Source organism: Diceros bicornis, chromosome 8 (genome assembly GCF_020826845.1).
Source record: "Diceros bicornis minor isolate mBicDic1 chromosome 8, mDicBic1.mat.cur, whole genome shotgun sequence".
Lineage (NCBI taxonomy): Eukaryota > Metazoa > Chordata > Mammalia > Perissodactyla > Rhinocerotidae > Diceros > Diceros bicornis.
Window position 1 is genome coordinate 33168631 of NC_080747.1, and position 288358 is coordinate 33456988.

Consider the following 288358-nt stretch of genomic DNA (forward strand, 5'->3'; position numbering starts at 1 on the left):
AAAAATATAGGTATGAATAAAGATAACATTTTCATGCAATATTTTTAAAAGTCAATATTAATGCCAAAAAAGTCATTATAAACAACAATATCAAAATTTTAAATATAGGATCAGTATTATTGATTTTCCCTTTTGTCTCAGGCTCCAGAATGGCTCTGAAAGACACTGAAAAGAGCTAATGTACCTGGCGGCCTTGCCCCTGACCTGGCTTATTCATGGTGAATGAATGCATGTCCACCCTCCCCCCGCCCCATGGTTTCCCTTTTCCTTCCTGTGGCTCTCCCTGTCTCCTCTCATTTGGATCAAGCGTAAAGGAGCCTAGGCCAACGGCAATGATAGGTGAGAAGAAGAAACAGAGAATACAAATTTAAAAAGTGGCCCCGAGGGAAGAAATTGGGAATTAAATCTTCCAGTTCTCCTGTTTTACTTTTTTTTTTTTTTGTGAGGAAGACCAGCCCTGAGCTTAACCTCCGATGCCAATCCTCCTCTTTTTTTTTTGGCTGAGGAAGACTGGCTCTGGGCTAACATCCATGCCCATCTTCCTCTACTTTATATGGGACGCCACCACAGCACGGCTTAACAAGCGGTGTGTCAGTGTGCGGCCGGGGTTCGAACCGGCAAACCCGAGGCCGCCGCAGCAAAGCGCGCGCACTTAACTGCTTGCGCCACCGGGCCGGTCCCTCCCGTTTTACTTTTGAGAACCCTCCTTGATCCCAAACATGCTTCTCAGAAGCAGAGGCCTAAATCATTCATTCCCACTGAGCTGCTCTTTGCTAAGTGGGCCTGAGCGGATGAGACTTAGACCCTGAGGGCAGGTGGGAATGGGAGATGGAGGAGGGCATTGCCCTCGTGAGAAAGCCCCTTCTCGCTTCTTTTCTGTTTTAACATATCCCTTTAGTTCCCACTTACCAGGACCAGGGCAGGGGATGGAAGTGGGGTAAGTGAGGATCTGAGACCACAGGGACGTGCTGCTTCTCAGGGGGCGCGTGTCTGTGGGAGATGTTGGCAGCCAGTATATCCCAAGATAGCCTGGGAAGCACATGAGTTTGGTTTGCATGGTGCTGTCTCCACATTTCCCCATTCCCCTTCACAAGGATCAGCGACCTGAAGTAGCGTGCTACTGTCAACCAGAGAAAAGTGTCCCCCTCCTGCCTCCTTCCGGCCTTGCCTTTCACCTAACACTTGCATTGTCATCACAGAGATGGTGATTGCAAATAGCGGGAAAGTATTGTGCAATCGTAACCACACAGGCTGCTATGAAAAGAGGAAGTAAAGCTGGTGGGGTGAGAACATGCTGGGTGAGAAAGAATCAAAAACTCAAGAATGAAGGAAAATTTCAGAAAAGCCCCAAGAAGCAAGAGTCCTAACAAGGAAGCCAAAAGGGTCTCATAGATGGGGGCTCCTCAGCATATGGAGAAGAAAGACCCAGAAATAAGAGGAAGCCAGGAGGTACTCACCCTACACAACTGTGTAAAGTTTTATGGTTTTCAAATATACTGCCTTAGGCGATTTCAGGGAGAATAGTATGCGCTCTCTGACAGAGGACCGACACCAGAGCCTGCCACAGTCCCTGGATCATTCACCTGCTCACATCGGATACCCTGTATCATGTATCAGCTATTTTCCTGACCCAGAAAACTACATATCCCTTATCACCCGCTCAGGTCTCTCCACAAACTTGGCTCTTCTGTTGCAATGCAATGGGTCTCTTTTTACCGATGGAGGTTTTCTGACTACTGGAGCCCCTGGGGTGCAGCAGGGGAATCATATTAACATTTATTGAGAGCCTGCTATATGCCATGTATGTGCTTGGCACTTTATCTGTCTTCTCTTTCATCCTCACGATACCCTTTTAAGTAAATATTATAATTACCATATTTACAAATGAGAAAACAGACTCAAATAAATTATGTGACTTGCTCAGTCTCACATAACTAGTGAGCGGTGGTCCCAGGACTTCGACCTGGGCCACAGGACTCCTCCTGTGTCTTGATGCTCTTCCTTTTGCATTAGGTCAGTAGAGACGTGGAGGAGATGCCTCCATGCCATCCTCCTGCATCCTCGGCAGATGATGCTAATTGATCCTGGTGGTTGTTCCCCTTGAGCTAGGACCGTGTGTGTGGCACAGGCTACATATAGAGAAGTAGAAATTATGATCCATATTCTCAAGGAATTTTGGTTAACATAGGTTAAAATATAATACAGCAGCAGATTAGCAATGTAAGGCTGTAAATAACCCCCCAACCACGAGTGCTAAAAAGATTCTGGTAAACTTACGAATCATAGGATATATATCCACCATCCTTTGTCTGAAAGCTGGCCGTTTCCCTACTTTTTAATTTCCTAGATTTCTTTTCTCATTCTAGATATTACTCATTTATTCAATCAATAAATATCTTCTCAGTATATGAGAGTACAGCACAGTACAAGGCCAAGTCCCACTCTCATGAAACTTAATTTCTAGTAGAGAGACAGACAATAAACAAGCAAGTGCACACATAGGCACATACATCAGCAGGTCATGAGTGCGATGAGAAAGTAAAGTGGGGAAGATGGATAGAGAGGGGTGGAGAGTTACTTTATGTAGGGTCGTCAGGGAAGGGCCTTCTGATAAGGTGGCATTTGAGCTGAACCAAGAAGGAAGAGAGAGAGGGAGCTGAGGCAAGGGTGCCCAGGGCAGAGAAAACAGAAAGGGCAAAGGCCCTGAGCAGGAGTGGCGTAGTGTGTTTGTGGAACAGCAAAGAGGCCAACACGGCTGGAGGGCAGTAAGCGAGGGGGAGTGTTAGAGATGGAAAGCCAGGGGCCTTGCAGTCGCTGTTAAGGATTTGAGCTTTTACTCTGAGCAAGAGGAGAATCCACTGGAGAGGGTTGAGCAGAGGGGTGACATGGTCCACTTGTGTTTTAAAATGACCACCTGGCCCGTATATGGAGAATGGAATGGGGGGTAAGGTTTCCTGGTAGGATGCTAACCCAGTGGTGCTGATGGGAGTCGGCGATGGCTTGAATCAGGATGACAGTGGTGAAGGGGATGAGAGGCGGCTGGAGTCTAGATACGTTATGATGGTGGAGCAGCCAGGATTTGTTGACAGATCAGATATGGGGTGTTATGGGCTGCATTGTGTCCCCAAAATTCATATGTTGAAGTCTTAACTCCTGGTACCTCAGAATGTGATGGTTATTTGGAGATAGGACCTTTAAAGAGATAATTAAAACTAAATGAGGTCATTGGAGTGGACCCCAATCCGATATAACTGGCATCCTTAGAAGAGGAGGAAATTAGGACACACACACACAAAGAGGAAAGACCACGTGAAGACACAGGGAGCAGATGGCCATCTGCAAGGCAGGAGAGAGAGGCCTCAGAGGAAACCAACACTGTTGGCACCTTGGTCTCAGACCCCTAGCCTCTATAACCGTGAGAAAAAAATTTCTGTTGTTTAAGCCACCCAGTCTGTGGTATTCTGTTATGGCAGCCCGAGCTGACTAATACATGGGGTGTGAGGGAGAGAGAGGAGTCAAGGATGATGCCCAGGAGTGTGGCCTGTTTTAAGTCAAGGTCAGAAAAGTTGAGGAGTTGGACATTTCTTCACAATGCTTGGAAGCTCCAAGAGAGCCTGTCCTGCTGGGTTTCACCAGGAAGACATTTCCAGTCCACTACATACCTCTAACATTGCCAGAAGACCATGGGGAAAGATTGAGACACAGACGTGTGCAGTTACAAAAGAAGGAATCGACCCCACACCAGCATGAACACTTTTTGGTGCCAGCACCACACTGAGACATGTAGCCCACTCTTCCTGTTTTCCCAGGAGGTCCTCCTTCCCTCCCTTCTGGAGTCCCTTTTGTTCTGATTTCACCTGCATTCCCCAAGCCAAATGGATTTGGGTACAATCGAGGGATAGGGGTCACCATCCTGGAAATAAAACAGTGCTCTGGGACTCTACTTAGTGAAATTGCTAGAGCTCTGCCTCCAGACTCTGTCTGTCTCATTCATGAGGACCTGAGAGGGACTCACATGTACTTCTGAAACATTCCCCTGCTGTTCACTGCTCTCAGCCCTTAGCCTGGCTGTAAGCACAGTTTCTATCATCACTGGGGGTGTCACCCATATTTGCAGACTCTGATTCCTTGCCCATGACACTCCAATGGTCACTATGTGAAACTGAGGAGGCCTCTCCAGCCTCCAGACATAAAACAGGGCTTCTATGTGCTCTCCAGTTCCCATGTGTTCTGGCTTTTCAGTGGAAAGGCACCTTTTATGCGCGAGCGCTCCTTCTCTCTAGGAGTCTGGTACGGGGCCCCCGGGAGCCTGCACTGGAAGACAGTTTGAATTTAACTGGCTGAGCCGCACTCATCCGGCCTCACCAGGCACCTGCCCACATCAAGCTTGTGCATCATGACTCTCTTTTCCCTGTGGGCTGTGCTCCTTCTTCCCCTGGGATGCTGACTCCTACTGCAGTTTGCTTAAGCCTGGTTAAGTGAATTTAAGGATTTGATGACATATATCAAGGGTCAGCAAACTGTGGTTTGCCGTCTATTTTTGTAAATAAAGTTTTATTGGAACACAGCCATACTCATTCGTTTACATACTGCCTATGGCTGCTTTCACAGCACAATGGCAGAGAAGAGTAGTTGCTACAGAGACCCTATGTCCTGCAAAGCTGAAAATATTTACTATCCGGCCCTTTACAGAAAGAGTTTGCCAACCTCTGTGATAGATTTAGATCGGCTAACTCTCGCAAAGTGGGTAAGAGGATTAAAAAGACTACTACAAAAATAAGTAAATAAATAATTAATCCACTGTGGATTGACAATAATGTTAATATTTCAATAAAAAAAGACAACAAGAAAATGGCAGGTCTGATAGTCTCCCACCCCTAGTACAAACTGCTTGTCAGAAAAAATAATTATCCTCTAATCAGGTCTGTCAAGAAGTGGATGAAGAAGGGGGCAGTGGGGAGGAGAGAGAAATGGATAGATAGATAGATACATACATACATACATAGATGAATTGTAGCTACAGGTTACATGCTCAATTGAAAAAAAAAATGCTGGGGTACATTTTTCTCCCTTTAGTTATTACTTATTTAGCACTTTTTGTGGCCAAGCACTGTTCTTAGAGTTTCGTCTATGTTAACTCATTTAGTTCTCAAGACAACCCTAAGAGGCAGGCACTATTATACTCGTCCCCATTTTATAGATGAAGAAACTGCGGTACAGAGAGGTTAAGTAATCTGCCCAAACTTACACAGCTAGTAAGTGGCAGGCAGGCTTGAATCCAAGCAGTTTGACTACAGACTTGATGCTGTCAAACTCTACATTATACTGCTTTTCTTGATGACAAAAACAAAGACAGAAAACAAACCCAAAGTGTTTAGAGAGATCTGCCTTAGTAGGTAGTTCTTTTGGCATGACTTGGTATCCCAGCTACCAACCCTTATCTCCAACTCTGGTGCTTGGTGAAAGAATTTGGAGACTACTCCTTTAAAAGAACTTTGAATTTTACATTTCAAGACACATGGCCAGGATGAATCCAGCAAATTTAGAAAGTGGCAGTGAAATAGGACCTCAGGCATGGAGGCCCATCTGGGCATCTCCTGGGATGTCCATGAGTTGGAAAACGTTGGTTAGCAGGTGTCACAGCACTGATCACCCAGGACAGCTCTCCTCTGCTGCGAGCTCGGGCTCCTAGGGGAGGCTGAGGGTCTGTGGCTTGGCTCCTGATGGAGAGTTAGCATCCTTTCCCATTTACCCCTCTCTGGTGGGCCTCACTTTTTTCATCTGTAAAATGAGGGAACTCAGCTAGATGATCTCTAAGAGCCCTGCATGCATTAAAAATATTCTGATTCTAGATTTAATGAAATGTAGAAAATATCCATGCCATATTAATTTACGGGGGAAAAATCCTTTACAAAATATTATGTTTGACTTTTGCAATTTTTGTTAAAAAATACATGTAGCAGGATGAAGGTATTTGTCCTCTTCAAGCCTTTGTCTTCCCTCCTTCCCCTTCTGCTACTGGGGAGAGGGTCTTTTATCAAAAGAATTCATTAGGATTCTTTGTCAGGCAAGAGCTCTATTCTAAGGAACGGGAGCACTGCCATCATCCTGGAATGAAGCCAGGGATGAGCCCAGGAGGCTTGACCCCAATGAGCAAAGGGTTCTCAGCAGCTTCAGCCAAAAAGGGTTAAGTAGGGACCCTGAGGTGAAGGGAGAGAAGTAGGAAAGGATGGAAGACCACTCAAGGTAGACCATGATGGGAGACCACTCAAGGTAGACCATGATGGGAGGCCACTCAAGGTAGACCATGATGGGAGGCCACTCAAGGTAGACCATGATGGGAGGCCACTCAAGGTAGACCATGATGGGAGGCCACTCAAGGTAGACCATGATGGGACGCCACTCAAGGTAGACCATGTGTGAACTATCACACAACCCCATGAGAACAGGAAAGGAATGTTTAGAGGCGTCCTCTGCACTTCTATGTGCTCAGGATCTGCATGGAGCAAGACAGAGTTCTGCTAACGGCCTGTGTCCTTCCAGGTCTCACAGAACATGACAATATAGTTCCATGAGCATTTAAAAAGATGGCTGCCAAGTGAACCCTGTCTATCTCTGCCTGGTTGGATTCTTCTAGGTGACCTTTCTTCTCCCTCATTGTGCTTTTTTATACTGTCTAAGTTTTCTACAATAGACATGTATGCTTATGTAATAAAAATTATGTTTAGAAATTTAAGATCTTATGGAAAGTCTCTAATATCCTATTATCATACTTTGGCAATAAACAAGTGCCTCAAAATTGATTCATAAGCTAGGATTTGGCTCCCAGCAACTGTGAAATGGCTGGAATACTTTATGCCTGTGAACTTGAACCGCTGCTTCTCAAAAGGTGCACATGTTAAAAAAGATTTTTGTGTTGTCTAGAAATTCTTTGAAATATAGATCCCTTTTTTCTGGCCTTGGGTGATGATTTTGTACAAACTATGTTGAGATGCTATTCAGAATTTCTACCCATGAGCAGGAGAAAGGTAGCTGCTGGCATAAAAGTCATGAACTTCTGAACTTAAATAGTTTAGTGCTCTGTTAACCTGAACTAATATGCCAAGAGATAGGACCAGTCCTAAGTTAATGGGGACTCAGGAAATGGGGTGTACTCCAGAGGGTCCAAATTTCTGGATGGCTGGAATTATTTTCATTGTCTGAGCCCACATTTTAGAAAATCAGTCTAAAGCATATCCGCCTCCTTTTCAGCCTTATTGAGCCCTATCTAGTGAATTCAACGGATTTCTTCTTCCATTTAGTGTCCTGTAAGCTACGTTGTATTACAGTTCTCTCTCTCTTTTTTAAAATGGTTTGGAGCTGAGAAAGAGATCGTGAGTGAGTAAAGACAAGCAGGTCTCTGGGAAAACACCTAGTAGTTGTTTATAAGTAAATTTTTAAAATATATTTTCTATCTTTTGGTTGAAATTCTCACTTCGTTCATGCCTTGTTCTTTAAGAATGAATTTGAGAGGAGTTTGCTTTTTAGTCATTAACATCTTTGCCCTAAAAGGCAGAATTGCCCTCCAAACGTATTGGTTTGTGTTAACATTGTGTTAACACAATTTGGATTGTGTTAACATTGACAAAATGAGTATCCTCTGTTACCGTTTTTTAAAAAAATTGTAGGGGTCAGCCCGGTGGCATAGTGGTTAAGTTCTCATGCTCCGCTTCGGGGGCCTGGGGTTTGCCAGTTCAGATCCCAGGCGCTGACCTACGCACCGCTTGTCAGGCCATGCTGTGGCAGGCGTCCCACATATAAAGTAGAGGAAGATGGGCACAGATGTTAGCTCAGGGCTAATCTTCCTCACACACACACACACACACACACACACACGCACACACAAAAATGTAAGTAATCAACTGAATGAACTGCGTCAATCAAGAGCAATCAAAGATTACTGGTAATGACTACCCTCCAGGCAGCTTTCGAGCTGCAGCCCCAGTAGCTAGCATCAAGTGTTCACTGAGCGCCTATTACCAGGGGCTGCTCTGAGCGTCATGAGGAATGAAAGAAACATAAGGTAGGGAGTCTCTAACCATGAGGAGGTCACTACCTAGCTGGCATCAAGTGCCATGTGGATGAATGACAACGAGAAGGAGGAGAGGCAGCGTTAATGTGGTGAGCACATTAGGCTTGGGCAGGTGGCCTGGATTCTGCCTCTGGCTAGGGGCTGCTGGAGGCAAGCCATTTGCATCTCTAGACCTCAGCTTCCCCATGTAAAAACGAGGCTTTCAACTCAATTTCAAAAGGACCTTCAGTCTCTGAGATTCCAGAGTGGTTGGTTTGTTGAAGGAGGCCTGCGCGTGGGCACCAGGAACTGTGTCATTTGATGGGTGAGTCAGACTAGAGACATAGGGGAAATAATGTCTTCACAATCAACACAAGGGCATAGGCAATTAAGAAACACACTTAGCTGATGGCTTGAGTGTCTGTTCCATTCAGAGGATATATTCCTGTAGAGGGACGGGTGACTCATCAGACGGCTGTAACCTGATGAAGTAGAGCTATCCAATTTCCTTGCTCTGATTCCAGGCGACCGAATGATCTTAATTTGGTTTTCCAAGGCAGTTTCCCCAGGCAAGAGGAGGGATAGGCTATGGCAATTGAAAACTGACATTCTTTTCTGGGAGCAAAATTAAATCACATATGAGAAATGACTGTGAAATTATATAAAGTAGCATTCAAATGCAAAAGGATAGCATCCTTCCTAATATCATCATGAGTTATGAATCATTTCTGTGCTTATTTGGTTAACCTTTGAACCATTTTTTTTACAGCTAGTAAACCCTAGGTGACTTGGTAAATATAGAAATTCTAGATTTACAAAGCTGATCAGAGGTGAAAATTACTAACATTTACTTAGTACTTTACAATTTAACAAAGTGCTTTCACATACAGCATCCCAGTAGCTCTGGGAGAGGGGGAATATTATTTTCCCAGTCTTTAGTTCAGGAAGGCTCAGCATTATCGAGGCAGGAAGGGTTTGGGCTGGCAGTCAAACCTAGGAGGTCTTTGCCTCCTAATCCAAATTACAGTGCTGCTGCTTCTGAAGGGAGTGAGCGTTCTTTTTCCATCCAACACAACCCTCCACACGATCCGTGCCCAGTGGGACAACTGATAGAGTGAGGAGAAGCAGAAGGTGATCTGTTCTGGAGATCTTTCCCTCTTCAAATGCTGCTAGAAGCACATTCATAGGGCCTTTCTGGAAGGCTGTCTCGTGGCAGGGTCTGTTTAGCTTCTTAGTCCCTGGACTCAGGCTGAATGGCAGGCATAGAAATCACTCATTCTGCTTAGATGGAGATTTGGGGTGTTGGGCTCCTACCTCTCTTCCCCTGAAAGTTTGGTCAGGATGTTCCTGCTGCACGTGGCTGGGGCCTCTCATCTGGGACAGCTCCCCCAGAGCAGTGCTCCCTGACCTAGCCCACCCCAGGCTCCAGGCATCTCAGCTGCTAGAGCTGCCAGTCTCAGGTTACCGGAGGGGAGGGAGGGCGGGTCTGGATCTCAGGACCTCAGGCCCATGTGCACTGCAAGTCTGAGCTCTCCATCTGCCACAGCGAGACTACGACAGAGGGGGATCCTGGTGCCCAGACCCTTCCCATTCACAGAGCGAAGTGGAAGATCCAGCAGCCTGGCTAGGAATTTATAGAGGCTTAGGGAAAAGATGAACTGGCTCCATTCCTGCATCTCCTTTTGCTGGATTTACTTTGCTGCCTCCAGACTGAGAGGTAAGAGGCTAGTGAGTGTATAACTATCTTGCCTCATTTGGGGCTGCTTCTTTGGTGGGAGGTAGGGTGGGCCAGGAAACAGAACAAATGATCTAACTGCAAGGAAATGTTCTGTGCTTTTTATTGATTCGTGCTGATCCTGGTAGGGCATGTCAGAAAAATAACTCTCATTGACCCAAAGCTTGTCCCTAGCTAATGCTGGGTCATCCCCAATTCTTGTTCTGTCTGTTGTTCTTTGCCTTGAAATACACACAACACTGAATGTTGATCCGGGTCCCTCTTTTCGAGCAGCTGTAGAAACAGCAGATGGAAAATATGCTCAGAAGTTGTTTAATGACCTTTTTGAAGATTACTCCAATGCTCTTCGTCCAGTAGAAGATACAGATAAAGTCCTGAATGTCACGCTGCAGATTACACTTTCTCAGATTAAGGACATGGTGAGTAACATATAGTGGTGACTCTTCGGAATGTTGCTTAGAATGAAACTAACAGTGCTTTCCAAAGGGACTGTCTTAACTGGGAGTTTGAGAGGGAATAAGAACATACAGCTCTGTGTGCCAGCTGGTGGGAGAAGGGAACCCCAGGGGAAGGAAGCTTCTACAAAATTAATTTCATTAAATGTTACCTAATCCCGGCCATTAACAGTCTTAGATCATCTAAAGAAAGATGGTGTTACACATCATGTGTTCCATTTCTATGAAATGTTCAAAACAGGCAAAACCGTAGAGACAGAAAGCAGAGTACCAGTTGCCAGGGGCTGTGGAAAGGATGGGGCAATAGTGACTGACTGCTTGATGGTCATAGGGTTTCTTTTTTGGGGTGACAAAAATGTTCTGGAATTAGATAGTGGTCATGGTTGCACAACATTGTGAATATACTGAAAGCCACTGAATCATACATTTTAAAATGGTTAAAATGGTGAGTTTTATGTTATGTGAATTTTATCCCAATTGAAAGAAAGGTGGTGTCTTAAGGTGAGATACCTTATTTAGTGCTTATATGTATTTAATTACACACAGTTATGAAACTAGAAAGACTTTTCTTCTGTACACTGTAGATATTTCCTGACTTTCTCATTTAAGTGAACCATCAGTTGATCAATTTTCAGAAAAATTTGGGCACTTAATCTATGTGAAGATCTGATGACTTAAATATTTGCCTTACATTCCAAACACTAAATCAAGTAGAAAAAAATACGGCCTTGGCAGTCAATCAATGGGATAGACTAGAAAAGCTCTCATTTACTTATTGAAAACAGATTAGTGCTCTTGGAATTCTTGTTGTGAAGAACAAGTGTTCTAGAGATGGAGGGCATTTGGTTGAGATGTCTATTGGACAGCTATATCTGGGTTAATTGTGCAGGATGAAAGAAACCAAATTTTGACTGCCTATTTATGGATCCGCCAAATCTGGCATGATGCATATCTCACTTGGAATCGAGACCAGTATGATGGACTGGACTCCATCAGGATCCCCAGCGACCTGGTGTGGAGGCCGGATATTGTCCTATATAACAAGTAAGTGCAAGTCAGTAGTTTCTCAGAAATGAACTTGTCAATTTAACAGAATTTGAATGTAAAGAAAAAGGAATGTTTAAAACATGCATGTTAAGTACCAGCTCATGTTCCTAGGCTCTGAAATGATGGTCATAAAATCTTAGATGATAAAATAATAGGTCATAAAAGCTTATAGTTACATTCCCCTTTTCAGGTGAGAAACTGTATTAGACACTGTATTAGATTTCTACGGCTGCTGTAACAAAGTACCGCAAACTGGGTGGCTTAAACAGAAGAAATGTATTGTCTCACAGTTCTGGAAGCTAGAAGTTTGAGATCAAGGTGTCCGCAGGGCTGTTACTTCTAAGAGCTGTGAGGGAGAATCTGCTCCATGCCTCCCCACTAGCTTCTTCTGGTGGTTGCTGGTATTCTTTGCTGTTCCTTGACTTATAGATGTATCACCCCAATCTCTGCCTTCTTCTTCACATGGCATTCTGTCTGTGTGTTGTCTGTGTCCATATTTTCTCTTTTATTAGGACACCAGTCATGTTGGATTAGGTGCCCACTCTACACAAATATGATCTCATCTTAACTAATTATCTCTGCCACAATTCTATTCCAAATAAGTTCACATTCTGGGGTGCTGAGGGGTAGGATTTCAATATATGAATTTTTCAGGCACACAGTTCAATCCATAACAGTGGTGCTCCCTTGTCCAAGACCAAGTATCTATAACAATGATACTACCAAGGTTAAATTAGAATGGGCCAGCTAAAAGCTGGCCTATGGATTTTGGATTTTGTATGGAGTGGAGGATGAACTAGATCATAAGATCACCAGTTGGCCTTTTCCTGGTCCCAGGGCAAGGGGCCTTGAGTAAATGGGGAGAAAAGGGCTATGTTTCCCAAACTGCAAAGTGCACATGAATCACCTGAGCAGCTTGTTAAAATACAGATTCTGATTCAGTAGGTCTGGGTAGAGTTTGATGTTCTGCATTTCTGTAAGCTCCAGATGTTGGTGCTGCTGGTCCGTGGACCGCACTTTGAGAAGGAACCAGATTTCTCTGCCACAATTCAGGCTCAGTTGCTCTACCTGTTGTCAAAAGGGCTTCTCTCTCTTTTTATTCTGGAGCCCAAGTTTCTGTGGGTTGGGAGAGGTTCCTCTCTGACTCAGAACAAGGTGAATGAAGGGTAGTTCAGGGAGGCTCTCCTGAGAGCTCAGCCTTCTAGTGGACATGAGTTTCCCTTCAGGAAGCAACACTGCTGAGTTGCAGCCTTTGAGAACTTTGTTCTCACTGTTTACTCGGAGAGCTCGTCCAAGGGTCATGCACTCTTGAAGCATAGCCCTGATCCTTCTGACCACTCCTCACTCTGAGTGGCCAGAGGAGTCTTCCATATCCTTTCCCAAGCAAGGTAACCTCCAAGTGCTAGAGCTTTATTACTCTGGTTTCCGCACCAACCTCCCCACACAACTCCCCCCCCACCCCCAGCCACTCCCCTACACAAGCACAGGAGAAAGAGAATGAGCCATGTTGTTCATTACCTCCTCTCACCCACAGGGTGCAGGAGAGTGATCAGAGAGAACAGTTTACATAGATCGCTTATAGCGTTCTATAAGTGCTAACAATTCTCCCTGGAAAACAAACAGAATGCTGGTTCTCCTTTCCCTCCTCCTTTGATTGTCTGAAGCAGTGACCAGCTCTTACTGAACTGCTTCTTTGCAAGCTTGCATGGTAACCTAAGTTAAGCCTACCCTGGTCTCCCGTTATTAGAGAAGCCCTACATGCTCATGAGCTCACACAAACCTACTGTGGCTTTGGTAAATTCTGTCCCCATTCTTCCTCCCTTCCTCCCCAATCACTGGCCTTGAGATGTGTGAGTTCTGTTCCCCATTCCTTTCACACACAGCCTTTTCACCACACTGACTAATCAGCTCTTTTCTGTTCCTCTGGGTTGACTCTTTAGGCTTCTCTGCCCTCCTGTCATGGACAGTTCTGTTTCAGATCCTCTATTCTCCTTTGTGTTCTCCTTCTCAGTAATGTCAGAGTTTTACTATTTAGAGGAAACTTTAAATGTAGCTATGATTGGATGTCATTTGCATTCCTTTAACCAACTGAAATGAGAATAGATGAGAGTTGTAGGATGGGGCAAAGGAGGAAACCCAGTCATAGCTGTTTCCCTGACCCTGGTCCTTCTAGCTGAATCCTTGGACCTGCAGAATCTTTTGATCCCAAATACCATATCACCACTTCTCAGAAGCTGGTACAGAACCTTGTAGACCACAAAATGGGCTTGCTGCTTGGTGGTGGGGTGAGGAAAGAGAGGTATAAGGCAGGTGAGCCAATCAGGTGTGATAAAGATAGTCTGGGCAGGAAGATGCTTAACATCTGGATTCACTAGTGCTGCCTGTCCATGGGGCTAGACTTTTAGGGATCAGGATGGTGATGGGTCCAGAAGCTACTTCATATGAGGAACATTGAATTTGTTGATGCTTAGTTTGGAAGAGAGAAGTCCTTGGGAGGACTTGATGGCTATCTTAGGCAATCATAGAGAAAATAAGAGAGAGAAAAGAGAGAAAATTGCCCCAGAGGACAAAGCTCAAGACAGTGAGTAGAAGTTAAAGGGAAGATAAGCAATTAAAAAAAATAGTAACTAATAACTTGAGCAATGAATTTTCCTGAGGCAGTGAGCTCTTTAGCAATATAATGGCTCAAGCAGATACTGGCTTTGTTATCAAATCAATAAAGGAGTTAATAAATTGGGGCTCAAAATTCCAGTGAGGTTGTTTAGTGTAAGTATATGGCCAATGTAATGGTTAGTATAAGAGGCTGCAAAGATTCCTAACATTTTTAGATTAGGTAAAGAGTGGATTACAGAAATTCCAAATGTGCATTTGTTATGAGAGAGTTTTCATGTTTGGATTTTAATGGGCAGCTTTAATACTTGGATTTTAGACCTGATGAGGAACTGGGTGCCCTATTATACTCAGAAAGATTTGTCTAGAATTTAGCTTTAAGTTTCACTTAAGTAGCTTAAATGATTGAGAGGATGGCAAATCTTTTGTATGAGATTGAAAACAAAGGAGGGGGAAGAGGAACAGGTTTGGAGAAAAAGAAGGTGAGTTTGGTGTATGACCTGTTCGGTTTGGGGGACCAAAGGAACATCCACATGGAGACAATCAATAAAGAGATTGCAAAGTCAAGTGTTAAGCCTGGAAAGAATGTCAAGGATAGAGGTATGAAAAACCCTTTAAGTCCTTATAGAACTACTCAAGGAAGGAAAGAAAATGCCTGAGGACAAAGTTGAGGAAGCTCTTCATTGAAGAAATTTACAGAGGACACTTAGAAGACGTGGTAAAAGAGGTAGAATGAGAACTGAGAGTTGTATCATAGAAACTAAGAGATGAAAGGGTGTCTAGGAACAACTCAGTGTCAAATGCTTGGGAAGAGTTGAACAGGATAAAGACTTAGAAGAGATCTTTAGATTTGCGATTTGCAAGCCGTGAATGACCTTTGAAAGAGCACACATTGTATAATTAACAAGACAGGAAACAAAAAGTGTTGGAGAGGATGTGGAGAGAAGGGAACTCTCATACACTGCTGGTGGGAGCGCAAACTCGTGCAGCCACTATGGAAAACAGTATGGAGATTCCTCAAAAAGTTAAGAATAGAACTACCATATGATCCAGCTATTCCACTGCTGGGTATTTATCCAAAGAACTTGAAAACACCAATGCATAAAGATACATGCACCCCTGTGTTCATTGCAGCATTATGCACAATAGCCAAGACTTGGAAGCAACCTAGGTGCCCATCAAGGGATGAATGGATAAAGAAGATGTGGTATATATACACAATGGAATACTATGCAGCCATAAGAAACAATGAAATCCAGCCATTTGTGACAGCATGGATGGACCTTGAGGGTATTAGGCTAAGCGAAATAAGTCAGAGGAATAAAGTCAAATACCGTATGATCTCACTCATATGTAGAAGATAAAAATAACAACAAACAATCACATAGAGACAGAGATTGGATTGTTGGTTACCAGAGGGGAAGGGGGGAGGGAGGAAGGCAAAAGGGACAATTAGACACATGTGTGTGGTGATGGATTGTAATTAGTCTTTGGGTGGTGAACATGATGTAATCTATACAGAAATCGAAATATAATAATGTACACCTGAAATTTATATAATATTATAAACCGATGTTACTGCAATTAAAAAAAAGAAAGAAAGAGCACACGTTGGGAAGAAGCCAAATTGCAGGAATAAGAGTAAGATGGAGAAGTGACAGCAGCGTGTATCCATCACTCTTGAGAGCAGTGTGTGGAGAGAGACGAGGGAGGTGGGAAGTGCCTGGGAGGAAGGGAGGTTGGTAGGAGAGACTTGGGAACAGAGTTGGGAAGGGACTAGAGGAACCAGAGAGTAAGAGGGAAGAAGAAAGGTGAAATCCTGAAGGAGACTTCGGGGGAGGAAAAGAATCACAGCACAAAAAGGGAAGTTAGCCTTGGAAAGAAAGAGGAGGACTCTTTTTGACACAGAGGGGAAGAAAAAGGGAATATGTGAAAGACGGAGACACGGGAGATGGAAAAAGAAAGGGATTGTGGGATTGAGTAAACAGACAAGTCTGTGCTGAGGTTCCAGACACTCCCTGGAACTGAAAAAACTAGCTGACTTGCACTGTTCTCTCCTTCACCAGCATCTTCCAGTTCTGGGGCACAGGCCTCTCACAGCCCCCACTGGGAAAGTCCCGTCTGCTCAAGTGCAAAATGACTAGTCAACTCAGTCTTTGATCACATGTGGAAGGGAAGGAGGGGCTGCCTGAAGAACACTGAGTGGCTGAGGAAAGGGAAAAGAAGAGGAACACAATTTAAATACTCTCATAGGGCCATATTAGTGAACACTGCTCTCTCGACCTCCATTTTGAAATTTTGTCCCTGTAATTTTTTCATATTCTAGTTGAGAACATGGAACCCAGTTAGAAACAGAGGGAAGGGGAAGAGAAGAAAATAGTATGTGTTAGACACTTACGTGTCAAGCAGAGTTAAGGCTTTCCATAGTGTGGTAGACAGAATAATGGCCCCCAAATTGTCTGCGTCTAAATCTCTGAAACCTGTGAATATGTTACCTTACATGGCAAAAGGGACTTTGCAGGTGTGATTAAATTAAGGAGTCAAGATGAGGAGATTATCCTGGTGGGCCCAGTATAAACACAAGAGTCCTTATAAGAGAGGAGTGGGAGGGTCAGAGTAGGATATGCCACGGAGGAAGCAGGGGTCAGAGTGTTGGAAGGAAGGAACCCTGCACCAAGCAATGCACACAGCCTCTAGAAGCTGGAAAAGGCAAGGAAATGGACTCTCCTTTAGAGCCTCCGGAAGGAATGCAGCCCTGCCTACATCTTGATTTTAGGATTTCTGACCTCTAGAACTATAAAGATGCTAAATTTGTATTGTTTAAGACACTAGGTTTGTGGTAATTTGTCATGGTAGCAATTAGAAATTAATACACATAGTTATTTACTTAATACAAAATTTAAAAGGAAATCTTAAGATATAATTTCTACTTTTACAGGTAAATGATAGAGATGTAACTTGCTCAAGGTTACAAAACATGAATCATGTTTTGAACCTAAATCTCCCTGTGATATATCCATGATGCATGCTACTTTCTAAAGGAGAACAAGCCTTATTTATTCAACCAACCCGCTTACCTACCTTCCTACCTTTCTTTGTTAAGTTCTTCTGTGTAAGACATTTGGTAGTGTGTTGAGAGGTAAATTAGGATTTTAAGACTCAGTCTCTGACCTCAAGGAGGAGTTTAATAAGAAAAGTATGTAAAAACTATAATAGCAGGTAAAAATGTAAGTCTCTTATAACATAGAAATAGAGACATGGCCCTTCAAAGATGGAGAGATTTCATCTGACTGGAGAGTCAGGGAAGGCTTCTCAGAGGAGGTGGTGTTTGAGCTGAGTCTTGAAGGATGCATCAGATTTGTACATGCAGGAAAGAGAGGATATTATAGATAGAAGAAAAAGTTTGAGTAAAAGAGAGAAATTCACAGGATCTGTTAGGGTTTCAGCCTTGATTCGTGGAGGAAAAGTAAAGGACATCAGTGGAAGGTAGGCTAGAAAGTGGGATAGGTACATCATGGAACATCTAGAACACTAAAGGAGGTTTGGAAGTGTTCTGTGGGCCATAGGAAACCATTGCAAGTTCTGAGCTGTAAAGTGATATGATCAGAGAAACCAGGGAGATAAAACAATAAGATGTTGGTCTTGAAGTGATTAAATGGTAATGTCTTTAAACTCCTCCTGAGTAGCTGGGGTGATGTTTTCAGACAGTGGGCTCCCTTGCCCTCTGGCTTCCCATTGGGTTGGGCCAATGAGGAGCACCAGTAGGCAACTGGAGGGAGCAAAGAGAGTGAGGTTAGAGTATGTATTCCCCTGATCCCTTCCCATAGGCTGTGTCTTTGGCTGGCTGTGTCCCTCGACAGAAAGTCATAACCCTTGTCATGTTGACCCTCTTCATGCAACTCTTTCCTTCCATGTCCTGGTAATTTTACTTTCCCTTCACCTCTTCAGGTCCAGGAATGGTAATAGCTCTGTTGTTATTAGCACTGATGTGGTTGCCCTATACCTTTTCCATACTTTTGTAAATAGTCCCTTTATTAAACTCTCCTCAAATTATCTAATTTGAGTGTGCCATCCATTTCTTACAAGGACCATGACTAATACAATTTTTCTAGCTCCAAATAGATTCTCTCTGATTCCCAGATCTCTCCTCTTACACCGAGAAAGGTAGGTTGGTTTAGGGATATTCTCACTTCACATATAGTTCTCACTTCTCATATAGCTAACTATACATACATTTCTCATTGATACAGAGGGTAAGTTCAGGCATTTTTTAAAAATTCATTTTGTTATATTCATAAGACCCACATTAAAGATCCCCTCTCTAAACCATTGTTAAAAATAGAGTACCACAGGGGCCAGCCCCGTGGCTTAGTGGTTAAGTGCGCGTGCTCCGCTACTGGCGGCCTGGGTTCGGATCCTGGGTGCGCACCCACGCACCATTTCTCCGGCCATGCTGAGGCCGCGTCCCACATACAGCAACTAGAAGGATGTGCAACTATGACATACAACTATCTACTGGGGGGCTTTGGGAAAAAAAAAATGGAGGAGGATTGGCAATAGATGTTAGCTCAGAGCCGGTCTGCCTCAGCAAAAACAGGAGGATTAGCATGGATGTTAGCTCAGGGCTGATCTTCCTCACAAAAAAAAAAAAAAATTGAGTACCACAATGTTAGCTGTAATGATCTGACTGGAGTAGACCCAGTTGGAGTGGACTCAATTGGGAATGGGTCCACTCCAATCAGACTATTATAGCTAACATTGTAGTGCCCAATTTTTAACGAGTGGAAAAAAAGAACTTTAAAAACATGCCAGTTCTTTGATCTAGCACCTCCTCTACTAGCAATTTAACCTAAAGAAAGAGTTAGTGGATAAATGCAAAGATTTAACTACAAGGATATTCACTACAGCATTTTTTATAAATGCAAAACTGGCAACAACTATAATGTCTAACATCAGTGAATTGGTTAAATAACTATGGCATATCTATATAATGGAATATAATGAATACTATTTAGCCATGAAAATAATGTCATAGAAGAATATGAACAGATGACCACATATATTGTTAAGTTTTGTCTCCTTTTTTTGTAAATTAACTTTTTTATTTTGAGATAATTTTAGATTACAGAAAAGTTGCCAAGATGGTACCAAGAGTTCCTGTATACCCTTCACCTGGCTTTCTCTAATATTATATCTTACATAGCCATGGTACATTTGTTAAAACTAAAACAATACTAACTAAACTATAGATTTTATTTGGATTCCACAAGTTTTTCCACTAATGTACTTTTTCTGTTCCAGGATCCAATCCATGATACCACATTACGTTTGGCCATAATATATTTTGTAGGGAAAAAATTGTAAGGAAGACTTGGAAAAATATGCATTAAAATGTTAAAAGAAACTTATTAATTAAGGTTCTTGATTGTTAGCATTGGAAAATGACTTTGGCTACCTTGTAAAAAAATGAATTTGTTGGAAGGATATTGTACAGCTCATGGAGTTAAAGGAAAAAATCAATGACTAGGCCCTGGGAAGGACACACCAGGACTGCTCTAGACTTCGAGACACCAGGGACTATTGAGCTGTTTTTAGTTTTTTGGATTTTTTTTACAGGGAGCCCTCACCTGGGTGTCTGTTTTTCGTCTTTGGTTCACTCTGCTTAAGATCTAAACTCCAGGGAGAGTGAATGAGCTGGACCCAGCTGGGGTCACACAAACAGCTCCTGGCCAGAGGAGGCTGGGGCACCTTGGTCAACAGTTATCTGCCCTGCGATGGTGGTGGAGAAAGAGTCATTCCCTAAAGGAAAATAGGAATTCTGCCCCCCCAAAATGACAGGCATAAATATTGATAAAGTAAAAAGAAGATATATTCAAAATAGATGATTATTTCTTAGATTGAGTAAATGATTTTTTTCTCTGTGTTTTCCAAATGTTCTACAATAAATGCGTACAGCTCTTCCAACAGCAACAAAAAACTGTTTTAACAGTCTTGTGCCCAAAGTTAATAAATCAGGTAAGCGGATCCTCCCTGTCAGATTTTAGCCTGGACAGGTTTACTTTTTGTCTAGATGTTTAAATCATCATACCTGGACCAAAAGTGTGGCATCGGGAATAAAGAGGAAGGGACACAGACCAGAGATGCTTTAAAGGAAGAATCCAAGAGAACTTGGCCCTGACTAGTTATAGGAAACAGAGGAGAAGGGAGAATTAGAGATGATTCCAGATTTTCAAGCCAGGGTGACAGGTAGAAGTGGGATCCATTGCCAAAGACGCTGAAGTGATGGGCACAGGGCAATGAGTTGGTGAGTTCTTCTAGCAAGCGGCTTTCATTTTCCTCCTCTGACCTCCAGGGCTGACGATGAATCCTCTGAGCCTGTGAACACCAATGTGGTCCTGCGGTATGATGGACTGATCACCTGGGATGCACCAGTCATCACCAAGAGCTCCTGTGTGGTGGATGTTACCTACTTCCCCTTTGATAACCAGCAGTGCAACCTGACCTTTGGTTCCTGGACCTACAATGGCAATCAAGTGGACATATTCAACGCCCTGGACAGCGGAGACCTCTCTGACTTCATTGAAGATGTGGAGTGGGAGGTCCATGGCATGCCTGCTGTGAAGAATGTGATCTCCTACGGCTGCTGCTCTGAGCCTTACCCAGATGTGACCTTCACTCTCCTTCTGAAGAGGAGGTCCTCATTCTACATCGTCAACCTCCTCATCCCATGTGTCCTCATATCTTTCCTGGCTCCCTTGAGTTTTTATCTCCCAGCAGCTTCTGGGGAAAAGGTCTCCCTGGGAGTGACCATCCTTTTGGCCATGACTGTATTTCAGCTCATGGTGGCAGAGATCATGCCGGCCTCAGAAAATGTCCCTCTGATAGGTGAGTTCAAATGTTTTCCACTTGCAGCCTATCTTTGTAGTGATTGGAGTTGTTGTCTGTGCCTTTAAACTCATAACAACTAGGTCAACTTCAAACTCAACACAGGCTGTCACAAACTTCATTTGGTGTCTTCAGCTGCCATCTTTGAATACAGATGTGGCTGTTGGAAATGAAACTGGTCTTATGGTCTCTAGGTTTACACAAAAAGGGAATGAGAGGAAATATAGTTTAGAGCAGTGGTTTTCAAAGTGTGGTCCTTGGACCCACAGCACAGCATCATTTTAGAAATACAAATTCTCAGGGCCCACCCCAGACTTACTGTATTAGAAACTCTGGGAGTGATGGCTGGCAATCTGTTTTAATAAGCCTTCAGCATAATTTTGATGCACTTTCTGTTCCTCTGGCTTAGAGGTTAAGGCCCTAACTTTGAAGTCAAAGAAATCTGCATTTGCACTCAGACTTTACCCCTCATTCCTTGATTAAGGACGAGTTACTTAATCTTCGAGTCTCTGCTTCATCACCTGCAAAATTTGTGTAATTGCTACCTCTTTGTTTCATTGCTTGGCACAGAATCTGGTATATGGTAAGTACTGAGTAAACAGTGACTATTTTTATCTTTTTACATCACAAGAGATCTCTTTCGGGGAAGAGTGACAAACATGATAGAAATGAACTAGATTTTTAAGCTCGCCATCTACCCTTAATAGAATAATTCTCAACTTTTACTGGATATAACAGGTGTGGGAGAGCTTGCTCAAATGCAGGTTCCTATACTCAGAGAGTTTGATTGAGCAATCTTGGGAATCTGAGGTGATTCTAAAGTAGACCACGTTTTCAAAAATCTGCAATAATGAAATGTCCCTCTAAGTGTAGGAGTGTAGACCGAGGGTATCATTCCTGCCTCCTTTTTCCTTTACCTACCTTGCTCTGAGATCCCTCCTACACCGTTAATACCTACTCCCTGCCACCAAAGGATGCTACTGAGCTCCAACACCTCTATCTCAGTGATTGTTGCTGTAATAGATGCTTACCCAAATCAGAAGCTAGACCCAATTCTTAGTTCCTTAAAGTAAGCAATGAGGAGAAATTTCAGAACACCAAGAGACTTGGAAAGCAACATCAAAGGGATATTGTACTGCCCTTTTACCCTTTACAGAGTCTAGTATTGCCCAATATTCAGATGTTACTACATTGGTTTCTCTGTTTGAAGATTTCTTCCTTTTTGTGTCTCTCCAAGCAAAACACACACACACACACACACACACACACACACACACTCCTTTTTTTGAAATAGACACAGAAGATTTTCTCCCCCACCGCCATCAATTAAGAGGAAGAGGTGTATTGGCCTTTTTAGTACTTCTCCTGAGGCAGAAATGATTGACAGTGGTGACATCCAATCATAACTCAGTTTGAGGCAGGATCAATTAGCAGATCCCTCTCTTCTTTAGCAGTGATATTCAACAGCAAACTGGCTCAATTTCTGAAGAGAGATGTCTCAGGACATGTATCAGGAATTTTGCAAGCATTACTTGTCCTGTTTCTGTGATAATATGAAATGTATCTTTTTAGGAACGGTGTACGCAGATGTTGAGAATATTTATTAACAATCACAATTTGTTCTTTGTAGCACCTATGAAATGTACTTCCAATCTTCTAGAAATGTGTTTAAGTTTTCTGAATTAAGTGTAGCATTTGATCTAAGCTTCTGGCCCATAGCCTTTACTATATTAAGAAAGGTCCCATTTATTTTTAGTTTACTCAGAGCTTTTACAAATAATGAACAGATGACGAACATTGTCAAATGCATTGTCTTCATCTGTTAAGATATCATGTGAGTTTTCTCTTTTACCCCATTAGTGTAGTGAGTTAGGTTTTCTGATGTGGAACTAAACTCTCCTTTATTGTGATGAATTATTGTTTTGAGATACCATTGGATTTAGTTAGCCAATAATTTTTATGGGACTTTCTCAAATATGTCTATAAGTGAAATGGCCTTAATATTTCCTGTCTTGTTACTTTTGGAATCAAGGCTAAATTGACTTCATAAAATGAGCTAGGCAGTTTTCCCTCTTTTTCTATTTCTGGAACAACTTGCATAAGATATGGGTTATCTATTCCTTAAAAGTTTGGTAAAACTCCCTATATAAAACCTTTAGGCCTTAGAGCTTTTCGGGGTGGAGTGGGTAGAGGTATTTGATTAATTTCCATTTCTATTCAAATGTTCTTTCTTCTTACACTAAATTTGACATCTTTATTATATTTCTAGAAATTTCATCTAGGTTTTCAAATGTATTATCATACAGCTACTTATAATATTACTTTATTGTTTTCTAAATTTCTATTCTATTATTTCCTCTTTTGCATCCTCTCTGTCTCTTTCTCCACTCCCCAACCCCCACCCCCAGCTCTATTCTGTGAGTGGCCTTATCAAAGGTTTATCAATTTTATTACTCATTTCAAATAGCTTGCTTTTGGTTTTATCTTCTTGTTTTTTGGTACTATATTTTATAAATTTGTGCCCTTATCTTTATTATTTCCTTCCTTAATTTTCCTTTTTCGTGAATATTTGCTTTATGCAATCACATCTTAAAGACTAAGAGTGACACAGTGTCTCCTTTCTTACCCAATAGTAATGAGCTTTCATACAATGAGGCCCAAAGACAATTCTGAGAACCAGCCAAGATCATTAATTGTTTGTTTGTTGAAAGTGGAAGTTTTTCCTGTCATGATCTCAGCAAACATTTGCAAACTTCTTAACTCTGCAAAGGACGCTGCTGAGAACTTTACACGCATTATTTCAAATAAGCCTCACCATATTCCTATGAGATAAATACTATTATTATACTCATTTTACAGAGAGGGAAGCTGAGGGTTAGCAGGATTATATAACTCACTCCAGGTCACAAGTCTGGTGAGTGACAGAGCTGGGATTTGAACCCAGGATGTTTGATTCAAAAGTCTATACTAGTAACCATTAGTGTCTACAGCTTCCTTAGAAAAGGTGTTTATTTCTTTTTGAGCCAAAAATGAGGGCAGTTTTAAGCTAACTTGGTTGTTGTTGTTTTCCAGGCAAATACTACATAGCCACGATGGCCTTGATCACAGCCTCCACTGCCTTGACCATTATGGTGATGAATATCCACTTCTGTGGGGCTGAGGCCCGGCCAGTGCCACACTGGGCCAGGGTGGTCATCCTGAAATACATGTCCCGGATCTTATTTGTCTATGACGTGGGTGAGAGCTGCCTTGGTCCCCGCCACGGCAGGGAGCAGGACCACCTCACAAAGATTTATGGCAAACTTCCAGAACCTAATATGAAAACAGCCAGGAATAAAGACCTTCCCAGAAAGAAGGAAATGAACAAACTCCTAAAGAATGACTTAAGGTGCGAGGGTGAGAACCCGCAGGATGCTGACAGTTCCTGTGCCCGGTACAGAGTGCTGACGAGGAATATCGAATACATCGCTAAGTGCCTCAAAGACCACAAGGCCACCAATTCCAAGGGGAGTGAATGGAAGAAGGTGGCAAAAGTCATAGACCGATTCTTCATGTGGATTTTTTTCATTATGGTGTTTGTGATGACTATTTTGATCATAGCAAGAGCAGATTAGTGGGCATTTGGTATGTGGGGATAAATCAGTAAAATTCCCTGTGATCTACTCTAATGTTCTTCCAAGTCAGATGCACACACACACACATATACACACACAAATGTGTATATAATATATATTATTTCGGGATTATATTGTCTTTACTTTTTGTTTTTAACTTCAAATCAATATTATAGCTGCCTGTCAAGTTAAGCAGGAGGTCCAAAATTTCAAGAGTAGGGAGACGGAAGAAATAGAGAAGGACTCCTTTTATAGCCTACCAGAGTGGTTGACGGCTGGCCTCTAGATTACGCAATTATCCTCCCCTTTAGCAGTACAGATAACAAAATACACCACATTACTTTTTAAAATTTAAAACAAAACAAAACAAACTCACTTTCTCCTTAGTCCCTATTAAAACATGCTTTTAAAAAAGGAAAATAGCCATATATTTTTTAATGTGAGTTAAGTCTTAATGTTACCTTTCTCAGGCATGGTGCATATCAAGCCATATCTCAAATGATGGAATAAAAAGTTTTGTCCCATATAAAGAAAGTCTAAGGATCAGCAACTTAATGGGAGAGAGAGCTTTCTTTGTAATGATGATGTCATATATATTGGTTACATTTTATATAAACCCTAAAGATGAAGTCATTCCTGCATTTAGTCTTTGATTTAAGTAAGATAATCAGCAAACTGGGCTCGTTCAATTATTCATCCAACATTTATTGGGTTCCTCCTACATGTGATAAAGCTACATGATTCACATTTGCCTTGAGTGTCATAGCAAATCTGATGCACAAGGCTGATCCCTTTTGACCTTTACAACAGTTCTGTGAGCCAGGCAGGCAGGTATTTCTCGTCCTCTTTCTCAGGAGGAAGAAACTGCATCAGAGGAAGGTGGATATAAGTGACCTACCTCCTCAACATCCAACTAGGTGGTGAGTGGAGCTGGGATTCAAACCCTCAGCACTGTGACTCCGAGATTGGGCCAGGTCGGCTGAAGCCACACTGCTTTTGGCCGTGACAGATCATGATTTAGGAGAGGAGATACTGAGAGACTCTCATTCTTAATTCTGAATTTCTGCCCGAAATTACTTCCTATGCTTCTCAACTTTTTTCCTATTTTCAATCAAATGTGTCTTCAAATTCCCCCACTTCCACCTTGATTAAATTGATCCAAGTACTAATACACATCTCTAACTTCCAACTCCTCGACTATTCTGTTACCAATTAAAAACGAATAAACAAGCAAAGGAACAGAAGTGGAAGGAAGACAAGGGTTAACCTAGGAAAGAGAGGATGGTATCTGGTTTAAACATATAGACATTGTATTTTATTCTTGTGTTTACTTATTCAAAAAACATTTATTGTGCACCTACTATATACTGACTACTAAGTCAGCCTTGGAGGGAACAAATACAAAACATAGTTTCGACCTTCAGTTGCTCACAGTTTAGTAGAGGAGACAGTCAAGAAAATAGACAAACACAATATAGTGTAACAAGTGCTATCGTAGAAGCATGGATAAAATGCCATGGGAACAAAGATGGTGAATCTGTTTGATGGAAAGCTTGGGAAAGACTTGTGGAGTGTAACATTTGAGCTGGGCTTTGTAGGGTGAGTAGAAGTTTGCTAGACAAAGAAAGAAATGGGATAGAAATTAGAAAGCATTGGGGAAAAGAAAAGAGTATGAGCAGAGCTTGGAAAAGCAGAGGCCTTGGTGTATTCATGAAATGGATGACAAGGAATTGCGGAAATGTAACTTGGAATCAGACTATTTTTCTTCTTTATTTTAACTACAGAAGTACTTTTATCACTTACAGTTGCATTTGGCTACAAATAACAGAAAACCCAATGGACCACGACTTAAGCAGATAGAGGTTATTCAACTACACAAAAATAAATCGAGAGTCACAAAGTCCCGGAATCTTTCTATCTTTCCTCTGTGTTGTTTTAAGGCACTAAATTTGTAGTAATTTGTTATAGCAGCAATGGGAAATTAATATAGCACCCAATGAACAACTCTGTGTATATAACTTTTTCCATATTTTAGATTATTCGTTTGGGGTAGGTTTGTCTCTAGCCAGATTGAGATGGTCCCATTGAGCTATGCTAAAAAATTTGAACTTAATCCTAAAAACATTGGGGGGCCACAAAAGGATTTTAAGCAAGGGAGTGATAGTGTCAGATTTGGGTTTCTGAAATAAGACTGTGGTGGCCATTAGAAGATTGTAGAGAAAAGAGAGAAGACACCGAGAAATCTGTTGGAATGGTTTTACCAGTTCAGGGAAGTGATACTGAAGTCTTGACTCAGGATGGTGGGAATAAGAAAGCGGATCACAAAGCATTTATGACCTAGAATAGACAGGACTTGATGACTGGTTGGATGTAGGGTTAGGCAGAGAGTGGCATTGAGAATGATTCTGGGCTTTCTATCTCAGACAGCTTTTCTTTCTCAGATGAAGAGTAAAGGAAGACCAGGTTTTGGAGGAAAGAATTCTGTTTAAGACATCTTGCGTTGGAAATGCCTATAGGACAGCCAGTGGAGATGTCTAGTAAGTAGTTGAACATGCGTTTGGAACTTTGGGGAAAACTGAAAGCATAAAAGAAAAAGAGATTTCACAGTCAGGTTAATCATTAAAGTATTTATTAAGTGATTTCAGTGGATAAGACACAGTGTTACAAACTGTGAGAGACTCAAATGAATAGAAACACATTCCTTGCCGTAATTCCAGAAGCTTATAATCGTCATGCTCCATTAAAGCATTTACCTTGTTACACTGTTTTTTCTCCACTCACATGTTTGCTTCTCCAAGTATATTGGGATCCTCTCCAGGCCTAGAGCCCAGAAGCCCTGTCATTATTCTCTTTTCATCCTTTGTGATAAGGGTATTCTCTTCTTATCCTTTGTGTGCAATAAAGGGCCTAGTATGAGGTCATTGGCCATTAAACGCCAGTTGAATGGATGGTGGGTGAAAGGAAGAGCTGTAAGCGGGTCCAGCAAATTGCTATAGAAACACAGACTGTGACAGGGCCCCCATCCTACACAATATACAAACATAAATTCCCGATGAATTAAAGACAGATATAAAAACAAACAAAAACAAAGGCTTGTAAAAAAATCTAGGAGACTTTCTGAATAAAATTCTCCACCTCAATAAATTTAAAAATGACTGCTGTGAAAGAGGAGTCCAGGGCTCTCTGAAGGATGGTAACAAACGGGCCTGGTTTGGATTGGACGGTCCGCCTGCTGAGGAAGTGGCATTTAAGATGAGATCTGAAGAGGAGAAGGAGCTGGCCAGGATAAGAGCTGGGGAAAGGGCCAGGTTGCAGGCAGTGGAAAGGTCCGAATTAAGGCTCAAGGGCAGAACAGGGCTTCTTATTATTTGAGAAGGAGAAAGGAGGCCCATGAGGCAGTGCAGTGCAATTGAATCGGTGACCTGCGGGAGAGGAGACTCAAGGTGAGCAAGGCGAGTCAGGCAGAGCCTTGCAAAGTTTAAAAAAACACCAACGATGTTGTTTGTTGTCTGACGCCTTGGTGCTCTGAAGTGTGCCTGGATTTGTGGAGGTCTTGACCTTGTTCTTTCTCCTCCTTTAGCCTACTTTTCCGTCGGCTCATTGCTCAGACCAACATTTGCCAACACAGCCATAGGTAAACCTGGCAAATGGACTGTCTTGGTCAAACTGGAAACACAGGTTTGAGAACGTCTTGAGCAACAGTGGTGAGGCTACTTATAATGTCATCAACTCCACAGTCTAGCAAAGAGCTCTCTGCCTATTTCTTCCTTCTTCTCAGATCACACCTTTGAAATAGGCCCTGGCTGTTAAAACTTCATGAGCTTGTCAATATATCCAAGCCTCTCTAACCCTTGAAAAACAAAGCCTAGGACAAAACCTCCCTTGTCTTTGCATATGTCTATCTCTCTACTCTTCCCAGCCAAAGTTCCTCCCCACATCATTCAGGCTTCCAGCAGGACACGGAGAGTGCGCTCAAATTAGGAAAATTCAAGGAAGGTTTAATAAAGGACTATTTATAAAGGTGTGGGCAGGCTGTAGAGAAACACAATGGGTGGTTGAGAACCCCAGGATTAGCAAAGCAGGGCTACTACCGCTCTGAGGCCTGAGAAGAGGCAGGAGGGAACCGTTACCTGAACCCAACTGGAGTGAGTTATGACTTTTGGTTGAGTGAATGCAGCAGACTTCGTAAGGAGGGCATTGGGGGAATATGTATCCCCGCCTCACTCTCCTTCTTCCCTCCAATCTCCTCCCAAGGCTCAGCGTTCGCCAAACTCAGTGGAGTCACAGGAATCTGTTGATGTTGCCATATCACACAGAGGGACACATAGCAGAGTGGTAAAAGGCAAAGTACAGATCTGGAGGGACAAAGAGGAGACATCTGGCATATTCCCTCACTTTTTGACTTCACTCTACATTTAAAACCTGACTTCTTTTCACCCCACTCAACCGAAACTGCTCTTGCCGAGTTCACTGTTTGGTAATTGCAAATTCCATTGAATACTTCTGAGGCCTTTCTGCTGCCTTCAACACAACCAACCACTTCCTCCTTCTTGAACCTCTTCTCTCTTATCTTCTGTGTTAACACCTTCTGCTTCTTAAATGGCTCATTCTCAGAACCCTTGGCTGGTTTCAATTCCTTGTCTTCTGGTAAAGGTTGATGTCCCTCAGTGTTTCAGCCTTGGCTCTCTTCCCCCATGGTTTTTACTATCACATATATCCTGATGGTTCTCAAAACTGCTTGTCTAGTCTTGTGCTCCCCTTAGCTCCAAACCCAATATAATCTTCATGTCAACTGAATATCACCACTTGAATGTCTCACAGACCTTCAAATTCAACATGTCCCAAACTAAGCTCATTATCTACATTGCCACCCAAGGCTACTCCTCCTCCTGTGTTTCTGTGTCATTTAGCTGCACCACCATCAACGCTACCACCCAGGCAAGAAATAGGGCAGTTATTCTGGATTCTTATCTAACCCAATATCAAACTAATCACTGATCCTGTCAGTCCTACCTGCTAAGTGGTTTTCAAATCTGTCCTCTTTTCTCTATACCCCTGACAATTGCCTTATTTCAGGTATTTGTCATCTTTGCCTGGACTGGTGCAGTAGTACTTTGACTGGGCCTCCCGTCTCCAGTTTCTTCCCCTTCTACTTCATTTTCCTCACTGCTGCCAAACTGATCTTGTGACTCTTTCATATAAAACTTTTAAATGGCTAACTAAATACCTACAAGTTGGAAAAAGTCCAACTTCCTTAATTTGATATAGTAAAGATTAAAAATGTGTGTATTTGTATTTTCTTTTTCTGCTGCTCCAGTAAAAGGGGTTCCTTTGTTCACCCTGGGAGTGTAAATTATCTTCTTGGCATAGAAAATAGCCTTCCTACAATCTCTTGCAAGAGAAGTAATCGGAATTTTTCTGTTGTTAGAGTCTGAGATCCCTCAGAGCAATCAGGATCTTCAACATGAGAGTGGGTATAGAAATAAGAACTTTAGTATTTAATGGTTTAAAAGGAAGAGCAAATTTGGCTTCCCACCCTGGGCATGTGACTGAGGCTGAGTTAGACATGTACCCTCACCTGAGGTTTATATGGAAGAATGAATACTAAATACCAACAGCTGAAATAAATATGCAAAAGAAGACTGTGAGGGGTACTTACCTGAGAAGATATTGGAGGCCATGATAAGCAAATCAAATTAGGACTGGCTAGAAATAGACAAAAACAAACAAACAAACAAAATCAGTGGAAAAGAATTGAGAATCCAGAAATGATTCCCAGTGTACATGAGAATTTAATATATGACAATGAGGGTAGTTCAAATCAGTGGGGAAAGACTATCCATTAAAAAAAAATAAATTGGGCCTCTATCTTAAGATACAAATATTAATTCATCATGGGTTACAGACTTAAATGTAAAAAGCAAAATCAGATATATAAATCTTGTTAAGAAAATCTAGGAGGACATTAACAAGATGGTGGAGTAGGAGGTCCCCTTCTCATCCTCCCTCAGCAACAGTAATTTGGCAGCCATTCACAGACAAAAGTGCCTTTGTGGAGCATTGTGGGATCCAGAGGGGAGATTGTGAAACCCTGGTGGAGCCCAAGACCGAGGACAGCCATTTTGAGAAGGGAGGCACACATCCAGGTGGCAGACTCGCCGCCTGTGGTCCTGGCTACAGATCTGGAAACAGCCCCTGTGGACTCGCCTACACATTTGGCCTTGGCTTTGCCACCAGCACTGTCTGTCAAGGGACCCAGCAGGAGACATGCTCATCTGCATCCCCTGAGGTAGGTCTGCCAACCTCAGTCTGACAGCAGATCCTGAAATGGCCCTGTAACTGGGCTCTAGCCCCTCTCAGCCATGGGCCAGGAATATTCCTGTTCACCCAGGGACCCACAAGGAGACATGCCCATCTGTGCCCCTGGAGGTAGGCCCACTGATCTTGATCCAACCATGATCCTGAAAGGGCCCTATGACTCGCTTCCAGCCCCTTTCAACTGCAGTCCAGAAGTAGTTCTGCCTGCCCAGTGACCCGGTGGGAGATACACTGCTCCATGTTCCCAAAGGTAAGCCTACCAACCTTGGTCCAACTGCAAATTCTAAAGCAGCCCTGTGACTTGGTTCCAGCTCCTCTCAGCCATGGTTCAGGGCCAATCCTGTCTGCCCAGGGAGTTTGCACCTCAAGGAACTGAAAAATAAGAACAAACTAAGCCCAAAGTTAGCAGAAGGAAGGAAATAACAAAGATTAGAGCAGAAATAAATGAAATAGAGACTAGAAAGACAATAGACAAGATCAATGATACTAAGAATTGGTTTTTTGAAAAGATAAAAAAAATTGACAGAACTTTAGCTATATAACCAAGAAAAAAAAAGAGAGAGGACCCAAATAAATAAAAATTATAAATGAAGGAGGAGACATTACAGCTGATTCCACAGAAATACAAAGGATCACAAAAGACTGCTATGAACAATTATATACCAACAAATTGGATAATCTAGAAGAAATGGATAAATTCCTACAAACATACAAGATAATACAAGAAATAGATCATCTGAAATGACCAATAACAAGTAAGGGGATTGAATCAGTAATCAAAAACCTCCAAAAAAAGAAGGGCTGGACCTGCCGCCTAGTGGTTAAGTTTGGCGTGCTCCGCTTTGGCAGCCCAGGGTCACGGGTTTGAATGCTGGGCACAGATCTACACCACTAATCAGCCATGCTGTGGCGGTGACCCACATACAAAATAGAGGAAGACTGGCACAGATATCAGCTCAGGGCTAATCTTCCTCAAACAAAAAAAAAAAAAAAAGAGGAAGACTGGCAACAGATGTTAGCCCAGGGCAAATCTTCCTCAACAACAAAGCAAACAAACAAAACCCCAGGAACAGATGGCTTAACTGGTGAATTCTACCAAACACTTGAAGAAGAATTAATCCTTCTCAAACTGTTCCAAAAAATTGAAGAGGAGAGAACACTTCCAAACTCATTTTACAAGGCAAGCATTACCTTCATACCAAAGTCACATAAGGACACTACAAGAAAAAAATTACAGGGGCCAGCCTGGTGGCACAAGCAGTTAAGTGTGCGCGCTCCGCTGCAGCGGCCTGGGGTTTGCTGGTTCCGATCCTGGGCATGCACTGACGCACTGCTTGGCAAGCCATGCTGTGGCAGCGCCCCATATAAAATGGAGGAAGATGGGCATGGATGTTAGCCCAGGGCCAGTTTTCCTTGGCAAAACAAGAGGAGGATTGGCAGATGTTAGCTCAGGGCCGATCTTCCTCACCAAAAAAAAGAAAAAAATTACAGGCCAATATCCCTCATGAACATAGATGCAAAAGTCCTCAACAACGTGCTAGCAAACTGCATTCAACAGCGCATTAAAAGTATCATACACCATGATCAAGAGGGATGTATCTTTGGGATTCAAATCAGTAAACATGATATATTATATTAACAGAATGAAGGATTAAAATCATCATTTTAAGTGTTCTCACCACACACACACACAAAATGGTAACTATGTGAGGGGATGGATGTGTTAACTTGATTGTAGTAATCATTTCACAATGTGTGCATATATTAAATCATCACCTGGTATCCCTTAAAAAATCACATTTTACTACCTAAATATATATAATTTTCATTTGTTAACCATACCTCAATAAAGCTGGAAAAAAAAGAAAGAAAATTTAGGAGGCTACATGTAAGTGGCAAAGGAGACTTTTTTTAATTGAGGTATAATTGATGTATAATATTACATTATATTAGTTTCAGGTGTACAACATAATGATTCTATATTTGTATACATTGCGAAAATAACCACCACAATAAATCTAGTTAACATCCATCACCATATATAGTTAAAAAATTTTTTTTCTTTTGATGAGAACTTCTAAGATCTACTCTCTTAGCAATTTTCAAATATGCAATACAGTATTATTAACTATAGTTACCATGGAGTCCATTACATCCCTATGACTTATTTATTGAGATCTTCTTAATATAAACTAGAAATCAGAAGCTATAAAAGAAAAGATGGAAGTATTTGATTACCTAAAAACTAAAAATTTTATATGATAAAAGATATAAGGAATATAATGAATAGAAAAGTCAAATGATAAATAATAGTCTTGGCTATACCGTTAATACTGCTAATATTCAAGACACTCTTATAAACTGATCAGAAAGAGTAAACAACCCAATCAAAAACAGTGAGCAAAAACTACAAAAAGACAATTCATAGAAAAACAAATTGAGATGGCTAAAAAAAACATAAAAAGGTGCTAAAATACACAAATAGTCCAAGAAATGCAAATTAAAGTAATTCTGTGTCACTTTTCACCTAGCTGGATGGCAAATATTGAAAGAGATCTTGACATCTATGGCTGGTGGGAATGGGTGGAGGAAGGGAGGGCTACTCTCATACACCACATGTGAAAATGTGAAGTGTTATAATATTTTTGGAAAGTAACCTGACAACATTTAAAAATATTAAAAGTATTTCTTTGCCACAATAATCCCACTCCTAGAAATCTAGCCCAAATAAATAGAAGCAGCAGCAAACAAGAATATATATCCAAAGGTGTCTATTACAACAGTGCTTATAATACCCATTAACAAGGAAATGGTTGAATAAAATATGGTATACTCACAGAATGGAATATTATTCAGTCAATAAAAAGAATGATTTAGAGCTATATTGATTGAAATGTAAAGATTTCTACAAGGTTTTGTTGAGAAAAGAAATATACAGAAAATATCTATGATATGATCACATTTTTGTAAAAAGGTCAATGGTTACATATACACGTATATGAGTGATTGATTACTTAGGCTTGGTGAAAAATATGGAAAAATAAATACCAGAGTATTAACAAGGTTAACTGGAGTGGGGTGTGCTGATTGATATGAGTTGAAAGGGGAGGAGAGAAGAAGGGGAGCCAAACAAAAAAGGGAGAAAGGATTCACTGAAAAAGGCCAGTGCTTTTGTATTAAAGAATTTTTTGAAGAATTTAAAAAATTCACATTTTTTTGCAAAGCTTCTCCTGTACTCCCAGTTTGCTAATTCCTCCCTCCTTTGTGTTGTCTCTATAGTGTGTACATGTTTCTATATTCACACTTACGACACACTAAAAATTTGTAGTTTAAAAATGTCCACAGCTGTGTCCTCTCTTAGATTGTGAGGACGTTGATCACAGGAATTGTGTCTTATTTGTCTCTGTATCTTATCATCATGTTGGGCTTTGCACTCATGTCCAAGGGCTGCCGTAACAAAGCACCACAAACTAGGTATCTTAAAACAACTGAAATTTATTGTCCCACAGTTCTAGAGGCTAGAAGTGCAAGATCAAGGTGTCTGCAGGGCCGTGCTCTCTGAAGTGTCTAAGGGAGAGTCCTTCCTTACCTCTTGCAGCTGCTGGTGGTTGCCCACAATCCTTGGCGTTCCTTGGCTTGCAGCTGCATCACTCCATCTCTGCCTCTGTCTTCACATGGTGTCTCCCTGTGTGTCTCTGTCTCTGTATTCAAATTTCTCTCTTCTTATGAGGACACCAGTCACGGGGTTTAGGGCCCACCCTAATCCAGCATGACCTCATCTTAACTTCATTACATATGCAAAGACTTTATTTCCAAATTAGGTCACACTCATAGGTATGAGGGTTAGGGCTTCAACATACCTTTTGGGGGACACAATTCAACCTATAATAGGCATGTAGTAGATCCTTGATAAAAATAATTTTTTAATTTAATTGAAGTAATAGAATCTTCATTTTAAAAAAATTCATAGAACAAGCAATAAAGTTTTAATGATCTAAGGGAAAGTATAATGACAGCAAAATGTACACTAATTTGTAGCCAATAATTCATATCAACTGAGGGGAGTGAAGTAATAATAATGAAATAAGTAAATATGAGAGAAGAAATGATGGGTATTAGGATTATGAGAGATGTAATAAAGAATCTCTTTCTTTTGCACATATTTCCTTATCCAGGTCACAGAACCCTTAATATAATAAAATTTCTACTTTACTCAGTGTGCACTTTAATCATATTTAGAAATAAATGACTCACCACAGGTTAAAAGTGCAAGGATTAGGATTATTCAAGACTAGAAACACATTCTCAAATTGGGGAAGAGGCACTACTACCAGGGGACCCAGCAGAATGGAGACGTGTCTTTGGTTCAAAAAAGAATATTCCATCTACTATTGTTTTCATTAATCAAGCTACAGGAAGCAAAACTGACTAAATCTTGGCTGGCAGAGATGTAAAGAATTCAGTGTGAGACAGCTTTGAAGGGGCCTACGTCAAAAAAACAATTGAGATACACTAGGCAAGAAGAAGAGACAAGATAACTGAGAATCATAAACCGTAAAACACTTCAGTATTTTCATGGAGACAGCGAAAGTCTGGTTCTTCTTTGATTTGGGGGGAACAGCATTTTGATCAACTCTGGCTATGAGGTCCCCTTTCTGGCTATAAGCCAAGGAAGGGTTTTCTTTGCCCTGTCTTTGGCCTGAAGACTGGTTGGTTCCTGCTGACTTCAGCCATTTACACCCTAATAACGCCACTTGTAGGTCCCAAGGTTAGAAGGTTGATATATAAACCCAAACCAAGTGAATTGCCTTGTTTCAAGATCTTGGAGATTTGAAGCAGAGCTCTTCTCCCATCTGAGTCTGGGCTGGATTGAAATGAATTCCAAGCTAAAGTGGATGCTACAGTCCTTGTTTCCTTAATCAATTCAATTAATAAGTGAAGAATAACTGTAGTAGCAATAGAACAGTTGCACGTGCCTAGATGTAGCCCACAGTTGTTCCTGTAATCCAGAAAACCTACCTATAGATAGAGATTTGCCTTTTTCTGCACCAGCTACACTGAAATCTTAATGGCTGGGTTGGTGGGAAGTTATTTAAGCTGTAAGACTGTCTGAGCCTTCATATGTAATTTAGCTGTAGAACATACAGCAGTTGAGATTCTCACATCAGATAACTGGGCGAAGGTCCAGAGACTAGCTAGCTACTAGGCAGAGAGATGGCCGACATCCAGGTGCTCTTTGTCCCTAGGAATGGATTTTGAGCATTCCAGTTCCTTCCCTTCTCGGGCAACTGCTGGAGGGTCAAAGCTACAGAACTCCAAGCATTCTATCTTTTCATGGAGAGCAGCTTTAACATTTGGTTCAACTCTTACTAACAGAATTAGGCAGTAATTTATACTATCCTAAAAAATGTTCTGCAAATGGAATGAGTGCTATAAAAAAAGACTTGCAATGAGAAAGAATAAGACATAGAATACTTCTATCAGAGAGCAAAATCTTTCCCAGAAGTCCCAGCAGTGTTCCTTCTCTATCTCATTGGCCAGAACTTGGTCATATGTACACTCCTAGGCCAATCACTGAGAAAGGTTATTACCATTTGCATGACTGGTTTTAGAACAATGAGATTTATTCCCTGGGGCTGGAGAAGGGGTCAACGTTCCCTCACCACATTGCTGCACTCCCAATACTTGAACAGCAGGGCTTTGTTGGCAAGGAAGGTTTTGGTTGAGTAGCTAACAGTGTAGACCACAATAAATTGGAAAAAAAATAGAAAATAGGGCATCAATTAATCCAGGTATCTATATACCACTCCTTATGTAACAGAACAAATATAAATTTTTCCCTATCTTGCCGAAGTAGACAGCAACCTTGAATGAGGAGCAAAAACTCTTCTCTTGGCCCATGTATGTTGCAAGTAGCCCAATTACAGACGCCATCAACTCTGAGACCAATCAGACCATAGTAATATAAAGTCAGTTCCTAGAGCTAGGTGAAAGTCTGACACTTAAGCCCTTTACTAGTTTTTCAGAATTTGTCTGGTCTGAGAAATTGTAAAAGAACACAGAAGGGAGAAAAAGAACTTTAAAAATGAAGGAAATATTATGCCAACATGAAAATCAAAAAAGAGAAAAGTAGCAAACTTAAGTGTTAAATAAGACTTCGAAACTACATCCATTAAGACATCCTTAATGATTGTGAATGACCAAATACTACCAGTTATGAGTTATGGAAATAATATAAAATGAAAGGCACCGCCACAGAGATTAAAATGTGAGGCTATGTTCAGTGCAGGGGATTAACTCTATTATTTAGCATAAAGAAGATATATGTGTGTGGTGTGTATAGTTCTATTAATAGGAAATCCCTTTCTCCTGCCTCCATTAAAATAAAGACAAATGTTTACTGAACATTGCTTTGAAGAGGTCCACAATTATGACCCGGCCTAAAGCACCCAGTCTAGCTCTGTCAGTGAGGCGGTGGGGTGTACAAGACGGGGGCTTTAGCATTCAGAAAGCTGGTCTTGCACACCAACTGCAGCGCTTCCACTTCTGTGAACCTGAGCAGGTCCTGCATCTTGCTGATTCTCAAACCCTCAGCTGTAAGATGGGGACAACCTCTCACAGTGTTACTGTTCCTGTAAAGTGCCTGATTCATAGCACATGCGCATGACATGGTAGTTATCTTCAAGTTTGTTAGGAGCAGTGGTTTTCAATATGCGTTCCCGGACCAGCCCCATAGTATGTGTAGGAATGTGTCAGCAATGCAAATTCTGGGGTTCCACCTAAAACTACTGAATCAGACCCTCCGGGGTGGGTCCAGGGATCCATGTTTTCACATGCCCTCCTGGGATTCTGGCGTGCACGCACGCGGCAGAACCACGGGTGAAGAGCAAGGGCAATGAGCCAGACTGTCCGTGTTGAAACCAGTTTGACTTCCAACTGTGGGATCTTGAGCAAGTTACTCAACTTCCCTGTGCCTCAGTTTCCTCATCTGCAAAATGAGGATGATGGTTATATCTGCTGTGAGCTGCTGTGAGGATTGAAGGAGTTAATGAGTATAAAGTGCTTAAAATGGGACCTACCCCACAGTAAGTGTTTAATAGATGACAGCTGGTATAATTAATTATTAATAGTCCTATTGTAGTTCTTGTTCTGCTGTGAACATTTCCAGGGCGAGGGTCATCTGGGGTGAGGTGGCCGGCACACTGTGATGAGATTTAGGCGTCCTTAAACCTTTCTCTTGTTCTGCAGCTTCTGCTTCACTCCCTCTCAAGTGGTTTGAGGAAACTTGGGGACGGTAGGAATACGCAAAAAATGTGTCTTTGCCAAGAAATTGCTAAGTCTTGTCATGTTGAGACGAGCTGATTAAATCATGTTTGAGCTGTTTATTGCTGTGCATCATGGAGTTTCAACCAAGTTGAACTGGTTCTTATGAGTTCAATTTTATTTTGTAATTGCTAATAGATTGTTTTAATTTAAGAAGTAATTCATAAAAAGGACAAATACTGTATGATTCCACATATTATATGAGGTACCTAGAGTAACCAAATTCATAGAGACAGAAAGTGGAATGGTGGTTGCCAGGGGCTGGAGGGAAGGGAGAATGGGGAGTTAGTGTTTAACAGGTTCACAGTTTCAGTTTGGGAAGATGGAAAAAGTTCTGGAGATGGAGGGTGGTGGTGGTTGTACAACAACATGAGTGTACTTAATGCTGCTGAACTGTACACTTAAAAATGGTTAAAATGGTAAATTTTATGTTATGTGTATTTTACCACAATAAAAAAAATGAAAAAATAAGAATTGATAGAATAAGTAATACATGGATTTTAGGGGGAATATGCAGAAAAAAATAGTGTTAAAAAAAGAATCTCATGATTCTGTGGTGCAGGCAATATTCTATTCTTTCACCTGATTGTATAGGTGCTGATTTTGTAATCAACTCTATCATGCTGTTCATTTATGCAATTTTATGTCTTTGTTTTGTATTTCACAATGAAAAGCTGGGACAAAGTATGGGAATGATAAATACTTAAAAATAATCACCCATTGGCCTACAAATATATCCAGAAACAATCACTATCAATGATTTGGGGTATTTTCTTTCTTTTTTCCTCTATAGCTATATATTTGTTATTCACTCATTCATTCAAGCAGTAATTACAGAGCACTATTTGAAGTGCTGGGATGTATTAGTTATAAATTATTGAGTAAGAAATTGCCCCAAAATGCAGCAGCTTAAATCAACAAACATTTATTATCTCACAATTTCTGTGAGTCAGGAATCTGGGCACGGCATGCTTAGGTGCCTGTAATTTAAGGTCTCTCATGAGGTTGGACTCACAGTGGGCTGTAGTTTCATCTGAAGACTCAATTTGAAGAGTATCCACTTCTGAGGTCACTCACATGGGCCTCTATTCCTCACGGTTGTTGGACTGAGGACCTCAGTTCCTTGCTAGCTCTTGGCTGGAGGCCTCCTTCACTTCCTTGCTACTTGGATGTCTCCACTGGGCTGCCTCACAACATGGCAGATGGCTTCCCCCAGAGCAAGTGGTCCAAGACAGAAAAAGAATACCCAAAGTAGAAGTTAGAACCTTTTCGTAAACTAATGTCAAAGTGACACTTCTGCTGTATTTTATTTTTTAGAAGCAAGTCAATAAATCCAGCCCACACTTAAGGAATGGGACTACACAAGGGCAGAATACCAGGTTGTGAGGATCACTGGGGGCCATCCTAGAGTCTGCCTCCTATGTGGGGACACAGTAGTGGACAAAATAGACAAATAACTCTTAACTCATGCAGCTTACATTCTTGTGGGGAAAGTCAAATATTTGGTATGTTAGAAGGTGATAAGTGCAATGGAAAAAGATAAATCTCAGCTGGAATTTTCTACAGCTTTGGTATTGATTCTTGGAGTAGAATTACTGAATCAAAAGATCTGATTAAAAAAAAAGATATGACTCGCATCAGAGTTCTTAATTACAATAAAAAAAACCCAACTCTGATTCATTTATGCAGAATTAATTAATTACATAATTTTACATTATTGAAAGACCAATGAGTAGTGCACAGAATCTCTGGGAGGACAAGAGAACCAGGCTTGGAGTTCCCAGCCAGGAACAATGTCTCAAATCACACTGCAGAGCTGATCATATAAATTCAACATGGCCATCACTGCGAGGCACAGACTCTGCAGTTTGTAGCACAAACATCATAGAGCTTGGACAGTTGACACAGGCCCAGAACCAACTCCTCTGCCACCTCAGTTGCTGCCATCTTTGCCAGCAAGTGTTCCATAAAGTCCTCACTTCTGTACATTGGGGCGCTGGTTCCAGGTCTGGGTCAGTATACCTGATAGGGGAAGCCTAGATCATGTGCCACAAGGGAAACTAGGAAAGCAAGTATTCTGTGGTGGGAAGTGGATTCTATTTCATAAGGAAAAGAGTTCAGACGCTGGATGGTCAAAGGAAGTTTGAACACGCATCAAAATTATTTTTAAGATTCTTCGGGCTGGCCCCGTGGCTTAGCGGTTAAGTGTGCGCGCTCCGCTGCTGGCGGCCCGGGTTCGGATCCCAGGCACGCATCAACTCACTGCTTCTCTGGCCATGCTGAGGCTGCGTCCCACATACAGCAACTAGAAGGATGTGCAACTATGACATACAACTATCTACTGGGGCTTTGGGGGCAGAAAATAAATAAATAAAAATCTTTAAAAAAAAAAAGGTTCTTGATACATATTGCCAAGATGCTTTCACGAAACGTTGTGCCAATTTGTATGCTCATCAGCAGTACATTTGAATGTTCATTTCATTGTACCCTTACTGGCGATGATAGTTTACTGTTTTCTATCTACACTCACCTTCTTGGTGACCTCATGTAGTCTCAGGGCTTTAAAAACTGCTTATAGGGCCGGCCCTGTGGCTTAGCAGTTAAGTGCACGTGTTCTGCTACTGGTGACCAGGGTTCGGATCCCGGGCGAGCACCGATGCACTGCTTCTCCGGCCATGCTGAGGCCACGTCCCACATACAGCAACTAGAAGGATGTGCAACTATGACACACAACTATCTACTGGGGCATTGGGGAAAAAAAAAAGGAGGAGGATTGGCAATAGATGTTAGCTCAGAGCTGGTCTTCCTCAGCAAAAAGAGGAGGATTAGCACGGATGTTAGCTCAGGGCTGATCTTCCTCACCAAAAAAAAAAAACTTACACCTTCTTCCCCATCAATAACCAGGAACTCCATTTTCCTAGTTGTTCGAGCTAAAAGCCTTGGATTCACCCTTGACTCCTATCTTTTGTCTTCCACCCAGCATTCAATCCATCAGTCAATCCAATTAGCTCTATCTATCTTCAAAGGGATCAGAATCCAATCGCTTTTCATCACCTCCGTTACTATTACCTGATCTGAGACACCGTCATCTATTGTCTGGGTTGTCATGATAACTTCCTAACTGGTCTCCTGGCTTCTGCCTTTGTGAACCTAAAATCTATTCTCAACCCAGTAGTGACAGTGATGCAGTTAAAACGTAAATAAGTTGTTATGGGCTGAACTGTGTCCCCCACAAATTCACATGTTGAAGCCCTAGCCCTAAAATGTGACTGTATTTGGAGATAGAGGCTTTAAAGAGATGATTAAGTTAAAATGAGGCCTTAAGGTGGCCCTAATCCAATGTGATTGGTGTCTTTACAAGAAGAAGAAACTTGGGCACACAGATTGACACCAGGGATGTGTGCACACAGAGGAAAGATCATGTGAGGACACAGCAAGAAGGTGGCCATCTACAAGGCAAGGAGAGAGGCCTCAGAAGAAACCAAGCCTGCTCACACCCTGATCTTGGACTTCTAGTCTCCAGAATTGTGAGAAAATAAATTTCTGTTGTTTAAGTCACTCATTCCGTGGTATTTTGTTATAGCAGCCCTAGCAAACTGATACGTCAGATTACACCATCCTCTCCCCAAACCCTCCTGTGGCTTCCCATTTTATCATGAGTTGAAGTTGAAGTTCTTACAGTGACTTACAGAGCCCTATATCATCTGGCCTCCACTCGCTTTCTCTAACCTTACTCCTATTCCTCTCTCCCTTGCTCATTCTGCTCTAGACACTCAGCCTCCTTGCTGTTGCTTCAACATAGCAGCCACATTTTTGCCGCAGGGCCTTTGCACTTTCTGGCAGCCCCACTGAGAAGCCCTTTCCTCAGCTACCTGCATGGCTCATTCCCTCACTTCTTTCAGTTAGTTACTTACCTCTGGCCACCCTATCTAAAAGAGAACTCCCCACTCCCCATCCCTAAAGCCCTTTCCTCTCTGGCTTTACTTTTTTTGTTAGCACTTATCACCACCTAACATACTATATATTTCACGTGTTTTTTTTTTATCATCTGCCTCCCACACTACCATGAAATCTCCAAGACGATGGAATTTGTGTCTGCCTTGTTCACTGCTGAAGCTCCAAGATCTGAATAGTGTCTTGCATATAGTACGTGCTCAATATTTATTTGTTAAATGAATGAATAAATGATTTGACATGCAAAGAAGCTTTTTTTAAAATTTAAATTGATTTAGTTACCAATGATGCAGAATATTTTTTCCAAAAGTTTTTTAGTCATTTATATTTACTCTTCTATGTTTTATCTATTCATGTTCTTTGGCCCATTATAAAAATTAGAGTCCAAAGACAATGTTTTCTCCATATTGCTACACTGCCTCTCCTCCAAGCATTACTGGTATGAGTTATACATTAAAGAGATTAAACTGTCATATTTTGTAACATATATATTTTTAGTTTGTGGTTAGCCTTTTAATGTTTTTTTAAAGAAAAAAATTTGCATTTTTTATATAGTTAAATCTATTGTGAGTTCTTCCTCTGATGCAAACGTAGTCTTAAAGCAGCCGCTTTTTGTAATTCTGTCAACTTCCCAGGAAATCTCCCCTTATCTTATTTCCAGAGATCTCTCTGATGCTCATTCATCCCGAAATCCACTCATCTGGGACAGGTGACAGAAAGCTGTTTTTCAGCAAGGAGTGACTGTAAAGAGTTTTTATAGCAAAAGCCACATATGGATTTTGCCCTCATGAAATTGTAATTGTCAGCAAACAGTCATGTGAATTTAGGGTTTTTTTATGGTGCCATCTGGGGCCCAGTCTTATGGGATAGGCCTTGGGTTACACAGCTGATGGTCTATTTTATCACCAATGCAATATACAGAGCCAACTCATTTTCTTTTTTTTTTTTTAATTTTTTGTTTATTGCAGTAACATTGGTTTCTAACATTGTAAAAATTTCAGGTGTACATCATTGTACTTCTATTTCTGCATGGCCTACATCATGTTCACCACCAAAATACTAATTACAACCCATCACCACACACATGTACCGAATTATCCCTTTCACCCTCCTCCCTCCCCCCTTCCCCTCTGGTAACCACCAATCCAATCTCTGTCCCTATGTGTTTGTTTATTGTTGTTATTATCTACTACTTAATGAAGGAAATCATACGGTATTTGACCTTCTCCCTCTGACTTATTTCACTTTGCATTATACCCTCAATGTCCATCCATGTTGTCACAAATGGCTGGATTTCGTCGTTTCTTATGGCTGAGTAGTATTCCATTGTGTATATATACCACAGTTTCTTTATCCATTCGTCCCTTGATGGGCACTTAGGTTGCTTCCAAGTCTTGGCTATCATGAATAAGGCTGCAATGAACACAAGGGTGCATGTACCTTTGCAAATTGGTGTTTTCAAGTTCTTTGGATAAATACCCAACAGTGGAATAGCTGGATCATATGGTAGTTCTATCGTTGATTTTTTGAGGAATCTCCATACTGTTTTCCATAGTGGTTGCACCAGTTTGCACTCCCACCAGCAGTGTATGAGAGTTCCCTTCTCTCCACAACCTCTCCAACACATGTTGTTTCCTGTCTTGTTAATTATAGCCATTCTGACGGGCGTGAGGTGATATCTCATTGTAGTTTTGATTTGCATTTCCCTGATAGTTAGTGATTTTGAACATCTTTTCATGTGTCTGTTGGCCATCTGTATATCTTCTTTGGAGAAATGTCTGTTCAGGTCTTTTGTCCATTTTTTAATTGGGTTGGTAGTTTTTTTGTTGTTGAGATGCATGAGTTCTTTATATATTTTGGAGATTAAGCCCTTATCAGATGTATGGTTTGCAAATATCTTCTCCCAATTGTTAGGTTGTCTTTTCGTTTTGTTGATGGTTTCCTTTGCTGTGCAGAAGCTTTTTAGTTTGATGTAGTCCCATTTGTTTATTTTTTCTATTGTTTCTCTTGCCCAGTCAGATGTGGTGTTTGAAAAGATGTTGCTAAGACCGATGTCGAAGAGCGTACTGCCTATGTTTTCTTCTAGAACTTTCACAGTTTCAGGTCTTACATTCAAGTCTTTAATCCATTTGGAGTTAATTTTTGTGTATGGTGTAAGGTAAGGGTCTACTTTCATTTTTTTGCATATGGCTATCCAGTTTTCCCAACACCATTTGTTGAAGAGACTTTCTTTTCCCCATTGTATGTTCTTGGCTCCTTTGTCAAAGATTAGCTGTCCATAGATGTGTGGGTTTATTTCTGGGCTTTCGATTCTATTCCATTGATCTGTGTGTCTGTTTTTGTGCCAGTACCATGCTGTTTTGGTTACTACAGCTTTGTAGTATATTTTGAAATCAGGGAGTGTGATACCTCCAGCTTTGTTCTTTTTTCTCAGGATTCCTTTAGCTATTCGGGGTCTTTTGTTGTTCCATATAAATTTTAGGATTCTTTGTTCTATTTCTGTGAAAAATGTTGTTGGAACTTTGATAGGGATTGCATTGAATCTATAGATGGCTTTAGGAAGTATGGACATCTTAACTATGTTAATTCTTCCAATCCAAGAGCACGGAATATCTTTCCATTTCTTTGTGTCTTCTTCAATTTCTTTCAGAAATGTTTTATAGTTTTCGGTGTACAGATCTTTCACCTCTTTGGTTAAGTTTATTCCTAGGTATTTTATTCTTTTTGTTGCAATTGTAAATGGGATGGTATTCTTAATTTCTCTTTCTGCTACTTCGTTGTTAGTGTACAGAAATGCAACTGATTTTTGTATGTTGATTTTGTATCCTGCAACTTTACCATATGCGTTTATTACTTCTAAAAGTTTTCTGGTGGATTCTTTAGGGTTTTCTATATATAAAATCATGTCATCTGCAAATAGTGACAGTTTCACTTCTTCCTTTCCAATTTGGATCCGTTTTATTTCTTTCTCTTGCCTGATTGCTCTGGCTAGGACTTCCAATACTATGTTAAATAGGAGTGGTGACAGTGGGCATCCTTGTCTGGTTCCTGTTCTTAGAGGGATAGCTTTCAGTTTTTCACCATTGAGGATGATATTAGCTGTGGGTTTCTCATATATGGTCTTTATTATGTTGAGGTACTTTCCTTCTATACCCATTTTATTCAGAGTTTTTATCATAAATGGATGCTGGATCTTGTCAAATGCTTTCTCTGCATCTATTGAGATGATCATGTGATTTTTGTTCTTCATTTTATTAGTGTGGTGTATTACGTTGATTGATTTGCGAATGTTAAACCATCCCTGCATACCTGGAAGAAATCCCACTTGATCATGGTGTATAATCTTTTTAACGTATTGTTGTATGCGATTTGCTAGTATTTTGTTGAGGATTTTCGCATCGATGTTCATCAGTGATATTGGCCTGTAATTTTCTTTTTTTTTATGTTGTCCTTGTCTGGTTTTGGTATCAGGGTAATGTCAGCTTCGTAGAATGAGTTAGGGAGCTTCCCCCCCTCCTCAATTTTTTGGAAGAGTTTGAGAAGGATAGGTATTAAGTCTTCTTTGAATGTTTGGTAGAATTCACCAGGGAAGCCGTCTGGTCCTGGACTTTTATTTTTGGGGAGGTTTTTGATTACTGTTTCGATCTCCTTACTGGTGATTGGTCTATTCAAATTCTCTACTTCTTCTTGATCCAGTTTTGGAAGGTTGTATGATTCTAAGAATTTATCCATTTCTTCCAGATTGTCGAATTGGTTGGCATATAGTTTTTCATAGTATTCTCTTATAATCTTTTGTATTTCTGAGGTGTCTGTTGTAACCTCTCCTCTTTCATTTCTGATTTTACTTATTTGTGCCTTCTCTCTTTTTTTCTTGGTGAGTCTAGCTAAAGGTTTGTCTATTTTGTTGATCTTTTCAAAGAACCAGCTCTTGGTTTTATTAATTTTTTCTATTGTTTTTTTGGTCTCTATTTCATTTATTTCTGCTCTGATTTTTATTATTTCCCTTCTTCTACTGATTTTGGGCTTTGTTTGTTCTTCTTTTTCCAGTTCCTTTAGGTGCATTGTTAGATTGTTTATTTGAGATTTTTCGTTTGTTGAGATAGGCCTGTATTGCTATAAGCTTCCCTCTTAGAACCGCTTTTGCTGTATCCCATAAATTCTGGCATGTCGTATTTTCATTTTCATTTGTCTCCAGGTATTTTTTGATTTCTTCTTTGATTTCTTCGTTAACCCAGTCGTTGTTCAGTAGCATTTTGTTTAATCTCCATGTATTTGTGGCTTTTCTGATTTTCTTCCTATAGTTGATTTCTAGTTTCATACCGTTGTGGTCAGAAAAGATGCTTGGTATTATTTCAATCTTCTTAAATTTATGGAGACTTGTTTTGTGGCCTAATATGTGATCAATCCTGGAGAATGTTCCATGTGCATTTGAAAAGAACGTGTATTCTTCGGTTTTTGGATGGAATGCTCTGTATATATCTACTAGGTCCATCTGTTCTAGTGTGTCGTTTAAGACCAATGTTTCCTTATTGATCTTCTGTTTGGATGATCTATCCGTTGGTGTAAGTGGAGTGTTAAAGTCCCCTACTATTATTGTGTTACTGTCTATTTCTGTTTTTATGTCTGTTAATAATTGCTTTATATATTTAGGTGCACCTACATTGGGGGCGTAGATATTTACAAGTGTTATATCCTCTTGTTGGATTGTTCCCTTGATCATTATGTAATGCCCTTCTTTGTCTCGTTTTACAGTTTTTGTTTTAAAGTCTATTTTGTCTGATATGAGTACTGCTACCCCAGCTTTCTTTTCATTGCCATTTGCGTGGAGTATCTTTTTCCATCCCTTCACTTTCAGTTTGTGAGTGTCTTTAGGTCTGAAGTGTGTCTCTTGTATGCAGCATATATATGGGTCTTGTTTTTTTATCCAGTCAGCCACCCTATGCCTTTTAATTGGAGCATTTAGTCCATTGACGTTTAAAGTAGCTATTGATAAGTATGTACTTACTGCCATTTTTTAACTTTTTTTTTTTTTCCCTCAGTGTTTTAGTAGTCCTTCTCTGTTCCTTACTTCTTCTATACAGAATTGATGGTCACTTTAGTTTGACCTCTGTCTGAAAGCTGTACTCTTTAACTACCCTCCTCCCTCCTTTTATGTTTTTGATATCATATCCAACCTCTTTTTTGTGCATTTGTATCCATTACGTTCTAATTGTGGAAATAGATAATTTTTCCTATTTGTGGTCTTCTCTTTTCCCCTTAAATCAGTCCCTTTAACATTTCTTGTAACACTGGTTTCTTGGTGACAAACTCCTTTAATTTTTGCTTATCTGGGAAAATTTTGATCTCTCCTTCCATTTTGAACAATAACCTTGCTGGGTAGAGTATTCTTGGCTGTAAGTTTTTTCCTTTTAGCACTTTAAATATATCGTGCCATTCTCTTCTAGCCTGTAAGGTTTCTGCTGAGAAATCAGCTGATAGCCTTATGGGGTTTCCTTTGTATGTAACTTGACATTCTCTTGCGGCTTTTAGGATTCTCTCTTTACCTTTAATTCTGGACATTTTGATTATGATGTGTCTTGGTGTGGGCCTCTTTGGGTTTATCTTGTTTGGGGCTCTCTGTGCCTCCTGTACCTGGATGTCTGTTTCCTTCCTTAGGTTAGGGAAGTTTTCATCTACTATTTCTTGAAATAGATTCTCTGCCCCCTTGTCTCGCTCTTCTCCTTCTGGGACACCTATAACACGGATGTTAGTGCGCTTGATGTTGTCCCAGAGGTCCCTTAGACTGTCCTCACTCTTTTTAATTCTTTTCTCTTTTACCTGTTCACCTTGGGTAATTTCTTCTAGTCTTTCTTCCAGCTCACAGATCCGTTCTTCTGTATTCTCTACTCTGCTTTTGAGTCCCTCTAATGAATTTTTCATTTCCAGTATTGTATTCTTCATTTCTGATTGGTTCTTTTTTATATCTTCCATTTCTTTGTTGACATTCTCACTGAGTTCATCTATTCTTCTCCCCAGATCAGTGAGCATCCTTAACACTCTTAGTTTGAACTCTCTGTCGGGTAGGTTGCTCATTTCTGTTTCACTTAGTTCCTTTTCTGGGGTTTTGTCCTGTTCCCTTACTTGGAATGTATTCTTTTGCCTCCTCATTTTGCCTCTTTCCCTGTGCTTGTGTCTACGTATTAGGTAGGTCAGCTACGTCTCCTGCTCTTGGATAGGTGACCTTATGTAAGTGATGCCTTAGGAGGCTTCCAGTGTGCTTCCCTCAGTTCTCAATGTTCCAGGGGTGGCCCCTATGTGGGCTACGTGTGTCCTTCTATTGTGGCCTGTTAGCTCTCCCTATAGGCGCCCAGGGAGGCTGTTATGCTCCTGGCCAGCTGTTGTAATGCTCAGCTGCTTGTAGTTGTTGTGGGCCCTTCAGTCTCTTTATCAGGTGTGGGGATCCCCAGCACAGTTGGCTGTAAGTTCTAATACCACATTTGTGTTGCAGTATTTCTTTTAAGTGAGTAGGCCCCCAGTGTGGCAGGTTGTTAGGCTCAGGGCCTTACAATTGCTGTAAACCTCTAGCCTATTAGGTCTCTTGTCAGCTCTCTGAGGATTGCAGCTGGGTGGGGCTGCCCTTAGGCACAGGAGCACCCAATTGTTTCAGGCTTTGGAAGGTGGGGCAAACCTCCTATGTGGGTCTTTGAGAAGCACAAGTCTTCTGCAGCTGACAAGCCCTGTTGCCCACAGGTCCACACACACAGTCAACACAGTCCTGCCCCGTGTGAGCACCCCGACCTCCCCAAGCGGACCCAGTCTCTCCACGGCGGGAGCCCCACACACTCCGCCACCACCCCACACTCTCTACCCGCTCCTTGTGCACACCCTGCCCCGCTCAAGTCAGCTCAGTTGCCAGGCTGCAGAGAATCCAGTCACCAATCTATGTAGGCCCACACGTTGCCTGAGGGCTTGTTGTTGGGTGGGGCCAGTCTCTAGGGTGGGCTGCCTGCCCTGGCTGAGCTGGGTTAAATCGGTGCTCTAGCGGGTGGAGCAGACTCTGGGCTAGCAGGTCTCAGGGAGAACTCCAATGGCGTCTGTGTCAGCACGCTCACACCAGGCCACAACAATGGCCGCCGCCAATGTCCCAGTCCCTGGAGAGGTCTCACCCCTCACCGAGACGCACTCAGGGCCTATTAGGTGAGTCTCTTGTCACCGAAGCACTGTGCACCTTTCTTTCTGGTGATTTTAGGATGCTTTCTGCAACGGGTGAGTTTGTGCGCGGGCCCTTTAAGAGCCAGTTTTAGTTTCTTTGTGAACCGGGTTTTCTGGGGGTGCTCCCCAATGCTTTAGTAGCAGGCACAGTCAGATATTATGCCGCTGGTCTCGATTGTGCTGGGTCCACAAAATGCCCACAGCGGGGGCGCTCCCCGGCTCAGGGCCCCGCGCCTCCAGGGAGGCTGCGTACCTGTGAGCTGCTCCCGGCGGCCGTGAAGCTGACGGCTTGTGAAGGCGGCGTTTTTCCTCTCCAGAAGGGAGTCTCTGCCTCTTCTACCCCAGTTAGGATTGTCTGTTGTTGCAGGAGTTCCTCTTATCCAGTTTTCAGTTCTGTCTCAGGGGTAATTTTTCCACAAGTAGTTGTAAATTGGCTGTGTCCACGGGAGGAGGTGAGTTCAGAGTCTGCCTACGCCGCCATCTTGACTCCGCCCCGCCAACTCATTTTCTAAGTTTCCTCCTATCCATCTTCAGATGCCAGCCACTGCAATAAGTAGCCGCCCCTACTCCAAGCCCAAAGGGCTTTGTGGCTTCCGGCAAAAAGATGAGGAAACTGAGGCACAAAAATGCTTACGTAATGGGCTAAAATTTACTCACCGAATAAGAGGATGATATTCAAAACAGTTAATGACCAGCATGATGTTGATAGCAAATGCTCAGAAACTGACCAGTCAGAACAGAGGCCAGCATGAATTCTAACCGATCAGAACGGAGGCCACTCTAAACCACCAGGATGGCTCCACAGAATGCAATCTGTTGTGGTAGGGCCAGGACGTGGGCTCCAGAGCCTCTACTTTTGAATACACTCCACTATACTGTCTCATCACCAGACTTCATAGCAATGAAGTCTGATAGCCAATTTCATTTATTTATTATTTTTGTGTGTGTGAGGAAGATCAGCCTTGTGCTAACATCTGCTAATCCTCCTCTTTTTTTTGCTGAGGAAGACTGGCACCGTGCTAACATCCGTGCCCATCTTGCTCCACTTTATACGGAACACCACCACAGCATGGCTTGCCAAGCAGTGCGTTGGTGCGTGCCTGGGATCCGAACTGGCGAACCCCGGGCCGCCACAGCGGAGCATGCACACTTAACCAATTGTGCCACCGGGCAGGCCCCTGATAGCCAATTTCAGTCCTTCCTTTTCTGTTCAGTAATCAACTCTTGTTCCTCCCAAGCCTTCAGCAAAGTGATCATATCCAACTCTGGGTGTAGTGGTGTCATGAAGGGAGAAGGCAGAGTAAAGCTATGTGTACACTGGGAAAGAGGTAGTGTTTGGGATGTTTAGGGTGAGCCGCTGTCTGAAGAAAAGTTCTGAGAAGGCAGGAGCAATTCACAAAGCATCATGGAGCAACTGTCTACAGTGAGGGTGACAGCATTCTCCATTCCCCAAGATCTTGAGAAATCTTTGGAAGGGAAATAGATTTCCTCCAAATATATAAGATGCAATTTTAAGATATTATTATTATTATTATATTATTATTAAAGGAATGGGTGAGTGAAAATGTTGGCATAGACACATTGAAAACCCAGGAGAAGGTTTAGGAACACCACCTCTGGGGTCAGACATTGCTCTAGGTGGGGCTCTGCCATTTACAGGTTAAGTGACCTAAATCAAACCTCCTTCCCTAAATCTCCTTAATCTGTAAGATGGGTGTAATTATAGTGCCCACCCCATAGGGTAGAGGTTAGGTGTTAGGTGAGGTTTAAGAGGACACATGTATCCAGTTGCTGAGCACAGTGAATGGAATGTTCAGTCAATGCCAGGCATTGCCTTCATCATCACCTTCATTATCACCATCATCTCTGAAGTATTTTGAGTCCTTAAACACGCACACACCCCACAAAGAAAAATCCTGGGTAGAGATGCTCACATACTTCGTCCTGATCTCCCAGTGACAGAGGAAGAGAAAGCAATGCTGCAAATCAGGAATGGGAGAGGCCAAATTCAAGTCAGGGCAATGGGCTCTGAGCTCAGGAGATTCTTGAGGAGTTAAACCAGGAAAATTACAAAAAGGAGAGAGAGCTTAATTTGGCTTTAGGGAAGAAGAGAAGCCCTGGGGGCAAGGGTCTGATGGGCCACAGATCTGATAAGAGAACTGGGGAGGCATTAATGGCAGTTATAAAAGACCAAGGCAGGTGATGAGAAGCAACTTTTTTTAGACTAAGAGGGTATCTTTCATCTATCAAATTTTATCTCTTGCCTTTTCATTGCCTCTCTGGGAAGTTATAAGTTGGTCAGAGGGTAATGCCAGTTGATTTCATCTTTTTACACAGTGTCTTGATTCATATGTTTTCAAGGTGATTTTAGTCAGCACTGGTGATGTGGGGGCAAGTGAGGTAAGGTAAGGTGAGGTGAGGCCAGGTATGTATTCTCATGCCCTGCTGGAGGGAATGTAAATTAGTATGACCTCTTCGGAAAGCAGCTAGGCAATGCATCTCAAAATGTCTTAAAAATGATCACCCATGTAAGTGTGAACTTTGGAGCAGTATCCTACAGAAATGATCAGAAATTTGGCCAATGAAAGGAAAAATCATGTTGTTTACATAAGTAACAAAAAGCACATAGGGAGAAGACTGTAAAGAAACTCGTAAAAATTTGAGCAGTTGTTATATCTGGGTAGTGGGATTATGAATAATTATTTGCTTCATTTTACTTTTAAGATTTTCCTAAATTTGTCCAATATGTTACTTATAAGAAAAATATATTTAAAAATAAATGCGTTGAATAAAAATTTATTTCCTTCTTTCCATTCCTCTCCTGCACCCCTCCCTTTGTGAACCAAGGGCCTAGTTGTTCTGGTAATGACAGGCATAGGAGGACCCATTGTGGATTCTGTCCTTGATCCTCCCATCTTCCTTTGTTGATTTTCCTGTGCTTTGGACTGGGATTGTATGGCTTCCTCCAATATGGATGGAGCTCTGCAAGATATGCCTTCAATGGCACTGATCCTCAAAGACTCTGCCATGTTGCTTCTCATCAAAGCCAAACTGGGCAGGGTACCTCACCAGTGGGGACACTCAGGCTTAATTCTGCATACTTTGCTTCGAGTTCATCTCGTTTCAGAGATACTGGAGTAAGGCTGGGGAAGTGGGAAGAAGAGGGAGGAAAGAAGGCAGTTTTCCTATTCAGTAATATTTTTCTTTAGCAAATTAAAAGTCATACCTGGTGCCCTTGGTTGGATATATCTTGGTTGATGATAACCTGTGTAGTCTCATATACCAAGAAGGATACGGTATAGTTGAGCCGACATTTTGTGAAGGAGAAGTTCATGCTTTTATTCATCCATTCACAGCTATTTATTAAATTCCTTCTTTGCGTCAAGCACTGTTCTAAGCACTGAGAAAAATCTTTGCCTTGTTCGAGCTTCCATTCTAGTGGGGGTGAGAGTCAATAGTGCAATGAAGAAAAATTAAACTGGGGGCCGCCTCGCGGCGCAAGCGGTTAAGTGCACGCGCTCTGCTGCGGCGGCCTGGGTTTCCCCGGTTCGGATCCCAGGCGCGCACCGACGCACCACTTGTCAAGCCATGCTGTGGCGGCGTCCCATATAAAGTAGAGGAAGATGGGCACGGATGTTAGCCCAGGGCCAGTCTTCCTCAGCAAAAAGAGGAGGATTGGCAGATGTTAGCTCAGGGCCAATCTTCCTCATGCAAAAAAAAAATTAAGCAGAGTAATTGGAGATACAGAATGATGAGGTGAAGTGTGTGTGTGTGTTCTTTTAGATAGAGTACTTGGAAAAGGCCTTTTAATAAAAAGATATTTGAACAGAGATTGAAGGAAGTGGGGGATTGAGCCACAAGGCTATCTCGAGGAAAGGCTTTCTAGGCAGAGGGAACAGCCAGTGTAAAGACCCCAAGGAAGAGCTTGCTTAGTGTATTTGAAGAATAGCAAGGAGGCCTGTGTGGCTGGAGATGAGGTTGGAGAGTTATGGGAGGGTCAGATCACATGTGGCTCTGCAGAGATTTTGAATTACTTGGTGATATCTGGGCATCAAGATTATTAAAACTTCCCCATGTGATTTTAATATGAAGCCAAGGTTGAGAACTACTGATTTAAAAGGATTACTCTGGCTGTTGTGGGGAGAAGGAGGAGCAGGGGCGAGGGTAGATGTATGGAGACAATAGGAGGCTACTGCAGTATCCCAGGGGAGAAATGATGGCAGCTTGGACCCAAATGGTAGTGATTAAGATGGTGAGGAATGGTTGAGTTGTGGAAATAATTGAAGGTAGAGTCCTAGGCCAGTGCTGCTGCTCCTAGGGCTGGGTGGGCACTGGGACTTTGTATCAGCAAGCACCCTGACCAATCGACCTAAAGCCTATTCTCTAATCTGCTCTCTATCAGTAATAAAGGTGATTTTTGGCCTTCCTATTTACTTTTTCTTGTTTCTCAACTCGCTGAGAACATGGATGGGGAAAAGGGACGCTATTTATTGAAGGAAATCCTCAGAGACCAATAATGAGTCTGTGGGGTGGTATGTGTGTGTGTGTGTGTGTGTGTGTGTGTGTGTGTGTGTGTGTCTGGCCACATTCAGCTGCCCAAGGACAACTGTCAAATTCGTGACAAACTAGATTTCGCCAGAGTTGAAGCTTTACCAGGAAGAAGATGGGGGCAAGGGAGATGAAGACATTTGTAAAGGACTGATATACCATAGAATCTAAGCTGGGAAAGTTGAAAGGTGAGAACATGGGGTGAAGAGGTAAGACTAATGGATTGTAGGTCCTGGTGGGCTCAAAGAAACATTGGGGTCAAGGTCAAGAAGGAGTGAGCTGGAAAAATGAAAGTGGGTGGTGGTTGAGACGCTTAAAACTAACATTGTAAAGTAGCTTATTAGTAAGGACAAGGTCTAAGCTATGACCATAACAGTGGCTGAGGAAGCAAAGAGGACAAAATCATTGAAGGAAGAAACAATGAAAAGTGAAAAGAAGACTGAACTTGGAGCCAGAAATCCTGGGTTTGAGTCCCAGTTCAGTCACCGACTAGCTATAATCCTCAAAAAGCCACTCTACCTCTCTGAGCCTCCATTTCCTTGATCGTAAAATTCCAGTTCGGTGAGCGATGGAAGGCTTTAAATGGCATAGTATATGTGGAAATATGTTTCAAAGCCTGGAAAATGCTCTCTTTATGTAAGGGATTGTATCCACTGGCCAAATAAATGATGCAAGGTAACTTTTCCGTAGTTAGTGAACCCAAGTAAGAGTCAATAGAACTGCAAACTTTCAGTTTCTGGGACACTGAATAACCTGAATGACTACCAAAAGAAGATAATAAATCAGTCGAATGGATGACCTCTTTGGAATTGTCCTGTTGACAATTGTTCCAGTTCTTTTTCTGTGATGAATAGTTCTAGAAGTATGGTATTTGATGACTTTACTCCCTTTTGCAGATGAGAGGAGTGGCTTTGATGGCAGGGAGTAGGCACAAAAGCTGGGAGGAGGAAGGTGGTGAAGTAATTCAATCTTTAAAAGAGTAATTGCTAGAAGCTGTTTTGTTCAATTGTTTTATAGAAATTTGATTTACCCTCAAATACAACAGCTAGGAAAACAGGGATGGAAAAAACACAAATATTGGAAGAAGGAAGCAATTGTTTTAGAATGCATTGCTGAGAAAATCACTTAGCACACACCTGCTAAAGAAGTCCATGTAATATTGGGATATAGAATCATAAATATATATATCTATACGTATATACATATATATATATTTTTTTCTTTTGCTGAGGAAGATTAGCCCTGAGCTAACATCTGTGCCAATCTTCCTCTACTTTATATGTGGGTTGCCACTACAGTGTGGCTGACGAGTGGTGTAGGTGTAGTTCGCCCAGGACCTGAACTCGCGAACCCAGGCCGCCAAAGCAGAACATACTGAACCTAACCACTACACCATGGGGCCGGCCCCTCATAAATATTTTAATACCTGTAAACACCATGTTCTTTCATATTCTTTACCTCATTTGACTTGACTTTGGCTCTAATAACCCTAATCTTGATTGTGCCTGCATGATCTGACACCCAACTTACATGCCCAATTCTAAGAAGAGGTCCCTGGCTCTACATCATTTTCGTAGCAATTATCCTATTTCTCCTAAAACTGAGGTCCTTCCTGGTCATCTCCTCACAGCCCCTTAGGGCTTGGCACCCAGACAGTGACGACTGGTCTCACGTCTAGGTATTTCCTCCTTGCTTCTGAATCTCCCCAGCAGCCTTCCAGCTTGTTCCAAGAAGAAATGTAGTGTGTACATTTATTCTAAAGTGCACAGACTTTAGAATCAAAGATAAAAAGTCAGAGACTCTTGGATTAATTTTTTTTAATGATAACAATAACAATAAAACATCCTCCTCCATTCCGTCCAGCAATATGTTGTCTACAGAGACATATTTGAAATAAAAGGATGTGGAGAATTTGAAAGTAAGGGATGGAAAAACACATACAAGGAAACCAAAAGAAAGAGGGGGTAGCAATTTCAATAACAGATAAAATAGAATTGAAGTTGAAAAATGATCATAAGCGACAAAGGAGGACCTTATATGCTGATTATATGACCTATATATCAAGAATTTTGAAGAAACATGCACCTAAGAAGATAGCTTTGAAACATGGAAAGCGACCACTTACAAAACTAGAGCAGTTTAACACATCCCTCTAAGAAAAGATAGATCAAACAGGCTTTGGTGATGACCAAGCCGACCTGAGCTCATATCCTTTTTCCATCACTTACTAGCTGTGTGACTTCATTAAGTTACCTGGCCTCCGTGAAGTTCTGTGTTCTCACCTGAAAGACAGGAATAACACCAGCCATCTGAGATTGTTATAAGTTTTAAATGAGGTAATGCATATAAGTTGTCACGTACAATGTCAGGCTCACAACTGGTACCTTATAAATGTCTGCAGTAAAAATTATCCTTTGGATGCTCCGCCACTCATTACCTGCCCTGTTCCTATTGTCTCTCTGATTTCTGAGTACAGGCTGCATCCTATATCCCAGGTTTTTCTACCATGTAAGCTCTAAGGATAGAGCAGAAAGCTGAAACAGAGTCTAAAGAATTGCAACATCTTTGCACAACTCAGGGGTGATACTCAACTACTATGCACCAGTAAGCCTATGCCAACTGTGTTAACAGTTGGCATCCACTCTGACTGTCAGGGCCTGTGCCTTTTATCAATTTATTGTCTCTCAGCTCCAAGTTCACCCTTCTTTAAACAACTTTGTGATATCGGAGCCGGACCCTGTAAATGTTTCTCCTTTGCCAGCTGGCAGAATGTTAGGTTTCATCAATAAGGTGCTGGAGTGACACTACAAGGACATAGCTGCAGAAAGAGAGCTCCCTTCTAGGTTCTGGCCCTCCGTTATTGCTATTCAGCATGAGAGCCCAACAGCCCATGTGGACAAGTTTCAGCTGTACCCTAACACCTTTTTAAGCAGCTCTGGTCTGCCCACAACCTCTGACTATAGAGGGCTGCTTCTGGAGACAGCTCTAGCCTGGGCTCTCTGCTAAGTTTCTCCATCACTGTCAGACTGTGTGTTCTTGTAGTAGCCACATCCTCTTTAAAGAGGTCTCCTAAGTCCTTAATTCCTTCTTTGTTCAGGCTCCTTCAGCTAGAGGTAGAAGCTTCTTTTCATTTTGCAGGCTACTTCTGAACCCCTTAGGGACCTCTCTTACTCCTTTTAGTAGTTAATTTAGTAGCTAATTTAGTAGTTAACCTTTAGTAGCTAATTTAGCAGTTAACCTTCTACTAGTTAACAGTTCTTTATATTAAAGTTTCCTTATTCGAATAACTGGTGTGATTTCTTTCTCCTTGCTGGAGACATACCTGACATGTTTCTCCACTAAACTGTAACTATTATCATTAGTGAGTTGCTGGGTGGTGAGCAGAGAATTGCTTTATCAGCATACAGGTATTCCTTAAAGTAGTCCCTCTCCTGCCCACTAAAAAAGAATCATTGCCAGCTCAATTTCCTAGATCTTTTGTGAAATAAAGAGATAGGTAGAAATAGACAGGGTCTGAGAAGCGAAAAAAAAATTGAGGAAGACTTAGCACAAGGGCTAGGTTAATAAATTGATCTGTGCACTTAAGAGCTAGGGCAGAGGGAGAAAGGTAGAGGGAGGAAGAAAAAACATCGTGGACTGACTAGTGGAGAGAATTTGGATTTGCAAAATTTGCTGAGGCTTATGAATTGGATTTCTGTTGATATTTTTTATCAGTTGGGGTGGGATGGAGGAGTGATGGAACTCTAGGCGGGTAGAGTGGTGGGAGGGGCTCTGGAGAGGAAATGGAAACAGGATAGGTCCCTGGGACATGTTGCAAAGAAAGAAAAGGGAGCCCAGAGCCTGGACCTAGAAAATGGGAGCCTAACAGAAGATCAGAGGGTATTTCCCCATATGCATCATGGATTTCTCCCTTCTTCTTCTTTTATGATCAGCATGGAAAAGTGGGGAGAGAGTTTGGCTACGTAACTTTCTCAGTGTGGCTTAAAAATCCTAGGGTTGTCTTCTTTGTTCCAATCAGGAAACAGCTCTCAACTCCCTGTCTCCCTCAATCAATGCTTCATTGTTTCTGGAGCCGAGAGTCCTTGGTGCAGATGTATAATCCAGACCAGACCTTTAGCATCTAATGCCTCTTTTTAAAAGGAACCAAAGCCTCTTTTCTTTCTGACATTTCAAAGCCCAATTGAACCCACCAGCTTCCACTGCCACTTGGCTACCTGCGTGATCCCGGGCAAGTTTCTAAACCTCCAACTTGAAGGTGGATCTATCCCTACTGGAGAGCCGCAGTGGCAGGACTGTGGCCAAATCTCTCTCCTAGCATTGTAAAAGTGTCTTTAGCAAGTATAACAGATGATTTTGCAAATATGTTTCCCCAGTATGTGTTTTAGTGTGAACCTTTTTATCTTCCATCGTGCTCTCACATCTTCTGCCTTTGTAAGATTCACAATTGAGCTGAGTTCTAGTCTTCTAAAACTTTTGGCTTCTCCTGTCACATGTGAGGAATTTGCAGGTACCTGTGTCAGCCAGGTACCTGTAGTTGGATGCTGGCCAACAATGGTGGAAAATGAATTAATGAAAGGTTGCTCATGGAATCTGTAAGAGGGTAGGAGAAGCAGTCTTGGAAACCAGGGACGCTAGGCAGCAGACATAATGTGGTCAGGTTGTCACTACCATTGGCATCCAACCATAGTCACTATCCTTGGACAGTGATCTTAATGCTAGACCATCTCAGCCACCACCACAGATTCAACATCACTGTTTCTATGACTTTGCATGGTTCAGAGTCCCGGGTGGTGATGTGGTCCTAGAACCTGTGTGGTGTCTTTGGCAGTTGAGGGCAAGAAGTGCAAGATTTTCTGCCCATTTGCTTCTGTATTCTGCGTGTGTTGGCTAACAATCAGAAGATACAGCACAGTTATGCTGGGTTCACATCCTCTGGTTAACTCTTGAGATGCTGGTGCCAGAAGAATGCCCTGACTCACAATAGGGGATTTCTCAAAATTAGGAAGGGGGATTTAGATGCTGGACAGAAAGGAAAAAAAAAAGAATGTCCACTGATTTACCAGAAACTCGGATAGTATTATAAAGTGAGTTTTTCAACCAAGCCCTTTGCTCTGCCCTCCTCCGGCTTCTCTCCTGTTGGGGTCAGGCCTGCCCAGGACCTGTCGTGCTTCGGTACCTGAACAGGTGCATTTGCTCCCTTCCGGTGCCTGGAGTCCTGCCATCCATTGCTCCACTCCAACCTCTTGTTGTTTTAACATTGGGCCTCCATCCCCGAGGCCTTCTCCTGGCTGCAGTTCTTGGAGTCAAATTTCCGTTCATGAAGCTGTAAGTTGCCAGCTATCCAATCATAGATCTTGGGACTTGGATAGAAATGACCTTTTCTCCCCCACTTTTGGCTGTTCCCTCTGAGAGTCTTCTCTCTGATCCCTGGATATGGAAAGAGTGCTAGATTGAAGCATGAATACCCAAATTTGTTAACTGTGGACTTGGGCCAGAAATCTGATTTTATGAGTCTCAGTTTCCTTATCTGGAAACTCAGGGGGGTGATGACTGGGAAGATTTCTCGAGCTGCACGAGTCTTTTCTTCTCAACTCTACTTTTTGGGTCCCTGACTTTCCTGGTTCTCCCACCCCTAATTCTGGTCTGCATTATTTCTATCCCTTTTGTTCACTCTTAACACACCAGTTATGGAGCCACAATAAAAATGGAATTTTCCATTCTTCACTCAACCCAGAGTCCTCCCACTCAGTATCATGCATATATTGCCCCAAATCACTCAGCCTGAGGATTCTGACTTTTCTGGGGTCACGAGAGAATAGTAGAGGGGCTGAGCTCTCCGCATTTGATCTTTACCCTACAGTGTGGGGTCAAATATCCTTGTCATTTTTTTGGTAAAACCCCAGATGATCCTGGTTACATTATGTTCCTTTTTGACAACATGGACTGCAACTTCAGAATGGTATCTTTGCTCCTTGGTTTTACCCAGAAGGAGGAAAAAAGCCATACAAAGCAGTCTTTTGTTTATTTCATATACCAGAGGTTCCTCTTGCAGGTTTTTCCACTCTGCCTTCCTTGTATTGTTTCTTTCGGAGTTTCACTAAAAATAATGGTAGTCATGAAAACAGCTCCCATTTACTAACTTGCCATGTGCCAGGCCCTGTGCTAGGTACTGGATCTATGTTATCTCATGCAATCCGTTCAGTAAATATAGGAGGTAGGCACCAATACCCTCTTTCTACGGATGAGGAAACTGAGGCTTGGAGAAACCGAGAAAGCTTTGCTCAGGAGCCCTCTCTAGCAGCCCCCATAGAGTCACCAAGCAGGCCCTCTGGTGGAGTTGGTTCACTCTCTCCAGAGTTTCCTCAGCTTCCCAATCTCCAGGGATAAAGGAATCTCTGCTGCCTTTCTGATTTTCTTCCTCCCAGAAGCCTTTAGGGCTCCCGAAGTTTACCGAGCTTCAGTCACCTTGCTAGGGAGGATTTCACAGACTCTCTGTAGAACCAAGGACTTCTTGGCCCTATAATGTCCCTACTGTCACAGATGCCACCATGCTGGGTGTAGCGCCTTTGACTACACGCATTCTGGACTCCAGACAAGACGGCTCTCACATCATCTCTGGGCCTTTTTGGGGTTAGGAGAGCAGGAGCACGATCTAGAAGAGATTTGCAGAGGTCATTTAGTTCATCTCTTCATTTTTGGCATGATTACCCTTCTTTACTCTAATTCCCAAGTATGGTTACACTCTCAGTCTCTCTCAAAGCTCAAAACTGTTTCCATCTCAATTCAAACCAAATTTTCCTTGTTCTACCCTATCAAAACAGAGGATAATTAGTTATCTTCAAAATATTAATTTCCTTCCTTCTTTTCCCTTCCCTTCCCTAAAACAACATTAAGCAAGTGCTTTGAGGGAATTGCTGTTGCCTGTCAAGAAGTCCGCACACTATTGTAATGGGAGTCATAACTGGAGGATTAATGTGCTTTTCTTTTTTGCTTACTTCCTACTGGCTGGCAGAATTCTTTTATCTGGAGAAGTGATTAGAATGATTTTTGAAGGAATTCAAAGAGAAAGAGAGTTAGTATTCAGTTTCTGACCTTCAAAATCGGATTTCACAACAAGACAATAATTTGAATGCTAAGTTTGGGGTGAGAGAAAGGATTTTTCTCAATAACTTTAGCTCCCAGTTGGTCTAGGTCATAGAGTTTCTCCCATAAGACAGAGGAGATAACTCTGTTTATGATTTAGGTTTAGCCAGGAGTCTGTAGGTTATATTTAAGTTAGAGCAGGGAAGCCATAAAGCAGAGGAAGTAATTGAGTTTGCTGCCTCTTCTTGTCCTAGGGTATCATGGGAAGAAGAGGCCATGAACAGAAACTGAGTTAGGAGGGGAGGTCGTGAGATATGCGCTCTGATGTCCCTTTGAAAGGCATGTTGGACAAGCTGAGAAGAGAACTCTGGTAGCAGGCTCTACTCTGGGACAGGAGGCAAGGGTGGGCAGTCCAACACGGTATAAAAGGCAGGCTACCTTGTCAGGCAGAGAAAGAGAGCCTACTCTACAGTCCCCAGGCTCTCTCCATTTCCATTGGAGAGCCAGTAAGCCAGGCCTGATGCCCACTGCACCAGGACAGGAGAAGGAGGCTGGGCAGAGCTCTGAAGGGTCCACGGCTCCAAAAGAAGCGGATGTTAGGTGAGGAGACGGGGCAAGTGAGAAGGAGCCCAGACCAGGAGCTATATCAGTTGCAGACATCAGTAGGGGGTGCCAGATGAACACCTAGGGACAAGCACCCACTGAAGGGCCTGCGTAAAGTCAAGGTGACTCTTTCCCCCACCAACAATGCCATGGGCCAAAAGCTCAGACACCCCCTTAGGAGAATGGAAGAGGAGCCAGTAAAAATCAGAGACCTTGAGCAGGATCCAAAGGGGGCCAATTAAATGATTGATTTAGACTAGGGTTTAAGCTGGATTGGGTATTCAGTTACAGTTCTCCTCTTTACCTAGCAAATAACAACTAAGATGACAACACAAGGAAAATACTTTCCCTACATATCCAAGTTGTATGGTGAGCAAATTTAAGCCTGCCACCCTATATTTTGATAAAAGAAAATCAGCCTTTTCTATTTCAGGCCCAGTGATTTGAGTTCTTTTAATTTATCTGTCATTCTTGGTTCTAGTTGCTAACCTCTGGATAGTTCCTGAATTTTTATATTCATGTGAAATTCTAGAGTATGTTCTATTTCTCCTCATCATCAACATCAACAATGAAAAGAAGAAGGAAAGCTCACTGTTTTGGGCTGAATTGTGTTCCCTCAAAATCCATATGTTGACCCACACATCTATGGACAGCTAATTTTCAACAAGGGAGCTCAGAACATGCAATGGAGGAAGGAAAGTTTCTTCAATAAACGGTGTAGGGAAAACTGGACAGCCACATGCAAAAGAATGAAAGTAGACCATTATCTTAGACCATACACAAAAATTAACTCAAAATGGATTAAAGACTTGAATGTAAGACCTGAAACCATGAAAATTCTAGAAGAAAACATAGGCATTACGATCTTCAACATTGGTCTTAGCAACATATTTTCAAGTACCATGTCTGACCAGGAAAGGGAAACAATAGAAAAAATAAACAAAAGGGCACTGCATCAAACTAAAAAGCTTTTGCACAACAAAGGAAACCATCAACAGAACAAAAAGACAACCTAACAATTGGGAGAAGATATTTGCAAACTATATATCTGATAAGGGGTTAATATCCAAAATATATAAAGAACTCATACCTCTCAACAACAAAAAAACTAACAACCCAATTAAAAAATGGGCAAAAGATCTGAACAGACATTTCCCCAAAGAAGATATACAGATGGCCAACAGACACATGAAAAGATGCTCAACATCATTAACTATCAGGGAAATGCAAATGAAAACTACAATGAGATATCACCTCACACCAGTCAGAATGGCTATAATTAACAAGACAGGAAACAACAAGTGTTGGAGAGGATGTGGAGAGAAGGGAACTTTCATACACTGCTGGTGGGAGTGCAAACTGGTGCAGCCACTATGGAAAACAGTATGGAGATACCTCAAAAAATTAAGAATAGAACTACCATATGATCCAGCTATTCCACTGTTGGGTATTTATCCAAAGAACATGAAAACACCAGCGCGTAAAGATACGTGCACCCCTGTGTTCATTGCAGAGTTATTCACAATAGCCAAGACTTAGAAGCAACTTAGGTGCCCATCAAGGGACGAAAGGATAAAGATGTGGTATATATACACAATGTAATACTACTCAGCCATAAGAAACGATGAAATCCATCCATTTGTGACAACATGGATAGACTTTGAGGGTATTATGCTAAGCGAAATAAGTCAGAGGGAGAAGGTCAAATACTGTATGATCTCACTCATAAGTAGAAGATAAAAGCAATAACAAACAATCACACAGAGACAGAGATTGGATTGGTGGTTACCAGATGGGAAGGGGGGAAGGGAGGGGAGCAAAAGGAGTGATTAGGCACATGTGTGTGGTGATGGATTGTAATTAGTCTTTGGGTGGTGAACATGATGTAAACTATATAGAAATCGAAATATGGTGATGTATACCTGAAATTTATATAATGTTATAAACCAGTGTTACCACAATAAAAAATATATGTATAAAAAAATAAAATAAATAAAGTCATCCTGACACATGGTAATTGTGGGGGAAAAAATCCATATGTTGAAGCCCTAGCCCCCAGTACCTTAGAATGTGACTGACTGGATTTGGAGATAGGGCTTTTAAAGAAGTAATTAAGTTAAAATGAGATATCAGAGTGGGCCCTAATCCAATCTGACTAGTGTTATTATAAGAAATGGAATTTGGATACACCAAGAGACACCAAGGATGCGTGCACACAGAGGACAGACCATGTGAGGACACAGTGAGGAGGCAGCCATCAGCAAGCCAAGGAGAGACTTCAGGAGATGTCGTTGATCCTGGACGTCTGGCCGTGGATCAGTGAGCAAGCTGGCATTAAATGAGAACACATCATCTCTAAGGTCCCTTGCAGCTCTCATCCCCTGAGTCCAGGCAGGAGACAGAGTGACAGAGGCACACAAGGATGGCAGACGGGTTGTGGCTGAGTTAGGGGTGGTCCTTACCCGCCATTTTTCTGTGACAGATGCTTCTTTCATGCTGATGGGGAGGCATGGAATTAGTGACACAAAATGAGAGACAGTGTAAAAAACTGAGATGTGATCTTGAAAGTTTATCACAGTACAAGATGTGAAGGGAAAAACTTCAGGAAGTTTGTCATTTAGCAGAGACCTTCCAGCTGGGAGGGTGACAGAAACCCTGTGATTTGTCATCCAAAGGCCTGGGGTCTTGTGAATACTGTTAATGAGCAATGCTTTCTACCAGCTGGAAAGCAGCTCCTTAACTGACATCTGGAAATCACTAATGGAAATTAGAGGAGGCCCCAAAAGAAATGAGGCTCTGGGAAAACATGGGTTATAGACAATGTGCCCTTTACATAATCATAGGTTTTTTTCTTTTCTTTTTTATGGAGAAGGGGTTGACCCAGGATATTCTGGCAATCAGTTAGCCTGAACTCCTTAGCATCATGCCCTAGGGACCCAGGTCTGAGGAAAAGAAGCCTTTCCCTCTGCTCTGTGTCCAAGGTACTCAATCCTTGTTCCTTTCTGTGCCTGAATTAAGGACATTAGGACAACTTGAAATATTAGGCAGAGCTAACGGCATTAATAGGGTTCTACCTGTCTTCAACCTATCCCTCTGTCCCCTCCAACCCAAAGATACAGGCTTTGACTTCATCCACCCATCTCTCTCTCTCACTTTATTATAATCATACACAGGGCCTCTCCTCTTCTAATCCTGTGATTAGAGAAACACCCCAGTCTGCTCCTTGTTCCAGAGCCTTGGAACTCCATTCAAGGGGAGGGGTGAACAAGCCCTCTGGGCTGTCAAAGGTCTTTGCTATGCAAAGACAAACGCAAATGGCCTAATCTCTTGTATTAGATAGACAGAATCAGAACTGAAGAATCTTGTTTGTCATGGAGTAATAGAATGCTAGAACCAGAGACGCTGCCGAGATCATCTGGCCCACAATACACACATGAGGAAACTAAGACCCAGAAAGATGAAATAACTTGCCCAAGGTCACACAGGCAGTAGTAATAACACCAGTTACTCCAATTTATTGAGTAACTACATAACTTACTACATAACTTACCATTGGGCAAAGCATTTTGCTCGCGCTATGTCTCCCCACAACAACCTTGCAAGGTACGTACTATTATCTCTGATTTACAGAAAGGATGTTCCTAGAGAAGCCAGGCGGCTTGCCCCGGGACGCCCAGCTGAGGACAAAGCCAGGTTTCCCAATACGCTCTTGGCCACCACTCTCTGAGGTAAGACCTGTTTTGATGGGCTTGTCAGAAAGCTGGATATTCCTGATAGGTTGCAACTGCTATTTCGTAAGTGACCAGTGTGCTAGGGGGAAAAAAAAAAAAAAAACACCTGGTCTCCCCAGGGAAAAAGGATTAGACCTCTCAGCTCATCTTTCCACAGGCCTCTCCAAAGAGGCTGCGAAATGTTGACAAACGAGTTGAAGGCGGATCAAGTGCCAGCCACTGTGCATTTACTTCCTGATTAACTGTATCCCTGGCACTTGCGGTTGAGGGCACAGAAACGCAAAGAGGATGTTAGCTTTCTCATGGGGTGGCGTGAAATCAGAGGCTCCACGCAGCTGTGGGAGGTGGGGCAGAACTGGTTTTGTGTCTCTTCTTGACCCTTCCCTCTCACTGCTGCTCCGTATATTTTCCTTCTTTCATGTCCCAACAGCCCCCTGCAAAGCCCTACTCCACACTGCTGGAAACTTTGCCCCAGTCCTCCCTCCCTCTGTCCCATAACGACATACCTGCCCCATGTGACATTTCTCTGGGGTCCTGCTCTCTGCCCTCCAGGCTGACTGATAAGCTGATCCCTACGATGTGCTCAGAGCGAACCTTTGCTCCCTTTAGGTAACACGTTTGAAATTTAAAGAGTAGAATTGTCAAGTTTCTGAGCAGTCTGTTGGGAATATGTTTGGGGAGCAAGGAAGGCTTTGTAGGGGGACACATAATCACAGTCTGATTCCTCAATTTCTAGGGTTGCCATGAGCCTGATTCTCTCCTTGCCTTCCTCCCAAACTCCCAGGGACAAGATTTCCAAGGCTCTGCCCATGCAACGTGTATAATAAGTGAAACTTAATTGCCTCTGTGTCTGCCCACAAATGCTATACCTAATGTGGGACTTGTAACTCCAAATTGTACCCTGAGTAACCCTCCATTGACTTTCTGTGTACAAAGAAAATTGAAGCTATGCTTAAAGCCATGGAAAAACAATATTAAACTAGCATTCTTGAACACCTTTTATGGATCAGACTATCTCTAATCTTTATAATGACCTTGAGAGATAAATATTATCATCCCATTTTATTGATGAAGAAATTGAGATTCAGTGACTTGCCCAAATTCTCATATTAAGTAAGTTTGAGAGAGGTCTGGTCTGATGTCTGTTCTCACACTCTTCTGTTTATACAAGGACATGTCCCTTAGCTCAAAGGGTACCTCTAGCCCAGGCTGAAGCTGATTTGTGCTAGCTGGTGAGAGCTGATTGTTTGATTTTCAGGAATTTTGTAAGCCAATTGTTAAACATAGCCATACTTAAAAATCTAATTATAGGGCCGGCCCCGTGGCATAGCAGTTAAGTGTGCACGCTCTGCTGCTGGCGGCCCGGGTTCGGATCCCGGGTGCACACAGACGCACCGCTTCTCCGGCCTCATGGCCGCGTCCCACATACAGCAACTGGAGGGATGTGCAGCTGTGACATACAACTATCCGCTAGGGCTTTGGGGGGAAAATAAATAAATAAAATTTAAAAAAATCAAATTATATAAACTTCAATTATATTAAAAATAAAGGTAATAAATACTCAAAACCTGCCAGTCTTATCTACGCTGTTAAGGTTATTTATGCCTATTTTAACTGTACGGTAGATATACTGAATAATGCTGGACTGTTGCACTCTCTTCCCAACTCTGCATTCATTGACCGCACCTTGGCATCTTAAAATCAGCCATGGTAAGACTATTTATACCATGGAAATTGGCAAAGGCTACAAATCAGGGCTTTTTCTTTCTGGAGAGCCAGTTGTTAAACATTTACTAGCAAACCAATAGCCTAGCCCATTACCTCCTCATCACCGACATCAAACCTTTAAATTTTGGTGCTAAAAGAACACATAAATCTAATTTAGTGGTCTCCAGACTTATTTTATATTGGACAAAACTATTTTGTCCATTACCACGCAGAAGAATAGTACATGAAAAAGGAGAAAGCAGAGCTGGCCTAGTTGTTGTTTTAAGCCTTAAGTTTTGTGGTGGACTTTACATAGCAATAAATAACGAAACATATATTTTCCTCTTACCTCTCTGATGGTGGCTTTTCAGACCCCTCACACCCACTCTTCTTCTACCTGCCCCTTAATCATTGGTGTACACCAAAGCTCCATTCTTGACCCCTCCTTGTCATTGTGCACACTCTCCTGTCTGATCTTCATTCCATGTCCTCAGCTACCAAATGCATGTATATCAAGTGTTAGTTTCTGAAAGGGTTCCAATAAATAGCACCTCTTTTTCCCTTCCATGTTTTGAATAAACTAAGAAATGAAACAAGGAGTTAAAATGAATACTAAAAACGTACAAAAGTCAGATGTATTTCTATACACTAGCACTGAACAATCCAAAAATGAAATAAACAATTCCATTTACAATAGCATCAAAAAGAATAAACTAGTTAGAAATAAATTTAAATAAGACTTGTACATTGAAAACAATAAAACATTGCTGAAATAAATTAAAGAAGACCTATATAAATGGAAAGACATCCTCTGTTCATGAATTGGAAGACAATTTTTTTAAGATGGCAGTACTCTGCAAAGTGGTCTACAGATCCAATGCAATACTTGCCAAAATTCCAACAGCTTTTTTGCAGAAATGGAAAAGCTGATCCTAAAATTCATATGGAATTGGAAGGGACCCCAAATATTCCAAACAATCTTGAGAAAAAAGAACAAAGTTGAAGTACTCACTCTTTCCAATTTCAAAACTTACTATAAAACTGTAGTAATCAAGATGATGTGGTACCGGGGCCAGCCCCGTGGCTTAGCGATTAAGTGCGCGTGCTCCGCTGCTGGCGGCCTGGGTTTGGATCCCGGGCCGCACCTACGCACCGCTTCTCCCGCCATGCTGAGGCCACGTCCCACATACAGCAACTAGAAGGACGTGCAGCTATGACATACAACTATCTACTGGGGCTTTGGGGGAAAAAAAAAGGAGGAGGATTGGCAACAGATGTTAGCTCAGAGCCGGTCTTCCTCAGCAAAAAGAGGAGGATTAGCATGGATGTTAGCTCAGGGTGGATCTTCCTCAAGAAAAGAAAAAAAGAAAAAAAAAAAAAAAGATGATGTGGTACCGACATAAGGATAGACATAGATCAATGAAATAGAACTGAGAGTCTAGAAACAAACTCATACATCTATGGTCAATCGATTTTTGACAAAGGTGGCAAGAGTATTCAATAAGGAAAGAATAATCTTTGTAACAAATTGTCCTGAGACAAAAAAATATCCAAAAGAATGAAGTTGGACTGCTACCTCACACCATACGCAAAAATTAACTCAAAATGGATCAAAGCCCTAAATGTAAGAGCTAAACTTGAAAAGTCTGAGGAAAAAAAATAGGGAAAAATCTTCATGACCTTGGATTTGGCAGTGGATTCTTAGATATGACACCAAAAGGACAAGCAACAAAAGAAAAAATAGATAAATTGGACTTCATCAAAATTAAAAACTTTTGTCATCAAAAGACGCTATCAAGAAAGTGAAAAGCAACCCATATAATGGGAGAAAATATTTGCAAATCATGTGTCTGACGTGGGTTTAGTATCCAGAATATATAAAGAACTTTTACAACTCAACAACAACAAGATAACCCAATCAAAAATGGGCAAAGGATTTGAACAGATATTTCTCCAAAGAAGATATAGAAATGGTTAATGAGCATAAAAACATTCTCAATATCATTAGTCATTAGGGAAATGCAAATCAAAACCTCAATGAGATACCACTTCACACCCACTAGGACAGATATAATAAAAAAAGAAAAAAAGGAAAAAGACAAGTGTTAGCAAAGATATGGAGAATTGGAACCCTCATACATTGCTGGTGGGAACGGAAAATGGTGCCACTCCTGTGCAAAACAGTTTGGCGGTTACTCAAAAGTTAAATATAGGATTATAAGACCCAACAATTACACTCCTAGGCAGGTACATACCCTAGAGTAATGAAAACAGGTGTTCAAAGGAAAACTTGTGCATGAATATTCATAGCAGCATTATTTATAATAGCCAAAAAGTAGAAACAATACAAATGTCCATCAACTGTTGAATGGGTAAATAAAATGTGGTATGTCCACAGAATGGATTATTATTCAGGTAAAAAAAGAAATGAAGTACCGATACACACAATAACGTGGATGAACCTCGAAAACCTGCTAAGAGAAAAAAGCCAGTCATAAATGGCCACGTGTTATATGATTCCATTTGTAAGAAAGTCCTTCGAGACAGAAAGCAGATCAGTGGTTGCCAGGGACTGGAGGTAGAGGGTACGGAGAGTGACTGCTTAATGAGAATGGGGTTTTTTGGGAGGGTGACGAGAATATTCTGGAATTATATAGTGGTGATAGTTATACAACATTGTGAAAGTAATGAAAGCCACTGAATTGTATACTTTATAATGGTGAATTTTATATTACGTTAATTTTACCCTCAGTTAAAAAAAATGGCAGTGAAAGTATCATGTTTATTACTGATGGAGGAGATTGGAGGACGTTGGAGGACCTAGTTTGGCATGAGAGCCAAATGGGCCTGCTAAATGGGCCCCCAAATTAGGCAGACTTACCCCACCCAGTCACAGGCAACATGGGGAGGATCTAGGAAAGAGAAGAACAGAGGGGAGTTTGTCTGCTGTTAGACTCCCTCCCAAGAGGAAGAGGAAATTGCTTAGCCACAAATGCCCAGTTATTCCCAAATTTATCATTCAGGTTTGAAACTATCACTCCAGGAGTGAAAAGAAAATGGGCAGAGAGAAGCCAGGGGTAATGTCCATTGAACTTCCTAAACATAAAAGAAAACAGCAGGACAAGGGATGACATTTTTTCACTAATAATATGCACTCAGATGTAGAAATAAATAGAGTTTTCTTTGTTTTATGTAACAGTTTGCACCTTTGTTTTCCTAGGTAGCCAGAATAACAGCAACACTTGGTCTTGCAGTTAGAGGTACCTCAGGCTCTTTTGGTTTACAATAATCTCTTTTAGATTAAAGAAGTCTCTTTTAAGTAAGCATTCAATCAATTTCAAGTTCACCTCCCTGCCAGAGCCCTTTCTCCCCTCTTGCTCCTCCTCCTTCAACATGGTGCTGTGTTGGCACTGAGCTCACATAACATCACGGCAGGAGGTGAGAAGGTCTTGATCTTCATGCTGGTCAATGGGCCTTTGCTGATTTCTGATGCGGTGATCTGATTTAATCAGATCCCTGAGTGTTTGGTCCTGGTGCCATCAATGACGTCTACGGCTAGTGAAGCTGCGCTTGGTTTTCTTGGCCATGCACAGAGAGTTGAGCTATATCTAGCTCACCAGAACATTCCGTGGTGCTGGAGCTGCAGATCCTTGGAGTCTCAGTCACATCCTCTGCCAGGCCTCTGCCTTGGGTGTCCATAGCAACCTTGCTGTGGGTCACCCTGGTTACATTTCTTTCCCCACTGGACAGGTGGGGAATGGCAGCAGGGTGGCAGGAGCAGGTGGGAACACATCATGATACGATTGTAGAGAACCCAGAACCAGTAGCACTATCTCAGGCATATCTATCAAGTTACCTGCCTTCGACACATTATTCTGCCTCTCTAAGCCATGTTGGACGTGACAGGGAAGCTGCAATGTTCTTGACTCTCCTTGAACTTACCTGGGGTCCCATTAGGCTTCGGATTATCTCATCCTGCTCCTCTGCACCAAAATATTTAAAAAATTCATGCTCACCCACTTGCCAAGTTTTTTTGACTCTGGACAAGGACTTTTGCCTCTGACTTCTTGTCCTTTCTCCTACATTTTGCCTCCTCCTCCTCATTTTCTTTTGAGTGGGCCTGACACAGAATCCACCTATCAGAATGGATGCTGATCAATCACAGTGAATATTGTCCGATACCTCTGTGCTCTCAGCTGAAGAATCATGACAATTCTCAATGGTCTGACTTGACAGGACTGGCCCTTGAAAAATGACCTGCCACAATTCAGAAATTCTGCTTGTCTTTCAATAAAACTTGACTTTCAAAACTATTGCCTTGCTATAGACTGAAAAGAAACTGACAGTCAAAGTTGAGGGATGACTTAGATGCCTGGCTGGCATTTCACTCTTTCCTGAAGCATCGAAGCCCATTATCTCATGTGTGAGGAGTCCCAGAGCACCACGATTTAAGGCAAATGAAAAATACATCTATTGAAATTTTCCAAAAGTAATATTTTGTTACAAAGGGTCATACTTTTAAAACCCATAGTTTTAACCCACCTCCAAATATCCAGCTACCTTCCAGACTTTGCCTTCTGAACATGCGTCTTAAGCTCAACGTGTCTCCAACTGGGCTTGTCATGTGCTCACTCAAATTTGCAACTCTGTCTGTACTCTTCAGTTCAAGAAACTGCAATCTAGTGGTACCGGTTAAGAATGTAGATTCTGTACTAAGACTGCCTGAATCAAAATCCTGATTCTGTCACTAGCTGTGTGACCTTGGGCAACTTACTTAACCTTTCTGTGCCTCGGGTTCCTTGTCTATAAAATGGAGATAAGAATAATACTATCTCATGGAGTTGTTAAGAGGATTAAATGGGCCAATTCATGTATAGTGCCCAGCACAGTGCTGTATAATGTTAGCTGTATAACCTACACCACTATTCACCCAATTACCTAGGCCAGATACTTGGGAGTCATTCTTCATTTCCCTTTGCCATCACTAGCTAGTCACCAGTGTTTATTGACTTTAACTTAACAGTTGTTGAGTCCATTCTGTCTCTAATGTCAACGCTAGTGCCTTTGTCCAGCCCACTATCACCTCTTACCTGTTTCCTGCAGCAGCCTCCTAACTGGCCTCCCTCTCTTTTATCCTTCCCTTCCAGTCTATTCTCCATGCTCTGGCCAGAACATTCTCTCTAAAATGCAATTCTGATCAAGTCACTTCGCTGAAGAGAATCAATTACTGACTCCCCACTGTGGTCAGGATAGAACCTCACACCTGAATGGCCAACTCTGTACTGTATGCACCTCCCCCCCAATACACACACACACACACACACACACACACACACACACACACACACCTCTCTCCTCAACCTCATATCGCTACCCTCACCGCACATCTTAGGCTTTACTTCCTTTGCGCTATTTACAGATTGCTCCCTTTATCAAGATTTCTTCTGTCCCTTCTCAGCCTTCAGAACCCAGCATAGCTCTCCTTTCTCCAGGAACAGCTCCCTGAACTCTGAGTCTGGGTTAAGCACCCCTCCCTTGTGCTCCTTGAACACTGGAATTTATCTCTGTCCTAACTCTTCTCCCACTGTTTTATAACTCTCTTAACTTTTCTGTCTTCCCACTAGACCATCCCTTTTTTTGAGAACAGGCCTTTGAGCTCTCTATCTGAATGCCCAGCACAATGCTGACTATATAGTAGGTGCTCAATAAATGCTTGATGAGTCAGTGGAAGTTGGTTGGTGGACACTACTAGAGGGAAGGGAACTTCTTAAAGAAACTGCAGATAGTTTGGTATAATTGGAGAGGAGAGTAACCAGGGAAAAAGAACATAGTCAGAATCTTCAGTAACCAGTACAGGCTCTGGTCACTCAGAGGGGACACCAGTGTTAAATGGCTGGAATGGCCATACTGGTGTATGCTGTCTGAATATTTGTTCTGCCTGTATGTGATAGGCAGGAGATAATTCTGGAGAGATGTAGAGGCCAGATTATAAAGGGCCTTGTATATTTTAAGCCAGCGTCTGAACTTCATACATTCAGCAGTGGGATGCCACTGAAGATTTTTGACCTGAGTACCATTCAGACTTGATTTTAGGAAGGTCACTCTAGCTATGATGTGGAGGAAGAATGGAAGCGGATCAAGAGTAGAGGCAGGGAGACCCGTGAGGAGGCTGCCAGTGCCAATGTTTTATGTTGCAACATGGTGCTAGGTGCTGCTGGGGCTCCACAGAGACAACGTGGCGCGGTCTCTGCTCACTGGATCCTCAAAACACAAGGAGCCGGACACTCCCTCATATGACTGCCCCATGGTGGGACTCACCTCGTGGGAAAGGGAGGCACAGAAACACTCAGGTACCAGGGGGAGCATTCTGAAAGTGGAAGTGAAGCCTTCAACGGCCAATCTCCCTTCCATCTCCAGGGCTTCTCCGCTTTATTCAAGGCAGAGTGTTTAAATTAAGGCATCAAGCTATCAAGCTATTAAAACTTCAGATTTCAAGGGCTTTATTTCCAGTTCTGTTTGAATGGATATATTTAACATTTGAGTGAAGAAGCTCTTCTGTAAGAGATGCACTGAAATGTCTGTTTAACCCAGGAAGTAGGGCTTAGCCAACCAAGTCATTTTACAGACTCCCACAGAACCACAGAGCTCTTATCCTTCTATTATTTGCATCAGAGTCAAAGCTCTCGTGAGTCCCATTTAGGTTCCAGATGGGCCAGTGATATCATTGGTTGTTGAATCTGTAAGATAATGCTTCAACTCTCCTTTCTGAAGTCAGACCAACGAGGGTCCGAATGCTGCCTCTTCCACCCACACAGCTGTGAGACCTCGGACAGTCATATATCCTCTTTCTGACCCTCGGTTTCTTCATTTGTAAAATGGGAGTTACAATAATAGTAACTGCCTCATAGAGCTGTTGTGAGGATTTAATGAGATACTGCATTTAAAGTCTTTAGCACAGGGTAAACAGTTACACAGTATGATTTAACTTAGAGTATCAGTGTGATCTTAGGCAAGTCATTTACCCTCTTTGGGCCTTAATTTCTTCCTTGATTAAATGGAGATAAATGCTCACCATTGTATCTTTAGGCCCCACTACAAAGCCTGGCACACAATAGATGCTCAAAAAAAAAAAAATTTTGCTGAATGAATGAATGAGGAGGAGAAGGAGAAGAATGTTTTCTGTAACTATCTTAAGGATTGTCGTAAGACTCAAGTGAGACAGAGCTGAAGAAAGCCTTCCTTGGATAATGAAATACTATTCAAAGGTAAGCTAGTAATACAGTTAATGTTTTAGAATAAAGGAAGTTCTTTGATTGGAGTGTCTTTCCAGGATTTTATTCAGTATATCTCATATTTGGGACACCGGCCACTAACGTTGTTCAATTAACTCACCAGGAGTCTAATTATTTGGCTCCTGGCAACTCAGAATCCGCAGGCTGAGCTCCCTAGACTGGCCTGCCTTTGTGGTACAGTGTCACAGGCAGGTGCAAGAGCTCCTGATCCTTGAAATTATTCTCTTTATTTGACTGGCTCCAGTCTTAAATTCCAAAATTAGGGCTTTATTCCTCAGTTTCTTGAACAAGGGTTTTGTCCTTAGTGAAAAACCCATAACTCATCTGTTTGAATTAGTTCATTCCTTCCCTTCCTGAGAGCAAAGTTTGGTAAAGGAGAATGCTAGGGTGTAAGAGATTTGGAAGTAACCAGGAAAAAATAATGCAGAAAGGTAATCCTACAGGACCTGGGGACTCCAGAAGGTTTGGACCCCCTGTTCTGCCACGCGTGCTGATTTTTTATCTCTCCTTTCCATTTGCTCCAATGACCTTCATGGTGAAGTGATTCTGTTAGGAAATTAGTGTAACTTCTAGAACAAACAGATGACTTTCAGTCCTTACGAAACGGATGAATTATAATTACCCACCCACTCGCATCCCCAGCTCTGGAGTTAGATAATCCAGATTCAGATCCAGGCTCTTTGGGGGATGTGACTCAGCTCTGCGGCCTTGGGGAAGTTATTAAACCTCCTTCTCCCACCTTTCTTTTTATCTGTAAAATGGGGATAATAATAGTAGCTATCTCAAGTATTAAAAATGACCCATGCAAAACAAATCTATGCTGTTGGAAGTCAGAATGATGGTTACCCTTGGGGAGGAGGTAGTGCTTAGAAAGGGCCATAGGAAGCTTCCAGAATGCTGGTCATATTTTTTTGTCTGGATGCTGTTTACATAGATGGGCTCAGTTTGGGAAAATTCTTCAAGCTGTATACGATCTGTGCACAGTTCTCTATCTATATTATTTTTAATAAAAAATTTTTAAAAATCCATGTAAACTACTTAACCTATTAAGTATTCAACTGGCACATAGTAAGTTACTGTTAGCCATTATCTTTATCTCCTGCTGAAGGATCACACTCTTTGTGTGACTTTGACACTATTCCCAAGCATAAGGAAAATGAGGAACAAGAAAAAGAAATGCTCACTGAGGTCAGGCCTTGACTGGGCACTTAATGGTTTGGATGTTTGTACTTCAGAGTAGGGAAATTATGCTGAATAGATTGCTTTTGCTATTGTCTCTTATGCTCAGAGCACTTTCTTCTATAAATGCTAGCGCACATTTAGCATCAGTTGCATTCCCAGAATTTCTCGTCTTAGAGGAGCATCTTATTTGGAAAGGGGAGACTAGGGACCTGTCAAGAAACTGAGTTCACGTAGCGCTTTGTGTAAGATTGAGAAAGTGTCGAGCGGCCATATGTGAGTTGGGGTGGGGTAAAGCTGGCAAGGCTGATAGAAATGCCGTTCCCTGGTGCCACCACTGTTTGGAGTAAAGGTCCTGAAAACAGGGAGGAAAACCCTCAGGGAAACTGAACCGGCATGGCCCAGTGTTATCATAACACCAGAAACTCAAAACGTCTTGACTCAGCGCCCCCAGCAAGGTCATCTCAGAAACAACTGGGCTTCAGCAACTTGTCTTACCTGCCTCAGAATGACTAAGGCCTATTTAAATCTCGTGGTTGGTTAATCATTAATGAAGATTTTTGACAAACAAAGTAGAGCAAGCCAAGAAAGAAGGGTGGCTAAAAATTAGCTCAGGAAAGGTCATATTTCTTGCAAATGCAGGGTCTGGTGTTGCTTTCGATTGTGGGTATAATTGTGTGGAATGGAGTTGCAAGGAAATACAATCCCACTGAGGAAGCCAGCGCACTTCTGAAGATTTTACTTAAGACATTCCTTCGCCCTCACCGTCATCTATAGGCCTCCATCACCTCTGCTGAGAAGCCTGCATTCCTGTAAGGCTTCCCAAGGGAAAGGGGGGACACCCTGACCAGCACATGTAGGTGCTGTACGACCCCAGAGAGGAAAGGGTAGAAGGTCCCAGAGGCTGGAACCTGGATCTAAAGAAGAAAGGGGTGGGTAACCATAAGAGCCTGTCTGCCCCTACAAACTATTCTCCACAAGATCAGGGTTGGTGGACATCACTGGGAGCCAGGAAGGCTGAAGGGAGGGTGTTGCCCATTGTGGGGGTGCTCAGATGCGCCACGCTGTTGATTGCAAGACAACCCTCAGCCTCAGCAGTTTAGACAAATGCAGGGCTCCACCATTTTCTGAAAGAAACTCAAAATCCTAAGGAGGAATGATTTAGTTAGGGTTCTTCCCAGCTCCTTGTCATAGGGACCAAATCTCTTCCTTCCACAGTTAACACAGGCTCATGAACCACGTTTAGTGCTAAACAGAACAAAGGTCAAACTCTCTTTCTCCTTTGAGGCAGCCACACTGACTTCTTTCAGGCACTTGAATACACCATGTTCTTTCTTCCTTGACCTGTTCTTCCTTGACCTGGGCACTTCCTGTTCCCTCGTCTCCCTGCTCATCGCCCTAACTCCTGGTCATCCTGCACTTCTTTGCTCAGGTAGCACTTCTTCCCCCAAACCTCCTTTACCCCCTGTCCAAGCCTGCGTGGGTGCCCCCTCCCATTTCATAGCACTTAACACTATCTTATCATGCCTGGGAGTTTCTGGAGGGCAGAGGGGGTCGATTTTGTTGATCCTTGTTTCTCTAGTGCCTCATGCTGTGCTGGCACACAGCTGGCATTCAACAAATGTTTATTGAATGAATGGAAACAAAAGGAGTAAAAAGGCGTAAAATGGAAAGGCTTAATGGAGTTAATACAGTGGAATGCATCACACCATTGTTTATAAAGGGGAAGGGAAAGGAAATAAATGTTTTTTGAGTGCCTACAACATATCAGTCTTTTTAAGATTCCTTAACTCATCTGATTTTCACAACAAACTTATGAGGTCAGGATTATTATCTCTATGTTACCAATTAAGAGACTGGTGCTCAGAGGCGAAGCATCTTTTCCTAGGTCACAGGGCTGGTAAGGAGCACAGCTGGGGTTTCACTCCTCTGGCATCCTGACCGCAAACCTAGCCTTGTTTCACTAGGCCACGGTGCTTGCTCACAGAGGTAAGTATTTGGCCAAAGACATTTTTTCCAGGTTTATTGGTGTGAGAAGTTAGAAAACAGGAAGACTGGGTACCTAGAAAGGGAAGACTAATGAGGGAAAAGAGGAGAAAGAAAAGGCTGTATCCAGTCTGACAGCTTAGAACTTGGAATTGAAGCAAAACACTTTGTGGATGTCTCCTGAGCCTCATTCTGTATTTACACCTAATCCTGCCCTTGACCTTGGGTGGTCAGAGAGATAGGGAATGTGTCAAGGAGGTGGTAGGGCAAGAATAAAATGAGTACATCTGTGTCATCCTATCTAGCAATTTTTTTTTTTTTTTTTTTTGTGAGGAGATCAGCCCTGTGCTAACATCCGCCAATCCTCCTCTTTTTTTGCTGAGGAAGACGGCCCTGGGCTAACATCTGTGCCCATCTTCCTCCACTTTATATGGGACGCCACCACAGCATGGCTTGCCAAGCAGTGCGTCGGTGCGCGCCCGGGATCCGAACCAGCGAACCCCGGGCCGCCGCAGCGGAGCGCGCGCACCCAACCGCTTGCGCCACCGGGCCGGCCCCTAGTAATTTTTTTTAAAAAGTGAAGATGTATTTTTTTAGGGTCATAGTGTCAAAATGTGCTTTCATCAAAACAGCCATGCCAAAATGTCACATTTCACGTTTAAAAAAAACCCAACTCTGAGATGGCCCCGTGGCATAGTGGTTGAGTTTGGTGTGCTTCACTTTGACGGCCTGGGTTCGTAGGTTCAGATCCCAGGTGTAAACCTACACCACTCGTCAGCCATGCTGTGGTGGTGACCCAAATATAAAGTGGAGGAAGACTGGCACAGATGTTAGCTCAGGGCTAATCTTCCTCAGGGAAAAAAACAAAACAAAACAAAACAACTCTGATATGAGGGCTGAGTGCCCAGACTATAACAAAGATAATATCATGTAACAATTGAGGTAATATACATTTCTTTTAAATAGTCAAGTACCCATTAGCCACAAGGTCTGCTAAGGCAGTAAGGACAATCATAGCTAACAAAACATGCTAGCACACTGCATGTCACAGAACAGCACCCAATGAATGTTGGGGTGTCCACAGGGTGGACTGTCTATCCTTCATGGGAAAAGAAAAATCAGAACTTTGTTTTCTAGGGGTTCTGACTTTCAACTAAATAAGTGCTTATGTATGTTGTCAGGACAGATATTTTTGGAATAAAAAAAATGGGTCACCTATTCTAGTGCAGAATCAGAAGGGTGTAGTTAACTGCCTACAATAGTTCTTTAGCCTGCTCCATAATCTTTGGGACAGAGGTGTGGATAGAATTCCTTAAATCTACTAGTGTATACATTTTTTAGCAGCCCCACCTAGAGCTGCTGTGTCTTTCAGGCTGAGAGTAGGCATTTCAGCCACTCTACCTTCAGTTCCCAACCCCCAAGGAAAGAAGGTGCATATGAAAACACACTAAAAGCCAACAGAAAAGAAACTACGCTTGTAGAAAAGCTTTTCTTTTCTTTTTCTGGGCTCAGAAGTAGGTCATTGGCATCACTGGTTTTATCTATTTCAGGGTCAGTGTGCTGTTAGCAAGAATCTGGGACTTGAGATTTCTGTTCTGGTTCTCACCAGCTGTGTGACCTTGACCACTGACATTATCTGCCCTGTCTACCTCACTGAGTTATTGTGAGGTCCACCTGAGATTATGGAAGCCAAAGAGCATAATAAATCACATAACCATAGCATTTAACCTCACGCGACATACTGTTTACCTGCTCATTTTGTCTGTGTTCTCCCACTGGACTCTAACCTTTACAGGTGCAAGATTTTGTTGGTTTTGTTCATGCTGTAGCTGCCGCAGCGCCTACGTCAAAGCCTGGCACCTAGTAGAGGTGTAATACACATTTTGTGTGATTGTTAATTTTTTTTGTAACAAGATCAGTCAAAATCTATGATTCTGCAACTTGAAGGGCATCTGTACTTTTCTCCTAGAACAAGAAGGAATCAGCAGATCTTGTTGCCCTTGAAAATATTGCCTAATGTTCTGTCACCATGGGAAGTTTCCCGGCCTCTTTTGCCTCTAAAAACGCCTTTATCTTTTTTTTTTTTAATTTTATTTATTTTTCCCCCAAAGCCCCAGTAGATAGTTGTATGTCACAGCTGCACATCCATCTGGTTGCTGTATGTGGGATGCAGCCTCAGCATGGCCGGAGAAGCGGTGCATCGGTGCGCGCCCGGGATCTGAACCCAGGCCGCCAGCAGCAGAGCGCGCGCACTTAACCACTAAGCCACGGGGCCGGCCCGGGCCTTTATCTTTCTAAGAGAAAGCAGGAAGTTAATATTCTAAGAAATGTGGGTTGGGATGCCATAACCCAGGCTGCTTAAGACTAAGAAGGTAAATTTCTTAATTTTAGTCAATAACAAAGCCACACGGGGCAATTTTTAGAAGTAATTCCACTGACAATGCGTCATTTTCCCTTGAATCATTTGACTGGCTTTGCTGATGGATACCGTCTGCAATTAGTGACAATCTCTAGAGAAAATGAAGGAAGTGTTCTGCTAACCTTGTTGTGCACTATGAAAAGGAGAAACAGAAGGCTTTGGTTTCCAATGCAGTGACTGACATTCATTCAGGTCACCCCAGCACTTTCACGAGACCACCAGACAACTCAGTGTCACATCACCGGCCTCCATTTAGAGTTCTGAGTGTAAAACCCTTGGGATCATAAACAAACTTCAGTACTGTGAGCAGTGGCAGGCTCTACCACATCCTATTCTGATCCAGATGCTGAAGGTCTTTGTGTTCAACCTTCAACGTCGAGTTTGAGCATACTGAAAATTCACAGTTTTTACTATGCATCCCATCTTCAATGGTAATTCCAAACCAAAGACATGACAGCAACTTGCTGGTTTCTCCAGCTGAAAATATTGAATTGGCTGATTCCTTCTATGCTGTAAGGGTTTTTCTAATTTTGTTAGGAAAAAAAAATCAGTATAAATAAAACACAATTTAAAATAAGGTCTTGAAATTGCTTTAAAGAAAGCTTTATTTACTACATACATCCAAAGAATGTATTGTAAATGGAGCAAGATCTAAATAAATTTAAAAGCTTTTCCAACACAAAGCAACTAAAGGTAACAACTAAACTGATAGCATGTTTGAAAACAGAACTCTAAAGCTTTTTTCTTTTTAAAGTTTATATACTTTGTTCTTAACCCTAAAAAAAAAAAGTTCACATTTCAAGTTATAAACTCACCTCAGTAGTGTATGTGAAATGGTGTGAAACAGGGACAGACAGACCAAAGATAGAAGGCTCACTGATACCTAACTGGCTATGTCACCAAAATTTGTTTTTAAGGTAGTTTGGTAATTGCCATGTTAAGATACCATTTTTTTTCTTTTCTTTTTATTACCTTTTTTTTTTTTTTTTTGCAAATAATTTACAGGCACATGTAAAATACAGTAAGACCGCTGGGTCAGAGTCTCATCCAGTGAACCCCTGTGACAATCCTACACTGGAAGGAGAGTACTTCTTTCACACAAAGTCAAGGGATGAGAATCTGATCCAAATTGCATTTTGTTGGATTACCCATTCCAACAGATTCGAGTTTGGATGCAGCTTGCTGGGTATACCATCAGGAACATTGCACAATTACTTTATGTCATTTAAGAATGATGGAAAGGAATGTTAGGAATGTTTAAAGGCCTTTGCAGGCACTCAATAATTTTACAGAATAGTTAAATAAATATTGCTTATATATAAAAAATTCATCCCACCCTAAAATGAGAGGGGAAAAAGCCATTTGGGAATCTCTTAATTTAAAATTTAAAAGAATACTAAAATATTTGCTAAAGGCATGATCCTATTATGAATCCACAAATAAGAATTCAGCCACTAGCAAAAATTCAGTGAGTGGACTTTATGGATCTCTAATATGACATAAAAACACAACTGTGTACTTGCTACCTATTGCACACCTCACTTCCTTGATAGAACCTTTAAAAAGAAATCCAAGTTGAGTATTTCATAAAGTAGATGACAATCTTAACATTTTACTGTATTTTACATTCACTCTGCTAAACAAAAGCCTTTAAACAGGCACAAAACACTGCAACAATACATTTACTTCCTAATAAAACAAAACTTTTTAAAAACATTGAAATAAAATGGTTTAACTCTGCATTAAACTATACACCATGAACTTCTGCAACATAAAACAACTAAAAACGAGCATTAGGAGATATTTACAAACTATCTTTTAACTCCTGGAGGTCTCTCCTCCTGAATGCGCATGCCCCAATTCAGTTCACCTGCCCCGTGCACAGCAATGGAGGGAAGCCCTGTTCAATAAACTTAATATTTCCAACACCCCTGATAACCACAGACATTTCGCATGAAACATGATAACTTCCTGTGACAAGAGTCTTTCAGGGTCTTGTCTACAATAACATTCTCTGTTTCTACAAACTCATACTTCAAAAATGAATAAAATAAAAGCATTAGAAAAGGAATTAAAGTTTTATATTGGACAATTAAATAGCTATGCAAAGATGTCTTATGCAAACTATTAAAATCTTGTGCTTACACACAATCCCTATTGAAAATACCTCCCCAACCAAAACAACAACAAAAAAAACACAACAAAACAAAAAATCCCAACAAAAACCCAGGAAGAAGTATAAAAGCTATCAATGTTTTCTCTATCCAGAGGAATTCACTTGCCCTAGACTTGCCAAACATGGAAGTGGGATTGGGGATTGGGGAGGAGATGAATAGGGCAGTCGGGAGGAAACATGTTTAACAGCAAAGACACAGAGAGGATGAGCAGAGGCCCAGGTTAATGGTGGCAGGTGAGACCTTTCCAGTGTTTGGACTCAGATGTGACAAGTCTTTTCAATATTGGCTTAAGGAGAGATCGAGTGTTTAATTTCTTTTAAAAAATAGAACCATCATGGATAACACGTGGTAACACAATCAACCCTTAATGCCAGCAGAAATAGAGGTTTTACTCATTTTAAAATTGCACTTTCCAGTATAACTTTTAAAATAAAATTTTATGTAGTATTTTTAAAGCACTACTGTTTGTATCTTTAAATATTGAATATATTTTTCAAAATAGTTCCCTAGCTGCTCGTGTGCTTTTTAATATATACTTGATATATTACTGAAGGTACTACAAAATAGAAATCTCTGGAGTGCAGAAGTTAAGAAAATAACCTTCATACTGAAAATATATCCTTAAAAATACAAAAACAAAAACCTCTATACAAACGTACTACAGCATACAAATTTTTAAGAGATGGTATTAAGGCACGAGCCATCGCAAGTCTCTTAGAAATGTATGAACACAGGCCTGCTAAATTGAAAATAGTCTTAAAAAACTAGCGAAAACTTCATGTATATAAAATATTTCAGTATGATATTTGATAACATTCTTCACTTTCAGGTTTCATATGTGTGCTAATCCAACATGTTCTTTCTTCATAAATAGTAAAGTGTTCCTTCAGTGGTAGCTTTGTGGTTTGTCTGTGCTCTTGTCTCAGTATGTCTGGTAGACATCATGAATGGGAACTTGAATAGCAGCAGCAGGGAAGGCCTGAGGTATATAGCCCGCGTATCCTCCATAAACAGCGGCGGCAGCTGCCGCGTTCTTCTGTAGTGTGGCGATCGTAGCTGTGGCTGGAGCAGCAAATGGAACGTAACTGGCCCCGTAGATCCCAGCAGTGGGAATTCTCTGAACGTTTGGAGCCACTGTGTATACTGGAGTTATTGGGCGGCCCTGAGGAGAGAGAAGAAGAATCCTTACTGATGGCGTGTAGGCGTGTAGGTACTTATCCCCTTTAGTCACCCACTCATTCAACAACTCCATTCATTCACTCAATCCCAGGGGTTGGGAGTACAAGATGTAAAAACAAAGGTTTCCATTCTCAGGGAGGGGAGGTAGAGGGGTAAACAAATAGTTATTGTAAGGGAGTGTGATAAGAGCCATTAAGGTAAGGTGGAGTTGCATCCTCAAGGCTCATTCAATTTCAACTGGTGAAAGTGACAGAACTGGACCACTGAGGGAAAGTTTAAATACTCTGGAATCTTCTACCCACCATTCCACTCAATCAGCATATGCCCCAGAGGGAGCTAGAGAAAGAAGCTGAGAATCTATCCTTTACTCAGTTGATCTCATTGTAAGTAAAAATAAGTATTTTTCCTAAAATACAGGCTAGCTGCCTCAACTCATACTTAACTGAAGGAACATGACGTTTCAAAAACAGAGGGGAGAATAGACTGTGACAACGTTATGCAACAAAGCATACAGATCTCCAAAACAGCACCTTCTTAAGCTGTGAACTAAAAAAATCGTGAACATACACAATTTTCAGCAAATGTGATTGAGGGTTTCAACCACCTCCCACCTAAGAATTGACACCACTATATACTATATATACAAACTGGAGAAGCTTAGAGAAGGAACCCACTAATTTGGGGAGTGGGAGAAAGCATCTCAGAAGTGGAAACACTTGAGCTGGGTTTTGAAGGATAAGGAGGAGTTTCCACATGAGGAGGAAGTGGGGAAAGACAAGCTAACTAAAGCTGCCTCACTGTAGATGCCACCACTGGCTCTGTAAAAGTCCCTGCCACCTCCTTCTCTCTACTTGAAAGTGTAACATACTATGTTTTCAGAACAAATAGGAGTAGAGAGAGAAGACTGTGGCTCAGGATTTCACAAAGTGTTTGCTATGGAGCTAGTTCTGTGACCTGCTTTATGGAGAAGGGGATTTTTGGTAAAATAAAATATACATTTAACAAAATATCTGATGCACTCTATGTTCCATAGAACGCCCTGTAGTAAATGCTGCTACAGTGTCTATGTCTTGACGCATCTTCAAAATAAACAATTCAAGATATATGAAATGGAGAATTAGATTTAAAAAATTATTTCTTCCTGGATTTTTATAAAGGAATTAATTATCATTCCTTTAAGAAATCAGAATCATAAAATTATGTTCAAAGGAAATTCATAATCTAAGGGTCATTTTTTTCAACTGTAACCAAAATATAGTCATGTGTTGCTTAATTATGGGAATATGTTCTGTGAAATGTGTCATTAGGCAATTTCGTGATTGTGTGAACATCACAGAGTATACTTACACAAACCTAGATGGTATAGCCTACTAGGCCATAAGGTACAATCTTATGGGACCCACTGTCATATATGTGGTCTGTCGTTGACCAAAACATTGTTATGCAGCCCATGACTGTAATAATTATATTAATGATAATAAATAAAACCAAGAGATTATGGTCTGCTAAGCACTATACTAAGTGCCTTATTTGTATGACATTATGGAATCATCACAACCACCAATGAAACTGGCACTATAATAACATGGAGAGATTCGGATGTGTTAAATGACTTGGACAAGGTGACACAGCTTTTAAGCAATGGAATGTGTCCTCTGGAAGCCTGCACTGTTAGCCCTACGTTATCTTGCCTCCTACAACACCGAAACAATGAATATCTCAAGAGCAACCAGGGAGAGAGACTTCGGAACTGGGAAGACTGTAGTTCACAGCAAGACACCGGCAATCTTTTCCAAACGTGTGGACATATATTTAATGACAAATGCACCAAGGGAGGAAATTGCAGGGAAGGTGACATCTGAGAGAAACCTTTCCATGTGCTACAGTCCAGCCCAACACCTAGGCTCAGGCAGGTGAGATGGGGTGGGGTTGAGCACGGGAAGTTGGGGGAGGGAGAGAGAAAAAGACCTCAGTTTTCTCTCCTTTCAAAGAGGAATGTTACCCTTCTCTACCTATACCACAGATTTGTTGTGAAGATTGAAAACACTTCGAGAAATCAATATAAAAAAGTGATTATCTATACCAGCAAACATTTTTTTATTACTTGTAAAGGCTGTATGAAATTTTGGATATAAAATGGCCAAATAGGAACATCCCTGAGCACCTGCAAGACAGAGAAGGATAAACAAAGCTGTTTCACAGGAAGGTTCTGGAAGCCATGCTGGGAACTGATTTCCAGGGTGGCTCCACTCAGAAAGGTGTTCTATTCACCAACCAGTAGTGCTTAACATTCTCCTTCCTCTGCTGCAATCTGGCAGAGACTACAGAGGAGGTGGAGGACTGAACGTATCAGAGAACCCAGGCCAAAGAACTCAGAGGCAGGACACAGAGTACTTAGACTTGAGGGAGAGCTCCAAGGCCACACACACTCAAAGAAGTCATTCTCAGGTTAAAAGTTAAGTAGCTCAAGGCATTCTGCAGGATATATTGAAGGAGGGAAAAAATTTCCACAGGAATCAACTGATAATGATTGTACACTGAACAAATTCATAAGCAAAGACTTCAAATAAAGACCCAGATGGTATATCCAGCACAGACTCGTGTAAGATAGAAACAGTTTGCGATCCAGAACATGATTACGAGGCCTGGAATTTGGACCTGACCAGAACCGACACTACACACCAAAGACAAAAGTTAATGAGTTTCTTAATAAAGAGGAATGAGAAATTATTTCCAGAATTCTACTAAGTCTTGATATAGGTTACTGTAGATATTTATAGTCAGTCCACAAGTAATAACTACTCTTAGCTGTCATTCTACAGTGTGAAGTCATTTACAACCTATTCCCTTTTTTTGGCTTTAGGAAGTCCTGAGTGAAAGAATCCTTGATGACGTATCGATAGATGAATAAACTGCAACCAGCGTGACGCTTTCTGAATAATGCGTCAAGACTGGTGCGCAGAGTGGGCAAAAGCAAGTAAACAGCACCCTACTGCGGTGGTCCACAAGCCTGGCTCTGTTTCAGCATCACTGAGGAGCTTGTAGAAAATATGGATTCTAGAACTCCAGCCTAGTTCTGCTGAATTGGAATCTTCTGGGGTTTGAGTCTAAGAATCTGTTTTTTAAACACATACCCTGGCTAATTCTTATCCAACTAGATAAAAAGATTTGTGCTTGTTGATTGATGAGGTATTTGAGATTCACTGCCTCAGTGAATAGCTTTTTTCTGTTTGGATGAATGACATATTTATAGGTATTCCCTGTGTGCTATGCACTGAAGATACAAAGAAATATAAGACATAGCTCTTGGTCTGGAGGAGCTTTATTTTAATTGGGGAGACAGAACATATTGGCAGTCATATGCCAAGTAATAATGTAGGCAATGAGAAGTACAGGAGAGATGATTTCCAAGGCTAGGTGGATGGGAAAGATTCCATAGAAGAGATGAGACTGAAGAAACCATAGATAAGAGAACACTATGACTAATTTGGGAAGGAGGCTGGAATGGTTAAGACTGGATTGGGAAGAGATACGGGAATAGTTAAATATGGTTGAAGGAGAGGATTAAGGGCAGATTTTGTAAAGTTTCCTATATCTATAGCTCTACAGATATTTCTTTCTCTACATGCATACACATACATATATGTATATATATACATATATATATATTCATACACACACATACAGAGACAGAGAACTTTAAAAAAAATCTTCATTGAACTTCAGTTTGGAATGTGAAAATGTGACAATAAGAACATGAGTTAAAAATTATCCAATGTCATTTTTAAAAAAAGTCTGTACAATATTATGACGCTGTGAGAAATTATACATGTCAGTTTTGCATATTGCTTCCCATGTTTAATACCGTGAGACTATCAGGGTAGCACAATTATTATTTTAAATTTGTCTGTCCTGTCATGATTTACATTAAGAATTTTTTCTGTCACCCAACCCCATAGTTCTAACAGAGAGCTAGGCACACAGTAAATTCTCCTGCTGAATATTAAATGAATCCATGATGGAGAGGCCTCACGCAAATTACGATGACTGCAGCAAGAACTCTACCTGGAAAGGTGGCGGCGTTGACACAGCAGGGATGACAGCGGCGGCGGCGGCAGCAGCCACAGCAGCGCTGGCTGGGTCTGGCTGCACAGCGATGGGGCTGATCATGTGTTCCATTGTGTGGATTTTGCCATCTTCAATCATTTTAGGAGCTGGAGCTGCCTGAAACATGGAATACTGGGCTCCAATGGCAGGGATGGCCACTGCAAGAGAAGAAAGAGGGAAACACAGGTCAATCACTTTCAGTCACTGAGGAAGCTTCATCACTTTCTCAATGATATTTTTAAAAACCAAGTTGAGCAGCTGGGCCTCTCTCTGCTAACTAACGCTCTCTCAGTACAGGTAACGAGGTGCTAGCCAAGAGGAAGAGAGAGAAGTGGCAGGTACTCCCTCTGCTTGTCTTTTCAAAGGAACCACGTAAGTATGGATGGAGTCTCCCAATAGACCATCATGGAAGGAAGGTCTAAAGTTAGGTTTCTGCACCAACATTTCCCACTGCCTCTACGGAAAAATCTCATTTTGACTCCTAGTCTTGATGTCCTCCAGAGCAAGAAAGAGCCTTCTAACTCTGAGAAAACAGGCTCAGAATAAGGAGATCACAGGCTTGAGGCCCAACCAGCGTGAGAGCGAGCCTGCCTGTTCCTGTTCACTCACCTCCCTCACGACAGACCCACTGCACTTTTCACTTTCACCACATTTTAAGAAGCAGATGCTGTTGAAGGCTTCACTCTGAGAACTCAGAGGTCTGTGTACATCTCCCCCACCCTGTATTTCAGATTTCAACATTCTGATTCAAGGAAAAATACATAACAAGAAACGGAAAATTCCCTAATTTTCTAATGTCCACTCATTGTGCAGCAGTAGAGTGACTGGATTTTTGATGAGACCTGTCAATTCAAGATACGTATCTGTGAGTAAAATCCAAAGCACTCATTTCAACCAGAGACTCAAACAGATAGCAGTTATTCAATGTCAATGTATGATAGAGGTAAAAAGGAAAAAATACCAAACCTGATTTGAGGGAGTTTGTGTGAGTGTGTGTTGAAATGATAAGCAAGAATATGAAATGCATACATACAGTATCCCTTCGTTTATGTTGTTTCTCCAACTGTAGGTATATTTATTCTAATAAAAGCTGACTTGATATAAAGAGACAAATGACTGTGGGCTAAACAATGGTACAGCCATTCAATAACATATACATACCTAAAACCTGAACCAACTCTTTTACTTGCCTTTCCAACCATACGGGCTTGTGCCCAGATCCTTCACCCCTGCCCTGGTGCTTCCTCTAAAATACAAAGTTCTAATTTTCTGGATGAATCAGAATAGAGGCCAAGAGGATGGGGCCCAGAGAGGGTTATGAGTTTAAGGTACTTTGGGGTAGTACTAAGTAACTTCTGGATTGTTCAGGCTATCAGTCCACAGGAATTTCTACCCCAGGCGCCAAGACACAACTATACACTTAAAGACTGTTGAAGAGTTCTTTTCTCTAATTAAATAAAGCTCCTGCAACTTGCCAATAGGAGTCACCTTCCCAACAAGTACAAGTGACAACTCCTACTTGTATCCAGGCTCTGCTTTATGGAATTACAGAAAAATATGGGATCAGTTTTACACTGCTTATGGCGTCGATGGCATTTATAGGGAAATCCAGTCCAAGGAGTCACTTAACTGCAGAACTTTTTCACAGGCAAAAAAAATTACCATTGGATTACTTCAAAAGGAAGCTCTACTGGGAAAACACTTTTTAAGTCCTATGTGGCCAATGCAAACCTATGCCCCCAAAGCACAGATTCCTTGACTCTGCTTTAGCAGGGGAAGGTACAATCCTCAACCAGAAGAAAATGAGAGCAGCTGAGCTTCGAAGTGAAGATTCTCTCAAAGAGCTCTTCAATCTACCCACTGTGACCCCAGGAAGCGGTCTGGAGGAGGATCCCTCCCATTACCCACAACTGAATTTTCCATGTGTGCGGATGCTTGTGTGGTGTGTGCTATGCTCACACAATGGGGTTAAACAAAGTTCCTTACAGGTTAGGATCAGAAAGAAGACCTGTCTCACATGAGCCGACCAATGGGCAATGACAACATTGGCAAACTGGTTTGTGGTGCCTGGAGGAAAGCAAAGTTCAAGGTCCCCGGTTGGAATTACTTGAGCACCCCTAGCCATAAACCACCAATCCAGCAACAGGAGAAAAAGACTGCTGGGAATTAGAATCCAGGGAATTAGCTGCAAAAACTCACCGCTGTCTTATTCCCAGGCGTTCTGGTCTGTTAAGACCACGACAAGGGACAAATAGTGCTATTTGCTCCTAAAGGGGAATTTTCTACCCTTCCCATCAACTCTCAGAACCGGCAATAAGCTGCACCCTCTGGCTTCTGATGGCTGGGGTAGAAATAGGAGTAAGGAAAAGACAGCTGGTAGAAGATTGAGAAGAGCCTCATATTCTTCCATTTCCCTCTGCCCCCACCCCCTCCCAACTCTGCCTACTCTGTCACAAATTGAGAAAAAGCCTAACCAACTGGTGACATCCATTTGAAAAACCCACTGACAGAAAGTTCGACTTGAATGTGGTCAGAGCTAGATCATCCGCTTAAGTTCCAGATAAGAAAGCCCAGGAAGCCACATTCTTTGCCTAACCTCTGGCTGCCTATGAGAAGAGGAACTGATGTGCAGATGCAAGAGCCCGAGGAAGGCTTTGGGTCATTTCAAAGAGAGAGTTGGGGTTTTGGCTGAATGGATGCATTCTGACTCTGGTTTATACTGACCTGTACCAGGTTTAATGGCAACTGGATTGACGGCAGAGATTTCCAAATTTGGTACAAGTTCATATCCTTTTTCTTGCTGCTTTCCTTTCCCTTCATGATATCGGCTATATATACCACGGCCAGCAGAATATCCCCCGAGGTAGGAACCCCTGGGCCCTGGAGCTCTGTTGCCAGCTGCACCTCGACCCCGGCCTCTTATGCTGCCTGCTTATGATAACAACACAAAAAATGATGAGCAACCAACAGTGACAGTACAGGAGGTGGACCATAACTCAGGTTCTTGGCATTTAGGTGTTTGCCCTGAGTCTAAGTCGCAGGTGGCTACACTCTTGCTCTTCAGTGAGCTGGTAAGACGCTTCAAACATTCTACTCCAGCCTAGATTCGCATCCTAAGTATGTCTGCTTAATGCAAGAGATGAACTTGCAGGGTGACTGCAATTGCAATTGCAACTTTAATAAAAAAAAAGTTCACAGATTGAAAAAAGCTAGATCTGGAAGAGAATCTGCTGGTTCACCTTCCTCATTTTATGCGTGAGAAAACAGGCCTAGGCAGGTTAAAGGGACTAACTAAAGTCACAGAGCCAGTTAATCAGAGAGCAGGACCCAGTACCTAGGTATTTTCTGTCCCAGTGTAATGCACGGTTGCATTATACCCTAGCCAATGATTTAAAAAAACACATTGTGCCTCCTACTGCCCAACATTCTAAAGATTTAATTTCACAAGCAGGTTTTAACCTATGTATCTCGAGACTGGCAGACTAGCCCCAAACTGGCTAGGCCCTGGAAAGGCAGTATGCAAGAAGAGCTTGCAATGCCGCTCACTCCAGACATAGGAACAATCGGCATTTCCCTCAGTGCTATAGAAGTGAATACCTTAAGTGCCAGCAAAGAAAAGAACCCAGAACCGACACCCAAACGAGGGTAGGTAGGGGGGTCGAGGTCCACCACCTCCGTAAATTACAGCCACAACACCCCTGACGCCACCCGCCTGGTAGGCGCAGCTCTGGGGGCCTCCCCAAGAGAATAGCCCCCGCTAACCTTTCACGAAGTAGTCCCTGTTGGGCCCGATGAGCGCGTTGTACGGGTAGCCGTAGTAGGCCAGCGTGTAGGGGTCGCAGGAGTACACGTAGCTGGGCTGCTGCACCGCCGCCGCCTCGGCTGCGCCACCGCCCTTGGCCGCCTTCTGGTAGCGGGAATACTGCTCCTTGTCCACGGGCTTGGCCAGCGTCACCTCGAGGCACGAGCCCTCCAGCTCGGTGCCGTTGAGGTTGTTCATGGCGTGCACGGCGTCCTCGCGGCTGGTGAAGTGCACGAAGGCGTAGTCGCGGATCTTCTTGACGCGCTCCACGCAGCCAGGGTTGAACTGGCCGAAGCTCTTCTTGATCGTGTCCTCGGTGGTCTCGATCATGAGGTTCCTCACGTAGAGGATCTTCACGGTCTCCATCACGTCCTCGTCCACGTCGATCTCGGGCTCGGCCCAGTCCACGGCGATCTGGTGGCCCCACAGCTGGATGCGGCCAGGCATGAGCTTGCGGCGCGCCATGGCGGCGGCGCGGTGGCTCTCGTACTCCACGAAGGCGAAGCCGCGGTTCTTCATCTTGTCGGCAGCGCTGGCGTAGACGATCACGTCGAGCACGCCTTCGGTGACCTTGGCGATCTCCTCCAGGATCTCCTCGCGCTTCTTCATCTTGGGGATGCCTCCGATGAAGAGGCGGCAGTTGTCCACGCTGCAGCACACCCCCAGCAGGCGGCCCGGGCGGATCTCGTAGTTGTTGAGCTCGCGCACGGCGCGCTTGGCCTCGTTCTTGTGGCAGTACATGACGAAGGCGTAGCCGCGGTTCTTGCCGTCGAAGTCCATCATGAGGCGCAGCTCGTAGATGCGGCCCACCGCCTCGAACACGGGCACCAGCTCGTCCTCGTACACGTCGCGCGGGATCTTGCCCACGAAGACCTCACAGCCGCGCTGCGGGTGCGGGCCCTCCCAGCCGGGCGGCGGGCCGCCGTACTTGCGCTGCCCGTTCTCCTGCACCATGTTGTAGCCCGTGCGCTCCAGCAGCGCCAGCAGCGCCGCCTCGTTGGGCGCGCCGGCCACGCCCTCGGGCGCCTTGGCCGAGGACGCGGCGGCGGAGTCGCTGCTCATGGCTGCAGTGGAATCCTCTGCGGTCATAATGTCAAAGGCATCCACGGCTGGCGGAAACCTGGGGGAGGCAGAAGGAAAAGTGAGTGTGGAATCTGCACCGAGTTGAGCCAGAACTTTACTGCCCCTTTGCCCCGCCCCCCCCTTCTTTTTAAAGACATACAAGACTGGCACTTAACCATCAGGTGGTCAAATGAGAAATAAGACGGAGACCGCTCTGGAAATGCAGCAGCTCTAAAATAGTCTAAATTAGGTTTTGCAGGAAAACCCAGAAGTGACTCGGGGAAAAAAAAAATCAGAATGAGCAAGTGCTTCCGCTTAATCAGTACCCGAACAGCTTTGAAGCCTCGAGAACCTGCTGTAATTGTTAGCGAAAACCTCACGTTCTTGCAGCAAATGGCAACATCTTTTGCCTAGTTCCTGCACTGTCAACTCAGATGATGTCCTTTTAGTTATAGCATTTTACCCCATTTATCCCTTTGGCAGACAAAGCCTCTTTCTTTTTTAAGAGTCTTTTTCATTTAGGCATGGAAATAGAGCAGTGTATTTACATTGCTAAGGAAAACTTTGAGGAGGTGTTATTATACAAGATAGATAATAAAGCTGTGCGCTGAAGCTTTCTACCAGGAAGAAATGGAATATCGACCCTTGCCGAGGACTACGCCTAGGAACTGTGGTAAGCGCTGGTAAGTCTGATTTTTGTGGTGTCATTCAGTCAAATTCTTGGTATGAACCATTCATGGATTTGGAATCAGTCCACAAAGAGGCAGATTAAGTTCAAACTGGGGGACTTGTGAAGCAGCAATTACCTGGTAAACCATACTGTAGTTTTCGGAGAACTGTCAAGTGCATTATCTTATTTGATCTTCCTAATCTCCTTAACATAGTAAGTGATATTATCATTAGTCCCAATATGTTTATGGGGAAACAGGCTCAGAGAGGTAGAGTAAATTGCCCATTTCACACAGCAACTATCAGCTCGTATCAGGACTTGATTCCAAGTCGTCTGGCTCCAGATTCCGTGTTCTTTCTACTAAACAAGTGCTGTGCAATAGAACTTTCTGTGATGGTGGAAAAGCTGTCACCAGCCACATGTGGCTACTGAGCATATGAAACGGGGCTAGTGTGACTGATGCACTGAGTTTTTCATTTTATTTAACTTTAACTTAAAATTAAATAGCCACATATCACAGAGCAGGTCTACACCATATCACCTTCACTCATACAGCCAGAGCTCTGTGGAAGTGATTTTAAATTATACACTAAGATTATCATAGTAGCTTCATACTGTGCTTTTGTAAAGAAATGCTCTGATTGGCCTTTTAAAAAATGAAGATTATTTCATTTTTTGGACTATAAAAGTATTCAAGTAAATTTTATGGAAAATTAAGAAAAATAAGAAAAGAAATCATTCCTAATTCTACACAGTGAGAGCCATAATTAAACTCTCCCATCTTTTTTTTAAATAGGTCTTTTTGGGGAGGAGGGGTGGAACTTGCTTCCAACAAACTTACATCCTGTTGTACTTCATTTCATAAGCACTCCTCCATATTCTTAAAACTCTGCAAAAACATAATTTTTAATGGCTGCACAAGGTTTCAACATTCAACTAGAACCTGGAGCATCATTTATTTTGAAAAAATTTACCACTAGGAATTGTATGCAAGAATACTAAGGGAAATTTCAAGGGTAATTAAGGTGAGTTTGATTATCTAAAGAAAAAAAAAACCAAAACAAATTATAGCACACAACAGAAATCTTACTTGCCAGTTGGCCAAATCAGTACTTCTCTGGTTCATTTGCTGTTAACAGCAAGAGGCAGTTCAGTTAAGTGGGGAAATGTGTGGGCTCTGAGCCAGACTGCATGGTTGTATGTGATCCTAGCTCTAACACATCCTAATTGTTCGACCTGGAGCAAGGATACTGAACTGCTCCATGCCTCAGTTTCCTTTATCTATAAAATGGGAATGATGGTGATAGTATTAAGTTTAGTGGAGTGAGTTAATACATACAAAGCTCTTTGAACTGTGCCTAGAACTTTGTAAATGCTCAAGAAATGTCAGTTATTATTATCTTTCATCCAAACTTCTGGGTAAAACTTCAGACCAATTCTTTCAATTTTAGAGTAATTTTGTCCCTTTCTTACTTCTTTAAAAACATCTGTTTGACACGGCTTCTATTGTTATTTTTTATTTGCTTTGCTCTTCAAGTGCTTGAAAGCTGGTTTGACAACATATTCAGTTATCATGAAGTTTTTTTTCTAGTATAAATTTGAAAATGATACATAAGTTCCTGTAGTTTCACACTGAAACAGAAATTTCAATATCAGATTTGAACATGAAGATCTTCTCCTCCTTCCAAATGGAAAATAAGGATATATTCTTAAGAAGACTATTTGCAAACACATATGTGTTTATAATCTGTAATCTGGGAAGGAAATGGCAAGTACCTATATAAACATATACACGGCAATTCGAGATCTTACATGTTGTCCTACATAAAACATTGACTGAAGTCCAAAGGAATGGACCATGTTGCTCTGCTGAGATATGTACAGTTGACTTTTTCTTTTCCTAATTGTACTCTGAAACTACCATTTTACACAAAAAAAGTCTCATAATGATCAGGCTATGAGAGTCATTTGCAATTACAACCCCATTAATTTTATCAAAAATTCTGTTTGCTTTCAGTCTGAAATCTGCTGGTGTCAGTAACAAAATCATCTCTTATAAAATAGTTATAGCTTAGGGCCAGCCAGGTGGCGTAGTGGTTAAGTTTGCACGCTCTGCTTCAGCGGGCCAGGGTTTGCAGGTTTGGATCCTGGGCGTAGACCTACACCCTACACACTGCTCATCAAGCCATGCTGTGGCAGTGTCCTATATACAAAATAGAGGAAGACTGGCAAAGATGTTAGCTTAGGGACAATATTCCTCAAGCAAAAAAGAGGAAGATTGGCAACAAATGTTAGCTCAGGGCCAATCTTCCTCACCAAAAAAAAAAAAAAGTTATAGCTTATATCTTACATCTGTGAACAAAGAAAAGCCCTTTCTCCTGAGCTTTCATCATCGTAATAAATGAACCATGTTATTGACCCTCTTTCCCTTTTTTCTTTGCCACTAGGAAGTTCAGGATTGAATTTTTCACTTCAATTTAGTAATTGTATAGGACATTACAACACATTCTCAAGTTGATCTAATGTTGGCTATAGTTTCTCTCTCTTTTTTTTGTGTGTGAGGAAGATTAGCCCTGGGCTAACATCCGTGCCCATCTTCTTCTACTTTCTGTATGGGACGTCTGCCACAGCATGGCTTGATAAGTGGTGCGTAGGTCTGCGCCTGGGTCTGAACCCGCAAACCTCGGGCTGCCGAAGTGCAGTGTGCGAACTTAACTACTATGCCACCGGGCTGGCTCGTAATTTTCATTTTTTAGTATGTTATATTCCCAGTGCCATGAATTTAGTTATTTATATTGTTAATCTTATTGTTTACATGTTCTTGGAAGCCATCTCACATAATTTTGGGGCCAGAAGAGGAATAAATGCACATACACACACACACACACACAAATCTAATTTTCATCAGACACTGATTAATGTAGTATCTAAATTAATTATCTTCTACACTAACTACAAATATTGGCATAAAAGCAAGTGAGATATCACTTCACACCTATTAGCATAGCTATTAGTAAAAAAAGCAAAAAACAAAATAAGTGTTGGCAAGGATGTGGAGAAATTGGATCCCTCACGCATTACTGGTGGGAATGTAAAATGGTGCGGCCCTCTGGAAAACAGTATGGTGATTCCTCTAAAACTTAAACATAGAATTATCATATGATCCACCAATTCCACTACTGGGTGTATACCCAAAAGAATTGAAAACAGGGACAAACGATATTTGGATTTATTTATTTATTTATTTTTTGTGAGGAAGATTAGCCCTGAGCTAACATCTGATGCCAATCCTCCTCTTTTGGCTGAGGAAGATTGGCCCTGAGCTAACATCTGTGCCCATCTTCCTCTACTTTATATGGGACGCCGCCACAGCATGGCTTGACAAGCGGTGTGTCAGTGCAGGCCAGGGATCTGAACCTGCGAACCCCGGGCTGCCAAGGGGAAGTGCGTGCACTTAACTGCTACACTACCTGGCCAGCCCCACAAACAGATATTTGTATACCAATGATCATAGTGGTACCATTCACAATAGCTAAAAGGTGGAAACAACCCAGATGTCCATTGATGCATATCAGGAAGAAAATGTGGTATGTACACACAATGGAATATTATTCAGCCTTAAAAAGGAAGGAAATTCTGACACATGCTGCAACATGGGTGAATCATGAAGACATTATGCTAAGTTAAATAAGCCAGAACCAAAAGGATAACTATTGTATGATTCCACTTATGTAAAGTACCTAGAACAGTCAAATTCACAGGGACAGAAAGTATAGTAGTAGTTGCCAGGAATTGGGGAAGGGGAGAATGGGAATTAGTGTTTAATGGATATGGAGTTTCAGTGAGGGATGATGAAAAAGTTCTGGAGATGTATGGTGATGATGAAGTCACAACAATGTAAATGTATTTAATGCCATCGAACTGTATACTTAAAAATGGTTAAAATGCTAACTTTTGTTATGTATATTTTATCACAATAAAAAAGTGAGAAGGCTCAGATGCAAAAAAAGGACAAAAATAAGATTCTATAAAATTAGGATTTCACTGGAGGTCATTAAAAAATGGTACACTGAGGCAGTTTAACATATTCAAGAAAATCTTACAGTCTACAAACTTCATTTTCCTTATGTTCATGTCTAATATACCACAGTTAAATAAATTATATGATGTGCTGGTCAATAAATTTTTGAGGCCAAAGGCTTAGATATATAAAAGATAAATGATTTATTTAATGCCTTAAAAAAGGGAACTATATAGCCAATATGACCCTTCTCTCAGAGATGTAACAAAATGTGCAATTTATTACAATTAGACATGCTGTAGGCCAGCACTTGGTAAACTATGGCCATAGGCCAAATATAACCTGCCATTTGTTTTTGTAAATAAAGTTTTACTGGAAACTACCACCAGACCCCGTCTGCCCCAGAATAATCCTTTCTAATGGATTATCTGTGGCTGCTTTTGCACTACAATGGCAGAGTTGAATAGTTCAGACAGAGATTGTATGGCCCACAAAGCCAAAATATTTACTATCTGGCCAGGTATAGAAAAAGTTTGCTGACCTCTGCTCTAAGAGGTGTGCAGAGAACATCAACGAGACTAACATCGATTCCTATTGCTAAGGTATTACAGTCATGTTTCCCTCTGTTTCCTATGCTGAGCAATGACTTAATATCAGGACCAATTTTTAAATTCTAACATATTTTGAAGACAGTCTATTTGAGCTGCCTGTCCCCCCATTTAAAGCTGTTTTCCATTTAACTTCATGGTCAAATAGATGAGACCTGGAAGAAGAGATATCTGGTGAGGTTGTTGGCTCAGCTCCTAACACTTCTATGTGAACAGTGATTTCTTATGATTTCAAAAGAGACACACAGAAGGGTTTGTGTTCATTTATTCATTCATTCAGCAAATATTTTTTGAGCACCTACTGTGTGCCAGCATTGGTGGCCCTTGTCCTTCACAGAGCTTACCTTGGAGTTGACGGAACTAAAGAATTATGCTCGAAATACTAGAGTTGAGAATTAAGGCATTTTGTACTCATAAGGAAACTGAGGCACAGAGACATTAAAGAGATTCTCAGTTCATGAGCATCAGAGCTGATACTTGAACCCCGACAGTCTAGATTACAGTCCATACCGCAGCTGTCCCTAAGTGATTCTTATCACAGGCCTGTGGTGAGGAGTAAATGAAAGGATCCATGGAAAGCTCCTAGTGCAGCACCCAGCTCTAAGTGCTCCAGAAATGTTAGCATAAGAACTTTGAACTAAAAAAAAGAAAGATTTTTGAACTTGAGTTAAGAATCTTGCCCTTATGTATGATTCTTGTGTTTACAGGGAAACAGGCAAGAGCCAACTTTAGACCAGTCAGTATGAGAAGCTTAGCCTGTGAGTTCTGGTGTAGACTGGCATACCAGAGTCTCCCAGATTCCATTCATAGCAGGTAAGCTGTCTGGCAGTGTAATTCTCCACTGGTGATCTGGCTCAGGCATCCAAGTGTAAGCCTGTTTCTCCCCTAACCCCTGGCTAAAGCAGTGTGCAGAGGCTAGAGCAGTTTGCAGAGAACCTGAAGAAACTTGCTACATTGGATGTAAAAGGTCCAATCATCCATGTGGATGCCAAATCCCCTGAGGCAGGACCATCCCAAACATAGCCATCCTCTGTACATGCTAAAATGCATTAGTGTTCACTGAGGCTGCTAGCATTAAACAAATATGGCAATATATTTGAAACAAATCATTTATTCACAGTTTGGCATATAAAACAAAGAGAAAAATATACTTCTAAATCCAGCTATTATTATTCTCAACTATTAGCTAGAATATCTGTTCTCTTTGTTTTAGGTTGAGTTTGAGCTTGTCAGGGTAAAATAAAATTTTAGGGTTAACTCAGACTTAAAGCAGATATCATCAAGGATTTGAATTCCCTTCTTAGTACTGGTTCAGAGTATGTACCTCTCAGTAGGATTTTAACTTTGAACTGGGGCATTTTAGAGGGCAAGAGGTGCCGTTGTACTGGGAAATATTTCCAATGTTTACCAACTAGTTTTTACCTAGGATCAAAAAGAGGCATGAGTTTACTCTAGAATTATCCAAACTAGCAGTTGACTGTGGTTCAAAGCTCTCAGTGTGTGTGTGTGTGTGTGTGTGTGTGTGTGTGTGTGTGTGTGTGTGTGTGTGTTTGAGATTAATATTCTTTTTTTTATAATTTTATTTATTTATTTTTTCCCCCAAAGCCCCAGTAGATAGTTATGTGTCATAGCTGCACATCCTTCTAGTTGCTGTATGTGGGACGCGGCCTCAGCATGGCCGGAGAAGCGGTGCGTCAGTGCGCGCCCGGGATCCGAACCCGGGCCGCCAGCAGCGGAGCGCGCGCACTTAACCACTAAGCCACGGGGCCGGCCCATGAGATTAATATTCGATTTAGAATTCTTAGAAGAGTTTTATTTGTTGACCAATGGACACATTGCAATGTGAAGATATATTCAGTGGGGAACAGCGTCTTCCAGCACTAGTTGGAATTTAATTCAGTGGAAGGTTTTAAAATGTATTTATCCAAGAGGTAATCCTATTTCTGTCTGCAGTTAGATTTCTATTTTGATGTCCCTTATTCATACCATAAAATTTTTGTCTTTACTAATAGTCACTTCTTAGGCATGACTTGACATACACAATGTACAGATATAATAAAATACATACCATACTGGTTAAGAGCAAAGACTTTGGAGTCAAAGAAATGTAAGTGCAAATCATGACTGTGTCACTTACTAGCCATGTCCTATGAGGCAAATTACCTCAGCTCCATTTCACATGTCTAAGATGGTTCTAGTAAGAGCACCCATTTCAGAGGACTGGTTCCAAGATCAAACGACATTTAATGCCACAAATCAGGGGGGAAAAAATCGAAGACCAGCTTCTGCACAAAGTTTCCGAGATTCGGCCTCACCCTGAGCATTTATATTCCTGCCCTGTGCCAAGTTATCACCACCCAGTAGAGTAAACAGAGTAAAGAGAGAACACTCCCCGCACCAGGCAGGCCTCTGGCGCTGGGACACGTCTGTTCCCTGAGTCTGAAGGTGTAAAAGGAGTCCGCTCAGTGGAGGCAGAGTACTAACGCAGAAGCCGAAGAACAGCACAGGCTCTTTCTTTCTATCTTAGCCGGCAACCTCACGCTATTTGAAGGCATGGCCCCTGGGACATAGAAAAATCCTTCCATGACTCTCTTTTATTTAGCTAAAATCCTGAAAGGATAAAGAGGCAGTGGAATAATGACATTCTGGGCCATCCCTCCTGTCCACTCCTGGCAAATCTGAGAAGAGTTCATTTATACTGGGTCTTAAACAGTGTTGATGCTTGTACAGATTTTGTTATAGCAAAACACATCATTCAATGAATGATTGTGTTTGATAAACAGATGCAAAGCCAAGAGGCTCGCTCTTCCCAGCCATTTCTGTCAACACATCCCTGAAAATGAGGCATTTTGCCTTGGGTTCCCAGGGGTACTGCCCGTATACCACGAGAGGGGTCAAGTCACCTGCCCGAAAGGGGTGGTGTGAGGCTATTTTCTACAAGAGTTTGGCAACACACAAGCACCCATTAAGAATCTGTTATCTGGTTCCCTTTAAATAAGCATTACACGCTTATACTTCTCAACAGGTCGACGGGGTAATGTTGCAAAAAATGAAACCCGTAAATTCAACACACATCTGCCTCCTGGATTAACATTTTCCCAAACTGTGAACAAGTAGTAGGAGAGATTTCTAGTTTCACCCCTTATCTTAGCTCGTTTGACCTAAACCTTTGAAGGATCTGGCAAGGAGCAGAAAGGCTGACCAGCAGACAGATACCACAAAGGAGAAGGAAGGAGAGGCAGCAATGGCTTATATCACATAACTGTAGCTTGAATTTACACAGTGTTTTGCAGTTTATAAAACTCTTTCATATATATTATCTAATTGCATAAAATCCCAGAATTTGAGCTACAAAGGGACCTTAGGTATCATTTAATCCAGGGTTTGTCAACCTTGTTTCCTATTGACATTTTGGGTGATAATCCTCTGTTGCAGGGGGCTGTCCTGTGCATAGTAGGATGTTTCACAGCATCCCCGCCCTCTACTCACTGGATGCCAGAAGCCCCCCAACCCTCCACGTTTTGACAACCAAAAATTGCTGACTGTTGAGCATTACTGATAGAGCCTGACTATCTTGGAGCTATAAACAGATTATATACTTGCACAGAGCAGGTACTAATTAAATAGCAGGAGAAGTTGTTATTTTATTCTCTCTACCCCCAGCATGGGTTCAGTGTCTTGATTTGGCTCTTATTGTCAAGGCTGTCAAGACTGAGAAATATGCAACATTTTTCAAAGGTCCAAGGTAGTGTCTCTATGATACCAAACTACTCATTTAATTTGGTTGAAAACCCATCAATTTAATTTTTCAAGCCAAATGACTACCACTATAAAGCCCTATCAGACTGATTCTATTGTCAAATTGATTTGTCATCACAGGCAAACTGAAAGGCCTGGGTCACACAAACACCACTTTCGAAATCAGGCTAAGGATCTGCCAAGCTATTGAAGTGCTTCATTTAAATTCAGACCTCTTTGCTTTATGGACACGTGAAAACTGCTGACAATCTGGTTTTTAAGACTTGGACCTTTCTCAAATGTCACTGCTCGTTTCTTCAATAATGTAGAAAGCCTCACTTAAGATTCAGAGCTTTTTTTTTTTAAAGACAGAGTATGAACAATCACTAAAAATGTGCTCCTGGAACACACTTAATTCACTGGTACTAAAATCAACCTCCCTACTGCTTAGGCAAAAGGCGATGATCTGATGGGATAGATGATCAAATGATATTCGTGTATACATTCACTCATCATTCAAACACTGATTGAACACTTGCTGTATGCCAGGCCAGACTAGGTGCTTGGGGATACAGTAGAGACTACTGCACAGTCCTTGGAGTTCCTAGTCCACCAAGGGAGGAAGAAGAAGGAGGAAGAGGAAGAGAGAGCAGAGAGAACACCATGAGCAAAGATGGACAGCCACATAAGATTATTCAACCCTAGGAGGTCACATGTTTTTTTAACAAACCTTTTATCGAGTGCCAAAGCTATGACAGTGGGTTAGTAAAGTGTACAAGCAACAATGGACCATGGGTCAAAACAGAACCTAAGGAGTGACCCAGCTATAACAGGTAGACAGGGACTGAAAATCTGCTTGTATCTGGTTTAATTATATTTAGAGACAGATAGAAATTCTGCAAGAGTGGAGCTCTCATTATCCTCCTACACTTAAAACTAATTGTTATCATATGCCACATTATTGCAAATATAATACATACACAGTGATGTTGTAACAGAATGAATGAATTAAAATCAAAATCCATTTTTGAGCATCTTGATGAGCCAGACACTCTGCTAACCACCATCATTTAGCACAGTGAGATGACTGCAGAGGAGAACCTGTTCCATCACATGTCTAGTATTTCTGGGAAAGTGGCTGCAGAGTGTATTTCACTTACATGCTAAGAAGAGAGCAGCACTAAAAGAGAATCGATGACTTAAATGCAGTTCTCCCTGGAGGGAAGAAGATGGACTGGAAACAGTCTCTCAAAGCATATCCTTAATGTATGGTTTAAAAATTCTTGAGTTAGGGGCCGGCCCTGTGGCATAGCGGTTAAGTGTGTGTGCTCCGCTGCTGGCAGCCCGGGTTCGGATCCCAGGTGTACACCAGTACACCGCTTGTCAGGCCATGCTGTGGCGGCATCCCACATAAAGTGGAGAGAGATCAGCATAGATGTTAGCTCAGGGCCAGTCTTCCTCAGCAGAAAAAAAAGAGGAGGACTGGCATGGATGTTAGCTCAGGGCTGATCTTCCTCACTAAAAAAGAAAAAGGAAAAAACTCTTGAATTAATGATAGCTACCATTTTTGAACACTTATGTGTATAAGACACCTTAAGGAAATTATTTGATTTTTCAAGACATCCCTATGATTTAAAGTTTAAAACGTGAGCTCTAGAGTTGGGGATCAGCACACTACAGCCCGTGGGCCAAATTCGACCCTCTGGCTGTTCTTATAAAGTTTGATTAGAACATAGCCATATCGCCATGCCCATTTGTTTACATATTGTCTGTGGCTGCTTTCACGCTACAGGGGCAGAGTTGAGTTGCTGCAGCAGACAGTCTGGTCTGCAAAACCTAAAATATTTCCTGTCTGTCCCTTTCCAGCAAAAGACCCCTGCTCTAGGGTCAGATTTCCTGGGTTTGAGCCCCAGCTCTTCAACTGTGTAGCTGTATGACGTTGGTAAATTATTTCAAGTCTTGGTTCCTCACCATCCTCAGCTGCAAAATGAGAATAGTGGTACTAACAGTCACCATCTCAAGGTGTCACTGTGAGGAATAAGTGAGATAATATGTGCCAAGTGCTCAGAACAAAGCCAAGTATATAGTAAGGGTCTGATAAGTGTTAGCTATTATTGCCCCCTTTTAAAGTTCAGGAGCTTGAGGCTCAGAGACATCTTGCCCAAGATCACTCAGAATTGAAACTTAGCTGAAGACAAAGACCAAGCTGTCTGTCTGTCCTATATCTTAGCTCTTTCTACCACAGTACGCTGTCTGTCTGTGCTATTTTCTTCGTGATAGCAGAGTTGGCTAATAGCCAGTGTTAACAGAATAAAACCACTATCAGTGAGAAATGGACATTAGTTGATATAGTTGAAGGAAACTCAAGCATAGATCCACAGTAAAGTTCTTGGGAAACTCTTCTACCATATGCCTCACTGCACCTCCCCATCCTTCCCACTCCTCTTCTCAGCTTTCAGAGAGTTCTGCAAACTGTTCCACAGCCCATTTCTGGCCCTTTATAAAGTAGTTGACACATTCAAATTATATTTTTAGACTTAAAAATCCATTGAATTAAATTCTTAAATGGAAATGTTTAAGGACTAGAATTCACATAATCCAAATGTTTAAGTGAGAATATGGGACTATGATGAGGCAGTGGGGACGGTGTTTACACACCCAGGGGCTGGAGCCAGACTGCCTGGCTTCATATCCTGGCTCTACCACTTGAGAAACAAGTGCCATCACACAAGTCACTTAATCTCCCTGAGCCTCAGTTTCACCATCTATAAAATGGTGATAATATATCTCACCATGTTGTGAGGATGAAATGAGATAGTACATATAAAGCACTTAGAAAAGTACTTGGCTACAGGGAAAGCTCAAATCCCTTTATTATGATTATTATCATTATTTCAGCTGGGCAAAATAGGTGTTTTTCAAGAATGTTCTCTTTGTAGAGAACTATGTAGTCACAGTTTAGAATCACAAATTTTCTGCTTGACAATATAATTTTAAAAGCTAAAGAATCTTAGGGAATTTACTCCCAAATTTTTGTGGACAAACTGGAAGGGAACTTACATAGCTATTACCCTCTATATTTATATAGGAAAGTGCTTTAGACACTGTACATGCGATGTGTGGTTATAATGATGCATTTTTAAAGCTAATGATTATGCAAAAAGCAAATACTATGTTCTTTTTGATATTCGTCCAATTGTGTAAGTATTATATTCTTTTTGGTACTACTTAGTATACCTGTACTAATACTTTGTGCCTACCTATTGAATATAGTAGGTCCTAAATATTGTTTATTAACTATGAGATATTAAAATTACCAAAGCAAGTTTAAGACAGTAACCTGGGCATAATATTCTCAGAAAAACTTTGTGTGTCAGCATTTGAATATATGAACTGGTGGTCTGATGGATGGTTATTTTCATTGTAAAAATATTCTTTAATTTGCAAAGGGATTTATAATAGTATTCCTTTAGATAGGAAGTCCCTATGTAATTTAGAATGTGATTCAGGTTATTGAAAAATTAATCTAATATATCTTTCCTGTATGTACCGTCCCTATGTATCTATATATATCTACAATACTAGGCAAAAGTATCAGTCCCATTTTCTTAATGGAGAAACTGAGAACACGGGTGATCATGTGCTTAAGCTCAGAATCACAATTAGATAGTGGTTAATTTGGATTATAATTTAATAAGCAAGCCTTATCTTTGGGGTGACAGTCTCTAACTTTAACTTCTATTTGACAATAGAGTCTGTTTATATTCAAAACAAAATTCAGACAGTCCAAATATAGTAGAGATGCAGATATATATGGCTTTTTAAAAACTCTAAAATTTCTGTGTAAAGGGTATTTTTCATTCATCTAGTTTCTTGAATTTATGCCAAAACAGATATAGAAAGTGAACTTTCCCAAATATAAGCTTATTTAATCTTTACGATGATGTGTAAATGCTATTCTTTTCCCCTAATTTCAAACTGTATTAGTACTTTGCAAGTAGTAGTTACAAAGTAATTTTTGTTAGTGCCATGGAGTCAATTCTGACTCCTAGCGACCCTGTGTACAGCAGAGTGTAACCCTGTTCAGTCTTTTTGTGCCATCCTCTCATCTCCCAGTGCTGTGTCAGACAGTGCTCTGCTGCTATTCACACGGTTTTCACGGCCAATTTTTTCAGAAGTTCATGGCTGGGTTCTTTCTTCCTGGTCCCTCTTAGTCTGGAAGCTCCTCTGAAATCTATCCAAAATAGGTGATCCTGCTGGTATTTAAAATCCCAGTGCCATAGCTTTCAGGATCACGGCAACATGCAGCCACCACAGTGTGACAACTGACAGACGGTGGTGTGGTTCCCTAATTGGGAAGGTAACCTGGGCCACAGTGGTGAGAGGCCTGGATCTTAACCACTAGACCACCAGTGTATAGTAATAATATGGTCTATTATTACTGTGTCATATTATACATGAGTACATGCTCTACAGGAAATGTTCTTTTATTACCTTCTGGTGGTATGTCAAACAGTAGTATACAAGACTATCACAGGTTTCTTTGTAGGAAAAATGACAAATCGCCTGTCCTGAAACAAAGGCTCTGAAATAGAGTGACACAGTCAAACATTAGCTTCAGTTTTAGGTGTGACCTTCTCATTTTATTTGGTTAACATTAGTCATTTCAATTGTGACTATGAAACAATATCTGCTACCACAGAAAAAACCAGATCCTGTTTAATGTTGATGTCCTTCTATTTCATTGACCAGTATCTCAAGGCAATAGTTACAGTGAAATAGCATTTGGCCAGGAATACTCTCAACATTGAATAAGCCATGTATTATTTTCTTCTATAAATATTTCAGTTGAATGTGGGATATTTTTGAAGTTAAAAATATTTTCAAATACCACAACAATATTTCATGACAATATGACTATAATAGGCTCTTTGTGAGAAAAAATATAAAAGGAAGTGAACTTTCTAGTGGGAGAAAAATATGCATTAAAATGCAACTTTAATCCAAAACTATATTTTTCTTTTTAGTCATTAAATGATTAAATGTTGTTTTCCCTTTACTTAGCTTTTGAGCTTTGTTTTTCCTCTAGTGATGTTTGGATTTATTATTATTATTATTATTTTTGCATATAGTGAGAAACAAAAATGATAGTTTAATGAACAGGTCCTTCTAGCAAAAGTATGGCTAAAGTTAAACCCTAATACCCAGTAGCTCAATTCTTTATTATAAAAACTTGGAAATGAAAGGAAGAACCAGGAGTTCACTTGTGAGAAGGAACCTGAGTCGTTCTGTGGTGGGCATTGTGAATACTGTGGTGTTTTATCAACGTCATTTGTTTTTCAGTTTTTTCAAAGGATTCTTAGAAATGGAGCCATCTGAGAGAGGTCCTTGAATAACAAAGAAAGTAAAATTCACTTTCTGTTATGAAGTGATTTTAGATATTTTAGGATATTTCCACTTTCTTCTTCTTTTTTTTTTTTTTTTGGTGAGGAAGATCAGCCCTGAACTAACGTCCGTGCTAATCCTCCTCTTTTTTTGCTGAGGAAGACTGGCTCTGAGCTAACATCTATTGCCAATCCTCCTCCTTTTTTTTTTTCCCCAAAGCCCCAGTAGATAGTTGTATGTCATAGCTGCACATCCTTCTAGTTGCTGTATGTGGGACGCGGCCTCAGCATGGCTGGACAAGCGGTGCGTCGGTGTGTGCCCAGGATCCGAACCCAGGTCGCCAGTAGCGGAGCACGCGCACTTAACCGCTAAGCCATGGGGCCGGCCCTCCACTTTCTTCTACACGGTTTGAAACATTTTAGAAAAAACAAAACAATATGGTTTATTTCATTAGCTATAATTAAAGCTTTTCAAAGGCAAGGACGCTTATTTTGGTATTCCTAGTGCCTAGCACAGAATGAAGGAATGTTTCAATAAAGGAATGAATGAATGAATGAATGAATGAACCAATGCATGAGGACTGTCTTCTATAAGAAACATGGTAGGACAAAGCTACAAAAATAATTTTATTATCATATATAACTACCAGCAAATTGCTTTGGACATTTTTTCCATTTATCTCTTTATATTTAACTGTTGTGGTTTACCTGCAACTAGAAGTATGTACAAATAGTCATACCAAGTTTTGTCCAGTGGTCTGTCTACATGACCAAAAGGAGCCCATTAAAGAATGGATAGGGCATCTTTAATATGGGAGCTGGCATTTCTAATACACAGCTCAGGCCTCAATGTCAAGGGGGAAAGCCACACTAACCATTGATGGACTGTATTGAATGCAAATTTCAACCTCCTTAGAGCCTTCTTGGTCAGTTAGGCACTGGTCAGGCAGCTGTAGAAGTTCCATGACTTTTTTTGCCTTAGCCAATGTGCTTAGCTTCTACTACATAGTCTCAGGGATTTGGTAGAGATTTTATGCCATGAGGAATAGGGACAAAGATGGTGCCTGACCATGAAGTCAGTTTCCAAACGCTCTTTTAGGTGCAGGTATTTGGAGAGGCTGGATATCATGGTACTTGAGCTCATGCACATTGACACTGGGACCTTTTCTCCCTGGTGTTTCTCTGCTCCTGGGTAGTTCTCTACCATGCAGTAGTGGGTTTTGATGAATTGGAAAATAGATCACAAGTTAATCTGATACTGAATATAATACAGAAGTTCACAAATGTCTATATATGAAATCCAAGGTTCTCAATGCAATAATGTCACTCACTTAGCTATCTTTCCACTTCCCAAGGGAGTGTGCCACATGGGGAAGTGACCTCTGGTTGCAGAGGGAAAAAGGTGAGGAAGCAGCGCGGGGACCTCTAGTTTTATTGAGGAAAAAAATCACTCCTGCCTGCCATCTTTCCTCCTTATTCACATTTCCTTCACCTTTTCTTTGTCTTGATTATTCTTTTCTTTCTCATCTTAAATTCTCATTTAATATCCCTGGTTTTCAAATGTAATTACCTTGGTTAATAAGTCCTCAAGTAACACAGAAATAGAGTGACGCTACTGTCTGATTAGCTGTTTGCTTTAATCCTTGTTTAAATAAAACACACACACACACACACACACACACCACTTTTTAATGGGTATTCACCATTTGAACAAAATGTAGTAATATATGGTTTAAAACTAGGGAAGGGAAGAGAATTTTTCAATTATAAATTATCTAGACAGTAAATTTATAATTTTTTTGAGGTAGAATTTGCAGATATTTGGAAAAAACAAAGCTGCTCTATTCTGAAGAAAGATATTAAACGAAGAAGAAGAAGGAGAGGAAGGGGAAGGAGAACCAGCTTTCTCAATCTCTATAATTTAACTAGGCAGTTAAAGTTAGTTGGAAATTTACATAAAAGTTACACACTATAGAAGTTACATAGAAAGGAGAACTACGTTAGTGAAAGAAACTCATGAATTATAGACAAATTTTAAGAATGGAAATGAGGAGAAAATATATATGTAGAGTTTTACTGGACCTAGAGCATTTAGAATGAAATGTTTAGGTGTCGGGAAGCTTATGATTTTCCATGTATATTAAACTCCTGGGACTATTGTTGAAATACAGTCGCTGTTTATGTCTCACGTACTCTGTACTTTCATTGTGTGGACTCGAGTTAATACTTCAATTGAAAAACTAAGATACCAGTTTGAGGGCCGGCCCGGTGGTGTAGTGGTTAAGTTCGCGCGCTCCACTTTGGCGGCCCGGGATTCCCAGGTGCAGATCCCGGGCATGGACCCATGCGCCACTTTTCAAGCCACGCTATGGCAGGGGTCCCACATATAAACTAGAGGAGGATGGGCAGGGATGTTAGCCCACGGCCAATCTTCCTCAGCAAGAGGAGGACTGGCAACAGATGTTAGCTCAGGGCTAATCTCCCTCACCAAAAAAAAAACCTAAGATACCAATAAAAATACCAGTCATTTATTCCCAGGCTCACGGAGAAATACTGGATATTCTTTGAGTTAATAAAGTGTGAAATGACTTTAATGCTTCCAAGGAAATATAGTATCCTAGTCTTGCAAACTGTTTTTGGAAAGCATAGCTTAGCTTATCCCACCCTACAACAGAAAATTTAATTGGTTTAGTTATTTCTTCTTTCTCCAAATCCCCTTTAATGGTAAGGAGAAAATGAGGACCTACAGCAGCACACAGTTTATCCTTCATAAACCAGTCCCCGTGAAAACCAAGAGGGGGCGGGTTGGGTCCCAGTTTGTTGCTCACAGGTCCTGAAGCCAGAGTTTTAGTAGATTTAACACTAATTTATTTGGGATTTGAACATCCAGCTGTCCATACCAAGTGTTCTAATGTTGAGAATCTAATTCATGTTGAGAATCCCGCAACTCTGAGTTATATTAGTGTGGCGCTGTTATCTCCAAGTTCGTCAGAGAGCCGCCAGTCCAGCACAGACCTTTGGTCCTGGTGAAACCAGGTGAGGCAGTTTCCACAGCCTGGTGGTTTCTTCTTACTTCTCAAGATCCTGCAAGGGAAGGCTAAGCAGACCTTCACATTTTACATCAGAAGCACTCCTAGGTTCTGTCCACAATAAAAGAGAACTGGGATAACTGTTTTTGAAACACGGTTTGCCCATATAACTGTGGCTAATCTAGTTTTGTTTTCTAAAGCAGCATGGAGAGAAATTTATTTTTTGTACAAAAGATGTTTTTATTTGCTGTAGCCCACAGTTCACAGCCACATTCATTGTGGAGTGTCCTCTCTCTTTCCCTCTGCTACTGAATATATGTACACACATAACACACACACCCTTTTTTCTTCCTAGCCTAAAACACTATCTACCTCTGCTGTTCTTTAGTTGGGGATTTCATCAAGCATGTTTACATCAAAACGCTTGCTGATTCCAGCCACTGCCTCACTGCTGTATCCTAGTTACGAGAGCTGAGCCAGCTGAGCCATTAGTTCCCCAATCGCTTCAGCTTTCTCTCACCTGTCTGTTGGGAAACCACCTAAGCCTTACACTAGGAAGAAAAGTGAGCGAGGATGGGCATTAGGCATGAATGCGTGCCACTTGCTTAACTGGCTAACACACATCTTCACTGAGACTAGGTGGGGTTGAAAAGCACCTCTTTAAAAAGAATCCTGGCCCTGGGGCGGCCCCGTGGCTTAGCGGTTAAATGAGCGCGCTCCGCTGCTGGCGGCCCGGGTTCAGATCGCGGGCGCACACCGACTCACCGCTTCTCTGGCCATGCTGAGGCCGCGTCCCATGTACAGCAACTAGAAGGATGTGCAGCTATGACATACAACTATCTACTGGGGCTTTGGGGGAAAAAAAATAAATAAAATTAAAAAAAAAAAGTTAATGTTAAATAGGGCACGCCTCGTTTAAAAAAAAAAAAAAAAAAGAATCCTGGCCCGTACCTTACACCATATACAAAAATTGACTCAAAAGAGATCAACAACCTAAATGTAAGAGCTAAACCTATAAAACTCTTAGAAGAAAATATAGAGGAAAAGCTTCATGACATTGGATTTGGCATTGATTTCTTGGCTATGACACCAAAAGCATAGATAACAAAAGAAAAAATAGATAAATTGGAATACATCAAAATGAAAAATTTTTGTGAATCAAAGGACACTATCAGCAGAGTGAAAAGGTAACCCATGGAATGGGGGAAAATAATCTCTTAAAATCCTAAGGAATTAATACCCAGAGTATATAAAGAATTCCTACAATGCATCAACAACAAAACAAACAAACCAATTTAAAAATGGGCAACAGACTGAATAGGCGTTTTTCCAAAGATGATGCACAAATAGCCAACAAGCATATGAAAAGATGTTCAACATCACTAATCATTAAGCAAATGCAAATCAAAACCACAATGATATACCACTTCATACCCATTAGGAAGGCTGTTATAAAAAACAAACAGAAAATAACAAGTGTTGACAAGGATGTGGAGAAATGAGAACCCTTGTGCACTGCTGGTGGAAAATGTGAAATGGTGCAGCTGCTGTGGAAAACAGTTTTGAGGTTCCTCAAAAATTTAAACACAGGATTATCAGATGATCCACCAATTCCACTACTGGATATATACCCCAAAGAATTGAAAGCAGAGACTCAAACAGATATTTGTACACCCATGATCACAGCAGCATTATTCACATTGCCAAAAGGGAGAAATAGCCCAAATGTTCATCAATGCATGCATGGAAAAACAAAATGTGGTATATACACACAATGGAATATTATTCAGCCTTGAAAGGAAGGAAATTCTGACACATGCTACAACATGGATGAACCTTGAAGACATGTTGAAATAAAGCAGACACAAAAGGACAAATATTGTATAAATCCACTTATATGAGATACCTAGAATAGTCAAATTCATAGAGATAGAAGGAGAATGGTGTTTGCCAGGAGCTGGGAGGAGGGAGGAAGGGGGAGTTATTGTTTAATGGGTACAAAATTTCAGTTTGGGAAGGTGAGAAAGTTCTGGAGATGGATGGTGGTGATATTTGCACAGCAATGTGAATGTATTTAAGTCTTCTGAACTGTACACCTAAAAATGGTTAAAATGGTAAATTTTATGTTATGGATATTTTACCGTAATAAAAAAAGAGAATTATGGAAAACCAGCAGAGTTAATATATGGAAAAAAAGGAGGAAGGAGTATAGATTTTTAAGAGAAAATGGGAAAATGATTAGAAAAATGATGTTCTAGGTTATGTAGCTTTTTTCTTCATGTTTGCAATTCAAATTGCAAAGAGAGAAAAATGACCAATGTATTAGCAAATGAGACTTTTTAATCACTGTGTGAAATGTAGTCAAAAAGTGTCCTTGTTCCAAGATTAGGATTAGAGCTAGTCTGAGGTACCATTACAATTTCTTCATGCTTTTAGATTTTGGAAGTTGTTCCAACAAATATATAAATATGTATTTTTTTAAAGTACAGTACAAATCAGTACTACAAAGTGGCACAAAATCTGAGTAGAGAGGACTCCAACAATTATTTATGAAGTATCTACTCTTATGTTAATATCTAAGGGACAATCTACCTCAGAGATTTCCTTTTCTTCTTTCTTTTCTTTATACTGTATTGTATCTATATGAGAAGATGGATGTTATCTGAACCTATTGTGATAATCATTTCACAATATATGTAAATCAAACCATCATGCTGTACACCTTAAACTTATACAGTGGTGTATGTCAGTTATTTCTCAATAAAACTAGAAAGAAAAATCTACCTCAGAGAGAGAGATCAATTGGCCAGTGGCAGACTTTCTTGCCAAAGTTTGGCCCAGTCTCCCTGAAATTGCTCAGTGCAGCTCAGTAATTGAGTCACATAATTTTAACATTTCTGGTAGGTATAGGTGGTAATGGTGAACGATAGCTAAATATTCATGAACTTATTCATTCCTTAAACTTGTTTGGTGTGTTCCAAACTTTGAAAACCTGATAAAAATCCATGAACAGTGCAAGTGTAGACTTTTAGTGTGCGTGTATTTGGGGGGCAATGGGTGTCAGGGTGAGGATGAAGATTAGACAGAACTAAGATTCTAGTCATGATTCTACAAATCTCTCTGAAGCCCACTGACCATTCCCTCACTTTGGGGGTCTTCAGCACTTGGAATTTCATCTATTACTTATGAATTATAGATGTTAGAGCTACAAGAAACCCTAGAAGCCATCCTGAAGGATTTTCCTATTACTTTACTTTTACATTTAAAAAAAATGATTAACTTGAAAAATTTTCCTAGTATTTAGTGCAGGGAAACTTTTCTCTCCTCAAGAACTGACGTGCTGGGCCGGCCCCGTGGCTTAGCGGTTAGGTGCACGCGCTCTGCTGCTGGCGGCCGGGGTTCGGATCCCCAGCGCGCACCGACACACTGCTGCTCCAGCCATGCTGAGGCCGCGTCCCACATACAGCAACTAGAAGGATGTGCAGCTATGACATACAACTATCTACTGGGGCTTTGGGGGAAAAAATAAATAAATAAAATTAAAAAAAAAAAAAAAACCTTTAAAAAAAAAAAAAAGAACTGATGTGCTTTTATTGCCAGATGATGGAAGTTAATACAACACATCATGTTCACAGTTCAGTTTAGATATCTACATATGATCTTTAGTGTTGTTGTCACTCCCTTGTGTACTCACCTGTTTTTACCAAAAACCACCTCAGACACTCTTTAGATACGGACAAGATTCAAACTGAGCCTCTCGCTTTAGAGAAGAAGAAACAGGCCTTGAGAAGTTAAGTGACCTAATGCAAGGCTCAGTATTTTTGAGTTTGTTGTTCATCTGGACACACCAACTGAATTAAGCTTCTCTTAGACAATGAAAAGATTTTCTTTTGTTCTCCTGAAGCACATAGTACAGAAATGAACCAAAGTGGTGGTGATAAATACCAAGTGAACAAATGCAAGCCTCCTATATGCTTTCTCATAAACAGATCCGAGAGATTGAGGTTGATGCACAATGTTGATTGGATGATACCGTCTTCTATTTTAGAGATCCAATATTGGTTAGGGCTGGGGTGGGCCAGGGGGAGGGAATAGGCTTTTATTCCCTGAGCTTCTGTAGAAATACTTATGATTTTAAACCTTCTTGAATGATAGAACTTAATCTTTACATTTGTGCGTGAAATGAACATTGTCATATATAATGGGTGGGGATAGATGGGAGGGCAAGTATAATTGGGTACGTTTCTGGAGGACACTTGACAATATCAAGAGCTTTACAGTGTTTATTAAAAATAGTTCATTCTCATTAGCCCAATGACTTCATTTATAGAAATTTACCCCAAGAAAATAGAGACACAAGTAAAATTTATAGTCAAATATGTTCACTATAGTGGTATTTATAACATAATGTAGTGAACACAATAGTATATATTTATATATGATGTAACAAACATATGTTCAGCAGTTGAAAATGGCTAAATAAATTATTGCATAGTTCTAAGCTAGAATACTCATTTCGTGTTCTGAACTATGTTAACCCTTTAAATAATATTTTAGAATATATATGAAATATTTAAGAAAACAAAAAAGGAATAAATATACCATAATGTTAATTGTGATTATCTTTGGATTGTGAGATTATAAGTAATTTTATATTTTTCTTTAATTTCCAGGTTTCCTTTAATGAATATGCTTTTATAAAAAGAAAAAAAATTATAATTAAAAAAAAATTTTAGCTCTCTGAGTCCCTGAATTCAGTAGACTAAGTCCAGAACCCAGCCTAGAGGATTTGAAAAGAAGGGACTATTTGGGGGGGTGGGGTTGTTGGGCACATTGGTGTCACCAGTAGCCCCTCTCTGACATACAAGGATCTATTGCCTCTACCTTTCGGAGCTATGTGATGGCTGCGGCTGTGGCTGGGGAGGGCTGGCTGTCCAAGGTTCAGGGTGAAGTGATAGAAGCAGTCTTTCTTTTATGCTTCCCATCCCTGCTATAACCTAGGTAGGATAATCACCCACAGAAAAATAGTACCTTCTATCTGTAGAGAATTATATAGTTGTCAAAGTGCATTTACATATGTTGTAATTCACTGGACTGGCATGATTGGGAGAGTCTGACACGACAGTTATTTTTACCTTATATGACAGGTGAGCAAACAGAAATTAGAGACGGCATGAGGACTGTTCAGGAATATACAAGTATCCTTTCCAGCTTGTACAAAGGACTCTTCCTTGTGTCCAACACTTTCAAAAGACAGCTCTGACTGAAATATCCTTGACCTCTTTTTGGGGGCATGAGAGGCAGATTTATAAGCAATACACAATTATTTGGTGGTCTAGTGGCTTAAGATTCAGCACCTTCAGCACTGTGGCCTGGGTTCGTTTCCTAGTCAGCGAACACCACCACCCATCTGCCGCCTTCACGCTGTCGTGGCTGTGTGTTACTGTGATGCTGAAAGCTATGCCACTGGTATTTCAAATACCAGTAGGGTCACCCATGGTGGACAGGTTTCAGCGGAGCTTCCAGACTAAGACAGACCAGGAAAAAGGCCCTGGCCACCCACTTCCAAAAAAATTGGCCATGAAAACACTATGAATAGCAGCAGAGCATTGATATAGCGCCAAAAGATGAGAGGATGGTGCAAAAAGATGGGGCAGGGTTCTGCTTTGCTGTACACGGGGTCCCTAGGAGTCGGAATTGACTCGATGGCACTAACAAACACAATAATCCCTTGTCTCTTAACATCTGAGATGCTCACACATGCATACAGCAGCAGTACTTTTTCCTCTTGGGTGACAAAGATGTAAACTGAACAAAGAAATAAGGATTTATATCGTGGGTTCAAAATGACTTATCATGTTGTATATACCACTAACGTTGCCACATAAACACACACCAGGTACACATTGTCTAAGCAGCAGATATCTTGCTTGATAAGAATGAAAATCTATGGTTTTCCTCCAGTGAAGAAGAAAAGGACACCAGTGGGTGTACTCACCAAAAACCACCAGTTTGATTTGTCTGGTCCTTTACAGGATGTAGAACAAGAATATACAAGGAAATTCAGGCAGCTTGCTTGGGATTTCTCAGTTCAATTTTTGGTGTGCCTTTGAGGCAAATCCTAAGGGGTAAAAAAAAAAAAAATGCTAGAAATGTTTTCTGTTTCGATATAATTTTCATTATGTGTGTTACAGATTTGGGGGCATTTTCTTCAAAATATGGACTACAATGACTCTGTCATGTTCTCTACAAACCAAGAAATGCAATCCTTTATTGTTCCTCCTCTCCTTGAAGAAACAGGGAATGGTAATAAGAAAATGAGCACTTGCTTCCATTTGTTGTATTCTTCCCTCTGCCTTCTTTAGAGCACCCATGACTTCAAGGTGAACAATGTTTAGGAAGAAATACAAATGTAACTTGTATTTTATGCTTATAGACTCACAAAAAGAAGAGGTGGTGCCCTTTACAGAGATGGTAAGATCTAGCTCATGGGCTGCCCCTCCCCACTTGGGGGCTTTTGCTACGCATCACTAATGGGTCATCACACTCTTTCCTGCTAAATCCAGAGAGGGGCTCAAAAACCCCTGAAACAAGCACTCCAGCCAACCACTGCCAACTGATCAGAGTTGGTATGAAAGTGACTTGCTATGCTGCCCTAAAATGTGTAGTTAAGACTCTTCTTAGGATGTTCTTTGCATGGAGAGTGCAACAAAAAATAGGACTTGGGGCAACTAGACTTTTGAGGTGAATATATAATGATATATACCTGAAATTTATATAATATTATAAACCAATGTTACCTCAATAAATAAATAAATAATAGGATTTGGGGTCCTAGGATAATTTTAAAAGTCATGATATAGAAAATATTCAAATTAAGAAAAGAGGTTCAAGATAAGGGTATTTCAGCGGAGACATTAAAATATATCCTAAGTACAAAACTTTTACCTTTATTGCAGTCTGGAAATATAATCTGCCAGACTTTCAGAATATTCTCTCCCAACTACTGAGAGCCCTGATCAAGCCATCTGAAGATCCAGATAACTTCTTCATTTTTTTTTTTTTTTTTGGTGAGGAAGATCAGCCCTGAGCTAACATCCATGCCAATCCTCCTCTTTTTGCTGAGAAAGACTGGCCCTGGGCTAACATCCCTGCCCATCTTCCTCCACTTTTTATATGGGACGCCACCACAGCATGGCCTGACAAGCGGTGCATCAGTGTGCGCCCGGGACCCGAACCCAGGCTGCTAGCAGCGGAGCGCGTGCACTTAACCACTAAGCCACGAGGCTGGCCCCCCAGATAACTTCTAAGTATCTAAATCTATAAGATTCAATATGGCACAGTGGCTACAATACCAGAGCAGGAGGCCCTAGAAGACTAGAGTTTTAATTCTAGCTCTGCCATGCCTTGTTCTGTGTTCTTAGGCAAATCATTTCACCTGTCTGAGCCAAAGTTTGCAACCTTGAAAAAAATAAAGGAGTGGGATTACAAGTAGTTTTCAAACTGGTTTTTAATTTTTGTTTTGTTTTGCTTCGTTTTTTTAGGTGTAGCACCCTTTCTTCCACCAAAAATTTACCTAGATGCAGAAACAAATAAAACCGATAAAACAGGACCTGGCTGAAGTTGGGGTGGGAATGATGTCAGGAAGCATCTCCACCCATTCTGCTCCATCACCACTGGGGCTGTGTGGGGACGCCATAGGATCTTTAGGACTACACACAGCACAATTTGGAAGCTGCCAATTAAATGGCCTCTGAAGTCAGTTACAGCTCCAAAATTATTCTGCCCTATCTTTATATTGCAGTGACTAGCATAGCATTCAGTGGGATCCATAATCTAATGGGAACACAAGCAATAAAACTAAACCATGAGCTGGCTTCATCCTTATTATCAATGATGTACTAAAAAAAAAAAAAAAAGAAAAGAAACCACACCCTCAATTAAATCATAGAGTAATAGCTGTTAAACTATTTACTTTTCAAAGCATATAATCCTCACCCAAGTCTGTGAGGACAATTTTCTAAATGCTCCATCCTGGATAATACCTAATGATCAACATCACAGTGTTTGATAAATAAAAATAAATGTGCGAATTACAACGTGTATCCTGAACTTCATTCTATCCTGTCAAGGCAACAGAATAAAATTTAGACTCCTGCACTATTCATTTACTAGCTAAGTGAATCCAGACAGATTTATTCAACTGTTCTGAGCCTCAGTTTCCACATCTATGAAGTGAATCCTTGCAGGATTGTACGGAGAACAGAGAAAATATTTATAAAGCCCCATTCTGACACATATTATTTGTGCAGAATTGTGAGTTTTCTCTCTTTCCATAATGGCAAAATTTCCCCCTGTAAAAAATAATATCGTGGTAATGGACATGTAAAGTCTATGAATTGAAAAAAAATTCTTAATATATAAATGAAATTATAGGTCTTATATAGTTTTGTGCTATATCTTAATGAGGCAAAGGATTATTGATGTGTCTCTCATGGTTATCCAAGTAACAGAAAATTTCCCCAGAATAAAAAACATAGGCTCAATTGCTTCTTTCCAGAAAAATCTGATTTTTCAGAATGACTCCAAACACAACCCATTTCCTAAAAATTTTAATATTGTTTTGTCATAAAAATCTTCAAGCAAAACCCATGTCACTTTTGTCCTGTGGCTTCACATTCCTCCTGACACAATATTGGGTACCCCAGGGCCCAGCTTGAGAAGTCCCTCTCTAGTACAAATCCTTGATTTTACTGTGGAGGAAACTGTCTTATTGAAGGTCACATAACTATGTATATTAATAAGATTTGTGGGGCAGTTCCTAGAGAAAGGAAATGGCTTCCAGATATTAATTGGGTTAATTAATTCACTCCAACTCCCTCACTCACTCTTCAGTCTATGAAAAAGCTATGGGATATTGCTCACTGTATCATGGAGTCTTTATGAAAACCAAATGGGGAAATTTTCTTAGATTCCAGTAGAAGGAAAAGCTATTCTGAGCAGAACACTTGGTTTGTTTTTATTTTTTAGGGCATGTGAATCTTAAGAGTTACTTTATGAGTCTCTCTCTTCAACAAATGATGCGATCTGAGGGCAAACGTCTGGTGGATTTAGGACGCCTGTGGCATCATCTTAATTTGCCTAGCCTGATTTTTTACCCTCTCTTATCTCTTGCCACACCATTTGTAGTTTTGAAAGCTGTTTCAAATCCATTTTTGGAATGAGGCAGGGTTTAAATAAATCCATGAACTTAATAAATGTATTTTTTCCAAAAAGATGCTCCCCTCTAATATCAAGTTCAATGTCAACTCTCAATCATAAACCTAGGCTAAAAATAACCTTCTCACCTCCACTCTCCACCAAGGAATGAGAATTCTGTTTCTTAAAAACAAATCCTCTCTTAAGATTACCCAGGGATGCTAAGACATTGGCCTAAAGTTACCAGGAGAGAATCAGGGCAAGAGTAGGATAACAGAGTTCTAGTTCTCATTCCGCCACCAGCGGTGTTTGAGCAGGGCATGGACAAAAATCCTGGGCCTCAGCATCCTCACCCATATACTGAAGCAGATATGAACCCCTCATGTGAGAGTTATTACAAGGATAAAATAAGACACTACATTTGAAAGCGTCTTGTAAACTGCCAACCATCAGCTCCTGCCTGGACAGCTGCAGGAGCCTCCCAACTGACTTCGTCCTGTCCACTCTTGCCCGCTGCAATCCATCTAGCTCTCACGGCAGGCAAAGTGACCTTCTAAAAACACACAATGTGATCCTATCACCGTCCTGCTTAGACCTCTACACTCACTTCCACTGCCCTTAGAATAAAGTCAAGATCCTGAGTAAATCCTGTCAGGAAGACTTCGGCTCCTGCTTCAGCCTCATCTTGTGTCACTTTTCCCCTTATACATGCTGTTCCCAATGCTTCAAACCCTCGCCAGTCCCCCCGTCTAGCCAGCTTGTTCTCATCCTTAAACTCCACTCCTCAGAAGCCATCCCCGGAGCCCCCGAGATATGTTCCCAACACGTCATATAATCCCTCAGAGCACTCCTCATAACACTAGGTTGAACCATATGAAATTGCCATTTTGGAGGACAAAAGCAGTAGGATATGGGCAATTTTATATATGGTTTAACCTTACAATAATTCGTATAACAGCGATCATTTCCAGTCAATTGTAAACTTGACCAGGGCAGAAACTAGATCTGACTCACTACTATAATCCCAGTGCCCCACACCCCATCTTGCCACACAGTAGGTGCTTAATTGTTTAATTAATGTGAGGTGGTGTTACTACCTTTTTAATGCTAAGCACATAATTTTTTTTTATCAGTGGCAGTTTTTATTCAAATACTACCTCTGCGTTCCACAGGAATAAAATGAAGAAATGGAATGAAAAAAAAATCACTTAAGATTTTCATTTCTGAAAAGCACAAGTTCTAGTTAAGTGTAATACATATCATCAGGGATAAAATTTAGCCCACTAGAAGGTATCATTTATGGATTTTTTTTTTTTTTAGCTCAAATGTGTCTCAGCAATGAGCAGAATGAAAACAACTCTCAAAGGAAACCAGATGATTTGGATTCATCTCTTTTTATAGCTTTCATCATGTGACAGCAAATCAGCAAGGGGGAAAAAAGCATCCAAAAGAGTGCTAGACTTGAAATTGAGGAATTTTAAAATACACTTTGCCATGACATTCAAAAGGAATGCATCCTAAAACATTCCCAGATCACCTTATCCAACTGTGCTATATCTTGTCTCCCTCATGAAATGAACAGAGCAAAGACCGAGTCTACACTGAGTTGGGATGATGTACGGGGTAGGCTAGGCTTATTCACAAGCTATGTAACTTAATAATATTAATAATAGCTAACATTCATTGAGTGCTTAATATGTAGCAGGCACTGTGGTAAGTATTTCACATACATTGTCTTATTTAATTATTATAACAACCTCATAAAGCACATTCTGTGGTTATACTCATTTTGGAGATGAAAGGAACTAAGGCACAGGAAGGCTGCCCATTTGCCGAGGTCCCTTAGCTGTGTGACAAAGCTGGGATTCAAACCCAGAAGGTCTGAGACCAGAATTTGTGCTCTTAATTATTCTGCTCTACGGAAGAATCCAATTGCTTCTGCACCCCAGTCTAGAAGAGTAGATAATTCAAATTTTTGCCATAACAAAAATGACAAATTACTCTGTATTATATCTATTGCAGCTTCACAATCATCTTGAGGAGTCAAAACCGTGGATGGCAAACCCATGGATTTTCAAGGCCCACTCTCTAAGAATTTTTTCAAGAGTCCCAATATTCAACTTTAAACAGTAAAAGTTGTTCTTAACCTAGGTTAGAAATAAAGATAGGAGTTTAACTTTTTAGATGAAGAGTAGAAAATGTCAGACACTCATAAACATCATGGGCTCAGAAGTACCCGGTTATTCAATTTGTTCCCTAGAGTCTTGAAAAGGTGTCACATTTTGGAAAGTTTTTGAGAAATCAGAGACTCCACGAAAGGAATAAACAGAGGCTGCAATTTCACTTTCTACTGCTCAGTCAATAATCTCTAATCAGACCATTCTTTCTTGCTAACATTTAACAAAATTATCTACCTCTTTTAGTAGCAAAGAAAATGAACATACTAACATTCACACCACAGAAATATGATTTTAAAAATAAACACAAAATAATAATTCTTTACGTATGATTCACAGGTGGTGGTTATTAAGCTATCACTCCCCACCCCCCTCCGTCTTTGTGTGTTGACGTTTGACCCTTTTTATAATGTGCACCTTGTACCAGTGAAACCTAAGGCACCAGCTAGTTACTCATTAAACTTGGGTGCCAAGGGCTGACTTGTACAAATTACGCTGTTAACTGCCTGGCCTGGCCAGTGTGCAGAAGTGGAAAAAAGCAATCATCATAGCTGTGAAATTCTGTCGTATCGGCAGAATTGAACTACAAATTGCAGCAATTCGTGCCTGACCTCTGATCTGTGAAGTTGGTCGAAACCTTTGAACCTCAGCTTGGAATTGAGAAACAGCATTTACTTGTGCTGGAGAAGATGGTTAGCAAGTATTCTCTGCTGTGAATAGTTAACTCTGTGACTGTTGGGTGACCCACATCCACCTCCCCCAAAGAGTCAACCAGAATAAGAGACCACGAGGGAGATCTTCAGAGTAGCCTTCTCATAAAATGGCATTTTGAACAAATTTAATGAAAGTGGAAAATTTCGGAATGCAAATCTTTTAAGGAGTAAGTAAAAATAATTTTAAAAGGCAGGTGGGGGAATCTGGAATAACTGAAATTGTTGGGCATTTCTACTTAGCGATATGTGCGCTAAAAACATTCTCTTTACAAATTAAACAAAAATAGAGTTAAAAACTAAATACTTAAAAAAACTTTACCAAATGGTACATCTCTCATATGTTATATTTTTAAACAAATATATTATCTAATTTGTTATAAAATACAAACCCATAGTAAGCCATCTCTGGGAAAAAGCAATCATGAGAAACTATTTATACTTTTCTTTGAACCCAAACTTACCTTCTGATACTAAATGTTACTAAACATTAGATGTAGGCTAATGAATAAGTATAATAATGTACGGTTTTTTATGTATATTTTGTTGCAACATTGATTCATCAAGTTTTATTCCTAATGAAGAGGGTTTTTCTTTTGAGGATTGGCTTCAAATGCTATTCAAATTGCTCCATTTCCAGATAGAAAGAAGTGAATAAAGACTCTATTTCCCTGATTTCTTTGAGTTAATATTAGAACAAATCTCAAATAGCACATAAAATATAACTAAATTATTTTTTATAATGAAAGTGAAGCTAATTTGTATAGTCTTTAAAGTATATAACCTACACTTAATTAATTCCATTTCATAAACTCTACTATTGCTTTGAAAAAATTATTGATACAAGATAGCCTTCTTATACCAGAACTTTTCTCAGAGGAAACATCATTATCGCTAACCTTTATGTAGTAATTACCAAATGTAAATTCCATTAATTTTTCATTATCACTTATCTTAAAATCACAAATTTCTTCTCTAAGGACTGACTCTGAAATGACTTTGGAAAATAAATGTGGACATTATTGATAAATTCCTGCTTTTTATCCCATAGTTTAAATAACAGCAATCTATAAAAACATGACTTTTTTTTTTACCTAGTTTTTTCAAAGTGTGTAAAGTGAAGAGCTGCTCCACAAACTTAATTTTTTTTATTGTTCATAACTGAAGAATTTTGGTTTTGCTGCTGGTAAGGCGAACTGTGCAGCATTTGCAATTCTTACAAACTTCCAATTTTTTTGCCTTCAATTAAAAACAAACGAAAGATCATTTGTTTACTTAACCTGATCTAAATTACTTTAACCAAACACAACCATCTCCTCCTCTCTTCCAATTAAAACAAATAAGGTTTCCCCTACCTTTCCAGTCTTGACATCTGGATGCAACAGGCTAATAGTAACAAAAGCTTTGCTTAAGCAACCTTCACTCCTAATCCCAAGAACTGCGTAACTGTTATACATGGCACATCTCTCCTCATTGGTCAATGAGCTTTAGCCACTTAAATGCCTTGGGAGTCATTTGCTAAGGGCACCTGGAATGAGCTTTGAGTGGGTGGTGCAGAAAAAAGGGAGGTGTTAAAATTGCCTGATAGAAAATGCTCAACGGCAGTCTGAAACTTAATGCAAACCTACTGTAACAAATGGATTTGGGGAAGGCCCCAGAAGGCAAAACTCTGGCGTTTCATAGAGAAGGAAATTTAACTGAAATATTTTATTCAAACGCCAATACTGACTAAAAGGAAACAAATGATGTTTAAATCCACCTTCCTAGAACACGATGGGTGCCCATCACCTTGTACCGCTTGATGCAGACAAGTAAAACAGTAATTCCTACTTCATCTGGGTTGTTGTGGGGATTAAGTGATTGAATACACATAAAGTACTTAGAAAGGTTCCTGGCATATAGAAAGTGCTCAAAAAATGTTACTATGATTTCTTAGTAATGTTATATTTTTAGAAAATATTGCTTTTTTTCTTCTCATTCTATCTGGGGTAGTAACTTGGGTTAAGTACCCTTTATCTTTTCTTCTAATCCCTACAGCAATCATGTTTATAATAAGGCTGGTAGAAGAAAGATATAGGCAAAAATTACACATGAACTAATCCCTCATTTTACTTCACTTTATCAGTTTGGAGCTGGAAATGGGTTTACTGGTAAGAAGTGGAGAAAAATAGAAGGGGCATAGAAAGAAAACAAGGGGGAAGTAAAACATGATTCATGATAATAAAAACAGTCTGTACATAACAACCAATCAGGAGGGCCTGCAGCACTTCAGCAGAGTAAATACACTCCTTTTCAAGCAGTTAAGAGGAGGAACTTCATTGAAAGTCTCTTCTGGAGGTGGAGTCTGTCAGTTCGGGCAGTTGGGAGCTCAGGGGAGAAGGGAACAGAAGAAGGTCTCAAGGAGAGGTCCAGAAGGCAATGTGACATCTGGGACCAGAGACCTTCTGAACCAGGAGTAAAATGAGCTCCACAGCATATAATGAGAGAAACAAATCCGTAACTCTTCCTAAAACAAGAATTTCAAAGTTGTGGTCTCAAGTTTTCCATTAGTGGTTATTCTGTAATTGTCAACCTTATTAAATTCTATAAATCTTAGCAATTTGAAGTAGCCAGGGTTAGGAAGTAAAAAGGCCAGAAGGAACAAGAAAGTTTTAAATCTATTTATCTACCTATATTTTTTAAGAGAGACAGTTTTATTACTCCTAAATAAAATATTCTAAGGCTATCAACAGTGACTAGAAAATATCAGCAGGTTAATAAAGGGTCAAAATCCAGAACAAATCTAAGATTATAATCATGTTAAATATTATATAAAACTAAATTGCTAGGCTCTGACTGAAGGATAATTGAAGCAATCTTTCAACAACACTAAGGCAGTGTTTCCAAAAAACTACTGATTTTTAGACTAAATTCCTCTTAACTACAAATGGGACCCAGGAAATCTGCCTTTTTATGTAAGAGTAATTGACTATATTATATAAGAATTTTTATAATTTCTGGGTGTGTGGCATGCTTTAAGCATTAGAAAGAGAGTATTTTTGGTTTGGAGGCTTAGTATGTGACTGTGTGTGTGTGTGCGTGTGTGTATGCATTCTTATACCAAACATTATCAAGAAGGCAAAAACTCAGGAAACAACCGTCTCAAGATGATAAATTTTAAGAGTACGGTGATAAGGACAGGGCAGCTTTTCACTGAATACCTGAAAGCAATAATTACAATTAAAGCCTGCCTTAAACAAAAAATAAGAAATTTTTTCTGCCTTTGCTTAGAACAAAGTTAATTTAAAAAATACATGCACATATGCACACAGATATTTATCGTCTTTGTAACAACAATGCACACTAGTTATAACAAATTCAAATAATATAGAAAAGTACATAGAAAAAGCAAAAGTCACCCATTCTCCTGGCATTGATATTGACTCCCACTACACAGCCCTTGATGTAGGCAAAGGTGAAACTGTGAGTCGATGGCATCACAGTAGACATGTGCTACATTCGCAGTGTTAACTTCTGATCCCTCTAGCTTGCAACAAGTCATCTCCTCAGTCATCCCTGGAGGAGTGACCCTTTGCCCTCACAAAGCACCTATGCTTTAGAGTATAGTGACAGCAGGCAAATCTGAGGTCTGAGACTATAGAGAAAAGAAAAAAACACACCAATGCAAAACAGAAGCTTGAGATGAGCTAAGCTCTATGGTAGATCTGGAGAAAAGAACAAGAAACAAGATTCACACAGGCCTGGGAGAAGAGGAAGTGGAGCATGGGTGAAGACATGATATGAAGCCAGGAAATTGTTATATGGGGCTACTTTAAATATAGGTCATATCTATGAAGGTCATCTTCACATCCTACTAAGAGAGCATTTTTTTAATTTTAACTTATCTAAAAGCTAAGATACAGCCGATATAAAGAGCAAGTGAATGTGTATTTGCTTTGTATATCAATAATATTACATAGTTTTCCAGAAGTAGATTTTACACTATTTAGAATTTCAGAACCTTTGGTGACATTGTTTATTGTATTAATGCATGACTAAATTATAAGAGGAAGAAATTGTTCACATACACTTTCAGATGAAGTACTAGCTTCCATCTGAAAAGGTGTCGACTGTTGGCACTGAAGCCTTGTAACTGTATTGGTGGTGTCAGAATAATAGTTGGCCGTGGAGCTAATTAGCCAGCAGTGGAAAAGTGAGCTCAAAGACACAAGGGCATGAATGTATACATAGGAGAATCCTCCCAAAGAATGTATGTGACACATAGAACCCACCAGAAGAATGGCTATATTATAACAAGGATTAACGCCTCCAAGACAGCTTTTGGTTGCCACACACACATAACTTACACAAGGGATTGGCCTCAGCTCTACATTGTTAAAATCCCTTTAGCTGTCCTCTTCCACCACCACTTTAGACCAAAATGTCTTTCTTTGCTTTTACAGAGCAGTATCCACAAACCTGTATGATTAACAGCACCATAGTATTCCCTTTTGGTTAATTTGTCAGATATCCCATTATGGTATCAACAGGAAGAATTAAATAATGGACACTGGCATAGCTAGGCTAAAGAGCTTATCTATCTGGACATTAGGAAAGGATCTCTGGGATTTCATTTTAAAATTTAAAATAGTATCCTCTCAATTGCTAAAATTGCTTTAAAGAGTAAAATTATAATAGTACCTAACCTGTGTGTATTTCATTCACTCACTCAATATTTATCAAGTATCTTCTAAGTATCAGGCACTGTTCTAGGTACTGTGGCTACAGCAGTGAGCAAAACCCTATAGGCTCATGGGGGAGAAGACACTGAATGAATAAATCAGTAAAATATACAGTATATTAGATTGTGAAAGAGCTAAGGAGAAAAAACAGTAGAGAAGGAGAATAGGAATGTATGTGTCTGTGTTGGGCTGGGGGTGGGGGCCTGCATGGTGTCTGACTTATAAGGTGAAGTATATTTTTATTATTTATTATAAAAATTAAGCATGTGAATCCATTAGATTTCTAGTGGGATGTGTTTTTTTTTTTTTTTTTTTTTTTGTGAGGAGATCAGCCCTGAGCTAACATCCGCCAATCCTCCTCTTTTTTTTGCTGAGGAAGACGGCCCTGGGCTAACATCGGTGGCCATCTTCCTCCACTTTATATGGGACGCCGCCACAGCATGGCTTACCAAGCAGTGCGTCGGTGCGCACCCGGGATCCGGGCCAGCGAACCCCGGGCCGCCGCAGCGGAGCGCGCGCACCCAACCGCTTGCGCCACGGGGCCGGCCCTGGAATGTGCTTTTAATCTAAGCATATACATCAAGTCCTTTAAATCATACGTCAGCTACTTCCTGTTTACATAGCAGTAGCTATTTAATGTGGACATAGGCAAGGCAGCAGACACCTTAAAGACAGTAGTTAGGAGCCAGGTACATGGTATCCTGGAAAGAAATCCAAGAGAGAACATAATGCTTTTGGAGGATTGTTTTGAAGTAAAACTAACTTTGCACTACTTGCTGAGGTTAGCAGGAACTGCAGAGGGTTTACATTGGCCAGGCTGGGCTGCTCTGGGATCTCCACACACCCTCACTCTGGCTCATTCCCACCCACTTACCCCCTTTTAATTACAGTCTTTAGGCCCACCCTGATTGCACATATGCTTGACCAAGTCCCTATCCCTTAGAAATGTTCACCACGGTGGGGAACACGGACTCAGAGAAAGGAAGAAGAGAGAGGTGGGAGTGGATCGGGACTAACTTTTCTTCAGAGTCTAGGGTTCCAGCATTCAATCCTTGAGGAGTTAATCCAAAAGCTTTGTAATATTATATGTTATTATGCCTACTGTAGAGCCTGTCTGTAACTTCTCAGACAATGTGAATGAGATAATTATCCAATAAATTAGACCAAGTAACCCCACCCCACATCCAATCAACTCCTTCCTTCCCAAGCTTTTCTCAAGCAAGGGACATTTCTTTTTTTACTTTTCACCTTAAATTTGTCACAGAAGCAAAGTCATCCTAGTGTTCTCTGCTTTCCTATGACTCGGGCAGTCATGAAGAGCCCACAGACCACAAGCACCCGTGTTTACTACAAACAACACTGACAAGAGGACATTGGTGAGGCAGCCAAGGAAGAGGCACAAGGCAGAATCATCACCCACGTTTCCTGTCCAACTTTCACTTAAATTCATCACCTCCATGTAATAAAATAACTATAGCTAACTCCTCTCTATAGCCCTTGTCATATACCAGGCACCGTTCTAAGTGCCTCACAAATATTAACACACACAATCCTCATAAATACATTTTGAGGTAGGTACTAGTATTATCCCCATTTTACAGATGAGAAAACTAAAAGAAATAAAGAAATAAAGTAACTTGCCCAAGAGAAACAAATGAGCAAATAGTGGAGTGAGGATTTGAACCCAGGCATCCTGGCTCTTAGAGATCACCGTTACCACCTCTAGATGAGTAGATAGTCTTCCTCCCTCTCTTCTTTCTTCCTAATCACCTGCCTCTCTGTCTACCTACCCATCCTTCACCGTGCTGCTCTGACCCTGCCAGTGACAGGCATTTCTGTACTTTTTCTTTTCTGTACTTTTCTGTAGGAAAAGCTCTGGAACTTTGGAGATGGTATCTTCGGAGCCAGGTAGGGAAATCTTTAATGCCTGGTGAGTGAAACCATAACTTACGAAAGCCACAAAATCCAATTTAAATCTAAAGTCAATTCTCTTTGCACTTGCAACCTAAACTCTTCCTCTATCCTAGGCAGCATTCTTCATTAATTCTTAGAAACCTGTTAGATTTTATAGTGATCCCTTTCTGCCCCTCTAACATAGCAAACTGTAGTGTCTCATAAGCTAAGCAATTACCAATCTTTACCCTATATACCCTGTGGTACTTTTAACAGACTTATTATTTTTTTAAGTTATTATTATTTTTTTTTTTTGAGGAAGATTGGTCCTGAGCTAACATCCGTTGCCAATCTTCCTCTTTTTCTTTTTTCTTCCCAAAGCCCCAGTACATAGTTGTATATCTTAGTTGTAAGTCCTTCTAGCTCTTCTACGTGGGATACCGCCTCAGCATGGCTTGATGAGCAGTGAGTAGGTCCGCGCCCAGGATCCTTACTGGCGAACCCTGGGCCGCAGCAGTGGAGCACACGCACTTAACCGCTATGCCACTGGGCCAGTCCCTTGTTATTTTTAAAAGAGAAAGTTCAGAATAAATATTGAAAGCAGGTGGAGAGGAGATACCTATTACAAAGCCATAAATAATGTGTAAAATCCAAGCCCTGTGTTTCACTTTGGCTAGAGAAAAGTCAGCTACATTGTCACAACGTAAAAAAGGAGATTTCCCCTCCTTTAGAATGGGCAGTCAGGTTAACGAGCACTCAGGAAGTGTGTGGTTTTGCCAAGTACTATGTGAGTTTTGCCCTTTAATAATTAAATAGTGTTTTAATAATTTCCTCAAAATTACCACAGAAATCCCCTACCATTCTGGATTTACCAAGTAATATGCTTTTCCATTCCAATAGGTGTTTACTGAGCACTTTCAGTGATACTCCAAGACGTATTCAAGCACTGGGGGAGAAATGCAGTCAAAGACATGGACCCTGATGTGGTCTCTATTAACTAGGAGCTAATAATCTTTTTGGAGAGAAAATGAAACGTCAAACAATTAGAACATATAAAATACAAGACACAACGAAGCCCCGCATGCTGTGTAGGCACTAAGCTAGAGTCAGGTAGAAAGCACTGGCGAGTTAACCCGAGTCCACGGGGAAAGCTTCCTGCAAGAGATGCCAGTAGACTGTATTCTGATTTACAGTCGTGTTGGGTTACAAACATGGGCAATCACAAACCCCACAACTTTAAAATCTCTGTTTACTTTTTGATTAAAAAAAAAAACCTCTTCCCTGAAGAATTTTTTTTGTTTCAAGAATTGAATATTATCAATATTGGTATTAACCTTAAACATAATATATTTTATAAGCATGATACCTTGATCAACCAGGAACTTGAGTCTTGTCAGGGGCTTGAACAGCTGACAAGATACTAAATAAGTTATGTTGTCTTTAAAAGACTGTGCCCACTTTTTTCTTAAGACCTTTGGGTTCAGTTCTTGTTTAAGCTTAATTATCTGTTCAACATATTCTTTTCCCACTTTCTAAAAGGCGCTTACTTCTTGAGAACATAAAAGTAGATATTCTAAAGAAATTTAAAAGAAATTTGAAAATAATAGAAACCATGCAAAAAAAATCAAACAGATTAAAACTTTGGCTGCTGTGGATCTGTAAACACTGGTTACGTCATTAATTAGAAACATGAGGACATCTTTAAAAGATCAATTGTAAGGCTGATCAGTTTAGACGGGGGCTAAAATTAGCAAGGAGTGTACGTTCAAGAAGAACAACAACATAAAATAGTAATGAAGCAAATAGTTTAGACATAATGAACCTAATTTTCTATGAGCAAACAGTAACTTTGCAAGACACTCGATTTTGCATTGGTTATAGGAGTCCATCAATCATTCAACAAATGGTGACTGATCATCTACTGTGTGTGGCTTTGTTCTATACCCTGGAGATACAGTAGTGACCAAGACAGACAAGATCCTTCCTGTTATGTAGGGGAAACAATAAACGAGCACATATATATGTTTTGGGGAGGGGCATAGTGATCAATGCTATGAGGAAGAAAAAAGCAGGGTTAGAAGGAAACAATGGGGGCTGTTTTGGTTAGAGTGGTCAGGAAAGTCCTTTCTCAAGCAGAAACCTGATGAAGTAAAGAGCAAGCAGTTTGAAGACCCAGAGAAAAGGCATTCCAGAAGAAGGAAGGAAAGACAGGCTTGGGGTATCTGAAGAACAGCAAGAAAGGGGCAGTGCAGCTGAAGTAGAGTAAGCAAAGCAGGCAGGCGCAGATGAGGGCCTTATAGGCAAGGACTTTGGGTTCTCTTGGGCTTAATGGAGGATTCTGGGCAAAGAAGTGATGTGATCTGATTTTCTTTTTCTTAAGATCACTCTGGTGTGGAGAAGAGCTCACAGATACGCAAAGGAGGAAGCAGAAGGGCAGGTTGGAGGCTGTTCCGGTCATCCAGGGATGGGATGATGGTGGCTTACACTAGGAGTGGTAATCCTGGAGTGAAAAGAAGAGAATCTGACTTTGAGTTGTATCTTTAAGGCAGAGTTGACAGAACTGGTTAATGGATGACCTGTAGGATGGCAGTGTCCAGGATGACTAACATTTTCAGCCTGAGCAACTGGGAGAAGGGTGGTGCCATAATGCCATGTCGGTAATATGGGGCAAAAATTTTTTATGGCATGGCATTCAGTCATAAGCAGTAAAAGCACGAATATATAGTGTGTGTGCTGTTAATCATCAGGCAGCATATTGGAGTATTATTTTTAAAAATCTAGGTTTCAGACAACCAACACCCTCAGTCCTTAACTTCATTGCTAAATATACTGTGCGTGAACTCTGCAGTCTTCTCCATTTCTACTTTTCTCTGGTACTTTTATGGTACTTTAGACTTCAGGGCCAAGAAACAAAAAAATACACAAGATACAGTCACAGTGACCCGCATTATTAAAAGCAATAAACCACAAATTTAAGAGACACAGTGGGTAGGCAGGTGGGGGGAGGGGTCTACAAAAGGTCCATACTCTGGAAACTGCCAAATTTGAGGGAAACAAAGACTTGCATAGACAAGAGCCTGCCCAGAAAACCCTTGGGAAGCTTTCAAGGTCTCATGGAAGGTGGAGTTGGAGGACTGTAATTAGTGGGCACCTCCCTCATTCTCTTGTCTACAGGCCTCTTTGCCCTCTGCCCACTGTCTGGCCTTCAGCTCCACTAGGATCTCTTAGTTTTCTACTCTTTCTCTGTTTCATACTCTTTCTATCTTGGGCTTCATGACCCTGTTCTTACTTAGTTCCACTCATGACTATGATCTGCTTTTGAAGATCTTTCATTATTGACATGCCTTCTCTCTGTCCCCCAACACTGACAGCGATCTAGGATCTTCCTCCCTTGCCTCGCTACATCCACTCCTCACAATTACATCACTTGGCTCCTGCTTTCCATTTTTCCAAGAAAAAAAAATTCCACAATCTATTTAGGTGTGCTGTTAGCTAATAATATGAAGTATGCCAATTAATTTATATATCATATACATATGGTATAAATAGCTTAATCTCTCACATCTAGTCACTTCACAAATGACTCTCAAATCCAACAAAATGTCAACTTCATTGGTAAGCAAATAAATGTAAATTAAAGAAAAAATATCACTTTTAACCAATAAAATTAGCAAATATTTTTAATGAATAGTGCTAAAATGTCACTCTTCAGTAAGACAAGTATAAATTGATCAAAATCTTTCTCAAAAAATAAATTTTACGTAGCGGTTAAGCATGCACACTCCGATTCAGTGGCCCAGGGTTTGCAGGTTCAGATCCCAGGTGCGCACCGATGCACTGCTTGTCAAGCCATGCTGTAGTGGCGTCCCATATAAAATAGAGGAAGATGGGCATGGATGTTAACCCAGGGCCAATCTTCCTCAGCAAAAAGAGGAGGATTGGCAACAGAGGTTAGGTCATGGCTAATCTTCCCCACCAAAAAATAAATAAATAAATTTTATAATCTATACGAAGAGTCTTGAAAATGTTCATTCCTTTCACTTAGCAATTATGTCATTAAGAATATATCCTAGAGAAATAATAAAAAATGAAGTTTACACACAAAGATGTTTATCTCAGAATTCTTTATAATAAATTTAGAAACTACCCAAACGCTTTACCTTGAGGGAATGGTTAAATACATGGTGGTACATAAGCCACTAAAAATTATATTAATTGTGCAGCCACTAAAAATTACCTTTATGAAGAATTTAATGTCATGAGTAAAGGTTTATGATATGTGAGATTAAGAAAACAGTACAGAAAACTGTATGTACAGTGTGATCTCAACTGATACTATGGAAATAAAAACTAGAAAAATGTAACAAAAATATTGACTGTGGTTGTCTTTGGGTAGTAAGACTATTGACTATGGGTGATTTTAAATTTTCTTTTTATGTACTTCTGTATTTTAACATTACACATGCATACATTTATGTTATATTTCTTTAGTATATATAACTTTGATCCTCAGAAAAATTTAAATGATTTGATAAAATAAACAAATCTTTTTGCTCTAGCCCCCTTCTTTCCTTTTCAGCCCATGATTAAGTGCTGCCAATTCTTTTCCTTTCCTTCCTCACTGATTTGGCTCAGCACTAACCACGCACAACCTCCCACATCCACCCCTCTGCTTCCCTCTCTGATAACCACTTTCCCCGCGAACCATCCTGAGAGCAGGAGGAAGAAGTGTCTACTTTAAGTACGGCTAGGATCATATTACTCTCATGAGGGGAATTTGACGTGATCTTTGGTCATCCATAACATTACAAGCTTTTGATCATGAACTGCAAATCTTTGGTTAACTTCTGACTACAAACCACTGCATAATTTCCCTTTGTTCCTCTCAACCTCAGTAGACACACACCCACACGCAAAATCCCCAAAACTACCTTTCTACTTTCTCTATAAACAGATCCTTGTTTCCTTCCTAACGCTCCTCTAGAATCCTCTTCCTCAGAAAGGCTTCTTTCTTTCTTTTTTTTTTTTTTTTTGTGAGGAAAATCAGCCCTGAGCTAACATCCATGCCAATCCTCCTTTTTTTGCTGAGGGAGACTGGCCCTGAGCTAACATCTATTGCCAATCCTCCTCCTTTTTTTCCCCTTTTCTCCCCAAAGCCCCAGTAGATAGTTGTATGTCATAGTTGCACATCCTTCTAGTTGCTGTATGTGGGACGCGGCCTCAGCATGGCCGGAGAAGCAGTGCGTCAGTGCACACCCGGGATCTGAACCTGGACCGCCAGTAGCGGAGCACACGCACTTAACCGCTAAGCCAGGGGCCGGCCCCAGAAAGGCTTCGTATCCAGGTATCTACTTTTCTCCAGACAGCTTCACTGCCACATTGCTTCAGCATTCCTTCTTTTGTTACACATTTGGCAACTGTATGTTTGTCATTTGCAATCAGACTTGCAAAATGGATAGAAATTCCTGTTTTATCACAACATTGCCTAAATAGCAAATACTTCTGGTGTACATAAACTGTAATTTTACAATTAAGCTTTACACACAAAGTTTAAGACCATCTCTTTAAAAAAGATGTACCAGTAGTCAGGTTTTTTGTTTGTTTGTTTTCATAGTTGTCATTTGCTTGCACAACAGGATGATAGTTCCCTGTGAAGTCTATCTAAGGCATTTGCTTTCAACCTCTCTCCCCTGCCCAGTGCATACACACAGAAATTCACTAACTTGGGTGCTCTGTAATTGTGCTCAACAAGATTTTCAAACTACTGGTAAAATATTTTTGACTTACCACATGGAGCCATAAATCATAATAAAAAATTTTAGTTTATTAAAGAATCATTGAGAAAACAAAGACCTCAAAGCTCAATCTCTTTAGCCGTTTGGTGAACAACAATGGAAACGGTTAGGAAGAAGGCAAGTCACATTAATAGTTGCTCTCTCTGAGCACTAAGAATAGGCATGTGTGCGCCCCCTCTGTTCTCCTACCATATTTGTTTCAGGCTTCCGATCTGAAATCCATATGTGCCTCTGACACTTCAGTGCTTTGACAAGCGCCTCATTTTCCCGGCTTTGTCTTACAGAAAAACAAACCAAAGAAATGGCAGTGGAGCAGCTTATTAACACAGTATGTTTTTGGAAATGCCAACACTGAAATTACCAGTCCCTGAGTTCCAAGTGAAGCTACGAAAAGATTTATATGAAAATCACTATCATCTAAAGTGTTAATGAAAATGATAATGTCAGTCACGACTCCTGATAATTACTCAAATGGACAAGTTTTTAATTGGGAAAACACATTACTGTAAAAATATACTTTTATGAAGAGGAAGTAGACACACCCCTCAAACATTCAAGCATGTGATTAACAGTAATTGCTTATTAAATTTCTATTTGCATAGTTGTCACTAATGCATTTATTAGAAGTAAAACTACAAAAAAATAATAATAATGATTAATTGAAGAAATAGAATACCATTGATGATGCTTAGTTCTCTTTCAGAAATGAGCAAGGAAAAATTATGATGTAAGAAATCTCCATTCTAGACATACATATGTGCCAGAAGACAAATCAGTTAATAATTGAACTTAGATTGGAGAATTAAACAACTAAACATAGTAGCTAAGGCTGAAACTGAGAATTTATGTAAATTTCAAATTAAATTAAAAATTGGTCCCAATCATTACTTTTCTTTCTACCAAGAAGTGAACATTAAATGGAATTTCGAAATATTTATTAAAATGAAATCAAAGACAAACTTCAAATAGGGTGGGTTGCAACACATATAATGAAGAGTCAATTTCCTTAATACGCAAGAGCTCTTACAAATCAACAGGAAAAATATAACCCAATAAATATGAGCAAAGATATGAACAGGCAGTTTGTAGAAAAAGAAAATTCTCTGGCCAATAAACATAAAAATATGTTCAACTTTATTCAAATTGAACTTTGTTCAATTAAATAAATGGAAATCTAAACAACAAACATGGATTCAGGTTCAATAGGAAAAGAATAGTCTTTTTAAGAAATGATGCTAGAACACCTGCATATACACATGCAAGAGAATGAAGCTGGACTCCTAGTTCATACCATATACAAAAATTATATCAGAATGGGTCAATCACCCAACTCTAAGAGCTAATACTGCAAAACACTCAACAGAAAACATAGGTGTAAATCTCCATGACCTTAGATCAGGCAATGGCCTTTTAGATATGACACCAAAAGCACAAGTAACAAAAGAAAAAATAATTAAATTGGACTTCACCAAAATTAAAAGTTTTTGTGCCTTAAAGGACATCACTAAGAAAGTGAAAGGGGGGGCCAGCCCGATGGCGCAAGCCGTTAAGTGCACGCGCTCTGCTGCGGCGGACCGGGGTTCGCTGGTTCGGATGCACCGCTTGTTAGGCCATGCTGTGGCGGCATCCCATATAAAGTAGAGGAAGATGGGCACGGATGTTAGCCCAGGGCCAGTCTTCCTCAGCAAAAAAAGAGGAGGATTGGCAGATGTTAGCTCAGGGCCGATCTTCCTCACAAAAAAAGAAAAAGGTGAAAGGATAACCCACAAAATGGGGAAAATATTTGGAAATTATGTATCTAATAAGGGACTTGTATCTAAAGTATATAAAGAACTCCTACAACTCAATAACAAAAAGACAACCCAACTAAAAAAATGAGCAAAGGATCTGAATAGACATTTCTTCAAAGAAGATATATGAATGGCAAAAAGCATATGAAAAATGCTCAACATAATTAGCCATCAGGGAAATGCAAATTAAAATCACAATGAGATACCACTTCATACCCACTAGGATGGCTATAATCAAAAAGACTGATAATAACAAGTACCGGTAGGATGTGAAGAAATTGTAACCCTCATACACTGCCAGCTGGGAATGTAAAATCGTGAAGCCACTTTGCAAAACTATCTGGCAGTTCCTCAAAAAGTTGAACAGAGTTACCATATGACCCAGCAATTCCATTCCTAAGTATATACCCACGAGAAATGAATACTTATGACCACAAAAAAATCTGTACATGAATGATTATAGCAGCATTGTCATAGTCCAAAAGTAGAGACAATCCAAATGTCCATCAACTGATGAATAAATAAATAGATAAATGAAATGTGGTATATTCATACAATGGAATACTATTCAGCACTAAAAAGGAAGTACTGATACATGCTACAACATGGATGAAACTTGAAAACATTAAGCTAAGTGAAAGAAGCCAGTCACAAAAGACCATATATTGTATTGAATCAATTTATATGAAATGTTCAGAATAGGCAAATCTATAAATACAGAAAGTAGATTAGTGGTTATATAGGGCTGGAGTAGGGAGTGGGAGGTAAAGGGGCGGGAAGAAAAGGGAAGTGACTGGTAATGGGTATAGGGGATTTTTTCAGGAGGAGATGAAAATGTTCTAAAATTGATTGTAATGATGATTGCATAACTCTGTGAATACACTAAAACCCACTGAATTGTGCATTTTAAATAGGTGAATTGTATGGGTGTGCGAATTATATCCCAAATAAAGCTGTTATTTAAAAAAAAAATAAAAGCCAACCATGTGAGAGTGGAAGTATGGCAGATGCTGCCACTCACTGCCCTTACTTCAGAAGGATATATTTCAAAGCCTTCCCCTAAATCTCTCCTGTTCCAACCATCATGCGCAAGAAATAAAATTCAGGCATGCAGCTGTGGGAACTGTGATGTTCATGGTACATGTTATCCCCTAATTTCATTTCAGACTAGAACCTTATAGGTAAAATCTCACCACACAGAATAACATTACAGAGAAGGTTCCATTATGACAATGATATTTTTATGTCCTGGTGGATGCTTCGGGCTCTAGCTCTTTGTTACTCTTACAGTGAATAGCTTTCCAAGAAAATGCATTCTCTGGTCCCTGCTCACTCAGCACTCCCTCTGTAATGAAAGTCCCCGATGGTGTCTGCATGTGCACGTGCATGTGCGGGTTGCATGGGATGGGAGTCTGAGGGTCAGAGCACTGCCAAACTGAGCAACGTATAATTAACTTCTCTTCCCAGCCCCAAGCAATGACTCTCCTTCATCTTCCCGTATGTCTCTTTCTCCTCAATCATCTTCATCACTCCAGCCAACCCTGCTTTCCAATATCCCGGAGCGGTTTAGCAGAAAGAAGACAAGCTTTAGAGTCTGGCAGACATGAGCTCAAAAACTAACCTTATTACTTTCCACTTAGTAACCTTAGGCAAGCCTCAGATGTCAAATTTGTAAAATGAAGATCACACAATACCCAAATTGTTAAAAAATATTTCTCGAGTTCCCACTATGAGCTGGGTACTGAGAATACACACCTGAATAACAGACTCTGTAGTTAAAAAACTCATAGTCCAGTAGGAGATATAGAAATATAAACAAAAAATTATGACAATACACTGTGATAAATGCCATGATAGATGGTATCCTGAAGGAGGGAATGATTAATTCTCTTAACGGTTGAGAAGGAGGAAGAAGGCTTTCTGGTGTGGCTGTGAGACTTCAATAAGACAGTGTGTCCACAGAACACTTGGCACACAGCAAGTGCTCAAGGAGTGTGAAGTTCTTTCCCCACAAAGAGCCCTAGGAATTTAGAAGAAACGAATTATAAGTTTTGGCACGAGAGATAAGAAACTGGAATGGACTGTTCGTTGCTCTGACCAGAGCATTATCAAGGGTTAGTTCAACTAAAGAAGCTGGTCGTCAATGTTTTATTTCTTCCTGCTCATAAATGTGGTAACTAGAAAGATATTAATTATAATAAATGTATATTATAACAAGTAAATGTGGATGTCCTGGGGTAAATATTGTGAATTTTAACCTATCATTCTGACTTTGCCAAATTAGAACATCCAGTAAAATTGTCAAAAAAATTCTTGACTTTTCCTTCAATGATTCAATACATATTTATTGACCTCCTATTATGTGATACCAGGCAACAGAGACGTAAAATTGAACTTACAACAAGCTTACAAATGACAAGGGAAGATAAAACAAGTCCTTAATAGTTGTAATATGTGGCAGAACGGCATATCGCATTTATTTCCCCACAGTAATTGCTCAAGAGGTTTTCTTGCTCTTGAAACAAAGCAGGGAGATAACGTTGAGAATATCGGGTCCTTCCTGATCAGATCTGTACTCTTATGCCAGTTTCTAGAACTTGATATTTGCAACTGGGCTTCCCCTTAGCGAAAAAAAGAAATGATAAAGTTTCTCAATAGACACAAGTCAAGTACTCAGTGTCTCAGAGCAAAATCTTGCTGAAATGATGAAACCTCCACCAGTTATCAAAAGGCTTAGCTGCCTTAGATAACCCTTAGATAACTCCGAGAGTGGTGCAATTCAACTTTGGAGTCTGTGGCCTAAGATGTGGGGATTCCTAAGCCAGAGATCAACGAAGCACCTGCTCTGAGGAAAGGGAGCTCAGGACTATAGCACATACCCACTTTCTCCTGCCCATCCACCTTCCCACATCTGCTGGTAAGACCCTGCTATGTCCCAGAATTCAAGGACAGGTCTAGGTGCAGCACCATGAGGGTGAATCAGAGTCCTTCTGAGGATGAGAAAGCTGTGGGATTTTCCTTAGGGATCAGAGTTGTAAGAACAATATAAGCCTGAAGTTGCCAAAAAGTAAAACCAACACAGAGGACAAGAGACTGAAAGATACAGAAAGAAAAACAATCCTGATGACCTCTTTTGAATCCTTTGATCCAGTCATGTTGTATCCTTTGGAACTTCTAGTTAATACATATGTGTATATATAATTTTATGTCTAGAATTTAATTTGATATATTTGTTTGTTGATTGATTCCTTAAGCTATTTGGGATTGAGTTTCTGTCGCTTGTAACCGAAAGAGTCCTAATTAACAAAGGGTCCACTGCACCTCTCTTCCTTGGTATGTATTATTATGGGGTGAGGTAACAAAGAAGGTCACATAGTAATCTCACCTGATCCATTCACTCTTCCGAATCCTTTTTCCAGTTCAACAAACATAGTCTCCAGGTCTCATAAAAAGCTGCCATTTTCCCTCCTTAATTCCTTTGGTAAATTTTGCTCTATGCCTCTTTGTCCTTATTGAAAAGGGCATTTCATCATTTTTGGCATAACGGAAGAGTGGTGCTCATTTCACCTATCTTTGAAGAGAGGTTCTAGCATTCGAACAGAAAATTGACAAAGGACATTCCAGTGAAAGAAGGCTCCTCCTAGAAGTTCCTCATTTTTAACTTCTGAAAAGTGGTCAGATCCTTCTCTCTTTGTATATTAGAAACTTACAGAAAATTCTCATGTCCGTGGAGAGAGCCTTTCTGCAATGATTACAGCCAAATGCCCCCGAACTGCAGCCCCTAAAAGGTCCAGTCACCTGTTGATCCCATGCCTGTGTCTGCTGTCCTAAGCAGTGTTAACTGGGATCACTCAAAGGACTCAGAAACAATTGATCTTCTCATTTTTCTATTTCTTTTTATTTTATCTGCCTTCTCCTGATCCCTCTTAGAAAAAGACAGAGAGGGCGGATAAGAATAAAGAACAAAACCTATTGGGAGGCGACTTTTACAGGAAACTATGGAAAATCCCTAAGAGAATTTTTGACCAGAGTTGAACCAGATCAGCACCTGTGTGGGCTCAGCAGTGGCTCACCCAGAAATCTGCTTACCTATAGTGCAGGGCAAGGCTCCCGGCAGGAATGATGGCTTCCAAACTGTCACTCAGTCTAAACTATTATATGTCAACCTTGGTTGAACAACCTTAGAACCACCACCTTGAGAACTTGAAAAAAAAAAAACTAGAATTTGTGTAGGGTCTTGGACCTCGGTAGTTTTTAAAAGCTTCTCCAGGTGATTCTAATATGTAGCCAAGGTCAAAAACTACTCGTCTATACAGGCATCCAAACAAACTCTTTATCCAACCATCAAAATTGTTCCGGGCAGTTTGGGCTGTAACTAAAATGGCCACTAACCATGTCTAGGGTACGCTCATTCTTTCTTCTCCACAAGCAGATGATCACAGCTATCAGTTATGAAGTTTTTACTGCGTATCAGTCTGTACTAAGTGCTTTACATAGATCATCGCTGATTTTTACAGCCACCCTGGAAAGTAGTACCATTCCCATTTTCAGCACAAGAAATGGAGAAATGTAGAGGTAAAGGAATTCACCCAAGGCTGCACAGCAAGTAAGTGGCACAGCGAGATCCGAATCCATGCTTGCCCTCTCTCCACTGTAAAGATAGCCCCTCATGTCTGTGTCTCGACTCCCGGCTTTACTGTTTTTGCTTTTGACATAATCCAAAATTCGTGTCCTTCTAATATCTCACATGTGCAAATATATGACTATTTAAAAACTAGGGAAAACTCAGAAATATTTATAAATTCAAAACAAGTTTCCCTCATTTTATATAATGAACTGTAAATGCTTATTATTTAAAAAAATGTCTCCAATTCTAGAAAGCAGAGACAAATGTCAAGAGCTGTTACCAGCCTACCTTCAAAACTTTGATGTCCATTTGCGATTTGAACCTACTTCATTGAGGAGGCTGGTTTTGCTTAGTCTGGTGAATACACAATTAGTGTGGGCCATATAATCAGTGGCGGACCTTCTAGTAATACATATCCCAGGACACCAGTTACCTAAAATTGATGTTTCTTTAAATTCCCTTTCCAGAAGATACTTAAATTACTGGTAAATCTAGAAATTCCCCTAATGGATCCTTGGAAAGCAAACTATAGTATAGAATCCTATTAAAAATTGTTCAGTATGACTATTGATATAATAGTTTCTAATTGCTAGAAAACATAAGGCATACACACACACAGGTTTTCATTTCTAACACAGTGTATAAATGTGACTGGAGAAGATGTTACAGTTAGCTTCAGATAAGTCCTATTCAGTTAGGTTATACCTCTCGATGGCAATACCATCTCACATCTTTTGTTAATAGTGGGTACTCAATAAATACTTGTTGAATGAATACATAAATGGTGGGGGCCAGCAATGCAAAAATTAGGGGGAAAGCCTACCTCGAACAGAAAAACAAACCCCACAGTCATCAAAAATTAAATCAGGGGCCAGCCCAGTGGCGCAGCGGTTAAGTACGCGTGCTCCGCTTCGGTGGCCTGGGGTTCGCAGGTTCAGATCCTGGGCGGGCACCGACGCACCACTTATCAAGCCATGCTGTGACGGCGTCCCATATAAAATACAGGAAGATGGCCACGGATGTTAGCCCAGGGCCAATCTTCCTCAGAACAAAAGAGGAGGACTGGCATCGGATGTTAGCTCAGGGCTGATCTTCCTCACAAAACAAAACAAACAAAAAAAAAACCTAAATCAAAGAGGGTGAAATTTAAGATCCACAGCATATGGATCTTATACATGAACAAGAAGGCTTTTAGATTCTAAAATATGACATTTATTTAAATTGTCAGGTAATGGAAATAGCAGGGAGAAGTTTTCCTACATCAGAAATGCAACTTTGCTGTTTATGTAGACTCTCTTCTTCCTAAAGACTCTATGAGGAAGCAGTTACAACTTCAGAATCACATCTTTTGGGGGCCAGCCCAGTGGCTTAGCGGTTAAGTGTGCGCACTCTGCTACTGGCGGCCTGGGTTCGGATCTGACGCACCCGGGCCGCACTGCTTCTCCGGCCATGCTGAGGCCGTGTCCCACATACAGCAACTAGAAGGATGTGCAACTATGACATACAACTATCTACTGGGGCTTTGGAGAAAAAAAGGAGTAGGATTGGCAATAGATGTTAGCTCAGAGCCGGTCTTCCTCAGCAAAAAGAGGAGGATTAGCATGGATGTTAGCGCAGGGCTGGCTTCCTCACAAAAAAAAAAAAAAAAAAAAAAAAAAAAAGAATCACATCTTTTTTAATCTTTTCTCTCCATTGTTCCCCAAGCACACTGAATCTTTATTACACCAGACAGCACACTGTGCTTCCATTACAGCTGGGTGTAGACAAATCGGTAAACATAGCCATGTTATAATGTTCTTGAGGCTGAAGATTTTGCTTCCACTCATTTATTTATCCAATTCATTTATTCATCTGTTGACTATATTGTGCTTTGCCCAACAAGAGGTACATAATGAATCAATGATATACCAGACACTTTACAGCTGGAGAACACCATCTAGCCCCGCAACGTTTTGAAGACCAAAAGATATGACTTATTCCTATCTGAGTTCTCAAAGCTTAGCACAAACTTGAGAAATGTTTCATGAACTGAACCACACCTTACAGCTCATCTAGCTCAACACTTCATTTCCTGGTGGTGGCTGGATTATTTCTCAAGGTGACAAAGCTACTAGTTAGTGGTAGGGCTGGGACTAAAGGTCAGATTTCTTTTCTCCCAATCCAATGTTCATGTAAAATTCATTTTATGATTGACTCTAAATCAATTCACAACTCAAGAGGCACTGTGACAGTTATTTTCTTTTAGCTCAAAAGCCCACTAATGTCTTTAGAAGCAAGTCTCTTCGAAGCTCCAATTTATTGGTGAAACACTGCATTTTTATGAGAATGCTCTTTCCAATTGAGCATTGTGAGTTTTTCTAGTTAATTGAAGTCCTTAAACATCATAATAATGAAGATTAATAATGAATTCTGCTGTGTTAATATTCTAAAGTTTATTATTTTATAAAAAATGTGTCTCTACTCCTAGATATTTATCCAAGAGAAATAAAAACTTATGTCTACGAAGTCTTGTACAAGAATGTTATAGCAGCATTATTTATAATAGCCTAAAACATCTCAGTCATCTATCAATAGGAGACTGGATAAACAAACTGTGATACAGTCATACAATGGAATACTGCTGGGTAACAGAAGGAAATGAATTACTGATACATGCAATATCGTGGCTCACTAGCTCATTAGCATAAAACATTATGCCGAGTAAAAGGAGTCTTACATAGAAGAGTATATACAAAGTGAATTCCATTTATATGAAATTCTAAAACAGGCAAAACTAACATATGGTGGGGAAAAAAAATCACATCAGTGGTTGACTCTGGAAAGTAGGGGGTGTGGGCAGGAATTGACTTGGAGGGGGCATGAAGAGAATTTTCTGGGGTGATGGTAATGCTTTTTATCATGATAAGAGTTTAGGTTACACAAGGGTATAACTTTGTTAAAACTCAGTAAATGTACACTAAGATTTGTGCATTTCATTATATGCAAATTATATCTTAAAAAGTATAAACAGGGGCTGGCCCGGTGGTGTAGTGGTTAAGTTCACGCACTCCACTTCTGCAGCCCAGGGTTTGCAGATTTGCTTATCAAGCCATGCTGTGGCAGGCGTCCCACATACAAACTAGAGGAGGATGGGCATGGATGTTAGCCCAGGGCTAATCTTCTTCAGCAAAATAGAGGAGGATTGGCAATAGATGTTAGCTCAGGGCTAATCTTCCTCACCAAAAAAAAAAAAGGAAAGAAAAAAAAACTATAAACAAACATTGAACTTTAGTTAATGAAGTATTACAGGGGAAGTGTCCTCAGCAATTTATATTGAAGGGCATCAAAAAAATATGATGAATTCATGGTTAGAGGAATGGACTGATGGGTAGTTAACGATAAAGCAAGTATAGCAAAATGTTAATGACAGAATCTAGGTTTGGAGTATGTGGCTGTTCATTGTAAAATTCAAATTTGCTGTATGTTTGAAATTATAATAATAAAATGTTGGTAAAAAAAGAGACTTAAAACAAGCATTCTCAGGCCGGCCCCGTGGCTTAGCGGTTAAGTGAGCGTGCTCCGCTACTGGCGGCCCAGGTTCGGATCCCAGGCGCGCACCGACGCACCGCTTCTCCAGCCATGCTGGGGCCGCGTCCCACATACAGCAACTAGAAGGATGTGCAACTATGACATACAACTATCTACTGGGGCTTTGGGGAAAAAAAAGGAGGAGGATTGGCAATAGATGTTAGCTCAGAGCCGGTCTTCCTCAGCAAAAAGAGGAGGATTAGCACGGATGTTAGCTGAAACCAACTGTAGAAAGAAATTATTAAGACAACTGGGAAATGTGTATGTGAACTGGGTAGTAGATGATACCACGGCATTACTGTTAATTTTGTTAGGTATGATCATAACCTTGTGGTTATATAAAAATATCTCCATACTTTTAAAGATGCAATTAAAAATACTAGAAATTAAAATATACGATGTCTTTGATTTGCTTCAAAAGACTTAAACAAATGAAGGGGGGAGGGATAGATGACAGTGTAGGAAAATCTTAATAGCTATTAAATCTGGGTGACAGGCATATTGGAATTTATTATATTTATTCCCTCTAAACTTCGATGTATATTTAAATTTTTTAAAAAATTTTTTGAAACCAATTAGCACACACTTATATTAAGACTGTAAAAATCAAAGGGCTAGTCCTAAATTTTCGAAATTATAACATTCTGTGTGACTGACATACTTGCATGTCTCGTTCATTAAAAGTACTGTTAGGATAGATTTCCTTTTTAAAATTAAAGTAAATCTAAGTTCAATTTGTTACTAGAATTTTAAAAATTCTTATGACTCCTTTGAATGAATTAGAAACATCCAGTCATAACTGTAGGTCTTAGAATAAACTGGGTTAGTCATATTAAATTAGAGATAGCATTCATTCATTCACTCAATCATTCAAGAAATGCCTCTCTTTTGCAAACTCCATAGTAATATAACTATCAATAAACATTCTTTAATATAAAGATGGCATAATACCCTAAAACACCTTTAGCAAAAAAAAACACCCCACAGCTGCTAGCTATGCCAAAACAATGCTAACAGATATGGTTGTGACATTAAAAAATATAACCAATAGGGCCGGCCCAGTGGCGTAGTGGTTAAGTTTGTGCACTCTGCTTCGCCAGCCCGGGGTTTGCAGGTTCGAATTCCAGGTGCAGACCTACGCACCACTCATCAAGCCATGCTGTGGTTGCATCCCACATACAAAATGGAGGAAGATGGGCACAGATGTTAGCTCAGGGCGAATCTTCCTCACCAAAAAAAAAAACTCCAATAAAACCAATAAAATTTTCATCTACTTGATCCTAAACAACTTGACTTAATTTTGTATTTAATGCACTAATTTGAGGCCCAAATGGACTGATTAGGTAGGTGTAGTCTCACTGAGATAACCACATAACACAGGAGCATACGAATTTACCAAACAGATGAATCACAATGTGGTTTAGGTTATGTAACAAAATAATTAGTTCCTTTACAAAATGATCTACTCCAATATTCTCTTATGCTTCCTCAATACATTTAAAATTCTACTGGTTTAGTAGATTCCCCTTTAACCTCAACTTTTCAGTAACAAGTCCATCACAGAAAACATGGACTATGGTCCGTCACGTTCTTTGGTTCTATATCACATCTCTTATGCAGGTTTCACTTGTTTCTGAATTTCAAGTTCTAAGTTTTGAAGAAATGTCTGCAAGGTCAATATTTAAACTGGCCTCTGGCAATAATTATGTTCTTGATTGAATTCCACAATGTCAAAAAATAACACCAATATAAAACAAGAAATCCCAGGTGACTAAAGGTTTAACTCAGAGTCCAAATGTGCATAGAAGATCAGCCGATAGCTTCATTTATCATGAAGAATGAAAGAAACACAGGGAAACACTCCCAGTCTTAATTCGAGCATAATCTAAACTTGAACTTAATCACTGCAACTTGAGGCCATATCTTACGTAACATGGCTATATCTCATGTAACATGAAGATAAAGGTTATAATGAAGGTTGTACAGCAAAGAAGAAGTGGAAAGCAGAAAGAAGGGCGGTATGTAAAACAGATATAGGTTCTGCTGCTTATAGTTCTAACCTCAGAAGGTAGAGGGATGCACAGCCTCTAATTCATATTGTCAGATCCTAAAAATAAGTATCTAGATCAGTGCTATCCAACAGAATTTTCTGTGATGAGGGAAACATTCTATTTCTGTACTGTCCAATACAGTAGCCATGAAGCAAGTGCTATTGAGCATTTGAAATGTGTTTAGCGCAAAGGAGGAACTAAATTATGTATTTAATTTTAATTAATTAAATTAAAATGGTTGCACTGCGTGTGGCTATTGGCTACCATATTGGACAACACAGGTCTAAATTCATAGGGTAGCCCTCAGATGGAAGAATAAGAAATTTTGGACAGAGTTAGATCAGTAAGTCTTAGAAATGTTGTATCCACTCTGGTAGGGGACAAGGAGCTAATCTAATCAATGCCCTTTCCATTCAAATGGTGCGAAGGCTCCAGTACCATTTAGTACACTATAAACATTTTTGATCACCTTTTTCAGAATTCAAAAAAGAGTCAGATGGGGGCCGGCCTGGTAGCGTAGCAGTTAAGTTTGTGGGCTCTGCTTCGGTGGCCCGGGGTTCACAGGTTCGGATCCCGGGTGTGGACCGACGCACTGCTTGTCAAGCCATGCTGTGGCAGCGTCCCATATAAAGTAGAGGAAGATGGGCATGGATGTTAGCCCAGGGCCAATCTTTCTCAGCAAAGAGAGGAGGATTGGCAACGGATGTTAGCTCAGGGCTAGTCTTTCTCAAAAAAAAGACTCAGATGAGAGTCAAATGAAGCTCGGTAGCTCAAGTGATATTTTTCAGTCTTTTAGTTCTTCCTTTCCTTCCTTTCCCTTCCTGACACCAACATTAAATACCCACAAAACCACCTCCACCAACTACATACACACCTCCACCACAAGCCCCAGCACACACCCGTACTATTCCACCCATGTCCTGCTTCCCTCCAGCTCAAAAGTTTCCATCTAGGTAGTTTTAACCACTAACACTGTCTACAGCAAAACCCCTGATGCTGGCTGGTCAGCTCATCAGAAGGAATATACACACACAAAGGTGAAGTTTGGGCATTTTGTAACTGTTTTTTTTTTTTTTTTTTTTTTGTGAGGATCCCGGTGCGCACCCGGGATCCGAACCGGGGAACCCCGGGCCGCCGCAGCGGAGCGCGCGCACTTAACTGCTTGTGCCACCGGGCCGGCCCCGTAACTGTTTTTGATACAAGTTTGAAGCAGGTTTGCCTGCCTGGCTTCTTGGGTGGGTATGCCACATGGAACAAACCACCTGTTGTATTGTAATCATGTTGACGTATGTCCCACAGCATATTTGTTGGATGTGTCCTTTTTAGTCTGTTCAGAAAAAGGAGTACAGAACTTCATTGGATGAATCGAGCCTAGTCTGAATTGAGGGGAAGCCAAGCATGAAGGAGGATGTGGACTGGACTCCCCGAGTGTTGTTGAGAAATGCGTTCCCCAGCTAAGACGGTGGGTGTTTTTCCCATCTCTCTGGTGGGAAGGGAGGAGAGGGGGCAGGGAGAGAGGTTAATGACTGCGTGTGAATCAGTCAGTGTTCAATGATACAGAACTTGAAAACAGTTGAATTTGTTAAGCCTGAACAGACACAGGCAGTGTTGCATCATACACTCAGAACCAGTGACTAAAATCTGACATTTAAATCTTCCCTCATCTTTCGCTCCCTGTCTTTGAAACAAGAACTACAAAGACTTGAAATCAGAACCTAAAACTGAGAGGGCAGAACAAATGTAATAAAAGTATGATGAGTCTGCGTTGGGCAGGGAAATATTCCCTTCAAGGTGGTCTCAAAGCAGGAGGAGGCTAGACAGAGGTGGGGTCTGGAGAGATTTTTGGTGGTGCTGATAGCCAGGCAGTAGGTGACAGGAATTGGGAGAAGGTGTATTCCAGATCACGGATAAGGATTATTCAGGAAAGGTGAATTGCAGGTTTGCCTTTAGGGGGAGGGGGAGCCATGGGCACAGTTAATGCCAGTCCTGGACATTCTGAAAACACTCAGGATTCAAGAGTTTTAAAGTCCTACTTGCAGTATGCAATTGGAAGATCAAAAATCTTCCCAAGGTCACTGCTTTCTGCTGCCCTTCACCTTGGACAGTGTTCACTGTGATTATCTTGTAGATTTGCCAGCAGGAGACTTTGAATTTCAGTAATTTTTAGAAATAACATTTTTACATGATGCTTCTGATTATACAAGGAATCCACGTTCACCATAGAAAACACAGAAAAGCCTAAAAGGGTGGTGTGTTTTCACCACAGAAAACACAGAAAAGCCTAAAAGGGAGAAATACACACACACATACACACACACACACTCAGGGGTATAGCGAGATGATTTCTTATTAAAGACCATAGTGAAGAAAGAAGAGATGAGATGGAAACATGGGTAATTAGATATAAAATTATAAACACTCTCATCATGGGTGGGAATTTGGGTGTTCTGATTCTTCAGAGGTATTCCTCTATTTTGCATTATTTCTTTCAAATAGAATCCTGTTAGAGGGATTACTGGGCTAAGCATTTCTAAGGTTCTTGATATATATTGCCAAACTGTTTTCCTACTAGGTCATACCAATTTGTGTGGCGATCAGACATGTATGAGTAAGTTGGATTCTTTCATGACAGGGAAATGGTACCTCGCTGTTGTTTTAATTTGCAATTATTTGTGATGTTGACTTTCTTCCTTGTGTTATACACCAGTATTTCTCTTTTGTGAATTAGACTGTTTCTACTGTTTTTCTGTCGTTTTCCCTCTCAGATTTTACAATAAGATGTTGTTAATAATTAATAGAATACTGGATTACTTCCTTATGTTGAAAATCGCTCCCCACCAAAAATTATCACCATTAACTTAATTTGTTCACATTCCACTCAAATTCCTTATTTTGGTTGCAACTTTTATGTGGCCTAGAAATAGGCCGTTTGTGAAATATCTGCAAATAGATTTTTTACCAAACAAGTGCTTAGGGGGGACCAAAGTCTGCCAACTTCTGAAGGCAAATTATAAAAATGAAAAAGGCTGTTCATTTTTTATTTTCCAGAATAGGAACAAGATTCCTTAATTTTTCTTATTGCAAAGATAAAGATGGGTTGGACTAAACTTCATAAACCAGTTATTTAATTTGTCTATATAATAACAGTACAATATCCAAATCAATGTTATTTCCTAGAATTAAAAACAAAACAAAACTTTCACTGTGCAAACAACAGAACGCACCTGAGAAACATACAATGTGAGTGTCCTACAGATGAGAAAGCAGCCAAGAGCATGGAAAAGTTTCTCTAGGTCACAGAACTAGTTCGGGGAAGGCCCGGGACTGGATCAACTCCTTGATTCCTGGCCAAGCGTTCTTGCCACAGCACCACAATCCGTCAGAGCCTGATAATTTTTTCTATGAAATTATATTTCATTTTAAAATTCCAGTTAAAATACTCACCCATCATTTTACGTGGCAAATAAAGCCCTTATCATATTATAACTGGGATTATATTCAATCATTTGTGTGTGTGTAGATGTCCATGTCTAACACCTTCATTATATGATGTTACTTTCTCTGACATATCTATTATTAAACAACAGCAGGGACTGTACACGTGAACTGCTCTAGTATTTTTACTAAAAAAAATGAAAGAGTAGGCATTTCTTATGGCTTTATAATAAGAAGCCATTTTATTAGAAAAGTAGAATAAAAGCCTTTGTTTTGTTTCTACTCAGAGTCCAAGTTTGCATTTGTGATTGACACAGAGGTGGCGCTTACTTCAACAATGGCTAATTTAAATGTTGAGGTTTCACAATCCTTAAAGAAAAAAAAAGAAGTCACACGTGACAACGTTCAATCTATTGAATTCACGATTAAGTAAGAGCCCAGTTCCGTTCACATGTGCAAACTTCCTTCCAGGGAATCCTGTTTGAGGGGAAGGAAAACTAAGATCTGTTGGACACCCATGATGTGCCGGAGACTTTCATACACTGCACCTTATCTCAATTAATCCTAACAGTAACCACCAGAGATTGGTAAATTTGTGGAAAAACTAAAATTGCTGTACAGAGAAAGCCACTGCACTGGGAAAGGCAGAAGACTCAGCTGCTGACTGGCTCCTTTATTTTATTACACAGGACAAGACGAGCATGAGGTCAACCTCATGACAGTGTTTTCTGTATCCAACTGCATCCAAAGTACCTTTCTGGCTGACTCAGTGTCTTTGAGACCATCCTATCTGCCAGCCACATTTGTAGCTTTCTCGGGTGCTGGAAACCACTTGATTTTATTTACGTCTTCTGCTGCCTAAAGACTTTGCTTTTTGGTGGAGGAAAACAATGACTCAGATGGCGCCAAACAAGCAAGAACAAGCAAGCTCGAACACTTCTCTCCAATTTTCCATCACAGAATCATTACTTAGAATGCAAAAGTCTTGAGAGCTAAAGAGATCTTGAGGATCACCTGGACCAATCTCTGGTCCAAAGAGCTACCCTTTCTCCAGCATGCTCAATAGGGCGTCCCCCAGACTTGCTGATGGATAGGAGCCTCTGTACACACAACTCGACCCCATGGCAACCTAATCTAGTTTTCCCACAGCTCCTACAACAAATAATTTTTAAACTGAAACCAACCCAGTACATGTCTTTGGGTTTAGTTCTAAAGAAAATGCCCCATTTGTCAGGAGGGTGTGTTAAGGTAAGTGACGACTTGTCAACAATTTGTTTTAGGGCTCCTGCACTTACTACAATTATAATTGAGAAGATAATTAAAAGACATTATTTTCTGACGGGAGGCAAGATGGCATGGGGAAACTGAATGGACTTTGGGGTCAAACTAATCTGAGTGTGAAAGCAAGCTCCAGCATTTACTAAATGATGTAGCTTTGTTCAAGGCTCTTGAGCGCTCCATGCCTCAGTTTTCCCATTTGTAAAGGGGGGCTAATGATTTCCAGCTAGTAAAGTTGTAAGAATTGGGGATAACTGGGGCCGGCCCAGTGGCGCAAGTGGTTAAGTGTGCGCTCTCCGCTGCCGCGGCCCAGGGTTCGCCGGTTCGGATCCGGGGTGCACACCAATGCACTGCTTAGCAAGCCATGCTGTGGCGGCGTCCCATATAAAGTGGAGGAGGATGGGCACGGATGTTAGCCCAGGACCAGTCTTCCTCAGCAAAAAAAGAGGAGGACTGGCAGATGTTAGCACAGGGCAGATCTCCTCACACACACACAAAAAAAATTGGAGATGATACATATAAAGCAGCTGGTGCAATGCTTGACACATAGTACATAGACAATCAAATAGTGTGATTTGAGAATCCATCATAGACCAGAGTGTTGTTGAGGGAGTGCTGTTTTTAACGGCTCACGCAGTTCACCAAGCACTGTGTAGGTGGGAATGTGGGCCAGTGGGAAGAGTTGGGCACCGTGGAGGTAGAAAATCTAGATGTCAGGTCTTTCACTAACCAGAGGTGTGACCTTAGCTTTTCTATTTCAGCTTTCTCATATATAAGAGGGGTATATTTTACATCTCAGAATTTTAAAAAAAGGTAACCATAAAAATTATTTGACAAAGTATTTTTAAAAGCATACAAATACAAGACATTGTTTCTGTGGTTGTTCATAAAGTTATAAAGAATCAGATCAAATCTTTGATGACTGCTTTCAAGGGTCCCCTATGGAAGGGGCTTTCTACTAACTGAGAAAATAATACAGCCTTTGAAGCAGAGAATCTGGGCATCTCTTGCTCTTTATAGAAGTGACTTAAAATGTTTGACTGACACACTATCAGGGTATTTTCTTGTCTTCCATTGGACAAAGGGTGGGCTAACCAGCTTATCTGCGGCCTCACTGGAATGATGACCTGACCACACTGATACGCTTTATAATATTAATGCAAAGTTAAAAACATAACCTCTTTCATCCCCAACTAGGAAAAAATCTAAAGGGCATACGCTCCCTTTTGTTATTCTAAGTAAAGGACATTCTGAGTAAGTCTCTGGTAACTTTTGAAGTAAGAACGGAATATTTGTGAATGCATATATTTGTAGGATGGAAAATCGAGGAAGGTTGTAATGAAAAGGAAATTTAGAAACTTTGTTCATTTTCAAGATGTTCAGTTGAGTCAGAGACTTTGACATCCATTGGGTCAGCATGCAGAGCCTTCTGTGAGTTTGAATTAAAAGCACTTCAAACCCCACGTTGGAAGACGTGACTTTTGCCTCCCAGGAAATTTCTCAGCAATTCTGACTTGAAATTCACCCACCTTTCTTATGGTGACTGAATATTTCTTCATGCATAGATATTAAAACGTGATTTTAAAAAATAAAAAACCTCAAAAGTTGCTAAATACAGATTTTAGAATATACCACATGCATTATAAAAATTATTCATAAGCAAAAAATAATTCATAAACAAAGGTAGGAATGAAAAATACACGATAGCCTTCTTTTCAAAACAAAGCAAACTTTGAAGGGTAAGAGAGAGAAAATGACCTGAGAAAAGTCAGGTCAATGGCCAGCTTTCCAACAGAAGATACGCAAGTCTGCACCATCGTCTAAAAGCTGAGTCTTCGTTAATAAGGTGGCACAGCCTCAACAGCCATCTGGCATCATCTCTGCCAGACCGGAGTGCTCTCTGCTGTAACTAACTTGCGTGTTTCGTTCAGACCAATTGTGAAGTCATGAAACTTTTCTCAGGCTCAATTTCCTCATCTGCAAAACAGTGGCAGTCGCCTTCTAGGGCAATGGTTTCAGTTAAATAAACAGCCCTCGCAGAGCACTTAGCAAATACACTCCCAGAAACAGACTTCTCTCCTTCCGCCCTTTACAGGTGATAACATTTCCATCCCACTCTTTATGAGATCACTTAACTTTAAAGAGCTGGCACACACACGGAATGGTTTTCAGCTCATATAGTCATGTTTTTAATTCCCATCAAGTGTATTAAATTGTGTTCTGTTCTTGCAAAGGAATACCATGCAGCAATGAAGGAATAAATTACAGCTACATGAAACAATGTGGATGAATGTCACAGGCATAATGTTGAGTGAAAAGAAGCCAGATACAAAAGAACACCTACTGGATGATTCCATTTTATGAAGTTCAAGAACAGCTAAGGCTAATCTATGGTGACAGAAGTCAGAATAATAGCTACCTGGAGGGAGTGAGGGGATGAGGGGGGTGGCAGGAGGAGAGGCACAAAGGAGCCTCTGGGACACTGAAAATGTTCTGTACCTTGATCTGAGTGGTGGTTACACAGGTGCATACATATGTCAAAATTCATCAAGCTGTATACTTAAGAGTTGTGCATTTTACTGCCTTTATGTTAACTTCAATAAATAATATTTAAAATAACCTTTTTTTCAAAGCACTATTTGACTTAATCTTAATTCATGGTAGTTTTTCTCTCATGTATTCTTCCAGGCTCTTTTTACATTTACATGAGTGATTAATGTATTCATTGGTACCTCATAATTGTAGGAATAAAGAATTACTCAAAAATGAAATTTTCCAAATATGAATTTAGCCATTTAAGCAAGAAAACTATTACTTTCTTGGATAAAAATCTTCATGAAATGATTTGTAGTCCTCACTATCATTTTAAACAGATGCTGTTGAGCACATTCTTCTTCTCGGTGAACCAAGGTCATCCTTAGAAACTTACATGGGAGAGCTGGGCTGAGATGGAGTGACAGCTTCAGGGGCCACTGCTTCTATACTGATGACAGTCATTGTTGCCACTTCCCTGTTATCTGTTATTGTTAGCTTGCCTGTTATTTTTCACTGTTGCGTGCCTGCCTCTAACCATCCTGGTCCTTCTCATTTGCTTTCTCTCATTCATTTATTCATATATTTGGTACATAGTTTTTGGATGCCTAGTATGCGCAAAGGACTGGAGATATAGTGGTGAATAAGACACTCATGATCCACAACCTAAAGGAACTTAACATTTTAGCAGAGGAGGCACATATAGAACAAGAATGATGACTATCTTAAATGGGAAAGTATAGGACCTAAAGTGACATTTAAGAACTGAGAGATGAGAATCTAGCCCAGAATGAGACCTTAGTGAGATTTCGTTGAATGAATGAATGAATGCATGCATGAATGAATGATCATTAGCCAACCAAGAGGAGAAGAAAGAGTTCTGATTTATTGTGCATTGAGAAACCAGGAATTTAATTGAAAGCTGCCTAAATCAAGAGTCAACAGCCCCTGAGTGAGGCCCTGATGGACTTAATGGCATTAATTTTGGCTGCTGTGAGGACTGTTTTTTGCCTTACTTAAAACCTTGAGTTACTAGACAAGTGAAGGATTTTTAGTCATTGCTCAGCTAACCTACACATATCCAGTTTTTATTTCATCCTACCAAAACAAAACCAGCCAAAAATATACCCAGTCTTTATGATGATTCCTCTAGCTTGCCTGTATAGTTCTGCCCCCAAGCTCCCATGAATGTGACTTTTCTAGCACAGTCACCCAAAATCATCTTGAGAGGTGGGTGTCACCTACTCATGTCTTTGCATGACAACTCTGTTCAAACAAGCCAAAACAGCCCTGACTTGTTGGGCATTATTGCATGTTGCAAATCACCACCTATTTTGGGACCTATTATTGTTCCCAGAGAGTTCACCTTCATGACATATTACAAATTAAGAACTTGCAGTCTTGGCCGGCCCCGTAGCTTAGCGGTTAAGTGCGTGTGCTCCGCTGCTGGCGGCCCGGGTTCGGATCCCGGGCGCACACCGACGCACCGCTTCTCCGGCCATGCTGAGGCCGCGTCCCACATACAGCAACTAGAAGGATGTGCAGCTATGACATACAACTATCTACTGGGGCTTTGGGGGGAAAAAATAAATAAATACAATCTTTAAAAAAAAAAAAAAGAACTTGCAGTCTGAAGGACAGAAGCAACAGATGACAACAACCTTTGTAGACAGACTTGACTCAATTATATGCCTTATAACGCCAATCTGATACAGAAGCATTATTATATCACATGTAATAGCAAAGTTTAAAATGCCAGAGATATAGGCCAATTGATTCATGGCTTGATTTGATTATGACTTGATCCATCAACAAACTATCATGTAACTGTAAGAACTCCTAACAAGAGACATAAATGTAGCCTTTGGTGACCTTAGTTTCTTACAATTCCATATAGATCTTTGGGATTTGAAATTTGAAAAAGCTAAATAAAGGAACTGCACCAAATAAGGATTTTCCCAAAGAAATAAAGGGAATGACAAGTATCTGGAAATGGTTTATTTTTAGACTTTTTCCCAGAGTCTTTCTGTTCCTCTGATAACATTTCAAGCATACAACTACATCGATCTAATTTAGAGACAGTGGAATTAATGCATGAGCTCCTTCACTGGTCAGGGTCTGTCTTGCATTTACGTGGTATCACAGGTCAAAAGTTTGACAGACTCGTAAGCAATCTCAGTATATCTATGGGACAGACAAATAGACAGCAAAGATTCTTACCCCTATTTCGAAATCTTAAAAGAGAGGTAAGAAAAATTCAATCCACCTGTCGAAAGCTACATAAACTTTCAGTGATCGAGGTAGTGAAATGACTCGCTGCTAAACTCAATTTTCTGATAGGCATATAAAAATAATCGACTCTGCTCCCTCTTGGGTGAACTCGATGTCTTTTGACCTCCACAGCGGTTAGATTTAGTCTTATTTGCCTAAATACACAAAGCCACGGTGAAGTTTTTCCCATGAAGGAAGTTTCCTCTAATTCTGAAACAATCATTTCTTCCAGCCATTTTGCAATGCCAGTGTCACTGGGGCAAAATGTACCCAAATCACGATCTTTCATAATCAGCGGGCTCTTAACTTTAGTACCATCTTCATACTTGCGTCTCCTACTATAAAATACAGTAAACAGGCCAAAGATTCCATATGTTTGTTAAATTGCATATAATATACTGCAACTCCTTTCCCCAAGAACTGGCCATTACAGAAGTCTTTTGGAGCTATTCTTTTTCTAGATTTTCCTTTTTACTGTTTGTGTTTTAGCCACTAATAACACGGTTGCAGGTATCTGTGTCAGGATTTCATTATTACAATTGATCAAATGTAAACATTTGATTAAGGCTCTAGTTTTATCATATATTCTCATATTTTCTACAAAAAAACCCAAGCTAGAAGATAAATACTTAGTATTCCCAAGAAGTATTTAGTCATTAGTTTCTGCAGAACTCTCTGTGACCAGCATATACAATCATTCCTAGCAGCTGCATTTTAAAAACACAGATTTGAAGATAAGAAGCAGTCTATCGAGCTGACCTTTAATTTGTTATCTTGTCAAAATTTAACAGAATGAGGAAAATAAAGTTTAAAAGTATTATCGTGAAACCAGAGCCACCATTTAGCAAAAGCTTTTAATGGAATGAGTCACGGGGCATACGAAGTGCAAATCGCAAGGTTACACGTCGCCTCTTAGAAACTCTGCACCTGGTTCCGAATTCTTTGCTAAAGCAAACACTACCATCTGATGCAGACCACTGGGAAACCTCAAGCACAGGTAGATTTCCCCTCACTCTCCATGACGCGCACGTCCCTCCAGTAAAACCGAAAACAACACTTGATCGAAACTGAAGATTACAATTACCCAGGAACTCCGAGCCACCAAAAAATACAGTCTGTAAAGAAATTACTTCTGCCCCCTTCCTCCCCTCACCATTCCCACCCCTTCCGCAGAAGGGGACCCGAATTGTATGTAACCTGAAATTTAAAATATTTATCAATACTGAAGTATGAAACAAGTACCTGCCAAACACCAGGAGCTCTCCTTCCCCTGCTCTCTCTCTCTCCTCCCACACTCTGGCAACGGAATGCCCTTCAAAACCATGGCTCAGTGCTTTTGGTAAATGTTTTACGAGACACTAAACAGCCCTGTGTCCCACCCTCAGAGCAAACACCATTGAGAGAACACAATATAATGGTCGCAAGGATATCGTGTGATGTACAATAATGCAAATGAACAGGCAGGCCCTATTTCCACACTTCCTCTTAAGGGGAAAATAAAAAATCCCAAACTTTCGAGGAGTGGGGTGGGCTAGCAGGAAGGGCTCGCAGAAATAAACCTTGACACTAGAGGCATTAGAGGTGTGTGTGTGTGTGTGTGTGTGTGTGTGTGTGTGTGTGTGTGTGTGTGTTTAAAGCAGCATTATGATAAGCTCATTGTTCTAATCCTCAAGCAAGTCTCAGCTTGCTAAACTGAAAAAGTGTCAAAGGCAAGAGTTAACAAAGGGTAGAGTTCACCAGTGAGTCTATAGACACAGTAGCAACTATACATTTACCATATATTTCTTTCTCAGAGTAAATGCAACTTTAAAAAGCTTTTCAGAAACCATCGTCCAAGATAAACAAAATGTACTCCCCGTTTTCCATATCCCTCAAGTAATTCAGTTAAAAACCAACTCTGCTCAAAACCAGAAGTTTTGCATTCCATTCAAGTTAACAATTACAACTGGAGGATAACAGAAACTTGCTGGCACCGAATTATTAGCATACCCAGAATGTCAGGTGCCTCTTGGTACCACCAGGGTTAACAAGATAAAGAGAGGGTGCCCTGGGATCATCTGCTGGTTTTACGGAAACTACATATGGAGACTGCTAGAGTCTGGAGCCCATGTGGGCAGCACGTGCCTACCTGCTCTTGGAGCTTGGAGTAGGACAGTCTGAGAAATGAGAAAGCAGAATTATTTAGCAACCATCAAGCCTACTCCCTAAAAGGAGACCAAAGCCATCTAGAGGAGAAGGAAGAATTGGTGGCTTTGGAATCATACACACAGCCAGGTTAGGCAAATAAAACCATTCTCTTGTCCCCACTCCTTACCCCAGTCCCCAGGAATACTCAGAATTCTGCATTTCATACCTTTAGGATGTCTAGTGGGGTAGAAAGAAAACCGAACATAGAATTGAGATCGTGGCTTTTCTACACACCAACTGTGTGACCTTGCACAAATCACTTAACCTCTCTGAGCCCGCTTCTCATCTATAAAATAAAATTGTCTAAAACCAGGAAAGCTATCCCAAAGAACTGACAGCTCTCCCAATTTGAGAGCCTAGAAAATGGCACAGAGCAGTTCTTTACATTTCAAAAATCTTAAGGGTTATTGCAAATTTGTTTGTCCCTCCTACCTTAGGTATGTAGGTCCCATCTTACTTTCAATTTCCTCATATTACAGATGCCTCAGGTTAGTGCTGTGACTAAGGGCAATTGACTTCTCTCTGGCCTGACTGACTAATGTAATGTTTTGGGTGGGTATCCTAAATGACCAGTTATCTGCCTTTCAGGGGCGTGGTGACGGGGCCTCCCCAGCCTCCAGCCCAGGCTGCCATCTCTTTTTGCTTTCACATTTCTCCTCATTACGAATTCATCTTGCCCTCTAACACAACTAGCTACCTGCTTTATAAAGTCTCATCCCGGCCTCTCTTTCCCCCCTTTTTTTGTCCTCTCACTTTCTCTTCTTTTTCCCTCCTTTCCTCCTTTTCTGCCTTGCTTCCTGGAGAGAGAGACACACACACGGGGATGTGGTGGAGAGCAATTATTCTCATCATTCGATTTTTCTACTACTTTATGTTTATATTTTATGTATCAAACAACCCGTCGAAGGAGGTAAGACAGATGTTATTGTCCAGATTCTACCGATGAGAGACCTGAGATCCAGCAAGATCCAACAAGTGGCCTGAGGTCACGGGGCGACTGCAGTTGGGACAGGGACTGAAGCTCGGCTTTCCTGACAGACCGGGATTTCCCTGCTGCCCCTCAAACACTGACCAGCTCCTCGCCCTCAAATGCACCTCTTTTCAGTGCCCTGAAGTCCCACCTGGGCTAATCGGTTCTCCCTGCTAATTGCGGCATATTTCCTCTCACGGCTATTTGCCTCATCTCCCTCCTTCCTCCCTCCGGGCTAGTCAAACTCTTATCCTATTTTGAGGTTTATCTCACTTGACCCCTATAGCCCACCCGCTGGCTACTGCTGTCCCTGAAGAAGGACAAACCCAATAGGAGCAGAACTCCAAAGTGACAGACCTGCATGACTGGGGAATAATTATCCACTTGATAGGAGTCTTTCCTTATTAGTGCCTCCCTCGGGTCACGTATCCCAGGCCCCCCTGGGCCAGTGTATTTGTGTGTGTCAGTTGCTTTCTAGAGCACCAGAGCATCCACTTCTGCACCCACCCGTCAGCGTGGAGTCCAGTGCTTACTGTTAAGGAACATATGTGAATTTTGATGTAAAAAAAATGTGAAGACACAGTATCTGAACCCAAAGCAGTGCCTCAGTGGAGAAAATTCCAGGTGTAAGTGGAGGCCTGTGAGTTTAGGGTTTTGATGTAGTTGCTCTGCTTTTTTGTTTTTTTGTATTTAAAAGAGGATGAGAAAAGTGGGCTATAAAGAGAAGATAGCAAATAAGCTAACCATCACATCATGCCATGAAACACGTATCATTTATGAAATGTCTGCAATAACCAGGTACTCGGTACACAATCTCATTTGCCCAAATCAAGAGCCACGTGCCTATGTGTTCCTCTGCTCTCTGCACAGAACCTGTTTGGCCGTGTTCTGCGCAACTCCTTTTCCTTGGCCTCCCCACCCACTCCCCTTCATCTCTTCTTCTTATCCCAAAGACAATCTGTCCTGTTCACTTTGAAATCTAGTGACACACTCTATTTTGGGGGCCTTCATTTGACCACAAAAACCAACCAAATAGACAGTATGCATTCCCCACTTGTTTATGTGGGTTGTATCTGTTGCTTTTTACCACATTAGAAATTCAAACTGAGGAATTAAAAATACTTATTTCTTGATTACTTGAAAATAACAATAGTAAACTCTTATGTTAACATAAATAATATTTTTTTAAAAAATTATACTTCCCAAAAAAGTAGACGGTAAAGAGTACATTGTTTATATTTTTGCAAATTTCTTTTTCTTCAAATCTCTTTAGTTACTGGCTTGATAGAGGTCAGCTTATATTTGCTTCTGCCTTCAATCTGTTGAGATATGTTATTTTCAAAGTATATAAAGAAAATTCAACCTCACAAAGATATGTAGCTGGAAAAGGAAGTATTTTAGTAGGCTGTTCAGATAATCGTGAACATTCTTCTTTGATACTAAATCCAAATTCTACAAGAGATAGTTTCTTAAAGGTTAGCTGCAGAATCTGAAACCATATCAATGAACTTTTCATACTCTTAACATTAAAATCCACTGGATTATGTTGTACTTTGAATGGATCTTTTACCTATGCATGATTCTGTAACATCATGAATTGGTGATTTTGAAAATATTGGTTTACTAAGTTGTGAAGATCTTCCAAATATTGACACATCTCATTATACAACATTAAAAAAAAATCACATTTGTTAATATCACAACTAATCTCATCAGAAAAGCCTTTAATTATTGGCAAGCTCATGGTGGTGAATGCAAGTTCTCCAAAATTTTAACGTTTGCTTGAAAGCTCAAATTTTGTCACTGGAAACAAATATTATCTATCAGTTGTGTCCTTTGAAGTGACAGGCACACTTCTTTCATATTCCAGAAAATGTCTAACAAATACTCCAGTCTGAATAACCATAGTTTATCTAGTTTACCATAGTCATTTTCCTTCAAGTAAAAAAGGTGTTCTATGACAAAAGCAGCTTTGGTTCACTCTGTAACTCAATTCACAAGTGATTTTCCTTGAGACTATCATCATAATTTGGAATGCAGCAAAAGTGTTTTATGCATACTTCCCATTTCATCACATAGAATATTAAAAAGATATATACTCGAGTCGAGATACAATAAAATTAATATTTTCCTGCTTCATCAAGTACATTCTTAAGGATAACTGGCTATTTTTTTTTTTTCTATTTTTCCCCCAAAGCCCCAGTAGATAGCTGTATGTCATAGCTGCACATCCTTCTAGTTGCTGTATGTGGGACGCAGCCTCAGCATGGCCGGAGAAGCAGTGCGTCAGTGCGCGCCCGGGATCCGAACCCAGGCCGCCAGTAGCAGAGCACACGCACTTAACCGCTAAGCCACAGGGCCGGCCTGAACTGGCTCTTTAAAAAACAAAACAAAACAACTTTGAGGGCCTGGAGGTAAAAACTGCTATGGTCACTAGAACACTTTGGTGCCACCATCTTATTTTGTGCTGAGATGCCAGCAGTTTTACCCACCATTGCCTTTTCATCATTAGTGCAAATGTCAACACAGTGAAAAAGGCAAAAATATTAATGTTATTATGAAAGAGCACTTTGGGTTCCTCGATAATTTTTAAGAATGTAAAGGTAAGTATCCACGCAATATTTGGGACACACTTATATTAAAAAAATTACTTATTGTCTATCTGAAGTTTATATCCAATTGAGCGTCCTTTATTTTGTTTGCCTGTTAAGATGTGCTGAGCCCAAAAAGTTTGAGAAACACTGCACTAGACCATCACACATGTGCTGAAACACTAATACCAACATTTATTAAGCACCCACTGTGTACCAGACCCAGTGCTAAATTCTTGACATATATTACCTCTTTAATCATCTCCAAAATCCTATGTGGCAAGTAGTATTATGATCCCTATTTTGCAAATGAGAGACCAGAACCCCTAAGAAGACAAGCGAAGCTAATTATTGGTGGAAGGCAAGCTTGGAACCCACCCACTCAGACGCCAAAATCTCAGCCTGTAATTATTAGGCTTACACTGAACTCTGAATAATGGAGAATCCCAAAGATGATGGGTCTTTCTGCATATTTGCATCTCAGATTTTAGTAAATCAATTTCTGTTACTTCTCTTCTCTCTCTGTTTCATAGCTGTCTGTTCTGCTATCAGAGCAATGGTGAAAACCAAGACTGTGTGTCAGGGAAATCTATCCAGACCTGGCCATCAGCATTTTGACTTGGAGCAGACTTTCCTAATGGATGCTTCTCTGGGCATGACAACAATATTGTTCCGGGCTGGGAATTCTAGAATGAAGCAATTGTGCACAGGCAGTGCTCATTACTATTAATTGGAAGCTACTTGGAGCTTGGTGCTGGGCTAGAATCATCCTTGAGAATAAGTTGGGAATTTCTCCAAATGAATCTGCACCAACTGAAGCAAATGCAACCATTGTTGTAAGTGAGCCAAGGCCCTATTTTTTGTATGATCATGACCCAGGCCACTGGATATATTTAAAGAGCTCAGGCTCAACAGTAAACAAACAAGGGAAAGTAAATTTTTTTTATTATCCAGCATGGGGGCAAGAGTATACACTCACCGTGCCACATGATCTGCAAACACAAAAATGAATTTGCTTGCAGCCATCCCCCAATTACCAGTGGTTATAATGTAATGTAGAAAGTGATAAACATATAAGGGAGAGAAAGAGATACTAGTCTTTCGTACAGGAAAAATTTCTTTAACAAAGGGAAGATCTACTTTTCAAATCTTTTTTGTTTTGTAAATTTGGATTTTTGTTAGATGTGAGGCACAGTTGTGTACACAGAAGCCGAGGGTGATATAACTTTGAAAATCAGCCTAGAGGAGAGAATGGGACAAGGGGAGGAGAAAAAAGGGTAGATCAGAAAAGAAAAGATGCCAGAACTGGAGTGTCAAAATGAAGAAGAGGTGCATTTGAGAAATTAAGACCTGATGAAAGACTAGAGACAGGCCTAGGTAGAAAGTGGGTTTGGGGAAACCCAAGGGCCGTACACCTGGCCACGGGGTGTCCAAAGGAAAAGTAGAGTCATTTTTCACGTTTAAAACTGTCGACTTTGCAGTTTGCCTCAGGCCCGCCTGGCAGGGCTGCTGTCTGAGTTCAGATACTGTCCCAGCCCTGCCCTAAGCCCTGATGGCGCAGTCTGCCTCTCCAGTTCAGCCTCTGTATCTGCACACTCAGTCTAGATCCCTCAAGCACTGAAAGGAGTGTCTGCAAGAGCAAAAAGAAAAAGAAGAACAAACTGAGATGCGAGCCTGGGCTCCCTCCTTAGATAAGATTGGGTGACCAAGGATTTCCGCAGCTTTCCCCTTCAAGGAGCCTTCAGAATTTATTCTTCTGAATGCTAAATGTCAAGGAGGACACAGCCAGAAACAGTGACTCATCAAATTTCCAAAGTCAAGACCAGAACGCACAGACTCTGGATCCAAGGACTCGCTTTCCACCTTCAGAATACCAAGTCAAGGGCCCTGCCTGCTTCAGATACAAAACAGATGGAGCCATGTGGCCCGGCCTACACCCCACCATCTCCTTTCCCTGTCTTCGGGGTTCTTTAAAGCACAGAGAACATGGAGTTTTATCGCTGAGCCACAGGCCCTTATGACATTTCAGAAAGCGATCTGCCTTGAAAAGTAGTTGAATCTGAAGGTCACTAGTCATTAGTGTAGAGCAAGATAGTAAATATTTTAGGCTTTGCAGGCCATATGGTTTCTGTTACAAAGTTTTCGTTTTGAAACCCTTAAAAATGTAAACACCATCCTTAGCTACATACAAAACATATAAAAACAGACAGTGGAGGGGGCCATAGTTTGCTGATCCCTCACTTAGAGCAGCTTCAAAGGGTGAGCAGCATCAGCTGGTGACCTCTGCATACAGTTTGGTCGAACATAGTGTCAAACATTAGGTAGATGTTACATCGCCTTCTTGCTGACAAGGGCTACCTAATTCTCCATCGGACTTGCCCAAGTCTGACAGTCTCTACTTGTGGAGTCAGCTCACCTTTGCTGTGATCCTCTTCAAAGAAGAATTTAGCTGTAGATCTGGCAGAGAATTAAACCCTCAAATGACAGTCTTATATATTTGGAAAATTTGATCGATGGGATTTAAAATAAGCTAGGATATTTTTTAATCCGCTAGTTTTCATTCTGAGTGTATGTGTGTGCATTTTTGTTTAAAAGTGAACACTCCATATGTATCACAAAATTTCAAACCTGGAAAAGTCCTCTGATATAGCCTAGTTTACTACTGTTTACACTTGAGGAAACTATGACCTACTTCGGTTAAATGAGATATTCCAAGTTACACACTAATTGGCAGAAGAGCTGGGGCCAGAAACTTCATTTCCTGGTTTCCAAATTGTTCTCTTTCTACTACTCTACTTTATAGCACATTGCTGAATTAGTACTAAAAATTCAATTCAACAAATACTTATACAGTATTTTCAACAGGCCCAGCACTAGCTAGGTGCTCTGGGTATACAAAAGAAGTAAGTACAAGAGAGGATTCCTGCCCATAAAAAGCTTTTGGTATCCTTGAGAAAACAAGGCACACACACATGAAATAAATATATTCTCTCTTACGTTGTTATGTAACTATGTAGCTAAAACAGGGCTACTAAAAGTTTCTGTAATGATAGAAAGGTTCTCTATCCTTGCTATTCAATATGATGGCCAGTAGCCACACGTGGCTATTGAGCACTTGAAATGGGGGTAGTGCGACTAAGGAAGTGAAATTTTAACTGTATTTAATTTCAATTAATCTAAATTTAAATAGCCACATGGCACTAGTGACTACCATATCGGACATCACAGATGTAGAAGAATGGTTACAGATCTGGATGGAAAATAATAACACATTCTCTCACTTCGCCTTCTTGTGCCTATGATAGAAACCGCTACTGATCACAGAACTCTTTCCTTCTGAGCACGGGCAGGCTCTTAGGATTCTTCACGCAACATATTTTCAATTGCCTGGACCTGGTATATAACACAAAACCTATCTGCCATCCTAGATACAGATAAAAGTGACAAAAGTGAGCTGGAGGAGGAAGTACTTGAGCTGAACCTAGAAAGACAAAATTTGGAGAGGTAAAGAGGAAAGAACAAAGCGTGTGGGGCTCTTCACATAGAGAACAGCATGAACAAAGGAACCGGATCGAGGTCTCTTGGTTCTAGGACGGGGAGGATGCTAGCCCGGCAAGAAGGGAGGATCATGTCGGGTGTGGTGAAGATAAGGGCACAGGCAGAGGGTGGGGCTAGATTAAGGAGACCTTCGGATTCCAGGAGTTTGGACTTTTCTCAAGAGCAGTAGGAGCCCTGAAGGTTGAAGCAGGAATAATGACTGAAGAAAAACATGTTTTAGGAAGGCAAATCTGACAGCAAGCCACAGAATGGACTGCACAATGGACATACACATTCAGAGACCAGTGAGAAGGCTATTCCAATGGTTTGTGGTTTTCCTTTAGGAAGGTAATACTTGTTTACTAAAAAGAATATAAATCAGAGAAAAGCAGATATAAAATTAAAACTGGACCTCTACCATTCCAACTCAACCATTGTTGGTATTTTGATGTAGTTTCTTCAAGGTTTTTTTTTTTTTTTTCCTTCCATGGCTATTGCAGTAATTCAGGAATAAAGTTATGACCAGGACTAGGAAGGTGATAGTGTGAATGGAGAGGAAAGGCTTTACAAAAGAAAATTTTAAGTGAGGCAGCAGAGTGAAGAGAAAAGACCATTAGCATAAAAGGACTTGAGTTCTCGGCCTGGCTATTTCGATGGGCCTCCTGTCTCTCAACCCCCAGACTTGGTTTCCTAAGTTTAGAATCAACGTACTAGTCTAAATCAACCTCTTAACCTCTTCTTACTGGTGTCTAAATAAGGGTCAGATGAAATTTTTGAGACCTCCCTCAACCTAACATGGAACTAAAATATGTGTATATGTTATGTCTGTGTGTATTTTAAGTGAACATCACATATAGCAGGAGTTGTCATAAGACAAAAATGTTCCCTTGATCTTTAAGCTGTACCAACGGCATGTAGCCCGTTGCAATCAATAAGATTTTAGGTGCAGAGTTATTAAACTGTCTATTCTGAGCAGTGTTGTAAGGAGGATATATGGATGTGGTTCACAGGACACATAATGGGGCAGTGTAAACAGGGGATCCCTTCTCAGATAGGACCCCACCAAGAAATGACAGCACCCTCCTAGGAGCCAAAGGTTTTTAAGGCCCAATCCATTTTCACAAACCGTAGGAAAAACAGAAACAAAAACAGCTGCTAGAGAACACAAATTATGCTCTCAGGTTAATAAGCAAAGTCTACACCAGTGGCTGTCCACAAGGGACGTACATGAGACTCGATTATGGAGTTTTCAAAAAATACTGATGGTTGGGCTCCTCCTCAGATCAATTAAATCAGAGTCTCAATAAGTGGGACCTGTGCATTGGCATTTTCTTTGCTTTTTTTTTGGTGAGGAAGTTTGGCCCTGAGCTAACATCTGTGCTAATCTTCCTCTATTTTGTATGTGGGACGCCACCACGGCATGGCCTGAACAGCAGTGTGTAGGTCCGCACCTGGGATCTGAACCCGTGAACCCTGGCTACCGCAGCAGAGCATGCAAACTTAACTACTACGCCACCAGGCCGGCCCCATGTGCATTAGTATTTTTTAAAAAGTTCTCAAAATGATTGAAACTGGAAGCACAAGCAGATGTCTCAGAGCAAGAACAGTTCAAGGGGCACAGAAGCAGTGTGGGATCCAGATCTGAGTATCCATGCTCTTAGCCACCCTGGTTAAGAGTTGCAGCCAGTTCCTTAGTGAGGGGGAACCGGAAGCCAACACAGAACCCCACGACACTTTATAATTTGCATATTAACTACATAAAATATCTATTTCAGAGCGTAGGATCTGTCATTTTCAATACATCCCTTTGTCATTTTCACTGAGCCATGTGTTAGAGAACTCCTGGGGACTCTGGCTGGTCAATGAACTCTGATCAATGAATGTGCCTTTTTCTGAGGATCCCTCGGCCTTCTGAGGGGCTAGGAGTTAAAAAGTACAGACTCTAGCCTCAGACTGCCTGTGTGTGCCAGCTCTGCCATGCACTAACTGTGTGACCTTGGGCAAGTTACGTGTTCTCTTTTATACCTCAGTTTCCTTATTTGCCAAATAGGAATCCTAACACCTTCTTTATGGGATTATTGTAGAAATTAAATGAGGCCATACAAGCAAGAGATAATATAAGTAAAAGACTTCTTTTGTGCCTGGCACATAGTAAGCACTCAATAAACGTTATCATCATCTTCATTATCATTATTCATCATTTATTTTCATCATCACCTCTAAGGTTCCTTTTAAGTCCAATATTTTACAATTCTAAGAATCCCTTGGTGATTGATTGCACAAATGCAAATGAAAATAAAATCAGTAGGTACCGACATGCCTAGATTTAAAGGCCTGGTTTGTGTTCACCCCAGACTGACTCCTAAATAACCATTTCATTCTTCGCTTAAGATGTCCCTTGTTTTTTGTGGACCTTGGTCTTCATTTCGAAAGAACCTCACTTACTTTGCAGACACAGAATTTTTGTCTTTCCGGACGAAAGCAATGTGGTTGTTCTGTTACTATTATTTCCCAGCAGCACAGACACACTTGAGTATGGCCAAAGTGAGTGTCATTCTATTTCCGTCTGCAGCAACTGCTGACACCTGGGGGCGACGTGTTTGAACCAATGCACATCCCTGGACGAGGCCCCAACTCAGCGTAACATTGATGCATGTCTAATGACTGGTTTGAAGACCTTGTTCTTGGAAACTTCAGGGCTGACATTTGAGTGTTGCCCAGGAAATTTGCCTAAAGGTTCAATGCTGACATTAGCCACAGATTTCAGCCTCCTAACCTTGGAGTATTCTCCTTGTGCTCCACAGCACCAAATACCCTCCTACAAAGCGTCATGCCATCATCGACCTGTTATTCTGCCAAAAGACACACAGTTTGTTGATCCCACAGCTTTCTTTTTCCTTGTCTATGGTGGGAACAAATCTCTTCCTTTTAGGAAGACAGTCCTCCTTTTGTAGGCAAACATCCGCTTGTCTGCCATACTGTTATTGGTTGAGTCACAGCCTCGTGGTAATTACACACAGACGATTATAAGCTGCAAAGGACTTTGGGGTTACTTTTGCATAATTCTCAACACCACCAAGCCCCATACCTGAATTAGCACTTTTGTTGAACAGGATCAGAGATCAGACAAAAGAAAAGAAAAGCGAGAGGTCCAGACAAGAGGGTCACGAGTTTACTCTCTGGTAAATCCGGATATAGATGAGAAAAGAGATGTTCACTTCTACTGCATTTTCAAAAATACCATTAAATATTTGATTTACGATATTGCTGTTCTAATTCATTCTTGTTTTATTGTTAATATTTCTTATAACTAAATGCTTAAACTTTCATTCTTAAACTCTCCTAGAGCAAGGATCACGTCTGAATCATCTTTGTATTCCTCATGTACCCGCCGGAGTATCTTTCATATCGGGGTCTTTTGTAGGTTTATTAATTTGAATCAAATTAAATTACAGGCCTCTTTTTCCTCTTCTGTGTAGTAATAAGTTACATGGTGCAAAGTAAAAAAGTAAGATGTGATATGTGATAGGAAAAAATCTCTGCTATTTTCAGGTGAAGAGGCAGAAAAGTCACATTTAGAACCTGCCTTTGGGGATTGCCTTGAGCAACCTGAGGTCATTTTGTGACAGGCCCCAATTAGTAGCTGACTAAACAAAAGAGAATCTGTCTCCCCTCACTTGCTTGACCTTTGCATGTATTTGTTCTTCTGCAAGTTTTCATCATATGGACCACACGAGTTGTGCAACTATAAGAGGCTTACCTTAAGTCCTATTTGTGTTACAGTCTGTTTTCTTGAAAAAAAAAAATGATGGGAAAGGTATACCTTCTGGTTATTTTTAGGGATTTTGGGAAAATTGTCTCTAAGAGATCTGTGATCTCACTATAAGAGACCTACAATTCAGAAACATGAAGAGCCATTTTACCACAGAAAACAATGTCTTAAGCAGCCCACCTTTTCCTTCTTTTCAAAAGCAACTTCCATTTTCAACTTTTAGGTTAAACAATATCCACTTCTTAATTTATTAACTTACTAGGAATGGAAATCTAGGCTATGATGAGTAGGAAAGGGTCAGCACTCAAAATGTTTTACTATCTCATTTAAAGTTTCCATCAGAAAATCCATTTTTTCCCTTCGCCTTTCCTAGGGATCTCCACTGTCTGATTTCTGATGTCCATGTCTTGATGGAGGAGCACAGACTTCCTATGGCTTGAGAAAAATCAGGTAATAATCTAGATGTTAACTTTTTAAGAGGATTGGCCAAAGAGGTCACCAAAAGCTCGTATAAAAAGTTCAAATTTCTTTATATCAATCATGGCCAGTGATTCTCTTTCCTTCTGTATGGGGAAAACAGACCAATCTTATCTCAGACTGAGGTAAGAATCTCCAAAAAAAAAAAAAGATTATAAGCCTGTTAAAAAGATCTATCTAGGGCCAGCCCCAGTGGCCTAGTGGTTAAGTTTGGTGCACTCTGCTTCGGCTGCCTGGGTTCGCAGGTCCAGATCCTGGGCACGGACCTACACCACTCGTCAGTGGCCATACTGTGGCGGCAGCTCACATACAAAATAGAGGAAGATTGGCAACAGATGTCAGCTCAGGGAGAATTTTCCTCAGAAGGAAAAAAAAAGAAAGAAAAGATCTATCTAGCTCTGGTCAGCCTCTACACTCAACAGACCTCTCAAAAAATGACCACATAAAATTCACTCGTGACTAAGAAACTAGCAAACTTGAGATAGCTGATTCAGTAGAATTGGAGTTCCACGTATATGTGTGCATGTATGTGTATACATGTACATGTGTAAATGTCCAAATCTGTCAATTTAGTTACTGGTCAAAGTACCTCAGCTCATCAGTACTCTTGATAGAAAATGTCAAATAGAGCACTAAGATTTGAAACCTGAGAATTTCATAATGGTCCAAAAGTGGAAGCAGGGTCACGTAGCTGGCCTCTGTCTGTTCTATTTAAATCATCCACTTTTTAAAAATCTGGCCTTTGGGTGAGAGAATCATATACTATGCCAATGATCACTCTTCCCCGACACCATCAAGGAAGTAGAGAAAAAGAAAGGTGGACACATTCGTTGATGAAAACAATCTCTCACTAGAAGCTGATTACCTTCCTGCGGGAGGTAAGTGAGGGAAATTGAGAACATAGATTTGGGGAGAATTCAAAGGATTGGCAGGAAAACAGGACTTGGGATCCAGCTCTAGGAAATCATGCTGATAGAGAAGGAAGAATTTATGTCTGATCCACAAAAGCAAAAGATCTGATCATCAGTTTGAAATCAATCTTTAAGGGGTTTTAAGGATTCTTCCAGAAATTTGACTAAGTCCTTATTTTACACCAGACATCGGTTCATCTAAAGCCACTCTTCCTCTACCTCTGTCCCCATTAGATTCATGCTTATTCCTTGAACTCGACACACTCTTCCATGTTGAGACCCTCATAAAGGCTGTTCCTCATTTGGTACAGTCACTACCACCTGCCCCCAATCTCCCTCTGCCTACTAAATCATTCCTTCTCCTTCGGGTCTCAGTTAAAACACCACTTAAAACCTTCCCTGATGGTTGCCCCTCCCATTAACATTTAGGTTAGCTCCTCTGGTTTTAAACTGCCTTAAACTTTTTATAATTCTTCTTCAGTGCACTCATTACTCTTTTATTATTTAACGTCTGCCTTGACTACTAGAGCAGGTTACTGGGGGCAGAAATCCAATCCTTTCTGTCTTAATCTCAAATTACTCATTACCTAGCACAGAGCCTGGCACAGAGTAGGTGCTCAGAAAATGTTTATTAACCAATTTACCTGTATCCCTACTGATTTCAGAATTAGTGTACTATTACTCATGCGGCCCTATAATATGGAGGTTCTACAAGTCTTAAAGCCTATATAAATCAGGCCCATGTGGCTTGGGGAATCCTGCCCATTCTGTGGCATTAACTCTATAGAGATGCTATTTTCCCACACATTTAACATGAATGTGGACTTGGATTCATTCATAGATAATGGATGTTGACAAATCATTCTGGGGACACAGCAATGAAATACTCTAAAATAGAGTATTTTACTTGCAAATCCTACGATGCTGATTGCTGGAGGGGAACCTGGCTTTGGATAAGAGTGTCTGATTCTGGTATCTGTTGCCTAGGAGGGCTGCTCCAAGATCTCACACGGGCGGTTCTGAATGCCAGCACCACTGCTTATGAGGTCCCAGGGCTACTAGTCTCAAAACCATCATATGAAGTCACCAATAAAATCAGTTTTTCTTTCAGCCCCAGAATGCTAAATTCTTTCTTATAAGTATAGACGTCTTATTGATTAGCTCTTTGTCAGGAGAATATTCATTCCCTACCCCCCGTGCCCCCCAAAAAAGGCCCTTGTAGTCTGAAAAATAGGAGGTGGGGAACCCTTACTGTTGGTCTTTTGGGGATGACCAACATCAGAGGTCATCAGAGGAACGCTGTATTACGCCAAATCTAAGTCTCCATAAGATGTATCCAATTTCAGACATGCTAAATTGTGGGGGAAAAAAATGCATTCTAGAGTTGATGAAATGCAGTAAACACTAGAGGAAAAACTCAGTATTAAAAGAGTTTAAGCAAAGTCATTCAAATATAGCTTCTGTCATTCTTTTTGACTGTGGGAGTCCTCTGGGGACACTGGTACTTACAAACATACAGGGCACTCTGGCCTAATAAATGAAGCAAATACCCAGAAGCAAAAACAATGTGTCGGTCAAAAAAAAAAAAAAGAGGGGATTAGCACTATGCAGTGTTCACCTACTTTTCTCCATGCCTGGATTATGTTCATTTGAGCCACAATGAAGATGGAGCCAGCTTGACTTACCAAACCTTCTCAGTGAGCCCAGGAATGGCTGATCTCTGCTGGGGGACCTGATGCAAGGTGTCCTTCTAATGCCTCTGTTACCTGAACTGTGAAATGGAAAAGACAACATTATTGACCTAGAGATGGCTAATGAGGAATATGCAATTAGTGATCACTAAATGGAATGGAGGGGCAGGAGTAAGAGGAAGAAATATGGTGTTTTATTATTATCACACACCTTTGTGTGTGCATGGATTACAAGGAAAGCTACATAACCGGACAGTATAGGAAATCTGCACTGGCCCACATACTTGGAGAAAATACGTCACATCCTTTCTCCAATTCTGCAAGGCTATTCAGGTTCATGTTAGCTAAAGGATATTCAAGGAAGAAAATCTTAGTCTGACAAGAAGAAAAGGGGGAAATATATAAAGGAGTGGTATAACAGGGAGGGGAAGTTCACAGTTTTGCCCAGGTGCTCAAAACTCAGCTCTTACTGCTTGTTGGCTGGGTGATCTTGGGCATTTTACTCAAGTTCTCTGAGCCTCCTTTTTCTCATCCAGCATAGGCCTAATGTTACCCCCCTGTTAAGGACATTGTGACAATAAATAAGATGACAGGTATGAAGCCCTTGGGGCCCTATATGAGAGAGAACACTCAATGAAGGGCAGCTGTGATGATTATATTCACTTAAATTTCTTTCTGCAGAGGCACATTAAATTGTGGTCTTTTAGGGTAAATCACCAAACACTCAAAATTTTTTAAAGCATTGCAAGCTGTTAGTGTTTTTAATGCTCCTTTACCTTTGGAAGCCCTTTATATCTTGCTTTTCTGCCCATATATAAGTAATATTCTGTAACTATTCAGCTTCATCTTTAAGTAAATACATTTCATTAGCCAGGCTCTGTACAGCAAATTTTATTATGCTACTACTCCACCAAGAATGAATAAAACTCCGCAAGAGTCTCACTCCCGCCCCCTCCAAGAAAGACCACGAGTCCACAACCTACCTCTGGGAACCAAAATACGTATTGAGCTCTGCCAACTCCTGCCATCCAGCTCAGTAATCATTTGTTCCAAAGTTCTTCCCAACTCAATGGCCTAATTAACTGAGGTTGAGCTTTTGATTAACAAACAGTGCTTGAAGGAACCTTGACCCACAGAAACTTGGCATTTGACTTGCTTCTCTGAGTCTAACCTGTGTCACGAGTGCCAGTTTCAAGGGTGATAAAGGACCTGGCTGTTTGCTTACAGCAAACGGAGGCGGTGCCGTGTCGTTATATGGCTTTTACCTCTACTGTCCACCAAACCCTTGCCAAAGAAATTTTGCAGCCCTCATGTCAGTTTTTGGAGTGAACAGAATACAGGGTATACATTTCAAAATTGAAAAGCACCTAAGTTCTACCTGGCATTTTAACTAAATGTCAGTTGTCTGAGAAACATGAATATGATCCCAGGATCACAGTGATCAGACTGGAGATCAGGTGTGTAAGCAGGTGCATGTTATGCCGGTCCAGATTCTGCCTTGGTGAGCAAACTGCTCTCGCTGATGGTTCCTGAGTTCCCCTTTATTAACATGTTATAAAACTTGCATCAGACACAAGGCAGAGGCCACAGTACGTGAGAGTTCATGTTCGTGCCTGTTATGAGATGAATAGTGGCCCCCCTAAATTCATATGTTGAAGTCCTGCCCCCTCGTCCATCAGAATGTGACTGTATTTAGAGATAGGGCCTTTAGAGAGGTCATTAAGGTTAAATGAGGTCATATGGGTAGACCCTAATCCAACAGGACTGGTGTCCTTACAAGAGGAGATTAGGACACATTCCCACATAGACCAAGGGACGATATGTGAGGACACAGCAGGAAGGTGACCATCGGCAAGCCAAGGAAAGAGGCCTCAGAAGAAACCAAACCTGCCCACACCTTGATCTTGAACTTCCAGCCTCCAGAACTCCAGAACCATGAGAAAATAAATCTCTGTTGTTAAGCCCCCGAATCAGTGGTTTTTAGTTATGGCAGCCCTAGCAAACTAATTAATACTCTGCCTCCCTCCCTGCACCCCTCAACCTTATGTCCCAGGAAGGTAACAAATGAGTGATGTGGACTGAGAGCGAGATAATAGGAGTGGTGTAGACAGTAGTAAACAGGAGAGGGCAGGTTCTATCTACAGGTATCAAATTAAAAAGCTTTAAAATACTGTGAGGCCATACAAAATATGTCCATGGCTTGATTATGCCAGTGACTCTTCAAGTGCAATCCCTGGGAAACACTATTGCAATTTGACATTTAAAAACACCCATTATTCATGCTTTCAAATACTAATTGAACACCTACTACAGGCCAGGCCCTAAGCCAGACCCCAGCCGGGCATAGCAGTGGTGAATAAAACAGATGTCTTCTCTGCCTGCGTGGTCTGGCTTAGGGAGAGTCTGGATAGGGAGTCCAGGGACAGAGCTTGGCTAGAAATGCCAAGTTGAAAAGACAAAGTTGCTGCATTCCAGAAAGGTGCAGATTAGTGGGGCACAGAGGTGGAACGAGACCATTTCAAGACAATGTGACCAGCTATAATATGCAAGGGGCAATGGAAAGCAGGAAGGAGATAATTCCAAGTCTGTCAAGGTTAATCAAAGAAGATGTGAGCCAAGTCCTGAAGGATGAGTAACCATTTGCCCAGCAGACAGGGATGACATGAGGACAGGGCATTTTCCAGACAAAAGGAACAGCTAGTTCTTGGGTGCAGGGACATGAGCGGACACAGCATCTTTGGCGAATGACTAGCTGGGCTGAGGGTGGGCAGTGGAGAGCAACAGGACATGCGGCTGAACAAGGCAAGGAAGCTCACGTTTTCCTGCACAGTGAACCACTGGAGAATTTTAATCAGCAAGGTGCCATTACCAGAAGTGCATGTTAGAAAGATCACTCTGACCACAATGCAGAAGGGGCTAAAGGCAGGGCGACCCATCGGGAGGAGATGAAGGCAGGAATCAGGGGAACAGACACAGGGATGCTGGGTGGTCAAGGTCAGGGATGCAGGACTGGAATCGTCATGGTGTTCAACCACGGCCACGGGTGACACGACCCAAGGACATTATGTGCGTAAAGACAAGCGCTGATTTTTGAAGCCGGGTACTACTTTGATCAATGAGAACATGCATTTCTTAAGAAGCTTTTAATTTCATTTATCTTACATTTCACGTCAGGAAACTAACTCATTCTTTTTATTCGTTGAAGCCACACGTGACTGTACCTCAGTTTCCTCATCTGTAAATATGGGTAATAATGGCGCTTCTCTCATAGGGAGGATTCCTTGAGCTCATTAATACACCTAACTACTTAAGTGCAATAAATGTTAGTTATCATGAAAGCAGAAATAAACTTTAAAGAGCAAATGGATAATGAATGACTGCAATTTATGACAGTCCTCCGTCTCAGTGAATTATGAGCCAGATTACAACCACCACCACAACCACAAAGAGTAAAAACCTATATAATTGCCTTGGAAAGGAGCTGCCTCTTATTTCCTTGATCTCTCCAGAGCTGTCACACAGTCTCTTAGAAAGGGTCCTGATGTTTGTGCATGACCAGTACTTTAAATTTATAAAATGCTTTGTCTCAGGCAAAAATTTTTCCACGACTAACGATTCAAGGGGATGTGGGACCTGCAGTGGAAGACTGAAGGCAAAGAGGCACAAGAGAACTTTCTAGAGAGATGGAAATTCCTATTATCTTGATTGGGGCAGCGGTTCCATGGCTGTATGTGTTCCACATATCACTAAAAATGTGTGACTTGTTTTATATGTAAACTATACTTCAAGAAAGATGAATAAAGAAAGAAGAGCTGGGAGATGGGGAAAAGGGGAATTCAAAAGGAAATGAATACTTACATTCCAAAGAGAAGGGAGAAATAGATTTGGATGAAAGAATTTCCCTTGAAATTTTTCATTTCCAGAAACATCGTCTCTGAATGGACGAAGCTGGCTAGGAATGTAAAAAGGCTTCCTTATGCAAGAAACATTCCTAAAAATTCAGAGGTCCTTCTCTCATTGTTCTATGTCTAAAGAACAGCCCTTTTTACCCCTAGAGTCACTGGACAAGCTGCCCTCTTGTGGCCTTGGTATATATTTCCTGAGCACAAAAGTGGGCAGTTTTTAAGCGATTCGGGTAGCAATCCCAGCCTGCCCACAAAGATTTCTCAAGGTAACTGAGAGTAGGTGTGGCAGCCACTTCCACACAGGAGGGTACACGGGCCATTAAGGGCTTGCGTCAAAGCCAAGCTTTAAATAACTAAGAAAATACGGTTGCCACAAAATACATACGGTTTGAGGCTGACAAATTCAAAAGACGTTTTATCTCGATTTAAATTGCTGCCTAATTTTCAGGTACTCTAGTACACACTTTCGCTTTTGCAACGTGGAATCAGCGTATCAGAAGCAAGCACATGTCTCAAACAGGGTGAGTGCAAAGAAAACAGAACTGAAAAAAAACAACCAAGCAAATGCTCCCCAAACACTGGTTTTTATTAACCCTTGGCATGCAGGGAAATATAGGTGTCTTATGAAACATTAAGCATTTGTTTAAAAAAAGGAAAGAAGGGAGGGAGAGAAAAAGACAGTCGACGACAAAGAAAGTAGGAAGGGAAGGAGGATCAAATACCCTATCTTTTCAAAGGTCGCAATAAAAAAAAAGATAAAAGATGGCACAAGCATTATCTCAAAAAATGGCAACATTTTCTCTTTAGAAAGCAATCCATCTTCATACAAGATCTTTTGTAAAAGGAATATACAGAGAGAAAAGATAAGGGTACAGATGGAAATTGATGCTGTATTTCAGTTATCAAGATGTTAAAAATTCAGGCTGGACTAAGTTAACTTACACCAGAGTTAGGCTCCCTCCTGATAAATGACTACTGAACCCATATTCTAGGAGAGCGATATTTGTTATTAAATAGAATCATCTCACTTTCCTTCTCAAAGCCCCCGGTGGCTTCTCCTCACACTCGGAATAAAATCCAAAGTCCCTCCTACGGCTTCCTCCAGGATCCTGCAAGGCTCTGTCTACTTCATTCCCTGCCTCTCTCTCTCCCACTCCCTTGCTCCCTCTGGGCACACCACCAGCCTGCTGGCGCTTCCTCCAACATGCCAGCTCTTTCTCATCTCCCTGCCTTAGCACTAAAGGTCACCCCCGCCTGGAATTTGCTTTCCCAACCTTCTCCACCTGGCTCTCCCCCTGACTAGATTCAGGTCTCTGCTTTAATATCATCTCCTCCAAGAAGTCTTCCCTGACCACTCTTTGAAAACAGCCCTCCAATCACCAACCCTACACTCTCTCTCCTCTTTCCTGTCTTTATTTTTCTTCTTTGCATTATCTGAAATTACATTATGTATTCATTTTTATCACTTTTTATTATCTCTCTGCTCCACCGAAATGTGAGCTCCATGAGAGAAGGGGCTTTCTGTCCTAAAACAGAGCCTGTCACTAGTTAGTACTCATTTGAGAAATGAAACAGCCCTGCTCGGGGTGATAATAAACCCTGAAATTCTAAAATCTGAAATATGTTCCAACATTCTATCACTATCAACCTGTCCTTCCTTAGGTCTCCCTCAAGTCTTTCTTATTGAAACAAAAGCCAATATCCTTTACTTGAATCCCAGAGTGATGGACAGTGGTTAACCAATGAGCTCTGGTAAGTAATTCTTCAGGACCACAGACTTTTGAAGACAAAATGAGGCCTTAGTTATAATCTGCTCCAGCCTTGTTGTTTTGAAGATAAGTAAGTACACAGGCTCAGAGAGGTTGGCTGGTTTCTCCAGGCTCACACAGAAACAGGGAACGTCAGCAAACATCAGATCACTTAAAGGGTGCGGAGTGCCCACTCTATTCACTTCTATAACCCCAGGACCCAGCACGGTGCCTGGCACAAAGAATGAGCTCAGCAGAAGCGTGCCCAAGTGACAAGTGCCCTCAGTCCTGCCCTAAGTGCTCGTTCAACTGAACTACACTTCCTCTCCTGACTGTCCCAGCTACAACTTCCTGTCCGAGAATCACTTCCAGTTACTTGTGTCATGTGTCACACTTCCTGTCCTCTCGCCTTTTAAAGTGCAGTTTGACAACATACAAGCTGCAACAGTACATCTGCGGGCTGTTTTGATTCTAACATAATTCAAATAGCCCAGTATGGAAAATACCTAGGAAAAAGTGGGATATGCACAGCAAACTTAAAAAAAAAAGACAAAAAGCTGGCAGTGTACCCAGCCCTGGGTGCCGTAGTGCAAGGCAGGAGCCCGGTCTGGTTCATATTTGTTTTCTTGCAGCACCTAGCATGCGCCCGGCACACGGTCAAGGCCCATTTGTTGGGAAGGAGAAGAGAAGAAAATGACACTATAGATTCAGTTTCTATTCAGTCTACAGTGACTTTATAATAACCAATAAGTTTACTCTATAGCTCATGCTTGGATGGTGCCTTGTATTCTCAGCACTTTACATATATCTTCTCACTGAATCCTCTCAAGACATACATCTCTGAAAAACCAAGCATTTTTTAGAAGTCATTTAGGAGCCAAATCTAGACTAGTCTCTAACGAGACTCTCTGCAGTCTTCCTTTCTTCCAGTATGTCTGAGTATCCATAGGCTTTGCTGAAGAAATAGTGATGTGTTTGATTAGGGGATGTTGCCTCAGACCCAGCTAGTGGTATTAAGCAATGTAGGGTACGTGCAACATATTATCTTTCTAAAATCTGAAATATTCTGGATTCCAAAACAGATCTGACCCAGTGGCAAGGGTCTCCGATTTACATTAACACAGAGAAGTAACCTGTCCACAGTCACAAGGTAGGCAGGGGCAAAGCTGGGATTCTATCCAGGCAGTCTAATTCTGCAGGCCGTGCTTGGGGCCACCACATTATCCTACCTCTCTAATCGGTGATGTCAGTGTGATCTGAAAAGCAATGATTGTCTCAACTATTTTTCTGATGTGACTCCAGGAAATAGGATTCAGCAAGGTGAATGGCCTGAGTAGACTTACGTTGTCACTCATGAAGACTGATTTGGACTAGCGATGACCCCAGCTAAATGAGGGCTCAGGGATGGTAACCCGAGCACAGTGGACTTCCTGGGCAGTCGTGGCCACATCTGGGAAGAGGACATACAAAGCTTTAGGTGATCAAAACTTTCACTTCCCTGAACGCCTCCCCAGGAGCTTCTGGGAAATGTTGAGGCAGACCTGCTAGGGATCTGGGATGCTCTTTCCACATTCTTTTATAAAATTACTCTGGGAAGTGGGATGGGAGAGCTGTGGGTGGGGTGTAAGTGGGAGAGTGTGTAAGCAGAAAGGGAGTGTGTGTTTGTGCAAGCATGGAAGCATATGCTCATTACAAACCGACTTTTCCCCAATGTCCAGAATGCAGAACAATTATAAATTGTATTTTGGTTTTATTTCTATCCTCTAAACTAATGACTTATGAAAATAAAATATTAGTTTCTCTCTCACATCTTGGTGTAAGCTTCCCGCTGTAGCACCCATCATGACCTGTAATTCAACACTGGTGAGTTTGTTTGTTCACTGGCTGTCCCCACCAGACTGTATTCTCCATGAGGGCAGGACCCTTGTCTGTTTGCTCACCTCTGTATCCCCAGTATGTAGCACAGCACCTGACACATCCTAGTAGCTCAATAAATTTTTGTTGAATGGATGAATGAATAAATGAATGAAAGAGTCTTGAATTTCACAACAGAAAACTGGGAGCTGGCCAGCACTTCACCAGCAGACACTCACAAGGTCTTCTCCCACCTCTGAGTTATGAAAGCGTTATTGCCTGGGCAATTCTATTGGGCAATTCATCATATGCTGCCCAGTGATGTGTTATCTCTATAGTTTTGGGTTGTTACTTCACTTTATTATTCTTATTTAACTCTTAACCTGTTTAGATCTTGTCTTCCCAACTAGATTAGAAGGACACTGAGTGTAAGTTAGACTGCCTTGAATTCCTCAAAGCTCCTTACCAGCATTTTGTATCTACCCTCTTTATATGGTTGCTTCATTTAGTGCTCAAAATAGGTATTATTGCAGGTGGAGAAACTGAAGCCCTGAAGTGCAGTATCATGTTAAATGAGAAAAATTTGAAGCGAACATTGGAGATTTCGTCTAAAAAAATTTTTTAAATGAGTCAGGAGTGCCCAGGAAGAAAGACTGAGTGCCGTTTAGATATAAAACACAGGTCCTAACTTTGCTTATGGGAGTGACCAACACTAGGGCAGAGAAAATCTTAATTCAGCAAAGTTCTTTTTAGTTTCATGAAATATCCCTGTCCACCATCCTTCAGGTCCCACCCAAATCAGGAAGACTCTTGGTGGTGCAAAAGTAGGATTTTTGTTGTTTTGCTAAGTCAGGCCCTTTATTATAGGGTAGAAAGAACACTTGTTCCTGATTTCTCAATTCCTCATTCCTGCTAGCAGCACAAAATATGCCCCAGCCCTGACTGTCAACCACAGCAAACCACAAATGAAATAGATAACTCAGTGTTCCTTCAAATCTATATAGTTCAAGCAGTTTTAAACATTTACTTTTTTTTTTTTTTTTTTGGTCAAATTACTTATGATAGCTGCTAGATGGAGTAGCAAGTAGGTCTGGGAATCATTCACCCATAGCCAGCCACTCACTTTCAGGCATGACCCTGTTATCTTTTTCTGCCCCAACCCTCAGAGAAGCACAACAGTTAAAAACCAGGCCAGTCAGCTGAAACGCTGTTGTCAAAACACAGCCAAACCCCTCAGAATTTTCACAATTGTCAGGAATTTCCTAACACGGTCAGGGTCACTGACAGTGAAAAGTTTCACCAGCATCACCCGAGGAATCTGAATCTACTCCATGAAAAGGGCAGAAAACCCCTAAAAGGCTTTAAGGGCTCACTAAGGTCAGCGTATAAAACACAAGGGCATGGAAATTCTGAGTTGTGATCGTGTCCACTTTCCCAAGGCGCAGGTGTGAGATGTCCCATAGCCCAGCACTTTCTTCCCACCCTCAGATGAACCATAGAGCTCAAAGCATTCTTGCCAGGTTCAAGTTTTTAAAACTCGAATCAGAGCTCACAATATAACCAATTGGATGGAATGACAGATGCCAGGGCTCTCCCTGCTCCTCCCAGGGCCACGCTTATGTCACTCGCAAGCCCGAGCAGCCAGGAGGTGGCCCCACCGGCCCCTCCCCTGTTTCCTTGTGCATCTCAAGTTTTAATACATTCTGTACATTGTATTGATCAATGTCCTCTTTGACTGCTGAACACCATAAGAAATCAAAAGTTGATGCTGTTCCCTTTCCTATCATTATTTGCCACTTTTTTAACACTGGCTATGTGCCGGACACTGCAAAAAAACAGATCATATGTCTGCTTTTAATCCTCCCAACAACTAAGCAAGGTAGGCATGAGTTACACCTACTTTCAGTAAAGGAAACCGAGGCTCAGAGAGATTATCTTGTTTTAAAAAAAAGGCTTCTAAGAGGTAGGCTGAGACTTAAAGCTTGGTCTTTCTGGCACTATTCCATTGTCTTAAAGTAAGAGATCCTGGGGCTGGCCCTGTGGCCTAGTGGTTAAGTTCAAGCGTTCCGCTTTGGTGGCCTGGAGTTCATGGGTTCAGATCCCGGGCATGGACCTACACCACTCGTCAGCCACGCTGTGGTGGCATCCCATATACAACATAGAGGAAGAATGGCACAGATGTTAGCTCAGGGTGAATCTTCCTCAAGTAAAAAAAAAAAAAAAAAGAGGAAGACTGGCAACAAATGTTAGCTCAGGGCAAATCTTCCTCAGCAAAGAAAATAAAAAATAAAAAAATAAGAGATCCTTCCACTAGGAAATCAGAAATCTCTGTCATTCATCCATTCATTCATTTATCTAGTCAGTAACACTTAATAGACGTCCACAATGCCCGGTCTGCTCAATAACTTGAAACCTATTTCTTCTACTCTACAATACACCAGATTTTACATTTTAACATCTCTCAAAAAACTGGTGTGCATATTTACTCATTTTAAAAGCTATTATTAAATCAATTGCATGTTTTACAATCTGTACAGTCAGATTACAATCCAGGGGGCCGGTCCTGTGGCTTAGCGGTTAAGTGCGTGGGCTCCGATGCTGGCGGCCAGGGTTCAGATCCCGGGCGCGCACCGACGCACTGCTTCTCCGGCCATGCTGAGGCCGCGTCCCACGTACAGCAACTAGAAGGATGTGCAACTAGGACATACAACTATCTACTGGGGCTTTGGGGGAAAGAAAGAAAAGAAAGAAAAGGAGGGAAGGAGGGAAGGAGGGAAGGGGGGGAAGGGGGGAAGGGAGGGAGGGAGGGAGGAATGAAGGAAGGAAGGAAGAAATTAAAAAAAAAAAAAAAAGATTACAATCCAGGGAACAAGTCCACTGAGAGATCCAGTAGATTTAAAGCAATGCAAAGTCAAAAGAAAGAGACCACCTGGTCTGTCTGGCTCCAAGACTGCAAGATGAACATATTAAAAAACAACGTGACTCTCAGAAGGAGGAGTGGTCCTTCTTTGGAAGCCTAGGAAAAGCTGGGCAGATCTGGAGAGGAACTTCTGAAGCCACTGGACTTTAGAAGGTGTCCAGTTCTAAGACAAGATCAGCCTACTATGAAATAGGCTGGGGTTGCACCAGGCCAAAGAGGCACTGCCATTAAATTTTAGATCCCTCTCCTCCCCAGCTCTAATTCCATGTTCACCCAGTGGTCTTCTGAATATGAGTTGCCTCTCCCTGTCCACCCAAGGTTGAGAGAGAATGTGCTCATTTCTCAAAAGCAACCTTATTCGCAGTAGTCAACAAATATTGATGAAGGGCCTGCTCCAAACCATTGCAGGGCTAGACGTTTACCCAGATCTTAGGAGCATTTCTCATCCCCATTGTGCCCCTCAAATGCCCCCCTTCTGAAAGGTTGGGGACCACTGCGCTGTAGCAGTGTTTCTCAAGCTTGCCGAATCATCTGGAGAGCTTGTTAAAAATCAGATTCCTGGGCCTTGCCTTGGACCTTCTGCATCAGCACAACCAAAGGAAAGGTCTGAAAATCTCTCGTTTTAAGCAGTGTCCCAGTAATTCTACTCATCTGGCAAGTTTGTCAACTATAGTTCTCCGGCAATTTATTTAGTCTATTGCGGGTACGGGCCCAGCAAGAGGCAATATATTCAATGCAATGTGATACACTGGGGATTCAGAGTTTTAAAAAAATGTTTTGGGAAATAATAGTACAACAGCTTTTATTATCAAACCAAGGCCCTTTTTTCCTCATTCCCTTGCCCCAAATCCTATCAAATGGAAGTCTCAGAAACTCAGATCCTATCCCATTGAAATCCCACATGACAAATATTCAGAAGATCAGCTAATGTTAGGTAGCCCAAGCTAATGATAATAATCTGAATGCTAATACAACCCTTAGCCCAACACTTTGAGCAAATGAACACTCAATACTTTTGTCATCAGCCTGGCCTGGCCACTTCCAGGCCAAAGCCTTCATTGTTCCTTACAGTGGATAACATATGCACATACACATAACTTGCTCACAAAATGCTTCCTTTCTATTTATGACTACTCTCTAGAAACTAAAACTTGTTTCACTGATAATATACTTTCTCCATACTGAGTGGTATTGGTTCAATATATAAGGCTGCTCAGAAGCAATATTATTCTTAGAAGAAAAAACAACAATAAAGAATTCACTCCAAGGGGCGAGAGTCATATTTGGTGGGCGTGAAGGTCCAAATGTCATATCCCAAAGAGGATCAAGTCCAATGATAAGGGAGCATACACAGGCAGTTCAAAAAAAAAAAAAAAAAATTTATCCAATGTGAATGGATCCACGTGTTATATTAGACTGGCATTCTTTAGCCCTTGCTAAAATCAAAAGTACATTTTAGTGTGGTTGCTGCCCTCTGATCTGTTCACTACTCAACTAGGCTGGCTCCACGTTAATCCTTTTTGCTTCATAAACAGCATTAAAACAGTGAACACTTTGATGATCTGTGGGGGTTTTCTTTTCTTTTTTTAATGATTAAATGGTTGTAAAAGCCATAAAATGCTCTCCAAACTTTGTGGCTGTATAGTAATTATCTTGCTGGATCCCCAGAAGCCAAATTCTTAGAATCATGCCATCTTAAAACAGTGAAAAACCTTAGATATCTACTAGTTGATCAAGATAAGAAAACTGAGATTCAGGCAGGTGACTTGCCCAAGGTCACCCGGCTACCCAGTGTTCAGCTGGGCCCATTACTGAGGCTCTTCCACAGCACCCGTGGTGGTACTCAGAGAGGGTGGGGTCCAGCAGGCAGAACCTGGATGGACTTCCCCACGTGCTAACCTCCCACCCGGTCCACTCTTTGGATTTGGCTAATCCAGAGAGTAAGAAACACTCCTCCCAGTGTGGCTGGGTTACCAAGGCTGCTTCTTGAAATTAAAACAAGAATGACAGCACTGCAATGGCACATTCCCTAAGTACATCCCTCAGGAGGGCACATTTATAACTGGAACTGCCTGAAGTATTTGAAAGTTATGAAAAATACAAGGTGTACAGGTTGTTCCCTTCTGTGGACCACAGCATGACCAGTTCCCACATTGTAGTGACATGTGACCATTTGACTTAGCTCTGCTTACTGGATAGAGAGGAAATGATGTGCGCCATGATGATATGATGTGGTCCTGGTCCTAAAAATCTACCACGCACTCTCTTCTGGGCTCTTTCCTCCTGGCTGACTGGGATAGCAATGCCCAGGCAACTCTGGACATCATGTGTCAGAAAAGGCAAAGCCACTCTCAGTCTGGATCTCCAACTGAGTTCACGAAGGTGAACCACCCCGCCAACCTGCACACACACCAGGACTGCAAGAAATATATTTCTATTGGGTAACCATTGACATTTTGGGGTCTATACATTACTGCTACTTAGCCGATCCTAACAAATACACAAGGAAGCTCTGAAGATTGAGAAAAGTCTGGCTTTAAAGTAAGAGAAATAAATAGCACAGGTAACACATCTGTTGGTTTATCATCAACCACAAAACAGGATCAACAAGATTTGGAGAAGAGTAAAACATACTAGACTAACTTAGTTTCCTTCTAGACTACAAGAAAAATCTCTATCTTGCTTTTAGAAAAGTTCATTTATAAGCTGCTTTTTAAAACATAAAATGCTTTTTTCAAAGAAAGAATGTTAGAAATGATGTTAAAAACCCCAGGCCCTACCAAAAAATATTGTTTTGCCCAAGTGCTATAGAAATGATTCTAAAAGTAACACTAGTCTTGTGGGCTTCTGAGGCCTGAGGATCCTCCGCGGGCAGAGGGGGTGCGGGGACGGGCAGAGGAGTTTCTAAGCAAGGCCCCCAGGGGCTGAAGGCCTAGAAGGAGGGCTCTGGCATGGGCGGCTTAAGTAGGTTAGATAATGGGAGTGGGGACTGGGCAGGGGCTAAGGAAACGCTCCCTCCAGCAACCTCAGTCTTGGTGAGAACACAAAATTCATTTGTCCACAGATGCAACATTCTTCATCCTGTACTTTATCAAGAGAGGCAATGAATTCAGCTAAGCTTCCACAGTGTTTCTGATTTGATCCCAAATGGCATTTTCATTAATGAACTGTGAAGTTATTTTCTCATTCATCCTGAGCTCCCCCAGTGATGTTAAGCAGTACTCAGCATGATACTTGATACTACATGGCAGTGTGGTTAAGAGGAATACCTCAAGGGCACCGACACACATCTGCCAGCGCTGGAGCAGGGTCCTTGATGTCCCTGCTGGACTGAACATTAACTTTTTACTTGCCGGCTTATGGAAGGTCCAGAGGTTCCTGGGGAAGGGGCTACAGAGGCCAGGCTGGTGGTGGCAGGGATACATGGGAGGTTTGGGGCAGCAGCCATCCACCAAGAGACACAGAGAGATTTCAGTATTTTAACAACCAGCATGGTTCTATCAGTGCACACAACTATTTATCAGCTCTGGAGAAAAGTGCAAGCACTGGAAACAGACCTGAGCTCAAATCTTAATTCTGTTACAGGGGCCGGCCTCATGGCGTAGGAGTTAAGTGCGCGCACTCTGCTGTGGCGGCCTGGGGTTTGCAAGTTTGGATCCCGGACGCGCACCGACACACCGCTTGTCAAGCCATGCTGTGGTGGCGTCCCATATAAAGTAGAGGAAGATGGGCACGGATGTTAGCCCAGGGCCAATCTTCCTCAGCAAAAAGAGGAGGATTGGTAAAGGATGTTAGCTCAGGGCTAATCTTCCTTATGAAAAAAAAAAAAATTCTGTTACAATCTGTTAAAAAAATCTGTTAAATCGTTAACTGTGTTAACGAGGGTAATTTATTACTTATGTTCTCTGAGTATTAGTTTTCTCAACTGCAAAATGAGGATGAGAACATGGATAGGAAAGGACCTGATGCAGTGTCTGGTGTTGAGCAGATGCTTAGTAAAAGCTAGTCTCTCCAAACCCCCTCCCCAGCTTATACGATCTTCAGAGCAAGCCCAAGGCACAGGGATTAGAATAAAGGAAAAATAGAGAATAAATGATAAGGACACAGAATGAAAAGGATAAGAGGACTGAGGGAGAGACAGGAGAAAAGAAAAAAGCAAAGAGGAACCTGGAGGAGGTTGCTTCATACCGTTGAGAAGAATTGCTTCAGAAACAAGTCAAGGTCCCCAGTGGTAGGGATTACCAGCCCAAATTAGACTTTTGGTTTAGCTAGGTGCTTATTCTCAGAATGTTACCTACCAGAAACTCTGCATCATGTTGGAAACTGGACTACGGAGCCAATTCTGATGCCAACATCGTGAAGAGTCTGATTGTCTTGGTTCAAATCCTAGCTCTATCATTTACGAGGTATATGTAAATCATTTAACCTCTTTGTACCTCAGTTTCTTCATTTTACAATAAGTATAATCATAGTACCTACCTTCTGGCTAATAAACATAAATTGAGTTAAAATAGGTCAAGTGCTAGGGCTGGCCCAGTGGCGTAGTGGTTAAATTCCTGCGTTCCACTTCAGCAGCCCAGGGTTCGCGGGTTTGGATCCTGGGTGCAGACCTACACACTGTTCATCAAGCCATGCTGTGGCGGCATCCCACATACAAAATAGAGGAAGATTGGCACAGATGTTAGCTCAGGGTCCATCTTCCTCACCAAAAAAAAAAAAAAAAAAAAAAATAGGTAAAGTGCTAAGAATGGTGCCTTCCTGGTAAGGACCATACATCTTAGCTATTCTTTTTTCTTATTATATTCCTTGGTGGCACCATTAAAAGAGCATTGGACTCAGAGACAGAAAGCTCTGCCACTTTGTAACAACTGAGGGATTTTAGGAAATTTACTCAAGTGACTGAATCTCAGAAGTTATCTGTAAAATGAAGGCATTGCATTATAGCTAACATTTATTCAGCATTCAGTATGTGACTGTTACTGTACATACCATAGGTTCTCTCATTTAATGCGCACAACAATACTTTGATGAAGATTCCATTACTATGCCCATTTTCCAGAAGAAGAAACTGTCTTCCAAAGGTTAAGTATCTAGCCCAAGGTCACAAAGCCAGGAAGAGGCCCAACCACGACTTCAGGTTAGTTCAGTAAGACACCAGATCCTGCTCTCTTAAGCATTGTGCTCCATTGTCTCTGACCTCAAGCTTCTGTAAAGGCATTGCAAATATGCTTATTGGGTAACAAATACAATCGTTTATAGCACAGCAAATACATTTGAAGAAAGGATTGCAATCCAGTGTCCATAAAAACCAAAAAAATCAGGGCTAGCCCAACAGAATCAAGATAAAGGTCAGGGCTTCTGGTTGTCCAACATGACTCGAGATGAGGCAAGATGAGAGGTACAAAAATAGAAATAAATGCTGGAGAATTGAGAGGCCACAACTCTACTATCACATATCATTTATAAAGTTATCATGATTTATAGATGAGACAATCTAAAATGATGATTAATATATTAAACCATACCTCAACACCGACTTCCATTATGATCTCAGAGAATGGTTCTAAAGTCCCAAAAAGAATAAAATTGATACCTAAGATTCCCAACAACATTCTTTTTTAAGTGTTGTCTCTACCATTTCTTGGATAGGAAAAATCAACATCATAAGATGCCATTTTTTTCCCTGAATTAATGTATAAATTTAACATGTTCACCTCCAAAAAAATAATAATGAAATGTTTTTTAAGGAGGGGAGGTTTGGAACTAGACAAGTTGATCCTAAAGTTCATACCAGGAAAATTCTGACTGAAGGGCGACTAGCATTATCAGATATCGAAACACAGTATAAAGCTTCAATAAATAAATAGTGTGATCCAGGAGGAATATAACTTAATGCTAGACCTCAAATTATTTCTACAAAAACATTTTCAAATAGAGGATCCAGCATCCAGTCAAACATAACCAGGCGCATCAAGACAACACGAGTGAGAACCAGCAGAAATATAGGAAACAAAATTAAACTCACAGAGACTCCATACTGAAATTATCAGGCAGACTATAAACAACAACGCTTATTATGCAAAATGCAGTCATCTTCAAAGGACTAATAGTTAGACTGACAACTTGCCCCCTCAACACCAACAATGGAAGCCAGAAAACAGTAGAAGGATCTTCAGTGTGCTGGGAAACAAACCAAACCTATGAACTTAGAATTCTACTCTCATTGAAAATAACTTTCAAAAATGAAGCTGAAAATAATGACATATTCAGTCAAATAAATAGTCAGAGTTTGTCACAAGTGGATGGCCACTCAACGATGCTCTTTAAGCAGAATGAAAATGGTCCAAGATGGAAAGTCAGAGAATACAGGATAGAATGAAGAGCAATAAAAATGGTTAATTTAAATAAACATTGACTATATATAAAACAATCATGCTAATGTCTTATGGGGCTTTAATATAAACAAATATTTAATAAATTAAAAATACTACATAAAGGGCCGGCTCCGTGGCTTGGCGGTTAAGTGCGCGCGCTCCGATGCTGGCGGCCCGGGCTCGGATCCCGGGCACGCCCCGAGGCACCACTTCTCCGTCCAACCTGAGGCCGAGTCCCACGTACAGCAACTAGAAGGATGTGAACCTATGACATACAACTATCTACTGGGGCTTTGGGGGAAAAAAAATGAATAAATAAAATCTTTAAAAAAAAAAATACTACATAAAGAGAATTAAAAATATGACAAGAGTAGCACATAAGTCAGAGAGTGGGTAAATGAACTTAAAAGCATTCTACGTAAATACTAAATATATTTTTTTAAAAAGACAGAATTCCAAACTAATAGAGGGAAAAATGGAATGATAAAACACAGACATCTATAAACAACAACAACAACAAAATACTGGCATATGAGTAGTCAGAGCAAATGGAATGGAATAGAACATCCAGAAATATATCCAAGTGCAGCTGGGAAGTTAATAGATGATGAAAAAGGCATCTCATATCACTAGAGACAGGGACTTGGTGCTGGGACATCTAGATACTCATTTAGCAAAAACAAAGCTGGATCTGTGCCTCATATCTTATACCAGGATAAATCCCGAATAGATCAAATATTTAAATGTGAAAAATTAAACCACAAAAGTTCTACAAGAAAACATGAAAGATTCTTTTATAACCTTGAAATGAGAAAGACCTTTCTATTATGACTGGTAAACCAAAAGCCAGAACAAAAGAGTGATAAATTCAACTACATACAAAGTTTTTTAAAACCACAAACAAAATCAAAAGATAAATGATAAGCAGAAAATGTCCACAATTCACATTACAAAGAGCTCATTTCTGTAATATATAAAATGCTTATATAAATCAATGAATAAATGATCAACAAACCAATAGAAGAACAGGCAGAGGATATGAACAGATAGTTGACAAAGAAAGTACAAAAGACCTTTAACTTTATGAAAATATACAAAGTGAAAATACACTGAAATGTCATTTCTCATCTAATTGGCAAAAATCCAAAAGATTGACAGTAACCTATTAACATACTACGTTGGCAAGGCTATGGGGAAACTGGTACCCTCATACATTTCTGATGGGAGTATATATTGGTACAGCTCCTATGGAGGACACTTATTTATGATATTATAAATCTACTATATATATAGATATAGATATATATATCTATTATAATTACTATAGCATATACTCTTTAACATAGCAATTCCACTTCAGGGAATTTATCCTACGGATATATTTTATGCTTGCAAAAAGACAAGTGCACAGGATAATTTACCTTGTCATTGTTTTTAATAGTAAAAGACTGGAAACAAACCAAATGTCCATCAACAGGGGACTAGTTGAATAAATTATGGTAAATCCATACAATGGAATACTATGTTGCTATTTTTAAAAAAGTCAACATGGAAGCTCTTAATGTACTGAGATTGAGAGATCTCCAAAATGTATTGCTAAGTGAAGAAAAACAAGTTGCAAAACAATTCGCCCAATAATCTACCTTTTGTGAAAAAGGGGAGAGGAGAATAGAAGCTATAATTATATTTGCTTGCATAGCATAAAGAAATTCCCAAAGGACAGATAAAAACTAAGACCAGTTGATATCCATACCTAGTTTATTTGAATAAAACACCAACTTAATAATGAAAAAATGCTGCGTCTTCATTATTATGCATTCTTTGTCAATTCTCCTGTGAAACTCCTTGTTTATTCATTTAAAAGTACAATATATTAATATTCACCCCAATTTGTGGAAGTGTTTCTTATCCCTAACAAGAACTAAACAGGAGAAAAGTTAATCTGATAAACATATAGTATATGCATTTTTAAAAGACACATAATTTTAAAAACATTATCTGCATTATCTCCAGGTTGTGGGTTTACAGATGATTCTCATTTTCTCCTCCGTGTTCTTCTGTTTCTCTAGCGGCCTGTGTTATTTTTACAATTCGATTAAAATTTGTTCTAATAAAATAAATATTATAAAGAAGAAATTGTCTTCAGTGGTTAAGAAAAGGAAGAAATTTTGACTTTGAGGGTAGTTAAAAACTGGAACAGTTTACTAAGAAAGATCGGAATTTCCGTTTTTGCAAAACTTTATAAAAATCGTATTAAACATCTTTGGTTTAAACACTCATTTGTTAAAGGCTAAAAGGTGGAGCAGACGACCTTTTGCCACAGAGCTGTCACAGCAACTGAAGAGCAGTGTTTAGAATATTTTTTCACTTAAATAATTAGAAAGAATGGGGCTGACTGAACATGTAGAAGAATCTAGATTGTGCAAATGGTCTTCAGTTCTGCAGCCTCTCTGCAGGTGTTGTGGGTTATTAGACTTTTGAGATTTAAAATCTTCTCCAAGAATGTAAGAAGCTCCTTCTAAAGTGTTCACAGAGAATATAATTTCATTATTTCAGAAGTAACCTGGGCAAAACTAGTACCATAAGAGGAAACAAGCTTTCTAGTAAGAAGATCAAATTTAATCATGGTTTTTCTAAGAAACCTTGAAGACTTTTATTTGCTTGATTCCAGTAAACCTCAAGGGACACCCTAACAAATGAAGAAGGTAGGAAAGAATTTCCACAGATTCTAAAAAACTCAGTGAAACGACTCCTTCCAGACTTGTAGACAAACTTGTGTTCTGTGGTTACGTTTTAGAATTTCATAAGTAACCACATGATCATAGATGATAGGAAGAGAGAAGAAAAGAGCAAGGCAACTATCAAAATATTGGGAGAGGCAAAATTAGAGGGAAGGAACAAAAAATTAAGAGAAAGTCAGACAGGTTACAAAGATGATCAAGTGGTCATTTTCCTAAAACGTGGCAGCTGTTATGGCCCTCAGAGCTCAACTAGGGCCATTTTGCACCCCCTTCACCCCAGAAGTTATTTGGCAATGCCTGAAGACATTTTTGGTAAAGGGTGCTACCGGCAACCAGTGGGTAGAGGCCAGGGCTGCTGCTAAACATCCTACAATGCACGGGACAACACCCCACAACAATCCAAAAACCCTGTGCCAGGGTTGAGAAACCCTGACCTGGCTGGGGGGCGTATATTGGCCCACAGAAACACTCAACACTATAATTCACAAAGGGAGTATGATTACCATAGCTACCTATAAGGAAATATCACCGAGTAGCTGTCTACAAAGAAGTCTCACCAAGATATCTGGCCTTGAAGTTTGAGTATTTAATGGCTTTGTCCTTAATCCCCCTTGGACCACTTTAATCAGGGCCCACTGTGTGCCAGGGTGCCCAACCCCCAGAGGCTTGCCTGAGACTGCACTGAAAGGACAAGTGAATCGCAAGAGCACAGTGCCATTTGGTTGTTCGGAATCTTCCCCTTTTGAAGAGAAAAGTCTGGTTCCTTCAAGGTTTTGTCTGTGCCTTTTCTCACACATAGCCAGCTCCCAAGGCCTGGATCCAAGAGAGAAAGAAAGGGTTTGATCTCTCACACGCACTCTGTGCCTGGTGGCTGCCTCTTGGCAAACAGCCCCAGTGGGAAGGGTGGAGCCTCTGGGGCCTCTGGCTTGTCAATAGTTCATCTCATTCTACCCCCACCCAGGTCAGTGGTCCAGGTTCTCCTTTGGATAAGGGCCCTGGGGAAATACTCCTGCCCTGGAAGCCCACACAGCTTGCTAAGAGGCAGGGTGTGCAATCAGCATTGGTGGGGCCACCTTTCTTGAACTCCTCCTGGGGCGGCACCCCAGGCAATGGAATGCATTCCTTGGGAGTGGAGACCTTTCCCCTTATCTTCCTAGATTATACTCTCTCATCAGCCTATTTCTTATAAATGTGAAACATTCTAACTACTATCTATCCTCTGATCAATGGACATAATATATATGAAAGCATTTCACAAACTGTAAAATACAAAATAAATGTAACGTACTAAAGTCAAAATGAGAAATCACTTGTATTTGAGGTTAGCAATTGACAGTTGTTTCCCATTCTTGCTAAACATTCATAATTACCATGTGGCAGGAACTCTTATAAACAGAATTGCATGTGTTATCTCATATAATATTCACAAAAATCCTATGAAGTATTATTATGATGTCCATTTTACAGATGAGGAAACGGAGGTAGGATGATATTAAATAACTTTCCCAGGGTCACAGAGCTGGTGGCCCTGGGAGATCAGATTCAGGCAACCTGGCTCCAAAGTTGACACTGGATGCTACCTGTCACTCAAGCCATTCCAGGAGAAAGAAGAGAGTTGCTCAGATGATGTGCCCCGCCGCACTGTAATGAATCATTCACTTGCAGCCCACCCCACGCATTTGGTGGCCTGAGAGTCACAGGTTGGAGTAGAAACCCAGCATGAGTCACTCATGAACACATGACTGTGCTCTTAGTTCCTTCTGGGTTTGCTTCCTGAAACAGCCTTTCTCAAGTGCTGAGCCAAGGAATGGATTGGGACCAGTTTCAGTTCTGGGAAAGAGGCTAAATTCTATCTAGCCAATCCCTGGGTCCACACGCCAGCTCTCCACATGCTGGTGACCCCAGTCTAACACCAGCCACAGGGACTTCCTCAAACTGGGAAATGCCTGCTCAGGAGGGTCCTTGACCACAGCCTGTTGGCAGACTAAACACCTTCCAGGCTGCCTCAGAAAGATCAGAGAGCTAACAGTTACACGAAGACAGTTCTGGAAACAGCTCATGCGACCGTCCAAACAAATGCAGATAGTATAACAGGCACCTGGTCAGATTCTAGGAAAAAATAAAGACGTTCCTCTCTGCCATTTATTCTCTCCTCTTCTGTCCCCATTTTTTAAAAATCCTGTGTTCCCTTCCTTGATCCTCTCTTGAAAAAAAACTGTCTGGAATAACTTTATAGTTACAAAGAGACAGGAATGCAGCCAAACAAGAAAGCAAAAGCCCCAAATCTCTGCCTTATGACAGACATTTTCTGGGGTTTTCTCCTACTTCAGCATAAATCTTATGATTAGATAGATGTGGTACCATTGTGTTACTCCCTGGTAAAGAAACCAATAAACACACCCTTTATGATTTTCCCCCTGGCACTGAACAGATATGAGTTGAATAAATGGTCTTCCTCTGACTCCATTTCCTACTTTCATTCATTTTCGGTTTTCTTAGCTCGTTCTTTCTATATCCTTACCTAGTGTCGGAACCTGCTTAAATTTCATTGTTCTTACATCTGAAAGCTTATCTTTTGGGGCCTTTTCTATAATTTTCTCTTTCACCTTAACTTCTAGAGTTACCATATCTACTTATGTTATCAAGAGGACAAGAGACTTAACTTCTCTCTGCCTCAGTTCCTCCATCTGTAAATGGTGCAGGAACAGTACTTGCCATAAGGATTGACAGAGACAAGGCCCATAGAATGTTTGGCACTGTGCCTGGTGCATCGTAGGCGCTCAAAGCATAATAGGTACAATCAATGAACAAAAACCCTAAATTAAACAGAATCTACTAGTTCAGATTGTCTATGTAGGTAAAATTCTATTGATAACTTTTAAAAGTAATTATGAAAAATGAGATCTGACTTCAAGCAGAACTAGATAATTCACTAGGACCATTTTGTGGAGGTCACTCAAATCAGAGCACTTTGCCACACGCACGGGTAAATCCACATTAACAAAAAGCTCTGGGAAACCTCTGCAGCATTTTTCCCTAAGGGTCCGTCTTTGCTGCCATCTTCTCCAATGATCTTGGAGTTACTATGTTGGGAAAGTGGACTTTAGGGTAATTACTGACCAGCAGAAATACACAGCATTTTCTCCCACACTGACCATTACTATACAGAAAATCTTATGTAAAACCTAATAGTTTTTTTTGAACTCAGAAATGCTTTTGGAGTACTCCCAAATTCTAATTCTGCCTAAACTCCAACATGCCAAATATGAGGGCCTCTCTCCACCAGGAAATCTTTCTCCAACTAAACTTTGCTTAGTTAGCAACGCCAAATGATTATACCTCATGGATATTTTCTAAATTTGTTTACTTGCACTTTTTAAAAAAAATTGTAGAATCGAGTGACTTACCTGTATGCTTGAATCCTTTCCTCTTTCTCATTTTCCTCCTCCAAGTTTCTAATACCTTCTCTTAGTTGTGGAAGGTAATCAAACAGCACAACAAATGAGTTTAGGTTCCTCATTTAGAACCTAAATTCTATATCCTCTTCCAGGTTTCAGGGCTCCAAGAATTCCTCAGAACACTACAGGATAACCTTTTGGATGCCAAATGAGGAAACTCAGACACAGGGTTGAGGCCTTATGACCATAAGCACAGAGACAGCTGACCTACAAGTTGGAGGAAGAAGGGGCTTGAAACTGTGGCTGCCGGCGTCCCCCAACGAGTCAACCAACTGGGGGCTGCGTTCACTGCTGGTGTCAGCTGCCTTCCTCTTGGCCCTTTCCACACCTTTCACCCTTTTCTGCAGTGGCTTACTGCCCCCGGCATGGTAAAGCAAAACGGTGATTCATGACCACCCTCAGTCCTGTCCTCCTAGTTGACCAGCTCCACAGTCCATCCTTACCCCACTGCAGGCTTCAAAAGAGGATCCCAGCAGTGCTTGTCTGAGGGCATCTATGCATGCAGCAAGAACCTGGCCCTGGGCTTCAGAGAGATGCAATTTTGAATCCTGAATCTGCCTCTTTCTTGCTGATGACTTTAAGTCCATCTCAACTACAAAACTGGGGTGATAATAATACCAACTATATGAGGTTGTTAGATGTCATGTCAAGTAGTTCAGTGCCTGGTATACAGTAGGAGCTCAAAACTATTATTTTTTTGTTACATTTTGGGACTCGTGGTCTACATCAGGAGCTCCCAACAAATGGTAAAGAATAGATTATGTTAGAACTTAACTTCAAATTAAATTACTTTTTTTTTTGCTCCTAAAATATATTACTTGGCAGGACAATGTGTTACTAAATCTTTATTAATAATTAGCCTCAGGGTAGAGTAAGCCCTGAGACGGAGAAAGAGCCCTGGAGATGCATCAACTGTCCACTTCCCTACAGAGACTTTTGTCTGAGCTGGGAAGAAATTAGAGTTTTATGATTATGGCCATAAATGATGCACTAAAACAAGCAAACCAACCCACAAAAATGACCCTATATCGTTCTTGAGTATAAGGCACTGGGGTGCTACTGTTATGAAATGCTGTTATGGAGGGTTAAATTGTTGTTTGTCATTCCTAATATTTACCCAAAATATTCTAGTTTCAGAACAGATTCACTTAGCAAATTTTCACGTATCATTCAATTAGGCTCAGAGTTCATACATATTGAGGAATGATCCCCCATCACATCATCCTAGGTTCTTAAAAGGAGTTGTAAGCACGTTCCCTGTTCTCAAATACATTTCTCTCACTGGCATCATGTAAGCATATAAAATAACTAAATAATAATACAAAACAGTGTTTGATTAAGAGACAAAATAAATGGCATGGACATTATAGGATTTTCAGTCCCTGCCCCTCAGATGTACATGGCACCCTTTTCCACAACCACTTTAGTGTCCCTGGACTGATCTATGTGGACTAGTCTCCCTTGCCCTCTGGCACCCCATTGAGTTAAGCCAACGGTGGCACAGGCAGAAGATCAGAGGCAGGGAGCAGAGAAAGGTCATGGTATTATTCCGCCACGTTCCCTTCCCTTCTGGGTGACAGCAGGGTGGCCGTAGCCCTTCACCAGAAGCTCCTGCCAGGGCATCACCCATAACTATTTTCTCTGGGTTCTTGGCAGTACTTCACAATCCCTTGTTGGTTTCCCTAAACCCTGATAATCCCTTTATTAATCTCTCCTCAATTATCCTGTTGAGCGTACACCTGTTTCCTATTGGGAATTTGACTGATGTCGCTGTCTCCCCCCCCCCGACACACACAAAAGATAAAGTCACTCCAGAAACTGGAGTTAGTTTCAAAACAACTTAGCTGAAGTGATTGGGGGAAAACACCTTAATTTAGGGATGTTTCACCAAGATTTGGTCTTAGAACAAATATCTAATGAGTGTCCGCTATGTGTCAGCACTGTGCTAGGTGCTGGGACTATGCGGGAACCAAGAGCTTACAGCTAAAGGGGAAAGACGGACTATAACAAGGAAACAACGAGATCATCTCAGACAGCGGTAGGTGCTGTGAGGTAAACGAAGCAGGGCAAAGGGATGGAGACCCACAGGCATCAGCCAGAGAAGGCCACTCTGAGATATTTGTGCTGAGAACTGAATGAAGAAACAAGAGAGTGTAGCCTAGATCTTAGGGTAAAGCAATTAGGCAGGAACTGGTGCAAATGCCCTGTGGCAGGAACAAGTTTGTTTCTTTGCTTGTTTTGTTTTTAATTCCAGGAACAGGAATCTGTATCTGGAATCTCATGATGGAGGCAGAGGTGAAAAAGCCAAGGCTTGGGGGGTGGCCCGGGGACCCATGGTGAAGGGCTTAGGAGCCAGGGTAAGGAGTTTGGGTTTTATTCTAAATACAAGGAGAGGCCACTAGAGAGTGTTAAGCTTTGCAGGGGGACATTTGGGGAGATGAAGAAACAGAAAACAACACATGTTTGGTTTCTTGGAGGAAGACTTCTTCTGGGTTGGTACAACCTGCTTGTGAGAGGATGGGGGCTGGCAGGCAGTGAGATTAAATTATCCATTCTTCAGAAGAGAGCTCATAAACTACCAACAGCAAGTGCATTAAAAGATAACTCTGAGAACATTCAGTGTGTGTGTGCATGTATGTAGGGGGTTAGTGGTGGTAGTAGAGGGCGTTGGTGGTGGTGTATGTGGCGTCAGTCCTGCATGAGGGAAAAGAAGCAAGAGGAAGCAACAGCAGCTACAACAGTTGCAGAGCTCGAGGCCCAGCTCTCTCTCCTGAACTCCAGCCCCATAGAGCAACCGCCTGCAGGACCTCCCTTCTCCCAGGGCCTCAAACTCACCACGTCCAACACTGACCTCATTCTCTTTCCCCTAAACCTGCTTCCCCTCCTCTGTGCCCATCTTAGCAAGTAGATCACCATCCTAGCTCACTCCTCCAGCTGGCTCACTGCCTTCACCCAATCACCAAGGCTTACTAAGTCCACTTCTGGAAACTATCTTGAATCTCCATGTCTATTCCCACTTCTTTCCATCCCCGCAGCCAACGTCTTGGTTCAGGCTCTTCACTCGGACTTTCACAATGGCTTCCTTATAGGGTTCCACCCCTAACTCTTGTCTTTGTTGCCAAAGTGATCTTTCCAAAACTGGGATCTGACTGTGTCACTCACTACCAACTACTTAGGAAAGCATACAAAGTCTTCTGGGATCTGTCCCCTGCCCGCCTCTCCAGTCTCACATCTCATCCCAACTCCATCTTTCCATACATACCATGACCCAACTACTTGTTACAAACTATTGACATTTCCTAAACATGTTATTCTGGCTCCAGGCTGTTTCATGCATCTACATGAGGCCCTCTACCTGGTTCTTCTCCAAGCTTATACCCTACTCTCAATACCCACTCATTATCAAAACAATTCAATGTCACTTCCACTGTGAAGTCATTTTTAATCACCACCCTGGTAGAAGCCATTGTCTCAATACCGCCCCTGCCCACATGGCACTCTCTTCCAACTTCTACCAGGGCACTTGTGACATTTTATTGTCCATATTTATAAACTTTCTCCTTCTACTACTTAGTAAGCACCTTGAGGGCAGGAACTTTGTTATTCATCTTTATATTCCTAGCACCTATTAGAGAGCTTGGCACACAGCAAGTGCTCAATCTATATTCATAAATACAACTCTAGTAGAGGTATAGAGTGTGCCAAGTACGGAAAAGACACAGCAAGAGAAGCGAAACTTCAGAATCAAAGGCTAATTGCAGAATGGAGGCAAAGAACAAGAAAGGAGAAAAGAAGAACAAAGCGTGGTCAAGGATAGACCAAAAATAACTTTAAGACTAAACACAACTTGCAAATGAATGGCAGCTCTGACAGAGCCTTCAGAGACATCGGCAAGAGAATAGATAGGGTCAGGGCCGGCCTGGTGGCGCAAGCGGTTAAGTGCGTGTGCTCCGCTGTGGCGGCCCGGGGTTCGCCGGTTCGGATCCCGGGCGCGCACCGAGGCACCGCTTGGCAAGCCATGCTGTGGTGGCGTCCCATATAAAGGAGAGGAAGATGGGCATGGATGTTAGCCCAGGACCAGTCTTCCTCAGCAAAAAGAGGAGAGTTGGCATGGATGTTAGCTCAGGGCTGATCTTCCTCACACACACACAAAAAAAATCACACCTATCCTAAATATGTGATGCAGAGTTTTGTAATCAAAAAGTAACAAAGACCACCTGGGTTTGAGAAGCTTAAAAAAAATACAGAATTATTAAATATATTTTGTGGTTTGCTATGATACAGAATTTGTTGTTCATGTTTTTAACTGGGCTCCTTGTGATGTTCTCACAATTGGTAAGCCGGTGACAGCCCTTTGGACCATGACATGGAACCTTCTATTCCAATCCAACAGACCAGTGCTGTCCATTATTAATGTCATGCGAGACAATTTTATGGTAGCCACATTTAAAAAGTACAAAACACAGGTGACATGAATTTTAACATATTTTCTTTAACCCAACATGTGCAAAACATTATCATTTCAACATGTAATCAATATGAAAAAGTATTCTTTACTAATGAGGTATTTCACATTCACTTTTTTACTACGTCTTCAAAATCCGGTGTGTATTTTACTCTTAAGCACATCCCAATTTGGATGCTCAATTTTCATCAGAAATAGTTTATATTACATAAAATTTACAGTTGAAAAAGTAGACTCACTCAAGTTGCTCCAAATGTATTTAAAAGCTTCCCAATAAAGTTGTGTTTAACAAAAAAATACTTTACACTGCTTTAGTTTTTAAATTTAAATTAATCAAAATTAAAAATTCAGCTCAGTCACACTAGCCACATGTCAGTAGCCGCAAGCAGCCAGTGGCTACCGTATTGGACAGCAGAGCTGCAGATCATGGCTTCTTTTCCACATGCTCAACCTGGAAAGGTGAGAAAGCTGACTGAGCGCTAGTTAACAATGTGAAGTGAGTGTTCCCTACATACAGGGGTGAACTGACTTTGTATTCACTACTTCCATTAAAGTTGCACAACCTGTGGGTGAAAAATAAGGCAGAGAAAATGCCTCTGAGGAACATTATTACTTCATTACTTTGCTTCTCCAACAAGTTGTACTTGGGGTGGTTAAATCAATGTCCACGTGACTGGGCTACTTAAAGATTTTATCCCAAGAAATCTTTGTTTGCAAATCAAGAAAACTAAGAGGATTAGGTTTTTCCATGCAAGTTAAACTAGGAAAACAGAGTTGCTGCTGTTTATTTTAAAACTTTGCTGTGCACAGGGGAAAAAAATGGTATGGAATGGACATAACGTGCCAAACGAAAAAGAAAAGGGGAAAATAAGATCAAGTTCCTTTGAGCCTAATTGTTAGGTATCCTTTTCATTTCAGAGCACCAGAACAAGTTTGCAATCATCCAGAACTACGACTTTTATTGCAGAAGTAAGAAAGCAACTAAATTACCCCATATATGTACCTAATTGTTACATTAAGCTCTAATAAACTAACCTTTAAAAATCTTGTGTAAAGAAAAAGTGCATACATTACACAACTGCGTATTATTTTCTTGCCTCATGCTGGTGGTCTTGGTTAACCGGAGTAACAACACTGGAGGGGCTTCTCAGGGCAAAACCTGTCTTAGCACCCATACTTCACAACAAAAGCAAAGCAAAGCCAGGCCTCTCCAGGAGACAGAGGTGTCTCAGGACATTATCAAGCAGGTTTATTAACCACGCTCCTACTGTTCCTAATGAAATCCAGACAGGTCATCCACCAAGCACTACGCAGAGAACATAGCTCTTTAGGGCAGACACAGAGTCTATTTTTATTGATTGCTGATGCCCAACACCAAATATAATGCCTGCCAAACAGTATGCACTCTGGAAATATTTGTTGAATGAGTGAATGAATGAATACATTCTAGGGAACAAAAAGTAGGCATTCTTTGGTAGTCTGGAAGATGGTAAGCAGGATGGTATCCTTTATCTCTTCTCGCACCACCCACATCCCCATCCTCTGGCCTCCTCCGACCACCCCAAGCTCTTTCCCTAAAGTACACTTGATGTGTCAAATCCACTAGCTCAACAAGTGTCCAATATATGCCCAGCACTGTGCTAAATGCCATGGGACAGAGTCCATAAGGAATAGAAGAGAGGGTATACTTAGAGGATCAGGGAGATGCCAGAAACACCTGTCCCCCACCTCCCACTCCTCTGCAAAGCATGTTGAATGTGAGGATAACTGCTGTAATCTGATAGGTTCGTCCTGTTGAGGTTGGGGTAAAGTGCCCTGTTGCCTAGTGGCCGTGGTGGGCATCTTCCCTAAAGAATATGATCGTTCCTAATCTTATAATTTTATTTATTTATTTTTCCCCCAAAGTCCCAGTAGATAGTTGTACGTCATAGTTGCACATCCTTCTAGTTACTGCACGTGGGACGCGGCCTCAGCATGGAGGGAGAAGCGGTGCGTCGCTGCGTCGGTGCGCGCCGGGGCGCGCCGGGATCCGAACCCGGGCTGCCAGCACCTGAGCGCGTGCACTTAACCGCTAAGCCACGGGGCGGCCCTCGTTCCTAATCTTAAACACCATGAAAAGAAGAGGCTCCTCACATCAGACAGAGACTCTGAAGATGAGACTTTGACCACCAGAACAGAAACTCCTACGGTTTGGGATTTTCTCTTGGGTGTGGAGTCAGACTTTTGGAGGGTGCTCCTGGGTAACAGGGGGTTAACGGCAACCTCTGTTTCATGGAAGTGCAAGGGAGGGAGGGAGACCGAGAGCAGAGACCCAACCACAGGCAAAGATGGAAACGCCTTATCCTGTTAACCAGAGTATCTAGCTACATACAACTTTCTGTGCTTCTTCCACCCCCTCGAGCGTCCTACATCCAGCTTAGACTCAAGTTTTAAAGTGGGGGCAGCGCTCCCGAGAACAGCTGGGCTGGAGTAATGGTAATTGGTGAGAGCTGTCCAAGGAGAAGGTGGTCCTTGGAAACAAAAGTCACAGCCAGAAGGACCAGGCACCCCTTTCCACTGGTGAGCCTCCCCACTGCCAACCTGGAAGATCTGAGTTCCCTTACGAGGGTGTTTTCTGGGTTTCCTTACATAAGACAGTGCATAGACACACGCAGCAGGTAAATACAAGATGGCAGCACGACGGGATGGACGGGAGGCGGTGGGGGGTGTTCACAACAGCTGTGCACAGGCAATGAACAAATATTTTAGATCACAGTGTGACCCTGGGCATATTGCATGACTTCCTCGGTCCTCAGTGTCCTCATCCATAAAATGAGGGGTTTAGACTGAATGTTACCAAAGGGAATTTCCTGCTCTGACATGAGCCAAAATGTGTGATACACACTGAGTACTCGAAGAGTTGAGAATGGGAATTCTACTGTGCTGTTGAGGGGGTTGGAAAGGGCTTTGTGGAAGAGGCAAGACCTGGAATGGGACTGATGATAAGGAGGATGCAGGCATCTAGAGACAAGCAGATGAAAGGGGCAAAAGGAAGAACAGTTCAAACAAAGATTCAGAGCCTTAGATTTGGGAACGCGTGTGGCGTGTTTGGGGAAATCCTCACTGCTGAGTTGGGAGGCTGGTACTAAGGGGCTGGGGCTGAGACACAGAGACCACAAGCAACGCTCAAGGAGGAGCTGTGGGGCGGGGTGGCGGGCAACACTAAGGAAGAGACCAGAGGCCCTGACTTCCCTCACCTTCCCCATGGTTCCAAACATTTACCCATTCAGTAAACATGTATTAAGACCAAGTGCCAGGCACCAGATGGGGGGCGGGGACAGACACTGTAAATATGAAGACAAAATAAGTGGAATTGCTCTTTCCTTCCACTTCTATGAATTCTTTCCCCCTCCAGGCATGGTCTGGAGTTTACTGTAACTTGATTTCACTAAATAAAATATTGGAGGGGGTGGGGCGGAGTGCTTTTCTTAACCCTTCAGAGCCTTGGTTTCTTTATCTATAAAACAGGCATAATGACATCCTTCAAAGGTAATTGTGAAAATTAAATGAGATGCCCAGGGCAGGGAGTGAGGAGGGATGCCCCACTAATTAGGATTGCTAATTAAATTAGACAAGTAAATGGTATTGCCCTAAACAAATGCTGGTTACTGGTATTTTCACTGTTTTCATTTCAGGAAAGTAAAAAGAATGAAATTACAGTTCCAAGGAATTGTAGTGACTTGCCCAGGGTCAAGGCGACAAAGCCAGGACCTAAAATTGGGCCTTGCCAAACAGCACCACGAGTGGCATTCCTGTCTATGTTTTTTCTATTTGTCAGCAACATGCAAGAATCTCTCTTCTGCCTGACCAGTTCATGGAGCCTGGCTGTGTCAACTGGGAAGGGGACCCCAGGCCACTGCCTGCCCCCACTGAGTTCCCACTTCTTTGAGAGGTGTGCAAAGCTCTCGCAGCCCCTGCAACTCAAAGAACCAGTGGTGCATAGCAAACACAAAACCACGAATGTGCTGGGGTGTAGCCAATAAAGGTCTGCCAGATAAAATACAGAATGCCCAGTTAAATGTGAATTTCAGATAAACAACCAATAATTTTCATTCCCTAAATATGGCAACCTGAGGCCAACAGGAAACTGAAGCCTGCCTGCAAGGTGAGTCCCCCAGGCTCTGTGGGGGAATATTCCAGCTTCCCTGAGACTTCCTTATTTAAAATTCAATGCTTCTCCAACAAGATAATTACTTCTGGGGTGGTTTCCCTTTCAGGATTCAAAGTGTCACGATTGAATACTCAACGAGAATAATGAAAACACCTGGAAGGTCCTTACATATGTCTAATTTAAATTGAACCTTTCCTCAGAGGATAACCAACCTTGTCCAGAAAAGTTAGGGTAGGAGAGGAAACTATGACACTCTTTCAAAAACACTTTAGTAGAGAGAGCATAAATGGTTTTGTTTCTCAAATTCACCTGCTGGGATGAGAGCCTAGAAGCTTCCCAAGTGTGGTGGTAGCTAGACTTCAATCAAAGAGACAAATTTATTTTTGCTCCAACTATCTCCATTCTCTCAGATACCCGTCAGAGACAGCTGCCTGGGTGTGTCTTCGGATGTAGTGATGATCTGCTTACAACCACAAATTACTTTGCTAGAATTAAGATCCCAAAGAAAGATCCTGTATTCTCTGGCCCAAGGGAGGAGACTGCAAAATGAGTTTATGAGAGCAGAGTGGCCAGAGCAGTGAGCAGGGCTAGTGGGTGACGAGAAGCAATAATGGAGCACCATAGACCTTGCTCTCCTTGGCAGTGGGAGACACTGTCATGCTCCAACGGCAACAGCTTTGGAATTTTGGCTGACATGGTTAGTATTGTGTTCTCTTTTAATTCCTTCTGGTGTACCATCAAAAATTCTGATATTTGATTAGTGATTGCTTAGGTCTGAGGGAAAGGGGGAGACAGAGGTAATACCTAAAGGGTTTCTTTTTGAGGTGATGAAAATATTCTCAATTGACTGGGGTAAGATGACTAAACGTTCTAAAATTGACTGTGGTGATGGCTGCACATATCTGTAAATATACTAAAATCCATTGAATAGTATAATTGCAGAATTATATGGAATATGAATTATATCTCAATAAAAGTTTTTTAAAAATTCTGGTATTTGGGAAGGTGATGCACACCTGCTAAGACAGAGGACACTGATCAGGGGCAAGGAAGGCAATGAGGGAAGCAGCCACTTTCATTTCTTTTTTCTACTTTTGAGAGAGACATGAGCCCATCTTTCACTTTCCTCTAACTCCATTATTAGAAAAACAGCAACTCAAGTGGCTTGACCTTTGGCCTCACTAAGAAGGAGAGGGAGCTAGGATGAAATGGAGAGGGCTTTCCCCACCACAAGGAGCAGAAGGGGGCAGCCCACACCCAGCTCTAGCTGCCGGTTGCCAGGTGGATATAGGCCAGGTACCAACAAAGCTTTGTTTTGTCTTAAAACAAGACAGAAATCCAGGTAGGTGTGTGTGTGTGTGTGTGTGTGTGTGTGTGTGTGTGTGTGTGTGAGAGAGAAGAGAGAGAGAGAGAAAGAGAGAGAGAGAGAGAGAGGACAGAGACAGAGAGAGAGGTCTTAAATTCTAAATGTGGGCAACGGATTCCCATTTTAAAGATTGGGCAGGACAGCAGGGCATGGAAGAACAAACACACGGCATCTTGGGGGCCTCATTGTGTCTGTGAACTGCCCATTTGCAAGCTCTAATCCAGGTCACTAAGCAGCCCTGGTAGAGGTTCTTCTTCCCTGGGCAAGGCGGTTTCCAAGCTGAAGCCACACTGCCTCACTTGTGATCAGCGCTTAGCTTAGTTGTGGTTATCTTAAAAAGCAACAGCTCAAAGAGTGGAAACAACCCAAGAGTCCATCAACGAATGAGTGGATAAACAAAATGTGGTATAGCCATACAATGGAACATTATTCAGCCTTTAAAAGAAATAAAGTACTGATACATGTTATAACATGGTTGGGCCTCAAATACATCATGCTAAGCGAAAAAAGTCAGACACAGAAGTCCACATATTGCATGATTCTATTTATCCGAAATAGCCAGAATAAGTAAATCCCACAGAGACAGAAGGTGTCTTAGTGGTCGCCAGAGACTAGGGGGAGGTGGGGTGTGGAGTGATTTCTTAAATGGATGTAGGGTCTCCTTTGGGGGTAATGAAGATGTTTTGGAACTAGATAGAAGTGATGGTTGCATAACACTGTGAATGTACAAAACGCCACTGAATTACACACTTTAAAATAGTTCATTTTATGTTATGTGAATTTTACCTCAATTTTTAAAAAAGCAATAGCATCTGGGGGTAAGACTATCAAAGAGTGGCAGATGTGTGGGGGCAATTTCACAATTATCTTGGCAGGTGATGGGTTCTACCTGGGACACCAGAGGCCTCCCCAGAGGACAGACATTGGAGGGAGTTTTCTAGGTAGGAGAGAGGGCACTGGACATGTCATATGTGAAGACACGGCAGAAGGAGCACATAACGTTCAGGAAATGGTGAGAATTTGGTGTGAGGTAAAGCTGTGTGGAAACTGAATCTCTCCAAGTTTATATACATTTTGGATGCCTAGGAGAGATTCACGATGGTAATCTCAGAGTGAGTCACTTCCAAAAATATGTTTTACAACTCAGGAAACATGCCTGTTCATAAACAAAGTGGTGCTACACTCCTTAACATGTCTCCTCATTTCCAGACATCCACCATTTCCCACTCAGATTTCAAATGCAGAATCTTTGACTCTTGCTTAAAAAGTCCAATTTTTTCCCAAATATTTAATCTTTTTTTTCCTTTTTCTTGGCTCTTCCTTGGATTGAGTAGATTTCAGGTATAGATAGGGAACCTGCACAAACTAGCATGAATGTGGAATACAGAGGAAGCATCATTTTATAAGCATTAACTTATTTTCCTCTTATTTACACCACACTGTAACGCACTTACTTTTAAGTAAATAGTTGATAATGCACAATTGGATTGTGTCACTTCAAGAAGGTTTTCTGACTATTCTTTGACATTTGTGAAGTAATTTTTACAACTTTTTGTGAATTAACATTCTCTTACTAAACTGGGTATAAAAAAGAATCACCTCAACCAAAACCACTGTGAGATACCACTTCACACCTACTAGGATGGCTATTATAAAAAAAAAATTAACAGAAAATAACAAAAGTTGATTAGGATATGGATAAATTGGAACCCTTGTGCACTGTTGGTAGAAATCTAAAACGGTGTAGTCGCTGTGGAAAATAGAATGGTGGTTCCTCACGAAATTAAACACAGAATTACTGTATGATCCAGCAAGTCCACTCCTAGGTATATACCCAGAAGAACTAAAAGCAAGAACTCAAAGAGATACTTGTACACCAACATTCATAGCAGCATTATTCATAACAGCTAAAAGGTTCACCAAGCCAAGTGTTCATCACCTGATGAGTGGATAAACAAAATGTGGTATATACGCACAATGAAATATCACTCAGTCTTAAAAAGGAATGCAAGTCTAACATGCTTCAACACGAAGGAACCTTGAGGACATTACATTAAGTGAAATAAGCCAGTCACAAAAAGACAAATACCGTATGATTCCACGTTTACGAATTATCTTGACTAGTCAAATTCACAGAGACGGAAAGTAAAATGGTGGTTTCCGGGGGTTGGGGGAGGGCAAATGGGCAGTTACCGTTTAATGAGTTCAGTTTGAGAAGATGAAAAAGTTCCGGAGATGGATAGTTAAAATGGTAAATTTTATGTTATGTCTATTCTACCGCAATAAAAAAATTTTTTATAATTATCTTTCATTTCAGGTACATGTCAAAAGGCAGATTCCCAGGCTCACACCCCGCCTGATTCTGACGCAGGACTAAGACTGTACAAACTCGCAAATCCCTGCTCCTTCACGTCAACATTGAAACGGCATTATGAACTTTAGTTCAGTTTTCTAACCTCCCCATCCAATTCAGTATCAATGAAAACAATTGGATGGGGCCGGCCAGGTGGTGTGGCGGTTAAGTTCACACGCGCCACTTCAGCCGCCCCAGGTTTGCAGGTTCGGGTCCTGGGCACGGACTGACACACCGCTTGTCAAGCCATGCTGTGGCGGCGTCCCATAGAAAGTAGAGGAAGATGGGCACGGATGTTAGCCCATCCGTGGATGGGCCAGGGCGGATGAGGGCCAGTCTTCCTCAGCAAAAAGAGGAGGATTGGCAAAGGATGTCAGCGTAGGCCTGATCTTCCTCACCAAAAAAAAAAAAAAAAAAAAATGAGACACACTTTATTATAAAAACATTAGATAATTTTTTTTATTCAGTGAACCATCTTCATAAATGGAAGCCTTGAATAATACCTGACTAAAGGAAGGAGACCCGTGGAAGGCCACTCCAGACGTACCGGAAACCCTGATAAACATATATCCCTACCGATCCAAGGGAATAGTTCAGAAAATCATTTTTTCTCTCCTCCCCTCCTCCACTCACTGAAAATTTCCACTCTGGCCTCTTTTCTCAGCCAGAACTGTGGAAGAATAAGGCACAGACGAGACAGCATATTCCACTATAGTCAGGGATATTTCTCTTGATTTGAAAGTGATAATGGAGAGATGAGGGCCATTGCGCAATGCTTCTCAGATTGGTTCTTTCAGACACGTTTTGTAAGATAGCATGTTCCAGTGTCTTTTACATCTTTCGTACTGAGATAGCAAATCTGCATGGAGTGACATTGGACCAAGACAGGAAAAGTCAAGGCTTTGTGATACGGCAGTCTTCTAGAACTGAGGACAGACTCAAAATCTATCATTATATGGGTACACATATTACTGGGTAGGAGTATATAAACTGTAGCTACCAAATTCCGCCGTCTGGCATTCAATGCCTTGCCTAACCAGACCTTAATCGTCACCTCCATTCTCATCTCTCCCTCTATTTCCCTCCATACATGGTCAAACTGAACCATTCTCTGTTTTCTATTTGCAACCCGATATCTCTGTCTCAGTGCCTTGGCTCATGCTGTCCCCGTGGCCTAGACTATTTCTTGCTCTAAATTCCATTGACCCAAATTCTTGTTGTTTTTCCCTGCCACCTCAAGAAGCCCTTCAGATTGTCCCCAGAGGGAAATCACCTCTCCCTCCTTTCTATTCCAATACCTTTTCTGTACCTCTCTTGTAGCCTTTATCATACTCTACTTTGATTTTTTACCCTGTAGTATTTATCATTTTCTATTGTGTATTGTTTTATTTCATTTACTCACTTAAAAGCACTTTGAGGTTGAAGATTGAGAATTATTACTCTTTGTATTCCATCTTTTTTGGCAGACACCACAGATTGCCATTTCCCTCTTTGCTAAGAACGCCAAGGTCTCCCAGCTAACAGATGGACTGCCTGACTTCAAAGCCCAGGAAGCTCGCCACCGTACTATCGAGCACCCCTTGAGTGCTCAGCATTGTGCATACTTCAGCTATCACTGGAAAAGGAAATAATCCACTGGGACAATTATCTGCAGAAGTCCACTTGGGAAAGGGGAAGATCCATCGTTAAAGAAACAAGGGAGGGCTGGCCCCGTGGCTTAGCGGTTAAGTGCGCGCGCTCTGCTACTGGCGGCCCGGGCTCGGATCCCGGGCGCGCACCGACGCACCGCTTCTCCGGCCATGCTGAGACCGCGTCCCACATACAGCAACTAGAAGGATGTGCAGCTATGACATACAACTATCTACTGGGGCTTTGGGGGAAAAATAAATAAATAAAATTATTAAAAAAAAAAAAGAAACAAGGGAGAGGCATCATCATCATTATTATTATTACTATTTTTGGCAAAAGAAATTGATATATCCTCATCAACTCTTTATATAGCTCATGTTTAAAAGATCATTTGCTCAATTACTCTTTGCTGACCTTTGCCTGTCCATCTGTAGCCAGTGTGGACGTGATCTCTTGGTGTGCAATAACCAGGAATTAAAAGAGACAGAAGATAAGGGAACACAATGTGCCGAATCAGAGACACAGGCAAAGCACATTGCTAAGCCGAGAACTTTCAGAGGGGGAAAGGTGACTATCCTTGGAGCTGTTCTTTCTGTCACAGGACAAATGGAATTTGCCAGTTTTGTAGGCATGAGGGTGGGAAAAGTGAAACAAGAGGAAAAGAAGCTTCAAGCAGAGGAATAAGATATAATCATTCAGGGGTTGAGGGTTCGGAGGAGAAGGGTCAATTATTGCCCATCTCCTGCGAGAAGAGAAAAGGAAAGGAGAATTTCATGGTTATAAAAAAAAAAAAGGCTTTTGTCCATTTCAGCCTCCTCCTGGCCAAGACACATATACCTACATACCAATCCTTCCCTAGCCAGATTATTAACTCTATGTACATGTGTGTGCAGATGCTAGCCAAGGGCTTGGCAGACATTTGTTGTAAAGGGTCAAATACTACATATTTTAGGCTTTGCGGGCTGTACAGTTTCAGTCTCTACCACTCAAAGCTGCCACGTTGCATAAAAGCAACCACAGACAATGCCTTTAACCCATGCATCAATAAAACTTTATTTATGGACACTGAAATTTGAATTTCATATAATTTTCAAGTATCACAAAAGACTATTCTGCTTTCGATTTTTTCCCCCAACCTTTAAGAACGTAAAAGCCTACATGTTATTTATGGGTATACACCATAGGTAGTATGGCCACTCCTGGGAAGGGAGGAAGAGGATCAGGGCAAAGTTCACAAGAGGCTTCAATTTTCTCTCTAACATTTTATCCCTTTTGTTGGATCGTGAATATAGGCGTGTTTGGTATATTTTTCAGTAAGTCTAAAACACTTCAATAAGATAAAGTAAAGGCACATAAAATGAGTGTGCTCAAGTTCACTTCTATTTTTGCAGTAGAGACTGTCAGTAAAGAAAAATAAATAAACAAACAACAACATTTGTCCATGAAAAAGCTATTATTTCAGCTTTTGAATCCCCATACGAGATTTTCCTCGGGATCTCAAGCAATAAAGAACAAGGCACCTGGCGACAATGAATTCACATCTCTTATCCAAAGTGTCTTGATTTTTACTTCAGCATAAAGCATTTTCTGTTTTCTAAAACAGCACCTTTTGGTCAATTGAGCATGCCAGCTGCTAGCATAACTCCACAAAATGGCCTATTTTTAAGGCAGGGAGCTATGCTAGGTCCCCAACAGTTCTTTCTGAAAATTCTTTGGTGTATTACTGCAGAGCAGAGTACTGTGACAAGGATCAAAAGATTAGAAATAATTTCAATTAACTCCTTCTGCTAAAATAGGTAGAGGAAGAACCACTGAATTTGGCCTCGATTTTCAATGGAAAATAGAGTACGCATATCATTGACTAAAATTACAGAACTTTAAAATGCTGTTTTAAAGACCCAAAACATCATAAATGCTCTGCAGGAATGAAAAACTGAAACTTATGTAATAGGATTAAGAGTATACATGAAGCTATTTATAAAAATCCTTTGATTTACGGTTTCTACATTCTTTTTCTACCCAATCTCCAGCATCCTTCTGTCCTCTACTCATATATGCTTAAGCTGCAAATCAGAAAATCTTTTGTCTGTCACTCTGAAAGAGCATGTGTCCACTATAGGACCATAATATTAACAGACTCATCATCCTCAGCTTTAGCAAATAATTAGTACTGGTAAAGATTGTGCTATGTCACTAAAATAATTATTAGAAAAAGAAGTCCCTCCAGGGCCGGCCCCGTGGCTTAGCGGTTAAGTGCTCGCACTCCAACACTGGCGGCCCAGGTTCAGATCCCGGGCGTGCACCGACGCACTGCTTCTCCGGCCATGTTGAGGCCGCGTCCCACATACAGCAACTAGAAGGATATGCAACTGTGACATACAACTATCTACTGGGGCTTTGGGGGAAAAATAAATACATAAATAAAATTATTAAAAAAAAAAAAAGTCCCTTCAGTTCAAACGCCCAAAAGAGAGAAATTAATAAATTCAGCAGGACTTTCAAACCCAAATATATCGGTATTACTATCTCAACCCAGGAAAATGGGGATTAGATTAGGCTGATCCTTAACGTGGCAGATTAAAAATACCTGCAAAGTCTTTGACACACTTCTCTCATTGAGAGGTGGAGTCTGTGTCCCTCCACTTGAACCTGGGTGGGCTCTGTGCTTGCTTTGAACAGAAAGTGACATCGGGCTTCCAAGACCAGGCCTGAAGAAATCGGCAGCTTCAAAGTCCTATCTCTTGGAACTCTCATACTTGCAGTGCTTAGCTGACACATAAGAAGTCCAACTACCCTGCAGAACAGATCTTATGGGGAGGCTTGAGACTGTCCCCACCAAAGTGAGAGGCATGTGAATGAAGCCATCTTGGATCCTCCAGCCAGACTAAACACAAATTGAATACCACCAACAGATCCCTGTTGATACATGTCTCCCAGCTGAACTCTGCCCAAATCATGAGAGATGATAGGTACTCATTGGTGGTTGTTTGACCTACTAAGATATGGGGAGGTTTGTTGTACACCAAGAGATAATTGAAGCCCTTGCTTGCATCCTTCTGGAAACTACAGACTAATGTAACCTCTCACATTAAATTTGTGGAGAGATGGCTTTCAACCCAAAGGAGCAATCTTAATTAGCATTACTCTTGAGAGCAAAACTAGGCCCCATGGATAAAAGTTAAGAGAAAGAAGATTCCAGCTAAACGTAAGAAAGAGCTTTCCAGGAGGGTTTTCCATTCCCAGCCTGAGCTGTCTCATGGAAATGATGATGCACCCATCAATGTAGGAATTCAAGACCAAGAAGGAAGCAGTGATGCAGCACAGCAAGGAAACTCTCCAAGTTTGGAGTCAGAAAGACCTGTGTCTGGATCTGTATGGCTACAATTACCTGTGTGTTTTAGGCAAATTGCTTAACCTCTCTATTTGCTCATCTGCAAAATAGGGATATTAACAACAGCAACGTCAGAGAGCTGGAATGAGCGCCTGGCCCATAGGAAGCTGCACAGATTTATCAGATCATGATTATCACTAACTCTGCAGAAGCATTTCTGCATTGGATGGAATGTCGAACCAGAAAGCCCCTGTGGTCCCGTCCAACTGAAAACATGCTAGATGACTCCATGACTACTCATGGAAAGTTTGCCTTTGCCGAAAGCTAACTGAAAGCAGCCAAAAAGATTTTCAATTACAACTCAATCAAGTCAATGGCATTCTCTTTTTATTAACTTGAGGTCATTTAATTTGTACTTAAGACCTCTAATTATTTAAACAGAAAAGCAGCAAAAGAACAAGAGATTTAACTCACAGGCCAAAAAAGCTTTGCTTGCTTGTTTGTTGGCTTGACACAATTAGTTACAAAGCTTCCACTGTGGATTTATTCTGTAGATGGTTCACCACTATTCCCGCACTTACAGCCAACCTCCTTCTGCTCCTCTACGTTCCTAGACACTCAAAGTCCAAGTACAACTGCCAACCCCAGGCGGCCCAAAGTCGTGGACAGGACTTAAAGGAAATGGTTTCAGTTCAGTCACTTCCTAGCCCTGTGACTTAGGGCAAATTAAGAAATCTCTCTGGGCCTCAGTTTCCTCATCTGGTGAATGAGGATAATAACAAACCCTCATAGAGATGTTCTAAGGATGAAATAGAATGACTCTATATGGTTTTAACGTTGAAAAACAAAATGCAACTGTTAGTAGTTATTACTTTTATAGCTAAAACACGGCAGATAAGAAACCCCAAGACAACTGAGCCAAATGAAAACTGAGAGAAGTAGCTCAGGATCTTAGATTCATCATTAGTTTCTCTGCTTATTTCTCATTAAGTTTGCTGTTCATTTCTTTCTAGAACAAGGCTTTTTAATTAAAAAATTTTTGTTGCTAATTGCTTTTATTTTCTTCTCATTTTTTAAAATATAAACGCTTCACTGAAGTATAATATGCACAGAAAATGCACAGGTTAAGAGAGTACCTCTCAAGGAATGTTCACAAACTGAATACATGTGTGTCACCAACACCCCAGAAGTCCCCCTCATGTCCCCTTCTAGTCACCATCTGCCCAAGGTTGACCGTCATCCTGACTTGTAACACCATAGATTCATTTGTCTGTTTTTAAACTTTACGTAAATAGGAATCTCGCAATATATACTCTGTTGGGTCTGGCTTCTTTCGCTAAACATTATGTTTGTGAGCTTTGAGCAGGTTTTCACGTGTAGCAATAGTTGTTTATTCTCATTATATATAGCATCCCATTGAATGAATACACTACAGTTTTTACATTCATTCTCCTATTGATGGATATCTGGGTTGCTTCCAGTTGAGGATTATTTTTAAAGATGCTGCTAAGGGCATTGTTAAACTTATATTTTGGCGAACACATGTACAGATTTCGGTTGGGTACATTCCTGGCAGTGGAACTGCTGGCTCATAAGGTGTGACTATTTTCAGATTCTGTGGATCCTCTTTTTGGCATGAGGCATTTTAATCAGTGCTTATTTTACATCTGTCTTCCTGCCTCCAGGATCTCATCCCTCCATTTGACCTCCACACAACCAACCACACTTAGCTTTATGAAAAACAGCACTGATCATGTTGTTTGCTTCAAAACATTCTATGATTTGCGGCAGTTCGTAATGTTATCACATTCAAGGTCTTTACCCTTTGGCCCTAACCAATCATTTATTCATTCCACAAATAATGTCCCCAGCCTTGAGGCACCTCACAACTAATAGGGACATACTAAACAACTAACAGCAATATAAGACAAGACATCTCAGAGCCAAATTCTGGAGGAACCCAGAGGATCTGAGAAGACTATTTGAGTTAGTCCTAAGAAAGGATGGAGGGAAAGGAGGAAGGACAGTCAAAGGAAAGACATGTTGCAATGAAAAAGCATGATGAGTCCAGGGAGGAAGGAAGCACATTTGATGTGACAGCCACGTGAGGTACCAATGTATAGGAGCCAGATATGGGCCTGGGGCGTAGACTGCAGCTGGGTTTTGAAAGGCCCAATTCAGTATTTGAAACTTACTCTACAAGCCCCAATTTCTCAACACGTAAAACACACTGCTGGTGTGCAAGCTGCTTTGAAGTGGTAGTGAGTGAAGGTCTGGTTTTTTTAAATGTTCATTAAAAAAATACTGGTTTTCCATTTAAGATAAATGTAAATAAATGTGCTTAAGCAAAACAAAAGTGAGTTGATTTAAAGAAAAATATTAATTAAACAATGATATGGGTGAAATATAGGTATGGGAAAAACTATAAATGTAGTAGGAAATGATTGGTATTGGGAAATTAATATAGAAAGATAGAGAACTAGGAGCAGTTTTTAAATAGGATGACAACACGGTCAGATGTGTCTTTTATGAGGACAACTGCTGAGAACGGAGCACACCCAGCCTCTGGCCTCATCTGTCGCTCTCTCCTGCACCCACTTTGCGCTTTAACCCCACCTAGACAGTTCCACAAACTGGGCTTGCCTTGCCCCACGGCCCTGCCTTTGTAACATAGCTGGGCAGTTGAGAGATGAACTCTGGAGCCAGACTGCCTGGATTGGGACCCCAGCGCTCCACTCACTGGCTGGTTACCTGGGCAAATTGCTTTACCTCTTTGTGCCTCATATGCCACCACATACGGTTATAATGAGGACTCAGAAAGTTAATATCTGTAAAGGGTTTGAAATGCGCCTGGCATTCAATAAGTACTGTGCTACATACATATGTGTTCATTAAAGTGATGGGTTTTATCTGCCCTAAAACACACCCTCCCTTCTATGCCTTGCAAAAACCTATTTATTCAAAATCCAGCTGAAACCAAATGTCCATCAACCGATGAATGGATAAATAAAATGTGGTATATCCATACAATGAAATATTATTCAGCCATAAAAAGGAATGAAATGCTGATACATGCTACAACAGAGATTAACGTTGAAAACGTTACGCTGAATGAAACAAGCCAGACACAAAAGGCTGTATCATTCTGTTATATGAAATTGGCAAATCCACAGAGACAGAAAGTAGATTAGTGGTTACCAAGGGGTGAGGGAAAGGGAAATGGGGAGTGAGTGCTTAACAGGCACGGGGGTTCTTTTTGGAGTAATGAAAATGTTCTGGAATTAGATAGAGGTGATGGTTGCACAACTTTGTGAATACCAAAAACCACTGAATTTTACACTTTAAAGTGGTGAAATTATGTGAATTATATCTCAAAAAAAAAAAAAATCCAGCTAAAAGACCACCTATTTACCTGACTGCTATATTTAAATCACATGCTATATTCTTACATTACAGTAAGTTGGGCACAGTCAGTGGTCCCCACTGCAGTGTGAGCAGCTTGAGGGCAGAAGAGTGTCCTATTCATCTAAAACTCCCCAGAACTTAGCACTGACCACTATCCAGTAGCTGCTCCAGTAAATGCTTGTCAATATAATAAGCAGAACATTACCATTTGAGGGAAGAGCAGGCTTAGAGAGTAATTTATTCCCTCAAGTGTGCAGGCTCTCAAGTACCAACCCAGTAGCAAAAGATCTCATGCCCCTGCACAGGGGCCCAAACCCTGTTGAGTATTAAGACTGTGTACAAAACAGCATAAAAAGCCCTTTCTTTTGCCATTGAGATTGCAACAAGCTTAGACTTGGATTTCTTTTTCTCTCCTGTCAACTAGGCTTGTTTGTGCCGGGCAAACATGCAAATCCTGAATTTAGAGATTGCTGAAGACTCTCTGCTCTCATAATCACTGTCCTATCAAAGCTGCTGTTAGTAAAGCAGGTATGAGCCTAAAATCCTGGCATGGGAGCCACACTCTGGGTAAGCACACGTTATAAAGCAAATCTAAGTAGCAGAAATCCCACAAACACGGCACCATTGAATGAAGTGGAGTGTCTTATATGTACATTTCTTGCAGTCAGCCAGCTAACCCCATAGTCATCGCTGATTTGGAAAACCAAGATGACATGAAACATGTGAGCTCTCTGCAATGTTTGGATATATTTCCATACCTCTTCTTATATCCACCTTTGCTAGGGAGGCAAGCATGAAATAGAAAGAGACCAGAACTTCAATTTAGAGCGCCGGGGTTAAGTTTTGGGTTCCATGTGAACTAAGCACGTTTCCTCCTGGAGCCTCAGTGACCCCTCTGTAAAATAGGGACTACAAATATCACAGGGATGGTGTGAGGATTAAACAAGCTAAAGCGAGGGACGGTCGTTTACAGAACTGCAGTATGGGGTTCAGGGACAACTATGCAAAACACAAACACATTACAAAGAGCTTAAAGGAAAGGTACAAGAAAGCTAATGTGGTTCCTTAAGGAGAAATCCTGCTATTTTTCCTTCTGTTTTAGTTTCCATTTTTCTTTACTTCTGTCAAGTACATGCTTTGCCCACGAGATAAAGTCCTCATGATCTGGTTTCCTCCCGCCTCTTCAGCTTCATCTCTCTGAACTCAGGGATTCCCCCCCAAATGGCAACTCCCTGTTTTTCATATGTCCGAGTCTCTTTCAAGACTCATTCAAGAATCACCTCTAACTGTAGAATCACCTCTAACTGTGCAGCCAAACTGCCTGGGTTCAAACCCTGGCTCTGCCCTTACTAGCTATGTAGCCCTAGGCAAGTTATTTAACCTCTCTGTACCTCAGTCTTCTGCTCTATAAAATGGGGATAATATGTACCTCTTAGTGTTTTTATGGGGATTAAATGAGTTAATCTTTGTGAAGTGCTTAGAACAGGACCAGGTACTTAACTCGTGCTGTGTAAATGTGAAGTACATTAAAGGTCTTATCTTTACGAGGAGCTCCCTAAACATCTCCCTGTTTCCCTGCTAAGCTTCCTCAGGTTAAACGGATACTACTGATTCCTAATAGCATCTAGAATATTTCATAGCACTCATTTTTAATGTATCAGTCTGTCTGGACTAGACTATAAACTCCTTTAGAATAGATCTTGTCTTATTTCTAGAAGGTAAATGTAGGCACACAATAAATGGTTTTCAGCGAATCAATGAATGAACAAATACCTCTATTACAGAAAGCAAAAAAAGGCATTTTTTCGCTTACATGTCTTACCTCGTCCCTGAGCAAGTTAAGAACCCAGAATATTTCTTATCCATTGTGTATCTCTAATGCCTGATATAAAACCTGTATCCAGTCAATGAATAAACGGCTAGAGTTATTACTACCAAAAAGGCCAACAAGACACATAGAATCTTCAAGAAGAGATTTGGAAGCAAACTTGAAAGCATTATTCAAGACTTGGGCAGAACCATAGAGCGTCTTAGATTAATTGGGACAATTTCTCCATCACATGAAAGATATCATGGATGAGATATATATATATCTAGATCCAATATCATGAGAGGAGCAACTAAAATAATCACACAATGAGTGTTGGCCTTCAATACAAGACTTATGATTCTTCAAAACAGAAAGATGAAGACTGAGATGGAATAGGACTCAAATGTCAAAAGCATGAAGGGTCAAGAGAGCCAGGGTGCAGTTAAATTAGCTACCTCTAGAAGCCTGAAAGTTAGCTTTAGAAGCTTCGAAGAAAAGTAAGCATTTCTTTAACAAGAGGTAGTAAATTGTAGAACCAGTTGTACCTAAAGGTAGAAGGGAGGAAAATGGAGATAAGTTCCCCGGATTTTGAATGAATTCATTGATCATGGATCCACAATGTGTGTGTGGCGAGATAACTGGCATCTAGGGTCTGTATTTAATTGACATTCAAAGAGTGTCCCTAGAAATTCCACGAATTACGATGTCCGAAATATATCCCATGAAGCTTGCTGGAGGCAGAAACAAATGCGGTGATCTAACAAGGCATTTGTGGAGCTTTTGTGACCTTAAATGACCTGATCTGGCGTAAGACTAAAGGTTTTCTTTGGTTGTAATTAATTTCTTGTGGAAACTGGGTAAACTTCCCTCAGCCAGGAACTGCAAACCTAAATGCATTTATCTTTCTTCCCCAAATCTACAGGATATCAAATATTGACCAAAATGTTTCTTCAAAGGAAAATGTCAGCCTAGAACATGGAGTTCATTTCTAGCCATCCTCTAATGTTTGTTGTTTTTCCAAAGCTGTTGACAATGTGTCTATATACCAGCATGTATTTACTTGAGATCTCTCTCCATGCAGTTGAAAGCATTGTACAAGGATTCTTCATTTTAAATGAATTCAAGATACAGACTTGATAAGGCTTAGGACAACTTCATTCTACTTTACCTAAAGCTTCAATCTGAAGGCATCTTTAGGTCTGAAAAGATTCTACTAACAAACTTTCTCAAAGCCAAGTTCTGCTGGAAATTTATAAATACCAAGACACTTCTCCAAAAAAAAAAAAGTCTAACAAAATTCTGGGAGTATTTTAGTGACATCAATAGGACCTAAGGAAAAATTCTCAGAACCTGAGAAGGAAAGAGTGAAGTGACTGACGTTAAGCACTGAATCTGCGGCGAAGGGAAAAATAAACTATTAATTGATGACTTCTGTAGCAGGCCGCTGGTGAACACTTGCATTGTTAAGAACAGAGTTCAACTCAACCTTGTCCATGGGCTCCTCCCCCAAATTCCTTCTCAGACCCTGAATCTTCAGAAAAGAGATGAGTGTTAAAAACTAAAGGAAGGAACGCTATTTGTTCAAGTTGTACAAGACTGCAGTGGTTGTGGAGAGCAAAGACTCTTCTAAAATGGGGTTTCCCAAGGGGCCAGGCCAGCGGCATAATAGTTAAATTTGCCCGCTCCGCTTCAGCGGCCTGGGGTTCATGGGTTCGGATCCTGGGCACGGACCCACACACTGCTCATCAAGCCATGCTGTGGCAGCATCCCACATACAAAATAGAGGAAGACTGGCACAGATGTTAGCTCAGTGACAATCTTCCTCACCAAACAAACAAATAAACAAACCAACAAACAAATAAATAAATAAATAAAATGGGGTTTCCCAACCTTGGCACTACTGACATTTGGGGCCAGATAATTCTTTGTTGTAAGTGGCTTTCCTGTGCATTGCAGGACATTTAGCAGGATTGCTGGCCTCTGCCCATAGACGCCAGTAGCACTCCATTCCTCCTAGATTATGACAACCAATAACGTCTCCAGACATTGCCAAATGTCCCCTGGAGGACAGTCTCCCCCAGTGGAGAACCACTGGTCTAGAACACTGGTCTAGAACCACTTTATATGCCAGCAATATTTACTATCTTAAATGGGATTCAGGAGTCAGGAATCAAGTCTGTAAGAACTTTGTAAGATCTGGACAAGCCATCTAACCTAGCAGTTTCCTTCCTGTGACTTAATGCCAGGGTGACTGCCCTTCTAATCCATCCCCTCCCCCCCACCCAGCTTACTCCCACCACCCTGACCTTCCTTTTAGACATCCTATGAACAGCAACCTTTTACATATTTGAACCATGAAAGTAAAAAGACTTAGAGAAATTTAGAGCCATGTGAAACATAAGTCCAGTCCAAAAACCTCCCCTCCCTTCTATCCAATTTTAAAGGCAAGGACATTAAAAACCAGTAAGGTGAAGTGCCATGTCCAAGGTCGCTTGTCTGAGGCTTATAAGCCAGTGGCAGATCTTGGTAAGAGGACTGGGTCCCGGTCCAGGGATTTCCCCAAACCTGACCTCATTTGGGAAGCCTTATGAGAGTCTGAATCCTGACTACTGCTTAGCCCGGGCAAGCTGCTTGACCTGTCAGCACCTCATTTCCACATCTGTCAAATGAGAATAACAATAGGACCTACTTCTTAGGGGTGGTTTAGTTGATTAAACAACATCATGCCTGGCATACAGTAGGTGCTCATTCAATGTCAGCCATTATTATTAGCCATTATTATTTTCTATTTTTAACTTTCAACTTCAAATATTTAGTTACAGATAGCTGTTCAGCGATTACTCAGACACAAGCCGCCTTCTTTGTCTATGTGATTATTGCAGGCATACATTCTAGTAGCTGACCTATTCAGAGTATCTATCCTATTGAAAACAGAATTTAAATAAATGTGAAACCTTCAGGCACTACATATCTTTTTGGAGACCGACCCATCTTATGCAAAACCAAAAGCTGCACCATTTGGCCCAATTAAGCAATAATAAATTTGATTACACCTCAAGGGATCCACTGGTGTTGACATACCAGAATGAAAAGCTGCAGCCGATGACAGTTTCTATAGCCATGATTGCAAAACATTATCCATAGTAACCTCCTCTCCTACCTCCACCCACCCCAATGGTTTATGACTTTTAAAACTTTACTTTTTCAGACTGAAGTTTTCCATTGCTTCAGATCAAAATATAGCATTTTATTACTACGAAACTGGAAATACATGCTCAATCATTTTTTTTTAGAATAACCACTCGTGGAGGAGGAGGGCTTGCCGTGGTGGTACTAAAAATGAACAGATAAAGCTTCCATTCCTCTAAGCTCCAAAAGCCTTGTGCCTTATTTGCCATCATATCCCAGTGCCTGCTCTAGAAGCTCAAAAAATGGGTTTGCTAGTGATACAAATCAGCCTTTCACAATGTAGTTTAAAGTGTGTCTGAATTGGCTTCCAGCTTCCACTCACGTAATATGCAGAAGTACAGCAGACCCCTTGTAAAGTTAGGTAAGGAAGATACAGGAAATACATTTGCATGTTCTAAATGGATCCATTTTTATCTGTCAATATTTACAGCATGAATTTGCATGCCTCTAAGTAGCTGTCACTCACAAGGAAATCCACTGTGTTTTATCCTGTAATATTTCCTTTTTATCTTTTGTAATGTGGGATGAATTCTTGTTGCATGATTTATCCTTAGTTTTCAATATTAAATAGATACTAAATATATATTAATGTATTAAATACATTAAATGTATTTAATTAACTTAGCATTTAATATTTATAATATATTAGCATATAAATATTAAATATATAATGCAAATATCAAACATGTTTTTAACATTTCAATATTAAATATATATAGGATTAACTTGAATTTGAAAATTCTTGATGGCTGAAACTACACTTAAGAATGTTTAATGTTAACCCACCCTCACCCATCCCCCCATCAATTTCCTACACACAGTAGCTGCTCAGTTAGTGTTAGAATATTATTTTGTCGTTTGTGATATAAACAAAGGTCCCACACTTTATCTATATTTGCAAATCTGGATATAATGAGAAAAAAAGAGTTGCCTAGAAGAGATGCCTCTGTTCTTGCTGGAGGTCTCAGTAACCCCCACAACCCTATCTCCTGCCCTGCTGCTCCTCGCTCCCAGCGTTGCAGCAGCATCAGCCTTCTTATGTCCCTCAACACACCAAGCTTTTCCAGCCTTAGGATCTTCATAAATGCTACTCCATCTCGCAAGGATCTTCCTGCCCATCAGACGCCTTCAGCATCACCTCCCTAGAGTAGCCTTCTCGGAGTGCTAGCTAAGAGAGCCCACCTACTATTGTTTAGTACCTGTTAGTTCCTTCAGAGTACTGAACCCCATCTCCACCCCCAAAGAAAGCATCTTGAGGGCAAAGAACTTTCTCCACTGCATACCTAGTACCCAGTGTCTGGCACAAAGCAGCTGCTCAATAAAAACAGTTAAGTCTATGTCTACATAAAAAAAAAACAGCTTCTAGGGCCAGCCCGGTGGTGTAGTGGCTGAGTTCGTGCGCTCCACTTCGGCAGCCCAGGGTTTGGATCCCTGGTAGGGACCTACATATTGCTCATCAAGCCATGCTGTGGCAGCATCCTATATACAAAATACAGGAAGATGGGCATGGATGTTAGCTCAGCGACAATCTTCCTCAAGCAAAACGAGGAAGATTGGCAACAGATGTTAGCTAAGGGCCAATCTTCCCCACCAAAAAAAAAAGCGGGGCCGGTCTGGTGGTGTAGTGGTTAAGTTCACCTGCTCCGCTTCAGCGGCCCAGGGTTTGTGGGTTCAGATCCCGGGCACGGACCTACACACCACTTATCAGGCCAGGCTGTGGCAGGCATCCCACACATAAAGTAGAGGAAGATGGGCACAGATGTTAGCCCAGGGCCAATCTTCCTCAGCAAAAAGAGGAGGATTGGGAACAGATGTTAGCTCAGGGCTAGTCTTACTCACCAAAAAAAAAAAAAGAAAAGAAAAACAGGTTCTTTGAATGAATGGTTTAATTCATATTCATCTTTTTTTCAAGTATACCTATTTACTCGGTCTATATTTTGATAAATTTTTCTAACTCATAAATAATTACCACCAGCTCCCTCTACATAGTATATTGTTCAAGACAGATCTAATTTAACTTTATATGTTACTTCACTTTTAATGTCCCATTCAGTACCTATGGTAAGTAATAAAATGATTTGCAGAAAGTACTACAAATATTAGCTGTTTATTAGGTATATTTTGGTTTTTTTTAATCCTCAACAAATTGTCCAGTTACTATCAATTGTGATGACAGCTTCCACATCAACTTACTATCAATAATGATAATAGCTTCCAAATCAACTCAGAAGTGACAAAAACCCAAATAATTCTAACCTAGCCACAAGCCATGATGAACAAGAGTCAAAAATAACTAAATCCAGGATCTTCATGTACCTTCAGCAGAATTTAAATCCTACTGCCTTTTTTTTTTTTTTTACTTCAAAGAACCTTCCTGGAGTGTATACTCACCTTCAAGACCAGTTCTGGGGTCCCTAAGCCTAGCAACCACAGGATTCTACCAGCCAGTGGGGAAGCCCTTCCCAGTGCCAAGCTACGGATCTAAAAAAGGCTGGTGGACGCACAGAAGGAGCTGCACCTCCACGGACCAAGAAATGCAATTTTGCCAAACCAAGGTAATTGTGGAAAGGTAGAGAATGAGGCTAAGGCTAGCAAACAAGTATGACAAGCAGAGAGAGTCGTGCCACTCAGTAAAAGGCAAGACCAAGGTTTCGTACAAAGGATCTGAGGAAATATTAAAGACTCAGACAATGACACTCGCACTCGTTTCATGCCAGGTCAAGGTGAAATACCTAAGTGAGCTCTGCAATCAGAAAAATCTAGAAGGAATCCTGTAGCAGCAGTTGGCATTTGGCAAAATCTCAAAGGTCTCAAACAGAGATAGTTAAAAAAAAAACTTTTCTTGACAGTTACTTTCAGAACAATCATTAATTACAATTAAATGACAATAGAAAAAGTGGTAAACAATATAGTAACATCAGTTAGTATAATTATCTGTCGGGCATGCAATTCACAAGACTGGTTCAAAACAGAGGCCTGTAAGAATTAGACGGAAATCTCAAAAAGATTGCCAAAGAAGAGGCTTTGATTTGGAAACAGAAGTGCTGAAATGATTGCGCCATCCCAGAGCTGCCCTGCCTTAGTCATCCGCCTCCATCAAGAGCTGGTGGCGGCAGAGAAAATAATGAAACCAGAGAAAACATGGCGGCGTAACAGGAGAGTCCTAGGAGAAAACCCATTCTCATTCAGAAAGATGTTCTCATGACTATATTTTGAGTAGAACACACAAGTTATACTGCGCTGTCAGTTATACTTGTGCTGTGTAAAAGCCAGTGTGTTTTATTCATTCATTCAACAAATATTTATTGAGTACTTATTCAGTGGCTGACTCTGCTCTAAGGCCCTTGGGATATATCAATAAATGAAGCAGGCAATCAAGTTGGGGAAGAGATAGACAATGAGCGATACAATTATGGAGCATGCTAAAAAGTGATAAGAACTATATAAAAAAATAGAGCAGGGTAGGGAGATAGAGAGTGCAGCAGGAAGGAAGAATTGCTGTTTTAGATAAGGGGAGGAGGAGAAAAGACTTGCAGGAGGCGAAAAAGTGAGCCATGCAGATATTTGGGGAAGATGGTTCAGGAGGAGGGAGCAGCCAGTGCAAAGGCCCTGAGGTATGAAACTGTGGTTAAAGCAGAGTGAGTAAGGGAGTGAGTGATAGGAGGTGAGATTAAAGAGGAAATAGGACTAGAAATATAGTGCCTCATTGGCTTTTGAGTGAGATGGAGAGGTGCTGGAAAGCTTTCAGCAGGAGACTGACATGATCTGACTTTTGTTTGAAAAGAGTTGCTCTGGATACTGTGTCAAGAACAGAGTGTGTGCAGTGAGGGCAAAGGTGGAAGCAGGGAGATAACAGGAGGATTCTGCAGTTCCGCTGCAGCTCATTGACTAGCTCTAGCCAAAGGGGAAAGGGGAAGACCCTTCACACATTACTAGGATGTGTGAGAATATGGGTGTCGCCATTTCATTTCAGGGTCTGTGTGCCTCCTACAGTACCCAACTGGGAGAGTGACTCCCAAATGCCACTCTGGGAAGGGTGCTAGGAGAATATTCAAAGACCGTGCTTTCCCAGGCTCAGTCTCAGCTGCTGGGAGTGATTATCTATGAATACGGAGCAACTGCTGATGAAAGGCACAAATTCCAGGGCTCATTGGCACCATCTGAGCTGGTAGTTGCTGTGTCTTCGCTGGCAAGTCGACATTTACGTTGCGGTGGATCCTGAAACCCACAATGTGGGGCAAAGAGCAAAGGAGGTCCCTGGGCCAAACTACTGTCTGCACCAAGTGGGAAGAGCTAACTTGTTACTAGATTCCCTTTGCTCTGCAAATAGGATTTCACTAGAGGCGATTCTCTCAACGCTTCTTCAGCCTCCTGGCTTCCTACCTCACCTCTCTTCCTTGGCCAGGAGTACAGCATCAGCCCACCAAAAAAACCCACAGCTTTACGGCTCAGAAATCTGTATATTCACCCGATACTGTCCTTCCTCTCTTCGATGTCTTTGTTCACTCTCCCTAATTTTGAGAAAATGCACTTTTTCCTAATAATTATCTAATAAATTCCTTCCAATTTTGAGAAAATGGATTTTTCCTCCTTCTCATAGTTACCCAGTAATAAGTGTCCGCCTTTTAAAGGATGTTAAAGAGCAGAAAAAGAGTATAAACTTTTCAACAACGTGATGGGCACCCAAGCACTGTAACAATGCGCCCCCTTCCTACTCCAGGCCTCCCCCACCCTGCCAAGCTTTCAGAGGCCTGGCTGTGGATAGGGCTTCTGTTCTGGTTCATTCCTGCCTGAATTCACTACAGTTGCATCGTATTTCCTCTATTCAACAATTTTTTGTAAAATGCATGCAGAAAAAACAGAAGTCATCCAAATAAATACGATGTATAAAACATATCCATGGAATGCAAAAATGCCATTATGTGTGTATAATGGTAATAATGTGTTTGGGGAAAGAAATTCTTTATTGAGCACCTAACTATAAACTAGGAGCATTGAGTGATGAAAATATTATTCAGACACAAATCCTGACTCCAAAGAACTTAATTTTTGTTTGATATGGAAAATAGAGTATGTACAAAAGTAAGAAGTGATATAAAATTTCATGAGAAGTACACAGGTAAGGCATCGTGGTGGTTCTGGAAAGGCCCATATTATATGTTATGATTATACTAGTTAATACTAACCAGTAAAAGTCACAATAGGAACTACTTAAGTTTGATGTATTAAGTTCTTTCACACAGAAAATTTCTACTTTGCATTAGCCATTTCCAGACTCTATACTCCATTTTCAGCAGGACACTTGACAGTCTCTCACTGGACAGACATACTAGCATCATTCCTTTTGTTTCTAATCAACACCTTATAGTTTAGTGAGAGGAAAATAAAAAAAATGTACCTTGGTGATTCTAAGTAACATTTTCTCCATACAACTAAGATACAAAAACCAAAAGAAATTCAGCAAAATAGAGCCTGCCTGCCTACAATGGCAGTGGCCATTTGGTGAAAGCCAAGGAGTGATGTTAGGAAGAGAATCCTGGATTCCAACCAGCAGAAGAGGTCACAAAAGAAAACTCTTACATGGAGTAAGGTAGTGGGATGAGAATTCAAACACAGAAATGCATCCAAACACGATGAACACACATTTCATGTTGACTATGTATCATATCATACGGACTACACACCAAGCACTGTTCTCAACTCTTCCACACAATAGATTGATTTATTTATAAGATTAATTATAACAACCATGTGAGGTAGTCACTTTACAGTTGGGGAAACCCAGTCACAGAGAGACTAGGTAACCTGCCTGGAGTCCCACAGCTCATAAGTGGCAGAGCCAGGATTTGAACCAAGGCAGTCTATGCTCTTAGCCACTCTGCCATAGAGTTTGAATTGCCATCCCTTTCCCCTCAATTGTCATTTTCACTCTGGTAACCTCCTTTTCTTTCTCTCCACATGTGAGCAAATTTTGCTGATTACCCTGAGAACAAACTAGCTCACGGGGCTAAGCTTTCCTCTGCATCAGCATACGGCAGCTTTGCCTTTTATAATCTCATTAAACTCCAAGGTAAATGCACGACCACGCATTCTTCTGCATGGAGAAATAGATCATAGATATTAGGCGGGAGAATATTAAAAAAAAAAATCAACAAAAACAAAACATCAGGCCATTGAATTTTCCGTTCATAATAAGTTGCAGTGCCCCATTGAGTTTTCTGTGTCACCAAATCTTCCCAGTTGTAGGAACACAAAGGCAACTTTGTCTTGAGAAGGCTACTGAGAAGATGGGCCTAATCTTGGCAAGGGCTTGGTGTACCGAGAACCATGTTATTATTTTTTTAAAATAAATGACAACAAACAAAAAGAAATATTATTTAAGCCATCTTTTCAAAAACCACAGTGAGATTATACATAGTCATCAAGGATCCCTACTTTTAGAATCATGAATATTTTACCTGAGCCCCAAAGGCCCAAATAAACATTTTCAGAATGGCAATCAAATCGATCTAGACAATTAACACCTGAAAAAATCCTCTTCATTTAATTAAGTACTTCTTTTTTTCCTTTGGCATGTAAAATGCTTTACAAAATTGATTGAGCCGGGTCTCTGCGCTCTGAAAGATAAACACTTTTTATTCTAATTTTTACAGGTTGGCATTTCCTGGGTCAGGTAGAGCCGTCCTGTTCCTGTTTCAGTTGCACACTGCCCCGCATTCATTGTACACTCATCCACTGCCCATTGGTACAAACCTATAGTTAACTCTTGCTCACCCACGTGTGGATTATCCATAGCTTCTGGGATCAGACTGTTTTTCTCCCCAGTGGTGGAAACTCAAGGAATATGAGCAAAATTGACTATTACCTGAAGCAAAGTACAATCAGGAGGCTAAAGCTTTCAGCAACTCCCCTTTCATTCAGCTTACACCCACCAGGCACCTACTATGGTCTTAGCACTGGACCGCCATGTTCCTAAGAACCACAAACGTACAGTATCCCCAAAGACAAATACTCTGATTAGAGAAGACGGGATATTGTTTTCTTGATTAATGTGACTGGCTGTAATTTATAAATAAAGTATACACTTTGCAGAACAAGGAATCTGCTGAGACCAAAGGATTAATATTTTCCCAGAATCACAAAGGGTTTTCAAGGTTACAGTAGCACTCTGTCTTCTTCTGATGTCATCTCTCTTAAATGGCCTTCAGAAAGGTAGAGATTGTACTTTTGATTTCTAAAATGACCCCACTCTTAAACCAGATAAGGCTTACCAAAAAAGCAACTATAAACTGCCCTCAATCATTTCTATCATAGTATCAGTTTACTTATGTTGTGTATCTTATAAACATATAAACTGTATATATCTAAACATACCCACAAATCATTTTTGCTATAAACTAAGTTCCTCTGATGACAAAAACTGAATATTCACAACAAAAGAATGCTCATATTATCTATGTAAGTTACTTAAACTGAGCTGTGATTTTTTTTTTTTCAGGTGTCCTTAAACCACCACAGAAAGTAGAGGAAAGGCAGAGTGGGAGTGTAGTTGAAGGGCTCGTGCCTTTTGTAATCAGATTACTTTTGGTTGTACCGAGAAATGATATCTTAAATTCACTCAAATTAGCTATCTATTGCAAAGCCCTGGGAGCATTTTAATTGCAAAAGGGGGGATAAGTCTCAATTCTTACAGTTGCCAGTTCACCTGCAATAGTCTGAGGGCCTTGATAGTCTCCCATGTGAGCTTTCTGGTAAATTCCACACTGCTAATGGTGTCTGGAATGCACCTGTTTCTTGGCCACTTATTCCATTTATTCCTCCAGACACTCTCTTCCCTTCTACTTTGACTGGACAAATTCCTCCCTCACATCTTCTTCAGGGTAAAATATAAGAGGTTCTGGGCCGGCCCCGTGGCTTAGCGGTTAAGTGCGCGCGCTCCACTGCTGGCGGCCCGGGGTTCGGATCCCGGGCGCACACCGCACTGCTTCTCCCGCCATGCTGAGGCCGCATCCCACATACAGCAACTAGAAGGATGTGCAACTATGACATACACCTATCTACTGGGGCTTTGGGGGGAAAATAAATAAATAAAACTCTTATAAGAGGTTCTGAAAAGAGGGGGTATATTGACTTCAAGGGGAGGATACCTTTGACTCCTCTCCTCGCTACAGATGCTGACAGAACAGAAGGGGCAGCAACTATGAGAGAAGCAGAAACAACCAGAAATCAAGCTCAGGCCATCTCAGGATTGTTTTACTGACAAGATAATTCAGGACCACACACAATAAGTGGCAGGGTGCCGCTTCCCCCTAAATCCCTCCAGCATGACATGTTTCCAACAACTTGAGGCGGCAATTGAACAATTACTTATTATCATTTCTACGACAGTTCTTTGGAGGTTCTAAAGGCCTCCCATCTCATAACCCAAGTCACCTCTGTGCCATTATTGAAAATCTTTTTCCAGTTGTTCTTTGAAGCAATTACTCTAAGCAGGTGGTTTTGACTAACACACACGTCTTACGATATTAAACCAGAAAATCAACGTCATCCTAAGACACAGAAACTGCTCCCAAGAGGAAAAATATATCTCTTAATCAGGCCAGTAGTTGAAACATTTCAATAAAACCTTTAACTGGGACTCATTCTGACAACCACTTTTTAAACTGCATTTACGTCTTCCTCGTAACTTCATAAATGTTTGGCACACAAACTCTAGATTCGTGCAAAATGTATCCTTCTTCTAAGTCTTATGAATCCCAAACTTAAACCCTCTTCAGAGTAAGTTTTTTCCAGGATTATGCATCCTCTGAGAAAACCTTATCACAGTTTCACTGGAACCTCGGTCCAATTTCGACGCCATCTCCCTCCCCCCACCAGCACGCCTGCATCCATTCCTATGCCCATTCCTGAAAAATCAGAAGAGACTTGAAATGTGGAGGTGGAAACCTGTCTGAAACAGGCAAATACTTTCCTACAGCAGCCAAAACTCAATCATTTAGGACATGATTTACTCTTAATTTTCAGATCAAGAGTAGAATTTGAAAGACAAGTTCATTTTCTAAAAAAATAATTTCATCTACTTGAACCTTCTAATCTTTGTTTAAATTACAAAGAACAGGTTCTGTTACTAGTAAACCAAAGAGAACAGTCTAATCTGAATGTTCTTATCATGTAAGGAAAAAAAAATGTGAGTAGTCTTAAACATTACTTAGAGCAAGTATATGGCACACATGTCCAGAAGCACAGTTTCCTTGCCTTCTATCTTTATTTCATCCTCATTGTCCCCAACGGTTTTGGGCAGAATCCTTTCAAATAGTCTGGAGAAGCACAATGGGGAAATCAAAAAGAAATATGTTGACTATTAAATCTATAGAGATTGGAATAAAATGATGATGCCGAATTTTCAATCCTACAAGCTTCTGAAAACTCAATAACCAAGAGGAAGATGATAAATCTTCAAAATCTGATTCTTTTTCAGAATATGTAAAAAAGACTCTTCAGACGATTTTAAGCGTAGCCTCGTCAGGTAAAGAAGCATGGCAGAGCTAGGCTAGTTGCTTTGTTTTTGTCAGCTTATTTCTTCATTTAACAAATATTGAAAGTTAATAACAAAGCTAAGCTCTTGTGAAATTTCTGATTCCTCGTTCTCCCAGTACGCAGTAATTGAGTCAAAGAAGATGCCAATGGTGTGTATACCAGAACAGGGTGAAGGGGAAGGTAGACAAGAAAGGACACAAAGACCCAAACTTCTTCCTTTTCCTCCTCTTGTTTCCCTTTCGGACTGGGATGGTTTTGTTTCCCTCCAAGATTCCAGATCATCAGTCGGACAAAGATTATTGTTTAAATTAATAGTAACGCAAACTCCCACAAAATACTATCTCATTACCTTGACTGGGTACTTCGGTTTGTCTAGAGGTTGTTTTATGTCGCTGACAACCTTTGACCTTTTAGAATCCACACCTGCAATTCTCAAATGCTCCTGACCTAATTGCAATCGTGCTTAAAACTGTGGCAACTTCATGTTTGCGTTGTCAACTCTTCGCTTCCTCTCTCCTATAAGATTCATGTGACTCTAGCATTAAAACTTTTTAAAAGAACAGTTTTAAAAAAAAAAAAACTGTTTAAAAGAACACATTCTAATCTATGTTCCTGCTAAAGAAAACTGAGTGAGTCATTAAAATGCCAGTAGAAAAAAACCGCTTGATTTTTCATTCAAATCAGTAATGGCCTAGAAGTATCTTGAGGACACTACCTTTTTAAGCCTCAAGAAAGAAGCCACAGCCCCAAACGCCTTGGGACAGTACCCAAGAGTAAATGAACTTTTACCTAATTAAAAAATGAATCATTTATTTGAAAAGTTCCACTTTATTTATTTGAATCATTTATTTGAAAAGTTCCACTTTATTTTAATAAGTGATTTTTAAGTGATATTAATATCGGGTGACTGGTGATTTGTCAGCTGTCATAATTCACCAGCCCTACACTTTTATGCAGATTGAATTTTTAACCATGCAACTAACCCTCCACTCAGTGTTACCTTTGGAGGTAAATTACTACAGGAAGATAATATCCCTCCCCGCTTAACTTAATGAGACGCCTGTCATGAACGTTCCCTCAATCTCACTTCAATAATCTGAGACTAAAAAGTCACCTGTGCCTCTGGACGGCCCAATTACGTGTATTCAAGGGTGAAAAAAAAAATCTGTTTATTGTAGGGAAAAGGTTTCATCACCAGAGGAAACATGATGGAGCTAACTGTATACGATTTTCTGCTTTTCCAGAAACTCATGCTTTTAAAATCTTTTTATAAATCCTTTTTTTCCCCCACTACATATACCACAGGTGGAAAGAGGGTGGTAGAATGAGGGAAATAAGGTCTATAGAGAGAAGAAAAAGGGAAAAAAAAAAATTTCAAAATTCGGACCTAAATGTAAGATTAAGGGACAGTAGTTTTAGAAGGATTTCCAAAAGCCACCTTACCTTTGTTATGTATTTGGAGTCGCTCACTTCAGAAATTAACACCATTCACAGCCCGGTAGCAATTTACACAGCTAGGAAGTAACCTACAACATCTTCTCGGCCTCCCTCTTTTTAATGTAAAACCAAAATAAGGAGTGTCCAGCTACTCCCCACCGCGCCGCTTAAAGCAACAGATCGTTTAAGGCTTAACTCGCAGGCTCTGGGAATTCCAGTTTGTCAGAATTTCTTAACCTTGGAAACCTGCAGAGAGGAACTCTCAACGAGGACAACTCCCCGAGCCCCCGGCTTCTCACTGTCCCAAGCTGCACATTCCAAAGTGGGAAGCCGGAGCGATAACCAGAAGGCAGCTCTCTGGGGCTAAATTCCTGGCGGGAGCGAGAACTTGAAAGCGCGGCGATTCCACTGGCAGAGGCGGCGCCGGGTCCGCACCCGGGGGAGACGAGCGGCCCCAGGAGCCCGGCTGCGTCCGGCGCTGCGCACGGGGAGCGCTCGGAGTCTCGTCTCCGAGCTCTTCCCTGTTCCCTCCTCCTCCTCCCGCTGCCCTCCCCCAGCCGAGGCCATTCGCCTCACAGTAGCAAGGTTGTCTCTCGTCTACTCCCTTCCCTTAAACTCACCAAACCAGATTTTTACTCCCAACACCGGCAACTTCCCGTAAATCTGCACTGAAATTTTATCCTGCTCGCTGAGCCTCCGCTGGCTAAAGGCCAGTGCAACATTCCTGTTGTTTTAGGAGCGCAGATACCTTTGCTGAAGGTTAAAAAAAAAAAAAAAAACTCTGCCTTGATGGGAGAGATTTGGGGACTTCACCAGTCAGACTTCTCTCCCCGCTCAAAAAGTCACATCTATTTCAGACACCCAGAAATGGCCCCAGAAGCGGCACCTGCTCCACCTGAAGACATCTGTCCAAGTCAGACGTCTGGCCCCCTTTGGGCTGTTCGGGGAAGCCAAGCAGAACCACGTTTGAGGAATAAGGAACCTGCAGTTGAATCACGAGCCGATCACTACCACCCCACCCCCATTCTTCCCCCTAGTAAAGAAGTCGTTTAACCAGGTAGGATCAGAGCGAGCACCGCGGCGGGCCCGATGGACGGGGGGACCTCCCAGAGTGTCCTTACCTGAGACACAGCACGGCTTGGACGAGCGCAGGCAGGAACGTCACGCGGACGAAGCCCTGACCTTTGCCGGGACCTTCGCAGCAGGGCCTGGGGCCTGGGCGCTGCTCGTTCAGAAGTGGCTCATTTTAATGCGCTCTGACCCAGAGTTACAGCTGGTTTCTAGAAAGGGAACAAAAAACACTGCATTTAAAAACAGCAGCCGAGCCCTCCCTTAACCTTGCCTGCTCTCTGGGGAGTCGGCTCTAACCCCCACCCCATCCCATCCCCAAGAAACCCGCAATCCGTGCCCCTCCCCTTCGCATTACCTGTTTACACAAGAGTTAAGGAGCCTCACGTATTTCAATAGAGCGCTAAGCCTGTTTGTAGGCGCGTAATCGGCCAACAGGAATCGAATTCTGTGACTAAACAAACTAGAAGAGGAAGCAGGCACCACCAGGAACCTAAAACGGAGTTGTGATTTCGGGTTGCAATGTCATTCAACTGAGAAAAAAAAAAGTGCTGTTTCTCATTGGGCTAGTTTAGTGAAGGACTAGTCCAGAAATGTTGTTTGCTGGTTAAATGAGTTAATACATACAGAGCTTAGAACAGTGCCTGGCACATAGCATCAGCGGCCATTATTATTATTACTCATATTTGTACTGTGGCTTTTTTCTGAAGTAGAGAGGGCGTGATCAGAGTTAGAAGTGGCCTCTAGACCCAGCACTGCCACTCACTAGCTGTAAGGCCATGAGCAAGTTTTTTTTAACCTCTCCCAGCCTGTTTCTGGAAGAGTCTAATGATGAGATTTTTGCAAACATTTTACTTTCACTGCGGGCGATCTTGGATATAATGGAAAATAAAGTTCCTGTAAAAGAATGTACAACTGATTTCCATCTCACTTAAAAGTTGCAAGATTGACAAGATACATGGAGATAATTGGCCTGCACATTCCATGAAGTTCACTAATAGAAAGGAAACTCAGGACCCAGCAATCAACCCTGGATGTGTGCTTCATTCTGTGATACTGGATTTGCTGTCTGACCCTGGGTGAGTTACTTAACCTCGTCAGTTAGAAGTCAATGCTGGACAAATAGTGGTCATTGCCGTTTGAAAAACAGTGTGACATGGAGGGAAATAATTTTATAATGCCTCATAAATGTTAAAAAGTGATTATCGGAGGCTAAAATGTGATCCGTGCGGACATCCTTTTTCCTCCACTTAGCTTCGATGTTAAAGAAAGAAATCCTAATCCCTTTATATTAATGAGGCCCTTTGAACTTTATCAAGCACTGTCACCTACCTCATCTTATCTGAACCTTACAAATCAATTCTCCTTTATCCCCATTTTGCAGATGAAGACACTGAGGTCAATTAGTTCAAGGTTTCATTGAGCAATGAGGCTGGTACTAGTTCCCAGTTCTAGTTAAATCTAAAAACAGCATTTGCTACCTTTAGGAAAAATGATTCCTTAAAACCAGCAAAGAATTCTGAAACATTTTAGATGCCTTTGATGTTTTTTTTTTTTTATCTTCCCTATGGTGCAAGATTTCACCTAGGTCAATTAAACATTTTCTGAGTTTTAGACTCATTCCTGGTCAATGCAAGCCAGGGTGAACCACAGACAGCAGGCAGAGAGAATGCTCCTTAGATCTGGTTCTCTCACTATATCTGAGGGTTGACACTGCCAGCCGTGAATGAGGGCTCCATAACCTTAAGGCAAATAAAAACTCCAGCTCCACATTACCCTGAATTTTTCTTTTCTTTTCCAGAAGCATCTGGATTGTGGCCTCAAGAGCCTCTCACCTTCAGGGACCCTCTGAGTTACAGGATTCAGGAGGGGCCATTCTCAGGCTCACAGATTTTTCCACCTTGGAACAGGTTTTTCCCTAGGAAGCCCTGGGCCCAAGCCTGGGGCAGGAGGACCAGGAATAATAAACTGAGTTTGCAAGTGTGGAGGTGAGTGACTCCACGTAAAGTGGAGCTGGGGTCAGGGAAGATGGCCCTGGAGGAGGCACAGGTCCCTGGGGGCGAGTCCTGACGGCAATTCTGAGCCAGTTCCTTTCTCTCGAATGTTGCCTGGCTCTTCTGCTGCTGCTTTCTCAATTTTGCCCACTGCCACCTGCTAAATGGGCATAGCTTTTCTTCCTAACTACTTTCCACTGCCCTCCCCAGGAATATGGCGAAAATAAAACAGATCTTTAAAGTGGCAGGCTGTGGCAAAAGAAGCTTTCATTATTTCTTCTTTGTGGTTAACCTTGATGCCTGTTTTTTATTATCATTATTATTGTTGTTGTTATTATTGTTATTTTATTTTCAGGCAAACTCCATTATCCTGGGACACTTTAGTTTTGTAGACCCCTGCTTTTTTGTTTGTTCCTTTGTTTTTTTATGAGGAGGACCAGCCCTGAGCTAACATCCAATGCCAATCCTCCTCTTTTTTGCTGAGGAAGAGTGGCCCTGGACACTCTTTTTTGCTAAGGAAGAGTGGCCCTGGGCTAACATCCGTGCCCATCTTCCTCTACTTTATATGGGACGCCGCCACAGCATGGCTTAACAAGCGGTGCGTCGGTGTGCGCCGGGATCTGAACCAGCGAACCCCCGGGCGGCCGCAGGGCCACCGCAGCGGAGTGCGCGCACTTAACCGCTTGCGCCACCGGGCCGGCCCCTGTAGACGCCCTGCTTTTTGCTTTCTGCTTCCTTCTTTCCCTCCTGCCTAAGAGGTTAGAGTGAATGCAAACAGCATGGAGACTGGTTTCCCACAGATGTGAGTTTGAATCTCAATTTTACCTCTGAGCTAAGTGATACTGGGCAAATTGCTTAACTGCTCTGAGCTTCAGTTTCTTCCTTTATAAAATAATAACACTTACCTTTCCAGATTTCTAGAAGAATTAAACAAGAGGTGAAATCTCATCAGGATTCCTAGTACGTAGAAAATACTCAAGAAAAAGTGTTTCCTTTTGTACGTGGAAAAGACCTACTCAACGGCTCACAAAGAATTTCTTTCCCATATTTAAATCTAAGATCAAATAACACTATTCCAAGACACATTCTCATCAGCAGAGGCAAGCCTCAGACTTTTGTAAAGAACCAAAGTCTAATAATAATCACTCATCTACATAGCATTTGCAATGATGTATTATCATTGATCATCACAAATGTGTGAGGTAAGAATGGGTAAAGCACAAATCATTTGTATTGCCCCATTGCTCAGATTAGGAAATCAATGTTCCCAAGAGTGTTTTGAAGCTGCTAGTAAGTAGCAGAGCCAGGTTTTATACTGCTTTTCACTACTAGTAGAACTGTGATTAGGGAGCAGAATCGAGGAGTTCCAAAAGATTGTCTTAGCTCATAGTTGTGGGGAGAGGGCCAGGAGATTCTGGCCAGAGACACTTGTCATTTTGGAGGCATGAGAACCTACAAAGAACCCTATCAAAGATCTGTGCTCTATGAAAGTGAGATGTGTTGACCCTACAGTGTACACTTCAAATTCTGTGACCAGCAGAAGGGCAGCAAGATAAAGAGCTTGTGCTCGAAGTCAGCAAGGTCGAAGTCTGCATCCTGGCAGTTGTGGGGTCATGGGCGCAGTTCAGAAACTTTCTCAGCCTCAGTTTGCTGCTGATGGCAAAAGCTAACTGTAGGGTCATTATGAGGATTAAATGAGATGATACACATAAAAGCACACTCTAAGTTTTCAGCACGTTAGTTATTTTTCTTAAAGACCATGTACTAAAATGGTATGTGTGAGACCTAAATGAAGCATGTAATAAATAAATGCAGAGAGCTTAGAATAGTGCCAGGCACATAGTAATTGCTGTTTAACTGTTTGCTATTATTACTGTTATTATTATTTCTCTGTATAACAATTCCTTGTGACATTGGTGAGATCATGATAAGCAATTGACTTTAGGGGAGAGGAGCCTCTATTATTTATTTCTTATGAGAGCTGACCTTTTAGATACCGTCTCACAGTGTGATAAAGGGGAATATGTTCTCAGTGGTTTCACTTTCTACCTGTTTCCCTCATTTCCCCTAATTTTACCTGCAACAGAAAAATTATTGCTGGATGGAATAAAATCACCAACCTGAACCCAAACTTTCTATTGAGGCTGGTGATATTTTTCCCAACAGAAATTACTCAGAAAATAAACCCTATTTTAATCTAGAACATGTAACTTGACCCAGAGAGACCTCTCATCCCCACAGTGTCCACAACCTCTCCTTACCTCATATGGGGGCCACTAGCTACCCATCGAAGCTTCTTTTAAAGAAATCTTTTATTTTTTAATTTTTATATTAAATCCCCACTGGATCTAATGTGCATAAATTTAAGACATTTTATTTCTGGGCACTCTTTAATCTAAAGGATTTAACCCAGCGACTGACCCTAGAGTGCAGTCATCAGCCCATAGGTGGAAGGGTGAGGGAGGGCCATTCAGACCTCTGTTAGAAGGGTGTCTGGCTTGTGGTTTCCATGCCACACCATAGGAGGGCCCCTAACTGAATTTTAAAAATGTACTGAGTTCACAGAAAAGGGAATTAAGTATAGCAGGGGTTCACTCCGAACATTAATCTTGGAAGCCAAATCCTTCATTTTGAGAAAGGCCTTCAACACAAGGGGTCCCTTGACCTTCGTTCTTCCTGCACAAATAGCTCTGCCAAAGCCGCCTGCTTAGACCGAAGGCTTTTCCCGCCTCCACCCACCCGCTGAGATGGAAGCAGCACTGATGTAAATTATAGGCCCTTAAAGGCCCACTCGAGACCAAGAAATGGTTTTGTTATGGCAACAAGTGCTATTAATTCCTTTATATCCCTTTAAGACTTATTCCCCACCAGAGAAGATCTCCTGATTTTTTTTTATTTTATAACGGAAAACAGCCTCACATAAGAAGCTCAATCATTCAGCAGTAACTTATCAGAAAAGCTTGTCAACATAAAATTACTAACATTTGTTAAGTGCTTACTAGAGTATTTGCCAGACACTATCTTAAGCACTTTACATGTATTAACTATTTAATCCTCACAACAACCCCACTAGATAGACTGTTGTTATAGCCATTTTATAGGGGACGGGACCAATGCACAGAGCAGGTGACACTGCTGAGATCCCACTAGAAAGTGGCAGAGCTGGGGTTCAACCCAGGCAGTCTGGCTCCAGAGCTTATGATCCTAACCACTACACTCTACGGCCTCACAAAATATTCTATATATGTCTATCATTATGCTATATATGTGTGTGTGTATTCTAGGAGCAGTAGTGCCAGTGTAAAGACAATGCCCAGGGCCGGCCCCATGGCTTAGCGGTTAAGTGAGCGCGCTCCGCTGCTGGCGGCCCGGGTTCGGATCCCGGGTGCGCACTGACGCACTGCTTCTCCGGCCATGTTGAGGCCGCGTCCCACATACAGCAACTAGAAGGATGTGCAACTATGACACACAACTATCTGCTGGGGCTTTGGGGGAAAAATAAATAAATAAATAAAATTATAAAGACAATGCCCAGCACATAGTAGGCACTCATTAAGTGTTTGTTGAATGAGTGAGTGAATGTAGATAGACATTTGTTTTGAAGAAGAAGAAGAAGATTGGCCCTGAGCTAACATCTGTTGCCAGTCTTCCTCCTTTGTTCCGTTTTTCTCCCCAAAGCCCCAGTAGATAGTTGTATATCATAGTTGTACATCCTTCTAGTTCTTCTATGTGGGATACCACCTCAGCATGGCTTGATGAGCAGTGCATAGTTCGCGCCCGGATCTGAACCGGTGAACACCAGGCTGCTGAAGCGGAGTGTGCGAACATAACTGCTATGCCACCGGGCCAGCCCCTGGATATACATTTAAATGTTATGATATCAATCTGTAAAAGTGTGTGTCAAGGGAGGTAGGGTTTAGCCCATCTAAGATCTGAGGTTTAAGGTCACATTAGATAATGAATAGAAGTGTGTTTTCAATAATATGGATAATGTTTTAATTTGACAAACACTGTAGGGGATGAGTATTTTACAGGATAGAATTCATTGCAGGTGTGGCCAAATTTACTGATCATAAAACCCACATAAAAATAATGTAAATATTCTCACCTTTGCTTCTATTGCTTCTCTACTTGCAATATCCTTAGATACTCCCTCCATCCATCCATCACCCGTATAAGCACAGCAGTTAAGAACACAGTCTGGAGCCAGATACCTGAATCTGAATCTTGTCTCTGCCACTTACTGACTGTGTGACTGTGGGCAAATAACTTGACCATCCAGGCCCTTGGACTCCTCATCAGTACCCACATCATTAGGAATGTTAGGAAGAGTCCATAGTAGGGTACTGGGAACAGCACCATACCATTAGAAGCCCGATGTATTTCCTGTAATGATTAATCATCCAATTGTTCATCCATTGTTTTATTCAACAAATATTTATCAAGCATCTATTATGTGTCAGGTTCTGTGCATCATGCTGAATATAGAAAAAAAAATGAGACATAGTTCCTGTCTTCAAGAAACTCATATTCTATGGCAACAGGTAAGCAACCAGCCAATGGCCTCACAGTGTGTAAGCCCAGGAAGTTAGTGGCAGTCTAACTGAGATTTAAGAAGTCAGTCTGGGGGAAATGATGTCAGAACTGAGAGGCCTGAAGGTTGCTTAGGAGTTAGCCAGGTAAAGAAGATAAGAAGTGTATTTCAGGAGAATGAAAATCACCAAAACACAAGAGAGATGGTGGATTCAGGGCGTGAGGCAAGGAGTTCTCTGTAGCTGGAGGGTTGGATGGCAGCGGCGTAAAATGAAATTGAGACATAGACAGGGGCCAGTTCAGGAGGAGAATTATCTGTTATGCCAAGGAGTTCAGAAGCATTTTAAATAGGGAGTGCTGAGATCAGATTGGCATATCTGTTAGAGTCTAGGGTAGTGGCAAAGTAGATGGAGAAGAGAGGATTCAGGATATATTTAGGAGGTAAGAGTCATGGGGCTTAGTGACTGATCAGACATTGGGAGTGAGATAGGAGACATGAGAAGGTTTGGAGTAGAGATGATCATTCATTCCATAAATATTTATTGAACACCCACTATGTGCCAAGCACTGTTCTAGACCTTAGGAAAACAGCACTGAACAAAACGGGCACAAATCCTGTCCTCATTAAGCTCGCATTCTGGTTGGGGGAGACAGACCAAAAAACAAAATAAATGAGTAAAATATACAGCAGGTTTGATGATGGTAAGTACTAAGAAGAAAAATAAAGCAGGGAAAAAAAATAAAGCTGAGGTGGGTTGCAATATTTCAAAGGTGGTCAGGGAAGACCTCTCTGAGAAGGTGGCATTGAGAAGGACTGAAGATGGTGAAGAACAGAACAATTCAAACACCCAGAGGAAGTGAACTCCAGGCAGAGTAAGAGTGTTCTTGGCATATTGGAGAACAGCTAAAAGGTCAGTATAGCTGAAGTGGAGGCATGTTAGGAGAAAGTGACAGGAAATGAGTTGGGAAGATAATGGAGCCAGATTGTGTACAGCCTTGTAGGCTATTGTGAGGACTTTGGCTTTTGCTCTGATGGCATGTGGAGTCATTGACTAGAAAAGTGACCAGATCTGACTCTAATTCTGACAAGCTCACTCTGAGTGCTGTGTTAGCGAGTGCACGCTGCAGGGGATCAGAGCAGCAGCAAAGAGACCAGTGAGGAGGTCATTGCAATAGTGCACGAGTCCAGCTTTGATCTCCTTGAATCTGAGGTGCCTGTGGGACACCAAGGCAGACAGGCCTAGTGAGCAGTTGAGCAGGTGCTCCTGGCAGGCAGCAGATGTCCCCTACGTAGACACAGTTTTGGTGTCTCGGCAGCAAGTTGGTGGTGCTTGAAGCCATAAGATCCCCCAGAGTGTTGGGAGAACATGAAGAGAAGAGGACTGGAGACAGGAACTCTGTCCTGACAAAGTGAGAAGAGCGCATGAAGAAGGCTGAGGAGAAAGTGTTAGTCTAGGGAAGGATGAGACTCAAGAAGGAAGGCATGTTCACACAGTCAAGTGAGGCAAAGGGTTAAGTAAGACAAGGATTGAAGACTACCATTTTAACAACTAGGAGATAACTAGTGACCTTGACAAGGGTGTGGAGTAGTAAAGCTGAGCAGTGAACGGGTAGTGAAGGAGTGAAGATAGCAGGTGTAGACAACTCCCTCAAATAACTGGGCTTGAAATGAAGAACCAGATAATAACCAGAGGATCCAAGGAAAGCTTGCTTTTTGAGAGCAGAAAGACCTCGGGATGTCTGTAAGTTGAAGAGAAAAGCTAGTCAGGTGGGACTGGGTGTCCTAGACACATAGGACAATTCATTCATTCAATTATTCATTTGTTCAACAAATATTTATTGAGTATCTACCAAGAGTCACCTACTGGAGATACACAGATGAATAGAAATAAGATCCATTCTCATGTTGGAAAGACAGACACATATATAACTATGTATAATACAAAGTGAGGAGGGCAATAGAGATGGATGCAAAATGTCAGAAAGAACGCATTAATTTTGCCTGTGTGGAAGAGGGGCAAAGTGAGGGAAACTTCCTAGAGATGGTAACATTTGAACACGGAATTAAAAATGAGAAAAGGAAGGGTAGCAGAGCATTCTAATTAGGGGAACTTCATGAACAACAAGATGGGGCGCGGGTGCAGTGAAAATTTTAGCATCTGGTGTGACCAAAGCCTGAGGGTGGGGTAAAGCGGCAGGATTTGCAGCTGGTAAGGGGGGTTGGGGCCAGATGGTTAAGAGGCTTGAAAAAAGAATGGTCTGTATTATTATGAGTGACAAGATTTTGAGCAGGAGAGTGACATGATCACAGGTGTGTTTTAGGCACAACACAGAGGAGGGATTGAAGAGAGGAGAACTTGAGAGCAGAGAGATGGTTATGAGGAAATTGCAGTGGTTCAGGTAAGAGATGAGAAGGTCCATAGGGCAGTGGTTATCTCATTCCACACTCCTTCCAGTGTGCCTTCCTGTACTGAGGCTGGAAAGCTTAAAAACTACGTTTCCCAGACTCCCTTGCAGTTAAACTTCCAAATGTAATGTGAGTTCTGACAAACAGATCCATTTGTGTAAGATTTGGAGGGTAAAAGTGAGGAAGAGGCCAGGTTTCTGGCTGCTTCTGCTGTTTCTTCCAGCAAGCACAGTCATCAACACGTGGAGTGTTCCTATGGCAGCATCCTAGAGGGCTGCTCTAGTTTTGTGGGTATAGCACAGAGCACAGGGCCCTGGGCACCCATTTTTTGCTGGTGTGTATCTAGCAAACATAGCATGCCTCTGTTACAAACATGGCAGTGGTAAGTTTCTGATCCCAGATTGCAAAGAAAGTGGTGTGTCCCTGAACTCAATAGTTCTAGTGGTGATTTTCTGGTTCCCCAACTCCCTGACTGTGGCTGGCAGGCCAGTTCTGCAGTATTACTGTGGAAGTCATACCATGAGATCCAGCCAAATGCCTGCTCTTCCAACAATTGTGTATGCACCTAATTGCATATATTAAATTTCTTTCTGCTTAAAACAACTGGAGTGATTTCTCTTTACTGCAATTGATCCCTTTCTGATAAGTTGAATAAATAGAACTGAGAAAATTTGACCACCAACAGAACGTGGTAAGGAAGAAGGGAGTGGGTGGCAGTGAGAAAAAGAGAGGAAGCAACTACTTCCAAGGCTTCGAGCTTTATGTGGCCACCAATCAAAACAAGGATGCTAGAGAGGGTTGAAGATTTGCAGGTAGGAGAGTGGGGCATCTCTTGAGTTAGTTGGAACAGTTCTCCACAGCCTCCAGCTACGAGGCAGGCAGTTGAAACTAGGTCATTACTGACTAGTAGGGGAGCAGACAGAGATTTGTTCCAGGAACTAACTGGCATTTTTATTGCAATGCATCACTGACCTGTACCTTCAAGTTCAATTCTTGAATGAAGAGTCATATTAAATGGCAATGGCAGAGTTAGGGAAATTCATACTCTTATCTGTCTGTCCCTAGCAGCATTTTCTACCTCATGTCTTACTATTCAGAAAGCGATGTTCCTGATAATATCTCCTTTCTTAGCTTCGGTAAGACTAGTGCATTTTTTCTTTTTAGAATGGTAAGTACCAATATAGTCTACCAGCATCTTTCTTTCAGGAACTAATTGAAACAATATTGCTTAAATAAAATCACATTCTTTTTTTTTTTTTTTGGTCTGTTTTATTACGTAATCCAATTTATCAATTTTTCCTTTCATTGTACTTATTTTTTCCATAAAAATAAATGTATTTGGTTTAAGAAACAGTTTAATGTTATGTCCTTCCTACATTTTTGGTGTCGAATGGCTTTTTCTTTTTCAAGATGCTAGTGATAATAGATGGTAATAATAAAAAAAAACAGCATTATTGAGATATAATTCACATACCATACAATTCACCCATCTAAGGTGTACAATTCAGTGGTTTTTAGTATACTCACAGAGTCATGCAACCATCACTACAAAAAATTTTAGAACATTTCATCACCTCGCAAAAGACCCCATACCCATTAGCATCACTCCCTTTCCACTCCATTCCCCACCTCCAGCCCTAGGCAACCACTAATCTACTTTTTGTCTCTATACACTTGCAAATAAAATCACATTCTAACCTCAACCTCTTACCTTGACAATGACAACCACTACATGGGCTAGTGACCCATATGACTCCTCTACTCAAAAATGTTAAGTGTTTCATTGTGGATTTTACAACAAACCTGGACATGTAGTCAGATTTTCTTTTTCTTTTTTCTTTTTTTTTAGCAGCTGACTCCATTTATTGTCAGCACAGTGACTATGTCTCTAAGGTTGTAAGCAGTAGAAAGGTAAATGGACCTCAGTTCAGCTCCTTTAACTCTCTGGACAAATAACAGTTTGACATTGCAAACTTGAGATGGGAACATGTGTTTTCTGTTTTTGCAATAAAATTCAGGAATTTACACAGGGACTGTCACTAAGTGTGTGCCTAAGTGAATACATTTCTTTTTTGTTTTTTTTATTTATTTTTTTCCCCCAAAGCCCCAGTAGATAGTTGTATGTCATAGTTGCACAGCCTTCTAGTTGCTGTATGTGGGACGCGGCCTCAGCAGCGGTGTGTCGGTGCGCACCCGGGATCCGAACCCGGGCCGCCAGCAGCGGAGCGCGTGCACTCAACCGCTAAGCCACGGGGCCGGCCCATTTCTTTTTTCTTTCTTTTTTTTTTTGTGAGGACGATCAGCCCTGAGCTAACATCTGATGCCAATCCTCCTCTTATTGCCGAGGAAGATTGGCCCTGAGCTAACATCTGTGCCACTCTTCCTCTACTTTATATGGGATGCCGCCACAGCGTGGCTTGATGAGCGGTGCATCTGTGCGTGCCCGGGTTCCAAACCTGCAAACCCTCGGGCCACCGCAGCAGAGCGCGTGCACTTAACTGCTGCGCCACCGAGCCAGACCCCTGAATACATTTCTTAATGGACGCGAGGATTGGAAGCAGGAGGTAGAAGTAGCAGCATTTGCAATCTGTTATAAATATTAGCATGAATTTTTTTTAAACAAAAAAAGACCCTTGTAAAACTTCAAGATGCATTTGAATATGCCTTTATTATAGCATTGGTGACATTTGGTTACAGTTAATTAAATGCAAATGTTTCTGTTCAACTAGATTATGAGCCCCCTCCTGGTGATGCAGAAACTGTCTTGTTGAGCTGTGTTTTCCCAGCTCTAAGTAGAGGTCCACATGGTAGGCCTCTACCACAGAATGCTTGATGAGTGATTGAAAGAAGTTTCTAGACTGGGGGGTCAAGGGACAATGTCTTAGTACTGGCACCGCTTCATTTTCCTCAGCTATGAAATTAGTTTCCAGGTCATAAATTCTATTGCTTTTTCGAAGGGCTTCTTACCCATAAAATTTTTTTGATCTCTAATGGAAAAAGATAAAGAATCTCCTTTCCTAAAATGTTTCAGGTATAGCTCTTTAATGAATTCAGTTTGGTTGTGCCTACAGCAGATGGATGGATTGAAGAGATTCTTTTTGGACTCTGTGATGATGGGATCCTATTAAATCTCCTCTACTTTGAGATCTGAGTCAGAATCACTGGGTGTGGAGCCTGATTCTAGAAACAATTTTGGCAACTGAATTGTTTCTATTTTCCACTTGTTTACCATCAGGATATTTCCCCTTTCCATGGGGATTTTTTGGAAAGGTCACACAGCCACTTCAGAAAACTATCCTCCTGTTGAGTGACAATGATAGCCTCTTTCTCCGGCTGGCAACCAGAGGCAACTGCTGTCCGATCTAGGCAGAGAGAAGCTAGTCCACTTAGTTGGCCAAGGCCAGAGGGAAAGTCCAACCTCCTGTGATGACATTGGGACTGTGGCAAAATGTCTTCCATGGAAGTGACAATTGGGCAGAGTTCCACTGAGGCCTTGCTGGAGCAGCACAGGGGGAAGGAAGCGTCTTCTGTGACCAGCTCCAGGCTTATAGGGAAGGAGTTCCAAGCTACTTCAGAGCATCCCGTCGGCACTGCCTTTCCCACTTCCAAAATGCATACATGAGAAAATCTAGTGCCCATTGAGAGCAAGGACAATTCTGCTATAAGTACAGTGAATAGCTCTGGGTAGGGCCATGAGTATAAACCAACCTGGTCATCCATCAATCAAATACTTTCTGGGTCCCTGCCATGTGCTAGACCCTGCACTGGGTGTTGGGCTCAGGATGATGCACGAAATCACAGCCCATAAACTGATGGTCTGGTTGGGTAAGCACAGACATGCACAACTAATTATTATAATAGCATTAGCGCCCTGCTTTGCCTGGGAGGACAGAAGAGGGAACAATTTATTCACATCCCTGTCAGTGCTGCTGATTAGTCCATCAGGTGTGCTGGCAGGGCCGTTGTCTGTGTGTCACTTTGCCTTCCCATCTCACAACCTGTCCTGCTTATGTGGCACTAGCTCATTCAACCATAGCACTCTGCTACCCATCCCTCAATGACTCCCATCTCCTATCAGATAAAGATTCAACCCCTTAGCAAGGCATACAATTTGACTTCTACTTTCTTTTTCAGTTTTATTTCTTACCACTTCATTAACAGTACATAATTCATGATGCTTTCTTCATGTTTCAGTGCCTTTGGTCCCCTGTGGCAGATGCTATGGGGCCTTGGTCACATCAGGCCACATTTACCTGTCCACACTAAAGGTTGCTGCAAACACCTGCATCTTTCTTTCTGTGGCTTTTCTTTCACTGTGGGAGCATCCTGGGCAGGGCAGGCCTGAAGTGTCCCTGGAAGCAACTCCCCTTGCCCCAGCTTCTTTGTCCTTCTGTTAGGATAACTCTGGGACATGCTTCAACTGCACTGACTCCCAGAGCTGCTCAAAGAGTTTGAGCTTCAATTGCTGACAATGGCCACTGTCAAGATAACACACCCTTCTGCCATTCTTGTTGTATCTTCCACTCCCCTACCACTGTTTCCTGGGATCATCTCCCAGATTAACTATTTCATTTAAGTCCTTATCTATGGACCTACTTCTGGAGGGATCAAAACCAAACAGTCTCAGGCCAGCCCCGTGGCTTAGCGGTTAAATGCGCGCGCTCTGCTGCTGGCGGCCCGGGTTCGGATCTCGGGCGCACACCGACACACTGCTTCTCCTGCCATGCTGAGGCCGCGTCCCACGTACAGCAGCTGGAAGGATGTGCAACTATGACATACAACTATCTACTGGGGCTTTGGGGGTGAAAAAAAAAAAACCAAACAGTCTCTTCTCTCTCCCCGTCCTTGGCCCTTATGCTACTCGTGTTCAGCTCCTCATTCTTGAAGCTCTGCTGGACAATCACCTCCTCTGTGATGCCATTTCCCATCCATAATACTCCACCATTCACAGTGTGAGGGCCTCGTTCCCCTGAGATCCTTGGCCCTTTACACGGACCTCTCTTATGATGTGCGTCACGTGGCACTGTATTATGTGTAGGTGTATTTGACTTTGCCCACTAGGAACTATGATTTACTCATCTCTGTCACCCCAGGCCCTAGCAGAGCACCTTGTACAGAGTAGATGCTCAATAAATATTTGATGAATGAATATGTGACTCTTCTGCCATGCTTTCCTGGCTATAATCCTCGTGGACACAGCAAGAAGTTGGAAGCTATGTTCCTGACCCCACACTTCTGGGCCAAGGGGAATTCTTACTGTGCCTTGAGAGGGCTCTCCTTGCCCTTCCCTCAGGACTGACTCTGCTTGTGATCTTATTGCAAAGAAGGGGCTCCCTTTCAATACAGGGCAAGTCTCCAAGCAGACTTGCCCAGGCCATTAGGAATCCATGGAATAAATTCCAAGGGTGTGAAAAATCAGTGACCGAGGCCTGAGGGCTGGTGGAATGGCCACATGAAAATTGCTGCAGATAAGCCTGAGGCAGCTCACAGATGCCATCAGTCCTTGAGAAAGCTACTATCTTTATAGTTTTTTATCACAGGGCGAAAACCAGCTCTGCAGTAAGCTGACGGCTGAACAAATAGCCCAAAAGGAGATGTAATCCTGGAGAGGAATCCAAAACTGTTGGTTGAGCAGGCAGCTGGTCTTTTGGGAAGGCTGGTTTCAGCTGACTTGCTGTGCTTTGCCTGTGGCATTATTTTACAGTTTCACCGCCCAGGAAGACCTGATCCCCTCTGAAGAACCAGGACGAGCAGGGATGGGATCGAAGGCGCAGGCCGATGCCCTGCAATGTTAGACTTCAAACGAACAAACAGAAACACAAATTCCAGAGCCACAAGAAGGAAAGTTGGTCTTCCCTGCTGAGCAGAAATGGAAATGAACTAAACAGCCTGCAGTGTAAGAAGTGGGAGTTGGCACAAGAAAATGACCCTGTGTTCCACCACGTTGTTAGCGGAAATCAGGAAAGAATCAAGGAGGATTTGAAAAGGGACAGTAGAGGCACTAAGCAGGCAAGGAAGGAAGGGACACTAGCATGTCTTTTTTTGGTTTTTTTTGTGAGGAAGATCAGCCCTGAGCTAACATCCATGCCAATCCTCCTCTTTTTGCTAAGCAAGACTGGCCCTGGGCTAACATCCGTGCCCATCTTCCTCTACTTTATATGGGACGCCGCCACAGCATGGCCGGACAAGCGGTGCTTCGGCGCACGCCCAGGATCCGAACCCGGGCCGCCAGCAGCGGAGTGCACACACGTAACCACTATGCTACGGCGGGGCCCCACATTAGCATTTCTTAAGGGCTGCCATGTGCCAGGCAGGTAACACTTATTTATTGCTTATATCAGCGCTTTGAGCTATTATTATAGCCATTCTACAGATGGAAAAATAGAAGCCCAGAGAGGTTAAATAACTTGCTCAAGGTGTCCCAGCTAGTGAGGTATGAAACTGAGGCTAAATGACAATAAGAGTTTGAAAATAATTCATTTCCAGTTCACAAAACAAGATGACCATTGCTGTTTGATTGAGGTCATGAGCTCAAAATAGTCAGGAATCATATCATAACTCAAAACTCTGTGCATATATTTTTTTCTCCTCTCTGCATTTGCAAATTCACTGTCTTTTGGTGCATTGTGTGGTGGCCATTACGACTGTGGGAGAAAGAAAGGGGAAAGGATCTTTTAGAGGATCAAGTTTAAAGAGACCTAACTTTTGGAAAATCTCCAAATTTGGGTTTAGCAGTATGCTTGGCTCAAAAAAGAGAAAAAAAAGAAAGAAAGGAAGAAAGAAGGAAGGGAGGGAGGAAGGTTGCAAGCATAGGATTTAAATTTTCACACTTCCTAGTAGTGGTTATGACCATAGGGAGACACTGAAATACCATGAGATTGGCAAGTACTGCCCTACTTTCAATTCAGCCCAAAGCAGGAAGGCTTAGGTATGTCACGAGAATGCCTCTTGTTACCGCCCTAAGACCAGAACAAAAACACTGGGAGGTAACTCCCATCTTGACTGTGTGATTTCCAAAGAAGCTGTGCTAGTCTTATGACTGTGATGTCTCAAATGTCACAATTGTGTAACCTGCTGATATTTAAAGTGATCCTTGAACCCACCACATAGGATTAAGAAGATAATGTACATTAGTTTTAGTGAAAGGGTAGAGGAGAGAGAACTCTCGTTGAAGAGCAAAGAGAAGAAGAAAGAAACCTGGAATCCTGGACAGGTGGGTTCTAGTTCTGGCTCCCTCACTAGTGTGAACTTAATAGCAGTAACTTTACCTCTGTACTTCCCTCTGCTTTCATGAAGGAGCTGTGCTAGACAACGTGGAAGAGAGCTTCCAACTCCAAAGATCTAAGGGAACATTCGGAAGCTTTCAAAGAGGTAGGCACTTGAATGTAATTTGGAGCTGCTTGGCTGTAAGATGAGTCAGAAACCAATCCAACGACTATTTCGATTGCTCTTTATTTCAAATTCCCTGATTTGGGTTCTACTAACTGAAAGAGAAAGAGGGAAAAAAAAAAAAAAACTATCAAGAGGTAAACAGAAAAAAGGAAAACACCAAATAAAATTAAAAAAAACACAACAAATATCTTTTTAACAAGTTAAACAACAAAACTAGGCACTTTTAGTGTACTAAAAGATTTCTTTTGGGTGGCAGTGTCATACTGTGGAAACAACACAGACGAGTTTTGACTCCAGAAGATTTTATAATCAAATCATAGCTTTATCGCTTATGGCATAAACAATCCCCAGTAAATCTCTTCATCTCTTTGAGCCTCAATTTCCTTGTGTAAAAAAGGAAAATAATTATAACAACAGTAGTAATAGCTACCATTTATTGGGTGTTTTATGTCAGGCACTGAGCTAGGCTCTTTGTATTATTTCTCTGAATCCACTCACAACTGTATGAGTTAGGTATTACTATCCTCACTTCACAGGTAAGGACATCAAGACTAACAAATCTAAGAGCAGAGCTGGGATTCAAACCCAACTTGGTAAAACTCTGAAGCTTATTCTCTTATCTACCCTCCTATACTTCCCCAAAAGATAATCATATAGATCAAATAAGGTACTGTTTTATTTGTTTATTTATTTTTAAAGATTTTATTTATTTATTTATTTACCCCCCCCAAAGCCCCAGTAGATAGTTGTATGTCATAGCTGCACATCCTTCTAGTTGCTGTATGTGGGACGCAGCCTCAGCATGGCCGGAGAAGCGGTGCGTCGGTGCGCGCCCGGGATCCGAACCCGGGCCGCCAGCAGCTGAGCACGCGCTCTCAACCGCTAAGCTACGGGGCTCGCCCTAAGGTACTGTTTTAAAAGGTACTTTGTGAGGGGCAATATACAAGTGTTCCATACAATATTCATTATTAATACAACAATAATGGTAATAACGCAGTAGTAACAACAACAATAATGGTGAATTTTTAAATGTTTACAATCAAAGTGAGTATCCAAATAGAAATATGTATAATCCTACTTGAATGTCTAATGAAACAGGGACTAGATGATGACTCCAGGCTAACTGATGCTGAGAGCTGCTCTCATCAGTTTTCATCATTTAATGTCTACGTTTCTGGGTGGCTCAGAAACAGAGTTCACATGAGCAGAAATGTTGATATCTGAGAAACAGTGCAGAGAAGATATAGAACATAGTGAAACTTCTTTGTGCTGTACAGTTTTATCACCGAAAGTGCCATCTGGCCAAACATACCAGAAAATAACAGAGATTGCCAGCTGGCAAATTTACCTTTTACAAAATCAAGCAAAAGACTCAATAATCTATCACTGCAGTAATTCTGGTGTGTAGTTGGGATAAAATAGGTGGCAACTGTCCCTAGGAGTCATCAAGGCTGACAAAGAATCCCATCAAGGCCTTTGAGAACTGGACCACCTGAACTTGAAATTGAAACGGGGTGCAGAGGGACGGCACACAGCTCCTTTAAAAGAGGATGTGGGAAACCAGAGGACTCGAGCAGGTGGCACAGTTGACCTGGAAGTCACAGTCCCACTGGGGTGCCAATGCGGGTCTGAGGAACCCTCCTCCCAACCTACTAATTACTTCAATTCCTTCAGTTCCCTCAAAAAGTCCTGGCACTTTTCAAACCTGTTAGAGACAGATACAGAGTAATAAACATGAAAGTGATCTTAGAACTCATCTGGTCAAATATTCTCAGTTCACAAGTGAAAAAAGAAAGGCCCAGAGAGGTAAAGTCGGAAGGCCCCAAAGCTCGTCAGTGGCACAGACAGATCATGAATCTCCTACTTTCCGTACAGTGTCTCCTAACATTTGATGCTGCTTCGTCTCATCCTTCACCCTGCAGAGCTTCCACGCTGATTTTTATTTTGACACATATGCAACTGCATATCACTCATATATGCACTAAAATCTTCGGGAGGATAATAATCCCAGAGCATCATTAATAGGAAGTAGATAGTACTTTCTATGTGCACAACTCTAAGCACTTTATACATATAAACTCATGAATCCTTACAACAACCCTAGGAGGTAGGTACTATTATTATCCCTATCTTACAGAGACACAGAGAGTTTAAGTGATTTGCCTGAGGTCACACAGCTAGTCAGTGGTAGAGCCAGGATTTAAACCCAGGCCAGTTAGCTCTGGTGTTTGTGTTCTCATCTCATACAAAGATGTGTAGAAATGATTACTGGTTGCCTCTGCAGAGGAGAAATGGGGGACCATGGGGTCTAGAATGGGAAGACTTTCTTTTTCCTATAAACTCTGACAGACTGTTTATGTTTTTGCCATACGCATATGTTCCTTATTCCATAAACAAAAGAAAAAATAACAACTACTGTGGGTATCTTTTAAAAATAGTTCTAAAATGGGTAGTGGTGATGGTTGCACATTGTGGATGCACCTAATGCCGCTGAATTGTACCTTTAAAAATGGTGAAAATGGTAAATTTTATATTATGTATACTTTACTACCAAAAAAAGTTCTAAAAGCCTTTTTGGCAATGACAGAGAATACTGGGGCCGTATTTTCCAAGATGTCAAGCAGCATATTTAGATCTGGAGCCTAACTATCTCAATAAAATTCAGTAAACATTTATTGTGTACCTACTGTATGTATAAAAAGCTCTGTGCAATGCATGGCAGGCTTTATAAAAATGATAAAGCCACAGTCTTTGCTCTCAAAGAATAAATGGGAGGCAGCTTGGGTAATGAAAACAAAAAATCAAGAAGAGGAGCTGCTTTTTGGTGAATGATGATGCTTAAGGTGCCAAAAGGGCATTTTTCGTAAGATTTTTGTGAGCTTCAAATGAGACACTCTGTGAAATGCACCTAGCACAGTAGCTGGCATATAGTAGGAGCTTAATCAATGTCAGCTATTATTATTATTATTATTATCGTTAGCATTATGTGACTCTTCTGAGACTTACCTTCCTCTTTTGTAAAATCAGAGGCTTGGATTAGATAATTTACAGACTCTATAACCAGGAATGTGGGTGGTCTTTTCTCTGTTTTGTCAATGAATCATGCTAGAATGACTATTCTCACAGAAGGAGAAAACAGAAGCTCTGGATGGGAATGAGTGAGCTCCATTTTGAAGTGACAGAGCTGTCTGAGCTCTTCTGTTCCCTACACCACCTAGTACCCTCGGCCGTGGGGCTCACAACAGCTGTGCTGAAGCTGCCTTGCTCTGGCTCTCCCAGGCTTGTGAGAGCCGATTGCTAAATTGTCAGGAAGTTGGTGAGCCAGTTGTTAAATACAGCCATTATTAAAATTAAATAATATAAATTTACCGTTAAACAAATTGCATTTAAAATGGAGTAACAAATACTCAAAACTTGTCATTTCCTAATTATTTCATTATATTTTACTATTATCTATGTTTTAAAGGTTATTTACATCAGTTGTATGAGTGGTGGAAAGTGTATAATGGTGTGCTACTGGGCATCTCTGCCCAACGCCTCCTTCAGTGATGTCAGATTAGCAGCTTGAAATCAGCCGCGGTAAGAACATTTGCACTACAGAAATCGGCAAACGCTACAAATCAACCTTCAATCTCCCCCAAAGCTGGTTGTTAAACATTTACCAGCGCACCGCTGGCTCAAACCAGCCTGTGCCATCCGGGTATCTTGGAAGGACCCTCCTATTGCTCTCAAAGAAGAGTGCATAATTATCATCCTATTACATGTAAACCAGGGGCCGGTGAAGAAACGGGCTATTAGACGTGGCGCTCTTATCCTCTGTTTCCTTAACCAAAAAAAAATAAATAATTCTGAGTGCTTGGCCCACAGCCAAGGACCTCTCGTGTTCGATTCTTCATGCCCTGTTTGCAAGAGCTAATTACAGTGAGGGGTGTGCAAAGCAACAGGTCTTTGTGTTCTGAGTGAAATAATGGCTTAGTCACCCCTGAGAGTATGGAGGCTCTGTACTTCTCCTCAGCACAGCGAACACAAATCCCGATCTGACGGCATGTGACTTTTTCTAAATGAATCAGACTTTCTGAATAGAAATTTAGCTTTCCTCCACCCACTCTGGCCCGGTCATGCCAGTTACCATATTTTCTGTTTTTCTACTTGAATTGACTCACCCATCGTTTTAGGAGCCTGTTGGTTTGCATGTTCAGTTCTGATAATATCAGAGGGAGAGGGAATCTTTTGCTTTGCAAACTCACTGATTATATAGCATAAATTTGATTCTGTTTTTGTGTAGAGAAAACGAAACCCACTCCTGAGACAGAGAACTGAGCGCTGGGTTTGGGAAGGGGATCTTTTCTCTCCAGGTTTTTGAGGCAAAGCTAGACCAGTCAGCCAACCTGGCCAAGGTTTCTGTGCCCTCTCTGTAGACCCAGAACACTGCGGAAGGGGGCGGGGGGGCGGGGGGGGTTGGGTGCTGAGTGTTGAGCTGCCTACCAGGCCAGGATTGGACATAGTTTAGGGCCTGAAGGGTCCAGGCCTCTTCAAGACCCTACACACTGACAGATGTTGGTGCCCCACCCCCCACCATAGGTAATTCAAAATAAAATTTCCAACAACACAAAACCTATGTGGAGGGAAGTGTGGTATCTTGGATAAGTGCATGGACTCTAAAGCCAGTCTGCTGGGGTTTGAATCCTGGCTGTCTCATTTATCAGTTTTGTGACCTTGGGCAAGTTACTTAAAATCTCAGTTTCATCTTTTGTAGAAAAGGGATAATTAATACTACCTACCCTCACAGGGTTGGCATGAGGATTAAGTATGTTAAAATTTGTAACATGCTTAGAGAAGTGCCTGGTACCTAGGAAGTGCCATATAAATGTTAGCTATTATTTGAAAGCTGACTGCCTTCTAATTGCTTTTGGATTGAAAATTTGTGCATAGATTAATTTAAGCTGAACCATTACTTATTCTTTTTCCTATTTATTTATTTCCTGGTACTCTAACCACGTGACCTAGCTCTTAGACACCAGGCAGGTGTCTTGCAATGCAGTTCCAGATGACAATCATCAAACAATTCCCATGTAGCTTGGACCTAGAATCCAAAGTGCCTTCTGGTGGTTAAGAGTCAAGATTTTATTTTTTTTATTTATTTTATTTTATTTTATTATTTATTTATTTATTTTTCCCCCCAAAGCCCCAGTAGACAGTTGTATGTCATAGCTGCACATCCTTCTAGTTGCTGCATGTGGGATGAGGCCTCAGCATAGCCAGAGAAGCGGTGCATCGGTGCGCGCCCAGGATCCGAACCCAGGCCGCCAGCAGCGGAGCACGCGCACTTAACCGCTAAGCCATGTGGCCGGCCCAAGAGTCAGGGTTTTAAACTCAGACACAAAGAGTTCTTTTTTGTTTGTTTGTTCTTTTAACTTTTCATTTTTAAACATTTTTTTATTTTATTTATTTATTTTTTTGAGGAAGATTGGCCCTGAGCTAACATCTGTTGCCAATCTTCCTCCTTTTTGACTTTTTTCTCCCCAGTGCCCCAGTAGATAGTTGTATGTCATAGATGTACATCCTTCTAGTTGCTCTATGTGGGATGCCGCCTCAGCATGGCTTGATGAGCGGTATGTCCGGGCCCAGGATCCGAACTGGCGAACCCTGGGCCATCAAAGTAGAGAGTGCGAACTCAACTGCTACACCACCAGGCCGGCCCCTTGAGTTTTCATTTTTAAATAATTGTAGACTTACAGAAAAGTAGCAGAATAGTACAGAGAGTTCACGACTACCCTTTACCCAGCTTACCCTGATGTTAACATCTTTCATAACTATAGTGCAATTATTAAAGACAGAAAGTTAACATAGATTCAAGTCTATTAACTAAACTATAAACCTTATTTGAATTTCATCAGTCTTTCACTAAAGTCCAGGATGCAACACAGGCTCTTATGTTGCATTTAGTTGTTGTGTCTTCTTAATTTCCGCCAATCTGCAACAGTTGCTCAGTCTTTGCATTTCTTTCCTGGCCTTGACACCATTGGTGAGTATCAGCTAATTATTTTTTGAATGCCTCTCAGTTTGGGTTCGTGGGTTCGTCTGATGTTTACTTGTGATTAGATTGAAGTTTCCTTTTTTGGCAGGAGTACCACAGAAGTACTGTGTCCTGGTGCATCATTTCAGGGGGAACAGAATATTGATATCTCTTATTAGTGGTGGTATTAACCTTGATTATCTGGTTAAGGTTTCTCCACTGCAAAGTTATATACCTATTTTCTGGAATAGAAGATACCGTTAGTAACCTCAGAATAAAGGAAGACTTTTTTTGGCATGCCTGCGCTATGAAACATTTTATATGTATTACCCAGCATCTTGATGTACTTTATTATTTGAAGTAAGAGAGGCGGAATTACTTTAAAATACAATTTGAGTAGCAACTCAGATGAAAAATTATTTTGGTTACTTCTTTGCAATACTCATTTGAATAGGGCCTAAAAGCTTTATCATGGATTAACAGACCAACAGAACAAGATTGTAAACTTAAAATAACATGTATAAAGGAAAATTTACACTGTAATGAACATATGAGACAAGAAAAAAATAACTGTGAGGCCCATGTATTAGGTCTGTGCCACATATAGTCATTAAATGGTAATTCTTTGGGTGGAAAAAAATTAAGCCAATGAAAGATCTTGAAAAATCCACATGGAAGAAGAGTAATATTATAAATGCAAAATTTCAGAGCTCAATATTTTCGGCGTTTGAGGCAATGTAATAGCTCTCCCCTTTGATATGTGATCAAGCCCATACTATCTTCACACACACGGTATAAGTTTTTGTTTTATTTGTTACCAACATTTATAAGTAACTCAAGTTTAAGAAACACATTCTTTATATTAGGAGTAAATAATGGGAGAATCTAATTATGGCATTTTAAACTATTCTTCTCTAGAAAAGACTTAGAGAGAGAAAGAAAGAATAAGTGTGGGATAGTAGTAGCTAACACTTGGGTACTTGCCATTATGCTAGGCACTGTTCTCAGTACTTTGCATATGTTAATTGATCTAATTTTCATAACAATCCTATGATATAGTTACCATTATTATCACCTCCATTTTACAGATGAGAAAACAGGCACAGAGAGACTAAATGACTTGACCAAAGTCACGCAGCTAATAAGTGTAGAGCTGGGATTTGAACCGGGCAATGTGGCTTCAGGATACCGAAGTTCTTGACTGCTACAATGCACTGCTCCTCAATAGGCTAATAACTCTTGTGATTCATATCTTTTTATTCCTCTTAAATATACTATCAATCTAATATATATATTTTAAATATGCTATATATAAAGTGTTTTTTTAACATACCACAAATCTAATAGTATATATTATCTGCCTCTTAAATGTACTACAAATCAGTATTTCTGGTATTTGCTTTTTTTCCCTTTTTATGCCTTTCAACACCACTACATCTATACAATCTAAACTACACAAATGAGCACTGGGTCATATATCCAGCCCTGGATTGTTTTCTAATTGACTTATGGGTTGGGAAGTTCTGTGGAGATAAGAATCAAGTCTTAGACATATAGCCTATTCTCCACAGAGCCCTAGGACAGAATCTTAAGAGCTAATATTTATGGACCACTTAATTTGTGTCTGCCAATATTCTAAGTATTTCATATTATCTCACCCATTCCTCAGAACAGCCTCTGAGGCACACACTATTATTATCCCCATTTCACAGATGAGGAAACTGGAGTTAAGGACCGTCCCTTCAGCTAGTAAGAGGCAAAGCCAGGATTCCAGCCAAAATCTGTCCAGCCCCAAAGCTGCTGGCTCAACCACTAGGATATACTGTATGCCTGCTCGTGCTAAATATATAGCAGATATTCAGCAAATGTTTGTTGACTGATTAATTGATTGATTGCTTCATTCATTTGTTTATTCTTTTATTCTTAGTGAGGGAAGGAAGATGGAAAATCAGGAAGATGGGGAAAGAGACAGTTAATAAATGGGAGTGGCCAGGAAAACAACTGAGCTGAGGGCAGGTGACCAAGTAATGACTGGTGCTGGGGAGTGTAGGGGAGAAACAGGAAAGACACATCGGAGGAGACCAAGACAGTGACAGCCTTGGCTGATGTCATGGTTGGAAGTCACATGGGCATCGCGCAGGGGTTATGCTATTACATCCATCTGATGTGACCTGAGACCAGAGACTGCAGTTTCTGTCTCGTCTCCCTAATTTCCAACAACCTTATATTTTGTTTAGTCTTGGAGTGTGTGTTTCATTCATTCATCTATGAGGTGACAGACTATGTTCTAGGCCCTGGGGATAGACAGGTGAACAAAATAGATAAAAATTCCTGCCCTTGTGCAGCTTACATTTTAATTGGAGGGATACAGACAATAAACATAATAAATAAGTAAATTATGTAATAGCTTTAAGGTGGCAAGTGCTGTGGTTTAAAAAAGTAGAGAGGGTAAGGAGACCAGGGTTGCTGGGGGCTGGAGGGTGTGCAGAGTAGGCCTCACCTATAGCGTGGCATCTGAGTAAATATTTAAAGGAGATGATGCGGGCCGGCCCCGTGGCTTAGCGGTTAAGTGCGCGCGCTCAGCTGCTGGCGACCCGGGTTCGGATCCTGGGCGCGCGCTGACGCACCGCTTCTCCGGCCATGCTGAGGCCACGTCCCACATACAGCAACTAGAAGGATGTGCAGCTATGACATACAACTATCTACAGGGGCTTTGGGAGGAAATAAATAAATAAAATTTTAAAAATAAATAAATAAAGGAGATGAGGTTAAAAGAAAGATAATAAGAATGGTAAGACCCATATTACTAGATTATAGAAATGAAGAATGAATGTTTTATAATAAAATTACTGCTGAGAATTTGAGTACTTTTACAGAGAAAAACTTACTTGTAGCTTTTCCATTCTTCCCTGGGATGTCTGAGAGATGGCAAAGCATCTATAAGTCAATTTTCATCTCAGTTGTTTAAAATAAAGTTTCCATCCCTGTCTAAGTGGCGGTAGCATCCTTTTGAACCTTCAGTGGGTTTGCTCATGCACATACTGTTTATAAGTTTGTGCATTAAGTGGTTTGTTCTCATGACCACATAACTGTAATCCACAAAATGATCATGAGAATCACCACAGAATAGTAAAGACTGTCTTTCTCTACGTGAATTAAATGAAGTACAAAACTGGTAAATACTTTCTCAAGAATAACCTAAAGATTTATTTTTAAACTAAATATACAAAGAAATACTGTTAAAATAGTTTCTTAGACAAGGAATATATAAAATTGAATATGTTCCCCAATTCCTCTTCTGATATAGTAACTGCTAACAATTATTGTGGTGGTCTAGTGGTTAAGACTTGGCGCTCTCACCACAGCAGCCCAGGGCTCATTTCCTGGTCAGGGAACCATACCACCCATCTGTCAGTTGTCATACTGTGGCGGCTGCGTGTTGCTGTGATGCTGAAAGCTATGCCACTGGTCTTTCAAATACCAGCAGGGTGACCCATGGTGGACAGGTTTCAGCAGAACTTCCAGACTAAGACAGATTAGGAAGAAGGACCTTGTCACCCACTTCTGAAAAAATTGGCCGTGAAAACCCTATGAATAGCAGAGGAGCATTGGCTGCTACGGCACCAGAAGATGAAAAGATGGTGCAAAAAGACCAGGCGGGGTTCCACTCTGCTGTACCCAGGGTCACTAGGAGCTGGAATGTACTCGATGGCACTAACAACAACATTTATTGAGTTCCTATCGTGGCAGATATTGTGCAAAGGATTTTATTATATGAATAATTTCATTTAAATTTATTCACTCATTCAACAAATATTATTGAGCACTCACTTGGGCCAGGCATCATTGTAGACTCTGGGGATACAGCAGGGAACAAAACAGACAAAATCCCAGATCTTAAGGAAATGGATGTATAATTGGTCAGACGGTAATAAGTGCTGTAAAGAGAAATCACACCAGGCTAAAGCAGGGGGAGAGTGCCTTTGGGTGGGGGTGCTGCTAATTTATCATAGAATGATCAGAGAAGGTCTCTCTAATATCATGACAGTTGGTTTTCTGGGCAAAACTTTTTCTAGGCAGAGAATACAGCAGAGAATAAGGACATGTTTAGTATTTGACTCTGTGAGTATTATTTCTTAGGAAACTGAAGGGTCAGGGATATTATTATTATATGTGTGTCCATGTCACATAAGTAAAAAGGGGCAAAGCCAAAATGTGACTCCAGGTCCATTGACCTCAAAATCTATGCCTTGCTCTCCCAAAATGCCATTCGATTTACGCATCCTAACCAAAAGAGTTACTCTTTTAAAAGACTGGTGGAGAAGAGGACTACCAGGAATTAATTGGTGCTGCTGTTAGTTCTATAATTTACTCTAGCCTTAGGCAAATTACTGACACCTGCTCTTCTCCAGAGCCTGTAAAATGGGGTTCGGGTAATTAACAACTCAGAACGACTGTTATGAGAACTAATTAGCCACTGCTTACAAAACACTGTGAACTTTTTTTTTTTAATAATTTTATTTATTTATTTATTATCCTCCAAAGCCCCAGTAGATAGTTGTATGTCATAGCCGCACATCCTTCTAGTTGCTGCATGTGGGACGTGGCCTCAGCATGGCCGGAGAAGCGGTGAGTCAGTGCACGCCCGGGATCCGAACCCAGGCCGCCAGCAGTGGAGCGCACGCACTTAACCGCTAAGCCACGGGGCCAGCCCTGAACAGTAACAAGGTTGTCTTCACTCTGAGTATCACATTTTCTTCCCAGTGGAACTCTCAATACCTCCATCCCTGTCTTCCTCCAACTTCCACATCCAGTCCTTCTCAGATTTCCCTCTGTTGACAAAACTCATTACCTACTTATTAAAACCAGAAGCCCAGGAGTCACCTTTAACTCCTTTTCCTTCACTACATACATTTCCAAGTCCTGTTCATTCTACCTCCAAAAAGTATCTTATATCCATCCACATCTCTCCATCTTCAATGCCGCCAGTCTATTTCAACCTGCAATCCTCTCTTACGTGGACGATTGCAATAATTGGCTAATTGGCCTCATCCTTTTTCATCTTGCTCCTCTCCAATGCATTTGCCACATAAAAGCCAAGAGTGGCCTCTGAAAACAGAAATCAAGACATATCGTTTCCCTCCTTAAAACCCTTCAGTGACTACCCATTGCAGACAGGATAAAGTACAACTCCCTACCATGGCTAGGGTGATCATCTCATCCTGAGTCGCCCAGGATCTTCCTGATTTAAGCACTGCAAGTCCCACACCCACCCCAGGAAACTCCGCAGTTCTGGGCAAATGGGGACAACTGGTCACCCTAACCATGGCCTGTGAGGCCTCACTCACATGAAGGACCCCAACCTGCCTCACGGCCTCATCTCGTGCCACTGTCCCCTTAATCGCTACGCTTTTTGCACACTGCCCTTTGTCAGGTCCTAGAACGTCCCGACCCTTTCCATTCTCATGGCCTTGATGATTGTGCTTGCCCTTCCCTTGGCCTCTAATGCTCCTCCCATGGCTGGATTTTTCTCATCCTTTGAGGCTCAGCTTAAATGCCCCAGAAAGGCCCTCCCTGACCCAAGTTAACTCAATAGTTCCTATCTGCTATTCTCTACTATTAGAGTATTCTTCTACGTCCTTCCTAGCCCTTTTCATTAGTCTTGATTCTTTTTCCATTTACCTCTTTGTCGTCTGTTTCCTAACATTAGAATGTAAGAGGGCAGGAACCATGCCTGCAGTGCTCACTGTGGTACCCCCAGCATATAACACATGGCAAGTGCTCAGAAAATATTTACTGAACCAACTTTTTAGTCTTGAGTCTCACCCCCACCAAACAACAGGTGGACCCAGGCCCTGCAGGGACAGAGATCAAGGTCTTGCAAACACCAGAACATCTGGCCAACCCAGCTCTCCCCCACCCCCACCCCTGCCAACGACTGAGATCTGACCTCAAAGGGACCTCAAAGAAATTTTGGTTTCTCTGGAGGCCTAGAAAGGTTAAAGGACTTGCCCTAAATTACACACTCTGTTTACATTTAACACAGGCAGGGCTAAACCCGATATTTCCTGATTCCCTATCAACGGAATTCTAATTTCAAAGGATCTTAGTGTAGGAAGAAACCTCCAGACCCCATTTGCTTTAGCCCCTTCCAGTAAGACTCCACCATTACCATTGAAAAGATAACACACTTGAGGCCAAGAGAAATAAATGACTTTTCCACAGTCACACAACTATCGAAAGGCAAGGAAGGACTTCATTCTTACACCACACTGTCTCTAGTGTTTAATCTTTTTTATCCTGGACTTTGTATAACTATGCAATCAAGTATCTTTTCCATATTGAACAGGTTATCAAATGCTATAAAAAAGAGAAAAAAAAATTGGATGCAGGGATACCTCAGGAGTGACAAATTATTTAAACAGATGCGATGCTTTTGTTCCTGATTCATTAATTCATTCAACAAATATTTGCGTCCCTGCTGTGTGCCATGAATTGTTTTGGACACTGGGGATACAGCAAAGAATAAAGGAAACACAGCCTCTCTGTCCTCCTAGAGCTTACATGCTAGTGTGGGAAACAGATGATAACAAACAAATAAATATATTCTTATGTATAAGGCCTATTAGGTGGTTGAAATGTTATGAAGAAAAATAAAGCAGGGTAGGGAGAGAGTGACAGGCGGGCTTTAAATAAGCTGCTTTATTATTATTTTTTTTTAAAGGTAGATCCTTTATTTTTATCTATTTATTTTTTTTGTGAGGAAGATCAGCCCTGAGCTAACATCCATGCCAATCCTCCTTTTTTTTGCTGAGGAAGACTGGCCCTGGGCTAACATCCGTGCCCATCTTCCTCCACTTTATATGGGACGCTGCCACAGCATGGCCGGACAAGCAGTGCGTCAGTGCGCGCCCGGGATCCAAACCCCGGGCTGCCAGCAGCAGAACGCATGCACTTAACCACTAGGCCATGGCCACGGGGCCGGCCCCTAAATGAGCTGCTTTAAATAAGATGGTCAGGGAAAGACACTCCAGTAAGATGCCACTCAAGCAGTGATCTGAGTGAATTAGAGGAAGGAACTAAAAGAAGGATGTTCCAGGGCACGGGTAACAGCTGTGCAATGGCCCTGAGGCAGCACAGGGCTTGGCATATCAAGGGAATGCCCAGGAGCCCTGTGGTTGCGGGGGAGTAAGCCGGAAAGAGGAAGGAAAGGTCACACAGGGAGCTGGGTCACATCGGATCCTGACGGTAACTACTCTTCAAAGCGCCTCCTTTTTAAATTGACATATCTTTGTAAAGCTAATATTTACAAAGCTAGGCCTTGGAGAGAGGGGTTTTATGGAATGCGTTTGCGTGTGTGTTTCAGTATGCTAACAAGCGCCACAGGATTTGCTTTTTCTTCCCTTAACTGCTTCTTGCTGTTAGAATGTTAATCTGTCTAAATCCATTCAGCTTCACTTGTTTGGAAATCAGTCACCTAGCGCTTGTGGCTAAAAAGGAGACCAGCTAATACACCTCAGAGCAGATACTGGGGGCTGCTCCCTCGGATCAAGATCACTGCAGAAACCCAAGCCATTGCTCAGCCAATAGTTTCATGTTGGTTTCTAAAAATAAGTAAGAATCTGAGTCATCCTTTCTCAGTCAGAGAGAGCTTTATTCTTTTTCACCCGGTAGCTCCTGGTCGGCCAACACATCACTTAGCAGCAGCGTGGGCAGGACCGTCTGCTCCCCTGCTATGGGCAGTGAGGGAGAAGGGGAATTGGCTCTGAAGTCAGGGCTAAGTCAAATCCTGCCGTCACCACAGTCACGAGATAGTTTTAACCAATTTACTTAACTTCTTTGAGCCTCAGTCTCCTCCTCCGTAGAAGGAGGATAGTAATGCTGTGTTAGTTTTCTACTGCTGCGTAACAAATTAACACCCAACTAGAGAACTGGAACAACACCCATTTATGATCTCACAGCTCTGTAGGTTAGAAGTCCCGGATGGTGTAGCTGGGTTCTCTGCTCACAGTCTCCCAGGCTGAAATCACGGTGTGGGTGGACTGTGTTCTCGCCTAGAGCTTCGCCTCCTCTCCTAAGCACATTCCTGTTATTGGCAGAATTCAGTTCCTTGCAGTTGTAGGACTGAGGCCCCTGTCTCCTTGCTGGCTGTCAGGGGGTGCCTCTCTCAGCTCTTTAAGGCTGCCCACATTCAGCCTCCGGTGGCCCCTCCATCTTCAAACCGGCAACTACACGTCAAGTCCTTCTCACGCTTGGAGTGTCTCTGACTTCTGCTCTCAGCCATTTAAGGACTCTCTGCTTTTCGGGACTCCTGTGTTTAGATTAGGCCCCATCCAGATAATCTCCCTTTCTTAAGGTCAGCTGCGCCATATAACAAAATATAATCACCTGGGTGAAATCTCATCATATGCTCAGGTTCCAGGGATGATGACATCTTTGGGGGCCATCTTGAAAATTTTACCTATGACAAATGCCTACCTCAGTGAACTTCCTTGAAAATTAGAGATAATATGTATGTGTAAAATAGTAGACAGTCAACTTAGCTATTATTACACATAAGGACCCCTTGGGTGCAGGGAGCAGATAATCATCTGAGCTACTCAATGAATCAAGTGTAAGACAAGACTCTGAATTGTCTATGGTAATTACCTATTGTTCTCTCTCTCATATTCATGGATGTTAAAATGGTATTTCACACATCATAAGTGATCTCAGTTTTAATTGCAGCATTGATTTGATGACTTGATTTGGAAGTTCTATTTGACCTAATTTAACAAGACAAAGACTGAGTTCCTACTTTTTTTTTGAGTACATTACTTCTCTGTCACTTATCAAATCATTTTGGCAAATCTGCCTCTTCCTCTTCCTTCCCATGTGCTTTGGTGGAGTTCGTCAACACAGGACTTTGAGCTCAGGCTTTTACAGTATAGATACCAACTGAATTTTGGAAATTGACTCAAGTTCTGTCACCTTAAAACAGGGAAGGAATGGCCTCTGCATATTATTGAAGGCCTAAAATAAATAAAAGGGTAGTGGGGTGGGGTTCCGAATTAATTCAGAATATGACAATTTTGGTTGACTGTATTAAAGATGGTGAAGGCCATAGTTTTCACATCATTACATCATGATGCACAACACAGCATCCATAAAGAGCATAAACTCTAGAGCCACAGCGCCAGGTTTCAAATCCTGTCTCTGCCACTCTTGTCTCAGCCACTCTGCCTGTCTTCTTTCTCCGTGTCCTTGGGCAAGTTACTCAACCTCTCTCTGCTTAGTTTTCTCATCTGTTGAGCATCTACTTCATAGGGTTGTGTGAGGATTGAATTAAATATTTACAAAGTGCTCACAACAGGGCCTGGTGCAGAAAAGTACTACATAAGAGTATGTTAAGCTAATAAATTTTCCCCCTTACCACTTTCATCAGAGCTGCTAAGAAGTAGCAAAAGGGAGTCACTTAAGACTTCTCTCTCCTTTACCGTCCTGACCTACTCTCTGAGACAGTAGCATGGATTTTTCAAATTATGTTTTATTTATTTTTTTGAATTAGAAAAACTTGCACATCCTACAAAATTTAAAAGGGTACAAAAAGATAAGCAATAAAAAAAGTAAGTTTTTCTCCACCCAAGCACCAGACACTGAGCTCCCAGAAGCAGTCATTGATACTAACTAATCTGTTATACATCTTCCTAAGATAGTCTATATATAAACTATAGTATGGTTATTTATATGATAATATATCATGTAGACCATTTTCACAGATATGTTTTTAACAAGATAACATTGTATTCTATTCTGCACCCTGCTTTTCTTCACTCAGCAATGTCTCTTGGAGATCCTTTCACATTAGCACGTAGAGAGCTGCCTCGTCTTTTTGATGGCTGTATAGTATTCCACTGGGTCAGTGTACCACATTTATTTAACCAGTCCCCTGCTGATGGATATTTAGTTTTCAAACTTTTCTATTATAAACAGTACTGTGATTAATACCCTTGTATGCATGTCATTTTGCACATCTATGAGTGTATCTGCAGGATAAATTTCCAGAAGTGGAATTGCTCAGCCAAAAAGTATGTGCAATGTTGACATCTATTGCTGAGTTGTCTTCCCTGAAGGCTGTACCAATTTACACTCCCTCCAACAGTATATGAGTGCCTGTTTTCCTACCCCTTCACCAAAATAGTGTGTTATTCTGAAGTTTTTATCTTTGCCATAGACTTTAAGCCTGACTTTGACCCTCTGGTGTCAATATGGTCATTCACATTTCCTAGCAAAAATAATTAGGGATGTTCTTATTCATAGTCATGATAGTGCAGACAACTGGACCTCTGGGAACCAGGATCCTTTAAGGCAAAGGCTAACTGAATGTGGCTTCTGTCCCATTCTCTGTGGTAACAGGCTAGCTGTCAGTGTAAGATTGCAAAGACTTTATGAGGACAGAGATTCAGCTAAGACCGAAGGGATTTTCCACCTGCAAACAATATACCTCCTGCTCTGACTGCTTACTGTAGATTCCCTCAGGTTCACATGGTATTGGGACATGTAGATGGTGGAGCATTCGAACGTGGGCTTTGGGCCCTTTGATTACAAAGATGGCTCTCAACAGGTACAACAGAACTCTTTGTGTTCAGAAGCCAGAGCAGCAAAAATACCAAGTTGCCTGAGCACACCAGTCAACAGTGTGTAGAATCAACCAGGAAAACGCTGGAGTCAGTGAATATCTCTCTGCGCTCAACAATATGGCTCCTCTGGGACGGACTGTGTCTTGCTGAGAAGCAACATATGCTTGTGCCCAGGAGGGGCCAGTAGCTGCCAGTGCATTTATCTAGTGAAAGAGGTTTTCTTCCTTGAACTAATATTTAATAGCACTTGTTCCTGATAATACTATACTTCATGATATTATTCATGTGATAATTAACAGCATGCAATACTAGAAAAGTGGCTTTATGTACCAGAATATGCACAATTCTGTTTATTTTGGCACGTACTTAGAGGGGAGGGAAACTGCAAGCCCAGATGAAAATCTACTTTTTTAAGTAATAAGGTTTGAATTATAGATCTTACATATTGGAATTACATATAGTAGTAGTTTACATCTTTTTGTACCTCAGCCTTGTCTGGTAAGGGCTTATCAATTCTTGGAAAATTTGACTTTAAGCTGAGAATTCATATATTTGTTTTGCATCTTAGTCCAAGTTGGTTGGAAGTTTGATAAAACTCTTAAGTCTGAATGTTTTGTTTTTCTTTTCTAGATAATATTTTATTCAAATTCCAATCTTCATTAAATAACATGTAACTCTCCTCATCTCCCTCCTTTTTTTCCATGACAATCACATCTAACCTGTGAGGACTGACACAATGTCTCTTGGAGGAAGAATTTGGTTGAAGCCAGCCATGCACGCAGTGTCTGCTTGCTTTTCCCTAATTTGGATACCAAAACACACCAGGTGAATGAACTATCTCCATTTGGTCTTGAACATACTCTATAAGGATGATTTCCCCAGACATAAAAAAATTTAATACAGCAGCCTTCATATGCTAATCATGGAACTCCTTGGTGGTTGGAACTTCAAAATGAGCAGCTAAGCAAACTAGCAATACTTGAATCTGGCGGGAGGTGTTCCTGGGAAGTGTGACATCCCCAAGTCAGTGCTTATTTGGCATTCAAGCTAGGTGTTAACTCTGAGTTATCAAAATTGTATAATCCTACCTGCTTTACAAGGTGCCCAGACTGGAGAGACTCTTGTGCTTCTGGCCAATGGCAGTTTGCAAGTTTACAGAGGAAAACCGGTACTGCCTGTTATGGACTGAATTGTGTCCCCTCAAAATTCATATGTTGAAGTCCTAACCCCCAAATGTTACTATGTTTGGAGACCTAGATGTTACTATATTGGAGATTCCAATATTTGTATTTCAGACCTTTAAAGAAGTAATTAAGGTTAAATGAGGTCATAAGGGTGGGTCCCCATCCAATATGACCGGCGTTCTTATAAGAAGGAGAAGAGACTCCAGGGGTGCCTGTGCACACAGAGAAAGGCCACGTGAGGACACAGTGAGTAGATGGCCATCTGCAAGCCAAGGAGAGAGGTCTCAGGAGAAACCAACCCTGCTGGCATCTTTATCTTGGGCTTCCAGCCTCCAGAACAGTGAGAGAAAAATTTCTGCCAGTTAAGCAACCCAGACTACGGTATTTTTTTATGGCAGCCCTAGCCAACTAATATAGTATGATCTTAAGGAAAAACTATAGAATTTGAGGGACTTTTTAAGCATGAAGATCTCCCCCATATGGGAGGATATAACCTTCTGAGTGAGTTGACACCTGTTCAATTGAGAACAGTTTCCAGAGAAGGGAGCAGCTACGAGTCATTAGCAGCCAACACTCAGTAGATGGAGGACGGGTGCACCAGCAGGTAAAGGGAATCTGGGCCTACTATACATAAAATACTGGGGGGGAAATTTGGATTTAGTATAAAAACGGTGGCTCAAGATGAATCTCTTACCTTCCCTTTTAAATCAGATTATCCCTGCTAAGTCCCTCCTATATTGAAATTCTAGATTAACATGGGCCAGATGAATGCGTCCACTTTTCTGATGTGTGCCTGAAATCTAATTATGTTCAAAGAAGAGCATCTGATAAATTACCGTGTCCCCCCTGGCATTTTCATCTCTCAGAAGGAGAAGAAAACAATAAGGGGAAATACTATTCTGTCCTTCATTTTGACCGCCAAAGCAGAATGGGACCATGAGAGACAAGTATTATGATAGAGAAGATAGGGAATCTCAAACTTTGGGAATACCAATTTCAGGAGCCCCCAGAAAAGGATAGCTCTAATTCTGAGAGCTCTTAGTCTCTACCCAGAGACTCTCAATGGGACTTGTTTAAGGAGGAAGAAAAATTCTAAAACTTGAAGTGTCAACTGTTGATCCCAATGGATACCCAGAGGTGACTCCCAGCAACTGTGTCTGTACCCTGTGTCCTGCCTCTCTGGCCATAGCTGGTCCAGGAGTGGACAACTGACCCAAGCTGGGTCAATAAGTTTCTTATTCCAGGGAATCTGGACTGTTCACGGTGAACAGGAGTCTAGGAGTCTAGGTGTCATGGTGATGTCCCTGTCCTAGAGTGGAGCCATGAACTGCCATTGACTACGACTCTGCCCTTCCAAAGCCTTGGTGTTCAACTCTTCCTTGGTGCCTTTTAATCTATTCTGGCCAGAGCAAATTTGTTTCTATTATTTGCAACCAAAAGAGCCTTAAGTAATACAGGTCTTCAAGCCTTGCCTGAAGATTGATTATATTTCATATATAATTATTATTTTAAAAAATATCTATATTGGGCCTGTCCCCTGGTGTACCAGTTAAGTGCTCGCACTCCGCTGCTGGCAGCCCGGGGTTCGGATCCCGGGTGCGCACTGACGCACTGCTTGTCAGGCCATGCTGTGGTGGCGTCCCACGTAAAGTGGAGGAAGATGGGCATGGATGTTAGCTCAGGGCCAGTTTTCCTCAGCAAAAAAAAAAAGAGGAGGATTGGCATGGATGTTAGCTCAGGGTTGATCTTCCTCACACACACACAAAAATATCTATAAATAATGTTGATTAACCATTTACAAGTTAACTCTCAATTTTAGGTTAATAATAACCTTTTTGCCAATATGTAGTTTTCTCACTCAATAAATACAAAAAGCCCAAATAAAGTAAAAATATGTTGATGTTAATAAGGAAAGTCCAATAAAGAAGAAGCTTGGGAAACATTGATCTAGAACTTTCTGACCATGTAATGGGCCTTTTTGTGAGGTAATGGCAGTGAAACCTAAAAGGTTGTTGGGCATGTATTTAAGGCAGGAAGTCACAGTACCTGCTCAAAGTCTGGTGATCTAATCTGACCAACTGCATGGCTCAGTGGCAGTTTCAGGTGGGGATGCTTGCAGGTACACTCGCAACAATTTTACAGTCTCAATCTGACCCCACCATCCAGAGCAAGCTTTGAGTGAAAGATTCAAATAAGCCATCGTGTGGCTGTGCAATGTACTTGAAAGGGTCTGTGCTCCAGCTGAGCACTTCTTACGAGGGTCTATGTATTCTGGGAGCTTGCTCTGACCGCATTCTTCCTTTTGAACACAGTGATAGTACATGGTGGTAGAAGCAGCCTGTACTTTGAAAGCAGACAGACTTTACCTTCCTATAGAAAAGGACCACTGGGATGTTGGCTATGTCCCTTTTGCTACTAACAAAGGTGGATACTTTGAAGGAAGTGTAGAAATCCTTATAGAGTAAAAATTGAGAGTCACTAGTGGTTGGATAGGAAGATTTTGATTTTATCATTTTTCTTGATATTGTAGTTTTAAAGATTTTATTTATTTATTTTTTCCCCCCAAAGCCCCAGCAGATAGTTGCATGTCATAGCTGCACATCCCTCCAGTTGCTGTATGTGTAACGTGGCCTCAGCATGGCCGGAGAAGCGGTGCGTCGGTGCGCACCTGGGATCTGAACCCGGGTCACCAGTAGCAGAGTGCGCGCACTTAACCGCTAAGCCACGGGGCCGGCCCAATATTGTAGTTTTAAATGACTACAAGTAGTGCAAATCATGATCATTCTATTTAAAATGTCTACCCTGCACTCTTTGCAAAAAGTAGTCTAAATGAGGGGTCCCAATGGTCCTCATGCAACATGTGGTACATTTTAACCAATGCATCTGTTTAATCAATATAAAAATCTCACATCTTGCTTTAAGATTACTTGAGGGGCCGGCCGGGCGGTGCAGTAGTTAGGTGTATGCGCTCCGCTTCAGCAGCCCAGGGTTCGCAGGTTCGGATCCTGGGCACTCACTGACGCACCACTTGTCAAGCCCTGCTGTGGCGGCATCCCATATAAAGTGGAGGAAGATGGGCATGGATGTTAGCCCAGGGCCAACCTTCCTCAGCAAAAAAGAGGAGGATTGGCATCGGATGTTAGCTCAGGGCTGATCTTCCTCAAAAAAAAAAAAAATATATTACTTGAAATTTTAAGATAAATTATGCATTATCATTAAAAGTATATAAAATCAATAATAATTTTAGAATATGATATTAACAGCTAGACCCCACCACCACCACCACCACCCCTACCCATACACTGCCCTCTGCTTGACCCACATAAGTCAGAGAAACAAATACTCTCTGAGTTCGGGAGCATTGCTAACCAACCACAGAAACCGTCCTATATAGCTGTTAATCTTCAGTCTCACCAATTTGCTGACTCCTTACACTGGCATGCTCTTAAGGCATAATGCTTTTCAAGTGTATTTTGAAGACGAAATTCCTTTATCTCTGGTCTTTCTTGCAAAAAAAATTTCAACTTGGCGTAGTTCTCTGTCACAGAGGACTCCTGAATCCCAAGCTAATTCAGTGGTTCCAGCGCTTGGTATTTCAGACATTCTCTGAAACAACTGGGGAATTTTTTGCCATTTGGGAAAAACTGCTGTTTTCAGGTAATATTACTCAAAATGAGGATGGCCTTTCATCTCTTTCTAAAATTCAAAGAATTTATTTACATTTTAACTTGAAAATGCAAAGACACTCAGTTGGTGAAAAGTATGTCTTGACCAGAGTAATATTTGACTTGCTTTTCAAGCTACCACAGATCCAACAGGTGGAACAGAACCCAGTGTGGTACCAGTCTCTGAAACCCCAACTTAATACCAGCAAATAATTCCACAGAGCCTATCATTTCTATTTTTGTTCATTCACTTTCATCTGAAATAACAAAGAGTGATCAGAAGTCTATTACCCGAAATAAGTTTAGAAAATGGAAGACCAACAACTACAGTATCAACCTGGATTGATTAACGTTGGGGACACTTTGCTGATAAGATTTAATTTTGTTATTGGATCTGATATGCCTCTCTCTAAAGTACATTTCATCATCAACAATACATAATCCGTATGCTCAGAGAGTTTCAGACCCAATCTAAGAACTGACCTCAGAAACTACATTCCTTTCATTGTTCTCTTACATCTATTCAGTTAGTTTTTTTATAAAAATAAAAGTAGACATTTCCTTTCAGTGACCATCACATGTTTCATTTGCCGGTCCCTCTCCACTGTGTGGCTAGCCAGAGTCTGCTGAAGACACTAAGCACTTGAAAGAGCTGGCTGTTGGATACAAGCTGCCACAATTGAAAAACAGCCTATACTCCAACCTCATTTTCAACTGGGAGCATGTTTTCTCACAGACTCGATATGCCACTTGAGGATTCCACAGACTATTTAAACCTAAAATGTGGGCACAATTACCACATCACATAATATGTTTTTCCAACCAATGTTGACATGGCTGTGCTATTGCTTAAACTCTGCTGTGGAATTTTAAATTTCCTTTTTGAAATCACAGACTATGGCGGAAGCCATTTTTCCTTTGGGGGTCAAAAAACCTCTGTCCTTGATGAATGGGAAGAGAAAAGTATTTCTGGAGGTGTCTTTTTGCCTTCCCAGAACTGAATTTCTGCCCTTTTCTTTCCTCCCCTCTGCTAAGTGCAGTCACCTCCAACTCCCAGGTCTAAGGACTAGCCCACAGGCATGGGTGGTGCCAGAGTTTTTTTCTCAGAAATTTTAAAGTTCTGAGTCATGCATTTTCTTAACTGGGAGCAACACTTATCTCTTTGTTAGCCATGTTTTCTTTTTTTCTGAAGACTTAACCTGCAGTTTCCTATGTGAATACCTTCTCCAAGTCACTCTGGTCTCCTGTACCCTACTACACATGGGTGTATGCAGGTCAATCTATACTGAGGTTTCAAGATTCCCTTACTTATTAATTACCGTATGCCCTCCTCACTCACCTCAACCTCTGCTCGATCTGATCCTTATAAATCTTCGGGAATATATTGCTTAAGACTTTAGAGTTCTCTTTTTTAGAAATTTTGCTATTGGATTACCTCAGCCTTGCAAGAACCATGTTAGTGTGATAGCAATGGGCAATATAAGGGTTCTAGAATTTATTGTGGCCCACGGAAATCAAATCATGGACTCAGGAAGGGAAAGTTTTGTTGGAAAAATCGCAGTCAGTACCCTTTGTAACGGTTAAGGATTTTCTGGTAGAAGTGGAGGTAAGAGGTTCTGAAAATTCAACAGAAAAGGGCTACCATTGTTAGTAAGAGAGACAATGAAGCTCCCAAGAAAGCTATAGATTAAAGGAATAGTAAAAATCTGCCATAGAAAGGGTAGCAATCCTTCCAGAAAAGTGACTGCAGATTGTTTGACTATTAAAACCACAATTTGTAAAAGCAGAGAACACTAATTAGACATATATTCCTGAGGTGTTTTATCTATTGATGGTTTGTTTCTTCATTACATCAAAAATATTGTTATAGAAAGTATCTCAGGTAGTCAAGGGTCAAAAAATAAGCATTTTACGTTACAGTTATTACCTCTGCTTATTATGCAGCCACTTATGTGACAACCATGTTACTGAATTTGGGTATCAGTACTGGAATCTTCAGAATAAAAAATATTGAATTACATAGTACCTTAGTTTGCACTGCTTTTATTTTGAAAATCTTTTCTATTTTTACGTTTCATTGTATCTAAGAAGAAGAATTGGGAACTTGGCTCACCTTGGTGTGTCTTAATTAATGAATTGTATTAGAAACAAAATTTCAATAAATATTCATTAATTTATTCTTTTGATAAACAGGCATTAAGCACATATTTGGCTCATGCCAAGCACAGTGCTGGGAACTGGACTACAAAGATGAAGTGGGCAGTCTTAGCCATTGAGGGCCACTGTCTAATGAAAATAGACGAGCAAACAAATAATCCTTGCACAATAGAGGACTGTAGCTAGCTCTTACTGAGTGTATCAAAGTAGATTCATAGAGGAGGTGATCTCTGAGGTGTCTTGAAGGATGATAAGCAGTTTGCCAGACAGAAGGAACAGCATTTGCAATGATATGCATGTAAGAAAGAACACAACAAGAACAGGCAACAATGGTTGCCTAATGTGGCTGGATCCCAGGGGACCTTTGGGGGATTAGTGGGAGAAGAGCTGGAGAGGCAGGCAGGGTCCAGGCCATGGAAGGTCTTGACCCCTATTAGAGAACTTAGGCTCCATCAAAGCCAAGAGAAACTGAGGATTTTAAATAAGAAAGTGGAATGATCAGACTAGCATTTTAGGAAGATCACTAGGGTGGGAGCAGAGTGGAGGGAGGAAATGGGGCAGGGTCAGACACCAGTGGTTAGGAGGTTACTACAAGGGCTCGAGCAAGAATGATAATCACAACGTATGTTGAGTCCTAACCATGTGTCAAGCACTGGACATATGTTTTCGCATTTAACCCTCACATTGATCCTATAAGGTAGTATATTAGTCAAGACAGGTTAGGTTATGCTGTGACAAAAAACAACTACCAAATCTCAGTGGCTTTAGACAAGCAAAATAATTCATTGCTCATGGCACATGTTCCAGCAGTTGGCTGGGGAGCTCTGCTCCTCAGAGTCACATGAAAACTCAGGATAAAGGAGGCTTCCTCTCAACACATACCTCACCACAATGAGAAGGGATCATCATCACAGCAGTGGGAAGGGAATGTGGTTCACTGTGTATGGGTCCTCAAAGCTTCTGTCTGAGTGTCACACAGCTACATACAATTCCGAGGGGGCGAGGAAGTGCAATCCTACCATGTGCCCAAAAGGAGAACCAGAAATATTTAGATAGCACTAATTACTATCACATCCTAGTTCTGAGCATGGAGTAAAAGTGCACATTTCTGACCTGCTTTAAAGTTGGGTGTGGCCATGAGACCTAATTCAGCCAATGAAATGGCAGGAGCTTTAAGAACTAGGAGTCTTTGAGAACTAAGGACTAGAGCATAATTTGTCAGGCTCTTGCCTTCCCTCTGCCATAGCAACTGGCAATATTCCAGATAGTGCTTGCTCCTATAGCCTGGGTTCCAGAGAGAGAACAATAGATAGCAGAGCCCCATTGACTTCCAGTGTGCATGCAGTGTGAGTTGCAGTTGTAAGTCACTGAGATTTGAAGGATGTTTGTGACTGTATCATAACCCAGTTCACCTGGGACTGCCAGAGAGAGGCACAGAATATTTCTGTGCAATCCTAAAAATCTCTACAGATAGTTTTTTATTATTATTATTATTCCCATTTTACAGATCAGGAAACCGAGACTCAGAAAAGTCAAAGATTGTGCCCAAAGTTGCCCCTAGTAAGTTGAAAAATTCAAACCCAGGCCATCTGCCTCCTGAAGCTGACCTTCAAACTAAGAGCCTGACTTAAAGCATCAAAAATGGGGATGTACAAGTGGGACTAGTTTAGTGACATTTTAAAAGTAGAATCAAAAAGATCTGCTGGATGATCATATGAGGATAGAGAAGAAATAGGAATCTAGGATGATTCCCGGTTTTCTGACTTGGAAAATCAAATGGATGGTGACAGTAATTCAAATGGAGAGGAGATAATGATGAACAAATTGGGGAGTGGGAAGGTAATGAATTGATTTCATGAATTGCTAGACTCTTTCTTTCAGCACTTTAAAATTGTCATTCCATTGTCTTCTGTTCTGTCTGGTTTCTGACCAGAAGTTGGCCATTGTCATATACTTGTTGCCCTATAAGTAATGTGTCATTCTTCTCTGGCTGCCTTCAAAATTTTCTCTTTACTTTTACTTTTTGGCAATCTGACAATGATGGGCCTAGGTATGATTTTCTTTGTATTTATATTTCCTGGGGTTCACGGAACTTCTTGGATTTGTTGACATTTTTCATCAACTTTGGTAAATTTTTTGTCATTATTTCTTCAATTATTTTTGTGTCCCATTCCCACTGTCTTCTCCCTTTAGAGTCCAGTTACATATATGTCTAATATTGTCCCACAAGTCTCTGAGGATCTATTCATTTTCTTTAGTCTTTTTTTCTGTTCTTCAAATTGGATCACTTCTATTGCTTGATCTTCAGGTTCACCGACTCTTACTTCTGCCATCTTCCATCTGCTGTTAAGCCTCTAGTGAATTTTGTTGTTATTTTATTTTGCTTTTTAGTTCTAGAATTTGCATTTGCTTCTTTTTTATACTTTCCATTTCTCTGCTGAGATTTCCTATCTATTCCTTATTTATTTACTCATTAAGATCATATTTTCCTTTATTTTGAACACGTTTGCCTTCAATTCTTTGACTATCTTTATAATAGCTACCTTAATGTCTTTGTCTACTAAATGCAACATCCAAGTAATCTTAGGGTCAATTTTTATTTTCTATATTTGTTTTCCTATTTTTTTGCACATCTAGTAATTTTTTATTGTAATACTAGAGGCTACAGGTGTTACATTGCAGAAATTCTGGGTTCTGGATTCTGTTATCTTCCTCTGAAGAGTTTTGATTTTTGTTCTTATAGTTCAATTATTGTCTGGCCACTTTGAACTTGTATAGGCTTATTTTTTTGTTTTGTTAGGGTAGATATTTGGAAAGTCCAAGATATCTTCCCAAACCCCTCTAACTTGGTGTACTCAACTCTTAAAGTCTGTTTCCCCTGTAGATCTTGTCATGGCTTGGTTTTAGGCTTTGATAGGGCGGGTCTAGTGCAGATATTCCTCTAGGAAAGTGGTTCTCAAACTTTAGCATGTATCAGAATCATCTGAAGAGCTTGTTAAAACACAAATTTCTGGGCTTCTTCCCCTGAGTTTCTGATCCAGTAGGTCTGGGTTGGGACCCTAGAATTTGCATTTCCAACAGTATGTCTAAGAAATTTCCAGTTGATGCTGATGCTGCTGGTCTCGGGACAGCTATGTGAGAAATATTTTTCTAGAACATAGTGTTTACCTTTATTTATTTATTCATTTTGTGAGGAAGATTAGCCCTGAGCTAACATCCGTTGTCAATCCTCCTCTTTTTTTGCTGAGGAAGACTGGCCCTGGGCTAACATCCATGCCTATCTTCCTCTATTTTATATGGGACGCCACCACAGCATGGCTTGACAAGCGGTGTGTCAGTGCGCACCTGGGATCCGAACCTGCAAACCCCGGACCGCCGCAGTGGAGGGTGTGCACTTAACCGCTACGCCACCAGGCAGCCCCTAGAACATAGTCTTTACTTTTAAAATGTGATCTTTCTGGTGTCCCAGCTGGATACCTGAAGTGTTATTAACAAAGTGTCAATGTGGCTTTCTACTTAGGCTGAGCCAAAACTCCAATGACCCCCATCACTGCTTGAACTCTAATATCACTGCTCAGCTTTCAACCTCACAGAAGCTGGTATCTGGTAATCCTTGGATAGTCTTACCTTACACATGTGCCACCCAGCTCTTAGCCAAATACCCACAGGGGATCCCCACAAGTTTGGAGCCCTCCCTCTACAAAGCTCGCTCCTCTCCAGTGCCCTACCTTACATATTCCAGCTGCTCAACTGCCCCAAACTCCAATCTCTGCCTGCTTAGCTCAGCTGGTCCTCCAGCTCACTGCTTTCTGGTCAGGAAATTGCCCTCAGACAAAGAGCCAGAGTGATTCTGGGGCTCACCTCTTGAGTTTCTCTTCTCTTAGGGACCACAGACTTGTGCTGCCTGGAACAGTTGACTCATATATTTTGCCTAGTTTAGTGATTTTTTAAAAATGGTAGATGGCTAGTCTGGTACCAATTTCTACTCCATGAAGCCAGGAGTGGGAGTCCTGGCTTTAGATCTTTTGAATTTAAGGAGCCTTGGACTATCCAGATAGAGGTATCTACAAGGAAAAGTTAGCCTAGAGACAAAGGTTTGCAAGGGGTATATATATCCCTTGTATAGATAGTATACAGTGTATAGATAGTAATTGAGACCAAGAGCACAAATCATATAGGAGGTTATACAAAATGAGAAGAGTAGAGGTTCAAAGATAGAATCTTAGGGGAACTGCAAATTTTTCATGGATAAGTGAAAGAAGAGGGTTCGCAAAAGAGGCATAGAAGGAGGGGTCCAATGGGCAGGAGAAGAGCCACTGTCCCAGAAATCAATGGAGAGGAGTTTTCAAAAGATATTTTGAATTCTTACTATGTCTCTCTCCTGTGCTAAGAGATTTACACACAAAAATTTTTTTTTTAATTTTCAAGCAACCTAATAACAAGCTACTATTATCACTTTTATTTTATAGCTGAAGATGAAGAAACTAACCAGTTAAGTAACTAGCTCAAGGTCATGCAGCTGGTAAATGGCAGAGCCAGGATTTGAATCCAGGCATTCTGGCTCCAATAGTCAAAAACCCCACAGTGTTCTGTCTCACTCCAAAATAGGAGAGGGTGACAAAAGAGGATTGAAAAGTGCCTATTGGATTAGGCACTAGGGCCACTGTGAGCTCAGCAAGAACTCACTGCCATCAACAGTAGGTGCTAATTAAATGCTCAACATTACCAGTTCCTGGGCTTAACTCTTTTGAGTCAGCAGAATACCATACACATGGCACCTCTCAGCCCCTGCTTACGTTGTCCTCCTCCTCCGAAACTTGCTCCAGATTCCCGTGAGAAGGAGGAGACTCCCTCCCTAACTGTACTCAGGGAAGACAAGACCCACCGCTCCAGCTTCGTAAGGAGGTGAAGAGAAGCGTGAGGTGCCTATTTATAACTCGGCAACTGTGCCCAGGCACAGATTTACACACATTTGAACATCAACTCAATTATCTATGTTCAGATTAGTCTCAGCAAATCTTTAAGCGCTCACAGCTGTCTTCAGGTGCTCAGGGGATTATTATGGGGAGATGTTGATCAGTTGTTCTCCATGTTTACCCTGGGCTGAACAAAAGGAAAGAGGCTTAAATGTCAGCAAGGGATTTAAATGTAAGTGAGAACTTTGTGAGGCAGGGAGGTCCTACATACCCAAGCAAGAGTTTCCAGCCTTTCTGTCTTATTTAGCCCTAAATATTCCCTTCACCACCATATCACCTCTTTTTGTTTATTATAACAAAAAATACAAAAACAACAATAACAATAATAGTAAATGCTGATATAGTTCTTACTTTGTGCCAGGCACTGTTATTAGGTTTTCCACTCATATTTACTCATTCGATACTCGCAAGAATACAATGAGATAAGCACTATTACCATCCCCATTTTACAGGTAAGAAAAATGCGACACAGAGACAGTGAATAACTTGCCAAAGGTCACACAACCAACAAATGGCACAGCCAACATTTGAAGCCTCGTGCTGAAGTCCATTCGCTTAACCACTACCCTACATTGTACTAGAACAGAATTCAAGATAAGGCAGACCATGAAGAAATGCTACCCAATTGGCATGGAAGCTGTAGCACGTCGTCACAAAATGGCCCTAAATGAACCAGGCCTCCCTGAATTCACGCCCGTGTGTAGCCCCCTTCCCATTCAATCTGCGCCAGCACAGTGACTCACTTGACTAATAACATATGATGGAAGCAACTTTCTGGAACTTCACGCCCAAGCCTTAAGAGGTCTGGAGCTTCTGCTTTCTCTCTCAGAACTCAACCGCCTTGTAAAGAAGTCCAGGCTGTCCAGCTGTAGAGAGAAGCCACATGTAGAGAGAAGCCTTGGAGGTTGAGAGGCCATGGAGAGAAGAACAGAGGCACTTCAGCTAAGAGCCAGCACCAAAGGGGTAACTGAAGCCGTCTGAACTGTCCCAGGAGACACCACATATGACAAAGATGAGCCGAACCGCTGAGCTCTCCCCCAAATCCTGACTCTGAAAGGGTTGTAGTTTTAAGTCACTAAGTGTTTCTTTTTATTGTCGTGAAATATACATAACATAAAATTTACCATTTTAACTATTTTTAAGTGTACAACTCTGAGGCATTAAGTACATTCACATTGTTGTGCAACCATGGTTACCATCCATCTCCAGAACATTTTCATCATCTCAAACTGAAACTCTGTCCTCATTAAACAGTATCTCTCCATTCTTCTCTCTTCCCAGACCCTAGTGACCACTGTTCTACTTTCTGTTTCTATGAATTTAAGTCAAAAAGTTTTAAGGTGGTCTGTTAGGTAGCAACAAATAGATACCGATAGATTTAATAATCTGCTTTTAGAACATATTAATGTGTTTCTTAGTTTATTAAATACCAGAGAGTTGTAGAAGCATCAAGAACCCTCCCAGAGCTTCAGTTTGCTTTGTCATTTGTACATTTTATTCTAAAGCCTCATGGCCTACAGTGTTATAGGTAGGTAAAATTATAATTATAGCTAACATTTACTTTAAAATTGAAAGGGCAGTTTCACATTTAATATCTCATTTGCCTTTCACAATAGCCTTGTGAGGTAGAATTAGTTTCTTCATTTTACAGATCAGGGGACTGAGGATCAAAGAGTTTAAGTGACTTGCTCAAAGTCATAGCATAGAGTAGAACAGGTTGGTCTGCAATCATTTATTGATCACTCCTATTTGGGAAGGGAGATGGGCAAGGGACCGAAAGACAGTTCTGCTGGTTGAAAGAGGCGACACAAGCCAGGTCCTCAAAGAACATCTGCTCTCCTAGGACACACCCATGGATATGCCCACAGTAATGTCCTTTGATCATGCTGAGTACCAACCAAGATGGCTCCCAGTGAAATGTTTTATAGGGTGTGGCTGGGTCCCACATTAAGAAACAAATATGCTTGGCTATATTTGGGGCAGGAGTAGCATGCTGAGGCCAGCCAGGTACATCCTCATTGAGTAAAGCCACAGAATCACATCCTATTCATAAAAGGGACATAAAATCAATTCAGTGGGATCAGAAGCTGTATATTTTTTTTAATGAAATGGAGCAGAATTCATTGAAATAGTAAAGGTGAGTGTTTTCCTGTGGAATTTATTTCAGTTATATACGTATACACATTATTGAATCTTCATAGTAACGTTATTTGGGATTTGGGTCACAATATGAAACATATTTTTTACTGTGGTGAAAGCACTTGAAAACCACCGCCCTACCCCACTTTTCTCCTGGCCACAGTCTTCCCCAAATTGCAGAAGTATTCTGCAGTCTCTGGGGAAGCACAGCCTGTCTACATGCACCGGCCTTGTGCAACCAGTAGAAAAGAGACAGATGTTATTTTAGCATAAAGACAACACTGCTACCTAACAGAGGCCAGTATGGAATGGCTGAAATGTTGCATGTAAAATTTTGCCTGTGTGCCCAAGGTGATCTTATGACACAGAGGCATGGTGACACAATGCTGACGGCATGGGGTTAGATACAGAGAAACAGAGGTTCCAGTCTCGATTCTCCATCAAACACCTATAATTCCTTGAGATTTTCTGGGCTTCCATTCCCTCAGCTCGAGAATAGAGGAATCGGACTAAATTATCTTTAGGGAAAGTCTTCTACCAAGAGAAAGAATGCTGATAAGATTTATGTCACTCATTGCCTCCTCATTTTCCCAAGGAGGGGCACTGGGATAGGGAATGCAAAGGGAAAGTCAGTCTCTCTTCTTAAAAAACATGTCCAGTTTTTTGTTTGTTTGTGTTATTTCTGAGGTGGATAGGGATAGACAAACAAACACCATCTTTGAAACATAGCTAATGTACATTTCTGAGGCAGGGGACTTACCTTGAGTACTCCACCCAGGTCCATATGTCTATAATCATGAAACTTACATCATTTTATTCTCGTGAATTAAACAATAAACCGTAATTGTTTGCTTCCAGGTATGACGGCAAAGCCAGGGTACCTCAATCACATATAAAATTTTGTCCCTATAATTAAGCCATATATATAAGAAGGTAGTTGGAATTCCTCAGGAATTAAAAGCACATGATCATGGTGATTCTTCACCCTGAGCTGAGGAAACGTGAACTCCTTGACGGCTGGCTTTCAAGGCTGGAGCCTACGCAGAAGGAGGGGATCTGGGCCAGTGACCACTGGCAGCTCCTGGACGTTAAGAAAGCTCCATGGCAGAAGAGAAGGAGCCCAGATATTGCCAACAGCCATTGTTTAAGGGAAAAAAAGTTGTAGAGCCTCAGCAATAATGGCTCTGCTTCTGCCAATATCAGCAGAAAGACAGGTGCAGAGAGCTCTTCCAGCTCTAGACGCGGCCCAAGAAAGAACCCAGAAGCCCGTGCTTTTTGACATGCTGGGCTGAATCTGCAGCATTTCCAGGTATACTGAAACGGGTCTGTGAGTGACATGGGAACTTAGCAGCTTTGTTTGCAACTTAAGAGTAGAAATTGTTTCTCAACAAATAGAAAACATCCTTGGCCATTTGAATTTCAAACAAAGTAATGCTGTTCAGGAACTGATATAAGCAAATTCATTCTCATTGGGGAACTCCACATCTTTGTTCAATTTAGGGAGAGTATAAAGGAATTGTTTGAATTGCTTCTTGTTTATTTTCTCATGGTATAGAGAAATGTGTGTGATTTGATGACTAATTTTTTTCATGGTAATTTTTTTTAGAACATATTCAAACAAGATGCCATTTGATATACTTGAATATTGTCTAATGCTCTGGATATGATAAAAAGCACAGAAGGGCATAATTAAAGGAAACGTAAGAAAAGATTTATTAAAGGGCAATGAATTATATTATTAGACCAGTGACTCCTTCCCTCCCCACAAATGAACCCCAAGCTCAGCTTATCTCGGTAACCAAAGGAAATTTAATCTAAGCCTCTGCTATATATTCAGTACATTCTGGCTGACATTTTAAACCCTCTTAGAAACTTGGTCGGCTTCCAAGCACATGCAATACTAGAATGGAGAAATAGTATAGATAACTATCTCATTTTTCTTTCTCTCTGAGACATTGACAATGATTCTTTGTAAAACGTCTCAGGACATTGAAGGAAGTTATTGACAAATACTTTGCAGAAATCTGTCAAGAGCTGATTATCGTAATTTATGGAATATGGATATTCCATTTCCCAGGCTTCATGTGTTGCATGATTAAAACATGCATGGAAGACAATGGGGTCTATAAGCTGCCAAACATATAAACAGTCTGGAATCAAGGTGCATGTTTGAAGAGTGGTGTTTTCAGCTACTGAGAGGACAGAATGGTGACCTCAGGTGACACAGGCAGAACCACCAGATACACACTGATCCCCTCCCAACCAGAGCAAACATTAACCAGCAAGACTGGAGAAACCTATAATTCCATCTAGTTGCTCAGAAATCCTTGCAAACCTGCCAATTTGAGCAGGATATGCCACGATAGAGTTCCCTGCTACGCAGCTAGGAATATCACAGACACTTGAAATGCATAGATAAACTCAAGCCCTTATTTCAGCAATTTAGTTTTACTCATGCATCACCAAGGCACAGCTGTAACCAAGGCCGACATTGCAGGCAGGATCTCATCCTTATCCCCATCTCCATCCTGCAGAGGAATCATGAAGGGCGTGAGTAAAGAAGCCAAGGCCACGGTTCAGTCCCAAACTGGTTGCTAACCCTTTGGAAATTGAACATTGGAGTGCAGTGAGAAGACTTCATTATAGCATCACGTGGCACAGCAGGTCTGCCTGACTCATCTCAGAATCAACCACCCAAGGCAATTTCAGGTTTTTTCTTTGATATGGCTCAATTCTTTTTAATGTGTGGGAAGAGGCATATAGATCATTTAATTCTACTTGCCATAGTGTTTTTATTCGGGATTTCACCTGTGCCCACCTACTCTTTTTCCCAGAAACAGTAGACCAGTCTCGCCACTTCTCTAGGCCTACGGAGTAATCTCATGCTTGCAAATCACAAAGGAACACTAGGTTAAAGTCTCTCTCATACTCCTCAACAAAGACGATGACATTTTCTTTCAAAACATTGTACTTTGCATGTCAATCTTAATTATGCTATTTGCTTAGGTTAAAATTATGTGGGGTATATTTTTAAATCATTTCTGGATATGCATTTATTTAAAATAAGCATATACATGCTTATACATATATATACACACACACAAATAGATATATACACAATCAGAGCAACTATTTTTTTAAAAGTAAATTTTTTTTTTTCCAGCAAGATTGGCCCTGAGCTAACATCTGTTGCCAATCTTCCTCCTTTCTTTTTCTTTTTTCTCCCCAAAGCCCCCAGTACATAGTTGTGTATCCTTCTAGTTCTTCTATGTGGGACACCACCTCAGCATGGCTTGATGAGCAGAGAGTAGGTCCGCGCCCAGGATCCAAACAGATGAACCCTGTGCCACTGAAGCCGAATGCATGAACTTAACCTCTGCGCCACCAGGCCAGCCCCAAAAGTACATTCTTTTTGAGAGCCATAATTTCAACTAGTCACCATGTCTGTGTGAATCCATCTTTTCTCAGTTAAGATAATTTAAATGACTAAAGGTAGTCAATTTGTCCATGCCATAAAAACACACCTATACTTGAACATCTCTCTACAGACAACAGGTAGTGTGCTGATGGTTTCCATAGAAATGCAAAGTCCAAAAATGCTTCAAGGTTCCTTTCCTCCCCTCTGTTGGACTTTATTTTCTGTCTTTTTTTTTTTTTTTTTGTGAGGAAGATCAGCCCTGAGCTAACATCCATTGCCTAATCCTCCTCCTTTTTTTTCCCCCAAAGACCCCCAGTAGATAGTTGTACGTCATAGTTGCACATCCTAGTTGCTGTATGTAGGACGCGGCCTCAGCATGTCCGGAGAAGCGGTGCGTTGGTGCGCACCCGGGATCCGAACCCCGGGCCACCAGTAGCGGAGCGCGCGTACTCAACCGCCAAGCAACGGGGCCGGCCCCTGTTGGACTTTATTTTCAATACTGGGTGAAGAAAGATCACTCTTTCATTTTGTCAGGCATTTGAGAGATGCCACCATTATATATCTGTTCATAACAATCTCTACTATTTAGGAGTAGCATTGTATAGTTCATAAAATATGCACCTATTATTGTCTCATGATCCCCACAACATCTCTGAGAGGTTGAGCAGAGCAGGAATTGTTATTCCTATTGACAGATAGGAAACTGAAGCCAGAAGAGGTTTGGTTACTTGCCTGAGCCTATGACACACACCAAGTCATGAACTGGGATTCAAACCCAGACCTTCTGATTCCTAATCCACTCTCTTTTTCTCTACTTCGTGCTTCCAAAAAAAAAAAAAAAGATACTGGTGCTTTTAAGACAGACTAAAAATCCCATTTGCTTGGTTCCTCCTTTAAAATCTAAAAACAATAAATAGCTCACCAGGTGAGTTTGACACACGTGGCACCTCTGTGTTACAACCAATGTAGGAGCACTCATCCACAAGACTGGCAGTCTATGCACTGTGTGGCCAGGAGCGAGTCTATGCAGTGCATGGGGGCACAGTTTGTGGTCTGGCAGCAGCTGCCCTGTGTGCGTCCTTGGAGGAGTTCCAAATCTCTGCAATTGGGCCACAGACACCAAATGTTCCCCCCAATCCATCCTCCATGGTTCTAGCTGTCGTGGTCTGCTCCCTTATCCTCTGGTAAAACATAAGAGTGGGGAGAAGGTAGTTGGCACTGGAAGGAGTTGGTACTGGGTGAAGGGTTGGCACAGCTCCTTGTAGATACTTGAGTTGGGGAAAGAAGTAGATGGGAGAGATTAGCCACAATTCTTGGAACTTTCCCCAAGGGAAGGTGCAGGAAGCTTTTGTACAAAGTAACAGAACATGAAGTCTTTGTTCCCCAGACTATAGTCAGCGAGGTGGGGAAGAAGTTTGAGAGGTCATCAACTCCACCCCTCTTCATTGATTCATCTGTTCATTCAATAAATAATTATTGAACACCTACAGTGCTGAGGATATAACAGGGAACAAATCAAAGTCCCTGCCCTCACGGAGTTTACATTCTAGTGGGGAGAGAAACAGCAAGCGAATAATGTTAGCTGGTGATAAGTGCTGTGGAGAACAGGAAAGCAACATAAGAGGAAAAGGGACTCTTGGGGGGACAGAAGGTACTATCTTATATATGTTGGCTAGGGACTGATAAGGTGCAGCCCACTGATAATGACATTTGGATACAGACTTGAAGAAAATGAGGGGAGAAGCCATGGGAATATCTGATGGGAAGAGAATTCCAGGCAGAGGGCCAGCAACTGCAAAAGCTTTGGTATAGAGAGTGGTTGGCATGTTTAAGTAATAGCTAGGAGGCCAATGGGGTTAGAGTAGCATGAGGGGGAAAATCATAAGAGATGAGGTCAGAGAAATTGTGGGGCCCAGAGCACAGAGCACCCTATAGGCCAATGTTAGGCTTGAGTAAGATGGGGGCCCCTTGGAGGGTTTTGAGTAGGGAAATGATAGGATTTGACTTTTTTTGTTTTTCGTTGTTGTTTTTTTTTTTTTTTTTTGGTGAGGAAGATTAGCCCTGAGCTAACATCTGTTGCCAATCCTCTTCTTTTTGCTGAGGAAGATTGACCCTAGGCTAACATCCATGCCCATCTTCCTCTATTTTATATATGGGACACCTGCCACAGCATGGCTTGATAAGTGGTGCACAGATCCGTGCCCGGGTTCCAAACCTGCGAACCCCCGGCTGCTGAAGTGGAGCACACGAACCCAACCACTACGCTACCAGACCAGCCCCAGGATTTGACTTTTTAAAGTATCCTTCTGGCTGCTGTGTTGGAAAACATCTGGGGCTATGCCATGGAACATGATGAAAATCTACTTCATTCTTGAAAAACCTTGTATATTACTCAGTTGCCTTCATATTTTCCAGATTGGTTTCCATGCTTCTCCCTTGACAGGTTTTCATCCATTTGTTTTACTTCCAATCATCAGATTCTTTAAAATAGTTTGATCTTGTTATCATTTTCAACCCCCAACTTAAAAATTTTCAAATGGCTGTCACTTGCTCTTGGGAGAAAGTTCAAACTCTGGCCTAAAATGTCCTGTAAGACTTAGCCCTCGTCCACCTCTCTCCTTTGGTACTCCCCTCCATCTTCCTCTTTCTACTCCAACGACATTGGTTTTCTTTCAGTTCTAGTATAAGGCCTTCCCCCAGACTGTTCCTTCTTCCAATGTTCTTCTTATGTCTGCATGGTTCATCCTTGCGTATTCTGTGCGTAAGGGCTCCAGAAATTTGTTGAAGTAGTTAATTCATCAATTAGATATGGTATATAAAATGAAGCCAACTCTGAGTCCACTGTTTGGAGTTATTTCTGTTTTGGAAGAAAGCTCAGATTTCACTGTTACTGAAATTCCATTCAGTATTATTTTAGATTAAGTGAATATATTTTAGAGTAATATGTGATATGATTATATTTTGGAATACCTTTCCTAGACATTATAATTCTAATTCACCTTCCCACATCATTGCAGCCTGATAAATTACATGAAAAATCTTGTTAAAGAAAGGCTTGTTTGTCACAGATTTTAGCATGGCTCTTTATCTATCATGGATTTCCCCATTTTGGTATCTTATTAGCAATCTGAGAGACTCATTCTCTCTCTGTTACTAGCACTATATTATTTTGTCTAATTCTTTGTTGATATCTTTCAAAATTCTGGAGTCGTGCTGTTTAATATGGTACCCCAGCCACACATGTGGCTTTAAATTTTAAGTAAATTAAAATTAAATTAAAAAAAATCTATTCTTCAGTTTACATGTGGCTAGGGGCTACCACATTGGATGGCCCAGATATTGAACATTTCTATCATTACAGAAAGTTCTGTTGGACAGCATTGTTCTAGATCTCCCTTTCACATCTCCCTAGTGTCTTGATATATCTTCTATTTCTAAGGAGATTTCTGCAACAGGGTGGCAATAACTCTGTCAATTGCCTTTCTTTCAGTGCCTACTCTGTGCTAAGCGATGTGGTAGGAGAGTATTATATATATTCATATTATCTTATTCCTCATAAGATTAAACCATGAGCCAGCTCAGGGAGGCTATTCTGTAATATCACTGTAATAAATCAGAAATTTGATGCCCATTAACTCAGGTTTCTGTATTCAGCTCCTTAATCAACAGACAAAATGTAAATTGGTCCCAATCCCATCAGATTGTAGAGACCTCTAATGCAAATAAAAGACAATTCTTGCCAGTGTGGACCTATGTCTTTTCAGTATCTGGAGGGCTTACAAGTTCAAGTACCGTGGGGCATGAACTCTGAGGCCTAGACAGCCAAGAGACATTCAAAACTAGAACCAAACAACGCATGGGCATAGCGTCTTTTACTGAGGAAGCTCAATTTATCCTCTATCATCTAAGTTATAAAACTTTTAATATGTCCCTCAAGAAATGGTCTGCTTTAGAAAATTATACAAGCAAAATGTATGTCTGAACACACAGACACACAGATGGAGACAAGAACAAGTTAGGAGATGTTTTGCAAGTATAGAAAGCAGAAAAAAAGACGTTCAAAATGTATTTTAAATGATACTTAATAAATATATCCATGTAAATTAGAATAAACTTTGGTAACTGAGAATAACCAACATAGTCGTAAGTGATGGAAAAAGCTGCTGAGTGAAAGGCAATTCCAATTAACTTAATGTAAGAAATCCCTTATTTTGAACATCAAAAAATGGTAAGAAAATTTTTTTGTCAATAGGAAATCAATTTTTCCTTACTCCCACTAACAATTAGCAAATAAATATTTAAAGAATATTGGTTTGAAATAAAGTTACCAAATTAATACCTGTGGGGTCCTCATGTCTTGGCTTGGCCCTAGAGCTAAACATGTTTACTGCCATTTTACAGATGGGAAAATCGAGGCTCAAAGAAGCTAAGTACTGCATTTCCTGGTTGATAAGTGGTGGAACCAAAATTGAAACCTGGGTCTCATCAACTCAAGAATTTCATTCTGACTTCCTATCAGGCAGAATTGACTCTGACTCATCTTTCTTTATTTTTTGTGGTTAAATTTTTTTTTTTAATTTTTTTTTTTTGCTTGAGGAAGATTAGCCCTGAGCTAACATCTGTGTCAATCTTCCTCTACTTTATATGTGGGTTGCCACCACAGTGTGGCTGACAAGTAGTGTAGGTCTGCACCTGGGATCCGAATCCATGAACCCAGGCTGCTGAATTGGAACGTGCCAATCTTTTTTTTTTTTTTTTTTGTGAGGAAGATCAGCCCTCAGCTAACATCCATGCTAATCCTCCTGTTTTTGCTGAGGAAGACCAGCTCTGAGCTAACATCTATTGCCAATCCTCCTCCTTTTTTCTTTCCCCAAAGCCCCAGTAGATAGTTGTTATGTCATAGTTGCACATCCTTCCAGTTGCTGTATGGGGGACGCGGCCTCAGCATGGCCGGACAAGCGGTGCGTTGGTACGCGCCCGGGATCCGAACCCGGGCTGCCAGTAGAAGAGCACGTGCACTTAACCGCTAAGCCACGGGCCAGCCCTGGAACGCGCCAGTCTTAACCACTACGCCATGGGGCCTACCCCTGTGGTTAACTTCTGAATGAAACCCAAATAATAGAATATCAGTTTGAAAAACTGAAATAATACTTGAAGGAAGCAGCCAGGACATTTTTGTTGCAAGACCAGCCTAGCTTTTGATTCAGAGTATTCTTTTATCTTACCAAATTAATTTTAAGATTGTGTCTCAATGCATGGGAAATATCCAGAATTATTTTTATTTATTTAACAGCCTATGTATATCTTCATTTCACAGAGTTTAATAAAGTTCTTCATCCATTAAACGACCTAAAGCAGTGGTCAGCAAACTTTTTCTGTAACGGGCCAGTTAGTACATGTCTTAGACTTTGAAGGCCACAAGGTTTTTTA

General features: G+C 41.3%; 2 protein-coding genes across 4 annotated transcripts; one reads left to right on the forward strand and one right to left on the reverse strand.

Annotated features, from left to right (window-relative positions):
• Positions 1-9615: 9615 nt before the first annotated feature.
• Positions 9616-24519, forward strand: CHRNA9 (cholinergic receptor nicotinic alpha 9 subunit). The gene is made up of 5 exons (XM_058546940.1): positions 9616-9767; positions 10059-10204; positions 11130-11284; positions 20250-20782; positions 23855-24519. Exons 1-5 carry the CDS (start codon positions 9704-9706, stop codon positions 24394-24396), a joined length of 1440 nt encoding a protein of 479 aa, XP_058402923.1. The 5' UTR covers positions 9616-9703; the 3' UTR covers positions 24397-24519.
• A 55798-nt stretch (positions 24520-80317) lies between these two features.
• Positions 80318-232656, reverse strand: RBM47 (RNA binding motif protein 47). 3 transcript variants are annotated; one of them, XM_058546938.1, is made up of 7 exons: positions 232482-232655; positions 171683-171768; positions 115506-115628; positions 90956-92115; positions 89918-90121; positions 87152-87351; positions 80318-83069 (listed from the first exon to the last, which is right to left on the reverse strand). In XM_058546938.1, the coding sequence occupies exons 4-7, from the start codon at positions 92082-92084 to the stop codon at positions 82830-82832; spliced, it is 1773 nt and encodes a 590-aa protein (XP_058402921.1). In that variant the 5' UTR covers positions 92085-92115; positions 115506-115628; positions 171683-171768; positions 232482-232655; the 3' UTR covers positions 80318-82829. The 3 variants fall into 3 exon arrangements, with proteins under 3 accessions (XP_058402921.1, XP_058402920.1, XP_058402922.1); XM_058546937.1 differs by having other exon boundaries at positions 89918-90124; positions 232482-232654; XM_058546939.1 differs by lacking the exon at positions 89918-90121 and having other exon boundaries at positions 232482-232656.
• Positions 232657-288358: the final 55702 nt, after the last annotated feature.

Coding starts and splice junctions, on each gene's coding strand:
- CHRNA9 (XM_058546940.1), top strand. CDS start 9,704: ATGAACTGGCTCCATTCCTGCATCTCCTTTTGCTGGATTTACTTTGCT. Junction 9,768..10,058: donor TGCTGCCTCCAGACTGAGAG/GTAAGAGGCTAG, acceptor CTTTTCGAGCAG/CTGTAGAAACAGCAGATGGA. Junction 10,205..11,129: donor TTTCTCAGATTAAGGACATG/GTGAGTAACATA, acceptor TTAATTGTGCAG/GATGAAAGAAACCAAATTTT.
- RBM47 (XM_058546937.1), bottom strand. CDS start 92,084: ATGACCGCAGAGGATTCCACTGCAGCCATGAGCAGCGACTCCGCCGCC. Junction 87,352..89,917: donor TGCCATTAAACCTGGTACAG/GTCAGTATAAAC, acceptor CTTCTCTTGCAG/TGGCCATCCCTGCCATTGGA. Junction 83,070..87,151: donor CAACGCCGCCACCTTTCCAG/GTAGAGTTCTTG, acceptor CTCTCTCCTCAG/GGCCGCCCAATAACTCCAGT.